The sequence below is a fragment of the Helicoverpa armigera genome, chromosome 23 (assembly GCF_030705265.1).
Source record: "Helicoverpa armigera isolate CAAS_96S chromosome 23, ASM3070526v1, whole genome shotgun sequence".
Taxonomy (NCBI): Eukaryota; Metazoa; Arthropoda; class Insecta; order Lepidoptera; family Noctuidae; genus Helicoverpa; species Helicoverpa armigera.
Window position 1 is genome coordinate 2,545,157 of NC_087142.1, and position 282,855 is coordinate 2,828,011.

General features: G+C 34.3%; 3 protein-coding genes and 1 non-coding gene across 11 annotated transcripts; 1 reads left to right on the plus strand and 3 right to left on the minus strand.

Moving 5' to 3' along the window:
* The first annotated feature begins 1,093 nt into the window (after positions 1 to 1,093).
* LOC110371350 (atrial natriuretic peptide receptor 1) lies at positions 1,094 to 240,154 on the plus strand. Of its 8 annotated transcripts, none has more exons than XM_064040918.1 (21): positions 1,094 to 1,265; positions 44,474 to 44,858; positions 47,796 to 47,985; positions 88,586 to 88,769; positions 94,676 to 94,881; positions 204,106 to 204,220; positions 206,388 to 206,535; positions 206,945 to 207,143; positions 208,265 to 208,356; positions 217,440 to 217,578; positions 222,175 to 222,256; positions 223,357 to 223,480; positions 228,804 to 229,130; positions 229,734 to 229,893; positions 230,574 to 230,732; positions 231,310 to 231,475; positions 231,755 to 231,904; positions 233,027 to 233,219; positions 233,439 to 233,613; positions 237,714 to 237,904; positions 238,026 to 240,154. In XM_064040918.1, exons 2-21 carry the CDS (start codon positions 44,640 to 44,642, stop codon positions 238,629 to 238,631), a joined length of 3,825 nt encoding a protein of 1,274 aa, XP_063896988.1. In that variant the 5' UTR covers positions 1,094 to 1,265; positions 44,474 to 44,639; the 3' UTR covers positions 238,632 to 240,154. The 8 variants fall into 8 exon arrangements, with proteins under 8 accessions (XP_063896988.1, XP_063896989.1, XP_021183218.1 ...); XM_064040919.1 differs by lacking the exon at positions 94,676 to 94,881 and adding an exon at positions 95,088 to 95,287; XM_049837687.2 differs by lacking the exons at positions 1,094 to 1,265; positions 44,474 to 44,858; positions 47,796 to 47,985; positions 88,586 to 88,769; positions 94,676 to 94,881 and adding exons at positions 118,924 to 118,942; positions 191,211 to 192,153; positions 192,299 to 192,492; positions 197,004 to 197,220.
* On the minus strand, positions 24,570 to 24,641 carry Trnad-guc (transfer RNA aspartic acid (anticodon GUC)). The gene has a single exon. It is a non-coding gene; the product is annotated as a tRNA-Asp (tRNA).
* Positions 240,155 to 255,759: 15,605 nt separating the features above from the next.
* LOC110371377 (odorant receptor Or2) lies at positions 255,760 to 264,700 on the minus strand. Its single transcript, XM_021327599.3, has 5 exons — positions 263,639 to 264,700; positions 263,405 to 263,504; positions 262,542 to 262,646; positions 256,804 to 256,959; positions 255,760 to 255,959 (listed from the first exon to the last, which is right to left on the minus strand). Exons 1-5 carry the CDS (start codon positions 264,427 to 264,429, stop codon positions 255,906 to 255,908), a joined length of 1,206 nt encoding a protein of 401 aa, XP_021183274.2. The 5' UTR covers positions 264,430 to 264,700; the 3' UTR covers positions 255,760 to 255,905.
* A 1,762-nt stretch (positions 264,701 to 266,462) lies between these two features.
* LOC110371376 (odorant receptor Or2) lies at positions 266,463 to 270,942 on the minus strand. The gene is made up of 5 exons (XM_021327598.2): positions 269,642 to 270,942; positions 269,360 to 269,459; positions 267,636 to 267,740; positions 267,221 to 267,376; positions 266,463 to 266,973 (listed from the first exon to the last, which is right to left on the minus strand). Exons 1-5 carry the CDS (start codon positions 270,436 to 270,438, stop codon positions 266,917 to 266,919), a joined length of 1,215 nt encoding a protein of 404 aa, XP_021183273.2. The 5' UTR covers positions 270,439 to 270,942; the 3' UTR covers positions 266,463 to 266,916.
* Between the last annotated feature and the right edge of the window lie 11,913 nt (positions 270,943 to 282,855).

A 282,855-nucleotide genomic window follows, 5' to 3' on the forward strand; every position in this document is an offset into this window, starting at 1 on the left:
GTTTATTAATTATTTATTACGTAGAATCTTCTCATCTTAAGGTAAACTTTTGGTAGAATTTTTATTTTGTTTTTGATTGATTTTCTTCTCAGTTGCTGAGTTTTGCTTACTTAAGAAATTCATTTTGGCGGAAAGGGTTGTTGCGTTCAGAAAACGGTTCACCATTTAATTTGATCCGTTCGAAGCTTTCGGAGTTTGCTTAGTCAAAAAAGGAATTGTAAAATAAATTGATTTTGAATTGCGGTTTCAAGTTTATGAACAAACCTTGTTTGAGAATTTTCTTATTCGTTGATTTTGCGTACGTGATTGCAGGAATCCAGCAGAATACCAGCATAATTTCTGCTTGCATTTTATATTTTTCTTTTTACCCACCTGATGTTTTCTTTTATTTCTTATTGAGGTATCTTTGTTGTATTTTTGTTTTTCTTTTTTTGATCCCAGTTTTTATTTGTCAGTGGTTAATTCAGAAGTACAACAGCGTATAATAAACTGATTATTTATAGTGTGAGCTAGCTATAAACGTCCTTAGTAGGTAATATCTACAATAGTTACCTAGCAACGTTTAGTCTTTGCCATCCGATCTTATTAAAGTGTTCTCAGAAATACTGATCAATTTGTGACCTGAGCGCGACAGTTATAGATGTTTGATGGCTGTTAATAATATTGTATCCTCTGATCAACAGTTTTGTTTTCCAAAAGACCCACCTTATCATTCCTACAATGTGCAAGGCCAAATTTACTACGCTATTTGTGACCGCGTGCTCAAGGCATACCAAATTGCCGATATACATATGCCAGGGTGTCGCTGACGACAGAAACGTCTAGGAGGACATCATCATATAACTCGACCATTTCCGAGCCCTTTCAAGCTTACGCATACAAACACATTATTAGCAATACGAAAACTTTTTATTACTCCTCTTTGTAAAATTCCGACAATTTAACCGAACTATTTACAAACACCTTCATTACAACCGCTTATCTTTCCCCAATGTCGACTTTTGAATTTGGTCGGGTAGTGATAAATATGTTTTGTAGTATCGAGACTTATCTCTAAACGCTGATGTTTTCAGTTCAGTACCGATTGCGAAGACGGCGGGAGAGGTCGCGTCGCGCTCGCAAATTTCGTACAAACATCGCGAAAACTTGTTGTGGTCAAATAAATATTTAAAAATATATTTCGTATAATATATGTAGTGTTAAGTTCTGTGATTAAGTGTAAAAAGTGAGTGAGAACTACCAAAAAGTGGATTATTTTGACGCACGTAAGTTTTTTTGCTTGTTTTTAATTTTATCTGTAGGCATGTTTTTGTTTAAGTATTGATAATAAAAAATTGGGTGAAGTACGTTTCGATTTTATGTCTGGAATTGTTGAAAAGGAAAGTCTGTATAGTTTTCGTATGTTTTGGTCCTTTGATCTAAAACTGGTACTTAGAACTTACCTACCAGTAAAAGTTCCATTGAAATTTTCCTGAGATAAATTGAACAAGAATGAAAAACATTTAATAAAGGCTTTTTATTTCCGTCAAAATGAAGACAAAACACAGAACATGTAAAAAATATAAGCAGAAGCGGGTTTTTATTGCAGTTTCGCACTATTCTTTACTTAAATATCTTTAAACGATAGGGTATTTATAAAAGAGTACAGAGCTACTGTAAATTAAATAAATATTTCAAAGAATCATGACTTAAATACGGTGCGTAATCAATGCTACAATTTTTGTACAAGAGATAGTTTCCGATAAAGCCAATAATTATGATAACCTATCTTTACCACGTTAACTAAACTGTGAATCATGTTCCTAAAATACATTAAAATCTATTATGTGAACATTTAATTATTTTTCTAATTACCAAATCGGCATAAATAATATAATACGATATGAAGTATGTTATCAGTTATGTTATCTTAAGAAAACGGTGGTAAATACTTTTAATAAATCGGGGATAATGAACGATAAAGCGATTTTTGGAGATACCGGGTTATTAATATCAATTTGTTTATGCATTTTTTTAGATATCGAGTGCATATCAGTATGTAGTACAACTGTCACACATTTACTCACTTAGTAATAACAATAACATCTAGACAGAAGATCAGCCAGCACAGAACATATTATTGTGGACAAGCGTACGCACAGACACAGGTGCACTCACTATTCCTTCACTCTCATAGCCCAATGGGACGGCAATCAGACACGTTCGGACAGAGATCAAGCAGCGTTGGACTTGCTCTCTGAATCGAAAATTAATTAAAGCATTTATGAAATCGTTTTCTTATACATAGCCATTGATAGAAAAAAACAATGTTATGTTATTTCGAAGTATTTAATTGTATTTGGTGGCTAAGTATAGTGATACAAACTAGAGCAGTCAAATCATTTGATTGTTTTAAATATTGGTTGGAACCAGTAACCCGGATTTATTCATAGGTTGACAATTATTTGGTAATTTTTAACTTATAAATTAATTTTGACAAATCCTTGTATTAGTTTTAAGTTTATTTTTATGTAAATATAGATGTAAATAGTTCATTTTAAAATGACAGTTGTATGTACCTAATAAATAATTTTGCAGTATTATCAAAACGATTGCTTTTAAAGAGGTATATTGCTAAAAGTTTAGACACCTTTTCTCTTGCAATATCGGTTTTCAGTATAACTAGACTGTTTCAGTAGTTTTCCCATTTAGCTAATTAGTTTCTGGTATCAATAGGTGACACTATTCATGCCACTGCGTATTGGTCGGAATTTTATCAATAGGTTATATTTCACTAAGGGATGCAAAATGTTTGGTTAGGTAATTTATTTATTCCTTTATTTCAGGCAACTAGGGCCCATAAAAAATAAAAATACACATATTATTTATAACAATACTTATAAACTAATATATACAATTATCCATATTAATATATACAGGTAATGCATTAGTAGATTTTTTCATTTTTTTTCCTTGATGTTTTTGTATTAAAAACCGATAATAGTTGGTTACTCGTACTTAATGTCAATAAATTAGGTACTTTGGCTAAATAATTAGGTAAATAGTACAGTGAAAAAACTGATATAATATTATCTTTAGTTACGGGTAATTAAACATGTTAAATCATGATTACCTATTATAATAAGCTTAAAAATTAGGCCTTATTTGCAGCAACATAAAATTATGTAAAGACATTATTTAATGGGTGTAACAAATTATGATTTTTATTATTTCTACCCCAATTTTCAGCTTGTCAGCTACCCCGATTATCCTTTATAGGTAACTAAACGCTGTCATAAAATTAAACGCGATGTCATTAGGCGTGTCATTATGTAAAAATGTCGTCAATATTACCCTCGTATAAGAATTGAGGAAAATTCTTATTTGAAAATCTTTGTTATTAGTTACTGTTAAACCATTGCCAAAAACTTGATTTTGAGTATTGGTCAATAATTTAATCATTTGGTCAGTCGGGATCCTTTGCAGCAGTTTCGCGGTGTTTATCATAGCTCAAGAGAAAGGCTTCACACATTCAAATAAAAGGAAACCCATCTCCATCCCTAAGATATCAACTAACTCTATAAAAAATTTCATCAGCATCGCTATAGCCGTTCTAGCGCAAAAGCATAAAAAACATTCTCGAACCTCGATGGTCCCGTGCCGCAATAATTTAGCTTCTTTCTATATAAAGTATGAAAGCACTTATCTAATTAATAAAACCAACTTCAAACACACGTCACAAAGCTAAGAAAGCAAGCGATTAGGACATTGTATCAAGTTTACCACGTTGATAGGTCAAGGTGAAACTATGTTTATGGGGTGTTATATTTTTCCTTCAAGCTTTTTCTATTTTTTTTTAATAAATAGGAATAATAAAAGTGACAATTGCAAAATTTTGGAATCTTACTTGTTTTCAGGTTAAAAATTATGTTGAGAGAATTTAAAAAATAAGACTGCTTATGGCCATGCAGAATTTCAAAGTCTTTAACATGCAACTGAAACCGAAAGCAGAACCGTATATGAGAATAAATAATGATACGAGGAAAACACAAAGAATGCGTGTTAGTAATACCTAATACAAAAATAACTACAATTCATGTAATTTGTTCAGCATTCTTCTTCTTCTTTCGAGTCGATGACATGTCATATGAGACTACACTATGTCAGCCCAATATTCCGCCACAGCGAGAGCACGGTTCAGCATTTACCTCTTAGCTTATATTTTTTCAATGATTACCGTTACCTTCAAATTGACAGATTAACAGAAGTCTATTTATAGATATTTCTTTCATTTTTACGTATTTATACATTTATATACATATCAGTTCGGTGCTAAAGTCCTGAAATTGACGTCAGAACGTCGACAGACAGATTTTCGCATCCGACCTTGGATATCTGTCACAAAGATTGACAATATGTCCAATAATGTTAAGACATTGTGGTAGGTTGTAAAGGTTTGTGTGAACATAAGGAAATATAAGTGCGACAATATTTTGGCATGTAACTGAAGGAAATACTTAGTGTTTTAAAAATATTCAGCAACTGGATTTTGTCAACTAGAATCACCAGAGTCCTGAAGAAGCTTCTCCGAACATCTCATAAATAAGCTCATAACAGATATTTGTTCAATGAAGACATGACGATTATCTAGCTAGGTTTATGGTTAGTTTGTTATAATGTGCCCTTTGTCATGGCAGAAAACTAAAGCTCAATTTTTTGAATTAAATAATATTGGATAATCAATGATAATAATTTTAGAACCCGCAATTATTGTTTAATTCCTGCTTACTGTATTTGACTTTTACTACTACGAGTATTTATTTTTGTCTATGGCAACCGATGTCGTCGATATATCCAGCCCAAACGCGCCAAATCCAACGACAGATTGACAGTTGACAGATTGACGCCTATCCTTTACCGGCACGCACATGACTATTTTATTAGATCGATAGAAAACGGTATCACGTTTTATGAAATTCCAGTCCCGATAATAGACTATTCCATGCATGGGACTGGTATTTTATAAAGATATAGACTGGATATTGGTGGGACGTTTTTAAAGTCTGGCCTATTAATCCTATAAGTCTAATATCTGTAAATGTCAATAATAATATTATTCAATATAAAAAAATAACGTCAAATAATTCTACTGAATTTTGAAAGTTCACATCAAATTGGTAACGGTTATAATTGAATACGAACGTTTCCTCGTAAATACGTATTACCTGATGTTCGTTTATGTATGTAGGTACACAAAGTTTACATAATAGAATAAGTTCAAACGACTCCATATATCACATCATTCTCACTTCATACAATAATAGAAAAAAATATGAATTCAATTTGCGTCCCTTGAATTTATGAACCCCGCTTATTGATTTAGGGTCCCAAAGGATGGCAAACGGGTCCCAATCTTTCAATTCCTTTATCCAGATACATAAAAGAGGTTCTATATCTAACATTCCTATCATACGGTGGCGTTCCTGTGATGTTGGAAGCGACTTACTATTGGAATCAGTTTGGTCAATATTTGAAGCCGGCTTCTCAAATAATATTAAAAGTCCTCATTTGACCAATATTTGTACAAACATTTGGAAGGTTAATATGATTTACCAGAGATAAAGAACCATACTTGGTGCGAGTATTAGCCAATTGTATTTTCGCAATCCATACATTAGTCGATCACGTTGGGGCCAACTTCAAAGTTGGCTGGCAAGACAAATTGTAGGCCACAAATTTCAGTACAAGTAGCAACTTGACAAGTAATTTTCCACTCCCATCAATGTCATGTGATAGCGACATCTTCGATACATTTCAGATACAGTCCTTATCTAAATACTGTAACACTATCTATACCGTTAAAATATCTCTACATTTTTTACAAATAGATTTTGTGAACTGATTAAACATACATTTTTAGTTAAGGTATTTTTTTTACTGTAGAAATTGAGTCATACCTGAAAAAGCTATAGGAATGGACACGTGCAGTTGATTTGTTGTTATCCCATTTAAACAAAAGAAAGTGCACGATAAGTGTGATGTGTGTGTCAGTGTTATCGCAACTCCTAAACCGATAATCTTCGATCATTGATGAAAATCCGTGAACCAGATCATAATCTGTGTACTAAAAACTAAGAAAGATGTTTTATTTCTGTTTTGAAACCAGTTGCAACCCGGTATGTTTTCAAACCTTTGATTTGAAATGGAGACATCTAGAAATGCCAATTGCTTGCTCAACATTAAATCGGTTCACCTGTACGGAATAACGATTTTAATTAACTCCTCTATTTGCAATACATTTCTGGACCAAAGCTGCTATTGAATTTAGCCATAACACCCTATTCACCTGCGAGTAATTTAGTCGACAAATTCAATTACAAACTTTTCTGTTTTGAATTTACGCTCCTGCTTCCCGGCCAATTACGTACGTCAATTTTAATAACTTTTTTTAAGTTTTCATGAACCACATAAACCACTTTGCATGTACCTACTCACTACTAAGTACCTAGTTTTTTACCTATGTTCTTAAACGAGTTTTAAGACTGAATATTTCGCTAGGATATGAAGTTAGAAGGAGTAGAAGATTGTCATGGTATAGGCATGAAATGAGGAGGGATGATACGCATGCAACAAAGCGTGTGCTAAGTATGAATGTAGATGGATGGAGAGGAAGAAGGGCGACCTAAGAAAAGATGGATGGATTGCCTGAAAGATGACATGAATAGGAAGGGAGTGAGTGTCAGTATGACGAGTGACAAGGGAAAATGGAAGAGGATGGCATATTGCGCCGCCGACCCCAAATAAAATTCAGGAGGAAGAACAAGTTAAGTCATAAGGAGTAATTTACTTTCCCTATACTACTAGATGTTATATATCTGGGATCAAATATAAAACTTCTCAAAATTAAAGGTTCTGAGCTTTTAAGAATCCCGACATAATTGGCGACCCTGCTTTTTTACTTTACACAGAGCGTAATCAGCTGCCGAGTTTTGCCATAATGATCATCTTGTTCCCTAATTTTGCATGCCGTAAACCACGGAGTTTCTTTTTACCTTATAAGTTACCCTAAAATGTGGGTGAGACCACGGGATACACTAATTTATACGTATATACGTAAAATTTTGTCTGTGTGAGATCTTTGTTAGCCTTCCACGCAAAAAAATTTGGATGGATTCTGATGAAACTTGGCAGTAATATTGCAGTCTGCTTCTTATCGGAAAGTATTTTCCTAGTGTCGAGGGTGAAACCATGGGACACATAAACACCAATACTAATTTAATAAAAAACCGGCCAAGTGCGAGTCGGACTCGTGCACGAAGGGTTCCGTAAATTACAGTTAAATCAACCTATCTCAAAAACTATAAGAGATACTGTGATCAAACCAAAAATCGTTGAAAGAGTTAATTAGCATGCATCACCTCTATTTTTTTTAGAATTTTATACCCCGTAGTTATAAAAATAGAGGGGGGGGGACATACTTTTTACGACTTTGAGAGCTGATATCTCAAAAACCGTTCACTTTAAGAAAAATGTTTTTTAGAAAACTTTATATCATTTTAAAAGACCTTTCCATTGATACCCCACACGGGTATGTACATCGAAAAAAAAAATTTCATCCCTCAGTTACATGTATGGGGGGCCCCACCCCCAATTCTTTTTTTTACTATTTAGTGTCATATTTTTGTAGCGGTTCATACAACACATATTCCCATCAAATTTCATCACTGTAGTACTTATAGTTTCCGAGTAAATCGGCTGTGACAGACGGACAGACGGACAGACGGACAGACGGACAGACGGACATGACGAAACTATAAGGGTTCCGTTTTTGCCATTTTGGCTACGGAACCCTAAAAAGGAAACATTTTTTTGTTTGTTTGATTCCTAAAGGCTACAAAGCCTGGTTTGTACCCGAAACTACTGAGTCGATTTGAAAATATCTTTCATCGTTGGAAAGCTACACTCTTCCCGAGTCACAGGCTATATTTTATCTCGGTACGAGCAGAATTTCCCACGGGATGCGGGTGAAACCGCGGGAAAACGGCTAGTCATACATATGTCACATAAAATGTTCCTACTTTTCCCCCATCTCAGTATAACATGAAAATAACGTCCCCGAATCTGATGTCACCAAAGTCAAGCCTTTTATGTACCCTCTAAAAGTTCGGGGTCTCATTTATAGGTCACTATATTAAATAGATTTAAGAACTTGGGTTACTTTCTGTTCTAGGTAAGTTGTTTACGACTTCCCTTGTTTTTGGGGCCGGTTAATAAAATAAGTTTGTCTTTGAGAGAAGTTTGAATTCTGTTTTGAAAGACGTAAGGGATCATATATTTGTTATTTGATGTTTTTCTTCATGTGAAAGAGAATAAGAGATATTCGAGAGAATCGTATTACAACATACCTAGCTTTTGTTTACCGTCGCCTTTCGCTAGCTTTGGAATTAATTTGAGTTTTCAAATATCCTGGATTTTATAAATGTTTTTTGGCTTTTTAAATCATTTCAATAATTTTGGATCAAAGATTTATAAACAACAAAATTTGTTAAAATATTCATAAAAATCAATTAGAAATATTTACCCATATAACCCATGACTATATCATACACATTTTAATTTCAAACGTTTACATTATAAGCCTAAACCAACATGTTTTATTATTTTTAATTAAGTATTTGTTTGTTTATGTTGCGTTGGAAGTGAGAAATCGGCGGTCTTGATAAATGACCGGGGTACGCGTTGCCCCGCGACTGTGACAAAGATGCAATCCATCACGCGGAAGGACAAAGTTCAAGGGTTCAAAGCAAGAAGTAATGGAGTGCCCTACTTATATTAACTACAGGAAAATCCGTACTTCAATAGGTATCTACAGTTCGCGAATTAGCCGTCTCAAGTTATTTCAAATTGGATTAGGATAAAGGAAAAAGGATCCTGTTTGGATTTTTTCGGAAGTGTTTGCGTGTCGTTGGCAAACTTTTTTGACGTTCACATTTACCTCGAATAGACATTCAACAAAAACAACGATTTCAAACTTTAACAACGTCCACATTTAACCAGAATACTAGATGATATGTTACCGAACAAGTAGGTAACGCATGACAAATATTAATTATTGAAGATGCTCACTAGGATTGCGTACCGATTTTTTACCTATATCCGCATAGATTAACGCTTGGTTGCTATTTGTTTGTGGTCACATCATTTGATTACCATTGTTTATTCATTAACTGGTTTTTAATTTGCTTGCGAAATATCCAAAATGTAGTCATCAAAAGGCTCGTGGCTCGATCGATCATAGAGTTAAGCAACGCTTCGCGACATGAAGAGTTCTTCCGTGTTTGCTTTCAAGTGAATGCTCATTCTGTCCTCACCTAAAACATTATTTTTTGAAGAACATCGAAAAACTGCTCAGTCTGTTTATCTCAAAATGTGACCTAATCGTCGTTACAGCTTTTTTAACGTCCCACTGCTGGTCACAGGCCTCCTCTCACCTCTCAGGATTGAGCGTTAATCACCACGCTTGCTAAATGCGGGTTGGTGATTTCAGACTAAATAGTCCAGGTTTCTTCCTCTCTTCTATAAAGTAATTTTCAAATAGCAAACGGATCTAGGATTTTCATTGTTGTTATTTTATAGTCAGTGTAGTACGTGTGTATATAGAATATGCTTCAAAACACGAGGAAACGGAGTTTGTTTTGCAGTTGCAGAACAAAGTTTAGCTTAGGCAACCTGACGGGTAACGCTCTAAACAAAACAGATTTAAAAGTGTTTTACAATGTTTTGTGTATTTCGTGTAATACGAAGCAACAAACACTTTCACAAACAGGAGTCCGAGCGCTTTACCTTTCAACAGTTGTCAGTTTCTTTTGAATATTTTGTTGTATATCAAAATTACTAGCTGGATAAAACGTACCATGTAGCTTACGTAGATATGTAGTTCCTGAGCTTTGCGCATTCAAAGAAACAAACTCTTTAGCATAATAATATTAGTAGGAAATCGTAGAAGACCATTAAAAAAGAACCGGCAAAGACCAATTAATTTAAGCTTCCTATATATAAACCTATATTGTTACTAAGATAAAAATGTGTTTTCAATATGAAAAGATGTAATTCGTCATACGTTTACACAGGGCACATTAATTCATGATGACAGCTATTGTGATGGATTGCCCTCGAATTGGTTGCTATGCTAGTACACGTCTTGGATTACTGCCTAGAAATGGTATCGTATCCAACAAGAGAAATGTAGTTTTTAATATATTTTTCGTCATAAAATATATGCACACTATATACTTACATTTATAAACTTTAACATTGGCATGTTGTATGGCAATGCTAGTTCTTTGTCATCGGGCAAAGCTGGCTTTTCGTCGAAATAAGCCAGCCCTCTGGTCACGTGACGAGTCTTTTCTTTGTGTAATAAATAAAATATATCCAGAAAAAAAGGATTACAATAAAAAAACGCTGAGTAAGTAAGTATATTTAGAAAACGTAGGACGACCAAAGAAATGATGGATGGATTGTGTGAAAGACGATAATTATGGCTGGCCTATCTAGACACGCAACTCGTTTGTTTTTTCGTTTGGGAATCAAAACTGCAACTGAGAAAACCACTCTCCGAAAGTGATGAGCAAGTAATGATTTTTTTTAAACGTCGCTCCAGGCCTAAATAAATAAATGTCGCTTTTAGCTTGTATAATTGATTTAAATGCCTGTGGCGGGGTTGATCAAATTCCGTTTCAAAATGTCGAACCCAAAGTAAAATTCCTGGTTACTTTTTTAACAACACCAGCCGGGCAGCCTTTCGAAGTCCGTACACGTTTCTATACCCATAAGAATAAGGCTCAAAATCCAACACAACAATGTCTGTATCATCCCAATTTGTGAGGACGCCGGGTGACTTAGAATCGACGAAGAGAACTGTTTCATATTTTGCTTGTAGAACGTGGAGAACAAAACAGTTAGCGGAGGTGTCAAGCGGAAAATTGCCTAAGATGGTCGCGCGCTAAAATGCGGAGAAGCGGGAGACGAAAGATGTTACTGTATTCGCCCTTATACGCCTTCTTTGGACCCGATAGTTTTTTGTAATGGGTGCCTAAAATGGTTGACAGATGTAGAAAGTACCCGAACGCGTCTGAGTTCACTATAAATGATCGTTTTCGTCATACCTACCGTACGAATTTGACCTAGAAGAAGACGCCTGACCTACCTGCATTATGGCATCTCCGCTCATCTATCTTTACTCCATGGAATCCAGAGAATTGTACCAGAGATTGCTTGTAGAGGCATATGCGTGAATGTCGGGAGCGTTCTAAAATACAGCAGTTGAAAATCGAATTTCAAAGCTGCAGTCAAATTGTTGTTTCAAAACCTTCAAAACACTGGTTTTGGGTTTTGCTTGGTACCGTACAAGCGTATTCAGGACTTCTATTGATAGAGAATTCGGTAATGTCGTCCTATTTAGTAGAAGGCCTATTTGGGACATTACATTAGCGATTCAAAGCAAACATTGAAGCGTTTGTGGGTAAACCGAAATGGTAGGTATGTGACACTTTGAGTAATGGGTGTTTTGTCCCATTCTTTAGAGGCAAAATGTTTTGTCTGTTTACATAAATAGTAGTATATTTTATTCTAGATTTATTTGAAGTCTGCAATTTTGATACAATACAATTTGATGTGTGTTTGCGATCTGCAAAAAAATGAAACAATAATTGTGGCAGTATAAGGAAGTACCTTTTGAGGGTTATATTTAATCAAATAATTTATTATTCACATGAATCATAAAAGTATTAAATAATAATATTTAATGGATAGTACTATCAAACCAAAGCATATCATATATTTTGTAACATGATTAAACGGTTTTTATATAACAAGGAATTCCCCTGATTCTGTAGATAAGCTAAAACTCTACTGATATTCATAATCCTGCAATTAAGCGCTTTTTTGCGTAAAAGTATTGCCGATATTTCTAGACAACTCGTAATGTTTTTGCTTAGGAAAATTGTGACAATCTGTCAAGACTAGAATAATTTTGCATTACAAAAAAACATTTTGGAGATATTTGTTTTTAGTTTATTGTGAATCACTTTTTTTATTTGTTTAACCTTGTAAATATTTAATATTAGCACTAAATAAAACATGGAAGTATTAAAATATGTATGTTAGCAATTCGGAATTAGCAGAATATGATAGTAATAGCTTTGTTAAGCGGCTCAGTATTTCATAAAATTAACAATTAATAATTTTAATTTAATACCATAAAAATTAATTTCAGCAAAATGTGTCTATTCGAATCCATTAAATAGCGAAATACTTAGATTCCGGGTATTGTTCGATGTATCTAAAAAAAAGTAAAAAAGTAAATAAAATGTGTTTATTTCAGAACTAAAAATATCTAATGGACTCAACATATTTTTTTTACAGATTAGAGCATAACAATAAAGGTACTTGTTTCAACATAAAACAAACTATTACATCGAGGCGAGCTGACCTCAACAAAATATTAGTTGCAAGTTTAAAATATTTAAATCATAAAAGCGGAGTTTTAGTTGTAAGCGGATTTTAAATTAAAAACTGTTAAGCCATAGTTTAAAATTGTATTGTAAAAAGCAGAATCCACATTTTTCTAGTGTTGCTTACATAATGCTCGTCAACGTCGAGATTTTTTTAGAAACTTTTTTTTTATAAATACAATTAACAAACCGTCATTTTTTATGTGCATTTTATAAAACAAATTATTTTTCGCTTAAAACACACGTTACAATTTCCTGCAACATAACAACATGCCCTATAAAATCGCCTTTTTTTAAAGACATCAAAAATCATCAAATGACCCCTCCCCCTGTGGGTTAGCAGCGGTGAGGGAGTATCAGACTTTTACTGACTAAAAACCGTCGTGTTCCGTCGTAGGCCTTTTATGTACCAGGGCCGCGGTAACTCTTCCGAACATACCCGCAGCCCCGAAACCCCAAAACCTCCTTGTAGATTAATTCATGTTCTTCTGCAACGCCATATCCTCGTGACACAAGAAGGAATCCAATACACTTTAGCAAACATGGGATCCTATAAGTACTTTCACATATTTTTGTGTTCATTTCGCGGCATAAATAACAAGATAAACTTCCCCACGTGTTCTCCAATATGTTTCTTTCTATGTTATCTAACAAATTGTGTTATTTATTCATGTATATTGGTTTACTTCACTAAACAGGATTATCATAATGTCTGTCTGTATTTTGTTTGAAGGATTTGTGAGACAGTTTTATTACGCACTGTTTTTATTTGATTGATATGTGTGTATTCCATTTTACTTGAGGGTATTGGGTTGCCCGGGTAACTGGGTTGAGGTACGATAGGCAGTCGCTCCTTGTAAATGCTGGTACTCAGTTGCATCCAAAAAAGGCTAGGCAGATGATGCGTGTATTCCATTTTATATTCTGTATTTTATTTGCTTTTTCAAGATGAAAGTGCTTTTTAAAATATGCACAAGTTTTTGTAATACGTGTAGTACAACGAATTTGGAAATAAAAATTGTTTAGGTTTATTTTGGTATCATAAAATATAACTATACCTAACCATTTTTGGTAGTCGGCTAAAAGGTGATAAATGGTGTACGTATAAATTTATATGGAAGAAATAAATTTTTACAAGTCTACTTTTTTAGCTTTTTTAATAAATAAATGTTGTTACAGAGGTCTGTACCAAATACAAATAAAATGATTATTTACTACAGCATATTTCAGATTTAGGTCTTATACATCCTTGGCACTTTATTAACCTCAAGAGATTTATATTAGACATTATTCTGATTTATAACATATACATAGTAATCCTATAATACAAATAATGAATAACACTTCAGACATATAACTGCGGAAGTTCTGATTTCTAAATTACTGCGGATATCGTAACTTGACCAAACGTAACTTTGTTGGTGATAGCCACATCGATGTAAGTCCATATATTTTGAAATATGTATTTACTTCTATAAAAATATTTTCTGTAAAATATTAAACTTTGAACTGAAACGCACGAACTGGGAGCTAATAACTCTCATGTAGTAAAGAAAATTATTTTCCTCTATATACTGTAGGTATGGAAGTGTAAAGGTACGTTTTCGAAGCGAGTTGCCAACCGCACGTGTAGCGACTGCGTCACATTGGGTGATATCTGAGGCTGTATGTGCTGGGCCAAGGCCTGTACATAAAAGGTCGAAGAAGTAACATGATGGGTTTTAGTTATAAGAGTCTGACACACACTGCCAACCCACAGCGGAAGGGGTCATTTGATGATTTTCCATAAAAGGCTGTTAGTGCATCCACCGCTTCGATCGGCAGTTGCAGTCAGCAGCTCGCTTCCAAAAAGTATCTTTATTCTCGTCGGAGCAATTAACTCATCCTAGTTGCTCTGCGTCGTACGTTGATTATTTATACGTTTATAAATAATGTCTGACTTTCCACGCTTATTTTTCCTAAGGGGATGAAGTTTAAACTGTCATATCCAGAAGTGAAATGTATCAGCATATTATTTTTAAATGCTGTTCTGAGTACCTAATATATGTTTTTTTTTGTACTGTTTTATGATTAAATTAAAACAAAAATGTACATATTTCCTTTAAACATACGCATTTGATGTAATGTCAAGTTTATTTACGCAAATAAGCAGCTAAAGAAAACATTAACATATTTCCAGTAGAAAGATTTCATTTAAATATGTAAATAACATAATCTAAACTCTAAAGTAAATACCTTGAAAGTTTCTAGCTAGTTTGGTCTGGAATAAATCACAACATTAAAATTACTTCCCTGCTTAAAGCCGCCTTTCCGACGAAGGCACGCTCGGTCAATGCGACAAGAGTCACAATATTGAAATGTATGAAAACGTGTCCTAGGAACGTTGCAGCCGAATGAGGTTCTCGCCTTGATTTTCAATTGTGACAAATGACGAACGCGGCTGCCGCCAGTCACTTTTCTCGGAAGGGTAGCTTAAATTAAAACAGTTAGTTTCAAACTTCATTCTTCGGGCATCATCAGTTATTTTCTGTCAACTTCGTTTGCTTTGCTGAACATACTTAAATATGTATTTCCGAAACTGTGGAGTTGCAAGGCTACAAAATCGCAGTCTGAACCATTATATTTAATTTCTTTCCTGATTAATTATCTAATTATTTATACGTGTAATTATAGAAAAAGGATCAAGGAACCCGAAATAAGATACGTAATGGAATAAATGGCTGAGTTCCCAAAAAAGGCCTTACCTTTTGTAACCTAAATCAACATGGGACGCGTCTAAAATGCTTAATCAATGGCTCCTTTTTAATCATTTTCAATTACAGTACGCGCAAATTGCAGACTAAATAGTCGGCCGGCAGTTGATGCCCGATGGTTGTAATTTTTTTTAAGGAAATCTTGATTCCAATCAATGTTTTCAGTCGATTTGAAATCGGCTAAATAAGTACCTGATCTTTGTAATAATACCATTCATCTTTATACTGAATTATGACAAACTATCGGCCGACTAAAAGTATTCAGTGTGTTCTTAACCTCATTAAAAAATTATACACATATAGATGACACCACAAGTCATTTATTTTTGGAAGGGTCGAATAAGTTAGGAGCGGCTTATCTACAAAATCGTGATTTAGGTATCTCCAAAATACAGGACTTGTAAAATTCATTCATTATTTCAAAATACAGGGAACTTCGGATGTACCTCGAATATATGAGGTATACCTCGAATTATAAATTTATAACCCTGTATTATAACTATCGTAAAAAAGTAACTATTATTGTGGAGGTGAAAAATCGGTTTTGTGAATAAATGGAATTCGAAGAATTTTGCATATTTGGAATACGAGGGAAACTGTAGTTGATTGAGAGTAACAAAGACTACAGAAGCTGTATTATAGGTATTTTCAGTTTATCAGTAAATTATTTTGTAATTTACGCTTGTTTGCGTAGACAAGGATTCACTGTGGGTAAATGATTAATTAGGCACGGCGACATTAATGTGTTACAGTAGAAAGCACAAATAAATGTAGCTTGCCTAGTGTTTACGGGTTTCCTTTCAAAGCAAGACTTCAATTTTGGATTAATAATAATATAAGGTTAAAGAGTCTGTTCATTTAAACGCGCATATATCAGGAACTATAAACTATTCTTTAACTATGTACGCGAAGTAGTTCCCATAGAATGCGAGTGAAACCGCAGACGAAAGATAGTATAAAACAAAGAATTTTCCATTCAGATTTTTCTATTAACCATGTGTTTTCTCATGATGGATGTGTAAGAAATTGCCAGGAAAAACAGCAAAAATGGTCCTTCTATCCATATAGAAAGGACCAGCATATTTCCCAAGATTCCTGACTTTCAACAAAGGGAACTGAGAAAACATTATGGCTACGAAAACAGACCGAATACGTTTTTCGACACCCAATGTTTATGTAGCGAAGAACGTAAATACGACGCTAGATATTTATGCGAAGAAATAATCTTGGCTTTGGCATATGATTGACATACGAATTTTATACAGAAATAACTATGTATTTAACTTTTTGAATGCCAATGCTAATCATAATAAGTATGCATTATCTCTTACTTCATTCCTTTACAAATTACGCAAAATCTCGACATGGTTTCTCCCACTCTTAGTGTGTCATGTGGCTCAATATTACTCTAGTATTGGGCTACTACGACAAGAGGGAAACACTTCCCGCTTATGGATAAAAAGTAGCCTGTATATTTTTGATGTGTTGGCTATATTACTGTCAAGTTATATCAACATTCATTATATAGTTTTGTGTGAAAAAGGAACAAACATCCGTGCATAACAATTTTTGCGTAAGCTATAATTTCTGAGACATAAATTTTATTGACAACGGCGAAAACTACTGTATTTTCTACATTCCGTGACAATTTTTACTATCCTTTGGTACATAACCGTAAAATCAGTTTCTTTTGGGTGTAAGCCTCTTTAAACAAAGTGTTGGCAAAGACTTACATTATGTCATCATCCCCTTGAACCTGCCCCTGATTTAAGGTTACTGTAATCCTTTGAGCAATCAACCCCTATACAAGACTTTTAAGACGCTATTTTTAACGTCACGTGAAATACAATGTGTCCCGGGGATAAGTGACCGCCCGAAATTTTTTGAATATTTGTACAAAATTAAGGATAATTTCCTTTATATTTGGGACTTACCGCCTTTGGTTTTTTTTTAATGATTTTTAGTAAATACTGTGACGTGCTGCAGTTTTTTTAAGATATTTCCTAAGTTTTTACATATTTTTAAATTCTTTTTTCTTTATTGACTAGCCGACATCATAGTTTATCATTTAAAATTATCAAACATAACAAAAATGTAATAAAACATTTATTAGAAAAAAAAGAAAATAAAAATTCAAAGAAAATAACGCCTTTTTTTCAGTTTTTCCAAAATAAGTCCAATAAATGCCCCCTTAATATCACTTTCTTTTAATTTATTAATAAACTACATGATATTTCCTACAATAGCTCAGAACAATGTTTGCTGCTATTTCAAACAAATACAAAAATACAGTCAGTTGAAATTGACTCCTACTCGGTAAAAAAAGAGCAAAGCCTGTTATTAACAGGCCTGACAATAAATTTTTTTAAATTATTTTTTTCAAAAATATAAAAGAAATTATCCTTAATTTTGCACAAATATTCAAAAAATTTCGGGCGGTCACTTATGCCCGGGACACATTGTATATCGTCTTACTAATATTATAAATGCGAAGCTTTCTGTATTTGGATATTTGTTTCTCTTTCACGCAAAAACTGACGAATAAATATTGATGAAATTTGACAGTAATATAGCTAGTATATCAGAATAAAATATGGGTCACTTTTTATCCGGGTATACGGAAATAATTCCCTCGGAAATCGGGTGAAACCGCTGGCGCAAGCTAAGTAGCTTACTTACAGTTCATGCTAATTCGGCACGTTCTTATCGATCTTGGTCTTAGGATAATCCTACGTTTACACGTATTTAACTAATCCCTAATAGTAGGTAACTAATATCAATCGCATGCCTATCTGTCAATCATCATTATTGTCATGGAACAATGGTTATCTATACTAATATAATGAAGAGGAAACATTTTTGTTTGTTTGTACCCTTAAAGCTCTGAAATTACTGAACCGTTTTGAAAAATTCTTTCACTGTTAGAAAGCTACACTTTTCCCAAGTAACATAGGCCATAGTTTATCCCGGTACGGAAAAACGGCTAGCAATGATTATTTCGCTACGTATTTCATGATTTATTGATGTTTCTCATGATGGAAAACTGTAGGTATATTTATAGGATTTAATAACAGACACCGCAATAAAAATACATCATATATTTTATCATCGAAATTTATATTTTTACAAGTTGGCTTTGTCCTGTCACGGTAAATTACCGCATTTATCAATTGCCTTTTATATTCCAAAACGAAATAGACTATTTTCTGAACATTTTGAATTTATCATGTAACATGATTTTTAACGTGGAAATGCTTCACCCCGAAAATAAAAAGTTGCTATACCTAATTTTGAAATATAAAGTATACTACTGCCTAGTTTCATCAAAATCCATTCAGTAGTTTTCGCATGAAACTGTATCTAACAAACAAACAAATCATTTTACAAACCATGGTTTCTAAATATGGAAGATATAAAACTAGATCTGTATTAACAAAAGCAAGGCGTTGTACTAAAAACATTGTCTGCGTCTGCGCACTTGAGATAAACACACACATACAAGCTAACACTATCTATGGCTTGAGAGGAAAACTGCGTGTTACTGAAGTGCTTGCGTCAGCTGTCATTGTTTCTGTGAAATGGAAAGTTGTTTTGGTCCTTCTAAATTGACAATAAATTTGTAAAGTCCGCTCTATGAAAATTGCGGTGTCTATACAATTGCTTAGTATACATATGATGTACATAATGTAGTTCGAGTGAGTGGCTGCGCAGAAACTAATCCTAGGTATCAGCCAAATTGGGGGAGGGGTACGAATTCATGTGCGTACTTTGTGCTGTGAATTACTATAAAATACATAGTTCCACAATCCACAGCCTAACCAGACAATAAGTATTTATAAGTATTTAATAAGTACCTCCACTTTTTATTTTTATTTAATTTTTGTGACTAATCCTTCTGATTATGATTTACGTTTCTTTTTCTTTTCTTTTTTAAATAGTACATAGTTTAGTAGTTTTATTATTTTTTTCTATAGAGCATAAATCAGTTCATACCGATGGACATCCGCAACTCCGCATAGGTCCAGTTGAAAACCAGCGTCAGACACTAGCTGTCTGACATAATGCTGAACTGGACCTATTTGACGCAACCTTTTGTTCTTTTATTTTTTTTTTGTTGTTTCTATGTGTATGTATGGTTTGTGTCAATAAATAAGTTTTCTTTCTTTCTTTCTTTCTTTCTTTATAAAAAAAACGATTGTTTGCGAGTATTGTTTAATTCTTCACATTCAGACTTATTTTTGTCCAGGTGCTGAAAGTTCCCTCAGGAAGCGAGTAAATCATAAAATGAGTAAATCCGCTGTCGGTAGCTAGTTTAACTTATAAATCATTGACAATCAGCACTCATTCATTGACAATAAAGGTGTGTATCATTCGAAGTACTTTACGTGTATTGTTGCACTATCTGTGAGAGCACTCAACATTGCATCGAGAATTGACGGTGAATCCCATTATTATAATTGTAAACGGAAAATCGGTCAAGGGTTTTAACAAACACTTTCAAAACTTTTATTGATATAATTGATACTAATAGCTGTATCGATTCAGATTTAAGTAAAGAGAAAATTTATTTTCATTCTTCATAATAATTGTGTTTTTACAGAAGATTGCTTCGTTCCTTTGTGCGAGTCAAATTATGCGTTTTATAGAATTTTACGCACGTAGGTAAAATGTAAAACTCCTAGTTTTTCTTGACCTACTTAAACCACCATGTTTTAATCTCCACTCAAATTAATTAGCTGTGGTAACTCTGTTTCCCCGTGCATTCCTTAGGGAAATTCAGATTTCACATTATTCATACACGATCTTAAAATATGCGGATAGAATATATTTCCTGAACAAACCTACTTACATCAATTTTGCTTTGTAATCTGGGCAGTGAGGTGTGCTCTAGCGCTTTTAGATTTTTGATGTTTGAATTTCGAGTAAAAATGTGTCGTTTTAACCGTATTTTTTGCATCGGGGGTAGTAAGGCCGTAGTCAATTGTTTGCTGACACTGTTCGTCGAATCGAGCGATGCTACTCGGGAAAACCGAGCGCTAAAACTGTTAGTGTGAAAGCGCTGTTAATGTTTTAGGTATGTAAAGGCGAATTTCTATTTTGTATTTTTGTTAATTCGTACGATGATAGTAGTGATTTTGGTTTTAGAGATTTAAGACTTGGTGTGACTCAGTTTTGCCAAACGTGAGATAATCGTGCACAAAGATACACACATAGGGGTCAAATTGAAATCCTCTTTTTTGAAGTCAGTTAAAAAAACTTTTCATCAATGTACCAAAAGCCTTACATAAAGAAATGTCTTTAGAAACTGAATGAACTGAACTGAATGCGGTTCATTCGGAATTGTCAGCATAATACCGGCCATTGTCGCGTGCCCTGGCCAATTGCTTTTTCCTATACAAAGGGTGGGTCCACCATTGATTAGCTATCCAGATTGGTATTTTCATTCTAATAATATTCTTCTTACATTCATAGGTTTATCTAAATATTTTCCTTTGTTAGAGACGACGTGTTAGATAAAAGATAAGATTAGGATTTTGTAAAAGTCACTTTGTATTTGTCATCTTTGGTTTTGAAGAAGTTGCAACATATCTTTGTGCGATTGGAAAATATTTTCAGCGTCTTTATTCATTCATTATAGGGCCACATTCAGTTGTTGTTATGTAGAAATTGTATTAACGATACCCAATTACTCGTACATAGGTCAATTTTCGTTGACTAAACATATGTACATATCTGAAGTATTATTTATTTATTTTATTTAACTATTTATGTATACAGTAAACATACAAAAGAAGTAGAAGTAACATAAAATAGTACAAAGGTGCTTATTTGTAATGAAATCTCTTCCAGCAGACCCGTTATTTCTGTTTTTGTTCTTTTGTTTTGTCTCACACAAAAAAAATATAAATAAAATGACCAATAAAACAGTTTCAAAACAGAATTCTCTTACCTACTTCAGGAGATAACTGCCCCAACGACGTTCTAACTCAATTCCAGTTAGATCTAACTCAAGCAAACTCAGTTTGTCTGACAGATAATGGAATTATTGTAGCAACAGGCCTTTCACTCTTGAAGTTGTAAAACGGCCATCTTGACGATTTTATTTTTCTTACTGTTCTAAAATACAGGTGGTACATCTTTTATGTCATAAACCAGGTTCCAATTAGTAAGTTATTACTTTTCTAATCATTAAATGACGTCTTCCGAGGTGGTTATTGTGAAAGAGAGTGTTATACTTTTATTGGTTAAAACCGATACATGTACATATGATCTTTCTGAAGGCTTTTGTGTACCTGGGCCGCGGAAACTCTTTCAAACAATCCTGCAGACTTGGTAGGTCATTGAAAGACCGTATGGTTCATAATCTACACACTATATAACACCACGTTCTAGACTTCTAGAGCATGGAATCACAAAATGTACATTTTGTATTAAGTATACGCACAAGGTTATAATAATGTTTGGAAATCGATTGATAAATTCCACCAAAGCGAGATACAAGTAATCCGCCTCAGAAAAAAAAGGTGTATATTCCTAGCTACATAAAAGGCCTAACATCTAGAACTAAATACGAGCCATTATTGGAAACGATTCTCAAACATTATTATAACCCGCTAATAGTTTTATCCATCCTCTCATACCCGATATCGATCACGGCTCTTAGATATCGTAGAAGTGTAACGACCATATCTTATCTGCCCAATACAATATAATAATATAGATTTGCTTCTGAAATATGTGATGTGTATATGTGTGAGTGTTTTTGCGTATGTGTGCGAAGGTATTCTGGAAATGTTGTGAACTGGTTCGGACGATTTGCCTCGGATTCTTTTTTTTAAATTTATCTATATTTTCGAATTTAGAACTGGATACGAATCTATTTCGTGTGACATTTATGGATTTTGAATCTTCGACATTTTTACGTTCTAGGTTTAAATCCATTTCTTAACTTTACTTATTGCAGATGTCTGTGTTACCAAAGTCAAGATTTATTATTTAAAACGTTATTAGAGGCTCGAGTAAGTAATCTAATGGCTGGATTATGAATACAGGAGTGTTCTTTAATCTTAATCTTATGGAGCACTTGAGATTAGATTCGAGTAATTAATTCTGAATTATTTTGCTTTGTCTTTGTCAATTAGTCATGAAACATGACTGGGGAAAAATATCTGAATATTAATTTACTACATTAACAGGCCGTAAAACCTGGACTTCAAAAAAACATTACAAACATCCCAATTTAGAACCTCCTCTTTTTTGGGTAGTCGGTCAAAAGTTTAAATGCATTGTTCGTGCTGATTCACTCTCAATTCATCTCTGCATAAGAAGACATCTGAGTGGGACAATAAAAATATACCTTTAACTCGAAATAATAATTCATGAAATATGAATAAGCGTTATGAACGTCCAAGCGCATGGTAAGGTGCGATAAAGTTCAGCTTCCATTTATTATCTTAGTCCGAAATTACAATATATTTTTACTGCCTAAATGTGTGTACCATTTCGTTGAAATTGCTTATAAAATCTTGTATTCATCTGCCTATCCTTTTACCAGCAATCGTGGTGGCCTAGTGGGTAAAGGATCTGGTATTATACAAGCAAAATAAAGTTTTGTGGACTTCAACTTAATCATACAAATAAAAGAATAATGATAGTATTGATTTATTTTAAACAATCTGTCTCGTACGAACTTTTCGTGCCAGCAACGTCTAGTCTCTTTAATTCGATAATCTTTGCCTGAAAGTATTTTAGTCGACACTAAAAAGTACCTAATGATTATAGAGATACCAGTACACTTAAATATCGTTTTTAGAATGACGTGGCTAACTAAATCAGTCAGCATGATAAACAAAAAATAAACAATAATGTTGTAATCTCTCGTGGCATTTGTTTATATTTTTATCTTTGAGGAAAGTTTTCATATGACATAGAAACAACCCTCACGTATTTATTGTTTTTTTTTGGTTTAATTTGGAAGTAACTGTGTCTGTCCGTTTGTCACTCGTTCACGTTGTCAGATAGAAATCGTCGTTGATAGACGGGAAGTACTTCCCTCGGTCCTATAAAATTGCAAATAAGTATAATTCTTTTAAAATAAAATTAATTTAATTAAAATGCAGGTAAGTTAAATATGCAGCAGAAACATGACGCTAATATCAATAGATTAACTAACCATTCAATAAATATAGTGAGAAAGTATCGTACTTTTCCATGAAATAGGCAATCTACTTTTCCACAAAAAATAAACATTCAGCATTTTAATTTCCTCCTGTCTTTTTGAGGTCTTATAAAACAGGTTACACAAATCATTTATTTATAAGGAGTCGCAATACAAAACACGTGTAACGGATAATCTGCTTTCCTAAGTGAAGGCGTCATATGAAAGCCTAAAAGCACGGGGTTTTCAAAACTTTCCATCTTTACGGGTTAAGGTGGAAAGTTTATGAAAAGATTTTGTTTCACAGTTCGGCTTGTGATGTTACTTGCAAATGCTTCTGATGTTTTTTTTATAGGTTTGCTTTTAAGGTCCCCATAATGGTGAAATATTTTCTTCCTTGACGCTGGAACGCAGAGCACAAATGCCTTGATGCGAGGAAAATGGATGGATGACAGTTTTGAAAAATGTCATTGTCATCATAAGCCCTTTATTTTATCCTACTTTAGAGCACATGCCTGTTTTTATAAAGAAAATAAATGAGCATTAATCACCACATTTACTTTCAGATTATAAAGTCCAGGCTTCCTCAAGGTGTTTTTCTTGTCTACTTACTACTACATACTTAGAAAGTACGTATTATAACTTGGGGAAGTTAGATTGCTATTTACACTCGTACTTGAGAAGCTGGCGCTTTGACTACTGAACGGTTTAATGGTAATGACTAAGTTGGTATCAGTGTTAACTAATTAAAGTACAATTTTTTTAATGTTTAAAGTACTTAATTTTTACTTGAATATTATGTCTTTTGGGACATCCGTTTTCATATAAGTAATATGATGAGCGATTATTTCTAGCGAAGTAACTTTTACAGTTCCGTGTAAAATATGTTTTTGTGTAGTATGACTAAACTATTTACATCGTGAAAGCAGGCGAAGTTAATTGAAAATGTTCAGGACTAGTTTATATGAATTATTTTACCTGGTATCAAATTGTCAATATCGTATGAAAAGGGCACGTAAACAATGCTAATTTGACGTGGTACAGGTTGAATGGAAAATAACAAACCACAACTTCGTATTCATCATGTAAAGCGAGATAATAAATACGCTCGGTAGAACTGATTACGGTGTGATAAATAATGTTGTTTGAAAGCACAAAAAGAATCTCTCCGGCGGGGAATCGAACCCCGGTCTCCCGCGTGACAGGCGGGGATACTTACCACTATACTACCGAAGATGTGACTGTAACGGCGAATTTGAAGATTGTATTTGAATATTAATGCGCATGATTCATTTTCATGATAAAACAAAATATTTTATCACATCATGACTTGCAGTTTTGATCGCATTTAATATATTGCATATATGATAAGCTGATAGTGAAAGAAAATGAGAAAAGAAAACGTGAAACTTCTTCTTCACCGTATTCTCCAGATCAACCTAAAAAACAGCAAGCCACCGCACTCTTTAAGGCAAATAGAACCAACGCATATGACGTGATGAGAAGATCTAACTCTCTTACTAACGTCCCTACAAACAAGAAGCAATAGCAACTAACGCTCGGCAATCGGAAAATACAACAAAATAATAAAACAAAAATACACTCAACAGGAGAATTACAACCTCCCCCAAGCCGACTGGTCATCGTGGGGGAAAATGACCAACACCCTCTAAGGATAGACAAACAACAAAAGAGTATTAATATCTGCGACATACATATAGCGACGCTTAATACACGATCATTAAAATCCCCAGAGAAACTCGTAGAACTTGAAACAGCAATCGCCGAAATTAATTGGGATATAATTGGAATAAGCGAAATGAGGAGACTAGGAGAAGGAATAGAAGACCACGGGGAGTATATACTGCACTACAAAGGAGAAACACCTGGGCAATACGGTGTAGGTTTTATGATAAAAAGGAAATTTAAAGACCGAATCGAGGAATTGAAAGGCATATCAGAAAGAATAGCATTACTCAACATAAAACTGCCCGTACAAAATAGCAGAGACGAATTATGGTCAATTATCCAGGCTTACTCGCCAACTGAAGCATTCAACAAACAAGATATTAACAAAATAGAAGAATTTTACAAAACTTTACAAAATACTGTGGACACTGCTCACAAAAATATAATAATAATGGGCGATTTCAATGGACAAATTGGGGAATGTCAAAGTGGCGAAGAGTACACGGTGGGAAGACACGGTTATGGCCGCAGGAGCAAAAATGGATCAAGATTGGTTAACTTCGGTCTAGAAAACAAACTAAGTATCCTAAATAGTTTCTTCAAAAAGAAAAAGAACAAGAAATGGACATGGATTTCCCCAAATGGACTCTTTAAAAACGAAATCGATTATATTATGACCAATAAACCAAAATTTTTTAAAGATCTGTCAATTATACATAGTTTAAACTTTAACTCGGACCATAAAATGATTCGTGCTACGTTACGAGGGACAAGCACAAAGAAAAGTCGAAGACTGCACGCTGTTTCGGTTCCCTATGTAGATAATAAAAATAAAGCAGAGATAATGAACAGATTAAAAGAAACTTTGGAGAAAAACGAAGAAAAAGAATACAACAAACCAATTGAGGCATCATACTGCAATTTTATAAATACTCTCAAAACCGAAGCACGAAAAGTATCCATAAATAATAAAGCCAAACTATCTACTGAAACAATTCAATTACTTCAACAAAGAAAATTGCTTCTAAAAGGCAAGAAAAACAAAGAAACACGAAAGGAGATCGCCGAAATAAGTAAAAACATCAACAAAAGTATAAGGAAGGACCGAAAGGAAAAAAGGGCAAACACTTTGCAATATCATATAAAGAAAACAGGAGGAGTAAAGAAAGCGTTCAAAGAACTAGAAACAACGAAGAACTGGATGCCAAATATGAAGGATAAACAAGGGAAGAGTAGTGCAAAAAGATTGGATATATTAAATATCGCTACGGTATATTATAAGGATCTATACAAAAGTAAAAACAATGAACCGGCTACGACTATGATAGACGATAGACAAGATACTGAATTTATACCACCTATTCTAAAAGAAGAAACAGAAAGAGCTATTAATACTCAAAAGTTAGGCAAAGCACCCGGCCCCGATCAGATCACCAATGAACTCCTTAGAATGTCTATGCCAGTGATTGTCCCTAAATTAACCGATTTGTTTAACAAAATAATATCAGAGGAAGTTATCCCAGATGATTGGACGAAATCAATGATAGTCTTGTTGCACAAAAAAGGAGATAAAGGAGATATTAACAATTACAGGCCAATAAGCTTAATGTCCAATATATACAAGGTTTTTTCTAAAATAATTCTGTTACGAATGACTAACACTCTTGACGAAAACCAGCCGAGGGAGCAAGCCGGATTTAGGAGCAACTTCTCAACCGTTGACCACATACACGTCCTACGCCAGATTCTCCAGAAGTATAGAGAGTATAACAAAATATATTTTTTGGGTTTCGTAGACTTCAACAAGGCGTTTGATTCACTGGAACACCATTACATATGGGAATCATTAGAACAACAAGGGGTCCATAAAAAGTACATTCGAATACTAAAAATCATTTATGGGAAAAGCACAGCTCAAATAAAACTGGAAAAGGCAGGGGAAGAGTTCCCTATAGAAAGAGGTGTACGTCAGGGTGATCCTATTTCGCCAAAGATATTTTCAGCTGTGTTGGAGTTGATCTTTAGAAGACTGGGTTGGGATAGTTTCGGACTCAATGTAAACGGAGAGAAACTGAGTCATCTGAGATTCGCTGATGATCTAATACTTTTCTCTGAATGCCCGATGACCTTAGAACAAATGCTACAGCAATTATCAGACGAAAGTGCAAAGGCAGGACTTACAATGAATTTATCAAAAACGAAGGTAATGAGCAATTCTCCACAAAAAAATGCTATCACAGTCAATGATCATCAGTTAGAATACGTAAACGAGTACATTTATTTGGGGCAGTTGGTTTCACCGATACAGAGCATGCAGAAAGAAATAGAAAGGAGAATAGCAAACACTTGGAGAAGATTCTGGTCGTTGAGCGAAATAATGAAAAATAAAGAAATGCCTATGTCAGAGAAACGAAAGGTCTTCAATGCTTGCATACTGCCTTGCCTCACATATGGATGCCAAACTTGGGCCTTAACCGAACAACAACAAAATAAATTAAATATATGTCAGAACGGGATAGAGAGAAACGTATTGGGAGTAAGAAGAAGGGATAAAATACAATTAAAAAATATCAAAGGAAGGACTAAGTTCGGAAAAGTTCAAACGGTCTGCAGAAAATTAAAATGGCGCTGGGCAGGACATATGCTGAGAGAAAGGAGAGAGAAATGGACCAGAATAATAACGGAATGGTATCCTAGAGAAAGCAGAAGAAGTAGAGGAAGACAACCCAAGCGATGGGAAGACGATTTGAAGCAAGTGGCTGGACCAGAATGGTTACGTACAGCAAAGGATAGAAGCAAGTGGAAATCCTTAGAGGAGGCCTTTGTCGAAAGACAAGCTGTTAAGAGGAGAGACAAACCGAATGCCGAGAGTATATCTTAGTTAAAATGTTTTGTTGTTAGGTACCTTTATCTTTTAATGAAATGTATAGTTATATAAGTTAGTAGTTGTTTAAGTTAAACTCTAGCAGCAATAAAGGCTTATTTTATTTTTATTTTTTTTTTAATATATTGCATACTAGCTTTTGCCCGCGGCTTCGCTCCCGTCAACTGACTTCTCTACTTTACCCTTTTTTTTTTTCATAAGAACCTTCTCCTGACAATAACAAACACAACAAAGAGAAAAAGAATTGGCCAAATTGGTCCAGGCGTTGTTGAGTTATGCGCTTATCAACCCATTTTGCGATTCATTTTTATATTATAGATTGATGTTTTTATTTTTAACCTGTTACGTCTACGGATTTTTATTTTTCGATCAAGTTATATGTTTGTGACATGAATTCTTTGTTTTACACCTTCAAAGCTTGACCCAACAAATGGCTGTTTTACCTTTCATTGGCCGGTCATTAGCCATTGATTCCATTCCATTTCCTGGGCAACTAATAGCATTATCGACCTTTCGATTTCAATTGGGACAGTCCTAATTACAGCGTTCTTTGATACCTTTAATTGGTCAGTAGTTTAGCACCCAATTTTCTTTTGACCATACGTTTCAGTACCATAAATCTCTAAAACTAGTATGAAGTACATATGTATACATATATCTTCCGGACTTAACAAATCTAAACCTTTACGCACGCTGATGACAGCTTATAGATTTTAATACTATGACTAATAAATACTCAACGCATTGGCATTCAGACAAAATGGCTGGTATAATTTTCCGGTCGCTTTTTTTACGTGTGTTACATTTTGAGCGACGAAAAACATGAAAACTTGATAGACAGTCTAACATTACCAAACATACCTACATTATAAACAAAAACACAGGTAAATCACACACGAGTAACTTTCGCGGAAAACAGGAAGTTTGTGAAAATCACTGAGCCGTGAAATGTTTTTGATCCCACAACAATGCTGTCTTGACCCTTTGCTCATCCTAACATTGAATTCAAATGCTAATGATTCACATATAGTAAGAAGTAGGTATATATACAAATGCGAATTCGTGCGTTTTTTTATTATTTATAAATATTAATATACACAAGGGAAATAAAACATTTAAGCGCAAGGGTGAGCTTAACTCAGTGTTGGGTACAGCCAAATTATCAGAGAAATGCGACAAATACATAGTTATCATACAAAGATTTTTCTCAGAAACAAACTGTAAATGAATAGTCCCAAAACTGAGTAAATGGAGGATTTTCGCAGTTATGGGTTAATCCGTCAATCGATACCTACAGAGAAACAAAAATCCCATTGTGAGAAATATTTTGCTCGCTGGAAAATTTATGAAATATTAATGATTATTTTTCCGACCCAAATATCGACCAATAGAATTGCACCATTCGACGTCACGTGGTACAACCTACATGGTATTATACTGATAATTTTTTTTGAATATTTTCTCTGGTCGCTGCTACGTCAAACTGACAGGTTGTGGCCGACATTTGGGACGGAAAAATAATCCCCCGAATACCACACGAGCTTCAAAATTATCTGGCATTTCCCTCAAGGTTCCCTGCAAACAAATAAAGTCGTCAAGTTTTTCAGGAAAAATCACTCGCGCTTTGCGCTCGTGATTTTCTAACCTGAAAAACTTGACAACGAACCTATCGGGAAATACCCGATAATTTTGAAGCTCTTGTGGTATTATTTATTTATTTATTTATTCTTCAACCTTATCACTAACATTACAGATATACAATCCAATGCGTTAGTGAGGCACTTATATTATTTTTTACAAAATTAACCACATTCGAAATGTTTACACAAAATAAAATTGAAAACTATAACAATAAAATAATAAAATTAAACAATAAAGACAAAAGTACTACAAGCCTAATCTACATAACATAATATAAATAAAATCATCTTTGCGAGTTCACTGAACGGGCAAGAAAAAATGTCAATACTTTTCTGGATTTCGTTAATAGTACGGATCGCTCGCGTGAGAGGCGTTTTGGCCAGAAGGTTGGTCCTGGCAGCATTATAAGTGAATATAGTTGGTAAAGTGAAATACAAAATGTAAATTGACAGTAGTATACGTATATGATACGTAACTAGGAACTATAGAACAATCAATTTTATCGTTGAGAGAGTGACAATAAATATTGTAAAATTTTGAGTGCTTTAACATTTTTAATGCGTATGTAAATAAATCCTACTATACATAATATTCAATATTATAAATGTGAAAGTTTGTGAGAATGTATGGATGTATGTTTGTTATTCTATCACGCAAAAACGGCAGGACCGATTTGGTTGTTTTGGTATGTAGATAGGTGATACCCTGGACACATAGGCTTTTTATTAACACAATGCGCGGGCGAAGCTGCGAGCGGAAGTTAGTAGTTTATATTTTTAAAAACAATTGGTTAAACGATAGTTAAGTAAGTTAATTACAATTTGGTTACTATGGTTTATACTATTTTTATGGGATTTCACTATTATTATTAGGATGCAAGTGAATCTATAAGATAAGGCATTTTTTTCCCCATCCCCTTAGATAAAGCTTGGTGTATTATGTAAATCAATGGTTCAAGGAAGTATCTATTCAGGATGATTTTCATAACAATGCCTTCTTCCACATCAATAGCTCGTAACGTTATCAACTTTGGGAGCTGAAGCATTTATATCTTTGTTTCTAACTAGCTAGTACAACTGACGTCACTTGCGTTTTACATTTTAAACTGGTACTTTGACTTTATTATAGACGTCGCCCATTATGTTACTTAGGTACTTTAATTAGACCTAAGACAAATATTTAAAATTGGTGTATCAAATAAAGTATATCTACTTATCTATTTTTTGTACTGTACTTCCCGAGCTTAGCGAAAACAAAGAAAATCGCTTTACAGGCTTTACAGGCGCAAAATTATTACAAACGTCAAAAGATAGTTTTTGTCTAAGTTGACAAAACACAAGTAAAACCGCAAGAAAATATTATAGTCTTTCACAACCTTCACATCATTTCTCCCTTATATCATACCAAGTACTTTAGTACGTCGCGTCGCAATGTAATAACCTTTTCCTTTCCGTTAAATTTGAAAGAGCGTTTATTCATATATAAAGTAGTCTACATACGCCCTTTTGTAAGTAAAAAGAGCAGTACAGTTTGACCCTGCCAGGAACTTAGAGATGTTAATCAACTGGATCCGTTATTGCTGAGTTTTTCTTTTTGCCAAAGTACGAAAGCACCGTTTATACTCGTATGGACTTGCGTGCATCACGTTTATGCTTGATAACTTGATAATTAAATGATAATAAGATTGTTTGATAATTTTATCGTATGTGTACGTAATGATGCGATCGAAAATGCATGTGTAAGTTAAGTATTACTATTTGTTGTATTGTCCGCTGCCCTCTTGTGAGATTTGTGCTCGCTTCTGCCCCCGCTTCTAAATTGACAGACTTAATCCCATGGAGATCTGTGCTCATGGCGTCTCCGGTTCGGTAATGCTCTAAGGCTGCGGAGGTTGAACACAATTTGTTTTGTCGCGATGGCTCTTTGAAGAGATAATTGCTTCTTCACACACGCATTTATACAATATTCTTAAGCTTTGATCATGTGGCTTTTCATAGCAATTTGTAAAGGAAAAATTATGCGAAATTGGTTTCGAAGGTTTTTTTTCTAGTTGGCAGTGAAAAAAAAAATTATATTATGAGGTTAAATTAAATTAATGACGATGAGGTAATTTTATTTACTGCTGCTGTTCAGGATATTATTAGTTAGTATAACTTTGTTGAAGACGTCTTATCTTTCATATTCAAATTAATTAGCTTGTCGTTATAAATTATTATGCGGTATATTTACATATATTTGTATCTAGTGGTAGTTAGTTAGTTAGTTAGTTAGTTAGTTAGTTACAGCCTATTTATCGTCCCACTGCTGGGCACAGGCCTCCTCTCACACGGATTCTAAAAATTAAAAGCATTTTAAAACCATTTGCGATATTCTTACCGAAAATTCGTTTATCAAACAGGATCGATTCTGCTTACTATCATGGTGACACCCCAACATTAAAGTAAGACGTCATAGGTAGGCACCTCTGAAATTATTCCTCATCATATCAGCCAATTGACGTCCAATGCCAACCATCCCGTTCAGGGGTAGCTCGCATCCATCCACTGCCCATTTATTATTTAAATCACGAGAAATTAGGACCAGAAAATCGATCTAAAAAGCGGAAGGAATGTAAATCGATCATGAACTACTTATCTCAATGTGAAGTTCAAGAGGTTATCTTTGTGTACAATACTGTGACCCACATTTATCTACACGTTTTAACACGTTTTCTATTTCACATGATGCATTTTATTAATAGAATAGGTATATTTTTATAGAATCTACGTCTACATTTAAATTATTTATTTAATTAGAACAGGGAGACTTTGAAACCGTCCACCTTTCATCATCATAATTTCAGCCAAAGGACGTCCACTGCTGAACATAGGCCTCCCCCTTAGATCTCCACAGATACCTGTTGGAGGCAACCTGCATCCAGCGTCTTCCGGCAACCTTTATATGGTCGTCTGTCCACCTTTGCTTACAATTCATTCCTTTTTTCTTTTCATCTAATAATCCAAAGCACATGAAAATCCATTCACTAGTTCCTGAATTAATCGCGAACAATCAGATAGACCCGGCAGTGGCCATATTGTTTTAAAATATTATGATAATAATGGCTTGATCAGTAAATAATTAAAATTGCAATGGCATTAATTACAAAAATTAATACAACCCAAGCCGGTAATTTTTGCTGCGTTATAAGCCAAAATAATTGCTTTTGGAAAATAATGATTATTTCATTGAGAAATAATTTTCGTGCAGTAAAATGAGTGAAATATGAAAAGTGAGGGCCCAAACTGAACATAATATATTAATCCATGCTGAAGTTAATTCGTACATAGGTACCTATATCTTGTTTTATATTTAAATGTACTGAAATGCTTGGTTTGCATATTACATCATAATTTAATTCACTAAGAACCCAAGATTAATAAGTAGGTAATTCATTTAAGAAGATAACTTCAGTAGACATTATTGAGGCGAGATTCCACCAGAGTGTGGCACACAAATGTTTCTTCTGATCAACTTATTCTAGCCTACAGTATTTAAAAAAATGTGTGCAGACCACGGCGAACATTTGTGCGCGAAAACACGCTAGCAGTGGTTTTGCGGCAACGCGCGTACGGTAGACTGCACATCACTGGTAACTGTCATGCACCTTAACTCAATAGTAATAAGTACGATTTTCCTATAAAACTGTTACCTGTGTGGAATTTCGTCGACAAATCATGTTTGAATTTGGAATACACTCTTATTTAATCCTACCGCTATGCCAGCTACATAATTATTACAATTATCGAAATTATATGAAACAAAGACAAAACGATAACAGGCATAATTAACATAGGTGCTCGATTTTTTTTGCATCAAGGACCATGTTATTATCGGTCCTGTTAAAGTATGGAGTAAACTGCCAACATGGGCAAATGGGAGGGAATATGGGTAAGGAAGGGGAAAACACTATTATTTTTATATACAAGCATTTGATAAGTTTTGTGTGAATGAAATACATATAAATGGAAAAGCTTTGGCTCCTTGTTCTTTAATAAATGGAATTTTCTCTCGTGGCCTAATTGATTTGTGGGCGTTATATAGTAACAAGTTATTTTTATTGTCTCAAAGTAATTTCAATGTTATAAGTATGGCTTTGTAATATTCAGTTGCTGGGCCTCGTCTTCATCTAGCAATAATTGTTAAGTTGTAAATGTAGGAAGAGAATGTATTATGGTTGTTATCAGAGCATGTTATGTCATTTTACTGCTAAAACTTAAAGAAAATTTATGGAAGAGCTCATGGCTAACTAGCAGCTGCAAGGGTCTGTCTATCATAAGGCGCGGACGATCCGTAGATGGATGACCATCTCGACACGATAAATGTCTCCAAATTTCGGAAAACGCCTTAAACAGTTGGAATCCATCTCTCATTTCCATTCACTCCGGCATTTCTTACTGGTAGTCAACCTAGTCTGAAAAAATATTTCAATATAAAATAGTCCATTTATTGAAAAAAGTTATAGAATGCTTTTTATACACGCACGCGGCTGCACGGAGTAGTTGGTACTGGCCACGGATAGAACCGCTGGCGGAAGTTAGGTTTAGCAATACAATTCAAAAATTATGGTTTAAATTTATGGTTTATGATACAAAAAATTAAGTTCAATAATATACGGTTATCTCTACCCAATAATAATGAAATGAGGTTTTAACTTATTTTGTTTTCATTAACACAATATTTATTATGGAAACAATTCTGTAAACTTAAAATTAAGCATGATTTTAAATGTGATGCTGAATACAAATTTTACTTCAAATGACTGTTTAAGCAAATTATACATCTATATTAATATTATAGACTGAGGCTTGAGTTTGTTTGTTTGTTAACTACTGGTCCGATTTCAAAAACATCTTTATTTTCAAAAATTAAAAAAAAAACGGCCAAGTGCGAGTCGGGCTCGCGCACGAAGGGTTCCGTACCATTATTTATAAAATGAGTGAAAAAATCACGTTTGTTGTATGGGAGCCCCCGAAAATACTTAAATAAATATTCTAGTTTTGGCAACAGAAATACATCATCATCATCATCAGCCTATCGCAGTCCACTGCTGGACATAGGCCTCTCCAAGTGCACGCCACTGTAAGAAATACATCATCTGTGAAAATTTCAACTCTCTAACTATCACGGTTCATGAGATACAGCCTGGTGACAGACGGACGGACGGACAGAGGAGCGAAAACAATAGGGTTCCATTTTAACCTTTGGGTACGGAATCCTAAAAATAGTTAGATAGGCCATTCATCGAGGGTACTTTTTATCCGTCTCCGTGATGAATTTTCCACGGGATTCGAGTGAAACCGTTGGCAGAAGCTAGTTAGTGCATACATATAATTAAAATTCCTCATTATTATTTCTAGCATGTTTGTTGTCAGTGTTGTGTTAAAATCACAATATCAGTACATAATTCTAGGAAAAACAGTGTTTAATTGTTAATATTGCATTGTTTTCGGCGTCAGTTGATTTTGTTCCGACCACAGAACCTCATTCAGGAATTGAGAGTAAATAAAATTGTATATTTTCTTTTACAAATGAGGTTTGTTTACACCTGAATTAATATCAACAATTTTAAATGCAACACAAAAATTGTAGTAGAAGCTAGTGGTTGGAACCTGAGAGATTTCGAGGAAATTATAACGAGATACAAATGAATTGTTCAAGTGTATTCAACCATCACAAAATAGAAATAACCTCTGTTTTACAATAAAGGAGTTCATGACAAAAGATCTTTTTAATTTAAAAGAAAACCTTTTTTTGACATCAACTATCAATGTCGGATACATACTAATACAATGACTATAGATTTTGATGAGACTTGGCAGATACCTCTATAGCTTATAAATCAGAGTAGTAGGTATACAGGTTATTTTTAATATACATATATGCGGGAAATAGTACCCTCTGGACGCGGTCGAAATCTATATTTTACAACACACGCTTTATCGAGATACCTGAAATACGAGTACCTACCAAAGTTTGATATTTCCATCAATTCCAATACAAGGGGTATTGTTTACTCACAGCAATCGCTATATTACACAATACTAATACAATAAATATTTGTGTACGTTACGTACCCCGTTATCCTCGCTAGCTGTCCGTACACACTCCTACCTCATGTCAGCACGTTTGCCAAAGTTTGCTTTGATCATTCTCTATTTGATGTTCGTAGATTCAAGGACTATGATTTAAAATAGCGGTTATAGGTATGCAATGCCGATTTGTTTGAATTGAGTCAAAAATAGAACAAGTTTTGACTCAATTCTGAAATTACCTACGCGAATTTGTGATCATCGTTCAAAAATGTAAAAGAAAAATGTAGCTGGTTTGAAATAACGTTGAAAAAAGAATTGCAAATTCAAATTCATTTTTAGAAATACGTTTTTGATCGCGAAAATGATGACTTAAAAAAGTTTTGATGTCATCCAAAGTTGAATGAAACTCAATTCCAAATTCAAATTGTAATTTTTATCGGCTACACGAAAGAGGTTGGTTTTCAATTCGTAACGTGTTTTTTGAAATATATTTTGCATTTGAGAAGATAAGCCATGTCACAGAGCCTCCAAAAATGTTTTCAAAATAAATCTATTTGTAAAATTACAAAAAATAAATAATGGGTTTTTTATTTCTGTGACCATTTTGCAGAAAAGCCATTAATTAATTCATGTATGTACAATAAAAGTGGTTAAACAAATGGTTACGTATCGGAATAAATCATTGTAACAATGTTGTTATTTGCGGTTTAAAAGGCCATAACCGTAATATATTGACTAAACAAACAAACGATACTTCGCTGCTCATATATCTTGTACGTAATGGTGATGTTATTCATTCATAGCTTGCTTACTATGTGTATCTATGTAGAAAGGTTCGTTCTATGAAAGGTGGCTTAAAGTTGTCGAAATATTGTAGTGATACTTATTCCACATATAGGAATTTTATAGTGTAAAATATGTTTACAGATAAAAATAATTGAATTTGTAGGAATAAAAGGTCCTCGCAGTTTGTAGCTTCCTTTATAGTAGGAGACATGTTAAACATCGGAAGATGTCTTCTAATCGGACTACTACTATTCTGAGATTACTTTACAGCTAAACAAATAAAACTGTTTCATGACTCATTATAATTAATTTCTACTGTTGATAGCCCAATAGATACATGGTATAATAATAAGTACACGGAACATGAAAACACGCGGACATGTCAGATGACTGTATTTGCTATTTTACTATTAATTACGATAGAAACCGTTGTAGACAATTAGAAAATATATTTTATTTTAATATTTATAGTGAACCAAACAAGGACATTCGTTTACACGTGTAGAGAAGCATGTGCAAGACCTTATTTGTCTGTAAGTAATTACCAATAAATATTTGTTTTGCTAAATTATTCGCACGTTCAAAAATGGTCTAGGTATACGTAAGATGTTTGAACCACATGTCCTTGATTCTCATCTAATATTTATTCAAATCTAGGTTCTTAAGTACTCTAGGGTTGGGTGATGATGAGTGACTTTGTTCCGCTTTAACAGCTTAACAGCTGCTCTAAATCAGATAAAACATTTATGTACAAAGAGGTAGACGTACGTATTCCTAAAGATGGATTTATATGAGTACATGAAAGTACAAGTTCCATCAAATCGAAAAATCTATTAGTAAGCTGGTTCAGAAAAACCCGACATACCTCTAAAACAAATACTTTTTTATGAAATCTATCGATACAAAGATGGGAACTCTTATGATACTCCAATTATTTCGGTTAAGATGTACGATTATTGCTTTGAACCCATAACGATCCGTAAGATATGAAAACCCATGAAGAAAATTTATTACGCAATAAAAGCGATAATAGTGAGCGTCTATTTATTCATTGATACTCAGTGTTGCCACGTCACAATATTTGGGTTCCGCATGACAGTTACGGCTTGTACGATTGATCGGTGATTATTGATCCCTTTTGGCATTTTGATTGATAGAATAGCATAAAAAACACAATGCATCAATGTCACACTTAAGCGCGAAGACAGATGTGGTGAAATAAAACATTTCGCCAATTATGGTGGTAGGGGATTTACATAATCTGTCTTATTATTTCTTGGGGAAAAAGCTATCTATTCAGCGGGTTTTATGGGTCTTAGTAGATGATACATGTTTCATACTTTTTAAGGTAAACAGTTTAAACACATAAGTGCTACAAAGAGTGTCTAAGATATGAAATTGGATGGAGAAAGGTCATAAAAAGATGTCAGTGTTGGAAAAATACAAAGTGAGCAAAACGGGTAACAAAGTAAGTAGTTTATGACCAAAAATTCAAACTGATGTCCCCAAATAAATTGGAAACAGGGAAATAAAAAATAAACAATTATCTTTGTTACCCCGGTTTAAAAGCTTCCAAATTGGTTAAGCGATGGAAAAATATTAAAAATAATTTACGAAGATTTTTCCTTAAAAGTTTCCGAACTTTAAGAACTCGCAACAGATTGAAAATCATATTTAAAAGTCCCGTAATTGACCGACGCTGAGAGTTTTGGAAAACACCGTTATGCGAAAATATGTTGCTGCAAAATATGATGTTATCTAAAAAATATAAGAAAAGGGAGATATAATGGTGCCGTCGAGATATTTAAACCACTTTTTTCGGGACAAGAAATCTGATAATTATGTAAACGACTATTTGATTTACTTTAACGTCCATAAGGTCATTGGATGAAATATAGTGCTGAGTGGGTACTTTTCAGTATTTTACACGGATCACTTGCTGTTAGACTAATCCCTGAAGTTTCTGGTTCGAACTAACCAGCATCCTGCTTAACGTATAACACAGATGGTCACCCTTTCGACCACAGTGCTTACCGTAGCTTATGGTGCATATAATGGTGGAGTGGTATAAAAGCGTAATAATAGGAGCGAGCTTTTAGACTCCGTTTACGGTAAGATACCTTCATGTAGGCTACTTGTGACTACGTAATTTTTAAATTATAGGAAAAAACTCTACTGTGCTCGCGCGAGATAGGATTAGCAAAGTTATCTGGAGTTCATGTAAGTCGGAAGAAGCCAAGAATTGTAAGGAACCCCAAAAATCTCGGCTGAAATTTTATGAATGTTTCCACCCTCATTACATATTTGATCACCATTATTGTTTGTTCGTGGATATTATTCAAATTTCCCTTCCTATAACGAACAGAGTTTTTAGTTGAATGCGTCTAATTTACGCGGTAACGTGTTTTGATTTTATATTTTTGCTTGTACGTCCGTAGGCGTTTTTCTAAAATTAGATAAGACATTTTAAGGCTTTGTGGAACGATAAATAATTTGTTTTGTTGAAAATATTTTTATTGGTTCAATTATTTCACTAGAAAGATGTTGTCAGAAAAATACCTCTCTCTTGGTCCACGCGGCCCTCAAAGAGCATTCAGCAAATTCCGTAAGGTCGAAGCCTGCAGGGACTGCGGGATTGTTTGAAACAGTTACCACTGCCCTAGTACACGAAGGGCTTAAGAAGGAAAATGGTGGGTTTTTGTCAGTAAGCGTCAGACATGCTCCCGCTGCACCTACAGTGGGTGAGGTTATCTGCATATTTCCCATATAAAATAGAACTTGATACAATGACGCATACCTATTAGTCAATTCTTTCACAACAAAGTCTACATCTAACACAACTCAGGAACATCGCAGTAAATCCTATTCTTTATCAACATGTCAATACGACAGCTGACTGATACGTTATTATTATTGTACCTACGTTTGTTTATCGCTAAATCAAAGACAGAAATAACTACATTATCGCACCTTTTTCTAAGTCTTATCGGCCGATAAAGTTGTACTGTTTGTTTGGAATTTGAAAGAGGTGAATCAATTTGTAAGGTGTTTTATTTTCAGTTTCCAGTTCCAGTTTTCAGTTTAATGTTGAAGAACTGAACGGTTTGGTGTTTTACAAAAAAGTTAAACAGACGTTTGACATAAATATGCTTATGAAACTTTTGTGTTCGAGTTTTTGTTCTAAACGTCCCTTTACCAATATTTTATTTTTTATTAGCATCAACTAATTAAACAAAACGAGACGTTAAATCTTAGATTGTTGTCAATAGACTCACTACCACATATCTACAAAACGTAACCTAAACACGAGTTAAACAGATAAACATTATGTGGTCCTTACATTTAGGTACCTACGTATGAACTCTTAGATACCATACCTAAGTAGTTAACAACATCTTTACCTGCTACAGGATTAGAAACATAGTACTATACATTAAATTACCTCCGAGCCCTTAATAAGATTCAGTTAGTCCCTCGTTCTTCCCTTGTGACATCGTAAGCCGATGTTTGTGTACCACCAGGGGGCGCCCGTAGTCCTGTCACTTAAGTTTTTAACTTGTTTAGTATTCCCCAACTGGAAGTTTAACTTAATTTATTAAGTTGTTACCGCGACATTTTTGTTTAAGATGCTGCCATATTATATTCGTCGTGGGAGTTTGGATATTGTTTAAAAATAGAAGCGTCATAAATTATCATATCAGTTTCAAAAAAATATTGGAGTATTTAAGCCATGATGCGTTTTTCACGATAGGCGTGTACATTAGTCAGGAATGTCGAACTAACATAGTGAATTGGTAATATATAAAACTAAAAAATACAGCTATCGAAAACAAACACAGTACAAAGTAAGTAACTACCTACAAATAAAAGGACATACAGAGACTATTTTTTCAAACTGAATGTATCTCTATACAGTGCAATACAAAGCCCCGTCACATACAGGAACAATATAATTATCGGTGCAAACAAAAACTAACTGTATCCCGAGCAAAACAAAACTCATTGTTGTGTTAATGAAGGCAACACTGTAATGGCGAGTTTCCACCAAAATAGTTCGCACACATTTGTTTGCGAACAAAAAATGTGTCTGAGCGAACCATGGAGGACAAAATGACTAGCGAAGGTGTCATAGCGGAAAATTGCCTAAAAAGTAACGAGCCAAAATGCGGGTCAGCGGGGTAGGAGGAACGATACCGTGTTCGCCCGTATACGCCTTCTTTGGACCCGCCCATTTTTTGTAATACCAAAACTTTGATGACAGATGTCTCAAAGAACCCGACGCCTCGTTATTTCATTCGTAACTGATAGAAGAAGGCGCCTGACCTACCTGCATTATGGCATCTCCGCTCATTGTTCTTTACTCCATGGAGCGAGCCTACTGCGAGCATGTGTTCGGTTATAGTTTTCAGTTGTTACCGTTGAAAAGGTTACAGTTTAGAAATTTTCGCACAATAGGTTTTACGTTTCCTCTCAGGCACGTAGGTGTAACATTTTCAGACTTCAGGCTGTTTCGTGAAAGTTTGTAGAACTCAAAATGCTTTTTCGGTTCGACCCAGACCCAATCGAACGTCGCGTTTTATATTGAAATTAGGTAAAAAAGACAGATGATTTCTAATTAACATTAACATTTTTGTTTTAAAGTAAACAAAAACTTTATTGATTTTTCCTGGTTGATAAAAAACCAAAAATTTAAAACCAAATGTTTTCAATACAGCTTTAACATCATTTTCGGTTTCCACTTGTGTCACCAACGGTAAAATTATCAGGAATCCTGGACTTGAACACAGCATCTAAACAAAAGGCTTTCGAAGTTACTATAAACCTTTTGCACGACCTGTATTTAGTAGACTTAAAGGCTACAATTCATCGAAGCCTCCGTTCCACTGCATGCTATGATATTAATTCTGAGCGCTTAATAACCTACAGAGGCTGCATTACGTTCCTTTGTTTCTTACATAATACCAGTATCTACAGGCTGAAACAATGGTATTGTAAAGACAAAAACGTTAGTTGCGTGATTGCGTACTCTGAAAGGTCAGATTTTATTTTTGAAAATTCTTTTCTGGCCTTTTGTTAATCAGTTGTATGTTATATTATTTGCAATACGGCTGATATTATCCATCATCATCCTCTTGCCTTTATTCTAATTATATCTGGGGTTCTTCTTCCATACTCTTCTTTCTGCCATCATCTCACAAGAAGTAGGTATCTATTATTTACAATACTCTTAAGAACATTTTTTTATTTGCTTCATGTCTAATGCCTATCTTTTATATATAATGTAGTGATATTATCTTGATTGATTTTTTGTTCGACTAAATAGCAGATAATTTATGTAGGCACATATTTACGTATGGAGATTATGTGCATAAGAAACGAGGACTTTTGTACTCGTTTAGTGATTGTCGCGTTAAGGTAAAACAATACTATAAAAATATATTTTCCAGATCTACCAAAAGTAGCTGGAGGTCTGCAGCAAACCATAATAAGGGTTATGTTAGTTTTCAAATAATGTCGAAACAAATGCAGTTTCTTTATATTCATGACTCTTGTTATTGAACTATGAAAGAGCGTAATAAACGCAGTATATAAATTTCATAACAGTAGATACATTAAAAGAGATTCTATCTATTTCAGTGACATCAAAATTTCATTTTCTCACCTTTTCACTTATCGAAGGTTACCTTCTGCCACACGATTTACCCGTGTCCAGTTGGAACTACCATGCTTTCGGATAGGAAATAGCTCCATTCAATAGGTGGGCTATTTAACATTACAATATTTTTTCAAATCGAATCGGTGCTACTGCAATAAAAACTTTCAAGTTAATAAAAATGCCAACGATTGAACAAATAATAATACCATACAAAATAAAACTCTTCAGGTTTTTAATTAAAGTATAGATTCTAAAAATATACTTCCTTTGCTTCATTTATTCTGTTTATTAAATGTTACCAAAATTGTCCCTCGCGAATATTTCAAAAGTTATAAACTAGATGACAGCTGGCGTTCCAATTTACACGTTTCTCGATTTCACGATTCTGTTTTCGCATTATTTATAAGAGGACCATTTCATTAAAGATCTTGTCGAAGGACATTCATCTTTTTTATCTTTGCAAAGATAAATGAACGTATTGATATGGAGGAGAAAGGACCACGATTTAGTTTTCCGAAGCATTTTATTGGAAAAGGTGTAGTTTTGTAGTTTTTTTACTTTTCAACATTGTGTTTGAAGAAAACTTGGTGAAACTTGAGATATTAATAATCCGTTTTTATCATGAATTGAAAAACAAGATAAATTTATCCTGGTAGGAAAAAAATATACTGAAAATGTATCTGATAGTGCGTCTTTTTTTACGAAAAGATGCGGTAGTAAAAACTCATAACATAAGTTATTTATCCGTAGGTACGGAAAAATATATCTCTCTGCATTTTCTTTCAGAACGCATTTAGAAAAGTACTAATTGCTAATTAATGTTAGATTGCAGTTCTTCATACAAACAGCGAGTTACAAGCCAACGCAAAGTAAAATGAAACTACTAAGGCCCGAATGCATCGACAACATAAACTTAGTTTTTCTTAAAACCACTGCTCATTGAAACTGGTGCATAAACATTCCTAGTAAACAGTCGTTTTAAGAAAACTGACGTCTAAGTTGTCGGTGGACTTGGGCCTTTGTATTGTAACTTCACGCTTTAGGTTTTATTTCTACATTTTATTTGTTTTCTAAGTTGTGTTGCTCTCGAGTTTTTCCCGTATTTAATATTAGATACTAACCATTTTCCCGTGGTTTCACCCGCATCTTTTGGAAAAAAAGCCTATGTTCTATCTCAGGCTCTTAACTATAGTATGTAAAAGACAGATAAAGCAGTCTAGCATGATTGCGTATAAGTACATAAACAGAGCTAAGTACTTTCACATTTATTATATTAGTCAGGACTAAAGGTCGTTTAGGGCATCTGTCCAAGCATTATTTTTCTTTATCTCATAATGGCCTACTTTCTATGCATGACCAGAATGAAACATAGCCATAAATTCTATAAAGTTACGATCAATTTGAACCTTTTTTGAAAATATGTATCTATATGGTGATAGGATGAAATAAATTGCTCAAAGAAGACATCTGCTGGATTATACGTGTGACTGTATCCAGCTTACTGTAATCCGTATTTTAGTATTATAAATGCGAAAATAACTTTGTGTTACGCAATCTCAAACGACCTGTAACATAGGAGACGGAAATAGGTTAAAGCGGGTGAAACCACGGCCAGAATCTGGTCTGTATTTTTATCCATTGTTCTTTTAACATCATTGACAATACAAAAACATATTCGACTACATATTTCCGAAAATTGTCGTGAAACAAAGTATCCCTGGCAAAAAACATTGGAATATTTTTAAAACAGATTTTTTGAGTAAAATGATGAATAAAATTCAAAGAACTTCGAATGAATGAAATTGAATTTAACGAAACGAAAAAGCTTTCAAGCCACTGTTATGGAATCCTTAACAATAGATGAATGAACCAGCAGTTTTGTCTGTCTGTATTTTGCGCTACCAGGTCGAAACTATGTACTGAACCGATTGTAATGCAAGGGGCATTTAGTTATTTATGTTCTATAGAGTCTGAGAAGGGACATAGGCTACGTTTAATCCGGGAGTAAGTTGCTTTGGAACGCGAGTGTACCTAACCGCGAGAAAAGCTAGTATTTTAATAACATGCACGTAAGTCGACGATGATTGTTTTAGATCGGAGTGTAAATATAAAAGTCATTATCTTTTTAATGATGTTCAACATTGGTATATTTTGTTTTTAAAATATTAATTATGAACATAAGAAAATATTGCAAAAACCTTTATGAGTATAAAAATTATTGGTTCTGATGTGTTTATTCATGTTTCAACGATTGTTTGTAGTTTATGCTCGGACTTTCCTCTGTATCTCATTGGTATTTAAATCCAGTAACATTGACTCATTACTCTTTCTTTTGTTTCAGGTCCAGTGACAGTGTTGTGAAAAAAATAATGATGTATCCTTTCGTGAATTTGTTTTATCGATAAAAAATCTCGCGTTAAAATTGTGAACTATGGAATCGAAATAGAAAAAAAAGTGTTCTAATTTTAAAATCAATTTTTGTTTACTAATTCATAAATTAAATATGGATGTGTTTTACGTTAGAGTTTGTCGATAAAGCTAAAATGTGGTGGGGCGTGTTAGTTTTGTTTGGATTAGTGAATGTGGCTGTCTGTCAATTGAACTGTCGTGGTGAAAAGCCGCGAATTCGGAGTTGTGATCACGTTTGTGATGAGAATGGGAATTGCAAGATACGGGCAGCTTTGCTGCTGCCGAAGAACACGACTTATGATGCCTGTTTATCAGCTGTGAGTATTATGATATCAATGTAGTTAGGTACTAGCAAAAAAGTTTTCTTTTAAAAGCTTTTATTCGTGCCGATAATATTTACGCTAAGTAACTTAGTAATATTAGTTGAGTCAAGCTTTATAATATTAGTTAAAATTTGATTTATTACTCAATTCAGTTTTGCATACATCAATAGAAATTATTTATGACCGTTTTAATAATCGGAAATGGAGTATTACATTATTGTTATTGTCCGAATTGTAATATGACTCTAAATGCAGGCTTTCAATCAACACCTATAAATCAGAAATCGAGTATTACAACGGTTATTGTAGTATTCTATGTCCGTCCGAATATTGTAATATGACTAATTAATGCAGGCTACCAATCAAAACCAATAAAATCCTTTGATCCTCTGTAATCCAACTAACTATGATTCATAGAACGAATCGAATAATTATGTTACTTTTAAGATACAATAATTATAGAGCTCTAAATAATATCTACGTTATCAGCAGTGTCTATTTATAACTAATGGAAACGGGAGTACGCACTATAAGTTTTTAGATTAGATCCGAGTAAATTCGATAAAAAGATAACAATATACATTCTATTATTAGGAACACGTACAACACGAAATCTTTTCATCAATTAGATTAGTTAGAGTCGATAAATGTTTATCGATAATGTCATGGCGCTTCACTATCTATTTGGGCCGGTGTTGCAACAGCGTTACATAAAATAAAACATATACTTAACGCAGATATATTTCTATAAACCTATATAAAAGAGTAAATAAAAGTCTGAATTCAAGTCTTGAGTCTCAAGAATGGCTGAACAGTTTAAACTGAAAATTATAGGGGACACAGTAGGACATAGGACAGGTTTTTGTCACTATCCAGCTACGGGAAGCCGTTATCTTGGGATGAGGGTGAAACCGCGGGTGGAAGCCAGTTAAATAAAAGATATTTTTCAAATAGCTATTTGTACACTTTTAAAATAAAAGTATATGTATTATGTAAAATAAAGCAATACAAAAGCGTTTGTCGATTATCGATAGCCTTTTATCGACATTACAGTTCTTTCTGAAAGAAATAAAGGTTAACTTACACAGCACAATCAGGATATCTTGGCAATGCATGGCATGTGATGCGAAACGCCCACTGCCATTGTGTTCCACCCTAATTAATGTTGCATGACCATCACTGTGTTTTCCTATGAAAACTTATAGAGAAAAGAAATATATTCTGCTATTCGACGCCTTGCTTGAAAAGGCATTACTGCGAGCTTTTATATTATTTTAATGAATGGGTAGCCACTGGATAGTTATTTTTCCGTTTTTTGCTAGTTGCTGCCTGTGTAAATTAATACCTATTGATTTTTTTATTAATAAAAGGTTAATGAAAAAAACCGCTACTGAAAATTTTTACGTGTTTTCGCTATCCCGCTTTTGGCTATTCATTATTTTATGTTATTTATCAAAATCAAATAAAAGTATAAAGTCTCACTAAAACGGAGAGATACTCAGTAAAGTATTATATTCTTTTCTTGTCTACCTACACTAATTTATTACCAATTCACTACTGGAAAGCTACACTCTTTTCGAGTATCATAGGCTATATTTTATCCTGGTACAGGCAGTAGTTTCTCACGCGGATGACACCGCGGAACAACGGCTAGTAAGTAGTAAGGTGATAAAATTAGCATCTTTAATTATTCTCAGCTATCGAGTAAAAAGGAAACCTACGTATCCGTGTAATGTAGTACACATTAAAACAAAAGTTGGGGTTAGCCATTAAAACAAATAGGGTGAAGTCTCAGCTGAAAGCAAAATTCAGGACATAATCCAGAACATTCTATTGCGAGAAAAATGTTTTCCGCCACTCTGAATATGTAACAATTCTCAAGTTCCGGAGTAGGGTGCACATAAATCTTGGGAAAAAAATACTTTTCCCGTTATGGTAGATTCACTTCCTCGTTGCAAAAATGGGTTATATATTTGTAAACACATTGCCATTGCTTCGTTTATTTTTATTATGATGGAATCTTGTTTATGTTGACTTGATGTGTTTGTGATTTCTTCATATTTTTGTTCAGTTTGGACACCCTACTTCTTATGATGACACTACATTTTCTTTGAGAGCTTTCTTCAATGGTTACAAACAGTGGTTTCTGACAAACTACTTTCTACAAATAGTGATACAGAATTTGTTTAGATATATTCTGAATACGAAATACACTGAAGAGCAATCGAGATAGGCTCAAAATCTTAACATAATAAATAAATATTATCTCTACAAAATACAAGCCTAAAAGCACTTACTTATTTAATATGCCTTTCTATAGCTACTTATTTCTTACTTGACTTAGTTTGTTATTCGAATATAACAAGTTTCATAACAACTGACCTGGTTTCATGGCTCTGGCAAGGGAGTTGAAGAGGGTTAAATGTTTCAATAGATCATTATAACCTTACAAGTCATCGAACAACATAAAATAATCTTATTACCATGAGGGCTTTAATTTAAACAACAACTTATTATAAATATACAAAATCCCGCCAGCGGTTTCACCCGCGGGGTTCCTCGCGCCGTGTCTGGGAAAAAACATGTCCGTCTTGTGGTTCTAAGCTACTGCCCTGAGAATTTTCATCCAAATAGCGTCAACCGTTCTTAGGTAATAAACAGCGTAACTAACATGACTTTTTTGTACATACATTGGTATATTTTACTTTACATCCGTCAAAGACACAATATTGCTTTAATAACTTAAATTTTTGCCTGCTTAGTTTATCGGAGGAAAAATTAAAACTAAGTGTCAGTTACTTAGGGCCGCGATTATTGTAGGAAACATATACGGCATTTATATCGCGACATTAATTCCTCGTTGATTCGTTACTGTCATGGATTTCCGCATAGTAACGCCTGATTCCATAATTTATCTTATTATTTTTCCAGGTTGGTCCTGCCCTAGACCTGGCGATGCAAGACCCAGTCATAAAGAACGCCTTCCCTCCCTGGCTATCAGTCGAATGGCTGAAGTATGACGTCACGGATTGTGACGCGGCCTACGCTGTGATATCAGCTATAGACGCCTACAACGACTGCGCCCATGTTTTCTTTGGACCTTCTTGCGATTTTGCTCTGGGTAAGTTTGTCTTTAAATTATTTTGTGTCTAGATAAATCTGGATTGCACTGTCCGAAACTTAAACCAATATATACATACATATTTATGTTCATAAGTAATATTTGTGTACTCCCCTTAAGTTCTCCCCTTATGTACTCCGCTCATTTACTTCCTTATGTGCTCCTCCTATATACGTCCTTATGTACTTCCCTTATGTTCTCCCCTTATGAACTTCCATATGTACTCCCCTTATGTACTTCCATACATACTTCCTTATAAACTCCCCTTATATACTTTTTTATATACTACCCTTATGTACTTCCTTATGTATTCAACTTTTTGAACTTTCTTGTGTGCTCTCTTATCTTCTCTCATCTATAAATATCTTTATGTAATCCCCTAAGTAATCCTGTAAGTTTGATAATTTAGGTAAGCTTAGGTTTTTTTTGTTAATTTACATTTTAATTAAACTGCTTTTTGCGATAAGATGGATGTCCTGTACCCGACGGGCATGAATAGCTGCCCGCTTTTTAGACAAAAAAAATTGCAAAATAGACAACAATCTATTAAGCCCGAAATAAAATGAATAATGCCAGTTTACATTCAAAAGTTTTTCAAACCATTTGTTTAGAAAATTACCCGCTAAGAGATTGATGAGACTCCGGATTAAAATATTCGTTAGTTACTGCTATCATTAATTTGTCTGTTCATAGTTTATTTGAAAGAAATTACTTCATATTCTGTGAAGTTTCATTTATATAATAAAGCTTTATAATACCTTTAGTTAGGTACAAAAGAACACCCAAGATAATACCTAAAAATAATTGTGGATCTTCAAAAAAGAAATAGCAGAAAATAAAATGACCTGCATTAGCCTACTCTGAGGTACGTCATTCAAATTAATTATATTCAAAAAGCCCATTATTTTGTCACAAACTGTGAAGTTGTGGTAAACATTCAGATAATTTGAAACGTTCAGTCCCATTCAGAAGTACGGACGTAAATAAGCATTTGTGTGCAGCATTTTTAAGCTTTAAAGAATTATCTAGCCCAAGTAGACGTGATAATACTGTCCTCTGCTCACAAAGTGCAAACACGGCATTAATGAGAAAAAGTATATTCTGTATGGCACCCATTATATACAATAAACTGCCAAAAAGTTGGAAGGAAGAAAATTCTAAAATATTTAAAAAACGACTGCAGAAATTCCTAGAAAAGAAAGCATACTACAATATCTCAGAATTCTTAAATGACAAAGTAATTGCTTGAAACTTAAGACTGTTTTGCTAGTAGATTATTATTATATTTTTTAACCTAATTTTAAGTAAAATTTCAAGAATGTTCTTTATTTTAAATTTTGCTAGTAGCTTATTTATTATATTTTTAACCTAATTGTAAGTAAAATTTTAAGAATGTTCCTTATTTTAAATTTTATTTTTTTGAATATTTGTACGCCTAAGAGGCCAAACATGAATGGTAACTTTATTTTCTTGTGTAACAACCTGCATAACTATATGTACACCCATGTTTTTACAAATAAAGTATCTTGTATCTTGTATCTTGTGAAACCACTAGCTTTTCATGCCTTAGATGATTTTACCAACCGGAGTCGCAATGGTCACACATCACTATAAAAAAAACGACAAGAAAACTCGCAGGGTGTTAAGAAACGAAACCAATTAGTGACAGCTTGCTCATACAGTGTTATAAAAATCGTTGAATATCAGGAGTCTTGCATATGGCTTGTTAGTGTACCGAAACTTAACAACACTTAGGCACATATGAATACAAAAAACAAAAAAATCACACAGTATGCACACGACAAAAATTACAAACACAAACATAAAATAGATCCACTTATGTATACAATAGACCTGCGTGGCGGTCCCGTAACTTTGCAAGGCGAAGGCACAGCACTGGCGCGTCCTGTTAGTTACATGCTCTAAGTTCCATTCAACATTGGTCGCAGTCACATTATGCCGACGTTGCGTGGTTGTTGTTAGACCACATCTGAATAAATCGTCTCTAAGCCTATTACGGCGTGAATCCTATTACTCCACGTTAGAAAGACGGGCCACTGAAATTCTGGTTCGAGTATTTTATACTTGCGTTTTTAATGTAATTTTTTAGAGAAAACTCACACGGGTAACAAGTAAAACTGTTAACGCGTTGTCATATTTTCTAAAATATATGAATACTACCGAAAGTTTATCGTGGTTTCCGAGTCATGGAAGAACTCGTTATGACAAGATGGTCACCCATCCACGCACCGACCGCTAAGCGTTGCTTAACTTTATGATCGATCGATCTGCGCGGCTCTGACTTGGCCAGGAGTTGTTCATGACTGTACTATCTACTATTATATATGTATATAAAATCTACACTTTATGTCGACATTGAACGACATAAAGTGTAGATTTTATATACTCATCTGCATTTTACTACGTGATTTTTCGTCTGCTTACTTCAGAAATTGGGTCAATATGCGGACAAAAAGTATCCTCTACGTTGACACAGAATACAAACTATGTACTTCAAAACATCTAAGGGACTTCGTAGACAAGGCAACACAAATCTCTACATACGTCGTCTTTATAAGCATTTGAATTTGTATTGCGATAGTCACCTGCAGACAAATATCGCAATGTAGGTAGGTATTCGAAGTGCCTTAAAGTAACCACACACTGCAGAAAAAGAAAATCGTGAATTCAATCAAAGTTTTTAGTCGGTCTGATACCGGTTAAATAACTGATCTTTGTAAATTGTATGTGCCCAAACATACTGTCAGCCGACTAAAAGTTTGTAGCATGCTGGTACTCTAAAGATTTTGTTATTCTACTAAAGTTTCTTATTTACCGTTTCCTAGTGTCATCTGAATCTGATCAAGAGTTTTTACGTGCCGCAGCATAAATAGAAGTTTTTGAACTGTTTCATGAATATTTCATCTTAACGATGGTCATGAAATAAATCTTTAACAAATTGATTGTTAACAATGTTATATTTTGGAGCAAAATGATGTTTTGTTTATCGTAAATGTTGTTTGGTAATCTTGTAAATCAGTCAGTACTCATTTTTGTTGTGAATAGGAAATTAAAAAACACTCATCAAAACTGAAGAGTTGTTTTGTGACTGATTTGTGCACAGGATCAGGAAAAAAAGTGTTAAAAAGCCCATTTATCCCACGACATGCATGTCAATCTGCTGGCTGTGTGAGACAGCATAAAATAAATGAAGTAAATCCGAAACCACCTAGAACAGCTAGTACAAATATATTCATGCTTCTATCACATACATCATCTAGTCTTTTGCAGTTTCTAGTAGAAATAAGAGAGCCCCTTTGTAGCCCGAGAGTCTCATTGTGCTCCAAAGCCGTTATAAATCAACTCAGCACCTGAATAAGCACTTACTATAATGACTAGGGTTACAAACCACCTGAGGGTGACATCAAACATTAAAATGAATTATAGGTTACATTAGATTTCACGATAAACACTGGCGGAAGATGCGATACCTAATTTAAGAACTAATTTTATATTTCGCAAATCCTAATGTATTCAAACGACTCAATATTCGAAGCGAACATTATTAGTCTATAGTTCCAGTCGTACAGTTGTTTTATTTCCCGAAAGCGGGCGAGCCATACTGGTATTTTATATGTCTACAATCAATGTGTTTTAATACGAGAATACTGTTGTTATATGACTCGGTGACTCGGCCACTACTGAACGCTATAGAGTTAATGCATACAAAGAAAATATGCATGTAAATTTTGCACAAGTATGGCTCATTCTTTTTCGTGAGACAAAACATCTACACATAAAATCGTCCTATACTATGTTATTTTAACCCTTTCAACCTACAAAATGACAACTGCCTACTCCAAGTGACTGACTACCTTCCCACACATCAAGCGTTCTATTTCCTCCCCCAATATTGAAACAGTCTTTGTATCATTACGGTATCTCTTGTCACTGCTATTTGCACAGAAATTCATATGAATACTCGTGTGACATGTGAAAATGATATTTACAAACGTATATGTACTCCTGATTCCGTCTGTTATCGTGAAACAAAATTGATTCAGAATCAAAGGGTTTTTTCAAAGGAGATTGACGTTCGGATTTTGCCGCAGGGCAAGGAAAACTGACTTATTTGGGTGAATCTGTGAAGATCTGTTTTATTGGGTATTTGTTAGCTTTGTTTAGATTTCTATTGTTTTATTTTTGGATTTTTTCTTTCTTATTTATTTCATAAAAAAACAGTATGATAGAATTTTATTCGGTTTAATTCAAATAATACAGATTTTTTACATAGCCTTTACATAGGTAGGTACGTATATTCTGATAATGTGTTTATATGGTATTTGAGCCTGACACAAAAATACTCACAGACAATAGGGTAGTGTCCAGGGTCGAAATAATGAAATAATATTTAGTCCGCTTTTTAGATAATCAAAAAATATTGGATACGTATTTTTTCTTTTTTTAATTAAACATAAAATGACAAAGATAATACGCTTCAAAAATTAGGAGTGGGGGCCTTTTACGTCACAGTCTCCTGAAAATTGTAGCAACTTGTGACGTCACACTCAACTTTAACACGCTATATCTTAACAAGTTCTGATCCAATTTAAAAAAGAAAAAATACGTATCGCTTAATTTTGGACAATCTACAAGACGGACTAATTATTATTTTTTAGGAAACTACCCTATTTTACTGGTGCTAAAATAAGCATTATTCTTTTGAGTATTTCTTAACCAATTAAATAATTGTCTGCCTCGATTCTTCCTATTTGTAGTTACAAAAGGCATATAATATTATCCCTATAAATATTATATCTGTCACCACAAATACACCTCAAATAAATACTCTTTGATTCTAAACTTGGCCCATATTGCCAAAGTTACTCTTTATTTAGGTAAATTGCTGCACCAGTCATGAATTTCGTCCTCTCCCATTCCTGTGAATTGGCTTTGTATCGTTCCATAGTAAACGTAAATGTTTCACTACGTTTAGTTTATAGGACGTAGAATATTCGAATAGGTCCCTACTGGTGGTATTTCGAAGTATTGGGTAGATATACTCTTATATATAGTGCCGCTCAAACCACATTTCAGGACAAACTGACCCAGGCAAAACTAATTTGTCCTGAGCCTGATAGGATAAATCAGTATAGCCTAACCAAACTAGTTGATATTTAGATAGTTATTTTAGTACCTGAAATGCACTGAAAACGAAGATATCAGCTTAAAATAGTTCAATGTTACTAGCCTTCCTGAAATTCAATAATATTTTTTTCATAAAAGTGCATGAGAAAGTTATTTAATTTTCATTTTTGATATTACGCATTCATCGTTTCTAATTTTGATAAATGACCTTATTATTTTCTTAATCAAAAAACATTTCGATGTCTTAAGTAGGAACCATTAGCTTGCCAGAAGATTGATAGGGATCGGCCAGAAGTCCCTTTTTCTTCATATTCTTATTATTTTGGGGATATTCCTTAATAATCATACTTCATATCATATTAAGAGCCATTGTGACATTTATAAGGCATTTTTACGTAATCACTTCCATAAACAATGTTTATTATGGGAAAAACATTTTGATGGCTTTTCTTACGTGACTCAATTTTCGAGAGGAAAAGAAAGAATTCTCAATTATTGTTTTATTTGTTTTTGTATCTAATATCAATCTTAATACATAATACAAATTATATATTATTGCCAATATTACAGCAAAAAAAACGCAAAACAAATGGTTAAGACAGATATAAATTTTTCTCATGTAAAAAATCCTAGATAGCTGGTAGAACAAAGGAGTTATCTCCGACAGCCTTAAAGAGAATAAAGCTTGAGACTATAACATCATATATTTGCCTAATGCAGTCAGTTTCCAAAGCACTCTTAGCATATTCCCTATAGCAAGTCTCCGTGGTGCCATAAACTACTAAAGCGGAGCCAACAGGGCGAGAAATTCTCGCGATAAAAAACACTGCCTTAACGGTTTGCCACGGTTTTAATCTAAGAGCATGGAACTAACTGGATACGCCATTCTGTAGCTTTTCCTCCGTCAAAGTATACTGCCATACATATTTATGTTAATCGTGTCCGCCATGTTTATGTTTGTGTATGTGAAAATTTTGTCGTGTGTCTATTCCCTTTTGCCAAACATACGACACTGCGCCAGTCATACTCATACGTACTTAGATGTGTGCATCAAGTTTATGCTTGTCTGTGTGAGAATGTTGAAAATGCAAGAGTGATCTTACAGTATTTGTTGCGTTACTTCTGCCAAGCAAGTCACTTTTTCGAATAGATTTTTGCTCATGGCGTCTCCGGTTAGTTAAAAGCTCTAGGTTTCAAAGTAAGAGCGTATCATTCAAGACTACCCAAGGGATGCGGAACCCAAGACAGACAGACGTGTAATTTATTTTCCCTAATACAGTGGAAAAATATGGATTCAGGTGCTGTCAGAAAGGATAGTCACGGCGCCCAACGGCCCAGCTATCTGACGTGGAAAGGATAACAAGTAACACACACAATCTCTGCTGAATATATTTGTTTGTTTTATGACAGATGTGTATTACTCTTACTAGGAGATTTTTTTGGCTATTTCAAAAATGGTATTGGATATTGTGTATTTTTAAGCGACTTCAAAAACAAGAGGTTCTCAGTTTTATCCGTGTGTGTGTGCGTGATTATCACACATTTGGCTAAACTGAATTTGATGTTGTTTACTACGTCAAGTATACATTAAAACTCGTTCGGCCGTTGCGGTCGGTTAAAACTTTATTTTCTCTTCGTATAGGCATAACTTCATATATTTTCATCGATTGAAACTTTCACGATTATTAATAATACTCAATAATGTTGAAACCGAGATTTCAGCAGTTTTAAATTCCTGCAAAAAATACCCTTTCTCCGAACCACTTCTTGGCGAAAATAACAAAAGTGGTTAAAATGTAGTAAAATACTCGTAAACACGTGAAAGGAGCCGTACACTCGAGTGCAATGAATACGTGCTTATTATCTCTGCCTTTTACGCAGACATTTTTTTATTTCTTCTCCGCTTTTATAACCCTATACGTTTTATTGTAACGCTCCCATATCGCTCTAGTACACATTTTTATTCGTAGATTTTTCGCCCAAAATTGTGTAGTCTTTTGTTTTTCTAGTTAATCCGTGTAATCTGTAACATGTTCAACGTAGATGTTTCGGGTCTAGCATAGGATTTGTGTAACGTTTACAAGTCTATATTCTTTCTGTATACATAAGTTATTAGGATTTTAAATCGATCTAGTTCTTGCGATAAGCTCGTTCAAGCAAACGAATAACGCTTCAGCTTTATAATATAAGTATAGATATAATTATAGAAGCTCAAGTAACTTCTAAATGTTATGTTTAACAAACATCCCTTGAGAACAAAATATAACCTATTAATTATCGCCCTCGTCTTACACAATTATATTAATTACATTTTAAGTGTTGAAGACAGATTTTAATGTTAAATTAAGTAACATTTCTCAGTTCAATTTAGTTTAATGTAATTTGAAACGCGTTGTTTCCTGGTAATCAATTAGAACGGCTTTAGATGAAACAATAACTTTGCTAATTGTTGGTATTAAGTCAATTTCAATTTGAATGTCGTCTTTGACATATTTTGCTCCTCTAACTGAGGTCTTCTTATAAAATATGCCGCTGGTTCAATGCCCTCGTGTCAAAGTTGTCCCAAATCCACTTGACAGCTTCTGACATTGTTTTAAAACTTATAAAATAAACTAATCAGAGTTCAGAGACAGAAATGCCTTGTGACATTAATTATGCTTTGAGTGCGGAACCCCAAAAACTGACATTATCCTTTGAGCGTGGTACCCCAAAAATTGGATTTCATCATTTATGTTTATTTCTTTATGAGTTCTCGACTAATCACTATTATTACTCATAGTAATTGCTATATCATTAGCTGTTTTACGGCGGTTTCATCGTAGTTAACCTGATAAAATATAGCCTTTTTTACTTTGGAATAGTGTAGCTTTCCAATAGTGAAACTTTTTCAGTAGTTTTGGAGCCAAACAATTATTTGTCTTTATTACTCTAGACTGGTCAATAACAATTCCTAAATTGGGCAATCATTAGAAACTTTTTCTTTGCTCTCGGAGACATAATTATATCAAGACGTCTTATTTTACAAAGAGCGGATATTCTATTCAGTAATTACTTCGAGTAGTACCTAGTTAGACTTATGCCCTATTATTTTATGATGGAATACTACGAATTAAGTCAGACAGGAGTCTGAGTTTAACTACATACGTTGTTAAGCTTACTGTTTACGTCAGAGTAAGGAGGTTTACTTAAAGACCTTGGTCTTCAGCGCCTTTGCAGGTCTTAGGTATAGCTTATAGCTCTGGATTTGCGAGTATTTGTATCAAATTATGTATGTAGTATTGAGGAGTTATTTCTTAATGGAAAAGTAACTCGCTGCTTATTCTTTGGCAAAAAATATAATTAACTAAACTTAAAATTAAGATAGTAATAGGGGGAAGTCCCCCAGTGGCGGACACCTAAGGTTATTTATAAATAAAACAAAAAATAGTTTAAGAAGTGTTTATTAAATTATGATTTATATAAGATGACAAAGTTAGAAATCAAATTAAATTATCAAAAATGCAACTTCTGCTCCAAAATAATTAATACTATCAATCAAACCTTGATAACAAAAAACGTAATTTTAAAAGTGGCACCTAGTACCGGACGGCTATTTGCGCCATACCCCTAGCACTGGAAATTTCAAAATAACCAGCATATTTAGCCATTTTCACACTCTAGAATGTCTTCACATACTTCACGTATCCACCCACGACAGGACGAGCACTAGATCCAGTCTTCAAAGCAAACTACGAAAATTGTCTAGCTTTTTTTGACATAACCTCATCAATAGCAGATTGTAAGCTCTGTGGCTCCCAGGATCTGTTATTTTTCTTGTCTTCCATTTTAATTATCTTCTTTCTTCTATAATCTAAAACAAATTAAGTAATTAGAATGAATGACGTAAATTCTCACAAGAAATATTCATATGTTTACCGTCCGGCACTAAGGGACGACTTAGTGTCCGGCGCTAAGGGACAGACATTTTCGTTCATTAGGTGGTACCTACCAAAATTGTTTAAAAGATCTAATAATATTCTACCATTTTACGGATAACAATCAAGTATTACTTTTATCTTTGAATACCACTCAAATGTAAATGCATAAATTTACTAGAATTACTTACATTGATATTTAGCTGTCGCAGTGATTTCGCACCTAAACCAGCTAACGGTTGCTTCTGCCGTGGTCGTGTGCATCACAGGTGAGGTGCGGCGCGTGATCCTGTACCTGTGTGCCCCCCGCGCCCTTTTCACTTGTATTTTGAATCGAACAGATTTATACACGCTTAAATAGTACTAGTGTCCGGCGCTAGGTGCCGCCCGGCGTTACGGGACTTCCCCCTATATTTTTTATGAAATAGTAGATTATGCAGTTTCTCAGGAGTGACTTCTCAAGGAAAAACTAACTCCCTTCTAATTATCCAAAACATAAAATTAAAAATTAAAACAGTCGTAGGTAATCTGCTTCCATTTTTCATATGAAAAGTTTTATTTTTGGCATGAAAAGAATTTTGCATACATTTATTGATCTCTGAGCGTAGTTTCACGAAAAGCTATTTTAATTGCGGCAATCCGGCAGTTATTCGTAATTACAAAATACAACATCCCGCATATGGCTAGGTGAATCGGTGACCTGTATACAAATTACCTACATCATCATTTCATAAAAGCATTTACATTTTGCGGCAGTTAGGTAATCATAATGTCAAGGCCCAGGTTGTGTTTGATTTAGACAAGGGTTGTGGCATTACTATTCTATCTATTATTTCGTCAATCTACGTATATTTTCTTATCTTCTCTGTGTTACCTAGACAGCTGCAACCAGTGCTTAGTTTATTTTTCCCACATGACAGTAACTGTTATTGTCGTGGTATTAGAAAATTACAGTGCAATATTATGCTATAAATACCATAAGAACTCGTGTGAAAATTCTAGCTTATATGTGTTTTGTGAGATAAAGTAAATAGGGATAAATACGATAGCATTTTATGGACACTTGGACGTTGTAGCTCACAGTACCCACCAAAGGAACAATATGTTGAATCTAGGAATTTAAAAAGAAAACTTTATTCAATAAATTTTCATAAAAACATAACAAACTATGTAGATAAACTATGTACCTATATAAAATTACTTTCTATACTTTAACAACTGTTCTCTAATTACCTAGTAAAGAGATAAAAACCTCTGGAATAACGTTTTCTTTTGGTCTGTTAACATATGTATTCTGACCATGAAATCTTCATTCTGACCGCAGAGCAAGTAAATATGATAATATATCAATTTACTTAACCAGGTATACCCCTACCGGGCCATACAAACGTCTCTATTATAGCAATGTTCAACAGTGATTTTTCATTTGAATCGTGACATGAATCGGGTACATTGAAGTGAAAAGATTAAAGATTAATCGCCATTTTGCTAGACCATCGTATTCCACAAACATGCTGCTAAGGACGGCTACGTCATGCCACCTTTTTTTTTTTTTTTTTATCGACGTAAAATCATCAAATGACCCCTCCCGCTGTGGGTTAGCAGCGGTGAGGGAGTGTCAGACTCTTACTGACTAAAATCGTCGTGTTCCGTCATAGGCCTTTTATGTACCAGGGCCGCGGTATCTCTTTCGAACAACCCGCAGCCCCGGCAGGCCTTGGCCCTGCTGGGCCCCGCTGGGGTTGCTGACATCTCTTTGAGGAGCGCGTGGAACAACGCGCGCCGTCGACACGGGTCTGTCGTCTAGAAAGACAGAGGGACGATGAGCCACCCGAACTCACCGCCCACAGACCCACGCCTACGGTGGCCGGGAGTCATCTCGCGACACCCGGCGCCCATGGTGTCTACCTGGTCCAGCGCGGCGGCCGGGATGAGAGGTGCGAACTCTCTGGCGTTCCGCCTCCTCCTTCTCGAGCATGACCGCTTCGCAGAAGGAGGCGACGGCATCCCATTCCCTCTCGCCCCGGACCATGGCCTGAACCAGGGCCGGACGCGAGAGGTCGCCGCCGCCCAAAGCCTCGACGAGGACCCGGCGGTGCCCCTCCCATGACGTCATGCCACCTCACGTAGGACAAATCTTTTTAAAGGGCCAGTCTTTTATAAGTGTTAGCGGGAAGGACGAGGCGAAGATAATTTTGGTGAATATTGTATATTTAATGATGTGGTAATAAGGATAAGGTAGTAAGGATAAGGGACGGTCGCGGTCTTTAAAGGAAGAGAAAAAAAAGGATAAATAAGTAAAAAGATACCATAATATTTTAAAGAAATGTCACCGTTTACCAAAGTTTTGTTAGCTGACAAAGCAAATGACAACTACAAATTGCGAATTCAAAACTCAAAAGACCAATTCATGTTCATTTCAATCACAGTACAATAACAGCAGATTTTCCGACGCTAGATTTGATGCGCCGAAATCGGCATCGATTTCTTGTAGTTAAAGAGTACACTGCAGACTAAAAAGTCGGTCAACAGTTGATTAGCAAAAAAGGATTTTAACTTTAATTATTTTAAGGATTTTTTTATTCTAATTAAAGTTTTCAGTCAGGCTAAACACCTGATCTTTATAATGTGCGTACCACCATTCATCTCCATACTGATTTATGAGCTTAAAAAAACTATCGGCCGACTAAAAGTTTGCAGTGTGTTGGTATTCTGAAGGCGAGTTCCACTGACGGAATACCTATTTAGAATTTGAAATGTTTAGTCGGTGTTTAGTCTAGTATTAATAGACGCATGATTGTTTTGTTTTGAAATCGATTTGTAAATCGGTATGTTTAAACGAATGCCTTGAGTCATAGACATAGAGGTCGCTCTCAGGTGATTTTAAAATCAATTCGTTCGTTCAATTATATTTGTCTTTTGATCGCCCATTCCTAAAATTGTTATAGAGTTACGCATAACGCTATAAAGATTTATGAATACCAAAGCCGTCATATTTTTATTTCGTTTCCATTTTTACGTTTCGGTCCTTTGAGTTTCATTTTTCACAAATGCGATTAAGTCTTGGAATTACGTAGGTTTGCTGTGATACAGTTAAAGGTTACGTATAGAAGAGACGGCCAATTAATTTATGGATGATTGTGTGAAAGATGATATGGCTGGAAACGGTGTTACTTGTAAGATGACGGTAGATAGGCATACATGGAAGAAGAAGACATGCTGCGTCAGCCCCAAATAATATACTGGGATAAGGGCAGAGGATGATGATGAAAAAGCATCATTTTGACTAGAGTATTCGTTTTCATATAAAAAACTTTTTTACAAAAAAATTAAACCGACTTCCCAAAACACTAAAAAGCAAAAAAAAACTATTTTTAGGTGCATCGGCCTAGAAGTCGGTGTCTAATGGATGTTACTAAGTTAATTTTGCCACCGACTTCTAGGCCGATGCACCTAAAAATAGTTTTTTTTTTGCTTTTTAGTGTTTTGGGAAGTCGGTTTAATTTTTTTGTAAAAAAGTTTTTTATTTAAAGCTTTTCAGTGATACGTATAGTTGTCACTATCCATACAAGTGGGAAGTTCTCATCAATACAAAGAATATAAGTCCAAATACGAGGTATTTTACATATTCAGTTGTCGAGTTCCCTCGACTTTCTCTGGTCTCCATCATTAGGTCAGCTCCAAACCTTCACTGTTGCAAAGGTCTTGTCAATACAAATAATTTGAGCCTAAACACGAGGTGGTTTACATATTCAGTTGTCGAGTTCCCTCGACCCTCTCTGGTTTCCATCATCAGATCAGCTCCAAATCTTCACTGTTGAATAGTGCTTTTAGGCGTACACCTGAGTATCAAGTTTTTACCCTATGTATGCCTACAACTTTCGAAGTTTGCCCTCGATTTCTCAGGGTTTCCATCATCAGATCCTGACCTGATGACTATGGGACCAACTGGCAGCTATTCCGAGTCGAACAAAAAAATAATCACGTAAATCGGTCCATAAACCTCGGAGTAATCGATGTACATACATAGAAAAAAAAAAAAACATACCGGCCGAATTGATAACCTCCTCCTTTTTGGGAAGTCGGTTAAAAATATAAAAAATACACAAATTTACGGTCATAGAATTGAAAATCGCGTTCGTAAATTCATTTATATTGAAAAAAGATTGCAGGAAACAAGTGTTGTTATTATTAGATGCCAATATTGATTTGATGTTGTAAACCTTAATTAATTGGGAAAAGGCTAGGAAAATGTAAAACTTAATAACTTATTCAAGCTCAAGTTAAAATTGTATTCTCGTCTTCTCTATTTAATTACGAAATAAAATTATCGAAAATATATTATACACCTGTCAATATCAGTATACTTCAATACTGTTATTGACATATTGTGAATATTGGTTTAAAGAATAAAGTACCCAAACATAAATGAGAAATTAACATTTTCTGTCTGTAAATCATTTATGGTAAAGATACTGAATGGAATCTGTATGGCAAATGTATGAATTTCTTTAGAACTTGATGAATTGATAATTAACATACGATGAATAGATACCATACGTTTGTGTTTACCTTAAAAGTAAATCTTTTAACATGCAAGTAAATCCGAGTGAAGCTTCTTACAAATCTTGTAGGTCTTATTATAAATAAGAGATTTGTGACGTCAAACCATTGTGTTACGTATTCATAGAAATAAGCCGATCAAAGAGTGGATGGGATCTGCTAAGATCAAACATCTTTGATTTTACTTAAGACATGGTCTTGTCTTGCAGCAGCTAAAATGACGATGTTCCTATGTATATAAATCACTTTCAGAAGTATATCTGTTTGTATGTTAGCCGTATCTGATTAAAACAGCTGAATCGATTGATGTGATGTGACAAAAATAAGTTATTTATTATCTGAATAATGAGATTAGCTTTCTCGGGACGTGAGAGAAACCGCGGGCGAAAGCCAGTGGTAAATAAATATAACAAAAAGTGTATGAGAATATGCAAAAGATTTGCTGCGGCTGAAAAATGCTGCAGGCTATGGAACAAACACATGTGGGTCCATTCGAAACGAAAAGCAATGTCACATTCCCACTGACTAGAGTTTCTAAAATTCAGTATCGCAACTGGGAAATTCTTTGGACAATTTTCCATAATTAATATAGATATGAAAAGGTATAATTTTTCAAAGGCACATTTCATTAAATAAATCAGTAAAGCCATTTCTTGGAAGATCTCTGGAGGCACTTATCTAATTTGTAAAAATCTCGGCCGACAAGCTTCACCATTCCCTGGTGACATAAGCTACACGACCGCTTTTTATTTAATTGGACAAGAAATTATATTGCGAGTTACAATGATTTGAACGTAGAAAGTAATTAATTTGAAATGATATGAAAAGAAAAAAAAAATAATTTATTTTTTATTTGAAAAAAAAAACTGTTGAGAAGCTACACTATTTGACATAGGCTATTTTACGGGAAGTGGCTACCTCGAAACGTGAGGAAAATCGTGAGCAACAGCTAGTGAGGGGAAAATACATGTAATACTTTTCTAAGGTCACGTGAAGGAAGTTAGGATAGAATTCTACTATTTATATTAGTTCCTATAGAGGAATTCTCGAAGCTGTAACCAGAATTGCGGGACCAAAAAAAAGTACCTACAGTTTCGTAAGCTAGTTCCAATCACAACAAAGTTTATAAACAATACCCACGAGTCGAAAATCTACAAAACTACGAAGGAGGTATCGATGTATATCCCAATAGAAGAATCTTCGTAGCTGTAAAAGAAGTAAATGTACAGTCAACTTCAGGTCAGTGGTAACAGTTTAATAGAAAAATCGTACTTATTACTATTGAGTTAAGGTGCATAACAGTTACCATTGATGTGCAGTCTACTGTACCTACAGTTCGTAAGCTAGTCCAGTCACAACAAAGTTCAGTAGTCAAAAATCGTCTGCAAAACGAATAAGGTATTGTATTACTTTTATGAAAGCAATATAAAAGAACATAGGTCTACACAAATAGTTTTACGTCTCTGAGGTATCCCGTAGTTTAATAATGGCGTTTATTATGGACATAACTTCGCAGCTGACATAAAAATTGCTCTTAGTGATGAAAATAAAAATGGAGTTTTCGTGTTGTTGGCATTTTGGGGGCTGTTCCGCCAAATTAGTTAATGTCTCGTTAGCGAACTGTTGTGCTAATAAAAGTTACCTGTTAAAAGTGCTAATACAAAGTAAACATTACTAATGCATGCTCAAAGCGTCCAGTTCCATTTAACATGGTATTTAGACAAAGTACCTAGGTACATAGTTTGCTTAAAAGCCACCTCTCTCATCCTCTTTGACCAAAAGGACCAGTTTTTGTGGATGCAATAAAAAGTGAAGTATCAAAGGACCACACCCTTACATGACAATGAAACAACGAATATTTTTATTCGAAAAATCATCTACAATGTATTTGATAACTGTAGTAACCTAGAATTGCTCAGAGCAGACAATATTGCATTCTTTAACCTAATAAGTAAGTACCGACGTAGAAGCATTGTGATACGAATCAAGTTCAGCTTCCAATATCGCATACTCATTGTCAAAGCATCACGTGACTTTATTCACACAAAAACACAGGACCACGCAATTTTTTCTACACAAAAAACAGCCACACCCACTATAACAATTCGCTTCAGATTGGAAAATTGGTTTTTAGTCAAGTCTGTGTTGGAACTTCAAAAAAGATTTTGTTCTTTGATCTGTCTCTGAATCAAGGTTCAAAGAATATTAATTTTGTACGATCAAAGAATATTAAAATTCTCATAGCCCGTGAATGCTGTCATTTGAGCTTTGTGGAAAAATCCCTCATTAATGCTCTATGGTTTATGGAAAAATTCGCATTGTCATAACAAAGGCTTTTGTCCCCTTCCTATCCCTATCGATAAAAATAATAATACCATGGTTAACTTTTGGTTTTCCCCTTGTTTTAATTTATTCTATAGTCTACTTGTATGCCACATTATACCCGAATGCGTGCAGCCGATAACATGTGATTGATTAGCAGGCCTAAACACATAATAATTTCCAAATTTCGCGTTAAATATTTAAGGGTTTTTGTGTGCACAACACACAAAAAATATTTTAAGTCTTTAAATCCTGAAAGATTATGCATAATGAGAACTCACTTTGGCTTAATGAGAGATTAACCCAAAGTGAAACCTTACAGCGATAGAGATTTTTTAATGGATTTAACTCGTCACATTATAAATAGACATAGTTTATTTCCTTCCTGAAAAATATACATACATTTACAATTTTTTATATACCACATTACATACGATATGTACCTTTTAAGTCCTTCCCTATAACTCCAAAGATACTATGTAACTTTATACTATTAAGACTAATTATCGCACTCGAAGCCACAAGATACAAGCTGCGCTTAGTTTGTGGCTCAACGACAATGTCAGAGCTATGTAAGGTTACTTTTGTCAATAAACACTATTTTATTTTTATTTTATTTATATATACTTCCTAATCTTATTGTTTTCCATCATCATCATCATTGGCCACAGAGCATCTAGGTCAGATGATTGTGGCAGTACTTGTCTTGTCTATGTGGTTATTAGTGCCGCAAGCACCTTCTTTTGTAGCTGAATAAGCCATTAGCTGCGCTCTTTTTGCCATAGGCATTTCAGAACTTTTCTCCAGTTTATTTCATAATTATTTTTTCTTAGGCGATGTGAAAAGGAGAAATTCCAACACATTAATGTTAAAGTTACGTACAAGTTAGTGTGTGTCTTTAATATTGCCATTAGAAGTTTCAATGCACTTTGAAAGTTCTAAGCTTGAGTAGCAAAGTTTGAGCACGAGTTTCAACTTATCTGTGAAACCATACAATGTGTACTTTGATTTAGTTATTAGCTATTGAGAGCGATATTTATCTTGTTGTTTAGTAAATAGATTTACATACTTAATATATCATTAATTTGAAAATTATTTAATAAAGTTTAAGGTTAGGCAGAGGCTGACAACGCAGTCTTTCCCGCGTGTTGAAAGAGCCTATACTGATATATTTTGATGTGATTCTTGATAAAAGTATTAAGCAATATTACTGCCGAGTTTCATCTTTCATCCACTAGTTTTAGCGTGTACGGTTAACAAACATTAATATATCAATACGCACCAACTTTCCCGTTTATAAATGATTAGAATTATAGGATAGACAAACAGCCATTTTCTACAGGGTAACAGCGGTAAATTTCGCATAGTTAATAACTTAATTTTCCAGAAATTCAACAATAAAATTAACCAAAGAGAAAATCAAATTACGTAGCCTGATTCCAAAGAACTTAAATAAATTAGGGTTTAATTGTCCTAACTTAACGAGTTCCCGGAGGGTACTTTTAATTAGTCATTAAAGCTTAAAAAAGATTTAACCTTAATTTGGTAAATGTTCTAGATTTTGGGATTGTGAATTTTATTTTGCGTTCCTGAGTTAAAATCTGGACTATTTTGTTCTTATTAAATGTAACAATATAAAATACTTTCAGAAAAAACGGGCTCATTATTTAAGTAATGTAATAAAAGTATCAGGAAAATAATCAAATTAATATTTAAAACTAAGAATGAGTACTTGTACGCTGCAAATATAAGTCAGCCGATTGTTTGTTTGGGCTCATAAATCAGAATGAAGTGCACACTACAACATTACAAATATCAGATATTTAGTCGGTATCAGACTGACTGAAAACTTTGATTGGAATCAATTTTTATATTTGCATAACCATCGGGTCAACTGTCAGCCGGCTGGTTCTCTTAAGCACTATCAGATTGAAGAAATTAAATGATAGTATCGAATAAAGAATCTTTGAACCGGCCACCTACACAAAAAGTTCTATATCGTGGCACCGCCTGTTCAAAGGTACATAAAAACCGAAAACCGATACGTTTGCCGAATATTGGCAAAATTTTGTTTTGTCAGGTTTTGGACAACGTTACGTTTTCACCGCAAGCATTCGTTTGCAGGAATTCCTATACTGCGTAGTAATTTTGTAGAGGTAGTGATTCGAACAACGATATAAATACATAACATTATGCCTATTATGTGGTATATACTTACAAACTTTCATTGGATAAGTTCCTCTAGCTAGGTTATAAGTCAACGTAATTTAAAGATTTCACGCTATTGAGTTTTACCAACCCATTACCCTTAAGTAAGACTGGTTGTCAGAGTTACTCGACGTTAAGAGTAACCACAGAAAATGATTTAAAATTACCTCATTAGAAATACCAGCACCACGCATTAAGCAGTCAATAATCTCCTTATGCTAACAAGTTAGCTCATAATTCGAGGAACTCGGTAAAAGTGCCACTTAAACTCGCAAGGATAATAACTCACTTCAGTAACATTAATCTTTATGAAATCAATTTCAAAATGAATTTTCCAGCTTTCAGAAAACTTGTTCTTCTCACTTATTTTCGCAGAACATAACTCGTACTTGGCCCTAAAAGTATTTGCTTGCAACTTAACGTTCGACAGTCTAATGTAAAAGTAAGTTAAACAAATGCAAACTGTGGAAAGTCGGTGAAAAGGTTAAGTGTGAGTCGCATTTTACTGATAAAAGAGAATTCCCTCTGGATGAAAAATTGTATGAACCCCTTTTGGACGGCCTTAGTAAATATTTGTAAATTCTTCCTGAGACCTTTTAGGGCAGCCGTACAAAAGCAATTTGCAAGAATTACAAAAACTTTTATATAAATTGAATACCTGCAGACTGAAGGTAAAGCAAAAAATCGTAATTAAGTTTTTAATTGGGTTATCCGAGTCGAGTAAAAATTGCCGTGTAATAAACACAAATATAACAAAATTTCACTCTCCTTTGAAATAATTTATTTTTTAGTACACAACAATATTGGCGTACAAAGGAAAAATTGATTATTACAGTTATTGTTTTTTATTTGTTAAATAAGATTGGCTTTTATCAATCGAAAGTCGTACTTTATAAAATATTTGTTACTGAAAAGTTTTGGAAAATTGAGTCGGACAAACATATAGGTTTTATATAAATTAAGTGATGTATTTCCGATGATCATCTGTAAACAATTAGGTACTTTTCATAAAATCGTTATCTTTTAATCTATATATGTTATAATCTTTTAACAAGATTTTCTGAAACCTAGAAAATAAAAGTGAACCTAAAAAATGACGCCTACCGGATTATTCCTTTAAAAAAAAAATTAGCAACTTTTATATTATAGCCGCGTAAAAGTTATAAGGGTGTCCATTATTTCCGAGGACATTTACATAACTGGCATTTTATGGCCGTACAAAACGCAGGAACAAATCTGCTGACCCTTTGGGAAAAGGGCTGTGAGATAAAATAACTTTTTTACATTAAGTATACCAAGACCCCTTTTGCATATTCCCGCCGTCGTCATACGGAATTGGCGGGAAATGACATGTAGATTGTATATAAAATGTCACAATCTGACAGTTGTTTATGTGTCAGAGTGCGTATGTTCTGTGAATATGCATTTTTAATAAAAATACAAAAGGTTTGCTTAGAAATAATTTTAAATAGTTCATTCTGCACATATCAAAGCATTACATTTAAATTAATTAATTTAATTATTTGAACGAAACAAGAAACAACTTTCGATAGTCCTTAGGTAAATAGGCAAAAGTAAAAAGTTTGTTACATTATAAAGTAAAGGTTTTAAGAAAACAATAATTGGGTTTGGACGACAAACAATGGCGCAGTAACAAGCGAGAATCTGGATTAACATTTCTGTGTCGTTCTGAATAAATGAATTTTCAGAACGGATGAACACGCGATGATTTAAACAGGTACAAACATACGGCACCACGGTATATGATTTTAAAACTGTCCATCGTGCTTCCGAAACACGGTTCAATATCTGGTATTAATGTCTGGTTTTAAACATTACTTATTTATAAAATATATAATTATAAATAACTTAATATTCCATCTAAATTTAGCAGTATACTTGAACTTTTAACTTTGGGGCGTACCGTATTAGTGTCAAACATTTTTGAAAAAAAAAGAAAACTTGTTTCGTTTGTAATAATGTATCTATTTTCGTTGAAGGCTATGCTATATGCTTGCTTATTTGCAGACAACTCGTCGCATTTGGACAAAACTTCTGCTTATATAAAATACGTTTCACGGTACTATGAAACGTTATAGAAACTAGATAAGATTCGTAAGGACAGCCTGTAGTCAGCTATTTGCCAACTTATTAGTGGCACTACATTGCTTCTCATGGCCGGTTCTTATAAACTAGAAGCAATTAGTTTATTAACCTTAATTGCATGGACCAACAGTCAAAAAGCTACTATCAGGAAGCAAAACGAATTGTTCATTTTTTTATAACAGCCGAGTCGATTACGTAGTCGGCCGAGCCCCCAAACTTTTTACATCACACCGTACTGTTGTATTTCGCCTATTTAGGCACAAAATAGTCGATCTAAAGTCACCGTGACTATGCTATGTACGGAACAATTAAATGAGTAAAAACAGACAAACAAAAAACATGGGTTAAAGTCCTGTAATTTGTATTGACGGCCAAATTGGTATTGATAAAGTTAGCAATGAATGACAATGAAGTTATGTAATGATTAAAATGTTAAATATACATAACTTATGATATTATATTGTTCTATTTTCCTTTTGTATTGTCATTTTCGTTTGTATTTTCACAAGATGAATGTCTCATTGTATCAAACAATAATTGAAACTGACATAAGTATGTACAGTAGAAAAAGCAATCTTAGCCGACGAAACAAAAGTAGGTGCATTAATTTCAGCGGTCAGAGAGCTCTGTTTTCATTTGTAGTTAATGTTACTGTACTTAACTTAATCTTGTTATATACCAATATTATACAACAATAGAGCCTATTTATTTAGCTCGTTTGCTATTGCAATTTAAACCTTATACAAAGGCCACAAAAGCTAAAAAGTGTAGTCAAGTAACAGCAACTATTATAAGCGTACATTTTCCCAAAGTCAATAAATTCATCCAATCTGTACTGTGGCTCATAAAATGTAAATATATTTTGGTTGTGCCTCATCTGTCACACAATAAATCTATGTGAAAAATTACATTACCCGCCATGTTGTTTTGTGTTGCCATATCATAAGATACGTGTGTTGCCTGTGCGAAAAATTGTTTTTATAATTTTTTTTGGGCGCATAATTTTATTTATGATGAAACTTCACTTCATATGTATGTTAAAATCAGTTTACTTTTCGCACTTTTGGATAGACACATGTCAAGCTATATTACCACAATATGAAAATGAAATGTTATTTTGAAAGAACTTTCAAATTAAAACCAGCTTTTCACTCTGTTGAAACATTATTTAACGTCAAAAAATAAATAGAAAAAACTACATTTCTTAAATAAACTAACTAAATAATTCCTAAAGAAATTAGGTTTGTAAGAACGCTCTTAATGATGGGACTTTTCCTAAATCTTGTTTCGAGGTCCCGAGTAAGATCTTTAGGTGTACTTTCAAGAATTCTCGGACGCCTTAAAACGAAAATAAAAACAGCTCGTGAAAACTAAATGAGTATGAGACTAAAATCTTTATTCTGAATGGACCAGCTTGGCAATTCATTTTATTTATTGTTTTAAGAGAACCATCCACATGGATAAATACAGTTAGAAAAACATGAAAGAGCAATAATTTACATGAATTTTCAGAAGTACCTAAACAAGATTTTCTTAAGTGAACATAACGCTTTATTTGAAGCTGTAAAATTTCCTGAATATTATCATAATGAATTCATTATCTCTCCGGGAGTCAATAAGTAGAACAAATTGTTAAGTTGATGTTTATTTATCTGGAACGATAAGGGTGACCATTGTTTACTAGAATTTGAGAAACAGAATCAGACATTAATATCATTCAAAACTTTAGGTAGATTCTTTGGGTGGGAAGAATTGACTGATACAGTTTGAGAGTAAAATATCAGTTACAATGATTGAAAATAAAAATAATTCTAAGCACCAAACTTTTATATAGGTAAACTCTTTTTGCCGAAACAGCCTGAATTAGTTATGAATGACTGAAATGCTTTATTTGTAAAGGTCAGATTAAAATAGCTAATTAGTCGAACAAGGCCCTCAGAAAGAAGACTTCAAAAAATAGACTGGATAATCAGATTTGGTAATATGTGAAATCGAGATAATTTATTTTTAATGTTACTTATATTACTGTTTAAGAAAAAAATTCAAAAGCGTGATCAAAATCCCCGAATCTCATGGTCTCCCCACATTGCCAAACGGTGTCACGTCGGTACATAAAAATTAAATGGAAATGAGTAATAAACCATCCCCTTGTTGCGATGCGAAATTATTTACTTGAAGTTAAAACAAGCAGATATAGGTATCGGTGGTGTAATCAGGCATAATTACTGGTTAGTTGTTTTTTTTTTTAATATTATGGGTAACATTTATGGTTAATTTTTACAAAAATATAATTGTGATAAAACTACTAAGAATTTTGTGTAACCATGCCTACCTATAAATACATAATGCGGTACATAGTACTGCATTTCAATCCCTTTAAAACTGGCTCATTAACACTGAGGGAAAAACGGAGAGAGAAAGAAAATGTTTAATTTAGTTTTATAAATGCTCAGATCCTTACCCCAAACGATAAATAGAGCAGACATGTCGACTAAACCAAAGCATGTATCAGATTTGGGAAAAATCGTATATAAAATATTTTTAAAAGGAAAAAAGCGTTTTTTCAAACCAACCACAAACCATTAAAACGCGACTATTTTTGTTGCCTTTTATCCCAAAACGAGCCCATTACTCTATATTTAGAGGTTCTATCAAAGCCTTTATACATTATTAAGGCTTCACTATATTGTAAAATACTGTTGTTCAATAATGGCCGAACGAAATGGATTGTCACGTTCGAGCAAATAAGTTGTACCGAAAGGTTTAAGCTTTGTTTATTATTATAATAGGCCTTTCAGTACCTTTTAGTGTTAATTTACAGGTAAATAATAGTGTTACCGTATTTCCCAGAAGTTTCACGCTTGTTAATTATTGGTATTTTGGAGTTCAAAGTATTCTGTGTGTCATGTCAGAATAATTTATACTTAGTATAGTGAGTGATTAATTACTATTGTTTTATATGTCATTCATCATTAACAAACACAGATACGCGAGATGAATATCACGGATGTATTAACATCAAGTAACAAACAACCCCAAAAACAGATAGCACATAATTAAACAAATAAATAGTACATGTAAATGAGGCTGCTACTATAAGTTTCATTATCAATAAATATTTGCAATGAAATTCATTTTAATTTACATTAATTCCTTTTAAATATAAGATTATTTCATACAAACTTCTGCCCGTGGTTTCATTTTTTTCATAGTTTAGCCTATGTTCAAATCCTGGGGGACCACATTCCTCTCAGTTCAGTTGTAGATTGCACATACATACAGAGGTACAAAGGGATTTATATAAAAATACTAGTTTCCGCCAGCGATAACAACTGCGTCCTGTGGGAGTTACGTTTTTATAGCTTTCTAAAATAAATGGACTATCGAAAACTGAAATATTTTTTTTATAAACCACATCAGTAGTTCCCAGAGTTAGTGCGCTTAAGTAAACAAACAAACATTCTTCTTTATAATATAAATTTGAAAATTATACTTTGACAATAGCAACAGTAAAATATTGATAACTTATGTTGTACTCATAACCCGTTTGATGTAAACTGTTCTGAATATTAGGTTTAAACTCCAAAGCGATAAGATTACATTACCCAAAACTTTGAGGTAACTATACCTAACGGGACTCATCCCTTGACGATTACTAATGTGGCTTTATCAATTAAGTGGGTCCTATTAGTTTCACGTGTCAATTTGTATATCTATATCGAAAGTAACTAAAACATATTTAATTAAAACTAGCTACCGCCAGCGGCTTTACTCGGTTCATAATATAGACACATTTTTGTTGGAACATTACACTAGCCCCGAGGAGCATAGGTTATATTTTATCCAGGTACGAAAATAAAATCCCCCGGGCTGCGGGTGAAATCGCGGGAAAACAGTTAGTGAAGATAAACACAAATTAGTATTCATGTCGCGAAAATTCGTGGAATCCATTCAAATTGAAGTTTTTTTAAATTGGCTTAAACTAATCAAAAGAATTGAAAGTTACAACTTCTCATGAATGCTAAAAATATTGAAGAAAAATAAATTGATGAATCGAAAATTGATTAAAAATTCTTAGTTTTGCAACTTATTACAAGAAATCAAATGCGAGTTGGATGAGCGCATGAAAAGTTCCATGCCATTTATAAAAAGGCCAAAAAGGGACATTTGTTTTTATTTTTTGTCTAGCATTCAGTAGGTATCTATTTATTGCCGTCATAGAACAACAATATGTGTGAAATTTTCAATTGTCTAGTTATCACGGCTCAAGAGATGAAACCACAGAACGAAGTCTTAGAATAGGGTCCCGATCTTCCCATTTGATTCGGTATCCTAAAAATACTTGTAAATTGTTCACTGAGAATAATAACAAATTTTCCTTTGACTTACCAGCTCAAAGGACCATTTCTAAGAAGATTGTTTGCTGATTCCGCAATATCCGTAATATCCAGAAAAGATTTATCACAGAACTTTTCAAATTGTTTCAATCTATGAACGAAAATGGCTGACTCTTCAGAAACGGGAATAAATGAAAGAACACGGACTGACACAATTGTTTGTGTCAGCATTTTCTGTTATTAAAACTTTATTGTCATTGGTATAGTTTTCGCGCCAATTAACTTTGCTTTAAACTTTTTGAAGTTAGCCATTTGACTTCTTGCGTATTTGTTCATATAGGTCTTTCCGAGAAGCTTTGCTTGTCTGTAGGTATGGCTACTATTGACTTTGTTATATTTAAAAAAAACTTTTTCCAAAAAAATAACACTGACTTTAATATTTTTTCTTCTCCTGTCCTGTTCCCAGGAATAAAAACAGGTATTAAAGTCAGTATGTACCTAAAACCACCAAAGTCTGACAAATACTATTACGATAACGCATCAAAGTCCATTCGGTGAAATGTGAGATAATCGCGCATAAGCGACCATACATAGATACAGGTCAAAGGAGAACATTCATTTCGTACCCAAAACTGAAAGTGCCGGCCAGAAGAAAAAAATAGTAGATTCTTGTAGAGAATAATGCCCTGAAGATTTTTTACTATTACAAGAATTGTCTACAATTAACCCCCAGGCTGCTATTTGACTTTGAAAATACCAAAAAATCCCACAATGTTTGGAGCATTACATTACAGCCCCAAACTGGAGAAGCCAGCCGTTGCCTTCAAACGACTCCTATTCGACCTGGGAAGTCATCAAATGAGGGGGTCATTCTCTCGCCATGAGAAAGTCAGACTCTTACTGACTAAAACCCATCATGGGGAAACCAGGGCCGCGATAATCCTTTCGAAGAATCCCGCAGCCCCGATAGGCCTTGTCCTCGCAAAAATATCGTACGATTCTTGTCGAGGATGCCCTGAAGATTTTTTATATTGTAAGGAACGTCTTCGGTTAACCCTCAGACTGCTATTTGAGTTTATCGTGAATAAAAATCTATACTTGAATGTTACGGCAAATAACGTCCACAGTATTTTTTTAACTAATCGAACGTCTAGTAACTCTTTCGAATAATCCCGCAGCCCCGGCAGGTTTTGGTCACCTGGGGTTTGCTGACACTCTCTTGTCTCCAAGAGAGAGACGGAGGGACGATGAGCCACTCGAAATTCTATAGGGGCGAGGGGGAATGGGATGCCTTCGTCTCCTACTGCGAAGCATGCCAGAGAAAGAGGCGGTGGAATAACTGAGAGTTCGCGCCTCTCATCCCAGCCGCTGAGGTGGACGTGGAAGACACCACGCGCGTTGGGTGTCGAGAAGACTCCCGACACCGTAGACGTCGGTCTGTGGGCGGTGAGTTTAGAGAGGCTCATCGTCCCTTCGCCGCCTTAGAGTCTACAGGCCCGTGTCGGCGGCGAGCGTTGACCCAAGCCCTCCTCAGACAGTCAGCAAACCCCAGTGGGGCCCACCAGGGTCAGAACCTGCCGGGGCTGCGAGATTGTGCGAAAGAGTTACCGCGGCCCCGGTACAATATCAGAAGGAACATGATGGGTTTAAATCAGTAAGTCTCCTCGGTGTAGCGGGAGGGGGGGGAGGTTATATGGTAGACGTTCAATTAGTAAAAAAATACTTTAGACGTTACTTGCTGTTACATTCAAGTATAGATTTATATTCACGATAAACTCAAATAGCAGTCTGAGGGTTAACCGAAGACGTTCCTAATAATAGTAAAAAATCTTCAGGGCATCCTCGACAAGAATCGTACGATATTTTTGAGGGGACAAGGCCTATCGAGGCTGCGGAATTGTTCGAAAGAATTACCGCGGCCCTGGTTTCCCCATGATGGGTTTTAGTCAGTAAGAGTCTGACTTTCCCACAGCTAGAGGGGTCATTAGATGACTTCCCAGGTCAGGCAGGAGTCGTTTGAAGGCAGCGGCTGGCTTCTCCAGTTTGGGGCTGTAATGTAATGCTCCAAACATTGTGGGATTTTTTGGGATTTTCAAAGTCAAATAGCAGCCTAGGGGTTAATTGTAGACAATTCTTGTAATAGTAAAAAATCTTCAGGGCATTATCCTCTACAAGAATCTACTATTTTTTTCTTCTGGCCGGCACTTTCATTTTTGGGTACAAAATGTTCGAGACTTGAATGATCTCCTTTAGAACCTCTTTTTTTGGAAGTCGGTTAAGTAAATGAAACACTAACACGCGAGTGCGCGCGCATGCGTGAAGCGTCAATTGGCTAACTTCAGAATTGCAAAGTTAATTGGAGCGAACTATAACAATGGAAATCTGGTTCTTACGGTCCTATCGACCATGTTTACATGGGTCGAACATGTATCTAAGGTTTAGCCAACGTTGGGTTTACATTAATCCCAAAGTTATTAGGGAGTTTGACTAACTAAACGCTATCATCATCATTATAATCCTTACTTCCTTGTAAATGGATCGTGTGCACAATTTTTCTATGGGAAATTATCATTTGACCACTCCTGCTGTGGGTTAGCAGCATGAGAGAATGTCAGACTCTTACTGATTAAAACCCATCATGTTCCTTCTGGAGCCCTATACATACCTTTCAGGACCGCGGAAACTCTTTCGAACAATCCTGAAGACAATATAGATATGCACTGTGATTGGGTATGAAATTATTATTTTCTGTGGACTCAAAAATATGAAACTTACAGACATGTCAATTTTCAAAGATGACCATCGCTATATGCTTACCATAAGAGCATTTTCCCAACTTCTTATATGGGACTCGGCTTTCAGTCTAACCGGTTGCAGCTGAGTACCAGTGTTTTACAAGGAGCGACTGTCACTTTACACCCTTTGACTAGTTATAAGACTTTCTGCCTTTTTCCTTTAACAAAAGCAATATTCAAAGATGATTATAAAAGTAACACAGTCTTATCAAGGGGTATTGAGTTGCCCGGGTTACTGGGTTGAGGGGGTCAGATAGGCAGTCGCTCCTTGTAAAACACTGGTACTCATCCGCATCCGATGAGACTGGAAACCGACCCCTACAGAGTAGGAAAAAGGCTCGGGAGATGATGATAAAGTAACACAAATGCAACATTTCTCTACCCTAGTTACGGAAGCTAATTTAATGTGTTTATTCTAATGGAGTCTGTCATAATACGGAACGCGTTATTGACATAGAAACACAGTCTACTAATATTAGATGGAATGTATTAATTACGAAGCTTTCCCAAACATGTATTAGCAAGAACCACTAAAAGCGTTATCAATAATCGAACTTAATAACACGTGATTAAATGTGATTAGTTTAATAATGATGATACTGTATTGAATAATAATATACATAAGTAGCTGTTCTGCGTAGTTTCACTTGTGATCTGAGGGAACTAATTTCCGCAGCTGGATAAATCGGAGCCTGTATCCTTTCTAAGGCTCTATACTAAGTGGTGTATCTTTCATTGACTGGAGAGACTGACAAATCTATACCGTCTAATATTACAAGGAGCAAAAATTTGTTGTTTATAAAAGTTATTTCAAAGCTTCAAAAGTAGTGACTTGATTTGATTTGTCACTGTTGAAAAGCGGCATTGTCCTCGTAAACCACTATATTTTATCCAAATACGGGGAGAACTCCCCCGGTATGCGGGTGAAACCGTGATCTATAGCTAGTAGACAATAACAATTACAAGAGTCATCAGACTAAAGTCAATTAGCAATCATTCGCTCACTTCTAATTATAGAGAATGTATCGTAAATACTACATATGTCAGTGATAAACATAAAAAAGACATTGTTTTTTATGGCAACATTAGTTTCTATGTTGCTATCTATCAAGGGGTGGCATAACAAATGTAATGATTATCTTAATTTAACGCTTTTTTATTTTCATATGTGTTCTTTGTTAAATATTTTTTTCAATGGCTAAGGGCCAAGTTCGAGTTCAGCACGAGTTATCTTATAGGGTAAAGGCGGGATAGATGCCCCACTTTTTGAAATATGCTTATAGTTTAATAAATATTGGTTCTACATTAAAAACACCTATGAATGTAACTAGTTTAATCCTTTATGTTTGTTTGTGATTTGTCTTTTTGGATCTATATACTACACGTTTTGCAGATTTTAGGTTTTTGTAGACCTCAATTTTTGGGGATAGATGCCTACCCCTATGGATAGTTGCCCCACCTTGAAAATACTAGCGAGGATAGATGCCTACGGTGCGGGATAGATGCCCTTCATACTGTTTAAGTATATTATGTTAATAATATTTATATATTGTTTGACTTTAATTTATTTAAAATGAAAAGTGTTTTGCAGTTTTTTAAATCTTTTTATATTCATTATCAGATTAATTAAAATTAACACAATAAAATCGTAAAAGTATTTGTTCAACAAAAATAATGTATTTTATATTTTAAACCCTTATTATAAAATATTAATTATTTAGTTTCAACATGCAAAATCATAAAAATCATTCTTTCTTAAAAATTAAAAAAAAACACAATATACTTAGCATCATAATTTCTACATCTCGAGCAAAAATTTCTGAAAAGTGTTCAGGTTTCATGTAACCAGCACTGACACATTACACAATGAATCCGGTCGGATTTAGACTTTGTTTTTTCATAGTTTTGAAAGCATTCTATGCAGTTATTTTTATTTGTATATTTAGGCTCATCCTGTCCATCTCTTTTAGTCTTCTTCACCAGCAAACCTTTAGTTTTCTAGTCCTTAACTTTGTTCTTAGGTGAACTGTCTTCATCTTCACTGTTTGAACTGTAAATCATTCGTAATCAATAAAAAGTGTAAATACCTATACATAAACACATGAAAAATATAAAAAATATGTATTCAAAGCACTTATAATACATTCAGGGTACACGTTGTGTATGGAGGGATAGATGCCCCTAGGGGCACCTATACCGTAAAAAATCGGGGCAACTATCCTTTTTGACAGGGTTAGATGCCCTGGTATTTTTTAAAATAAATAAATACAATAGACCATCTATTCATCATCTATTTATATACTTCATGAAACAATAAACATACGAAATAAAAAAAAATATGGAATTAATAGCTACTTATAAAGTTACACAACAGCAAATACTCACCTTTAAAAATTTTACGCTCGCTGTAAGTTCGCCGCGGAAATGAATTCACACACGAGCAAAACGTGACCTCACCCCTCGATGGCGCGTGGCTAATTTAGATGCGGGGTGCTTGTGGCTTCTAGTTAAACGGTTGTTTCTTAATCGCGAGCATGGGAAGTTAGGTTTTTTAAAAATGGGGCATCTATCCCACTACGGCATCTATCCCGCCTTTACCCTAATTGCTAATTTTCTATGACTGGTCACGTTCAGAGTAACAGTTGTTTTAAGAAAAACTGACGTTTATGTCATCGGTAATGATGGTATATTGACACAAAAATCGATGTGCAGGTGTTAGATTTTGATACATAATAGAGCAATTTAATGTATTATTTATTTATTGAAATCCCAAGAATAAGTGTAGGAAGCAATGAATAAACATAAAGGTATAAAAAAATAAATAAAACATTTTCTATGATCAAAATCAAATCGAAATGAAAAATCATTTATTCAAACTTGGCTGCAAAACAGCACTTTTAGAACGTCAGGATTTTACAATAGACAGCCCCCAAAACGCCCACCCTTCACCACTTCCTATGTGTTTTTGCTGGGAAGAAGAAGTGGTGGAACAAACTCCCCAGCAACACAATTCTGTCTGTATGGTTATAAACTATTGGAACATAAATCATATAAATCATAAAGAAATAATTCCATACGGTACCCAAGGTAACTACACAAGTAGAGCATAAATATATCTTATAGACATGTATAAAGCGATAGATTACTATACATTTTAAACATCAGCACAATAATACATATAAACAACAATTACAATAAAAATCACAATAATCACATCATAGTAAGAAAGTATAAATCAGGAAGAATACTTAACTTTCGTGTGTTGTCTACACCTCAACGTCCACCAGAAAAAGTGCCATGACTATTTTAAAACATTATTTCGAACAGTCATACTATCCCGCCAAAATTGACCAATCACAGACAAGTAAGCTTTATACACAAATAACTAAATTCACAATTGAAATAAACTAATTTAAACACACCAAATCTTATTTAAAACTTATAACGATAATTTTAATATTTATTTTATCATTAAACATGTAAGATTTTAGATATAAAATTTAATGAACATAAAACAATTACATAAAGGTACCCTCGTTTTCATGTGCGTTTACAGAGACAGTAAAAATATTCAATATTTGACATTTAAAGTTCGTTTACAAAGATAGTTAAAATCAAGAAATATACCATAATCTGACACGGCCATACTGACCTGTACTTCGCTCTCGAAGTACCTCTTTATATTATACTGTCTACAAAACATTGGTAATGCTTAAAACTTAAAAACGAATTCAGTTTAACATTGTTACCGCCTCACTTCTCACATTAAGTAGACGAATAACAGAAACTTAAAAACTAATACAGTTTGTTACCGCCTGACTTCTCACATTAAGTAGACGAATAACAGAAACTTAAAAACTAATACAATTTGTTACCGCCTCACTTCTCACATTAAGTAGACGAATAACAGAAACTTAAAAACTAATACAATTTGTTACCGCCTCACTTCTCACATTAAGTAGACGTATAACAACTACAGCATAACATTGTTACCGCCTCACTTCTCACATTAAGTAGACGAATAACAACTACTGTATAACAATGTTACCGCCTCACTTTTCACATTAAGTAGACGAATAACACCTATAGTATAACATTGTTACCGCCTCACTTTTCACATTAAGTAGACGAATAACACCTATAGTATAACATTGTTACCGCCTCACTTTTCACATTAAGTAGACGAATAACACCTATAGTATAACATTGTTACCGCCTCACTTTTCACATTAAGTAGACGAATAACAACTACAGTATAACAATGTTACCGCCTCACTTTTCACATTAAGTAGACCAATAACAATTACAGATTAACATTCCAACCACTCACAGTAACTACACAGTATCTTGTCTACTATTTATTTATGTAATTACAATAAGAATTAAACCACACATTAGTCGTTAATACAATGATTTTATATATAATCGATTTATTCTTAAGCAACTGACAAAATAAACAGCAATCATTACAAACTACTATGCAGACATTATACTATTCAGACATTATACTATTCAGACATTATACTATTCAGACATTATACTATTCAGACATTATACTATTCAGACATTATACTATTCAGACATTGTACTATTCAGACGCATTATCATCTACCCATTCACCGGTCCATAATCTTAATTAATCCTTAGCAATAATAATATTTCGTGAATTACCTAGACCCCTCAAAATATACCTATCATTGGGAAGAATACAAATTATAGTATATTTACCCCTTAATCTAGGACCGAGTTTGTCATGACGCCTAGATTTTTATTGACATATACCGTATATCCAATCTCAAAATTTATAGTATTTCGCCTATAAGCATCAAAACGATTTTGAAATTTAATGGCCTTCGATTGCAACCGCTGTCGTGCTAATTCTCGATCTACCCTGACATCAATATACTAGGTTCAGAAACATTAACATCATTAAGGCCAGTGAATTGATGGAATTTTGGCATTACAGCCAATAAGTAATCGAATTGGAGTAAAACCTGTTGATTTTTTAACAGTTAAGTCTGAACAGCAAACCGCTTGGCCAGTCTGACAAACCATCACAAGCCGTATTCAACATAAACCACTGTAGACACAACGTTCGATTCAACCAAATCAAAGCAGACCCTTTAAGGGCCTTACCTGCCTTAGCCACTGTTTCTATGCTACTCCAGGTGAGATCCTTGGCGAGCGTTTCAATGTTGTTGCACCATTGGTAGCACCGTTGTCGTTTTTCTTTTTTTTTTCAGATCAAAGACTGGAAGCGCCACATCATTATGATTGTCTCAGTATCCATCCTGAAACATGGCCATATGTTAAAAAAATATAATTGGAAGCAGGGCATCCCACTTCTGATGTTAGATTTTGATACATAATAGAGCAATTGAATGTATTATTTATTTATTGAAATCCCAAGAATAAGTGTAGGAAGCAATGAATAAACATAAAGGTATAAAAAAATAAATAAAACATTTTCTATGATCAAAATCAAATCGAAATGAAAAATCATTTATTCAAACTTGGCTGCAAAACAGCACTTTTAGAACGTCAGGATTTTACAATAGACAGCCCCCAAAACGCCCACCCTTCACCACTTCCTATGTGTTTTTGCTGGGAAGAAGAAGTGGTGGAACAAACTCCCCAGCAACACAATTCTGTCTGTATGGTTATAAACTATTGGAACATAAATCATATAAATCATAAAGAAATAATTCCATACGGTACCCAAGGTAACTACACAAGTAGAGCATAAATATATCTTATAGACATGTGTAAAGCGATAGATTACTATACATTTTAAACATCAGCACAATAATACATATAAACAACAATTACAATAAAAATCACAATAATCACATCATAGTAAGAAAGTATAAATCAGGAAGAATACTTAACTTTCGTGTGTTGTCTACACCTCAACGTCCACCAGAAAAAGTGCCATGACTATTTTAAAACATTATTTCGAACAGTCATACTATCCCGCCAAAATTGACCAATCACAGACAAGTAAGCTTTATACACAAATAACTAAATTCACAATTGAAATAAACTAATTTAAACACACCAAATCTTATTTAAAACTTATAACGATAATTTTAATATTTATTTTATCATTAAACATGTAAGATTTTAGATATAAAATTTAATGAACATAAAACAATTACATAAAGGTACCCTCGTTTTCATGTGCGTTTACAGAGACAGTAAAAATATTCAATATTTGACATTTAAAGTTCGTTTACAAAGATAGTTAAAATCAAGAAATATACCATAATCTGACACAGGCATATCAATAATATTTTACGTGGAAAATAAATAGTAATAAAAAAAATCTTAACAGTTCCGGAAAACTAGTATTAACCAATTTTCGGTATAACCATAATAAATAGATGTACAAAATAAATAATGTATTATTCCCCCATCCCGTTTAACTTAATCCTCAAAATTTATATCGGGTTTAAAGAGGATTGCCAAATGTAAACACTAATCTTCGTATCCGGTATCGCTGGGATTTGGCAAACTTTATCCTGAAATGATACACCACTCAATTTCAAGTTCAGTGGAATCTCATCCGATTACACAAAGGAAATATCATTAAAGATACTCTTCTTAATAGTGTACGTTAAAGATTAAGATTAAAGCTTAAAATGTTTTAGTAAGTTTGTGCAAACTATTCGTAACTATTTGTATTCGATAATTCCACGTTATTCTAAACGAATTTTAATTAAACTTGATATAAACATTTCCTTTTTATCTGGGTGTTGAAATAGTTCCCACAGGATATGGTTTAATTACTATAAATCTGCTACAAATAAACTATATAGGGGCTGTAAAAGGAGAATAAGAATTCTGTTTAGACAGAATTTCCTAACAAACTCACATTTTTACTAAGTAATTATTTGTTTTCCATAAATAGCCTATTATTTGTAACAATTAAAAATAGAATACAATTCCATCGTATAAACCTCAGCAGCATCAAAACCTCGATATATTCTGTTTGCACTAATCTGTTGATGTTTATATTCCATTTCACGCTTCGAGATTGAAAGAGCTCACTTCAGCTCGATGTCGACACGCCATCAGTACCCATTCTGCTCCCTTAACAAGGAGTAAATGACAATCAAGTTAATTGTTTGCAATTAGGCTACTTTTGATCAGGGTGTGGTAAATAGTGTCCTCAGGAGAATAAGAATTCTGTTTAGATTGTCCATAAATAGCCTATACCTATACATATATTATTATTTTAAAAATATTAGATAGAGGAGTACTATTCAATTCAATTCAATTCTTTATTTGCGTTCCATATGTAATACAGGTGGTATTTTTATAAAGTTAAAACAATATATTAGAAACAATATGGACCCGGTAGGGCACAGCATAAAAAGGTAGGAGAGGTTTGCGGTACTTATCATTATTACCTAGATTGTTATTTCTTTTGTGTATTATTATTTTGTGTATTACCCTCAACAGCACCAAAACCTCAATATATTCTGTTTGCAATAATCTATTGATGTTTATATTCCATTTTACGCTTCGATATTGAGTTTCTTGCCGGTTCTTCTCCATGAGACCGATTCTTTGGAACCGTGCAACTAGCTGACGTTTTGAAACAGCTTTCACAGGCCCATTTGACAAAAAAAAATGACTTTGATTTTGAAACAGCTCAGTTCAGCTCAATGTCGACACGACATCAGTACCCATTGTGTTCTCCCTTTACATGGAGTAAAGGACAATCAAGTTAATTGTTTGCAATTAGGCTACTTTTCATCTAGATGCGGAAAATAGTGCCCTCAGGACAGGAAAATAAGAATAATATTTCATCATCATCATCATCATCAGCCTATCGCAGTCCACTGCTGGACATAGGCCTCTCCAATCTGAGGCACGCCACTGAGATCAATTTTCGGCTGCTCGCATCCAGCTCGTGCCTGTCAGACACGGTGGAGTGATGACTTGCGCAAGACGGCTGGCAGGAGAATAATATTTAGGTTGTCCATAAATAACCTATACCTATTATATTATTATTCCGAACCAATTAAAAAGCAGAATACTATTCTTTCGTGTATTAACCCTCAACAGCACCAAAACCGCGATATATTCTGTTTGTATTAATCTGTTGATGTTTATATTCCATTTCACGCTTCGAGATTGAGTTTGTTGCCGGTTCTTCTCCATGAGACCAACTCTTTGGAACCGTGCAACTAGTTTGACGTTTTGAAAGAGATTTCATAAGCCTTTTCGAAAAAAAAAATAATACTTGATTTTGATTTTGAAAGAGCTCAGTTTAATTCAATGTCGACATGCCATCAGAACCCATTGTGTCCTACGGTAACAAGGAGTAAGATGACAATCAAGTTAATTGTTTGCAAATTGGAACGAATAACAATGGCATCTGGAGTCAGTTAAATTGAGTTATTAGAAAAATATTATTAGATAAATAAACTTTGATTTTAAAAATGTAATTTAGAATAGAATTATAAAGCCAAAGAGTTAGTTCGTTGGCCAAGTCCGATTATAAATGTTTTCAGTGTTACAGCTTATTTATCGATGAAGGCTAAAGGCTCCGGATGACTACCTAGTACCGCCTAAACCGCTTATGAAAAGTTAATAAATAATTTATTTTAATTTCCCACTTTTGATTTTGAATATATATTTTTTAAAAATTGTTCGTTTACACAAACACACACACAGAATATAGACAAGAAGAAAAATAGAATACAATGGTACATAGGCACAGCTTATTTCATAAGAAATTTCTTCCAACAGGCCCGTTATGTTGTGTTTCCTCTATTCAATTTATCTAAAATTAACTGCTAGTTCCGATTGGTATACAATTGACAATTCCCATAGACGTAGGGGAAAGTGGTATAAGATGGGGTCGTGGGGTAAGATGGGAATTGCGAAAAAAAGAATGTTCCAAACATGCTTTGAAATTACTACTAACGTCATCTAAAGGTCTTTTGAGTAACTTCTTCAGTGCCGCAAGTGTCATGGCAGAAAGTGCCTGCATTGAGATTTCATAAGTAATTTATTGATTTTGACGCTTTTGATCTAATATTTCGATTAAGTGATCTACGTGACTGTGTGAAATATGTGACAATAAGACGGACAAAGTATTTTTTTCGTAAACCTGACATATTTTGCCAATTTATGAGCAATGTTTCAATTGAGTAGCTTTGGTTTTCTAATCTCAAAAAAAAAAAAGTTTGGTTGATTGTCGTTTGGGGCATAATGGGGTACCACGGTAGGTACCATACTTACGGAATCTCCATACAAAGCTAAACTAGAAGAAAGACAAAGAAGTAAGAAACCGAAAACACAAAATAAGAAGACACAAAAGAAAACCAATAAAAAACTAAAAAGAGAGCCAAAAAAATGATGAATCTGAAAGTGACACTAAGGATACTGAATATTAATACTGTGAGGGTTTGTATTCTCAATCTACTGAAGGATGGATCACTCTTGTCAGTTGTGTGGAAGATGGGCGCATTGTCCATGTACAGGAGTTGAAGACGATGATGATGAGGCGGTACATATTTGTCCAAATTGTGGCGATAGTGATTGATTTAATGTACCCCACAATCATACCCCACCTTGCCCCATTGACGGAGGCAAGATGGGGCAAGACACGGTTTTGAAAAAAAATGTTTTTTCATATGAAGATTTGAATTTTTAAGTTATTGTTGATTAGAATATAAGAGAACTAATACTGACTGTTTCTTAATTAAAGTTTCTTTTTCGTATAATAATTTTTTGTTTGTATTTCAGCATCTTTTCCTTAAAGGCCCCATCTTATACCACTTTCCCCTACACAAACGTACGTGCGTAAACAAAACAAAATCAAAATCAGAACAAACTCATTTGCGAACAATATTTACATTTTCACTACAGCAATAAACATAGATACAATTCTCGGTATCAAAGGATTGTGTATGTGTGTATATATGAGTGCGAGTTTGTGCAAGAGTGTGTGTGAGTGCGTGTGTGTATATTTGGGTGTTGAATTTGCAAGCGCCTGCCAATACGTAGATACGGTTCTTACAATATTAGGCTCCCCTAATCCCAACGGATGACCTGCTTATAAGGGTTGTGGTTGGGCCATGAAAATCCCGGACGCATTTTGATTGTTTTAAATTAATTACTTAATTCATTATTACGTGAAAGATTTGGACGGGTAGCTAGGAAAGGCAGCAGCTCCCTTATATATTTACATTTTTTTTTCAAGTTGCAGCAATATTGTACAAACTGTGATTTAGCTGTCTGTCACAGCGTAGCGCAACACATTCCAAGCGGCAAAAATCTGTTGTCCTAATTTCCGACCGGTAGTGTGAAAATGCTGTAATTTCATTTTACAGCCTTCTTTTCTTTTTTCATGGGATTGCTCGGTGAGAGGCCTTTCATTTTGCCATTCGAAAACAAAACCCCAAAAAAGAGATAAAATGTTTAAAAATCGCCGGCTTCAAAGCCCCAGTTTATAACCAGTTGATCCAAGAACGGCCTCAAAGGCTTTGGTAGCATGTGCCACTAAAAGTTTGTTTGGACGTGTTCCTAATTGTTTCTCTCCAATGTTCTGCTATTTGTCTTTACCTAAGCAGACAGTTGCTATTGCTAGGTTGTAGGTATAGGTACTACATACACTTCGTTGCAAAAAATTGAGCACCTGCGATTTTCGGCATTTTCCAGATTATGAATATGTTTAAAAAGCATTGGAATGTATCGCGAAAGGCAGTTATAAAAACGTTTTCCGAATTTTAGTTATTTAGAAAAAAGTTTTTGAAATTTTCATATTAGTTTCGAATAGGTCGACTAATCGACGTTTAGGAGTTTTAGTTTTAATTAGTATCTACCTACTGTCATATTTTAAAATTCAATCATTCTCATTATGTACAACATTGCAATAAAAAATTAAAAAGTTTAGTAAGTTTAGATTATTTCATCTATCCAATAAAACCGAAGTCGTACCTTATACACATACAGATTCGTTTTTAAGTCCCGTTTGTTTATAAATATGTTTAAAATTCGCGAAGGTTTAAAAATCTTTATAAAACAAAGGATGCCTATTTTTTTTTGCAACGCAGTTTATATACCAATACCTGTTTGTTACCGTTTGATTTATTGGCTTGTACCTTGCAATTTATGGAGAGGAATCTACGAGGAAGGGGCTATTAACATTTTATAAGCTACACATTTCAGGAGATTAAGAGACCTGTCTAATGGGTAGGTGGAAAATTGCAAGAAACTTTGTTTTGGGTCAAGAAAAGAAAAAAAATTGTAAGTATGCTTAATATTGAAGTAAATAATTTAGATTAAAGTGAAAAACAGCTTTATTTATATTCATAAGCTTTACTAAATGGAGGGAAAATTCAAATTGAGCTTTCGTGAAAAAAATACCAGGCTTCAGTTACTGTTTTTCTTGCCACTTACTGTAGAGAAGTTTATTACATTCTTACTAGAAAAATAAGTTTTTCAGATAAAGGCGAAATATTCTTATTATTATTCGTATTGTATTAAATAATTTTAATAATGAATTAATTAAACTTCTTAATTTAATAAAAATACAACAACTATCAAATCTTTTCATTATATTGTATAAATAAAAAAAGAAGGCTTATCCTCTCAACACTTGCAATTTTTAGGCTGTAATATTAACCTACACAGAATACTCATTGTAAGGATACATGAGAGCTGAAATGGAAAATTTCCATTTTCTCAACTGTAGGTACCTAGGCTCGTACATAAAAGAACGTTGGTACTGAGACTAGACTTTACATTCTGGTGTAAAGTCATTTTTATAACCCTGAATGTTTGGATGTGAGCATGCATGGGATAAAAATGCTGAATGTTGTTTGATGAAACTTCATAGTAGGTAGGTAAGAATAGGTAGGTACGCATCAAAATAACACATAATTCTTTTGTGTATTCTTTTTATGTGAGTTCGTGAAATAGCTTGAAGCCGACATACATTAATAATAATCCTTACACACATGACTTCAGTTTTGAGGTTTAAAATGTAAATATGGTTATTATTATTGAATCCAATGCTTAGACATGACATTATCTTCTTAAAATATGAAATTCAATTAATTTCCTCGAAATAAAAACTACTTTGTCACTAATCTGTTTTACTGGTACACCCTACCCTAGTACTAAGCTTAAACAATAGCGATAGTTCATAAAGCACAGAGTTTACAGAAATATCTAGATTCTAGATTATTAGTTTGTAACTAATAGTTCACAACAATGGTCTTTGTTTGTCACGATATTAAATTGATATCATGAATCTATTGATTTCATTGGAGAACGTTACCTGATTAGAACTAACGTTGATTGAATTAATTTGTTTAGAAATTTGGTTATATTGATGTCCAGGTCTATTAGGTACAGTTAACAACGTGATAAAAGGGATCATATGTATACCAAGAACATATCTGTGCCAAATTTTATCAATAGATAACAATCGCTGTAAAAGCGGCACAAACCCAGCTATGTACATAATATTTCATACATTATTTAAGGATCAACAAACAAGTAGGAATGGAAACAAATTGAAAGTAAAACGTCCCAAATTCGAGGAAAAATATTCTATAAATTCACATAGAAAAACTAGAACAATGACATGTAACATACTCAAAGAAAGTCGTATAGAAAGACCTTTTTACGTAAGTTATAAACTGCGTCTCAAACGACGAACTTTTAAGAGTTCCTTTTGTTCATATTTAATAGGAACGCGCGTACGTGATCCTTTGAGACGGAAATGTAAAAAAAATACACTATCAAGAATTGCTTGTCAAGTCAAAGTAACCTTTTTTTGATATCACAACCTTTTCCTGGTTTCGTAGCCATTCTCAAATTAATGTCTGGATTTTTATTTGTAAGTACAGATATTTCCGCAGATTTCGCGGAAACTACAACAAAATATAATTATCTAATGTGTTACTAAAAGGTACTTTAAACATACTGGAATTTTTTCCCTGTTTAGAAGGAATTCTTGTTAAACAAATGAACAGACCTGATTTTTTTTATAAAAATTATTTTAGACGGAAGGTTTACATTGATAGACAGATAATTTCAAGGAATTTTACACGTACTTAACATAACACACATACCTATTTAATAAATAATACTAACATAGGTAATACTTCATTCTTTCTTTCTTTTTCTTCTTTTATGTGATGATAATATTGCTACAAATCCAATTTTCTTTTGTCCACAGCATCGGTAGCCAGGATCGCTAAGTTTCTTGGCGGGATGGGCACACCTCTAGTGACGACCGGTGGTTTTACTTTCGACTTTGTCAAGCCTAAGCAAACTTGCCAAGACGAGTTTTATATGCTGGTGCGGGCAGGACCACTTGGTTTTGAAGACTTGGCATATTTTCTCATTGATTTGATGAGACAGTGAGTATTTAATCTCTTTTTAAAATTATCTCATAGTTGATATCAATACAATGCTGAATAAGATACTTTTTGGGGCCGATTTTTAAATCATCCGAAAACTTCTATTTGATTTGAGCAATAAATGTAGAAGGTTGATTAATCAAACATATTATGTTTTGACTTCTGATAAAAGTTTTCTGGCGATTTAAAAAAGTTCGGCTCGTTAAGAAGGATACAGGTATGTATATAGGTATTACGTAAATGTTCTGTTAAAACTAACAGCCTTACTTATAAACGTGAATTAAATATAAGTAATACTTAAGGGCTCTTTAAGAAAATTCTTACTTATAAACGTTGCTTAAGCATGTCTTAACTAACATTTAATCACTACTTAAGACTTTAAGTAGTGATTAGTTAAAATGTTGCTTAGAAGGTGATTACAGATGTTATAAGTAAGGGGGTAAGTTCTTAAAATCATAAGGGTGTTAAAGACTCCACTTAAGACAGCTTTTTCAATGTTTCCTTCGTAACCAATCGTTGAAACTGAAATAAATTGAAAAAGTTGTCGCGTGTGAGTTTTTCCCTTCGATTTATCGTCATTAAAAGTTCAAGAGGTACGTATTGAAAAGATTTTCATAGAATTCTTTGCTTCAAGCTGTGTTTGACGTAGATACTTATAAGTTTTCACCGTTAAAGGTAAGTGAGCACTTATTTGGTTTGATCGGTGTCGGGTACAATAATCTTGTCTTTGACTGCAAAATATATTAAAGTAGGTATTAAGTTTTCAAAATGTTTGAAAAGATAAAGTAATTTTGAAAAGCTAAAGCATCAAAAGATTTTATTAAAGCTCAGGTATTTTAACATATAATTTTGTAGGGCCTTTGATACGAAATTCCATGAATATTTTTGAAATACATTAATTACTTCAAATTCTAGTACCTAGGTTAGCAACTAATTATATTATTTTCTGGTATTTTTTTAACTATTCATGGCATAAATCAGACTTGTATTAAATCTTCAAACTTTGTCTAGTAGTTTTTTAAGTACTTTCTACCTGGTGTTCTGAAAGGTTGAAAATACAAGCTTCAACCAGTTACCTTTGACAACCTTTACGGCGAGCTCACAAACAACAAAGTAAATTCAAGTTTACTTTTCGTTGTTTCCTCGAAATACTAACAGGATTTAGGCTATTAGGCTAACTAACAGTGTTTCGGATACATAGGTACAAAAGATCTAATCGCGCTCAATTTTAAAACTACTACCTTTATTTACTCAATAGGTGTTTCCCGCGGCTTTACGCGCGTCCCGTGGAAATTACTTCTCATATCCGGATAAAATATAAAATGCCCCATGTCACCTAGATATGGTGTAGCATCTTCAGGCTAAACAAACAAACAGAAAAAGTTTCCTCTTTACTATTTTAGTTTAGGATTACCTATAGATAGGCTATTCTGAATTGCATTAAAATTGGGTTCAGCCGTATTGCAAATTATACCTATAAACCTACTAGTTACGGGTTCACAAGAACCTTATGTCCATTTCTAGTGAGTTTCTTCGAAATCACTGCGTCTAAACAAGAACTAAATAATTATCCTTTATTGTTTACTAGCTTTTGCCCGCAACTTCGTTCGCGTGGAATAGTGACTACCAGCAGATTTTTGATTTGACCAATAGATGGCGCTATATGTCCGGAATATTTTTTTTTTGTAATAAAAACTATCCTATGTCCTTTCTCAAGTTTCAAACTATGTCTGTACCAAATTTCACACAAATCGGTTCAGTAGTTTAGGCGTGAAGAAAAGACAGACAGACAGACAGACAGACAGAGTTACTTTCGCATTTATAATATTAGTTTGGATTTACTATTGTTGCCAAGGTCTCCTCTCCTATTAGGACCTCCTTGTCCCCTTAAATAGTGGAGTCCTGACACGTGTATTGATCTCCCACTAGCTTAAGATCAGTTGTCAACTGTTTCTCACGATGTTTCTCTACCTTTTGTTGGAAGTCACTGAAATAGTTGTGAGTACGTTATGAGTTTGGTGCAATGGTTGGCGTTGGTAAAACTTAGTACTTAACAACAACTTACAAGACTTACAAACTTACTAGGTTACGTATTTTTATAGAAAAATGTTTACTGAAAAGCGATTTTAATGAGAAAATGTTAGTTTGTAGTTAGTTTCATACATAACAAATTTTTACAAATTGAATCGTATTTTATTCATTTATTACTGTTTTTATTCACTAAACATTTTTCATATTTCAGTTTATCATTATAATTTATAGGTTATAAAAACTTTCCTAGACTAAGCTAAAAAAAGACTTTACTTACTCCTACATTTTCACCCATTTTGATAAATACTTAATCAGCTCAAATAATCGCTCCCGCTGATAAATTGCGCTGCACCTTCACCTAACAGGCAATTGATTGCTGACCGAACGTTAATCGTTATCTCTATCCCATAACTTCTGTAAGGCCTTAGATAATTCAACCAACTGGAGACGCCATTACCTTCCTTTATGCGAAAAGTACGAAAGCGCCTCTCATAGCTCTATGTACAACTATACTTAAATGTGTAGGTTAAATTTATGCTTGTGTTTGTTATTGCAGTCGTGTACGTGTGTTGATGTGATTGAAAATCCATGAGTGAGCTATCAGTATTTGTTGCGTTACCTCGCTCTCTCGCTTACGTAGGAAGAACTTTTCGAACTATTATTTGTGTTCATTGCGGCACTATTGGTTTAAATGCTCTAAGTGTAAGGCTTACTATAAGCTGAGAAAATGGCTCACCATTATAGTATAGCCATTCATTCGGATAGTGTGGGACTATGGCCATTTAGGACGTTAAATGCGTTTTTCGGAGGGTAGTTGAAATTAAGTGACGCGCGAACCAATTTAATGGTTGGCAATTAGACAAGGGATCTTATTCTGGTTATCTAAAAGTGGTATTTTATCATCGAGTTGAGTTTTATTTACTCAAAGTCCTTACGTATTTTTATTTTTTATCCAAGCAAAACTTATACTATGGTTAGGTATGGGCAATTGATAATCAAACTTTCAAGTGCCAAAAGCGGCAGCTTTTTGGTTAAAAATTATAATATGTCCAGATTGAATCAAAAAACTATATGTAAGTAGGTGATATAGCGGGAATCGAACCCGCAACCTTAGGTGCAGCGCTATTAGAAATCATCATCTGACTAGTCTTTTTGCAACATATTAGGGTCGGCATCCAGTCTAACCGCATGCAGCAGAGTAATAGTGTTTTAAAAGGAGCAACTGCCTATCTGATCTCTTCAACCCAGTTACCTACGTAACCCGTTTAAAAATACGCCCTACAAAATAAAGCCTTTACTTGTTTTGGGTTATATTGATAATAAAATTACAAGGGACAAAATGGTATTACCTTGTAACTTTGTTCACAAACTTCTTCCATTAATTAATATCAAAGTCACGATAATAGACAAGATACAGAGCAGGTTTAGTTCGGTAAAGGTGAGGTACGGAAATTAATTGAAAGTAAAATTAGTATCGAAAATCATACTTATTATAAATCATAGTTATTTACATACGCTGTATTTTAGGGCTTATATACTTACTGCAAGCTTTTAGTCGAATAATAGTTTGATTTAAGTCAAAAATCAATGTGCGGTAAATGCACACCATTGCAGCGATCGGGTATCCAGTCAATCCAACGAGGGACTCTTTTGTTAGGATTAAATGATTTGGTACAGTAAATAATAACATTTCTTGCGAAAAACACGGTTGAACAAGCAAACAAAAAGTTGACAGTGTTATAATATTGTACAAACTTGACGAACTTTTTTTCAATTTCTGAAAGCCAGTTACGTTAAAATACTTAACGCCTCGTTTAGTAAACTCGACTCTGATCTTGGAAGAGATTATTTTAATTCCGGGATTCATTCATAAAGTTCGTGTTTAGAATACAACCGAGCTTTTTGTCTTGGGCGGGTTAAACTTATTAATTACACTCATTATTTATTTCTACACAAAGGCGTGTTTATTTATTAACTGGAAAGTTACGTTATTGAATTTTATATAGATAACTTTATATGTTTGTTATAAAATTGGTTATATTAGTTTCACTTTCCACTCAGTTTTCTGCGTCGAAATTTTCCCGAGGTTTCAAATATTTCCTGAGTCTTGAGGGAATACCTTTACTTATCCAGACACCAAGTAAAACCGCATTATAGCTCTTACCGGGTAAAATAAAACACAACGTAAAATATAGGGAAATTCACCTTCAGACAGAAAGTATTGCCGCTAATAATAAATACGAAAGTAACTTTCTGTCAGTCCGTCTGATGCTCTTTCACGCTAAAACTATTGAACCGATTCTTCTTCTTCTTTCGTGTCGATGACATTGGACCGATATAAACGAAATTGGGTACACAGATTGTCTAGTGCTTGAAGATGTAACAAAGGGTACCTACTTACTTTTATCCGGGTACGGGATGTAGCTACCTAGCTAGCAGAAGCTGGTATCAAAATAAACAGACGGATTTTACGCATTTCCTAAATTACGATTACCCAATCGTAAATTATTGTAGATTAAAAGAGAGCCTTTATTTCATGATTTCGTGTTCAAAGGATCTGTAATTAGGAATTTGGCTTTAATTAAAAGCAAAAAATCTAGGCTTTTTTATTTTCGTCATTTTCTATGGTCTGTGGTAATAACAAAGCCTTGATCAGTAATTGGTACATAGCTAAAAAATGAATTTACTTGTTATTGAAGTAATATTTCTATGGAGTCAAAATAAAATAATTACTATTGACTTTGCCCAATTCAAAGGTTTTTATTTCAAATAAATATAATATGTAAGATAAAATTTTATCCGGATGACTTAAATAAAACCATTAATTTAAAACAAAGAAAATCTCGGAAAACAGCTTGAATGATGTAGGTAATATTACTCCATATTATGTAACTCTGAACATTTCAATAGAAAGACAAACAAACCGCACTTTGCCTTCTAATAATAGAAACAGAATTCATAAACTTATCTGTAGCGTTGTCACTCAAATGTCCAAAAATAATAAGCGTTGGGCTTTCAGCCTTATCTAGATTTATCTATACCTACGTATTTATTTAACAAAGTACGTACTTTCGCCTAAAATGTACGCCACTTGACATTTTCTGAATAATTTTGTGGGTTCCTGAATTTAGTTATTGTTTGGTTTTTAGAATTTTTGTTTTTTCGAAGGAACTTAAAGACTAAAATATGTAGATAAGAACTGACAGACGGAGCGTTTAAATCAAATTATTAAGTCCTCATCCATTTTCACTGACAATATTTCTGAAAACAACTGCTTAATTTGAAAATTGAACGTAAAACTTTAATAGTAAAGAGTTATTTCACAAAAACTGACGTTTATGTTGTGTTCCCAACATGGATCTAAGATTATGGTTGGCACATACCTACCTACTTACTTAATGTTAGAATTATCTAGTCTTAACTGATTGTCCCTCGTTCCCTTCCTAGGTAACAACTATTGTTATCCTTTGTGGTAGGTAGGTACTTGTCTTTCCCATGAACTGCCTCTGATAAAACAAAAAGGTTTTGTTGTCGTTTTAACACATGGGCCCTTTTGCATTGTTTGTCGGCTATCTCAACTGCCTCTAACCATAATAAACGTCTAGGTACGTACATATACCCATAGACATTTTACTTGTTAAATTTGTTACCCAAAGCCTATCTTTATCTTTTCTTTTTTCATTGCAATAACTTCAACACACAGTAGTTAAACAAAAAGATTCGTAATGTAAATTCAACATGAAATTTATTGCAATATCTAATTACATGATTAAATAATATGGTATTAGGATAATTTTGCGTGAATTGTGATTGTTTCCTTGCACGTTTTTCACGGTTTGGCTTTGCTAACACGTTTTTATTTTCACGCCATCTAGCTTCGAGTGGAAGCAACTGCTACTCATCAACGAGCCTGAATCACAGTTGCACGTCGCCGGCAAATCTACGTGCCATCTCATGATGAAGTCCTTCGCCAATTTTCTGAAAAAAGAAGAAATCCTTTACACTCCATGGGACACCACATCAGATGCTGGGCTTAACTACACAGAAAACCTGAAGTTTTACCTCGGCTACAAATACACAAGTAAGTTTAGAATTAAAAACATTCATCCTACTACTCCCGCCATCTATTGGTTACAGCGGTAAGTAAAACGAGTTCTAACTACGGCCAAGAGGTGGCGCTGCTACACTGAGACTAGTGTGAAAGCAAAAACCTAGAACATTTTTCGTTCTGCTACTCAACAACAGATGTCGCTAGCATCTTTTTAAAATGAATCCGGTTATCAACAGATTCGGATGGGGTCGTGCGGCATTGCTTTACGATACTCCGGCTTACGAAAGTTTAGTGGGGGGCTCTGGCGGGTACTTAATGGCCGCTACTATCCACGGCTACATGTTGGGCTCGTCGATAGAAGTTTTCGGCTGGGAAATGATGGCCCAACAATCTTTCGAAGACATGTTGGTTCAGATAGTAGGAAACGATTTCGCGAGTGAGTTGTTTTGAACGGGAGGGGATGTTTTACTGCTTTGAACTTGCAATAAACCTTGGTTACGCATTGTGGCTATGCTTACCTATAACATGTTGGGCAAATGACATCTACTACTGAATTAGGTAGTTTTATTTCGTTTGATTAAAACTTTTCTCAAGTTATCGTAGTTTCTCAATTAAACATATTTTAAGTACCTACTTAAATCCCTACATTTAATAGGTATTTAGCGACATTGCCCTTTCTAGATCACAATGCATAGCCGAATTGTTTGAAGCACCAATTTACAACCTGCCACGAGTGTTCGCACGTGTGACTATTGAATTTTGCACTGAAACAGTTTTTCACACGGTTTTCAAATATTTATCTTTTCGGTACACTTTCCAGCTTTACGTGGAGTTTTATTTTTACATCGACTACATAGCCAGCCAATTTATTTCCTACAGATATTTTTTGACGGGACTTTTTATTAAAAAAGAAAACTTAGTTTATTTTTTTAATATTTTAAATACTAGTTTATGTACTTATATAAAAAGTTTTATGAAGATTTTTTATCTTTAGAACCAAATAGGATATACATACATAGCTAATGAAAATCTCATACACAAATCTACATAATACCTATAAGCATAATATCCATGAAAATCAGCACTACATTTTAATCGACATACGAAGCATTGCTTGAATAAGTTCATACTCAATCATTTTCCCACTCTATGATCCTAGTAATAAGGTTGAAATTAATTAATCGTCTATTTGTCCAGTGTCTAACTTATAGGCTTAGTATCAGTTGCTTCGGTGATTTTAGTTATCTAAGTTGCTTTGACGGTCCAATTTGGGACTATCTGAATAGACCCGATTACTATCGAGCGGTTGGATTAAGAAAGTGATTCGGTTTCGCTATGGTTTTCCTATTTATCTTATCTAGGCATTTGACTTAAGTAATTGATTTACTTACTAAGCAATGTTATGTTTTTGTTAACAAGTGTGTCTGATAAACTTAAAAATACAAAGTACAAATTCTGCAAAAATAGTTTATGTTTTTCCAATATTCAAAATATTTCAGCACTTTCCACAATATGATTTTAGGATAATTTGATTTGTAGTAAACAAAACAGACTTGTTTCTAAACAAAATTTTATATATGTATACGATATTTTTGATACGAAAATTCTAATTAGTGTATAAAACCAACAAATTCGTGGGGATTTACGATACTAGGAATTTTCATGTTGCTCGTTACTTTAACGTCCGCTGTAGGAATGTTTCTGAAGCGCACCTGTGTCTGTAATAACAATCACAATAATCTGAAAACATCTTCGTCGACGATAAATTTCGTTTTATTACGATTCCCTAAGTTATACGGATGAAGGAAATGTTATGAATTATTGCCCTTAAATTCAGATTAAAAATGTAAATAAAAGCGCGGACTCCCGAGTCTGCGGTAAGGTTTTATTAATAAAAAAAAAACAGAAAGAATTGTAATAAAAATTATATGATAGTATTGAAATCAAATTACTTCTAAATTTTGTTTCAATACGTTAGAATTCTATAATCCCTCTTCGTCTAAAGCTGGCTTGATTTGAATTGAATTTCACTAATAAAACGCTCTTAAAGATTCTTACTCAAGTTAGGGAATATATAAGAGTATTATGTGTAAAATAAACATCTACGCAAAAAATAAGTCTAAAAGTAACCTTTCCGTAATCCTCACGTGCAAACCTTGGATAATAACTTACATTAGGTCTAAATCCTAAAATCTAGAACCTTTTCAGTTTAAGCGTCATACTTAGGTAGATCTTGTTATTTAATAGTACCTATTTAAATATGTAATGTGTATTATAATGTCATTAGGATTTACCTACCCATTTAAGTAGGCAAGTACCCTATTTAAAATAAACCAATTTTACATTAATGCCAAGACAGAACAAGATAAGTTTATTTTTTGTCATCATCCACAACGACCGTAGATACTCTTGCCTCAAGTTTAACGTCAAATAATATCATAAAACATAAATCTCGCACAGCTGTTACAGAAGCAACAAAAACTATAGAGGACCCACATTATCAGCAGGTACCCTTTTTTGTTTACCCCAAACATGGAGTAAGGAAAATTGAGTGGAGGAGTCATAATGCAGGTCTGCGCCTACTTCTAGGTCAAATACGAACGGAGGGCATGATCAAAACGATTGAACTAACGGAGCGCTCGGGGTCTTTGAGACATCTGTCAACGATTTTTGTTTTTCCAAAAAAATATGCGGGTTCCAAAGAGGGCCCATAAGAGCTGAGATAGTAACTTTCCTCGTCGCCGGTGCACCGCGTTTCGGCTTGCTTCTTTCTTAGAAGATTTTCTGTTATGGCACCTTCGCTAGTCATTTTGTTCTCCATGGTCCCAAAGTATACGCCCTTATATCGGTTATCATTTCCATTTTAGGGTTAGAGGCTTGTGAAATAATGGCTAATGATGCTTCAGGGATGAGGTGAGAATCCAAGTTTTCTATATTCGGTCTTTTGCCACAAGGCTGTGTTTATTTTACGAGTAATTTGATCTAAAAGATTTTGGAACAGGGTTTAAAGGATGATAAGAGATTAAAAATATTGATAATTTATGGTCATCATTGTCAAGTTGTTAATGCCCCTACAGATTATAAATTGCTGCCTATATTTTATTTGATTCCAAAATAAAAGGAAGGTTATTCATCGATGTTGTATGAGGTCAGAAAGCAATTATTTTTACGATTATCTTGACGGAAAAAAATCTAATCCCCAAATCGAAGGCTGAGTAGCAAAGCTTAGTTAATCTATGAACACAAGAATATACACACACCACATATTTAAGGAAAACCCAGAAAAAAACTAACTCAAATAATAACTAGTAATGACAATAAAATCCTAAATGACCCGTGGAGCGTTGATCTCTCTCATCATCGTACAAAAAATACCACATCACCGCAAAACTGAGAAACAAAAAACATGATTTTCAAAAAAATATATGTTATAGCTCCCATATTGTGGCAGGCTAAATACTGTTATGTGAATGTCAAAATATTATCTACTATTAATCAGGTCTGGGCTTGTTTTTGACGCGAATCTGTCTAATGCGCCTGCATTCCAAATAATAAAAAAGATTTCTAGACCACAGTACACTGGTATTTATGGTCTAGAGGTTTTTGTTTTGTGATTTGGTAGATTGGGCATCCGTTAAGTATATAACATTTTTAGGCACATAAACAAATATTTAGGACTCAGAACACGATCTCAATCCTTAAAAATATATCCATTTGAATGATGTAGGATAGAGACAGAAAAGACGTCAAAATGTTGACCCTTTTACAGAGAAAAAAATTGGCAATTGATACTTTTTTTATTATTTGTTATTATTCTAATAGAAGACTTTAAGGCTCATCTTATTTCATCATCTCATCATCATCTCAGCCATAGGACGTCCACTGCTGAACATAGGCCTCCCCCTTTGATCTCCACAGATACCTGTTGGAAGCGACCTGCATCCAGCGTCTTCCGGCGACCTTTATAAGGTCGTCTGTCCACCTCGTTGGTGGACGTCCTACGCTGCGCTTGCTAGTCCGTGGTCTCCACTCCAGCACTTTTCGGCCCCATCTGCCATCTGCTCTGCGAGCAATATGGCCTGCCCATTGCCACTTCAACTTGCTAATCCGGTGGGCTATATCGGTCACTTTGGTTCGTCTACGGATCTCCTCGTTTCGGATTCGATCACGTAGAGAAACACCGAGCATAGCCCTCTCCATAGCTCGTTGAGCGACTTTGAGCTTTGAGATGAGGCCGATAGTGAGAGACCACGTTTCGGTGCCGTAAGTCATCACTGGTAACACACATTGGTTGAAGACTTTCGTCTTGAGGCACTGAGGTATGTCGGACGAAAAGACATTGCGTAGTTTCCCGAACGCTGCCCAGCCGAGTTGGATTCGGCGGTTGACCTCTTTCTCGAAGTTGGACCTACCTAATTGGACTACTTGTCCTAGGTAGATATATGAGTCAACAACTTCGAGTACCGAGCTTCCAACAGAGACTGGGGTGGGCTGAACATGGACATTTGACATAATTTTCGTCTTGTCCATGTTCATTTTCAGGCCCACCCGTTGTGAAACTCGGTCGAGGCCCTCGAGCATCATACTGAGTTCCTCCATCGACTTTGCCATGACTACGATGTCGTCGGCAAACCGAAGGTGAGTGATGTATTCGCCGTTGATGTTGATGCCAAGTCCTTGCCATTCCAGGAGCTTGAAGGCGTCTTCCATTGCGGCGGTAAACAGTTTCGGGGAGATAACGTCCCCCTGTCTTACGCCTCTTCTCAATGGAATCGGCTTCGTGCTATGCTCCTGTACTCGGACCGACATGGTGGCGTTATTATACAAACACTTCAACACCTCGATGTACCGATAGTCAATATGGCATCGCTGGAGTGACTCAAGTACCGCCCATGTTTCCACCGAATCGAAGGCTTTCTCATAGTCCACAAACGCTAAGCATAATGGCAAGTTATACTCCTCGGTCTTCTGTATAACTTGCCGCAGCGTATGGATGTGGTCTATGGTACTAAAGCCTCTTCGGAAACCGGCTTGTTCGGGAGGCTGGAAGTCATCAAGCCTGTGTTCGAGACGGTTCGTGATAACCCTTGAAAACAGCTTATAAACATGGCTTAGAAGTGTGATGGGTCTGTAGTTCTTCAACAGGCAGTTGTCACCTTTTGAAGAACAACACCACCCCACCCTGCTCCATGCTTCAGGCGTTTTGCCCTCGGACAGGACGGAGTTAAAGAGCTTCTGGAGGACTTTAAGTACCGGTGTTCCACCTGCTCTCAGAAGCTCTGAAGTGATTCCGTCCTCACCCGGCGCCTTGTTGTTCTTAAGCTGCTTCAGGGCCATCCTAATCTCGTACAGACTGATGTCCGGGATATCTTCGGTATAATGTCGGGACAGTTTGGCTCTTGGATCTCCTGCCAAGCTGTTGACGGGCTTTGCGACCGAAGTGTATAACTGTCCATAGAACCTCTCAATCTCGCCTAAAACCTCTGCCTTGGTCGACGCTATGCTGCCATCCTCCCGTTTCAGCTTAGTCATCTGGCTTTGCCCAATAGACTTGTCCTTTGCGAACACTTTGGAGCCTTGGTTTCGCTGTATGGTCTCTTTAACACGATTCGTATTAAAGAGACGCAGATCGTGTCGCAAGGACTTGGATATTCGTCTATTGAGCTGCCTATATGACTTCGCGTCGTGGGAAGACTGCAACTGTAGCAAGCGTCGTTCAGCCATGAGGTTTAAGGTTTGGTCGGTCAGTTTATGAGGCCTATCTTTACGGCAAGGTCTAAAAAACTTAGCCCCTACCGTGCGGACAGTTTCCACTAGCCCGTCGTTGATCTCGTCCACTGACACTAAGTTCTCGAGGCAAGCAAAGCGATTAGAGAGCTCGAGTTGAAAGCTTTCCGGGTTTTGAATATGGGACCGAGTAGGTCGGAGCGTAGACTTCATCAGACTGGACCTTTCAAGTTTAACATTGATATTCAGTGAGGCTCTTACGATTCGGTGATCGCTTCCGGTTTTTACCCTGTTGATCACAGAGACATCACTGAATATCCGTCTCTTGTCGGTCATGAAGAAGTCTATCTCGTTTCATCTTATTTACATAACAGCATCTGTTCTAACTTAATTTTTTAAACTCTTAAGAATTATTTGCCACGCACGACACATTTAACTACAAAAATTTGCATAAACAAATGCAATTTTCTTACGATGTTCATTATCTAAAAACTTAAAACAAAGCTATTTTGTTCAAAGGCTCTTTGAAGGTACTTTAATTAAGAATTGCTTACATAATTAAGAGCTTAGTCTTTGACACTGTATACGTAAAGGTGGGTAGGTAATGACATTTATTTAAAACAGGGTTATCTTCTTTAGGCATTATTTTGGGAGCTGACGTCGTGCGGAAATTATTTGCCAAAAACCTGCGTAATATCCGCAAATCAAAATCTGTTACTGAAGTAACGATTTAGTTAAACTGATTTCTGCGGTTGAATGTCTTATGAATATTTTGAAAGCCTGGGAGCCATATAATTAGTTATTCTAGACTTCTATTCTAGGCATCCTATTAAACCTTATTTGAAACATGTAGCACGCAAAACTTTAGCAAGTTCGATGTCCTTCCAGCCAACATCAGTTGAGGCAACCTCTTTTTTTTTTAAAAAAAACAGGACAAGTATTAAGACTTTTTTTTCCGACGTTAAAAATCATTAAATGACCCCTCCCGCTGTGGGTTAGCACCGGTGAGGGAGCGTCACTCTTACTGACTAAAAACCGTCGTGTTCCGTCGTAGGCCTTTTATGTACCAGGGCCGCGGTATCTCTTTCGAACAACCCACAGCCCAAGTATTAAGACCTTAAAGTAGCCTCGTCTTTTATTAAGAGCTAGAATTACTACACAAAGCCAACAAAAACGAAAGGTAAAGAACTAACAGATTTTGATATCTTAATACTCAATCGCTAGATGAAATAGCCAATAAATATAGCCATGTTTGCCAAAAATTGCTTTTCTTCACAACCAGAGATTGTTTGTCTTAAGTTTCTGTAATAGACTCATTTCTTTGTCAAACATCTTGTTATTTATCAATGTTTAAGTGAAAAAAGATTGCTTATGTCTTTTGGGATTTTGGAGAAATAAGATATTAATGTTGTTTCTTTTTACTTATGAGTGCTAGGGATTTATGGGGCCTATCAATCTAATGCTTCATGTATGCTGTGTGATAAATTAAGGGTAGTATTAAATTGAAAGCCACCACAATCTCTATGAGAACATTTTCTCAACAAAACTAAGCATCTGCACTTAAAAAATAAGGAGAGGTAAAAAAATAAGGAGAAGTTAAAGCTAAATTAAAATAATACCTACAGGTAATATCGTCATCAACATTGTCTTCTCAGCCATAAGTCATCCGCAGCCTACTGATTTCCAATAGAAACGAAATCAAAAGGATCTAATCGGAAGTTAACTTACATTCATTCTTCTAATTATTATGATTTATTTCTGCTTGAAAAGAAATCTATGGAACAAAATATAATTAACTACCTAAGCATCGCTTCCGTATATTATTAGGTAACTGACTTTCTAAAAAGGAAAAGGTTCTCAATTCGGATGTTTATATTTTTTCTACTTCAATAACATGGTACCTAATTGAAATACCAAATCTTGTATGCTTAGTTGATTTTCAGTAAATGTGTTTAAAAACAAAAGAGCCTAAGTCTTTATCCTCAATGAGTTATACGCCTGATACCGCATTTGCTATTCAGAACGAGTGCCAAATTGAGTGCGCTTAAAAACGTATTCTTTCACTTATTCCTTTTATGATCTTCCTTCTGCCATAGAAGAGGCTGGGAATTTATTATTTACGACTGCCTGTGGGAGTGGGATTGTGTTTATGTGAGAAACTTCTGGCTTCTTAGAGAATAAGATCCTTTTTGGCTTTTGTATCGTCTTAGTAATTTTCCGACCTTGTTTATCAAGTTTCGGCGATATGTAGTACTTCACAAAAATGTTTTCTTATAGGAAGGCTACTTTTTGTTGCTTTCCTTTAGAAATAAGACAGGTTTCAGAGTAATATTATCATGATCATCATCATCATCATGATATTGAACATACATATTTTATTTTGGTTGAAATCAATTGATTTTAAATCATAATATTTCACTGTAAATAAAATATGAAACAGGTAAGGAAATATAAAAATGTAATTTACGTTAATCCTTTCAGTTTGTAAAAAATAAATAGTTGGCTTAATCCCAAAATTCGGTTATGTATTTTGTATAGCCACATTATTTTCGTCATACATTGTCGGTTTTCCATTGTGACGGTAGATCGTCAAGCCGTCCCATGGCTCATTAGACCCAGTTCACTGACATTGAACCGTGACAGACTTTTGTGTACACATAATAGAGATAAGATCCTTTATAGATTACGAGCGAATGCTTAGTATAAGTGAATATCTATGTATGTAGATATTGAAATATAACTTTAGAGTAAATTATTCTAATATGTGTGAGATGCTGGAATAATTAGGTGAGGTAACAGATTTAATGCAGGCATATTTGATGTCCCAAATAAATTATGATAACGCGAAAGTTTTGTTCAGATTCATAGATAAGATGAATTGTAGGTTTAACACACACTATGCTTATACTTTTATAGGGCTTCCTATAAAATAAAGAGAAGGCTTTGTTTTTTATAAGTTTTCTAATAGCGAATTCAGTTCGGAGTAAGTAACTAAACTTTGATATATTATTCTGTCTCACTATAAAGCCCTAATTTCAGTTTTAATACGACCATTTCACTACCGAGAATTATGAAACTTCAAGCAGAAACCTCATTACCATATTCGCATATGACTTCATGAATTCTTTGCGCACATGAAACTGAAGCAGAAAATTGCATAATACGGCTTCTGACGGTAAAATGCAATCAAAAACTTATAATTATGTACAACGACGACGAGCTTCAAGGCTTTAATGAGAGCTCTTGAGTATGAAGAGCTGTAGCACGCTACTGAGAAATGTAGCTAAGCTTAGATACTTGTATGTCGCAGAGTATAAGACAGTAGAAAATCTATTGAGTATCGCGTGGATCTGCGTTTCTGACATACAAATTAAACAAGAGAACATATAAACGTACACATCTAATATTAACGCATACCATTATATACAATTCCATTTTCAGTCGTCTATAAGACATTTCTTAAAGAAGATTGAAAAATGTTGGAGGCCTAAAGTTTATTGATTAAGACGAAATTAAGACGTAGTAGTGACCGAAGTTCTAGTTAGGATAGAAGTATAAAATATAAAATTGCCCATACCTTAAAAATAATAATTCGGAATTATAAAAAAGACTACAAAAATTGTTTCCATTAAGTTTTCACTTGTTAAGAAAGGTTGACGAACTTTTAGATTAACATTGAACATTTTGTAGTATGAACAATAATAGCGCGCTGTAGGTTCTCTATTCATACTTTATCTAGAGAAGATGCCTTAGGGAAGTATTCAAAATTCAGTACCCCCTTGGCACATACTCAGGTGTTTATTTAACACATATAAATGAAGAGTTCCAACGTCGTCTGTTTGTCTTCAATTAGAAGTTTTGCGAACTGGAATGATTGCCATGAAACTAATATTTGGCCAGGACCGAATCAAATATTTGTTGGTGATATTCCCGTGTAGCTGGTTTTTCATAACTTTTTTGCTGACTTTGCGGTTTTTCTATTAGAAATATACAAACATATTTTCCTCGATGTTCGGAACAAACAAATAGTTTTCGCAGATCGTTTTCAACTACGTGTTTGTTTGGTTAGACTCCTTTCTTTCAGAAGTTTATTGTTGAAGGTATAAACTATCAATATTTTCTGAAATAATGCGCAATTTTTATATTGTTTATTTTTAATGGTCCTTCATATAAGCTACGTTCTAAAAGATACAAATTTGCTCTCAAGTGATTTTATAAACTTATAATTATTGAATTACCTATCCAATATAAAGTGCAAAAAGAATACCTTAAAAAATCTCGGAAATAACTTCAATTATGAACACACCTCCAAACGCCTACAACCTGTCCAAAATAAACAGGACAAAAAAACCTTTTCCTACCCACCTCATCATCACAGTGTAATATCATTACCGTAGGGCATTCCGAAAGTAAAAAGGGATTCGCTCTCCTGTCATTAATTAGGGACTTTATTAGACCCCACTTGGTCCCTTCCACGAAGTAAAGAAAGATAAGCGGAGAGAGGTAGGTCAGGCACCTTCTTCTAGCTCAAATTAGTACGGTGGGCATGACCAAAATGATCAGTTACGAGTGAGCTAACGTGACTTTCGGGTTCTTTGGGACATCTGTCATCATTTATTGGTATAACAAAAAATCTTCCGGTCCAAAGTAAAAAAAATCGTATAAAGGCGAAAACAGTAACGTTCCTCGTCACCCGCATTTTGGAGCGCTACTTTCTTAAGCAATTTTCCGTTATGGCACCTCCGCTAGACATTTTGTTCTCCATGGTCCCTGACGGCGCTAATTTTGGGTCGCGTGTCAATTTTTGCTAATGATATGAGGCGTCGAATCGTTTTGACGCGCTTGTTAATCAACACCGTGATTTGATGGCTTATTACATGCTTCTATGGTGTGAAGGGTGAATCTATTCAGAAGTAATTAAAGGGTAACGGGTGAAATTGTAGATCTAATTTAGCTCCCTTTTCAGTAAAATTATTGCGCTATGTTTCAGGAGAAGACATTCTGAGAGATGCAAATTGTTTAAAAATAACGAGAAAAATATTTATTACGGTCTATTTTCCCAAAATCAAGATACTTATGTTATGAAGTTCCCGTATTATTATTAACATTTACTTAGTTAACTGAAGTACTCATAAGTTAAATCTGGTTCATTGAATTTGTTACCCTTACAAGACCGACATGCAAGTATTTAGCCGGATGAAACTTAAGCTAAACACATCCGGGTTTACCCGGGCGTCTGTCAGCGGTGAGTGTATTAGCAAAACCCCGCTAGTTCGCTTTCATCCACTTTTGGGAGTGACATGTGTCTTGGACAGAGTTTAAGCTTTATATAAATACGTGGGATTAGCGGGGTAAAACATTTTATTTTGGCGTTTATCCTACTACTTACATGGATATTGATTAAGTGTAGGTAAATACTTTACACAAACATTAGTAAAAGAATTCTTGTGTTTGATCTAGGATTGATAAATGGAAATACATTATTACTTTAGAGTTTATTTTTGTTAGTCCATGAATAATATGAATTAGTTATTCTCAATTTATGATATTTGGGTGGTAGCCGACCCCAACATGGTTGGGAAAAGGCTCAGAAAAAGTGCTGTTGGCGCCATTTTTCAGCCTTTTCGTTTGACAGCATGTGTATGTTTTAACATTCATATTATTGAAACTTTTAACCAAACAATGTTTTAAGTATGTAATTGTCAAAACTGACGATTTTATTAATCGTCAGGTTTGACACAGAAAAATTACTAAAGATTTGTAGACTCAGGATAAGATTGCACATGTTTTATTAACATCTATTATGAGAAGAATAATTTACTTCTCCTTTTGATATGTCGAGATAATAACCTGACCACCCTTTTATTTAAGTACATATATAAAAGTATATAAGACGGAGGCTCATAATGTGTTAAGTGCGAGCGTAAATGAGACTCAAGTCTAATGGAATACTATTGCCGGTTATATCACTGTTAGAGTGCTTCTGTAAACGTATGTAGTTCCTTATACTAATTATTATATCTATCATATGTATGTGAAGATCAGTGTTAAACAGTAACCCTACCCTATGTACCTGTTTATGAGTAAAAATCTCGTCAAAAAATTGGTTAAAGATTTGTGAAAATTGCCATCAATAGTAAATACTGAATTTTTGAATGCATTTATTTCTAAAACTACTGGAAAAGTTGTCAATATACAAAGAGTAATACCTATGATAGGTATTTTTTGTCTTGACTGATAAATCAATCATTATTTTCTTTCAAAACAATTCAGTTCAATTAAAAAAAACTTTTTGAAACTTTTTTATAAGCAGTCAAAGTTTGTCGTGGAGTTATATTAAACCTACAAGCTAGTTTTGTCTTATCAAACTTTAGATCGGAAAAGTTTTAAATAATATGAAAACTGAAACTAGAAAATTGTTAAAGTTGACAGATTTGTAATAAGAACGTTATTCTTTTTGAAACAATATTCTTATGCATTCAAAATAAGGATTTATTTTTTAAAATAATGTACCTCCCATAAAAACTGAAAACCCAAAGTTATATATTTTATTTTTAAACGACAATTTTTTTGCATGTTTACATAGTTTATTTTGCAACAAAAATATGAAGGTTAAAGCTTACACGTTTTAACATATAAGAATGTAATAAAAGAAGCATTTACACCAATACAACATTATTTAACTTATTTACATAAAACTGTAAAGAAAAACAACATCCCACAGTGGAAATAAACCGAAGAAAAAGGGAAGAAATGAAAGGAATTTATAACTTAATACAGTCATCTTCGATGGGAACGACGTAGTAAAAAGTAAAAAGGTTAGAACACAATACTAGGGGAAATATGAACGGGGAAGAGACATCGTAAAATTGTAGGAGTACCTTAAAAAGTCCCTGATATGGTACAGCTGTAAAACAGAGCCTTTTTCAGTTTGGGGCTACGAATTTTTCCATCCATTTTTAAAATAGCATATTTTCAGTTCGTGTAATATAGCTTTTAGGCTAATCTGACTCTACACTAATAATAATTAGGATGCACGCCTTTTGCGAAACAAAAAACTATGAGAAGAAATTTTCCAAGTAACATTTTCAGGATGCAAGCTATATTTTTAGTTCATGCAAAATAGCTTTTAAGGTAATCCCACTACTCCACTAATATTTTAAAAATGAATTTTAGGGTGTTCCTTATTTTAACCAAACAAAACACTTCTAACTACTGAATCAGAATATAAGCTACTCTTTATCCGGGTATGCGACACAGTTCCCTAGGGATGCGGGTGAAAGCGGGTGAAATCTCTGTATGGTGTAAAGGTTAACAAGTCTTTTAGTAAAGATCTTTTTGATCTTTAAGATTTGAGAAATCTCTGACACCGAGGCTTGTTAGCTGATTAAAACTAGCTCACTCGATAAGAAGAAGTAAAGATCCACTTATGTTACGGTTTTAAGACAAAATTCTGAGCAGATTTAGATAAAACTTGCTTACTGTTCCATAAAATGTAGCTAAATAAAACGAAGCTAGCTAGAAATTAGTGTATCTTCAAAAAGTACACGCCCAAAAATCCAGGACTCTTTTAGATTAGAAAAATCGTCTAGAAATGTACACGTCAATCTGTCTAGACTTCAGACACAAAATCAATGTACTAGCTGTATAAAAACTCTTGTTTGTTCTATATTATGTGTATTATATAGTTTTCTAGTCTTAGCAACACGTACGAGGTAGAAGTTAAACTTAAACAATGTTTGCTGTGCAAATGAAAAGTATGAAATGATAACCTATATTTATAAAAAATCTACTGTCACCATTGAAAAGGTCATGTGAAAGAAATATTTTTGATTTTCATCGACCTATATCTTTTCGAAATATGTAGGGGTCGGCTTCTATTCTAACGGCATGCAGTTGAGTGCCAGTGTATGACATTGAGCGACGGCCCATCTGACTTCCCTTATTCAGTTTTCCGAGCAATCCGATACTCCTGCGTAAGGCTGAATGTCAAACTTTCTGGCTACCCGTAAATTACAAAAGCTAGCTATTTTTGTAGTTTCACTTGTGTAACGAACATTATTTACAAGTTCAGGTTATCTACCTGCCAAACGTACAAACGTATGTTAATATAAAATGGAAAATATTGTTTCATAAAAACTTTCTTTAAGATTTTGGAATGTCAGCAACACATAAAAACAAAAAAGTCTTTATTGCAACGCAAACAAAAACTCTTGTTCGAAGCACAGTGCTAACAATCAACGTCGATTGGGAAAAAATCCAATTACTGAGAAAATGCTTGGAGCACCTTCAGTGGTAAATGTAAGGGGCCCCGACGTAAAGACATTAATCCACTATCAGGAGAAACATCAAATTAACAGCAGAACACTTTATAAACGAAAATGGCTTCGGAACAAAATAGGTACTTTTCAGACTATCTAACTATCTATATCAGCCTCTTTTCATCCAATTTTGGCTGTTAGGCCTCTTCCATATCTCACTATGTGACTTTTATTTCGATACAAGGGATTCCTTTCGCTTTCAAGTATTTGACAAGTAATGTACATAAAACCTATTTGTTTTTTGAAGGAGTGCGATAGTGCTTTAGAAGTTGCACTGTGTCTAGTTTGTTTATATAAAAAGTAAGATGGAAATCTGTGGGTATAAGTACCTACTATTAAATCAAAAACTTTTTACAAAAAAATAAGACCGACTCCCAAAAACACTACAATGCAAAAAAAAAACCATTCTTAGGTGCATCAGCCTAGAAGTCAGTGTCTAATGGATGTTCCTGAGTTTATACGCCACCGACTTCTAGGCTGATCGTCTTCGAGTAATCGGTGAACATACATAAAAAAAAAGATCCCGAGAAGAGAGAAGAATTGACAACCTCCTCTTTTTTGGGAAGTCGGTTAAAAAATACGAGTAAGGTAACCAAAAAGTAAAAACACGCTTAGCGATCAATTAAGTTGGGTTCTGAGATATTAATTAACAATGGAATAATTAAGTGATAACTATGTATTTACTTACAAAGTAACTTTAATTATCATAATTGGTACGTACATAATATAACATTTTAACATTCATTGATCTCACGTTAAATATGTACTTATGCCTTCTTCACATGTTTCTAAAATAAACATTTACAAAATAAACCGTTCACGTTAGTTTCTTGTCAACTCAAAGTGTTCCATAAACTTACAGTAAAAGGTTCCCACGGTGACAGTAATCCGACCGAGGTTAGAAATGAACATTTATTTAACCGTTCAACTGCTGCAGACATTTCACAAAAGATAACTTTAGAAAAATAAAAGGAATTTTATACTTGAAAGCAACACTCGTAATTTGAAGCGTCAAAAACGTAGTTACCATGTAATCTGAATATCGTTTTACGTCAATTTTCATCTCATTTTCAGCAAATCTTCGTAAATTGTTTGACGGGTTTAATATACATTTTTTATGTATTTTATACGTACTACGTCTTCAATTTAAGAGCCCAGCTCTTATCGGTGCAGCTCCTTCCATTTACGCCTATCTAGCGCCAACTCCTGAACTTCCTTATACGTCACAACATTCACCTTCTCTTTAATTTGCTTCACGTAGCTGTCCCTTGGACGACCCCTTCCCCTCTTAGCAACCGTTTTTTATATACCCTCTTGATTAAATTGAAATAGTATTACAATGTATAATTATGGCGCCTTCAAACTAGTGGACCTTTGTTGCGCGAAACAAAACGGAGAAATTACGCGTCATTTTTGGCACCAGTAGTTGTCAATGGGTTGCTTCACCACTCCCGCAAGAACCCAGCGATGTCGGTCGGAAAATCCACTAGTCTGAAAACGCTGTTACTGTATTTACTGATTTTATTTTTCCATTAAGATATTGTTCATCTTTAAAGCGCTATTTTGTTTTAACGTTCGTTCGTTATTAACTTAATTTCCGACTCCGTCTTTCATTTTCGATTGTCTGTTTTATACATCCTTTCAATAGGTATTGTTCATTTTACAGTTCTTTTATTATTTGTTAAAAAATTTACTCTGCATTCTTCAATAAAATCGAGTGAATATTTTGTTTATTTTCTGTTAATCCAGTTTCTACACTCATGATTTGTTTCTGTAATCAAAACATACAATTTAAAATTGTTATTCTAATATCAAAATCGTATATTCAATGTATTTAAAGTAAAGGAACAATGGAACAAAGAACGAGGCTTTTTCTATTATTATATCTTGTTTAGAATTAGTTTTGGTTATAAAGGTACACTTACCTACATACTATAGCGTCCTTATTTTTGTATTAGATTCAATGTCCGAACTGTTGAACTTAGAATGTAAAAGTAATTACTAATACGCTTAAAATACAAACGCACAAATGTAGGCATTATTTGTCAAAAACAAACCTTTTGAACATTTCAACAGTAAGGTCTGTGGTAACAATGTCTTGTGTGGCAGAGCACCCTACGGGTTAAGTACGGTCCCTTCAGAACCACAAAGGAAGGGCTTACACATAATACATTATAATATTTATGTTAACAAGAAAGGTTTCTGGAAATAACGCGACAAACAACGAGCTTCTCTTGCCATTAGTGTAATTTGGTGCTCTCACGAATTCTGTACTCCTGGTACCTACGAATCGTAATACAGTTGCGTTATTTGATCAAGTACACAACATTCTTATTACATTTCGTCCAAATTGTGTTACTTATATGATATACTGGCTGTTCCTCGCGGTTCTACCCGCGTCCCGAGGAACTCGCACCCACCCATATGAAAAGTAGCCTACGTCCCTTCTCAGGCTAATAGTGTGTTCCTAATTCAATTTCAACGGTTCAGTCACACGTTTAGGCGTAAAATTCAGATAGACAGACCTCTAGATATACTTACTTTATAATATTACTAGCCGTTTAACCGCGGTTTCACTCGCGTCCCGTGGGAGCTACTGCCCGCACCGGGATAAAATATAGCCGATGTTACTCGCAGATAATATAGCTTTCTAATGGTGAAAGAATATTTAAAATCGGTCCAGTAGTTTTTAAGTTTATCCATTACAACCAAACAAACAAACAAAGTTTTCCTCTTTATAATATTAGTATATATTAGTAAGGATTGTGAAGAGGAATAATAATAAATCAGTCTTTATTTGAAAGCTTATTATCACGCCTATTTCCACCTACGGGGTTAAACAGCTGCGTACCCACATTATACCGTGTAAATAATTAAAGGGCGACGTTTCTAATGGGTACTTATACAGACATTGGAATCCAACATAGGGTTCAAACAATTTGCTATTCTCGTGAATAACTGTTGGTAACATATTATTGTCCAACTTTGAAGAAAATGTGTTAAAATTAGGCATCTGATTCGGTTCCCCAATTTTCTTTCAAATAAAGCCTGAAGGAGAATAAGTAATTAATAAGACAGAATTTATTAAAAGCGGCTTAATTAAATAAGTTGAGTGATGAAAATCCTGTTAAGAAAACGTCTTATGCAAATACTCTGTCTTTTCTTTACCATCTCGCTTACGCGATTATCGAGATTGAACATCATCAAATATGCTACAAAGAGTGTGTTAAGTTTAAATATGTATGGGTAACGAGAAAAAGTAGACCAAATAAACGCTGATAATATTGCTAAAGAAAGATAATATTAATAAGAAGGGAGTGAATCTTAGTACCTATAACTACTGATAGAGGAATGGAATTAGAAAATTATCATGGCATGAAGAAGATGATTATCGATATTTCCCAAGACCATTGATGACTAACGAATTTTTTGTACCAGACTTTTTTTAAAGCAATACGTACTTCCATTTATCCATAAGCTACCGACTTTCAGCTGAAACATACGTGTTTTACACCCCGTCTTCACATCGTATACTTTGCTATAGCGTTCTTAACGACATATTTTATGTGAAATACTCCTTTTATTGACAGTCTTGGTCCGAAATGGTCCCTTTAGAAGTCCATGATTGTGTTTTCAGAAGTTATAATCGTTTGCGAGTTGAATAACCGTGAGACAAAGAATGTAGTGGATTTGGAACGAAGTTTCTTATCGCGAATTGTGGAGTCCTTGAAATTGTAAGATAAAGAAAAGCTTTATGTATCCTGTGAAGTAAGAAACTTCATATTGCTTTAACTTAACCAGAAAAAAGTATAGTTATAATCTACGGAGTTACTAATTTTAAAATGTAATTTAACAAGAAGCAAGAAAGGAAAATAATACATCAAAAGCTTTGCTGAGTAAAAATCTAAAAGCCTAGATGAAGAACCTCAATTTTCATACAAGAAAAAAGCCTAAACGAGCCTGAATTTTAAGGCAACTTTACGCAATGTATCAAAGGCATGGCCTAATAAAATACCCAATACAGCGAGGTTAAGAAGCCTTTTTATGCAGATCCTTTTTAGTAAAACGAGGGCTGCCCTTCAAGGTGAAATCAGGGTCTTAAACTGGAGAATTGAAAATTTTCTCGACTTTTCAGCACGGAGGTCAAATTCACCATTCAATTAGACGAATTTGAGGCCAAGTAAACCATAAATCTCTGATACCTACGATCGAAACTATAAACTAGTTGATTTATTTATATACTTACATCTCAAAAGTTCTTAGAATATAGTAGATGTTAGTTTTATAGAAATGTTATCGACGCCAATCTCACGAAGTGTATAAATTAGTCCTGAAGTATTTATTTAGTCTAACTTTAAGTGCCCGTAATAAACTTATCTATCAATTAAATATTTCAATTCAATTAAACCACTCACAACTTTTAGATTGCAAGGATCGAAGAATGCTTTAGTTTAATCAGAAAGTTGAAGCTGTTTGTCTACTCAAAGCGTAGATAGTACATGTTGAACTGTTTTTAAAAGGAAAGTCAATTTTCTTCATTCATTACTATTTTTCATTACACTTTAATTAAGAAAAACAACGTAAGAGAAAAGCTCTCAATTTTTACCGCTAAAAAGCTTTTTTGGAAAGATAAAATGGTAATAACTTAAAATATACATTAGTTTAACAAAATTATGTATATGAATAAGGTTTTATAGTAGGTATTAATATCTAAGGTAAGTTTTAAAATATTAAATTACATTATGAGTAAGAGTACGTTTTACGTATTCATATTTAAAGTAACTCTTAAAACATTGCTGCTTGCAGCTTAAACCACAAGACAAAAAAAACAACCATGAAGCTTCTTCCCTTTTGAAATATTAGACCGATTTTTCGCAACACTGAGATTAATTAAACTTTTAATTAAAACGAAAGAATTAACCCGGTCCAGTAGAGTAGGCGAAGAGTACAATAATTAATTTAAATATAACCTCGCATTAATACACTGGCCCTTACAAATTAATACCGAATTTAGGTTTGAGTACAATGAACTTTGATAATAAATATTTTTCTTTATCAAGAGTACACTGTCTGGACTAGAAATTGAGTTAGCCCGTATAATCGTCTTCTTGCCATGAGGGAATTTAAAATTGAGTACGTTGAACGGACGTAAGTGCTTTTTATTTGTACTTTAGTGCATAATGTTAGAAAGTCTTTCATGCTTTCTGCCATTGAGAACATTTATTAAAGTTAGGAATTTAAAATAAAATAGACAAAATAACTAACTAAAATCTAGACAGTAAAAGATTGTTATTGTTTCAGTTTAATTTTGTTGTATGAAAAGGTTCCATTAACATACAATCGATATTAACAGACACAATAGTTTTTTTCTTGAAAATAAAAATAGGACTACAATAGTAAATTGTAGTCTTATTTAAATTACAAAATTTGGGCGCAAATATACGCTAAGATATTTTGATGTAATGTACATACCTGTATGTACATTTTGCGCTATAAATTTACATTACATATGGTTTGGTGACACATATTATAAAGCACTGAAAACACAAAAATGTAAACAAACCAAAATTAAAACTGGGACAAAGAACGTATCACATTATTTTAGCTCTGAAACACAAAACTTTTCACACGGACAGAGACTAACTTTTGTTTATTTAGAAACCAGGTAAATAAGGAAATTACATTCGCACTGATTCGTTTAAAATTTTGAGGGTTTGCACCTCAATCAAAATAAATTAGCATAAGTTACACGTGCCGTGCCTTTTGACAGCGTTGTTATATCTATTGTCTGTAAAATGTGGCCGAAACCCGGTCTAATTCGGTATAGGTCATCTTCCGGTCTCATTCTTTTAACTAAAAAATTGATACTTATCTGGTTGAGTTGCGCGAGTGCTAGCACAGACTAAACCAAGCAATCAAGATTATCCACCAAAAGCTTGCTCTGCAATATAAACTTGTCGACAAGTTTGTATACATAACATGTAGTACCATACTTCAAGACATGTAGATCTTGCTAGTGTATGCGCCCGACCTAGTTCTCGAAAATCATCATGACATGTTGAACTACGATCTATGTATTTTAGGCAATAAGCCTGTTGTAGTGGTTGTCGCTTGGACGATGATTCAAAGTCAAAGGACCTATTACAGGCGCTTACGAAACGACAAGCTAGTTGCGCGGTTCCAAAAAGTGGGTATTATGGAGAAGAACCGGCATGAAACTCCACATACACTATTTAAAAAAAAAAAAAGTATTTACAATGTTTTATGGGTTGACTCTGTGAAAATTGCAAGTTGAACTAGGAAGTTATAAAAGAAAATTATAATATAAAGTGACTTTACGATGTTAATAAATTATTTTCGATTTTCGATTATAATCGAAATTGTCGTTCCACACGAGAACCTCTTGAAAGGTAAGAAAAAGAAACAAACGAAATCTACTAAACTAATCTCTAGTTAGCGCACGAGGTACATAAAATAATAGAATAAGATTTTTAATCGACTTTCCAAAAAGGCGAAAACTGTTTTTTTTTTACTATCGACGTTAATCGCATTTTTTAAAACCCAGAACTGCGCAGAGAATATTTATTTGTTTACTAGTACAATTTTCGTCTTGCTGTCATCAGTTGAACCCGAATCCGCACTTCAAACTTTCTTAACAGAAATTCCTAATTGAAATCCTTTAAAACTTTTTTGACCTTGGCACATATTTAAATAGGACTAAAATATTTATCAATGACATTTTCGAGACACCAGTACAAATTTTTCACCAAATGTATACTAAAAAGCTGAAGGGTTTGTTTGCTTGAACACGCTAATCTCAGGCACTAGTGTTCCGATTTTATCCTTTAATCGAAGAAGGCTATAGGCTACTTTTTATCCAGGTTCGTGCAGAAGTTCCCAAGGGATGCGGGCGAACTCTTGGTAGAAGCTAGCATTGTACATAACGAAATCCTACGCAGTAAAATGAAAGCCTAAAAGAAGTATAAGTACCGTACCTAAGTGTACGTATGTGTGGGTATAAACAGCTAGTACGCACGTTAACTCCACACATGCCCATAATCATTTTCAGGACATTCTCGTTATATTTTATTGTGCACGTGTAGGCAGGATTCCCCTCAGTGCTCGCATTCGGCGATTCTAAAAGACGGAATAAGAAAACCGTTTAGCTATAAAAGAATTTGTACGAATATTCTACACATGCGGTATTGATACGTGATTTGATTTTTCGTTTTTACACGTGGATGTTTGGTGGAAAAAAATGAAATTACCTTGCCTTAAGGCGTCATCCTTTCTTTTTCCATCATACATGGTAACAGTTTTCCTGGAAAGTACAAGCTCCACATTATGTCAGATATGTTTAAGGCTCGTGTAACTGGGGGCGGCCGTTATTGCCATCGGCCACAAAAAACAGGCTTAAAGCACTTCCGAGAATTTTGTGATGGAAAAACTTAATATCATTTTACTTAACCTAGGAATAGAACAAGCGAACTTTTGTTTTCGTTTCGAAAATTGGAATGATTACTTTCAGTTTGGATTTGAATTAAATTATTCTTTTTAACATCAGTATTTTTGCTTAATGTCATGACATTTAAATAATTCATTTTTTTGTATTCTTGACATTTAATCTGACTTTTATAGAAAATTGCCTACAACTCCAAAATATTTTTCTAAAAATAATAGCGCCTGCCTTTTTTTGTTTATCCCATAGTTTCTGGGTAAGTGTTAGTCGCCATTACAGGAACAAACATTGAGAGAAAGTGCAAACATTTGTTGCGAGGCGGATATCCGTCCTGAGAGACCGAAAACAGAAGCTAAAGCTACCGAAGACGAAGTAAGTGCATTTATTACGGTACACTTTAAAATAGCTTTGTATTTTGTGATAGATTACAAGATTTATCTGAGGCAAGTCTGCATTTTTGGTTGGAAATATATGCTAGGCTGGTAACTTCATATATTACTAGCAACCCCCACGGCTGTTCGCCCGTTCTCTACTTCCTATATCCGAATAAAACGTAGCTTTTATCCTTTCTCACCTTTTGGGTATTTACCAAATTAAATAATCAGTTCAGTAGTTTTGGCAAGAACATTCGACAAACATACAGAAACACAGATAGAGTTTTCCCATTTATTATACTAATAAAGAAGCAAGGAGGTAGGTACTTTTTAGATATACGGTTTTCTTTGTCAAGTCTTAAAAGAACTTCTCAACACATCATGTACCCGAACAAAAAGTAGGTCCAGTAACGTTTTAAATCAAAAAGTTTACTCATCACAGTTAAAGCACTTTATTTGATTAATCAATACATTTTAAAAAGATTATTGTAAGCGAAGAGCTTCACGTCAATTTAAAACGACAATGAAAAATAAACAAAAAAATCTCAGAAATGTGATTCTGAAAAGTACAGAAGTAGTTTTAATATTGTAAGAGCAATGATAAAATGCAGGAAATACCTGTTCTCGTAACGTTCCATTTAAACTGACCTTATGTATGAAATGCAACAGTTGTGACTGAGTTCCGTACATTTTATCAATCCAAGACAATTTTTAAGCAGTTTTTATATTTTTTACAAAAATATCGAATGTTCAAAATAATTTCGAATGGGAATATTTTTTTAACCTTCGATAAAAAAACATCAATTACAAGCTATTTTTAGTAATGTTAAATAGGCCAATTTGGCACATCAACTATCATGAGGTCCGAGCGCTTTCATACTAGCAAATGTTTCGCGTGAATACCCTACATTTTTCTACGCACGAAACGCTGTCTTCGTTTGAACCGGTACTTGAAAACGCAAGTAGAATCGCCGCTGAAAAATCAAGCGGAAATCTTACTGCGCTGTTATTCAATAGGCATTTAAGTCCAAACATTGATATACATCTGCCATTTTATAAAAAAAATGCAGTGTCTTACATCAGCTGCCGAGCCTTTTCCTAACTATATTGGGGTCGGTTTAAAGTCTAAGCAGTGTGCTACACGGAGCGACTGCCTATCTGACCTCCTCAACACAGTTACCCGGGCAATTCGATACTCCTCCGTAAATTAGTTGTCAGACTTTCAGTCATTGTTAAAAAAGTTTGCTTGAAACACATAAATAAAAATATGACGCAAATTCTATCGAAATATTAGGTTGGTAAAGGACATACAAGTATAAAAAACTATTGTTTCCTTCCTTCTCCCTAAAACTCTATTACTCGCTTCACTAACCGTAGCAGAAAGGTCTTATCCTGATTGACATGACAAACGATGGATTACTATTTCATCTATTTATCCCTTAATATGCTTAAACTTTGTAGTATACTTTTGCATTATAAACATTTTTTTTTTCATGCCTTACTTTCCGAGTTTTATAAAATTTGCATTATAAACATTTTTTTTTCATGCCTTACTTTCCGAGTTTTATAAAATTTGCATATACGATTCCCAATTATAACCATTTTGAGTCGGTATCGAAAGTAGTATCAAAACAGTTTTCATTTAGTCAAATAATTGATACATTAACACAATGTGGCCGAATTTACATAAATTGTGCCCACTTTTGATTTTTTACTTGACGAACTTATTTCTCATAAGATGTTAATTTCAGTTTACCTTTTCCGCAATAAAAGTGAAGTAGCTTATTAAAAAAAAAATGAGTGGTATGGTAAAAAATTGTCCTTAGAATTTTGACCTATAACGTTAGTTAGTAGTTAGTAACATTAGTCAAAATAATACCCAAAACTAGAAACATGATCATAAAATAAAAAATAGAAGACAGAAGTTGCAACATAAATATTGGTAATAGACTAACAACAAAATTCATGTCAACATTGAACGAACTATACACGCATTCATTATAACATATATTATGTAGATTGTAATCGCAAAGATTCGTGAAAAATAATAAAAATATCGCTTGCGGTACTCCAAACCGCGCAACATTTGCTCATAAGCGCAGCGAAATAATAAATGTTTCACAAAATTATGGAAACAACTACTTGTATACTGTGTTATTTTTGGCAGTCATTATATTAACGGGCTTTGGAACCGGTCGTGTTAAGGTTATGTTCGTAGCAAAAATATATAACCCAACGACGTGATCTGATCATGTGAAGCGTCACCTTTACTTAGCCAGTCTGCTCTGCACCGCTGCGGGGGGCGTACATGCCGCCATTTTGTTTGCGCGGGAAAATCGCTAACGTATTCCGCGCGCTCCAGTTTCAAAAACTCGCTCAGTGATCGTGAAATATGGGATTACCAACCAGTGATAAAAAGTGAAAATTTTGTGAAGTGAAAAAAAAATAGTGAGTTCGTAATCGGCCGAGTTCAACCGGTCTCAAAAGTGAATAATCAAAAATTTTATTAAAATTGTTATATTGAATGCGATGATCGGTTACCTATTTGCTGGTTTGTTGGATTCAGCTGTACAAACGTACGTGGCTTGTTTTGATGCGGATTATGCAAATTTACATACAAAAGAATTTAAATTTACAATGTCTGAAAACGATAATACTTGAAAACTGACGCCGTTCCTATAAATACTGTTTAAAACGTGTTTTACGTTGTTAAAAAAAGTAAATTGTTTTTAACTTCGTGGGTAAGGTCGTTTCGTACAAAGTTTGATTGCATTAGAATTACTTATAATAATTAAAACAAGGAAAAAACAATAATGTTATTAATAAGACGGTCTATCTTATATCGCTGGAGGATTTTTGTCTATGAACGGGGCTAGAACCGAAAAATAAGTCAAAGACTATCTTATAATCCTATTTAGGAAAAAATCTAGGCCCTGAATTTAATTTATTTTTGTGACCAATTCCAGGATTTCCTAATTGTATTAGCAAGTACTTAGCATACATTACTCGACTTTGCTTTAGACATTGAATTTGTTCTATTTTGTACACAACAATATTCATATAATTATACAGTTTTAACCTTGTTTCTGAGCCAGACAGTTTTCTATTATAAATTCAATTTGTGTTGTAAGTATGTTTTATTTGATTCATTTGAATAAAATTAAAGTTTGGAATTCGCCCGTTTGGATGATCTTCTCTAAATTGTTTTGAACAATTTAAATACTTTGGTAAGTGAAATTATTATAATAACATAATTTACTTGGGAAAGGGCATTACACTATTTTAAAGATATCAATGATTATGACTTTAATAATTCTGAAACAATGTCGATAAATACATTTAATTATATTTTCTTCATTATTTTTCTTTATGGTGTTATGAATTACAATGAAACCTATTATAATAAACATGAAACATAAAGTTTATCTATTGCAAAAATCTAATTTAGATCGTCGAGACCGTGATGAAACCAAAATGGCGGAATAGTTCATGAAAAGGCCGTCATTAATTTTCCATGTTTGGCGAATACAATGCTCAAAATAAATTAAAGGTATTTATTTTCTGTAAGTTATGAATCAGTTTTTTGATGGAAATTAAAATTGCCTCGTCAGTTATGCCTATTCTCATTTGAGTTTTTAAAGGAACGCGCCAATGAATATATCTATTAACGAATATAACTATCATAGAAACTAGATACAAAATGCTGTTGCTATGGTCTAGTTTGGATATACACATGACTACATCATGATACATGATATCTTCGTGAACACTTAAAGTCACGAGACCCGTTGGTTTTTTGTAACCGAAAGAATGAACCTCAGATTTCTTGCTTAACATTTATTGACGGATGAAACATCTTCTGCTCTTAAATAGTCCTGTCTATATTGAGACCATTTAATATTTAATCTGCTTGATCCTTTTATACAACGTGAAATGATCCCAAAGGATCTTTTCGCTTGAAACATTTTAATCTTTCTGTGAAAAGTGGTTTGTAATTTCCCTTTCAGTTCATAGTGGTTTATGAGGTAGAAATCTATCTCATTAATGAGGTAGACTTATCGTTCTTTTGTGAATAACTGCAATGAGCAATGCCATGGGACTGGAGCGATTTCATCTTTTTCTTTAAGAAAATTAAATGTGGAAGCGATATTGTCGTACAACCATAATTTCAGGATTTTTTTTTGTTATAGGAACATCATTTCACTTTGCTCATACCATCATTTATTTAAACACACTGATATTAACTTAGGCAAGATAGAATCTATGGATTTGGATGCATCATAATTTCGATGGCAACTGTTTGTCAAGGCTGTCAAATAGGCTACTGACATTATTAATAATGATGATGACATTGATACAAAATAATGTAGGTATTTTTTTTCATGAGTTTTTTAACCTTGTAGGTAATCGCTGTTCACATCGTCTAGTTCTAAAAATAGAAGTAAATTCTGATTTCTTTATCAGCACTCGTAAAAGGAGAAAGCTATTCGATTGTAAGAAACGCAATCATCATCAAATATACTTTGTAAGGCAGTTTACTGATAAAAAACCATTTGACGTTCATATTTGTTTCTATTATGATGAAAAGAAGCGAATCAGACAGTGTATCGGATGAATTTTGTAACACATATGTTGCAAAAAGTATATTAATAAATTATCTTGAGATTAACCTACCAATTTTTCAATAATTGGTGTTCAAGACAATGTAAGAATTAATAAATTCAGTCAGTTTATAATATTTTCAATTAACGTCACTTCTCAACTAAAATATGAGTATCAGTAAAATTAGTCATTCTACGTTTTTTTGTAAAAATAATTATGTGTGTTAACTGTATATTTCTGATTACCATCATAATCAATTTTCTTTGGCATCCATATAATATGTAGTTTGATAATATTACATCATACAGCAGAAACGCTATTTTTATAACATATTTATTTACTATAAATATTTGTTGAATTTCTCCTTAGACTGCTGATGTTATTTCAGTATCTCAATAAAAATATTTGCCCTGTTGTTGAAAAATTGCGATAAAATTCTATCAGGCAGTAGCTTCGATAGGATACATAAAAATATTTCTAATATTTAATCTTTACGTTTATCATTAAAAGCTTCTTGCGGTATATTACAAGAGATAAAAATATAATTAAATTAATTAAGTTACTTAGAAATTTTCAATTCAAACTCAAAACGCTATTCAATTATTTATACAAACACAATTTGTTTTTCTTTTCATGTTCATCAAAGGTGCGTTTTGAATGCATGCTGTTGATTGCAACTGCCAATTGCACATGCCGCGACTGTAAGAAATCGGCCGCAGCTGCGCTACTGGTTTCAACCGATTTCATGCAGTCGCTGCAAGAGCGGTGGTAGTTGCAGTCGGTGGCTGGCTTTCAAAACGCACCTTAACAGAACTAATTTGAGATCAAAATATATTAAACTGTAAGTATACCTGAATTTAACAAAGATAAAAATAAACTTTACTGTTAGTTTATCACCAAAATTATGAAGCATAAGATATAGAATATAATAATTTGTCTGTAAAGTATTTAAGATCTATTCAAGGGAATTGATACTTTAAAACTAGAGTTTTAGGGTCCAAAGTTCAAAAAGGTTTTTAAGTCTTTCGGGCCGCGCTTTAGCCATTAGTTAAGAGGTCGGTAAACTTATTAATTTTAATATAATTAACTATAATTTCATTGACCTTCATTCATTTTGCTTAAGGAAGGTTGATTTTAAGACTTTTTGCTTCTTACAAAGGAATCATCTTTTACTTTCAAAAGCCCCCTTATATACAAGAATTTTTCTTTTTACTATTATTATATACAAGGTGAAATATACGTATTATACATATAGCTTCTGAATACTATTCGTCATACAAAGATCGTATGAATAGGGCAAATATTGAGTCCCATAATCGTATTGTGCATGAGGTATGAAATTGATACGTCTTAAGACCTGAAAGCAATCATTGATCTTGTGTTCCCAGTAAAGCTTAGAAATGGATACAGATCGACTATTATAATATAAATTAATATTATTATTTAATAGGCATATTGCTAACCTATTGATAGTCTCAGTTTCCTTATGTAGATCCTACCATATGTAGGTTATACAGGTACAATACATAAAAAGCTAATCAATTCTGAGGTAACATTGACCGAAATAATTTCTAGAATTAATCAAAATCTAGAATGAACTTGTGTGTGAATGACATGAATATGGGTGAATCGAGAGGGACAGGTCAATCAAGAACAAGATGGACTGATTGCCTTAAAGATGACTTGAATAAGACTGTTAGTACGACTGCTGACAGAGAGGTATGGAAACACAAAATATATTGCACCGACCTCAAACAAATTCGGTACACGGTACAGAGAAGAATTTCAATTTTCGATGAGATTAAACTAGCTAGCATACCTGCAAAAACAAACCACATGCAGAGCAAAAACAAAGGGGCGGGTACTAGCTTTGAGAAGAACTTTTCAATTTCCACATTTTTGCAAACGTGCGAAGGTATCGTCCCTCCAGGCTCTGGGGTGTAATAAAAATGAACTATCCGAATTTCGCGGTAAATTCACTTTCTTAGTAGACATTTTCACATGACGCGATTTTCCGACGACGTCTTGGAATTTCTTCTTTGAGTTCTAACGCCAGTTTAAATGGACTACCATTTTTATAAAAGTTTATGATTTGGAGTTTAGGAAGAGGATAAGGAGATAAATTGATAAGAAGAGATAAAATGTCTGTTTCAAATTATGTCAAACTTTAATCTCTTTGATCATGTTAAAGAAATTATGACATTAGAGAATAAGATACCAAAGTGGATAAGAGATTTGAAAAAGAATAAGAAAACCTGTGGAAAGTGCAAGTCCCTAAAAATAGAACCGCTGAAACTTTGTCAGGTAGGTAAATGAACCAAATCAAAATTTTTCATCTGATAACCAATATTAATTGCAAGTAATTTGTATGTTACTAATTAACAGGTTTGATCAATTTCCATGGCGAGTTTCCAACGTACTATTACCGTGTATGTAACATGATGAAGACTAACTATTGTAAGACAAGAAGGGCGATAGTAGTGACCCACCCATCGGAGTATGATCTGTACTGAATTTCCGTCATATTGGCTTAACATAAAATGGCGTAAAATCATCTTTACTTACTAGTATGAAGTTGAAGAGTTTAATTGGTTGAATGATCTAATCTCAGAAGCTACTAGCCCATTTTGAAAAATCTTTCAGTATTAGGTAGCCTATTTACTAAGGAAGTTGCACATAACTTTCTGTTTTTATGTATTTAGTGTGCAATAAAGAATAAAAGATAAGAATAAGAGATAAGAAGTTATATACATTTTATCATGCGCGCGAATCGGTTATCCCGAGCGACACCACGATCGGAAGCTGGTATAAAATAAGCATTTCAATTTAAAATATAAAGATTTTAGTACCAATTATGCACCAACAGTATCGTATATGAAACTGCATAAAACATAAAGCTATTTATAGAACTTTTTTAATTCACAAAATCAAGTCTCCTTTCTCCTGACAACTGGTACGGTACGCAACATTGGCGAAACGTCTTGATTATACAATAACGAATTCACAACCTTGGCTCACTTGAAAACAGACATTTATCACATGACTAAAATTAACCAAAAAATATTTAAATATAAAAACGAGGGACAAACAAACTAGTTCTTTGACTTTACGAAAATGACAGCCAGAGTTTTTGATTTACAAAAAAGCACCCAAGTTTATGGTGATAAGGTTTATTTTTAAGAAATGTGAAATGACTTTGCTTCAAAATTTTCAATGAGATGGTTCAAGTCATAGATTTTTTGTCTGTAAAGGTCTTTCTTAATGTTAATTTACAGTTTTTCAAATCGAATATCGCGATGGTGTCACTGTATAACTTACCAACGTTCGTCTTAATTTCTGATTAATAGTCGTTTAAAAATCCGAATATCATTTTCAAGCAGAGATATTTTGATGGCTTAAATAAATAAACCGGCATCACTGTACTAAAAGAGTATGCTATTGAAAAATTTGGTATTTATGGTATTTATATATGCACAAACCTGCATTATATGAGTCCTATTTTTAATTGAAATAAAGTTTTAAAAATAATTCATCTATTCCTGTACTTTATACGTAAGTCGGTTTTGCATACAATTATAACCTGAATTCAAGAGTTAGGTACATTAGAACCCGTCAAGCCTAGCAAAATAACCTTTGTTCCCAATATTCTTATCTCAAAACCATTTCATATAATTATTTTCCATCCTGCCTATATTATGTAAAATGCATTAAACTACTTAAATATGTATGTTCTAGCAGATAGTCAAAGTCTCATTTTAAATTCAAATTCTAGCTAAAATTGCAACAAGATCTAACTAAAAATAAAACTATTGAGGCTGCTAAACCAGTTTATTTAAAATTATTTAAAACCACCAAATGTGGTCTACGTGCCTTATGTTTATGTATTAAATGTATGTACCTATTTATATACTTTTCGTAAAAGGTAAATGAAAACAAATTAATGTGATAATTGCCTAATCTGCAGAAAAAGTTATTTTTGACCAGTGAAGTCATTGAAACGTTGCAAATTCTAATTTTAAATAAGGAAAGAGTATCTTCGAGTGTTGCAGCCGTTTAGGGGAATCACAGAAACAGACTAAATGCATAACACCTCATTAAAGATTGTGTGTTAACATGTGTAATCAAATATTAACCGATTTCAATGACCGAAATATATCGTTTGACTATTATGACATTGTGGTTTAATCTAACATTTGTGCGACAAAACGAGTAATTACACATTCAATTTATTTACCATTCAAATATTTAACTGCAAATATTTAAAACAAACCAAATGTTGTTATGAGGTTTTGCTAATGGAAAATTCTGCTGCCGAAATACAAATTAATATCTAGTCAGCGTCAGGAAGTGTGTTTTTTCACAAACTAATATTTATTTTGAGTATGCTGGCGGAACTATTTCCCACATACGAAGAAAACTAGCTTATATCCTTTCTCAGGCTCTAGGCTTACAAAACATTTTGATAAATTCTGGCAAGACAGAAAACAGACAGACATTGCTAAGGATTTATATTATTTTTTTGAGAACTGTGATTCTTTCCTATGTAACTTATATGTAATTAAACAATAAAGATTTGCTTAGTGGTGGCGATAGTTAAGGGTGCCTATGATTTTGTAGGTTATTTATTTTTTAAGCATATTTTATCCCTACCAATAGCAATTGGGTCTTTTAATGTATTTCCTACGAATAAAGCGATAACTTTTTTAACGCCCATCATAATAATCCGATTCCCATTCCATTTATATTTCGAACCATCTCGTTTTGCTTTTACGACTATAAAAGAGCCTATTTTTATGTAAATGCAGCGACGAAAGTAAATTTTGTTGGCTTTCGATATTGCGTTGACAGCCCGAGGCGTGCTGACAAGACTTGTGACTTCTGAACAGTAACTGTGATGTGCTTTTTACGTATATTATAAAAATATATAATTGATCATACGAATTAGAGGTGTCAAAAAAGAAGGGAGTTAATTACTTAATTAACTCCTTTCTTTTCTCCTTGTGAAGCCCATTTCGTATTTGTATAGGCACACAAATAATAATACTATTAAGCTGAAGAATTTGATCGTTTTATGAATGATCGTCTGATGAGAACAAAAAACTTTCAGTGTTAGGTAGCCTATCAATCGAAGAAGGTTCAATAATAAATAAAATTTAAACGCTAAATCAACTTACTCTATACCTGTATGTTTATATTTCAATATTATATAGTAAAAAAAAAATGACTCAATCCTATCCGGGTTCCGAACGTAGTCCTTTTTTAACCCTCCATATTTTATTTTTTTACACAATTAGTACAATATTACTCGCTTTTCTAACAATGTTAAAAACGCGGATAAGCTAGGTATCACATTATTATGAAAAAACATAAAAGGCAATTATTAGCAATTAAACGTTATTAAGAATTGAATAAATATGCTAGCTATGGATCAATGATAATAATATTGTTGATTAATACTCGGATATATTAACTACATCTATTGCATAACTGTTACTATCGAGTATATACATAGTTAACTAGTGTTGCCATGTGGTTTTGCCTATCCGTTCTTCCTTGTAGCAACGCAGTTAGGCGCATTCTCTTCGCTCCAATCTTTCCTGAAAAATGGAGTCTAGCACTGAAATATATTTAAAAAAAAAACTAGTCAGTATTTCCTGAAACGAACAAACTCTTCAGTTTTGTAATACCAGTATAGATTCAATTTCATTTTAATACAAATATAACATAATCTGTCTAATCCAAGTAGAGATTTCTGGTCTTAATGTTTTCAAACAAACAATCTTCAGACTTGTTATGCTATGCTTGTTTGAACTAACGCAATGTTTGTGAGTTGAGTACGAAAATAAGGCGACGAACTATTTTAGGTGAACACACAGATTGTACAAAGACCGATGGCCCATGTCATTGTGAAGATTATCTATTTTTATCTTTTTTTAAAGCAAATGACGGCAAGATGGGTGATCGTTACTGAGCGTTTTTGTTGGGAAACTGTGTTACTTATTGACGCAGAGAATAAGGGATTCATCTTGGAACTTAAACATTCTGAATTAGGGTAGACTAGTACGTATGTGTCTGTGTGTGTGTCTGATAAAATATTCATAAATTAGGAAATTTTCAGATTATATAAAAACAAAACTTAGTATATACTTCTGAACTGGTCAATAACATAACTGTAGTCTAATTTGTGCGCTGCATGTAGTTCCCTTGGCACGCGACAAAACTGTTAGTATGTATATATCTTTTGACAGTTCACAGACACTTATGAACCAGCAAATAGATTTTCTGGCAGCAACTAGAACATCTCATTCGCTAGATAATTGTCGTTATCACTAACCCTGCCAAATAGAGCAGAGATCACGATTTGATGCATGTCAGAAGCGTGCCTAAAATCTCTTCACTTATTACGTCTAAATTGCTATTTGGCAGAGTCGAGAGACAGCGTGAACGCACATTGAGTCGGCCCGTATATGATAGGAACGCTTATGTGAAAAATACTTCATCATGTACTTTTTTATTGGAAATTATGAATTGATCCCTCCTGCTGTGTTTAGCAGCGTGAGGGAGTGGCAGACTCTTACTGACTAAAACTCATCATGTTCCTTCTGAAGCCTTATGTATCAGGGCCGCGGTAACTCTTTCGACCAATACCACTGTCTCGGCAGGCTTTGACCCTGGTGGGCATTAGTTGGCAGCATTATTTTTAACCAGTGACTTTCACACTGTCAGTTGGTTTATATTTGAATGTTATGAGATGATGGAAGAAATATGGATTTTTATACAATGTTAGCTTCCTCCATCTGTTTCAACTGCCTCCCGTGGGAAGCACTCCGCGTGCCTGGATAAAAGTAGCCTTCCTTTATAAATGTTTTCATAGATCGTTTGGTTTCTTACAAGGTTTTTCTTTCAACTTGCCCGATAGTTGTATGTTTGAACTTATTTTAGTTAGTACTATAGCTGTATGTTGAAATCTATACTAATACACTCTTTTGCAAAAAAAACGGGCACCTATGCGAAATCTTAGTTTTAAGGACTTTACGTTTATTTCAAAGGGTTTTAGTGATTGTAGTATGTTTCTAGCATCAAAAGAGTAAGCTGAGCATGCGCGAGAGTGTATTCTAAATTTGAATTTTGTACAATTGCTAAGAAATTGGTTAAACCCTGTTTTGGACTAATTGCTGGCAGAAAGTTCGTCGGTGTTTTGAAAAGTTTTTGACGTGATTTTCAGGAAAATGATAATGCAGTTTTAATTAGTGATTAATGTACTTTTTTTGTTAGATGAAAACATTTTTGAAAAATTATTCGTATTTGATAAAATTTTCACCTGCTTTAAATGGGCTATACTGATGATTGATGGCAATGTTAAGAGTTTCGGTATTTTAGTGTTAAGCGTTCTATTGTTTAGATATTGTACCCACGTGTTTTAAAATATCGCTTTTTCATAAATAAACACTATTTAGAAGAGTATCAGTACTTTGAGCTACGACAAAACCAATTTAAAGTAAGCAGTGCCCATCACAACTCGTCTCCTATCGGACTTTGACATTTTTAAAAGTCTTGAAATTCTATAAAATACAGAAAATAGCGCATAGACTGTGAGCACGAGGTCTTAAGGTCTCGTAATCACTGATTTTTAAACAACCTCGTCTCTTGGGAAACTCCGTAGAACTCTGAAGATCTATGAGTCTGAGCGTTCAAATAGCGTGTTTTCATCCTACGGACATTTTATTAAATAAACTTGCCTACACCGAGATTTTCTGGCATCTGCAGCACTTTCCTGCTTAAATCATAACAATAATTGGCTATCTGCTCATTTCTTAAGAAACATACGTTTGGCCAATCATTTTGAATTCTTGACTCCCTTTCAGCTAAATCATCGTTTAGTAACCCGATACCTATGGAGTTATCGAGAGCTTCAATGAGGCAATAATTTGACTTTTTAGATAGCTTTAACCTTCCTCATCATTTATCATGCAGTTAATTTTAACATTTATCTCAAAATTTGGATTTTTTTAAATGTCAAAGTCCGATAGGAGACGGGTTGTGATCGGCACCGCTTACTTTAAATTGGTTTTGTCGCAGCCAAAGGTACTGATACTCTTCCAAATAGTGTTTATTTATGAAAAAGCGATATTTTAAAACAAGTGTGTACAATATCTCAACAATAGAACGCTTAACAATAAAATACCGAAACTCTTAACATTGCCATCAATCATCAGTATAGCCCATTTAGAGCAGGTGAAAATTTTATGAAATACGCATAGTTTTTAAAAAATGTTTTCATTTAACAAAAAAGTACATTAATCATTAATTAAAACTGCATCATCATTTTCCTGAAAATCACATCAAAAACTTTTCAAAACACCGACGAACTTTCTGCCAGCAATTAGTACAAAACAGGGTTTAACCAATATCTTAGCAATTGTACAAAATTAAAAATTAGAATACACTCTCGCGCATGCTCGGCTAACTCTTTTGATGCTAGAAACATACTACAATCATTAAAACCCTTTGAAATACACTTAAAGTCCTTAAAACTAAGATTTCGCATAAGTGCCCGTTTTTTTTGCAAAAGAGTTTATTATAAAGCTGAAGTTTGTTTGTTTGTTTGAACGCGCTAATCTCAAGAACTACTGGACCGATTTGAAAAATTCTTTCAGTGTTAGATAGCCCATTTATCGAGGAAGGCTATAGGCTACTTTTTATCCGGGTTCGTGACGTGGTTCCTACGGGATGCGGGTGAAACCGCTGACAGAAGCTAGTCTTATTATAGACAGAGATGAATCTTGCTTCTGCTTCACATATTAAACCTTTATCGAATAAGTGCTTACTTCATAATGTTAATTACTTCTTTGAATGATCATCTTGTCCTTGCCTTCGAAACCTTTTTTAATGATAAAGTTATTTTTGTCGGCTTTTATATTAATCTTAACCGGTAATTTTAAATGCTATCTTTTAATATTTTTCCGTGTAGGTAGATTGTGAATTTTTAATCGTTTCATTGAATTATAAACTTGCTTTTTAAGACTGGCGAATTTTTACTAATGGGTATTATTAAGCTAAAGAAAGAGTTTGTTTGTTTGATTAAACTCGCTTATCTCTGGAATTACTAGACCAAATTGAAACATTATTTCAGTGTCACGTAACTTATTTACTGAGGTATGATCAAGGTTCCTTAGCAACTCCTGGCCGAATCTTGTAGGTAAAATATTTCAATGCGAAGATACTGTTACATCTCTTCTATCTCAAAGTAATATTAGAACCTATTATTATAGTAGAAATAATATATCGCGCTATACAAAATTTATTTGCGATAATATATTGTTTCATTATGATTTCCCGAAGATTTTCCGGTACCCGGGTTACAGGTCAGACCCGTATCTAACCGCGAACGCTATCTCATTATAAACGTTATATTAACGTTAACAGAAGGTATCATTATATCTGTGCGTACAATATATCAGATAAATAATATTCCTATCTATACCTACAGACATAGCAATGCCTGCATGAAATGGGAAGCTATAAATATACCTAGTTGTTGGAACTGTCAATCCGTTTCGTGAAATTCTATTTTTTGATATTTCAAACATAGGATTTTTTCACAAATAAATGGTTTATATTTCTAACGGTTTTTTTCAAATTGTTGGTAAATGGGTACTTAAAAAAAGGTTTTTACTCATGTGTTGAAGGTAGACAAGTTAATGATGTTACGATGTAGAAGATAATTAAGTAAAACTCGCCCAACACAAATTGAGAAACTTCTTATTTCTGTTTAAAAGTATGAGAAGAGTCAAGGGTGGTTGAAAAAGGTGTGGGAGAGGGGGAGGGGAGGATCTCAGCCGGTGGTACTAAGATATATTTGTATTGTGGAAAGCAGGATATCTGTTTTCGAGAAAATTTCATTAAGCATTTGTTTGCCCGTTCCGTGGTGACGCGCAAAAAGCAATTACCAAAATTCTTCTGTCTTAAACCAAATAAAGGGAATGTTTCGACTCCTGAGAATTTTCCACGAAAATGTTTTCTAAATCGTACCTTTTACTCGGAATAAAATATCAAAACTCCTATATCATTATTAAGGACATATTATAAGCACTCGATCTTAACATTTTTTCAAGCAAAAACATGCTGTATTTTACACAATCATCATCATCATCAGCCTATCGCAGTCCACTGCTGGACATAGGCTTCTCCAATTACACAATCATGCTGTAGTAATATTGTAATTGACTTGAATTTTTGATAAGACATCTTAAAACTTTGGCTTCGTCAGCGGTGGCTAAAAATAAACTTGCTAAATATCGACCTTTACCTGTCTTGTTTTTTGTGTTGCGATTAAGTCGTCGACTTATATTTCATATGTTTTATTTTTTTACCTGCAGCTATGACGTCAGAAAAGCCTAGTATTAAGTTTTATTTATATATATTTTACCTTTGACGTAAAAAGCTGAGGTTAAACTTAAGAATAAAGCCAATTCGCAAGGGAATAAAGAAAATGGATTTTCCTCGGAAATCTCCGAATCAGCAGTTTTTATACTTGAAAACTTAAACAAGAAAGCTCACGAATTGCTCAAACTTGTTCAATTTTGCGCCCTTAAGTTGGAAGTAGTGACACAAAATACCAGTTTCATGCCGAATATTGTAGTTTTAAGTACTACTGATTTTTCCGTCTGACCACTGTTGAATTTTTGTATTTAAAATCCTACGCCGTTATTCAAAGAAAACTCTATGAATTTGACCTTCTAGGAAAGCATGATATCGTATATGTAAGTACGTTAGGGCAAAACAAGAAAGTGTTATATTTTAATGCATAATCAAAAATAAAACTAATGGTGGCAAGACGGCAGTGTCCCCGACGATACATGTATTTTTTGTATAACGACTTGTAAGGGAAATGGAATACCCATGTTTGTCATGTTGATGTGACGGAATGTAGTTCTATAATTGGGTGGTCTATTTATAAATACGTGTACAGATGTAGGGCTACCACAAGGTGCTTAATATAAGGTAAAGTAATTGTCTTTTACATGCACACTTTATTTAAATACATTTACTTATATACTGACATACATACATTTTATTACCTACCTCTGCCAAGTTTTTGCCAGGATGCAGCTGAGTTTCCAACTGTTTGCAAATTAACTTTTAATTACTTATCAATTTATTTGCGTTTCAGTACAATTTGTTAATTTTTTTGGTGAAAAGTTATCCAATAAAACAAAGCTGGCAATATGAATGATACTAAAATTAAACGAATTAAATGGATAAGTTTTCAAACTGCCCAAACTATTTATAACAGTGAAAATAGTAAAGTTTAAAGTGGTATTTAAGTTCGAATAAAAATATGTTCGATGGATAAAGCCTTGCTCACGATATTTCAAAGTTGAGACTAGTGCATTACTTATTTCTATTTTATTCAGTTTTGTTTTGGAAAAAAGTATTGAAAACTGTTTATGAAAATTATTATGAAATTAAATGCTAAATAACAAATACAAGTAGGTATTCAAATGTGACTGAAACATACGAGCGAAGGCAAAACTATCACACATAAGATAATAATCACGAATCTACAGAATAAACTGTTGAAAACTTAATCTTTAAATCGGTTAAAAGGTGATAGATTGGACGAATATAAAAATAAAAAAATTACGATTTTTATTCTATAAGACACAGTGATGAATCATGGTACAAAAGTACAAAAGATCTTATAATTTAATAGGTACTAATTGTATACCACACAACTCAAGTGCAGGTTAGCGCATTATTCCGCCGAGTAATTTATTCAGCTAGTCAGTCTGTCTACTGTGAAAGCGCTTAGTTTGTGTACAAAACAATAATTAATGAACTGCTTCATTCTCAAAGAGCACACGTCAATCTAATTTGTTGATATTCTAAAGCAGCTTCCCACAGCGAGAAATCCTTCATGGGACTTAAAAGCCTTCCTCAAAGCTACCCAAAACTATCGAAACAATTTTTCATATCGGTCTTGTAGGAACTGAGATCAGCGCGTTCAGGCACATAAACATATTCAGCCTATCAAAAATCGGAGACGGCCTTTATGCAGAATTCAAATAAAACAAAACGATTAATTTTGCTTACAGACGATAGATCCCAGATATCAGCTACTTATTTGAATTGGAATGCCGATACCTTTACAATACAATAGCTAACTAATCTAACCAATTAATAGCGATCAAAAATATCCGCTCAAATTATTAAATTCAACAATAGGTACGCTTAAACACAAAAGCTATTGAATAATATTATTTGAATCATTACATCCAGTGGTTGGCATTCATTTCTTTCTTTCAGGCTTATTAGGGTCCAATTAAAACGGTTAAACAATACCTATTGTTTAGCTTTAAGCGAACATTTAAGAATTGTATCGAAGTCTTTTCAAGCGAAAGGATTTTACGTAAAGCTCTTTAGTACAGAACAAAAGTTTGTAAACAGTTTGTAATTGGTTGAGAGAAAGTCTTCAAGAATCAAAGGAGAAAGATGTAACAAGTTAATCGGCTTCTCTAGAAACACTGTGTTTTTGTTAAAACTTTGAACACAGTATGTAGTCTTCCGATTATTTGTTTGGTCGCATAAATCAGTATGAAGATGAATGGTAGTACGCACATTAAAAAGATCAGGTATTAAGTCGGTATCAGACTGACTAAAAACTGCAGTGTGCCTCATTAGTCTAAAAAGAAAAAGCAGATCAGACTTTGAGCACCTATATGAAGTTAGATGATTAGTTTAGGAAGTCAGTTCATGAAGGAATGGGTACACGCCGTGACTATCTTTCTTCATTGCAAACCCTTCGTGTCTCGGGTAGTAATTAACAACATTAACCCGGGTGTCATTAGTAGATATAACATGACCGTCATGGCTAGTTACAAGCCAAAACGTCTTACAACTAGTTAATTTAGAAGAGTAATATTATAAAGCTAAAGATTTTAATTGTACGGTAGACCTCATATCAGTGGTAACTGTCATGCACCTTAACTCAATAGTAATAAGTATGATTTTCCTATAAAACTGTTACCACTGACCTGAAGTTGACTGTACGTCTGTCAAAATGCATTAATATTACCAAGAGCTGGTCTATACTGGTCTGATATGAAATTTGTAGTGCATTTATTTGAAGTCTGATATGAAATATTATTAAATTGTTTGAGCATCATTATCGAGGAAGATTAGTCTTAGGGGTTGTGGCATGGCCGGGTCCAGGTTCAGTACTGGTACTCAGCTGCACCCGACTGAAAGCCTAGGCTCTCTACTTCTGCTTTCTTTTATTCGCGTGTCTGTTGCAGTTTTCACGTGCCGCGGGTAAAGCCGCTGGCAGAACTAAGTAGTTATAATCTAAATTTTGTAAGTTTACTATGATAATACAAAATAGCAAAATCACTCTAAATAAAGGTCTCACTAACTATATCTACAGTAATTAATCTCAACTGTATTATGAAGAGTCGTGATGCTCCAGATTCTGAGGAGAAAAAGGGACGGAACTCATCATGTATAACTCCGTCTCGTTTTCACGCTGTAATGCTGATTGCACGGAATAAGGAAAGATAAGCGGAGATGTCATAATGCAGGTAGGTCAGACGCCTTCTAGGTCTAACAAGTACGATGGACATGACCAAAACGATGAGTTACAAATGAACTAACGAAACATTTGGGTTCTTTGAGACATCTGTCAACGATTTTTGATATTACTAAAAACGATCGGGTCCAAAGAAGGCGTATAAGGGCGAAGACAATAACGTTCCACGTCCCCCGCTCGCCCGCATTTTTGGCGCGCTACTTTCTTAAGCGATTTTCCATTATTTAATTATTAATTTTTTCACTTTAAAATATGTTTATTCAATAAGTTTGTAGGTACATGGTATACACTGTTATCTTATAAGATAGTTTACATAAATAGAACCAGTACATCACATAAAAGAAGATGGCGTTATGGCACCTCCGCTACTCATTTTATTCTCCATGTCTGATTACTATAGCGCGTGATAATATCTGTAGCTTCGTGTACGAGTCGTTTCAATGAGCTTGGACTTGAACCCTCTATTCAAACGAGAACTACAGCCGCACTTACGTAGACAAGTATACATGCATCCTATTGAACTTTTCCCTCTCTTTGTATGCACTCACAACGTTTGATGTAGCTATGTATGCAGGTTTTTATTTCATGATTTTAGTACTAAAATAGATATGTAAAAGAAATCTTGACACTGGGTGTTCTCAGTCTTAAAAGTTTAATGAATAGTTTTTCTTCTAAAGTCAAATGTAAGCTTTTTTTTGCGAACTGTCATAAAATTCAATAATAGTTTTTTTTTCAATGCGTTGTAAATAGTAGTAGGTATAAAATGGTAGAGAAAATACAAATATTAATATGAGTAAACTCGAACTAATAAAGTTAGCAATGCGTTAAATAACTTTAACAACGTGTAACACGACGTGCACATTTTAACTATTTCCAGGTCACATTATATTCTGACTTGCCTCGTGACCGCTACAGTCAATTATTTATAAACAAAAGTTCAATAAATGAACTTTTACATTTGTGTGTTCATTAAGCGAATATTTCGCACAGTTAACTTTTTTGTACCAAAAAAAATATGTTTTATTTATTTTATCCAAAACCAAGGCTAATAATATTTTTCTTTAAATAAACCTTAAAAAAATACATTATTTTTCCGCAGAGAATTTCGAATCGAGAGCTACAGATTTTTTTAAACCAAAGTCAATATTTAGGTATGTTCAATTTTTATAATGTTGTGTATGCTTTGTTCAAATGACCTGATATAATAATTTATTGCTACATTTTGACAATTGAGAAATCTCTAGAAGCCAACTACGGAGAACCAAAGTTGACAAAAAAAAGTCAAAAAAATTTGTTCATTGATGTCTTGTTGAAAATCAGACTACAGAAATTGTTAAACAAATACATTTAAATCGAGACACATTTTAATTAGTTTCCTTTACAAGTCATGCTCACATGGCTCACGTCACAAGGGATGCTCGTGCTGTTATGAAAGTGTTCGCTCATCCGAGATCTCTTCCGACGTTATCACGTATATCAAAGATTTATCGGGTATCTAAACTTGCCTTTTGCACTTGTTATATGCTGTTATAAGCTAGCAGTGGAAGTTTTACGAGGGATTGTTTTAGTTTGAAATTAGAATCTGTATCAGATTGATGGTTTTGGTTAGGTGGCTCTCGAGACGCAAATATTGTAAATAAGCTATCGCACATAGTAGCAGGTGAAAAAAATGTAAATATCTCACCGGTGAAAACTTAGTATCTATCTATTTTTTTTACCTCGTGTGCTTATATTTTCAATATTAATAACCGTGACTAATATCGTTAATAACTGTCTAGAGTTTGGCCTTGATTTTCCCTTATAGGATGATTTATCGAAGTCATGTTCATTGTCAAATCGTCCTTCTTACGAGATGATAGAATTATCAATCTACATATTTCCTTCGTAATTTCTGGATTTTTATCCGACTCCAAAGAAAAGGTGATCTGTATGAATGTGTGTGCGTATACGTTTATGAGCGATTATTTCACGTTTAGTGATCTTGATGCGGTTTTTTAGCATAGTGTCTATTTGTCAGATTTAGGAGAGGTTTAGGTGTCATAATGTTGCAGTCTGTTTTATATTTTTGTAAAAAGTTTTTAGCGAAGTAATATTTCAGACAAAAGTTACCAGAAGACACATGTGCAATACATTCTGGAAACAGCTGTCATAACTTCAAAAGTCGTATCCCTAAGTACACTAAAATGGCGCTCAGCAACTTTGCTACAAGGGAATGCACCATTATCAAACACAGTTGCAGCATTTTATGGCCCCGCTTACTCGTACAATTGCGATTTGAAGAAACGTGTCTGGGTACAAAGTACAGACACTTTTCCGTACGAATGAGTCGGAAGATTTTAAGTTCTAGGAGACAGTTGCAAAGTTTGTAGCATTGAAGGCTCGAGCAGACCGGATGCGTATGCGTAACCACGCGCGTAGTCACGCGCGTAGTTACGGCGTAACCATGAGTTGTAATGTATGGAAATGTATGAGACAGGCCACACCGCTTGCGTAACGACGCGCGTGTCTACGTTACGCAAGCGGTGTGGCCTGTCTCATACATTTCCATACATTACAACTCATGGTTACGCCGTAACTACGCGCGTGACTACGCGCGTGGTTACGCATACGCATCCGGTCTGCTCGAGCCTTGAATCATGATGCAGAATATTTTCAAGCTTAAAAACATTTCTGCATTCACGAACAGTACTCATAATGCAATTATGTTTGTTGTTGGCGTGTTTATAGTGCTGTTGTGAGAGTTGATTTTCAGATAATTTTGTAAGCCCAAAAAACATGATAAATAAATAAAAAAAAACATGCAAGAGCTTTTCTTAAAGGATTTTTTTAAATATTAACAGCAAAATTTCTAAAGATTAGAATGGACACAGACATCTTTTATACTTAAATAATATTACAAAAATAAATTGTTAGGTATCTAAAGTATTGTTTACATTTGTGAGACAGATCGTTAATCTTATATAGATATAATAATAATCATAGTTAGAGAAATAATGACATAATTCTAGCAATATAATAGCTATTTAGTAAGCCTTTTATTTTTAGGACGCTTTTGCCTTTTAATTAAATATTGGCTACCGTATAATTTGTAATTTGATCATCTCTTTCATAAAAAAATATAAAAGATTTCTTATTTAATGAAGTTAGGTAGGTAATCAAGAGTGACATAAAAGTTATAGTACACTAGCCGTTTTAGCCGTGTCTCCTAGATAGATAACTATTGGTCTGTAACCTATTTTAGTATTTTACAATTACCAATATAATATTTTAGGTCTTAAAACACACTCTAAAAGACGTTTGCTGAAAGTAGAATTTTTATGATATGAGATACTGAGTTTTGATGTTAGCGAATGTTATAACCAACGTATTTTGGAGACAGCGAACGGAGTAATATCTTTATAGCAGTAATGTAGAACGATGATATTACACATTTACAAGAAGCTGAAAATGCGAACTTATCTGCCAACATTAAATGCTTTTAAGATATTGCGTGATACTTCATTCAACGACATGGAATTGACATTGACAGAAAGATGAAAATCAATTATGTAGATGTAGTCTCAAACATGTTTGTTTGTTTTGGGTCACAAAACATTTTAGTTATTTTTTTCTGAAGATGTTTTTCATGTCAATAAATCAGTATCCAGCCATACCTATTAACTAATGACATTTTCACAGTTTAATACCTCGTCCTTTAGGTACAAACTTTACACAGTGATATATCTAAAAGAGTGTGATAATCAAATCATCCAGCCAACGGGTTCTAAAGAGTACCCTAATTTTAGGTCGAGCCAACTAACGGGTTGACTCGCGAATAACAAGTACCTACAGAATTAATGAAAACCACATTTTTTGGGCGAAATTTGTTGCTTGTTTGAGGGTTGTTGTGGACTACACGTATTATAATTAATGTGAAAAAATATCCGCTCTTGTTTTAAAGGTGAGGCGGAAACCTAAAACTGTTTGTGGCTTCTCTTTCAGGTATTTTTTAATTACAAACAAAAAAAGTTCTTACAAGGTTTGGTATATTTAGGTCATCATAAAGGTTATGGTTGGGAAACATAACAAGCATTTAATTTAAGAGAAAATCAGTTGTCTTATTCAATTTAACCAGAGGTCTTTAAACAATATAAGTTCTCATATTCCAGTCTTACAATGCTCCCTGACGTAATACCCGTTTTAATTACCCCAATTAAAATCGCAATTAATGAGAAAATTTTATGAGCTATAAAACTAATATAGTGCACTTTTGTTGGCATAATCTTGGCTGGACTTGGTTTTCTTGCAAGTGAGTGTAAGTTTAGAATTGCTTCGTCATACCTGAGTCAAATGACCGTGACACATATTATCACTGCATCGCGTGTGGTACAGTTAATGTATTTCTACTCAAGAATATAGAAATAGAACGAACAAACTTATCTCTCAACCAACTGTGTAATCTGGTATATTATTATCTTGTACAGTACAGTCATAGGAACGTATTTTAACTTCAAAAAGTACGAAATTATTTTGTGTTCGAGCTTTTCTTTTTTGAATATTTGCTTTGTTCAATTTTTAAACTGTTTCGATGGATACGTTTTTCCTGGTAGGTATGTCAGCCTATGAATAACCAGTGAAGGGACAAAAACGATGTTACCTGAAACGGCATACTTTCCAACAGACACAAAATTCTACTGAATCCTTAACAAAATTCTGTAAAATCGACATTTTTATTTATTTGAAACAGTTTTTCCCGATACTAGTGAATCTTCAAAGCTCAAAATAACAGTACTTATCGAGGCAATATTACTGTCAGCAAATAGTCTTATTTTTGCTCCGATGTTCCGCTTCGACCGGGTATCAAAAGCACATTACCGAAGGGGTTTCTTTAGTATGAGCTTTTATTACTTTTCGAAACTGGGTTACACTGCCTGTGAAGGATTTTCGGGATAAAGGTTTATTGTCTGTGAGAATATGAGCAAATTATTTTTATGATTAATGTGTTCAAGATTCAAATACTTCATCTTTTCTTATTGTTCTTGCCCTGTTTCTTATTTTATCTGGGATCGGCGCAGTATTATTTTCTGCTTCCATTCCTTTCTGACAGTCGTCACTAATACTCACTCCCTTCTTGTTCCTGTCATCTCCCATACAATCCATCCATCTTTTCTTCCTATTCCTTATCCATGAACTCCAAAATGTATCACTTTACACTTGGATCCATTTTTTCTAAATTTGCATTGTTAGTAGTTGCAATTGTCTCTTTTTGAGTTTAAAAAGTGGATAATTATTATTTTTTATAATAAGCCGCCTTGGTCTTTGATATTGATGATAAAACGTTTCAATATTTACCTGACGTCAAACAAAAAACATTTAATACACGCCTTCCAATTTCACTGTTTATTGGCAACCACTATTAAAGATTGGCAAGCCATTTGCAATTGACGTCTCTCAGTACAATATCCGAGACGCAGGCTCAATCCAGAGCGATTCCATCTATTACCAATTAATGCTTTGTGGTGTAGGAAATTGAACGGGCCCCGTACGTCTTGCGTATTCCAGGGCCTGTTGTGCCTTGCATTCTATGTGAAGCTTACATGGCTTTCAATGAAGACCATCTATGAAAGGGAATAATCCTTACTGATATTATAAATACGAAAGCAACTCTTGTGCTTTCATACGAAGTCTCAACCGATGTAAATAAAATTTTCTTCATAGTTGCCTAGAAAAAAGGATATAATTTCCGTCTTTTAGAAGGCACATGGACTGGCTAATAAGATGGTCACCCATCCACGATTCAACCGCGCCAAGCGTTGCATAACCGATCATCCCCTGCGGCTGTTACTGAGCCACGATCCCTTCCTCGAATATTCCAAAGAAATTAACGTATCTGAGAACCTGTAATAAGATTTTATTACACAAATTCTGTTTACTAAACATCGAGATATCTTAATTTGTTTTCCGATGTTTATCTGTTTCGTGTAATTAAATCCGAGGGTGGAACGTAATTTGGTATAATTTTAAGGGGTAAAGATCTTACTGGCTTCTGAGAAAAACAGCCTGTAGTAAACCTTGGCTTTCCATGGCCTTAGGCAAATTTAATTGTATTGGGGGATAAATCGAATTAATCTTGAAGATATTAAGTAGTGGGAGAAGAGGTTTCAAGGGCTTTTCGTTATTAATCGTTCTTGTAATTGGTGGCTCGATTTGAGGAATCTTCTGGTAGTTCTAGTTAGAATATAAACTTATTGCTTACTAATATAATTGAAAACCGTTGCATTTGTTAGTTTTCTTCGAGACATCTTCTTTCTGACCTGTTCCTAATTTATTTGGGATCGGCGCAATATGTTTTCCACTTCCATTCCTCTGTCAGCCGCAATTTTCTACGAAACTTCAATACTTAAATATAAACCCAAAGAGCTACATTTAGTAGTGATGAAGAAGTGGTAATGCCAGTCTAGGTTGCAAGTTTCATTAAGTAATAATTGTTATGTTATACAGAAACAACTGTGAATATTATTGAACAGCTAATGGAGTCTTATTGTTATTGCTAGAGTGTTGCGCCAACCGCAGATATGAATAATGGTGCTTACTCATCATTTCCTTGGTGGAATATCCTTGAATGTAGGTAGTAGTTCAAATAGATAACTATGTGAGTGCCGTGTACAATATACATAGCTAAGAATTACCAAATTATTTTTACTAATTATATAAATGAGAAATCAACTGTGGATATATATCTGTCGGGCTTACATGCAAATTATTGTACGTATGAGTAATTTCGCGAGTTCATTTCGATAAAAAGCATTGCAAGGATTGAGCAAATTCTCAACAAAAGTATACCTATGTACCTACTTGTGTGTTTTATACAGCCCTATACAGCAAAAAAAAGAAAAAGAATTTCAATAAGCATAAAGAAACAAGAACATTGAATGGATCAGTCAGATCACATGTACAAAATAAATGGACTTTTTCGTTGTACCTAGACAGCGTGACTATCCGACTATGGGACGTCGATATCAATTTCTGACGCGAGAAGTGTCAGTATTGGCAAGTTGACAAATTGCAACGTTAAGGCATCTCGACTATTTTTATCACGCGTACTTTTGTTTGTTGGTGAACAAGATAAGAAACAAAACACAAACGATATTATCGAGTAACTAAGTATCTTCTTCTGCAATGAAATTCGGGAGGGCTTAAGAACATTTTAATAACTTCTTTGTCCTATGAATCATATATGATGATACACACCTATTGTATGACTATTGTGTCGGCATCAGCATCGTGGACAGTCAAGTGGTTACCAAGGAAAATGCTTATAAAAACACAAAATTTTAAAAAATCATCTAGGTCTAGACCGAGTCGTTACTGTTCTTTTGCACTTTCCTCGAATAAGAAACTCTATTATAATAATTCTCCAGTATTTTATAAAATAACCTTTTCACTAATTAGTTCTGTTTTCTCGCTACCAAACATGATTAACCCTGCCGAATAATTTCCCTAATTACATAATATACACAGTCATGTATACACGTGTTTGTTAAAGTTTGGAACTTTGAAGGGTAAACATCGTACCTAAATGGATGAGATTAAACGTAACATGATAAAATTGCGCACAAATTATATTTGGGAATGTGACATCTAAACGTTCTTATTATTTACATTTTTACTAGATTTGTATGTAAGTATGAATGTATGTATGTATTGGTTTTTTGTTCCTCTTTTACGCAAAAACTCCTTGACTGATTTTGATGAAACTTGGCAATAATATAGCTTATCTATCAGGTTAACATGTAGGCTTGTACCTTTTATCGGAATGTAGTACCCTCTGGAAGTGAAACTGTTGGCAGAAGTAGTAGTTTCATAAACTCAAGGTTGTATCTAAGACAGAATGGTATTGTGAATCACAACAGTAGGTGTGTGTAATATTAATTGGCATACAACTATGAGGTGAGAAGTCATAACTAATAATGGCGGAAAATGCATTTGAGTAATGATGCAGTCTGTGTTAAACATAGTAATGATCTGAGTTGGTCACTAATAGTTATTATTGCTGATGCGTGGTGCATCAGCGAATGTTAGATAAAAGCTTTATTAGGTATACTGGTTTAAATCTTCATCAGTAGCTTTGCTTGTCGGAATTTGACTAATACCAATAAGACACACATTACGGATGATAACTTAAGTGTATGATAAAACAATACAGCACGTTCATAATACTTTAAATGATAATTTAGAAGAATCAATTGACATAGGTAGGTAATTGCAAATACACATAAAGGTCAGTTTTTTAATTTGTTAAAAAACCGGTTCACTATTCGAAATAATCACTTACCTATTCATTCAAAAGGTTAGGTACAAAATGACTATTTTATAATTATTGTTTACAGTTTTTGCGCATTTTAGATTTGAGCTGACATTAGAAGAAAAAACACAGATATTCAACAGCTAATGATATACTTGAATGAACAGTGAACAGGATGCTTTTGATAATGATCCGATGATTAATGTGTTAGACACAATACTATGACTTGTTATAAACATTATTGGTATTCGATGAGTTCTTACTTATGTGCGGAAATAGAACTGATCATTATCAGAAAACCCTTGACATCATCTGATGACTTACAGATTGATTAATGTTATGATTTACTAGACGTTACACGTTACGTTTTACGCGTTTTAGGGGAACCTTTTCAAGTACCTGGACAAAACATAGCTTTTGTTGTTTAGGTATAAGCTTCTCAACAGTGAAAAAAAATATTAATAGTTTTTGTAATTTCGTAGCCCGCCATCATGGTACAAACAAAAAAAAGTTTCGTCTTCATTATAATATAGAATATATTTCTGTATCGTATTTCTTGGTACCTACACTTGAATGGATTTTCCTTTTTATGTACCTACATAAAATTTACGATATCCGTTTTCTACCGCAAGATACCATAAAAAGTATGAAGATTCGGCGAATCATCAATATTAATATTCAAAAACCTTAACAGTGCAATTTTCTTGGAAATGTGATATCCGGGAAAAGTATGGGTGTACCTACGTACCTTCGTTAAGGCAAGTTTCCAATAATTTCATTCAATATTTTGTGGGACTGCAAAATAAATTATAATAGGTAGCTATACAATTAACGTTTCTCGATAGTTCAAACAGTCATTCTACATAGTTTTATCATGTTAGGAAATATATAAGCGGATTTGAGTCTGCGAGAATTTTTCAGACTTAGAGCTTTTTTTGCGAAATTTTGTACTACGAAACAAGCTATCTTACCTAATATTATATTATAAAGAGAAACAGCTTTTGTTTGTTTCTAACATATTGATTTGAAAAATTATTTCACTGTTGGGAAGCTACACTCTTCTAAAGTAACACAGGCTATATTTTATCCCGATACGGGCAATAGTTCCCACGGGACGCGAGTGAAGCTGCGATAAAACGGCTAGTGTATTATAAGCGTAGCACAATTCTACGGAAACAGACCAACGACGAATAACCAATTAGGTTTGTAATAACAAACAATTAGGTTTGTACATTTGTAGGTACATACAGTCAGACATACATACATAAGTATAGTTCATATCACCCGTCACTTCCTCATTGCTTGCGGTCATAAAGCGGTTTCTTGTTCAAATCTGACTATAATTAGCACAATGATTAAACTGTATCAGAAATAGAACAGTGATGTAACAGCGAGGCTTGCTTGGTACCGAAATAGAACATTTGATTGATCATCGTCATTAAGTTGGTAATGATAAAAAAATGATAGATTTTTTTGCGGGATTATCATGCGATTTTATGCCTTCGATGAAGATTGAAATATGTATTTTGTTTTATGGTTAGTGTTTATTTTATGAGCGTCATTGTATTTCATTTTTTTTATTAAACTTAGCAAAAGAAGAAAAAGGCAAAAATAACGTATATATTTTTATTTATACATCTTTGATGCCCGTTTATCAGACCACTAGTTTTTGTCTGCGGTTTCACTCAGTTCAGTAAAATTAATGTTGCCACAAAAACTCAAGTATAAAATACAATACAAGTAATTATTCCTTTGCAGAAAATTTGCAGCACTGCATTTTGATTTCTGAAAATTATTTTGATATTCATAAATTACGCTTGTCAGGAAGTCAGAATTTAAGTTTTTGTATACTTAATCATTGCCAATTTTCATATTATTCTTTGTTGTTTATCGTTTTTTAAAGTTGTTATTTGAGCAGGGTAATCTCTGTTATATGTAACTAATCATTTTTGCAATACTTAGATATTAATTCGTTTTTCATGTGTAGGTTGTATTTATGTAACATTTTATGTACAATACAAGAAAATAATATAAAATCATAAAAGAAAAAAATATTATAAAGGTCATGCTTATTTCTAAAGAAATCTCTTACACATATTATTTTATTAAATTATACACTAACAACATACATAGTGCTCTGTCAAAATACATAGTATCTTGTCGAGAATAATAATGGAGACATATTTTTTGCTTATTGTAGCAAAAAAAAACTTTGAAACTTTTTGCAGACTTGCGACGACGCGTCCACACGTTAACGACCCGTCTTATTAATGTAATTGTCTCCAAAGTTTTTTTCGTGATTGTTCTCGAAATAATATTTTTCTGAACCAAAATGATAATTTTATTTGTTCTGAATATTTTTATTTCACAGGATTGTTCCATCTTCAGAACTTACAAACATCTCTTACTGTGGTCTAAGATTTTTTTATGTAATATTTTTACCGACTTCAAAAAAGGAGGAGGATTCTTCAATACGTTGCAACCTTTTTCGTTTTTTCGACGCATAATTAAATAAATGTATACCTAACTGAAAGATAGAAACTTGATTAGTAAAGAGACTGGGATAAAGCGCCAATCTTTTTTGGGTTAAGTACATAACAAACTCGTACGTTGTGGAAACAAATTACTTACTCAACTTAAAGGATCAGGACTTCAGTTTTTCAAATCCTGTATAGTTGTAGGCAGAAGTGTTATTACAAGACCGTTTTAGGGTTTGTACAGCTCTAGTCAAGAGTCGTGGAGTGATGATTTGCGCAAGACGGCTGGCAGGAGCTGGATGCGAGAAGCCGAAAATCGATCTCAGTGGCGTGCACTTGGAGAGGCCTATGTCCAGCAGTGGACTGCGATAGGTTGATGATGATGTGTCAAATAACTTTGCCGATTTGAAGTTGAGTCCTATCTCCCTCTATCTAGCCTTTTCCCAACTATACCGCGACTTAATATCTGAATACCTTGCCCTTTAAAAAAATGATCGTAGAATATTAGTAAGGCAAATAATAGGTAAACCTTTGGTAAACAAAACAAATCTAAGCTAGTTTTGCCTCACCTGTGTCTAACTGACAAGAAGGGTCATATGATTCATTAAATTGACCTCTGATTATATGGAAATAGATGGTTTTGTTTCCTGTTTACTGTATTTTTTTGCAGTTAAAACAGGTAACTATTACAACGTCAACTCTAAGTAGAACTGGAAATATAAAAAGAATTTTCACCTTTTAAAAATTTAGGATTTTAAGAAGCAATTAAGCGATACCTATTATTTATTCTTTTCAATAATTTTAGAAGAATGTTTATGTAGACAACTAAATCATTATACTAATAATAGCAAAAGATTAACAATTCACATCACACGAGCTATTGAAAATAAAAGAACTAATGGTGTAATTATTGCATACAAAACATACATAATGTCTAGAGCCAACACACGGATATAATACGTTCATCTATATTAGGAAAGAAAGATTCTTCAACACACGTCGGCAATAAGCTATTTTTAGCTTCGAAGGTTAGACAACTTATGTATTCTGTTTTTGTAACTAATTAACTACGATTTTATACCGGCTCTGTTCACGGTACGTTATTTCGCGAAAACTTAATTCTCTTCGCTAATCCTTAGTTTATATCTATACTAATATAATTAAGAAGTAGTATTTTTTCTTTTTTTTTGCACCCTAAGGGCTCCGAAACTACCTAAAAACTGATTTGAAAAAAAAACACTGTTTTAAAGGTATACTCTTCCCGAGTAACATAGGCCTTATTTTATCCCGCTACGGGCAGTAGTTCCTACGGGAAGCGGATGAAACCGCAGAAAAAGGATAGTAATCATTATAAATGTGAAATTAAGCATTCACGCTAAAACAGCTAAACGGATTGAAATCAAATATGACACAGAGATAGGTGGTACGTAGGAGACGGACATAGGTACTTCTTTTAGTGCTGGTGCTAAGTTCCCTTGAGACGCGGGTAAAATCACGGGATATCACGTGATAACTATTCCTATTTTGTAGGGTATATACGTAAGTTATATTGATGTTGGTTTGAACAGATATTGAAACTTGGAGAATAATATCAATATGGGTAATAGGAAGCCGCTTATTAGTTGAAGGGTTGTGCAAACTTCAAAATTTACACAAGTAGTAAACATTATACTATTGGTAGTTTAAAGTTTCATATCGTTATGTAGTTTCTGTGTAACTTCAATCCACTAGTTGCGTAAACTGTTTTTGATGTTTCTATCAAAATATATTATATTCCATTTCATGGCATAGTACTCTATTTACATTAGGTGTATAAGAGATAATTAGAAACCTGCAACAAGATTTTCTTATTCGGCGCTTAAATCACTTTACACCTAAAAAAAGCAACTAGAACCGAACACATTATTACAAGCAAAAACTATAGGTAAAGCAATGAATAATTATAAATGTTTGAACACAAGTACAACGTTCAAGTTATATCTGTACGGTGAGCGGAACAAGTCACGTAGGGTCAGCATAAGGTCGAATGGTATAAACGACATGTGACGACGTGCGGCTAAATGTATTGAATGAAAAATGTATGAACTCTCATGTTTCTAATAATGTAAGTACGTTATGTTCTTCAGAAACAGAGTAGATTGTTTTTGTGTGCTAATTTTGTAGCACAAAGGAACCCGGATTCTGGAAGTTGGCGATTGCTACTCAGAAAGCATGGGAATATCGGTCCTGCGCCTGATCTGTTTCTGGTCGTGACGGATTGTCGTCCCATCAGGCTTTGGGAGCGCACCTGTGTCCTCTGTAACTATAAACGTCCTGCGCAGCTGGCTGATCTCGTTAGGGAGAACAGCCACCGTGGTCGACAATTGGTCCGGATGCCATTATAATTAATCGTATTAAGAGTAACTACTCGTCAGTTTTTTACTGAAGATGATAAGGTCTAAATTGTATCTGCATAAAAGGCAGGCATCGCAGAATAAAACTCGCAAAAAAACACAATGAAATATTAAACACAAATGCTACTTACTTATTGCCACACCAATAACTCGGAAACCTTTCAAATATCAGGTATATTTTTTTGTTTCATGTCAGTATGTAATGTACGGGTGATTGACCTGCTTAGAAAATAATATTTCCATTCTATATTTCACGATACAAAGTGTTCAGAAGCCGGTAATGTATGAACAAACAAATTGTCCGCAAAATTTCCGATATCGCCGGGTTCCCGGAGTAATGGGGCATCTCCCTACTTTGCAATTGTAATATAACCGCCGGCCGAAAGATCAGTCCTTATTTCTGACTTATAAATAACAGTCTATTATTCTAAGTGAAAAAGGAAAATGATTGTTCAGTAAAAGATAGGTAACAAGGGAAAGGAAAAGATAACTTGTAAAAAAGAGGGTACGGGTCGTTTAGTATTTTGGGCCAAGGAGATTACACTAATGGAGTCGTTGTTTTACTTTTGATATTTACTTCAATATTATGAAAACGTTCCGGAATATATAACTACTGATAAAATTACTCTTCGGATAGAGGCTTGTGACAGGTGATCCCGACCGATGCCGCTGTAGGCACAATATGAATATACATATGAAAACGTTTTCCAGACTCCAAAACGATGATAGACGTCAAAACGTACATTTCGTAATAACCGCGCGTCGCGAATCGTACTTCTTTTGTTTAGGCAAAATTAAATGTACTAGTTCGCAGTTTTAATCACACGATCCGGGGTGAATTTAAACCAAACGTTATAGAAATAGAGGTAGAAGAATACAATGTACCTAGTCTCAGATAAATTCACTTATAAGTAGGAAGATATTAGTAAGTCCTCCATAACACGAGTTCCTTGGAGACACGTCGTAAGAGCAATTCGTTCGACTTTGATTTAACATCGCACGTGTACTTTCACGTGGCTGTCGTGTCGAACGTAGAAATTATGCATTCTTCTGACGGGCTCATTTCAAATGTGATCGGAAACATGTTACATTGCTTCCCGTATCCAGGTTTCAAATATTAAAATTCAAAAGTTAATAGTTTTCAGAGGTGTATTTTTAGTCTATCGGTAATAATAAAGAGGGAACTTCCTTTTGTTTGTTTGTGCTAAGGGCTCCGAAACAACTGAACTGATTTGAAAAATTCTTTCACTGTTTCAATCTCGGTAAATCTCGGTACAGGCAGTTCTTCTCACAGGACGCAGGTGAAACCGCGGGAAAACGACTAGTTAGGTAATCGTATTTTGAACACTTGTATCAGTGATGAAATTGCTAGACCCTGAATTTTTTAAACAAAAAAAGCATGAGAATTAATCATGTTTCACTGTTATTTTCTACCATTTTTTTTAATCTCTATCATACCAATGACCACATCATTCCACTTCACCGCAGACTTTCATTAAAGAAAGCACGTGTCTAATTTGAAAAGGTTTTATGATGGGATATTATAAATTGCATATCAAATAAATAATCGCCTATCAATAAATACTCATCATTTATATTCTTTTTTACATCAAATAACTTACTTCACTACAAATAAACTAAATGTTTAACAAAACTCAAACTGCAGATAATTCGAAATTATACATCAATATGACATTGCTTTTTTTATTATAATGCAATACAGTTAAATTTATTCTTGTACAAAAATACTACATACATAGCATTAATACTGACTGCACAGCAAATTTTCCATATTTCATAGCAAAATAACTGTCCCAGTCGCATATTAACCAGTAAATACAACAAAACCTATTCATCATATTTGTCTTAATTTTCAAGAAGCCATGCTCGGCAAATTTAATGATTATTATAACAAAAAAATCCTGTCACATTGCATTATTTCTAAAAACAGAACAAATTAACTGAAAAGGTTCGCGGCTTCGCGCGCTTTTTCGTCACTGGAGTACAGAGTGGCGCGAGCGAGTAAGATAGAGTTCAATTAAAAAACATTGTATTAAAAATTGAAGCTAGTAACGAAAACGAATCGCTGCAAAACCGACTCCACGTAGTCTTGTTTGCCCTACCCCTAGAGTGCAATTCAAAACCGCGTAGGCGCGGAGGGGCGAGGCGGCCTGCGAGCTGAGGAGCAGGTAGTTTTAACGCTCGCCGACGCGGTTGAGGCTGGCCGGCTCTGCCGGCCAGTAAGCCGAAGCTGCGGTGGTGAGCGTGAAAATCATCTGCGACGATAAGCTCGCATGGGACCGCCGGAGCCACGAAGCGCCGGAGCCGTGACAGAAGCCATGCTTGCTGCATGTTGCATGCTTACTTCCATGTTGCATGCCTGCTTACATGCTGCATACCTGCTTGCATGCTTCAGGCTTGTTTGCATGCTTCTTACAGGAAAATAAAAATTCCAAAACTATGCCAAAAGATGATTCTGACTATAAACATTCTGAAATATGATATTATAGTAATAGCCTTTTAATGACTACTTATATGAAATGTATGCCAAAAGGAAATACTGACAATGACTGACAATGCACCAGCCCCATTTTTTTAAGAACTATATGAGCAACCATATCATCGGACTTGCGATCTGACTCAAGTACGTGGCGCCACCTGCAGAATCTAAAAATGTTACCTATTGGGCAAAAAAGGAAGAGTAGACGCTTATAAATAATTCAATAAATTACAATTTTGTATTTAATTTTATATTTTTTTGCTGGTCTCATTATGCTGTAATTAATAAATAATAAGATGACTGTGACTAATAAAATGCTGTTTTATTCAGAAAAACTGCTGTAAATAATATAAAAATAGAAGCTATATTTAAAAGAAAAAGAGTTAACATGTATAATGTGCATTAAGATTATTAGCTGTGCATTGATGAAAAAGCTTTTGCTTTAGGAAAAATCGCTGTACGCTGCAAAAATAAATTGTAGTGTGTTTAGTGATATTTTGAGTTGAATATTTTGCTGTGCAATCAGTAATTTTGATAGGCATTCGGAATCTTATTGCATAGAAAAAGGATATTTTTTGATTTGCGTTTAAATACTACCCTTTTATGATTATTGGAAGCCCTTCCAAGTTACGACTATTGCGCACTAACAAAAGGTTACCTTTTGTACGAGATGGTATATCGTTGTTATCATGACTATAATGTACTTACAACACTTTCAATCGCTTTTTCGTAGTGTAGGCGTTTTTATTTATTTTACTAGCTTTTTGCAGCGGGTCATCTGGGTTCCGAGGGAATGTTACTGTGTGTACCCTAATAAAACCCGCCTTCCTTGATAATTAATGAGCAATCAGAAACCAGACTATTTTTTGCAAAATGGTGCAACAATTACTGAGTTTAGGAGTTCAATCAAACAGACAATATGTTCGGCTTTCTAATATTTAGTAAATGTAATTAATTGTCATTTCTCGTGTTTTCTGAGCTTGAGCTTGAGGAAAGTTATGTTCTACATACTGTTGTATATGTTTGATTGTAGAAGATCAATGATGTTAAGTTACAAAGTGCATTGACGTGGCTAATTGCAGTTTCTAGGAAGAAACTTAATGATAAGGCAGAAAATACTAATTAGTTATTAGTCTTTACTACTTAATTCATGTATGTTTACATACATTACGTTTCAAATTGTAAACTAAGTACTTTTGTTTAAGGGACTGAACTTTGTACATTCAGTAAAATGATACGCTTTTTTTACGAACTACGATGACAAAAGGTTAAAAACGCTAAACCCTATAAAAAGCAAAAAATAACTTTTAACACTACGTAAACTAAATTTTGTCGTGTCGGGGGACCGCTCTAATTCATTACTTTAGATACGTGTTTTTTTTTTAAACGATTGTTGTAATTAGGTATCATTTGATTTATGTAAGTATTTATGAAGGTAAAAAGCGGTCCCCCGACACGTCAAAATTTAGTTTACGTAGTGTTAAAAGTTATTTTTTGCTTTTTATAGGGTTTAGCGTTTTTAACCTTTTGTCATAATTATTGCATACTTTCTTTGGGTCGGGGGTTTTTTTAAATTTATAATTTAATTTTATTTCATGATTTTTAAAGGAGCTCCTTAATTTTTAACTCTTTCATTTAATTTATTTTATCTTAAGATGGGGTCGCTATATGCGATCTCGGCCAAAGGAAGCTGTTTAACAATCCTCATGACAGTTGCACAGATTGAGAAACAATAAAGATTAACCTTTGGACATTCTAGATTGTCAGCAAAAATATAAATCGGTTTATCCGTTTCATTCCGGTATTCCAGGGTTTCATCCGTCACATCCCATTTCCAGCATCAGGTTCTCGTCAATCAGAAACATGAAGAGAACTCGTCAAGACAAATTCAACGAGCCCAAACTCGATGGGTTTACTAAAAGGCAGTTCAGGGTTACGTCTCCTACCTTCGTGCTCTAACAGAAGACCAGCTCAGTGGTTCCAGAAGACATTAGTGTTTCAAATTTCAGATCCCACATATACTTGCAAGTAAACTGAGCGTGTAACATTCCTATCACATCTAGCAAACGAGCTGATGACCTTGAAGACCTGAACCGATTTCCATCAAACATAGCTAAGAACACTCCCGACTGACATACCTTTTAAACAAAAAAAACCGCATTACAATCGGATCATCCGTTTGGGAGCTACGATGCCACATACACACACACACACACACACAGACACGTCAAACTTATAACACCCCGTCGTTTTTGCGTCGGGGGTTAAAAAAATAATAATAGGGTTAACTTAATAATATTAGTAAGGTACGTACATTGTATCATTACGGTTGACAACCTACTTGTATTTGTTAGAGTTACGGTATGGATATGACAAGCTCTTTGAACATGGGCTTAAAACAGAGACAAAGGGAAATCATATGACGAAGACATGTTTGGAAAAACATTTACTTTTATACGTTACTATTTATTTAGTTACTTTTTATAACGAATCAAAGGATTGATATTAAAACTGTAGTTTTTTTTATTAAATATATTTAGTTACCTATCTTTTTAATGCCTCAGTGGGCTTTTCTCCAATATTTTATTTAATATCCATTTCAGTAAATTATTATTTTTATGCTTTTCCGGCCGAAAAGGTTTTCATTTAGATTTGTTAAAATGATTTTTTTACTAAAGGCTGTAATGCCTCAGGTGTTTTTTTTTGTTTGTTTTATGTTTAAGGCAAAACCGTGTTTTCAATATGCAAAAAATTAATATTGGTCTTAAGCGTATTATTGTAAATGGATTCCTTTTAGTTATATCAAGATGTGTTGTTAAATCTATATATTCAAGTAGTGTTCAACGAAGGGTTGACAGAGTTGAGTGTCATATCAAACTGACGGAGAAAGCCCATAGAGATGCCTAAAGAATTAAACCAACAGGAGACGCCATTGGCATTCTTTCCTCTTTTTGAAAGGTACCAGAGCATTACTAGTACCATGTGTGTAAAGTGCTTCTCAATTTTGTAGTCTGCGTGCGTAACGATTCGATCAAATATGCATGAGTAAGCTATAATTTTTGTTGCGTTCCCTCATGGCGGATCCAGTGGGTAAAATACTCTAAGTAGAGATGTGATATATCGCACTCAGATTCGATTACCGATACGTCATCAAATATAATGTGCGGGCCTCGGTTTTGCGTTCGGATTTCGGATATTATCCGCCATATCCGCTTGGGATGTGCATTTTATAAATATAGTGACAGTTCTATCTGTTTAATGCGGGGTATAACAGGTGTTGATGAGATAATTTGTAAAATAAACCAAATATTTATATTACGTTAAACAATACATTAATGGTTTTTGTCACACCTTCACTGCAGTACCACTATTTTTGATGCTAAAACCTGCTCACGAGTTTACAAAAACATTGGAGGAAACCTGGGTTTCAAAGCCTAAAATCTGCCTTGAGTAAGCAAGCGATTAATGCTCATATTTTTTCTATAGCGGAAAACGCCGCAACCTTACATTCTGTCAATAAAAACCCTGTTGAATAAGAAAGATTTCCAAAACTTATTTTATATTTCCAATTTGATCTATCGAGATCTTTTGTTGTTTCTTTCTTCGTATTACAAAAGTTCAAAACTCCCCCGTTGTTTTGTTGGTACCTAAGCTTCTGAACATTTCTTATTCATGATCTCCTGCAGGAGAGATCGATCAATCATGAGAACTACTTGATTCTGTTTTCAGGGACTACTTTTACCTGGGATTGATGAGGCTTTTAACGTTATTTTCGTATATTTAGTATAATATTTTCAATTCAAAGAATAGCTTTATATTACACGAGTATTAGGTTATTGCCTTTTCAAGTATGAATGAAATGTCTATTCCGCTAAATTATAACGTTGCTGGAAAGGATTATATTCGTATTCGAATATCATATCTAATAATTATTATTTATAAGCTAGAAAATGGTTCAGTGAATTTTGGTATCACGTAGCGTCAGCATTCAAAATATTAATTTTGATAGTAGTTACATTTGACATTTCAAACCAATTAAGTTCGGAGAATTAATTGATTAATATTTTGAATACATGCCTAAAAAGGACTAATAAACAAACTATGATATTTCCTAAAAGTGTTAATTTCATTTGTGCCAACACATATACCTATTCAGTATTATTATCGACTATTTTGTACAGTAACAAAATTGATCAAATCATAATTTTCACAAAAATAAACCGGACTTTTTCCACAGAGTCCAATTCCGATTTTCACTTCATACAATCGTTATAGTAGTAGACTTAAGGCCATGGCACACATGAACGGTACGTCACGACACAGCTCCTGGTTCCAATCCAGTGATTAACTTAAAGTGTGAATTTAATCTTTGAATCCTAAGCACATAAGTGGTTCCTAATAAAGTATAAGTAAAAAAAAAATATAACGTCATTAAAAGAAGCCAACAGCACTGTGACTAGGTTTAGGTAGCTTCCAGCTATCTAAAAACAGCTGGGTTACCTTTGTGCCGTGCCGTGTTAATGTGTGTCAAGACCTTTAGTCGTCGTAAAGGTATAGGCAGATCAAGGTAACCTTGTGCACCCCAACACATCTCAGTAGGTTTGATTCTATTATGATTCTCACCATCAATGGAAACGAAGAATTGAATATACTAACCTTATTTGAATTATTTTGTATGTTTTCCTTGAGTGTATCCGCCGAAATTGTATTACGTACAACGGGAATTTGCCCTTGTGATTATTTTAGGTTTCGTTTTCTATAAATTATCTGCTCGAATATTATGAATGAATGCACAATGACTTTTCAGTATACAGTCGTAAATAAATACTGTACAAAATCAAGTTTTTGAGGGATTGGTTTCCATGAATTGAATTTTTAGAAGCATTGTTATGTTGTTTTATAATATGGTTATTTCTAAACTTGTGATTCACGGAATATGCAACAGCGTTTTTAAATTCTCATTATGTTTTTTAAACTCACTTTCTAAATAAGACGCAAATCCATATCAAAGATGTTATTTGTTGATATTTTACCAACTTTTCTAAACGATTGGAAGAAAATTATAAAGGTCGCTGAGATATAATTTTCTGACAAATAAACTGTTATAAGAAATAACCGTGATATTCTTTTGTGAAACCTAACATTTCTTCCAATAAAATGTAATCAACAGACAAACCGGCCGGGTATCGACAAAAGAATTATCCGAGTCTACGTTACCCGGGATTAAATCATGTCGACGTCACAATACACGGAACTTTTTCGTTCACGATACGTAGATAGATACGTTTATTAGAAACCCCGGAAAATAACCTTTACAATTTTTCTATAGGAACCACACATTGAATAGGCTTAATAATGCGGATTAAATTTTATATCCTTTCAGAATTATCTATGTTCCACGCATTTTTATTTATAGATGCACGTGTTCGAAATTATTGAAAACATTGTTGTATTTACTTTTAAATGATGTTGTATTGGTATATGAATTAAAGTGACATGTTAAATTAAGTGCCTTGGTCCGATTTTAATTTCCGCTTGATTTTCAGTAAAACAACAATGAATTAGCTTGAAATGAATAATTTCAATCTTGAATCATTCTAATGCACCAAGCTTAGAAAGGTAATTAAAAAAAAATGAAATTTATTTAAAGGTTTTTAATAATTATAAAGGTAGGTACATCAGATAATTTCACCAATTAAATCACTTATCCTCCTTGGACATCCTTTTCTGTATGTAAAGAAACAGTGTGACAATAAAAAGGTCAATAAGGATTACGATTACGGACAAAATAGTGTAATTTACGGCTTTTATTGTCTCCTTTAATTGATTAATAAATTCTCTATGTAATTTTTACTGAATCTAGTGGCCTTTCTCGGCTTTGCAAATATTACTCTAACTGTAAGCAAACCATATCATAATCCGTTGCATGGTTTTTGAGATTATCATGAAAAGATGGACGCGGCGAACGACTTTGTTCTTTAAAAACGTAATGATCATTTTCTTACGAATGCAAGTGTATCACTTTTTCACCTGCTTATTTCCTAGAACAATCATAAGTTGTTGCCATGCTAGAATAATCATATGTTATAATGCGCTTCTTCATTCAGTATAAGTCTATAATCAAGCTGAAATAGGCATGCATGCATGTCAAAAAAGTGGAGCATTGGCCTCTGAGCTACCGCCTGTTTAATGAATACTCAGATACTATCTTTGTTTAAATGTACAGAATGCAAGCTCGATTCAAGATAAAAACTGGATCATCTATATAAGGCTGCTAATATAATAGGACTGAACAGTTTGTGTGCTAGAAAGCGCTAAACTTAGGAACTGCTCATTTGAAAGAATTCCAATTACCCATTTGTAGAAAATGAGTAAAGGCTACATTTTAATGTTGGTGCACGAAGTTGTTCCGCATGATACTAACTTCTACTAGTGGAAGCTAGTAAAAATAAAGTGGATAAATCCAGAACTTCAGTTAATTGCAAGACAAGAACTCTGAATCTTGAGTTCAAGTTAATGAAAATAACGGTCATTGGATACACACAAAACAAAACAATAAACAGAAATCGGGTCGTATTTAAATTGATTGCCTCCTTGCATTTATTTTAAAAGATAGGTACACTATTTCCAAAACCAGCATGTGTTCCTGAAAAGAAAACTAATTCAATTCAACGCGAATTTCAAGTACATACAGCGGCGGAACAAATTTTCTTGAGTGATTACGTCATCGCACGATTCATATGCGCATATTTATTAAACGTATGTTCTGAAAAGCAAAAGTTTTTGCCTCCTTAAACGCTGTTTTAAATTCGAGTCGCGATTGTCACTTAAAATATTCGAGATAACTGTTACTTGTAGTTATTTTTAGCCGTTTTGTGAGTTACATTACGACGAATGCATAATTTTTGGGTGTAGTGCGTAACATATGCTACTGTATTTGATTGTGACATTTGTTTTAATTATAGGGGTACGAATTTTTGTGCAGTTGACAGCTCTCAATTTTCAAAATTGCATTTTTTGTACTGATTGACAAGATTAGCAGGTACATATTGGATTGAAAATAATATATCAGATTAAATTAACGTAGGGCAGAACAGTTGGTGCTATTTTTGATGATACATACATGTGGCGATTATTCTAAAATGATTTATTTTTTCGGTTAATACCAAAAAGGAAATAATCAAAAAATGGTGATGTCCTCCAAGCCGTTTAACGGCCACGGCGGCTGTTTTCATATAAGGGATTAGCCAATAGCGCAGGAAGCAAGAAATAATGTTTTGATAGCAAATAAAAACAGCAATCATTTCTTATCAATCAACAGATATGCATAACAGAACTATCAATGAAAACAAAAAAACATGTATCTATTAAACATAATATTATTATTACAAAACTCGCGAGTAAATCCACAAACAAAAGCTAGTATGCTATACATACAGAAATAGACACGGTACTCTTTGAATGAAGTCCAAAGTGACAGCACCAAACAAGGCGACGTCGTTGCGTGAATTTTTATTACATTTTTAGTATTGTTCAGAGTTATTTTATTGAGTGTACGTGAAATTAATTACAAAATTCTAAGTGCGGATGTCGCACGTGCTTATAGATACTTTATATTGGTACTTGTTATTGAATTACTTTGAACTTTGTATTAATATTTTAAGACAAGAATAAGTTACTATTTAAGTCAATAAACACTCTCTTCTGTCGCTATTAAAAACAATTACATAGTAAAAAAATATTGCATATTTCTAGAGAGTATTGTCTATTATATTGTTTTAAAAAGCCAACAACGTTCATATAATTGTCTACATACTTAACTGTTTGGGTATAAATACACATTATGTCATTTCACTTAAAAGGAAATAACAATCAAGTTTCTATATGTATAAACTACTGAAGTATGTATAATTCACCGTAACTATAAATCCAGGCTTTAAAATGAACAGTGAACACATTAAGCTTTATACAGAGGATAAGATACTTTTAACTTTTTTCGATGCAAAAAATTTACACATATAAACTAACAAAACATTTTGGATATAAGTAGCTGAAAATTTGGCATACCATGCACTGTCATGTTACGTGCAATTTAGTAATTTTGAAAACAATTTTATCTCACGACCTTGTCTTTCAACCCAAACAAATTATTCTAATTGTGTTATGCTACAAAATCTCTCGAAATAAGTGGGGTCAAACCGAAAATATCTCATCTGACCTTTAGTACATTTTGGTATTAAGATTGACCTTAAAACTCTAAAGTTTATTAGTTCACAAATAGTTTTAGCCAGCTGGGTTTATGATTAATTACTTTGACAAATTAGAACATTTTCAATTTGCTTTACACTTCCATTGTTTAAGTTTTGACAGAAACACGATAGCCTGTCATCGATAAATGAATTATTGAATCTATAAATTCTAAACTGAAGTTATTTAATTATTGTCTTGTTAACTGGCCTTAGAATACCCGCACACTAGAAACTTTTAAGTCGGCCGACAGTTTGTTCGGGCTCATCAATCAGTATGGAAATGAATGGTAGTATACATATATCAACGATTAGGTATTTCAGACCGGCTAAAAACTCACGATTTTCTTAAAAATGATGTCGGCTGACTGTTCAGTCTGTTGTGTGTCTGGGTAACCCTAGGCCTTCTTGTAGTATGGCTTTGGCCTTACCAGGTATTCAACTAATGAAAAAGTCTATATCAAGTTCCAATTTCGAAATTAAAAAATGCCAGTCATTCGTTCGTTTTAATCAATCTCCGCAGTGCATCTCGAGGGTAATCAAGGAAAATTCGCTTAACATTTTCAAATGTCGGTCAGTTAGAACTGTTTCATTTCAAAGGTTTAGCTTTTAAATATACAAAATAATGCAAATCTACACTATATTATAAAGCTGAAGAGTTTGTTTGTTTGAACGCGCTTAGCTCAGGAACTACTGGTTCGATTTGAAAAAATATTTCAGTGTGAGATAGCCCATTTATCGAGAAAGGCTTTTATTACTTTTTATCTGGGTTCGTGCAGAAGTTCCTACGGAATGCGGGTGAAACCGCTAGCAGAGGCTAGTGACTAATAAATAAGTGTATATTGTCTACGACATAGCATTTCTTTACGACTACAAACAAGGGTAAGTATTTTTTATTTAACCGTTTATGTACACTGTACTTAAGCACATGCCAGAAAAAGTAATTATATAAAATAGAACAAAGGTACTGCTTGTTTCTAAATAAATCTCTTCTAGCAGACCCTTAGTAGTACGTGTATGCAAATAAAAAGAAAGAAATAAACTTTGCATGACTTTGTTTTCTAAGTGAGTTTCAGTCCAATTTCAAAGCCTGTAATTTTCTCATTCAATAAACAAATTAACTTCTTGATTATTATGTAAACGAGCATAGTTTAATGATGTGGGCAGAACTGCAAGCTATTTTACAGTTTTAAACATAAAACTGTGTGTGGTGTTAATAAGATAATGTAAGGTCTTTTAATAGCCTCGCTTTATTACTCCAAAGGCCAAAAGTTTACTTAAAAATAGCTTAACGTAGAGGTACCTACTGGTTTTTAAAAGGGGCAACAAAATTTCATTGTTGCATCATTACCTTTTTTCGGTTTGCTTGTTGAATTCTTAATGTACCCCAGTCTGTACGATGTGCCAAAATTAAACTTTTTGAGGTCTTTATATACGAGTATTTTAACACAACAATCTTGAATATTTCATTTATGTACTTTTTATTTTGTTAAAAAACATTACATATTTACCTTATAATAATGAATTTGAAGCGCATATAACTGTAAGGGTCAATTGCACTAATTAACTTTAACGATAAGCAAAGTACCTCTAGTCACCCGTATAGGTACTTTCGCCCATTTGGCAAATGCGCGATTTGACAACTGAAAATGGTTCGGTTATCCTTACATTTGAATGGAGCAATCCACCGTAAATTGGTTCTTCAACCGGGGCTTATGAAAACGCGGAACAATATTAAATTCGTTACTGTCCAACGTTAAACAATTTGGTTCACTAATGACATTTTAATTGCTCGTGCTTGTCCATAGGACAATCTCTTTAATCTCTAACGATCTCAAGATTACAAGAAAGCTGATATTCTATTTATGTTTCCAAAACAATTTCAAACTTAAAAGAAAATGCCTGGAAAATTTTGCAGTATTATGATGTATTTTTATGGCTCCATTAGAACCTTTATGGTCGACCCAAATAGTGAAAAATAAAAGTCTGGTAGGTCCTCATAATAAAGTGTGCGATTTTATTTGTTTGACATTATACTACGAGTGTTATGAAGAGAAACATAAAAGAAATAAAACACGCAATTGCGAGTAGTGCTTTAAAATTATTATGGTCTCAAACAACATTAAACGGGTTTAATTCATTTTCAAGGGAAAATAGCTAGATATTCGCAACATATATACGTCAGATAGAAAGATTTAACCACGTAGTCTAAATTTTTTTTATAGAGCACCCCGAAAAAATGTAGATATCTACTATACATCTGACATTGAACATTATGTTTTACTTTTTTATTTGTACATAGTTACAGATTGATTATACCTCTATATGTTATGTAAAGCTTAAAAAAAGAGCCAGAAAATAACAAAATATTTTCATCGTTTTTTTTTTTTATTAAACGATTCGTTCCTGAGCTGAGTGTGATCAAAGAAACCAACTCCACAGCTTTATAACATTAATATAGACAAAGGGAATGGGACCTGTAGTACCTAGTTTACCTAGATATTCCCTAAGATACTGCGGTTAAGACTACGTAGATAGATGGTACTTCTGATGTACTGGGAACCCAGTAATAACGCGTAGGTTTCCATACAGCGTTTCCTTGCGATGTCATATCAACGGCCCTTCTATATAGATCGTAGGTACTTTCTCAAGGGCACGAACATCTTAGGGCGAAGCTAGTACAACGCTGCATGGAGTCACGTAGACAAGAATGGTGATACTACGTATTAAGTTTGCGTCAGATCTCAGCAGTCGGCTGTAATTTAGTCAGTATAATTCTATTTATAGACACGAGATGGATATGCTTTGCCCATCAGTGGAACGGTGTCGAAAAACTTAAGTATGTAGTAGAGTTTTTTTGGGCAGTTTTTAAATGGTATGGATACAGCGGTATTTTATTTGAAGTTATTAATTAACGCAACGTATTATGTATACGCGTTGATTTTGCTAATGAAATATTCAATGTCAGACATCAACTGATATAATTATTAGAATAGTCCTACATTAGTAGATACGAGTATATTATACCAATGTTTTTTTGACTCACCATGAGCATTATCGAAAATGCGCCGAGCGTATCGTAAATGTATGATCGACATACTAATGCATCATCGGTTATGTGTGAATGATTGAATGTTTATCGTATACTTGTCTGTTTTGGCGCTACGCGACCGATAGTTCGCTACGCATGTTCCGTCAGAGTAACTCTATAAAACAATAACTGTCAGTATCCAATTAAAAGTAATTAAGTATGTCATATTTCTTTTGTCATTTTATGAAACAATAATGAAATGAACCTACATTGTTTTCCAATCCCAAATTGGATCACAGTATGAAACAAGAAAATTCAAAAGAACCGAAAATACAATATGAAATTGAGACGTACAAAGTGGTTTAAGTACCTACCTTTTGTACTGAAAATAATAGAAAATCTCGATAAATAATTCCTAGCTCTAGAATAAGAGAGTATAATACTTTTGTCGGTCAATATTTGTCTTCAATTACTGTGAGGGCTTCCAGACACTGGCGACTTTTAGTCGGAGGATAGATGACTAAAAAGTCGCAGAACATTTTACCTTATTGATTTTTGCTTGTGGAGGAAATTTACCAGTATTTAATATACAAATATCAGACTTCCTAATGTTTTTGTGCTAGTTTCAATCTTAGTTTGGTGGACAACACCAAGAACAGAAACTATAAAGAACTATTAACAACTGCTACTCATATACAACAAACAATATTTAAAAATAACTTAATTTTTTGATTGTAAGTGGTATAATTTGCCGCAAACACGCACACTTACAATTCTTCTTACCTACTTACTTACAAAAACATTTAATAATAGACTACTTTAATTCTGTAACTTATAAGTATAGACTTTATTCGAACAATACATATCATTAATATGATCACTGACTTGCTCAAATGGTAGTTAAAATAATACGATATACCTACAAAAATAACTGTATTTTTTCCTTCGAAATTTTATTATATTCTCATAAGCTGTTTGGTCTAGAACTTCTTTCGACATGTGATCACATGCATACAATATGATAATTCTATGAATTAGAAACTGCAAATTTTTATTTTATTTCGTTTTTTCCTCATTTCAAAAATGTCTGTCAAAAACCAATCATATACGCAGCTACGAATTAAACATGCTTTTCATAAAACGCAATAAATAATGCGCACCTTATATGGTTTGATAACAGATGTATTGGTATTATGGAATCAATTTGAATATGGACAATACTATACATTAATACTTCTATATTATAAGTACATCGTTACATAATGTGATATTTTTAAAGTAGGTATTATCCTACTAATATTAAAAAAGTGAATTAAGATTGAATGTTTCTTTCTCAATTTAAGATAGTGTATTTAACGGCTAAATAAATTGCTGAAAATGGGTAAATACACTTGATTCCTAACCCACTTAAAACAGAAGCAATTCTTATTCGGGTGCTCGAAGAAGTTTCGCGGTACGCGAGTGAAACTGCGCATCGAAGATAGTACTTGTACTAAGTTCAAATAATCCCCCGGCGGTAGAGAGTGTACGGTCTTCCTAAACCAAAGTGCTTAAAAGAAACAACCTCGAAATTTTCCTTTCGCACTAATTATAGCTGTCCATCAAAACAAGAACAAGAATATAAAAGCTAATTTGTTTCCGCTGAAAGAATAATAACTGTAAGAGTTGCGCGATTGTTTGTTTACGAAAATTGTTATGGGAATCCGCCGACGCGTCATCGTACCAGATTTATAAATTCCTCTACTTTATGAAAGCAAACAGAGTTTAATTTATCGTCATAACATGACGTAAATAAAAGTCCAGAGTGATGCTTCATTGATTTATCTTTGTTTTCCAATGAAAAAGTAAATTCAGTTACTGCGACAATTAAAATTTCATATTAAAACAGTCACTATAATAATTTTCAGAACTATGCCATTACTAATTTGTGGCATAATTTTGCGTAATCCCTAACAAAATTCTGTCAGTTGACGTATTCAATTAGTCGTGAATGGCAATCTCGTGGCAGCCGTCAACCTAAATCATGGACATTGGAATAGGAACTAATGACAAATAATAATTACGCTAATTTACAAAAAAATATTCATTTTATTATGAGAAGAATATGAACTATTCGAAGTTGACCTTTAGCTATATAGAATAAATAAATAAAAGATGGAAGTACTTTCTTCGAATTTTCTGTTCCAATATAGGTAGATTATCCTTTCAGCCAGTACCTCCATGTTTATATCCTCAGGGAAAAATATAAAAAAAACAGCTGAAAATACAGAGCCTACACTAGACAATTGCGTAAGAAAGGAATCGTATAAAAGGACCAAATTTGTAAACGGAAGGCCCAAGCCTTTGTTATTATGATACTAGTAGGTAATTTTGTTTGAGCGTCGTTATTACTTTGGCAGTCTCTTTGTCATTGGTTGATGTTTCTTTTGATATATAATTTGTGGCTTTTTTCTTAATATAGAAAAAAATTCTGGATAAAAAAATTGTACGCCTATGATGTTGTCTCGAGTGTAATCAATTTGATTGACAATACAAGTTCCGAAAGTCAGGCACACGCTAATGTGACCTTAATTAAAAAGTAAAACTTTTGTTAATTATAATAACTCTGTTGTCATATTGACAGCCCATTTGCATATATGGAAGGAACATTAATTATTAATTAAAAATAGCAATCAATGTACTTTAATTAAATTGGTAGAATTATGTATGATCAAGTGATCGTGGAATGTAGCTAGAGACCATTTATGGAGGGTTTCCAACTCATGATTTATTTAACCAACATTTCTTCTAACACAGAAAAATTGGAATTTAGGAAAGCTATCCATTCTTGTAGCCAGCGTTATTGCGAAAACGCCAAATATCCGGCATCAGACTGTCAATATGTCATCATTACCAACCGTGACCCTAATTTGATAGAATTTGTTCAGCTAAGAAATTGATTTCAATACGAAATAGTGTGTTTTTGATGATGATAAAATGCATCAATAAGGTCGAGTAAGACGGGTCCCGCGTTATGTTGCTCATAAATTCATAAATCGAAGCAAGTATTTTGGGATACAAGAAATCACGAGCGCGTTGCAAATATTCAGTTTTATTGAAACCTTTTGATCCTTATTTTTAATCTTTTGTTAAGTCAATAGGTATTCATTGAATAAAAAATGTGGCTTAGGGTGCTCAAAACTAATTTGACTTTTCCCTAGTTTCGTTACAATGCCTCTTATATAATAATGAATACCTTTGAGTATTCTAAAGCTCAATGTCGTAAATTGACTAATTGGAATCTCGTTGTGTTCAGAAACCGCCCCTGAGACCACTTCATCAATGACGCAATCACTGCTAGATTGACACCATTGATAAATGATACAGGAAAGTCATAAAATTGAGTGATGAACTGACTCACTTTGTTCTCCGGTCACATTAGCAGCGATGCGGATAGATTTGTTAGTAAATAATTATTATTTTGAATACTAATGTGTTTAGTACATAAATGCACACATGAATCATTGTTAGTACTAGTAAACGTTCCATTAATGAATATACATTATCCATTAAAGTTGAAAGATCTAATTGATTAGTTCGAAATAAACGTGCGTTATGTAATACATACCTATAGCTATTCACAATCACATGTATTGTTAATAGTACAATATTATTCATGAACAGAATTAATAACAAGCTATTTATATGTTAATTTAAAATTATTACATTGAAAAATGGCAGCCTTTATATGTATGGATGAATCAGTTATAGTCCTATCTATTGTTTCAATTAAATTAATTTATTTCTAGTACGATAATTGACTGCAAATGAGATAGACGGACTTAATTATTAGCTCTATTTAATTTACCATTAACCAGATCTCAACTGAGAGTAATGTTTTTGACAGTAATGTTGTTTCTGACAGTAATGCTTTTGACTCATTTATAGTTATGTAATACAGACTATGTAAAGGTATCCATAAATGTTTTACAATCCTATTTAGAAAACCTACATGAATTTTAGTATGTTTTTACATTAGAGTTAGTCTTGCACGTTTTTTTTATTTGGAAGACCTTTTTTCAGGAACTACTCCAGGATCCAAAACTTGTCATAGTGTCAAATAGCCCATTAATCGAAGATTGCCTAAATATTTTTTATCCGAGTGCGGTCAGTGGAAGCTAGTTGCAATATATTCATAACTTCTAGATAAGCAGCAACACAAACAAAGACTAATTTAAATAATAATCCAACTTTAAACTAACTAGCACGTTCAATTTAAGCCTTATTAATATACTTCACGACCCTTCGGGTTAAACCAGATTTGCTAAACTAATTTAAAAGGGAGTTCCAATGTGTACGGTTTAAGCGATAGGTAGAAAATAAATGTGGTAAACTGCCTTGTTTAACGGTTTAATAATAATTAACAGGATGTAGTTAATAAATACACACAACAACAACTCAAAATTTCTATAAATAGTAGAATGTGAAAAAAAAAATCTCGAGGTGGTACAAAAAATATCTAAGCTGGTTTCTTTGTTAGTGCGTTTGTAAGTACCTAAACGGTTTATGAGTAATTTAATTAATATGACTAAGAACTTAAAAGGCATTGCCCTATATGAGAATTGTACCCAGGAAACTCACACCTGTCAGTCGCGTGTGAAACCACTAGACCGCAAAATAAGATTAAGTTATTAACAGATAACAGACCTATTTTCAACAAAAGAAATAGAACTATAACCAAAATCAAACCGGCCAAGTGCGAGTCGGACTCGCGCACGAAGACTTCCGAACCAGAGCAAAACTAAGCAAAAAAAAACACGTTTGTTGTATGGGAGCCCCCCAAAATATTTATTTTATTCTAGTTTTCAGTATTTGTTGTTATACATCATCTGTGAAAATTTCTACTTTCTAACTATCACGGTTCATAAGATACAGCCTGGTGACAGACAGACAGACGGACGGATGGATGGACGGACGGACAGAGGAGCAAAAACAATAGGGTTACGTTCTACCCTTTGGGTACGGAACCCTAAAAAGCACTACACTGAAGTTAGAAACAATAAATCTGATACATTAAAATAACTCCCAACGTCTATATGGACTAGGAAACTTTTTATGCTTAAACCACTCGACCGATTTTAATGAAATTTACCTTCGCCACAGACAACCATTTTTCGTACCAACTATGTGAGCTATCTTGGCCAACTTCCATAGGTATACACAAACATCCTTTACCATTTATCTGTAGTTTAAAAATTCATACACACAATTTCATTCTACCATCGTCATCACAGTCTATCTGAACAATGGCCCTTGGATCTATTCGGCTCCGAACATTCGAGAGCCCTTGTTACACCCGTGTCTATGTGACAGGCCCCGACAATATGCTTTGTGCCGCCATATTTGATCATAGACTTTTATGGACGTCTGTCAAATATATAGGTACTGCGTGGTGGAATTTACCTCGAAAAGGGGCATAGAGTTTGCTGAAATAATTGTCTAGAATGTTACATCTGACTTTAACGCTAAAATTCCCTGACCAATTTAATTGTGATTTGGTTCACAGATAGTGAAAATAGCCTGAAAGTGACACTAGCGCAGGACTACTTTTTATCGGGGTATGGGAATTATATCCCATGGAACGCGGTTGAAACCGCGAGAAACAGCTACTTTTGTATTAACCGAATCAATTAATTTCACGCATTTACATAAAACTCATTGTCACTTAATTAAAAACAGATACATACTTACGCACACATATTGATACTGCACACATGAACGGCCGATATTGTGTATTGATCAGTCTCCATTGGAACAATAAGTCTTAGCAACTAGTTCAAGCACGTGGCTTTGTTTGTAATCGTGTTTGATATCGGGAAATTACATCTGATTGTGTCAATACCAACCTGACCCTCCGTACTGTTTACTGTCGTGAGATATATAAACAGGCCTTGCGAGATCTAAGGTTTAGGACGCTTTAGGTTATCGATATGATAACCTAAAGATATTTATTTATATTGTATAAGCCTTGTCAATGTAAATTATAAATAACATTTCTAAGTCTGTGCATCTAGGTGTACTACGTCTGTATGTCGTTATTACGATTGCAAAATATCAGCGCAACATACAAAATAGTCACTGGGTAGTGGAATATCTTCATATAGAGGTAAACACATCGTAAATAGAATATTAATTAAAGGTATTTCCAGAAATAAAATTCAATAAATTTGACATTTCAAAGCAGTTATTTTAATTAAATGATGTTTATTGTTGCATGGTTACATGTATGGTATGTAGATCTCTACGGTCACATTGGATTACCGTCCGTGGCTATGAGAGTGAAGGAATAGTGAGCGCACCTGTGTCTGCGCAAATGCTCGTGCACTATAATATGTCCTGCGCAGCTGGCTGATCTCCTTAAGTATATTATTATGAGAACAGCCGCCGTGGCCGAAATCGGCCTACGACGTTATCATCATTTAGATATAATAACAGTACAACTTGTACTGTGAGTAAAGCTGCATGCTGTGTATTAAGTTATTCTCAGTATTTTAGATTTTACTTCATTACAACAATTTCTGATGTTCACTCCTACATGCTTCCTCTAAATGCCCTTTATATTAGAATTTTCTACACTTACTTTATACAAAATACGTTTAATAGTACTTACGACAAGTTTATTTTGAACGTAAATGTAAAAAGTCTAGTGGGTGTTATTATGTAGTTTAAAAGCTATGTAGCAGTCTGTGCGACTATAGTTTTTAAGCGTATTAACCGATTAGAATGACTGTTGCTTTATTATATAAAACCTGGTTTTCCAACGGTGATATATTGTAATTTTTCATTTAAATTAGATGAACAGATTAATAAAAAAGAATAAGCTCAAAACTATGTGAATAGTCACTGGTATTACGTGAATATAATATTCCGCAAGAATATTATGTCATTTTCACACGGTATATTTGACGGATTGTCCTGTCACTAAAACGAAAATTGCTATACATATGTGCACTACCAAAATAATGGTGTTACCACATGTGGCTTTCAAATATAATGAATGGATCACACAATTTGTTGTGACATCCATCCTGTTGGTAAAAAATGGTGACAGATTCGATGTTGCTTTTTTCTAACACATGTGTTGGAAATATGTTTTTTATATTGTATAACATGTTATAGTGGTGCCGAATATTTTATACAGTTAACAGACAGCTGTCAATTTTCAGGGAAAATAGCTTTTCTGTCCTGACTGGCAGCACTGCAAACTGCACTAAAATAGTCGGAATTAAAGTTAATAACGCCATGCGGTTTTGAAGTAATTTATAAAGGTACCTACCTAATGAAAAAATAAGTAAACTTGTTAGAATAGACTTAACATGTCTTAGAAGTGTACCAAAATTATGACTATGACGTGAAATATGAAGAATTTGTCCTACTTCTGACCCTCACTGAGTTATCTTCAACAAACAGCCTATTACTAGGAAGATACATATCTTCCTTAGAGTAGGTACGTATTGCTAAATATATAAATATATTTACCAGATTTCCTTTCCATTTGAATTTAAAACATTGACTGCACAATTCTATCGTACAAGATGCAACTAGGTAAGTCCAGTATATAGTACAAGGTAAAGCCAAGGAATATTTCCTGGGCAACGTCGACGTATTATATTGTATGCCTGAGCAGGTTTCCGAATATCCAATGTACTGGTACATTTGCTCGCAGTGCGGTGTATTCATTTTGCGTCGTGCAGAATTTGATACAAATATTTTGTTGCTTGGATTTTGTTTTGCATGTTACAGCGAAATTTTATCGATGTGGTTGTTACGTGGTTTTATTTTCTTGAGTAAATGTTGAGGCTACATTTTGAAGAACTTTTGGATTTTATTTTATACTTTTTCTTTGTCCATGCCTTTTCCCAATTTGACTGTTCGCTTATGCATTATAAGAAGACAATAAGAAGTACAAAACATAACAATCATTTTCTATTGTCAAAATAATTTTCCTAGCCATTCATTTCAAACGAAATGTGAATGTGACTAACATTACTGATGTGCGTGTGTGAGTGATAGATAAAAAAAAAACAAAAAAAATATTAACAACTTATTTTGTCAGCTACACACACCTACTTGCGGTTTTTATTAACATTTTCCATGGCAATGACATCGGAACATGACAATGAGTTTCATAATATGAGCGTAACTGATAGTGCATTGTTGAGTTAACGGGTTTGCTCAACGCGATCGCGTCAAAACAAGTGTAGTTCCGCGATTTTTACCCGACTGCCAAAGAAGGAGGGTAATGTTTTTCGAGTGTATGTATGTATGTATGTATGTATGTATGTATGTATGTCTGTTCCTTTGTGACCTCCTGTAGCCTAAACGGCTTGATGGATTTTGATGTATGAGGTATCGTTAGATTTGTCTTGATTACGGGAGTGTCATAGGATACATTTTATCCTAAAAGTCCCACGGGATATTTTTTCTTTTCCCTTTAAAAAAATATGTATGCGGTATCATTAGATTCATTTCAATCACGGGAGTAATAATTAATATAGGATACGTTTTTTCTCAAAATTCCCACGGGAACATGTTAATTCTGCGTCAACGCAAAGCAACTCATGCGTTAGCAAGCAAAAAGATAGGGCGTGGCCTGGCATGCGGCGCGCGGCGCGGTGCGGAGGGGGATATGCTCGAGTATACAGCCCGAATGCGGGCACACGCATAAGGGCACACGTCGTTGACGGTCTTCAGCAGTAATGACTCACCTAATTCTTTTTCTTCTTCACTACCAACAGTCCAGATTGGCGGTAAATTTATGTTGCGGAGTAACATCACTCGTAATCTAAAGCCAAATGTCGTCGAAATAATTTAAAATGGTACTTACATATACATAGTCTTCTACATCTACAACATTTTCGTTAAATAAAACAGCTAAAAGTTATAAATAAAAGAATTATTATTAAAAACAAAATACCCGACTGCACACTAAAAAGAGTAAAACAAGCCCCACAATAATATTTAATTTATAAATATTGATGGAAAGCATCGCAGGCGGGGACCACCTTGACCGCCACCAACGAAAATTCTGCTAAATGGTGCACAACCGAAATGACTATAAATAAGCCTCTGTTGGTCCCCGCCTGCGATGCTTTCCATCAATATTTATAAATTAAATATTATTGTGGGGCTTGTTTTACTCTTTTTTTAGTGTGCAGTCGGGTATTTTGTTTTTTTAATAATAATTCTTTTTTACAGTTATAATCAGTTACTAAGGGCACTTCTACATGGTGCAAGTAGCTGGAGCAAGTTAACTTACGTAAGCGACAAGTAACAAGAGGGTGTGTATTTTGCTTTGGTACATGCGCGAGTCGCTGGACCCGCACGTTTTTAAAATGCATGTAACCTGCGCATGTGCCAGCTACTTGCACCGTGTAGATGCACCCTTACTGTTCTTACTTACAAGCGAGAATTTATGCGAGGCTATAAACGTCTTGGTTATGTTTTACTGCATTATGTTCCTGTCTGTTGCTTGAGATTTAATTCTCTTTTGTGACATTGATGACTAAATAAAACTAAGTAACATAACGATACCGTATTCCAGTCTCATTACTCTACTAAATAACCTTATGTAGGTACTTACCTAGAACATAGTAAACATTTTGTGTAAACACGAAAATAAATAACATAAGTACATTCCGTCTCATTCAGTAGATACGCGGAAAAAATGCGAATTCTATCTAAAAAGGTCCAATCTATCACTTAGCGCGTCGTGGAATGGAGTAACAGATTACATGAGGTGAGAGTTGAACAACTATCCATCAATCTGCTCTCGGCTTAAAATAGGTGCTTTTACGGATGCCGGGGCCCACAGTGTGCACTTTGGATTAATTTAGAAGTGCTGCATTGTTCTTAGTGTAGTTGGTATTTCAATGTACAACAACAACAAAAATAGCACCATATATGTACATATAACATCATTCCAACTGAATGATGTTCCTAAGAAAGGCTTCTAGATTAGACTTACATGGCTTTAAAAACATTTGGTGCAAGTGGTAGAATATTAGATATATTTTTATATAGCACAAATTGTGTGTTTGTTAATGTTTTGTAAATGTTTTATAACAAAATTATCTTACCTAATACCTACACATTTTTCATTACTTTAAATCGTATGGAAGCGTGACTTTCAAACATACTATAAAAACGATCCTTACATGAGAACAATCGCCGTAGCCGATAATCGGCTAGGCGGACATCATATAATCATCATAAAAACATTTATTACCTATACATATAAATATATAAGTTATATCCCCATATTTAAATTCATTTTACACTCAATCAAAGTAAAATACAAGGGATGTTACAATTCAGACATGTGTCATTCCACAATTCATGTACGCATAAATGTTAATGACACATATTGTGTTCGTAATTCGAATGCTTGAGGTCATACCCACGACCTAGTATGCGTAAGTCAAGGCTGACATTGGTCATTGGTGCTCTAATTAGTAAACAGATTCAAAAAAGAGGATTTTTGTTTACAGTTTTAAGTTTTTTTGATAAAATAAAAAATACCTAAAACATGTCAGCTTCCGAATTGAAAATCTCCTCCTTTTTGGGTCGGTTAAAAATATGTTTGATTTGACTTTTTTACATAACTGCTGAAGTGTTGTCTGTAGACTACAAACAAACATCAACATTGTCAAGATTATTTTTTCGATCCCAAAATTAAGAAGACCTTAATATAATTATTATATACTAGCTTCTGCCCGCGACTTCGTACGCGGATCCTGTCCCTTATGCCAGCGACTACGGGGTCAGCAAAATCAAAGATCTTAATCGTCTGATATTGAATTTTAAGAGCCCGTTGACTTGAAAACAACGGGATACGCATTAGAAACGTTCCATATATTTAATTTTTGTACTTCAACGGCAAAAGCACAGCAGACTAAACAAAACGCTGAGAACTGAACCGCAATAGACGCGACCATAGGGATAAATGTAGTGATTCTAATTAGTCCGCATTTAAGTTGTGTGTGGCAAAAATATTACACGTATTACGTAAAAAACATTAAATAGATGACAAAGTCGTGGTGACTTAGTGGAAGTCGTCGTGGTTTAGTGGGTAGAGAACCAATCTCTCAAGTATGAGCGTGCGTCTTTGATTCCAGGTCTGGCAAGTACCTGCCAATGCAACTTTTCTAAGTTCGTATGTAGGTACTTTCTACGTATATTTTGGATACCAATGACCGTTATTTGGAAGGCTTAAACTGTAGGTTCCGGCTGTCATTGAACATTCTTGGCAGTCGTTATGGGTAGTCAGACCAGTAAGTCTGACCAGTTTTACCAAGGGGTGTTGGGTTGAGCGGGTAACCGGGTTGTGGAGGTCAGATAGGTAGTCGCTCCTTGTAAAACACTGGTACTCAGTTGCATCGTGACTGGAAGTCGACTCTAACATAATTGGGACAAAGGCTCTTGAGATAATAACGACAATAATAATGAGATATAAGCACCGCAGGACATCTGAGGCTGATGACGGGGAGTAGCTACCCCGCGGGGCTGTATATACTGAGTTCTCCAGGGAGAGTATACTGCCCCCATCTCCGGCAGGTCAGAGTGAACCATGACGGGGGTAGGTCTCAAGCCTCTGGCTTGGCTTGGCCGTCCAGAGTGGAGTCGCTAGAGCAGGGTTAGTAGCCCTGCTCGGAGGATGCCTCGTGGTAAGTGACCCACAGGGAGCGCGTAATCTGCGTTTAAAATCCGCCGAGGTATTCTCACACTTCAGCCGCTCATGTCCCTGTTGTCCTCTTGTTGCTATTCAGTGACTGATTCCCGGGGGCCCAGTAAGTGAGCTGGCGAAGTCTCCACCAGCAATTTTTACATGTATCTAATACATTGTCATCGGCAGGTGCCATAGTTCCCGTAGTTTCCCCATTCCTAGTCCATTAGCCCATTCCTATTCCATCCCATCACAATAGCCCAAGTAATTTTCATCCACAGTTAGCGGTATGGTATAGGGATTGTCTTTTTTTTAACGACGTCCACCGGGGATTGTCCTTGAGTTCATATTTCTATAGTGTATAAAGGGATAATCGTCGGTTTTGTGTCACCATACCTATTTCATAACATTCGTTTCTATACATTTTAAGTGTAGTATTGCTCTTGAAGTTCCACATCAGGTGTTCCAGATCTTCGATGTATATACGTCAATAAAGAGTGCTTATTAGATTGACCACTTTTGCAAAAACGTCATATCTTTATATGCTATAGTCTAGCTGGGCTCCTGGGGTTCCACATCAGGTGTTTTACATCTTCAATTTTTATAAGTCAACAGAGAGTGCTTATCAGATTGAACAACTTTTGCTAAAACGTCACACCTCTATATGCTATAGTCTAGCTGGGCCCCTGGAGTTCCACATCAGGTGTTTTAGATCTTCAATTTGTATAAGTCAATAGAAAGTGCTTATCAAGTTGAACAACTTTTGCTAAAACGTCATACCTGTATATGGTACAGAGAAGCTGGGCTCTTGGGGTTCCACATCAGGTGTTCCAGATCTTAAAATTTATTATCTCAGCTGAAAATGCTTATCACATGAAACAATTTTTGCTATGGCACCATTTTGGTATCTCTTATAGTTTTGTTGGTCTGTTGGTGTTCTGCACCAGGTCTTCAAGTTTCGAAGATAAATTATAGCCTATATGTTGACCAGGCTTAATACTGATACAACAAAGAAAAAATCATTGAAATCCGTCCAGTAGTTCCGAAGATTAGCGTGTACAAACAAACAGACATACAGACATACAGACATACAGACATGCAGACATACAGACATACAGACAGAATTTTTTTTTTGGATTTGTGCTCCATTACTGTTTCTAAACCCCATCCAATTATTATTTTTTTAATATATTCAATGTACAGACACAGTTTTTTTACAGATTTATTATATGTATAGATGTCCAGCAGTGGACTGCGATAGGCTGATGATGAAATATAATTATTCAATACTTTTTATTTGGACACAATGTCGCGAACTTAGACAAAGATGACTGCTCCTTTCCGACAAAGGATTCCATTCAGATAACGCAGAAACATGAGGGTCTAAAAATGTAATTACATATAAAATAATAAAAACTCCAAACCAGTTCAAACAGCCTCTCAATTGAGTTCTAAATTGAATTTTGTAAATTAATTAAATACTGCTAGCTAACGCCACGGTATTTAACCGAAACTCACACAATTAACCCTCTTAATTCCAATAAAGTTTACCAGCCAACGACATTCGAAGGGTTTTGAGGATTTATTTAGTACCTATTCGAGAATTTAATCACGATACTGAGTGTACAAGATTCATAAAAGATAAAGGAACATATAAGCATATAGGCAAGTAAAAGCAAAATATTGGTATGATAATATTTTGCATACCTGTGTGGTAACTTTTATTATATTTTGACACTTCAATAATTATAATGAACATTGTATTGTCGTACTACCGAATCCCATTTCATTATGAACTCAAGAAGCGGTGAATATTAAAATTCTTTCGGGATATTTCGTATGTCAATTTATTCCACGTTATTACTTACGTGATATGAATGACAGTATGTTCACGTATGTACAATATGTTCATACTTGCTTTAGATATTTCATGTATAATTCAAAAATTGATTGGCACTTATCTTTTCAATATTTCACGAGGGACTTGTAAAATCTACTTCAAAATTGTCAATTTAATTGGATTAACGCGGAGACCCAACTGTGCGAATATGATTTTCAATTTTAGCCTGTTTTCGGGGAAAAACTCTGGCCATATGAATTTGAAAAATAATCCTTTGTTTGATGTTTGACGTTGCTACAAAAGTAATTTTAATGACGTTAAAAAACAAAGCGAATTTTTCGATTGAACGCAAAAAATGGATTGACATTTGACAATCACTATCCACAATAATTCGATTTTAGGCACCATTTATAAAATTGTTTTGTTTTTCAATTACGCACGTGAGTCGGGAATTATTTTGATTTCATTTTACTCTTGACAAAATGACAGGTAAAACATTTTTCATTTTCTAAAACATACTGAAGCTTTTTTTGTGCAGTCTCATTGATACTTTAAAGAATCCTTAAAAATAAATAAAAGAAACGATTGTATCAATACTCGTCCACATTTGCGATTCAAAAATGCGAGCATTCCAAACTCACTTGCGTAAAAATGTTTCGTAATGCTTTTTATTTGCATGAAAATTGATTTAGGCACAAAATACTGTAATGATACCCCGAAAACGCAAGATTGTTGCATGCAAATATGGATATTTGTATGAGTACCACGAATTTCTGGATACAGTTGTGCCTATATGCAAAACGGTACTTGGTTGGATATTTTAATTTTCTTGGACTTCGAGTATTTCACCAACCGGAGACACGATTGTCGTACCATCGTTCGTAACAAGACACAGCAAGATATATTGTTACACATCATCATCTCCATTGATTCCACAAAGTTTTAACCTTACGTACTTATATGTAATCAAACTCGTAACTACATAATCCCGCAAACGTCACTGGGTGACTAGGGTCCTTATACGCTTGCTTACGCTCAAACATTACTCAAGTTTAAATCAGTATTAGACTGTATAAGAGCCATAACTTTTGATGAAGAAACTGGTCGTTATTTGAGTAAATTTTCGCTATTTTATACATACTCTACAAGCTGGGTATATAAAAACTAACACGATTTCCAGCTTAACAATATTCAGTATATTTTCGTATGCTGTAAAAGTTATTTCACTAACGCTGCAACGGTTTTCAATGCAGACTTGGATTGTTATGAGCGTGTTACTACAAACTAGTTTCCGCGACAACATTTTGTATTAACATGTAGAAATGTAGATATTTTTAGTAGCGTATTTTTCTGTGTAACTGTAGGATTTTTTAGTTTACTACAAATTACTGGCTATATGATTTCAAAATTACAATACGATCAAAAATATCTAAATGCTGCAACCACAATGGAACCTCCTCCTTAATGAAGTCAGTAAATAATACTTCGACCTACAAAAAGTTTCTAAAACTGTCAGTCAAACAAGAGGTAATTAATCTTTTTTTTAGAAATAAATCACCATTATTTCATCACCATCCTAGGCACGTTTCCATCAATAAATGTACATGTCGGTGAACCCGAGACCGAAATAAATGATCCGACAATTAACATCAACAGTTACGACATTCATAATGTCTATTTGTTTGTATATGAGTAAGTGTAAATATACTATATTTATTTTTGCCGATGTTAGTTCGACATACTTACGATTTGTTTTCAACTCATCCTTCCATCTTTCATCTTCCCAATTTTATTTGGTGGTCGGTGCAGCATGACTTCTTCTTCCAAGCACCTTTGTCTAATGCCATCTCACTGGTATATTTTTTCCAGCCATATAGTTTTATTAGATACCTAAGTATTCAATATTCAATAGAAAGTACATACAAACTTAGAAAAGTTGCATTGGTACTTGCCTGACCTGGAATCGAACTTGCGCCTTCATACTCGAGAGGTTGGTTCTTTGCCCACACACCACGATTTTTGAATAAAAAGTCACCAAAACCTCTTTATGAATCTTAAAATATTCTATCCCCCGAAATGGTATTCCATTACATCTAAGGAGCAAAGTTCAGGTTGTGTCAGCTGCCGTCCATCTGGCGCGCATCAGATGACAAGGATATCGCCCAATTGATTATATTAGCCCTCAGGATGGAACTATCAATCTTGTCTCCTGTTTTACATACTACAATGTTTTCATTCAGCTAAGCATCATTTTGGATTAATTCTTGTGTAGGTACGTTAGCCGTGTTCTTGTTTGCAAAACACTGCCTACAGTGGGGAGTAAAAAAACGGTAACTACGAAGTTTTTCGGACATTTAGGTAAATTTAGGTTTTCGGTAAATTTTTATCCTATAGTGGGAAATGCTCAACCGATAGTATAATATACTAGATCAGTTACGTCACTAAAGACAAGTCGTTTGCGGTCTTTTAAAAAGGATTACCTATGTTATTATCCTAAAGGTCTAAATTACTCCATTCACTCTTTACTTATGATTAACATATTACAAAGCGTGTACCTGCCTGTGTATCTCCACAATATAAAACAAAATTTTCATTAAAAGCAAGGCAAAGTAAAAGGCTTACTTTCAGGCCACCGCAAGCTAAGCTTCTGTGTTTATTCTTTGAACAGAACCAAGGAGCATAGTTAAGCTTTTGTTACAACGCGTCGGGAAAGGCTTAAACCTTTCGTCTACTTACTCTTAGAAAATAATGTTCATGTGTTTGTGTGTTAAAGAAAACTGTAATCATGTTTATCTATACTTACTTATTTTACGAAAGTGTGAGTTGTTTGTTTGAATGAGCTAATCTCAAGAACTACCGCTCTGAGTGCTAGACTATAAAACGGGTTAAACCACGGGAGCTAGTATGGGGAAAAAGTAGTTTTTATTTTTGATCGAATATAACACGTGCAACACACAGTGCAACAGCCTTTTTGATAAAAAATATTTTATCATCCCAAACTACAATAAAAGCTGAAAGCTTATTTGTAGTAAATCGAATTGAATTTACCCTTGTACCTATTACCAGATGATCCTATTTTACTATCTTATCTAAAATTTCGTTTATCTCACTCTATATTTGTATCTTTACCTTTGAAAGTGAATCTGGAGTTTCAATGTGCAGACTACTCGAAAATAATGTTATCTTCTGAACGTTCGAAATACGGAGTAAAGAAAGATGAGAGGAGATGCCATAATGCTGGTGGGTCAGGCGCCTTCTTCTAGTTCAAATTCTAACGAGGCGTTTGGGTTCCTTGAGACATCTGTCAACGGTTTTTTGTATTACAAAAAATGGTCGGGTCCAAAGAAGGCGCATAAAGGCTAAAGCAGTAACGGATCCCGTCCCCTGCTCACCCGTATTTAGACGGGCTACTTTCTTAGGTGATTTCCCGTCATGGCACCTCCGCTAGTCATTTTGTTCTCCATGGTTCGAATACAAACTTTAGAGTTCAACATCCGGATGATACCTTCTCAAGTCAGTAGCAGACATCTTTGATATTTTCGAAGAAGGTTTTACTTTGCAAGATGTTCCAAAAATCTTTTTAAATTACTTTAAAGATCAGATCGTTATGTCTATCTGAAAACAGGTTCCAAGATTGTATATTTTGTTTATGTTTATGCGTAGAAATGATTCATAAACTATATTTATTTATGAATCACGTAGGAAATCAAAATTATTTTCTATAATATATATACTACTGTACTTTTTACAAGCTTTTTTTGTTTTAATTATTACATCTTGGGAACTTTAGACCGCTTCGAAAAATGATTTTAATTTTTAGATAGTTCGTTTATGGAAAAAGGCTATAGCTAGTACTTTTTTATCTTGTTGGGTCCTCTCCAGGGGACGCGGATGAAACACAGACTTTCCACCTCAAATTATTATTTACCTACTCTTATCGAAACATACAATAATATATAAACAATAGCCACATAAGAAATCTATCTTATTTTGCCAGGTCCATTGCAAAAAAGCCGTTTTGTAGCTATTTTAACAATATTACGTAATAACTGGTTTCTGTTATAATATTATGCAATGATGTTACATAATGGACGTAATTATGCCAGTATCAAAATGGTAATCATCATAAACTTATTTAATTTTCGAATTCTTTGATCAGCTTTTTTTTTCTTAGAATCTTTTTTTTTAAGTTTGTGCTCACGCTCAGTAGCGTGCGAATAGTTAATAGCCAACCTTTTTAGCCAAGATACTATGTTAGTAGATACAAATTTCAACGCTAGACAAAACTAATAAATGGAAATGATATGTTTAATCGGTAATATAGAAAGTTTATTTACGAGAATTTGTATGTAACATAATGTAATTGGACTGATGGCAGCAAAGAAGGTACCTACATTGATTTCGTGCTGAAATCAGATTTTTAAAAATATCGTTTTCATCTACATAAACATAGATTTTTATTTAAGTAGGTACACATTTACACTTGCTACTTTAAAAACAAAACCTAGTTATTTTAATTTAAATAATTTATTCTTTAACTAAGGTGGGCTAGTTTATTTATTGTGTACTATTTACCCGTCCGTATAATTTTATTCATTGTTATCTTAGGAATGTTAATAGAATAACTTTATATAATAAACAAGAGATAACAGTAATAACTATTATTGTTGTTAGGGAAAATAAAATTAAATAAGTAAATAATAACAACCGGAATCATTTTTCATGTTACAAATTGACTAGTTCATTAATAATAGGTGCACCTATTAATTGTAATAGTCTTTACCTTAAAATTAACTATAAGTATATTTAGCTACTAATTTTGTGAGCTATAGATACTCAATTTATTAATTTAAAATTAGCTAAAAAACAACGAAAGCACTCGTAATTTCAGACACTTAACGTAAATAAATAAAAAACAGGTACGTGATCAAATATACACTATACAGTACCTACTTACTTACAATAGGTAGACATGTACAAAAACATTTACAACTATATAACTTGTAACTGAACTTTTGCCACACCTCTATTTTTTTTATTTGTCTGGAGATAACAATAGGAAACAAATGAACAAAGTAAATATTGATAGTAATTGCATAATAACATTTTCAATGACCAGCGAAATCCTTGCTTATTCTAAACTAGCTTTCGCCCGCGGTTTCACCCGCGTCCCGTAGCCGGATGGTGACAAAAACTTCCTTCCTTAAACCTTCTCCCGGTCTAATTTACCTCCTCTCTAATTTTCAGCCAAATCGGTCAAGCCGTTTTCATGTTATATCGTGACAACGGAAAGCGGGTTTCATCTTCTAATATATAAAAATAAGTCGGGTTTTCCTCCCTGACGCTATAACTCCAGAACGCACGAACCAATTTCCACAGTTTTGCATTCGTTGGAAAGGTCTTGGTCTCCGTGAGGTTTATAGCATAAAAAAAAACTTTATCTTTTAATCACCAAACAAAATGTTACATAAAACGAAGCCTGAAGATCTGCTGGCGAAACGGAGTTCGCCGGGTTTGCTAGTTTTTATATATATTCTAAATTAGTTTGCGCCCTTGGTTTCACTTGATTCCCGGGGAACCCACTTCCCGCATAATTAATATATTGCAAATTTTAATTAAAATCAAACAACCATCCGAACATTCTTCCAAACTTCCGCGTTTATAATGTTCGTTGGATGGAAAGTTACATTTTCTTTGACAGAATGGAATGACATGAGATTTTGCAAAGCGATAGAGTTAAAGTCTTGTCATCCTTGTCATCCTCACGAGGTGTTAACAATGCAAAAACAGAATGAAGTCCGCGCTTGTACGCGCGACAAACGATCGACAAAATTTTTGTACTGGTAACTAAGTGTATACTCCATTTGAGTAAAACTACTTACACAATTAAAGAGTACAATTATGATCAACGGATGAAGTAACCTTTATTTTTTTATAATATTGAATAATGTTTTAGGTGTACATTTTATTTTTAAACTGAGTTTTTAAATAAAAAGTCATATGTATGAATTGTTTGCTGTAGCCCGTACGAACCGAGCGAAAAATCCGCCGATGTGAAAGCGCTGTAAGGAATGTTAAAGGAATAAAGCAATGGTTTTTATCTAAGTGCACAAAATAGCACCTATGGTAGAGGTTAAGGTAGTATAGACCGCGTATTATCGGTCACTAGTTTCTAAACAAATTATTGTAAATAACATAAACATGCAATTAATCCTCCTACATAGGTATTATATTCTATTAATATCGTAGAGTCATATGAGCCTATTTATTTAAATGTTTCAGGAAGTAAACAATAATACTCGTTATGGGATCTAGGTGAACTTAATATTAGATTGACGGTTACTGGCTAACCTTTTATGTTGCATTTACTTTATATAAATAGCGGTGTCAGTCGTAATATATGGAAAACTAGCTTCCAGATATAAAGTAAATAATATTTATTCTGATATCTAACGGCCAGTTTCTTCATCTTTATAGTAAGTCATATTATAGCCAAGTTTTATCGAAATAGGTAAATCATCAATCTACTTTTTTATCACGATATAAAATATAGGTAAAATTCACAAATAATATGGCTTCTTTTATTGAAAAAATTCTCTTGATAATGAATGAATTCCTCCCGCTAGTCCCGAAATCTTGCTTCTTTCTTATATTACTAGTGAGGTACAGCACAGTTTCTGCCAATATGAAAAGTTTTCTTTGAACTATTTTAAAGGAAAATCCTTAGAAAAATCTTTTTTTCCTTTCCTTTGATATCCAAGTACGTGATTATAATAAGAGGAATATTAATGGTCCTCCATTCCAATTAACGATACAGCCGTGAACATAGAATTAATCACAGAAATATTAACATCAGGTGCGCAGTAGCAACTGCTCGAACAAAAATGTGCATGAATATGGAAGAAGCAAAATGGAATATCTATATTGATATAATAAAGAGGAAAAAATGGCTCCGAAACTACTGAGCCGATTTGAAAAACTCTCTCACTGTTGGGAAGCTGGACTATCCCCGAGTAAGATGAGCTATATCTTTCCGGGAGGCGGCGAGAAACCTCTGGGAACTATCTAGCCTGCATATAAAGCTGCATATGTTCAGTACACCATGTAAGCAGAATGTCTTTGTAAGAGGAACTGTAACATTTTACTGACACATAAGACATGGTCCGCTTCAATATAAAATATAGTCATTGAGTGAACAATAAACATAGACTGGAGAGTAGGTAGTAGAAATGAATTTATATCATCCCCAAAACTTAGCTTCAAGCTCCCGTATTTTCCTTAGTTTCTTGATTCTTCTCGTCTAAAAGAAAATCACAGAAACGTTGAAAATAAAAATATATTTGGATCCTAATAATATTTTAGGAATGTCCAATTACGTTCTTACGCATGAATTCCAATTAAAGGTATCAGTATAATGACGAATATTATGGAATTCGAACGTAAGCTTAATTCTGTTGAATTATTTCATTCACATTTTACCTCCTTTCAAAATACAAATTAGGACTGCTGACGTAATATTTTGTGGTAAGACAATAATAGTAATAATTGGTTAATTAATAATGTTTATTAAAGTTTTGTTACGTTAACGAAGTATAAAGATCTTGAGAAAAATAATATGTTATATCGTCATAAATCTGTGTATCTGTCACCGTATCAACTAGGTAAGTATACGTTGTATAATTATAAATATTATATTACACGAGTAGTTTTATCATATAATATGAAAATTGATTTTGGATACTAGAGTATCTAAAAACAGAATATTATATTATGAAAATTGTTTTTAGATGCTAGAGTATCAAAAACAAATTTCATATTATATTCTATACATATACCAATTTATAATATGAATGAATGCCGTCGCTCGCGCGTGCTCAGTTAAAATAAATTTGAATACTGAAAGCGTTATTCAAACAGCCTATTTTATTGCTTTTTCGATTCAAACAATTAAGTTTTTAATAGCACATTTAATGTTTTACCAAAACCTTTTTTCGATGATTGTATCAATTTCCATTTAAAAAACATACGTACCAGAATTTCATACAACTATCTTATATTCACAATCCGGTAGCTGGGTATGTTACTTACTACCTACTAATATCTTGGCAAGAATACAATTACCATGTTCTACGTTACTATGGCTTCTACTACTTACAACTTGAAGTGGTTTCATAATCATTAAAACTTCAGTAGAAACGATAAAGTTTGTATGTACCTTTAGATGGATGTTTATATTCCTCCATCACATATAAACTGCTGGAGAATAACATTGAAGGCTACTTTTTATTCGGTTGTGGGAAGTAATGCCAAAAGCGGGTGACACCGCTCGCAAAAGCCAGTGGATATTAAAATCATGGCAAAAATACTATTAAGAAGAAGCCTTAGTAATGGCTTCTTCTAATTACAACTTGAAGTGCTTCTACGAACATCAAATGCTCAAATAGATTTTATATAAAAAACTAAGACAATTACTAAGCCTCAACTTTGGTAAAGTTATATCTAGGGGATTTTTTTATAAAGGCTGCCTGTCTAGAATAAAGCTGAAGTTTTTTTTAATCTAAGCTCTGAGCTATGTAGACTATTAAACTTCATGATACAAGCTACAAAAGCAACGATAGCTCTAGGTTTTGTTGCGAAGCAATTTGTTTTCCGTAATATCCGCTAGTCTTCATGCTGCAGTCAATAACTCTTTATTGGGGCCTTGCTAGAAGGAATAAACTAAAAAGTTGGGTATATTGAGGGTGCATCTACACGGTGCAAGTAGCTTGCGCATGTTGAGGCACATGTGCAGGTTACATGCATTTTAAAAACGTGCGGTCCAGCGACTCACGCATGTACCAAAGCAAAATACCCACCAGCGTGCTTTTCTCACTTGTGCATGTTGACTTGCTACAGCTACATGCACCGTGTAGACGCACCCTTACGTTACTTAAGGATTTTGGTTTAGGCATTTTTGGCCCGTCCACGTCAACTTTTTGAAGGACCGATAACGTTCTTACCAGGATTTTCTGATCTACTTTTGTAGGATGTGTGCATTGCATTGCTATCAGTGTGTTTTATTTTTCATTATCGCATGTGGGTGGATAGCCTTACTCTAAAAATAAGTTGTAATAGTAACTGATATGATAATTTTATAAACAGTCTGATTTTGTCTGGTTGTTTATAAATATGTAACAAACATAATTAATCAGATTTTCTTGGGTTTACATAATGTATTAGTGTGTAACCAAAAAATCATAAACGATTTTCTAAAAAGATCGTTTTTGTACGGATGATCAATAAATTATGAATTAGTCTTCATAGAATATAAAAAAGTTCTGTACCTATCTTGCTAGAAGTGAGTTTTATCTAGAAGCACTCCACATGGCTTAAGTACAGTCGTTAACAGTCACAGATAGGGATGCTAGAGCAATTCCGCAGTAAGTCTTCGGACTTTGCACGTTATTGGCGCCTTGACCTACTTGATATTGTGTTCGATGATACTTCATATAACTTTGTATAGAATAGATATTCAAGTGCAAAGTTACTAGAGTAGGTTATTAGCATTTTAGCGAGGTAAGCGGGGTATTCTTTCCGTATTCAAGCTCGTTCTCAAACGTAGGTATGCACCTCAAGTCCTGGTTGTCATTAAATTATATCTTTCAAGGTCATAAAGGGTAATAGGAATATGACAGCTAGTCTTAAGAAGTTACTAAGGGGTAACGGGTAACGACCTAGTAACTGAGTTACGAAGGTGAGTTAGCTATTATAGGCCCTTGGCTGTATTGGGTTAAATTGGAATTTTGGAGTAAAGCAGCTGGCAGGGCTAGGCGGCTGACGATTTTTATTTTTAAAAGCACTTTTTATAAAAAAAAGAGTAATCAAAAGTAAATAAAACGCTTAACGTAATAAAAACTTGCTTGTCCTTTTGAAGGACACTAAACCGAAGGTCTAAAGTTCACCTTTTAATGAATTGCCCATTAACAAAGTCATAAAAAAATTGCGTGAACGGGGGGACCCCCGTCAGATATTAAGTTTCTTACTCATATACCCATAACAGAAAGAGTTATAAGAGAATACAATATTGTATGATGACTTAACGCTTTTTTTCGTACATAAAAATAAAGGAAAATATACAGGTAGATAGAACAACATAGAATTTTAATACAAAGTATAATATAATCTTCAATCTTATATTATACTAGCTTTTGCCCGCAACTTCGTTCGCGTGGAATAGTGACTACCAGCAGATTTTTGATTTGACCAATAGATGGCGCTATATGTCCGGAATAATTTTATTTTTATTTTTTTTGTAATAAAAACTATCCTATGTCCTTTCTCAAGTTTCAAACTATGTCTGTACCAAATTTCACACAAATCGGTTCAGTAGTTTAGGCGTGAAGAAAAGACAGACAGACAGACAGACAGAGTTACTTTCGCATTTATAATATTAGTTTGGATTTGTAACTGTACTCCCACACACCTCGATCTATAACTGGAGAAATGACAAAGCAACTTAATCTACTTGCTAAGATTTTTTATCTACACTAAATTAATTCTATTTCAATTTTTATTCAAGTTTGCGTGCCAGACAGATTGCTAATGTTAGATATTAATATACAAAAGCCAGACAAAAACTAGCCGAAGGTAGATAGATGAGTACAGTAAAGCCGATATTTCTTTTACGCGATCATTTTTATTTGTGTTGCGGGCACAGATTACTTTTAAAGTTTGTCAAAGAAAACGTGTCGTGTCTAAAGTTTAAAATTAGCAGTGGTTTATATGCATGGAGCGTTTTGCGAAGGTGCGGTTAGGGATTGGGTCGGTTTCCCGACTAGGACGTTACGCGAATAGAATATTCTAGGAATTAAATTTTCTACGGATTTGACGTTCTATGACAGTAGCATTTATCTTTGGGCTATGAAATAAAACTTGCGTTAAACTCGATAAGGTTGTTTCCAAAACAAACCAAAACTTAATATCGAAATAATAAATTAATTTGTCGACGTTTGGGCTCAAAATGTGAACTCATTACATCACATGACATTGAAGATCATTTGTATGTACAGACGAACAATACAAAATCGCCAACATTATTCTTGCTCGCAAACAAGCCGCGTAAATGAACTACGACCTTAACGTAAAATAATGTAAATTACTGACCAAAACTTGTTACGAAAATATCCGAGATTCAAAGTTGTCAGTTATTTTTAGATTTCGAGGTGTATGGAGTCACGGCCGCACTTGAGTCATTTGGCGGTCAATTGTAGCCTTTTAAAACATGTTTTTACGTTCTCCGTTTGTTTATTACTTTGTTATTTAAGTTGTAAAAGAGGTTATCTTTAAATTTGTACGAAACAGCTCCTTTTATGGGGAATATTCGCATTTTGGTTAGGGTTTTTGACGCCATCGTTATTCATTAGTTAGAAGAATTGTAGTTTTGTCGTAAATAAATCTTGAATCACACAAATAAAAACGACATTTGGTCATTGTATCTATGTCCTATGATAATTATCTTAAGGAAACTATGTCAAAAGGCCTTCAAAAGCCTTCATGTTTTTCCTTGAAAAGGTAATAGACAATAATCATATATACATATAGTCTATGCCATTTTGCTGTTTGTTTGTTTGCACCCAAAAAGCTGTAAGACCACTGAACCGATTAGAAACATTATTTCACTGTTAGATAGCTGCACTCTTTCCGAGTAACTTAAGCTATATTTTATCCCAGTAGTTCCCACAACCGTGAAAACCGTGGGAAAACCTAGTAGTACACAGTAGATAAATAACATAACACTTAAGTACAATTCGTACCTCCTGACGCGAACCAGTCGATCTAACAAATGTTAGGTTATTTCAAACAAATCTGTATTCATCTAACATTCGCCAGGGCTGAGGAAAAATGTCATTGACAGACGCTGCTATGAAGTATGAATGGAACAAGGCTACACGACGACTTCCCACATTTTGTGCAATACGATATTGGTGCCTTCGTCGAATATGGCACTTAATCATTCCAGGTATAGGTCTTATAATAATATTATCGTTTTAGACGGAAAGATTAATATTTTAAAATACTTGATTCGTTTTTTTTTGCTATTCATATTTATGAGTTATTCTTAAAATATGAGTATTGCGACTAAAGGTGCAAGACGATAAATAAAAATAAGTTTTTTCTTTGAGAAAGAATAACCCTCTATGTTTTTATTTATACTCCAATGTGGGTGGCCTTTCCCAAGTTCTCTCTCAGACCATTTGTCTTACATTGTCTTCAGAATTGTTTCCGAGAGCGGGAAAACTAGCGACTACCTCCGGTTTCGTCTATAAAAGAGAGAACGTGAATGGTTCTTTTTATTTTTGTGTAAGAACAATGTATGTAGTTTTTATTGTTATGGTCGTAAGTCTAAGTGTATGGTTTATAGAGATCTAGTTAAGAACTAAAACTATCATGAACTTTTGTTAGGTATACACGAGAGTTGTGCAGTTGTTCGACTCAAAAAACTTAACTAATTGGGGTTTGAGTAATTTAAGTACGGATAACTGGAGGCTAGAGAAACTGTATCAATAATAGATATATATATCTACTTATGATTTTAGATAAAATTGGCAAAAGTTCCGAATAGATAAATACCTAATTTAAAATAAATTCGTGATCTGATCATTTGTTATAGGTATAACAAACTTTTGTTTTAATAATGTTTTGTATTTAAAATGATTAACGGTCGTATGATAGGTAATCTAATCTCTTAACTTAATGGATTTAACATATTTTTAGAGATAGGCAACATAATATGGTTGGGGTATTTCTATTTCATTTTCCTTAACAAAATTAAATCAGGTTTGAATGATGATTTATATTACAAATTTTATTCATTCAATAGAGGAAGAAAACCTATTAGTTTTGAAAATTTGTTCTCATTTATTAATATGTAGTTACGTCAGTCATTTCGTTTAACATGATCAAGTGTATAAATTATGAATTAAATGAACTGATACATGAATTAGGTATGTTCAAAATGAATGGTCATCATGGTCATGCGAACTTCATTGAGGGAGACCCCATTCAAAAATGCACAGGTTATAACATTTTACAATATACGTATACGTATCTTTATTGAAAATTTAAATAGACATACGTAGGTAAGTTCAGTTTACTATACACCAAAAGCAAATGTCAGCTGTGATACACAAACACATAAAAACTTCTAAGTACCTATCTGAAATTCTTAATGAACTTAAGTGTCTTCTTAACTTAATTATGCTGATTTTTGCCATAAAAAAAAACTTCAGACAAGACAAACAATTGAATAATTAATTTTGGCACATCGCTCTTGAAGGCGGTAGCAAAAAAAGCTACAGTAACCTCGAAAAGTATTTCGAAATTCGTTAAAAAATAATATAAGTATATTAATCTACATACATTTACCATTACAGGTAAATGCATTATTATAGGTAAAGGCATTATTGTAGGTAAATTATTTATACTTAAAGCTAATGTCTATAACTAAATAATGAACAATACCTATATATATTTTGTTCATATTTGTGACGTACAACTTAAAACTTGCTTACCAGTCATTACCTTTTACAGTTATGCCCGACATAGGAAGCATTGAAGGACAAGTACAACACCGTCTATTTTTAGCTTCGTCTAAGCTACAATTTATTAACTTGTCCCACAAGGTGAAGACAAAGCTATATGCGATAGTTATTATAATGAATCATTTCCGGGAACAAGTTTTAATTATAAACATATTATTTTACTGCAGAGATGCAGTTTTAGAGTTTTTGTTTGAAATTTAAAATGCTGTTTATGAGCATATGGACAGCATTTGTTAAAGGTGAAGGATGCTATGTCAGGAAATCTGAGTTTAAACTTAACACGTTTTATATGATGTAGTCATTGTACACTACCTAATCAGTTGCTATATCCTCACTTTGAAACGATGAGCTTAAAGTAAATTGCTGGATACGGGTAGTCAGAAGCCAGTAAATGTATCATCAGTCTTACCTTGGGTTGCCCGGGCAGCTGTGTTGACGAGGTCAGATAGGCAGTCGCTGCTTATAAAACACTGGTACTCAGTTGTACTCGGTTAGACTGGAAGTTGGGGAAAGGCTAGGCAGGTGTTATTTACCTTAGAGAGCCCTACGATTCATGGCCTACAGAATTTAGTCCCAATCCCATTGATATTTTTGCCTCAGTATTTAAGGTCAGTTCTTCATGACTGGGCAGCTAGTAAACAAGTAAATATTTTTTATGTTTCTTCTCGAAGCAGGTTCATCTAATTGGAGAAACAACAAGTTATTACTAACAAAGGTAATTTATTTGTTGAAATAATGAGCTTTTTGTGTAGGTTTGTAAGAAAAAACTGCTGATAATTTTGTTAACAATGTTACTTTTGAGTATAAAAAATAATTTTTAACAATCCCAATAATCAAAATAAATAACACAATAAAACTTCTCTTAGTATCCATTAAAATAAGGCTTAAAGGTAAAAGCCACCGTACTCTGATATGTTTTATTTTACTCTTACTAATTTTGTTGTTTTCTTCAGATACAATATAAATTACATAAGAATTGTTATTTTTCTATTTCACGTAGAAATCTACAAAGTTTTGGCAAACATCGCAATTATTTTAAGACAAAACAACCTTTGAAACAACCCATACATTTTTTTCTTTTCCTTACCTTGCCAACTTTAAGGTAGTTTTATTAGTATCTCAAAAAATCTTTCAACAACAAATTGAACTAGTATTTGGAATATTTCAACAACTTACAAAGGATTTTCCAAACGAAGTTCCAAACAGCTATTGAACTACATTTCAGAATTTTGCAAATGCACTCGAATTTGCATCAACGATTACTGAAGAGATTTCACTTAACTACATTATGCTACTATTTATTCTGAATGTTCCTGAACGAGTTAAAATTACGTTCCGAAGTGAACACCAATCTTGCTAAGTAATGTTATATTTCTTCCACTTGCTAATTTCAAATTCTAAGCACGGCTGCAAACTTTAGCGTAATTTGGCCGAAGACTTGCTTTGCTGAATTTAAAATAAAAAGCATTGTTTAAATAGACACTTGCAATAATTTATAGTTCTTTAGAAGTAGCCTCTTTAGTTCTTGACCTATTTAAAAGGATCCAGCTGAAATAATTATTTATGATTTACTTTTTATCTTGTTCTATTTAAATTAGTTGATTTATTTTTCTTGACTATGTATTCTTAGTTTGGAATCTCAATTCTATACAAACAGTTTTTATTTCCCACCAAAAAATATTTAACCAGAAATATTAAAATACATATACTTTAGCCTGCGTGACTGTTTCAATGTTTTTCTATGTTTCGTAGTGTGTTCGATTTCAGTGGTAGTAGTAATAATAGTGGAGTCCGGTGGACCTACGAGGTCCACCTACGTTTTTGAATATTTCTAGGTATACATAGAGGTTTTTGCTACTGGTATTAACTCTCACAGCTAAGATTTTGGAATTGGTCATTTTTATTTCATACATAAAAAGTTGGAAAATTTTATCTATCTTTATATTTTATTTCGTCACTTAAAATTCTTAAAAATATAATTTTAGATGCTATAAATTGCGTCAGAAAAAACGCCCACATAAGTTTAACCAGACATTTTAGGTAATACCTACCGAGAATATTTTAAACTCCTAACGTTAACTCACCCGTGCAGACATTTAACGGATTTTTTAAATTTGATTTTACCTTATCTATAAATCACCCAAAACAAGTTATAATAGTTATATTGCCTAGATTATATGAATAGATCGTCGCATTCAATACTCAATACTAATATTCATAAAAATCTTGACAGCCACTCACGATAATGCGGTGCACAAAATGTTCTAACAAAATGATACAATTTTGAAATAAAATGTTAGAGGAGATCGTTCACACGATTCTCCCGAGCACGCGGACAATAAGGTGTAAAAAGAAGGCATTTGCAAACCGAGCAAATAACAGAAAGAGACGAACTTTCGACACAGATGAAGATACAGGCCAAGTTCCTGGAGAATTCTATCTATCTTTGGACAATGCTAAAACATACGCGCTTAAAACTCCGAGATTTAAAGTGCCCATGTTGATAACATTCCTCATTTTCTATGTATGTGTTATAAATGTGATAATCTCGTGTGATGTTAGTATTAGTGCTGTAAATATTAAAGAACGAAAAGAAGGTTTGTACGAACGTGAAATAACTAGAGAGAAAACGAAATACTGGTTTGGACAAAGGCACGATGGCTACGGCAGTTATGGGAAGAATTTGCGAAAAGGTCGAGCATCAAATAAAAGACAGACTGATGATGGAAAACCAGATAAATACGGCCCAGAAGCTCAAGACTTTAATAAGTATTATAATTACCTTAAGGATAAAGATGATGTACCAAACGCAACTGAATTGCCAACATACGATCATATGTCTCATTTCATGCCTGACGACTCGCAAGCTGTAGGACATCCACATAAGCTCGATGAACATCCTTTTTTCGTGAAAAATATAAAATTCAATTTGAGACCTGAGAGACACCAGTTTCAGGACAAGATTGTGAAACTAGGTGTTCTGCTGCCTGCCGATGAAACCCAAATTTTCTCGCTTGGAAAAGTTTTGCCTATTATTGAGATGGCAATCCCAGCTGTGACTGGTCCCGATGGACCACTACCAGGCTGGACTATTTTGGTGGACTACAGAGATACGCGGTGCTCTTCCGTCGAAGGGCCTTTGGCTGCTTTCGAATTCTACGTCCATGAAGCCGCTGGTAAGCATTGATTTTTTAATTTGAACAAGGCTATTAATTAACTTTCTTTGTGTTAATTTTGAGATGTTATGTTCAGTAATAAAGCTTCCAACGTTGCATTAGTTTGAGGGCAGTTCAAGATTGTCAAGTATAAAATACATTTCAGATGCGTTTATCGGGCCCGGTTGTGAGTACGTGATAGCTCCGGTGGCCAGGTATGCAGGACCTTGGGGCATTCCGGTGCTGACTGCGGGAGCACAGGCCCAGGCTTTTGGGTACAAGCAACCAAGTTACAGCACGTTAACCAGGATGATGGGAAGCTACACGCAAGCCGGTGTCGCAATCCGCAAAGTCTTTGAGGTAAATCCATGGGAATTCTGTATCAATGTTGTACATGTCGGAATTATCTACGGCCTCTTTGTTTTGTGATGTTTTATTTTTGGTTGGCGTGTTGTTAAGCTTTTATTGAGTAGTTTATGTTTTATGAATGTTTGTGCTTTGCTTTTGTTTTAAGTAAAGACCAAAATTCGTTCCAATTAGCTTTTGACATTTGGAAAACCAAAAATGGGAAGGAATCTCAGACAATTATGATAATGTCGTACCTACTATTCAAGTAGAACATTGGGTGGGTCGTGTTAGATAAAATACAAATTAGAAGTTCATAATAATTACCAATACGGGACTTGAATTAGAAGTCGGGATTTAAGTAACCTTATCAAAATGCAACGGTTTTCTAAATTGAATAAACGGCGATTTAATGTTGCAAGAATTGAGACTGCTACAGGACTAATGGAGGAAAACAAATAAAAGTAGTTAAACTACTTTTTGCAATGTTAAATTTTAAAGACTATAAATAATAACGGTGGTAACTTGAAATATAATCTAAACATTTATTTCTAAAGTTCAGTCTAACCAAAATACTGTGTGTATAAATGGTTAAAACTTAAAAATCTTCTTCATATTTTCATGCTCAGAAAAGACTAATATTTCCATCAAATTAGTAAAATCAATTAATTCAGTTCAGGAAAAATCTACAAACCTGTGAACGAGCAAGCTGTTAATCATAGTCATTTGTTCGAACAGTCTGGAACCGTAACAATATAATATTGCAAACGTTTCATCGCTCTTCATAAATTGAGTTGTCAGTAGCATTTCCGAGCGTGAACCTGTTTATACAAAACTACTAGTTGCAAATAACTGCGTATAACAATGAAAATGAACTCTTCAAAAAGTTTTTATTGTATTCTGAATCCTTCATAATGTCACACATGCTTTGACAAGGGTTTAGTAGAAACACCAAATAGTTTCGCTTATTCACTGTACTTTAAAATGAGGTTTAATACATACCTTTATTAACTTTCACAAAACATATGTATATCTAGACCTTATCTCTGATTACTTAACTAAAGGACCAATTGACTCAGAAAGCTAAATATACCTTCACAAATCAATCATCAATAGATCTTACAATCTTTAGTAATAATTGACCCTGATTCTATTTACGTTATTCAAAGTTGCAATTAGTGGTCCAATGCCTTACTGATGAAATTTGGAATACTGCCCACTCTTAATGGATAGAGACCGTAAATATGGTATCCAGAAATAAAAGATTTAGTTACGGAAATAGTTTTAATTAGGCAATAGGCAATCTGAGTTGCTTTTCCTAGGACGGAAAATCATTTGACAATTATTTTTTTTTTAAGTTATAACTTTTATTGCAAAAGAATATAAATATGTAGGTAGGTACTTAAACTATCTCCCATTACTATCTTTGGTATTCGTCAAACATTTTTTATCCACGAATTTGTGACGTAAACAGGGGCAGTAAAGAAAACAAATTCAGCCGGGTCAATAGGAAGACATGAAAACCAAAGTATTTTACGATGCTATCAACTAAAGCTAGATCCAATAATTTTATTCTCTTCAATCAAAGCGTATCATCCATAACAAAAAGGTTTTTTTGCGTGATGTGACTTTTGTTATAGTTGTCCCAGATTTAAGCTTAGACTTTGTTCACTGATAAATTGAGACGGATTTTGGGACAGTATTTTCGAACAGCTATGTTATTCTTAACGGAGCTTAATTTATTGATGTGTCAATCAAAATTAATTGTATTGCAGAATCAAACTGCATATTTTTAAATAAAAAACAAATACTGATTTGCACACAATAGTTTATAATATAATAAAAAGAATGGCACAACAAAAACCAGTAGTACCAAAAGTAATAACCAGAAAAACCTACACTTAAAATATTATTTATTATCAATTCTTGACGAAACAACTGCTATTTAGGAAATAACATAAAAGCAAAGAAACACCCATTATTGCTTCACGGAAAACAGGTTGTTATGTTCTAAGTTAATAATGAGGAAAGTTACTCAGACCATAAATAAACTTGATCTATTTAAAGTATTAGATGAGAATTTAAAGGGGCTGGTGGCAGATAAATTTATTGTTACCTCTCTGCAAAAGCCTTTAAAACTATAGTTGATAGAAATATTGTGCGCGTCGTGAAAAGGGTTAAAATTAAATATATTGAAATTTCTCAAGTTTCTCTTTTATTATAGTCAATATGCTGTACTTTAATGTTATCACGGAATACTCGATAGATAGAAAACCGTATCACCATACTAGACGCCCAAAGGATAGGAGCTGCGGTCCTGCTTTCAAAACACTTTAAAGCCAGGGAGGCTTTAGTTAGGTATTATTACAAGAACGGCTACAAAAATAACACAGGTGGTTTAAGTCAGCAAGAGCCCGATACTTCCTTTTGTTCCATCCACAACAAAATAGATTGATGCTCAAAAATAGTGCAGAAAACTTGTCTATCGGTTTATCTTGTTAAGTATTCTAGGGTTTGACGACATTATTTTTTTAAAGTCATGCATAAAGTTAGTTCTCACGTAAATCTGTCTTTGAACAACTTGAGAACATTAGGTACAGCTACTTAATACGGCATAAACAATTACAAATGAACTAAAGAGTCATATCAGTTTATTGTCTGATCTTTTGATCTGCGAAGTGTTCGTTTCTCTGTAACCTGTGATAACCCGGAGTCAGGATATAATATAATATCTTGTAAATACCAGTTAAATGGGAGTAATGAAAATTTTATTAAAGAACTGAAAAAAAAACCGTTTGTATATATGAAATTGATACAAGCGTCATTGTGATTTTTCTTATTATATAAAAGATAATACCTGTTTCCTATGAGGATTTAAGCCCTAGATTACTATCATACAAAATATATTAGCAAACAGAATATTTAGACAAGTGTACAACAGCGGCGAATAATATATTATAGTCATTGTATTCAAGTTTTATTTTTAGCTTTGATTACATTATTCAAGGTGAAGATTAATGTCATATTACCCGATAAGCGTCTAATAAAATATCAAAGTAGGTAGTAGACATAATAATTATTTTTACCTACGTCTTATGTAAATAAATATGATTAAAACAACGGCTTTGTATATTATAATTTTGGGTGTAAGTATGGATTTCAAACATGCGTTTAAAAATGAATCCTTATGGTAACTTAGACTACCTGTCGTGCTTTCACGTCACAACTACTAAACTAATTTATACCTTTGTTTGGAACGCAGATAGTTTTAGCAGACTCTTGTAGCTGATCGTGGAAAGTACTACCATAGAGAACAGCTTGTATAAATCTTTGTTCAAATATCTAAATTTTGTTAAATCAACATGTTTATGTATTCACGTATTTATTTAGCCCCAGCTTTATCAGCTACATCTGCTATTCAGGGCTCTAAATAACTTCCAAGCTGAATGTTAATGTTTGAAATTCGCTCTGAATGCATTAATGCAAACAATTAGTGCAGATTTAACGTATTCAGAGATTAAAACTCAATTAGCATCAATTGCGTTAGGCATGGCAAATTAATTGAATCTAGGTAGGTTTGTTATTTCAATTTAGCCAAATGTCATTGAGTCAAAGCTTTTTCCTTTCCTTTTCCTTCGTTTGAAAAACATTTGCAAATGGCTAAGATGATTTGATAAGGTGCATAGGCCTATTCTGCAAAAAACGCATGAAGAACTCTCGTGAGCGTTTTTCCATTTTCGAACACATAACCATCTAGAAATCTATATTAAGAAAAGAAAGTCGTGTTATTTACACCATTAATAACTCAAAAATGGTTGAACTATTTAAGCTGAAAATTAGAGGGGAAATATAGCTTAGACCTGGGAGAGGGACATAGGATATTTTTGACACCATCCCGTAACAGAAAGCACTTCTTTATCTCGGGACTCGGGAGAACCCGCGGGCGGAGGGTGGTCATACACGTATAATAAAAAAAGCTTGAGTTATACCCAAGTGACAAATCCTACATTAAATGATGTATGGAATAGCAATACATAAGATTGAATTTAATTGGATTACAAATAATCAGAACTGAATAGGTTTTAGTGCCGCTGATTTATTTATTTCCTCACTGTATTTTGGGTTTGTGTGTATTTTTGTCTATTCTGTTACAGCTATTATTTGTGTCTTTTTGTATTATTTTATAATTTACTTTAAATATAGACGGTCCGACATCTACATGTGAAAAATAAAATGCTTTTGCGTGATCTGTCTTTTGTTTTTTATTTCTATTTAATTCTATAAATATTCTTGACTGCACTACTTTTTATCGTTTCTTGGTTTAAGTTTTATCAAGTCATAAAAGCTGGCGAGTGTTTTTAATTCGATAATTTAAAAACTATATCACTGCACCAAAGTTTAAGTAGTGTTTGTAAGTTTGACTTTACATAATTTTACTGATTGCCTTTTTAAGCGTCAGGTTCTACATTGTTTCATCCCAAATTCGAATTTCACTGAAAAATATACAAACTTTTATATTGTTTCAGGAATTCAAATGGAGCCGTATAGGAATGCTGTACCACAACCACGACCCGGCTTCGGGGAAGGGTAACAGCCCCTGTTTTTTGACCCTGAGCGCAATCTTCTCGGTACTGAACAAGAAACACAATGGTTCGGACATAGCGACCTCACCCTTTGACGAGACCAACATAACCACGACAAAAATAAAGGAACTACTACATAAGTTGTCTTTAAACACCAGAAGTAAGTATTGAAGAGATTTTGAAACTAACCCGCTGGCTTTTTTTAAAAATTGGATGAATAAAACATGAATAAAATTGTTCAAGAGATTTTGGATTGTATTTTTTGATACTTGCTTTTAACAAGGTTAGGTGGCGGCTATTTTTAAATTGTTTTTGTTTGTTTTTCGCTGAAGAATTGCCTATCTATATCAAAATCACTTTAAACATTGAGGAATATGAAATAACTTTAAAAAAAATGTTTTGAGATAATTTATACTCCGAATTTATGACGAGAAGGATAATACATCGAAATTCGTTTTATAATTAAAAAAAACAACAACAATTTCATTTGATTTAATTTTAGCAACTGCAGTACATGTTCAACTGTATTAAAGAGCTATTAATTGAATAAATTAATAAATGCAAAATTAAGTTTTCACGGTAATTCTGCCAAAATTTTGCATTCAGGAGACAATTTCTCACAATCCTATTCAAATTCCAAATACTTAGATAATATTTTAAAAAATTCCGAAGATAATACTTAAAGTCTCATTCAAGATATAATTTGCATACTCTGACTGGTTTGCAGAATCAGCTTAGTACCTTCAATTCCCATGACGAGCTATCGGGTTTACTATTAGTAGGACAAAGATAGAACATCACATTAGTGGTTAGGCGCATTAATGTGTGGTTAAACAGTATTCGCCTCGGTATTTATAAATAAATAATATTTGCGTTGGTGTTCCATGAGCGATTAGCATAATTAATTGTTCTAATTGCCCGTTGGTTTAATGTGGCAAACGTGGCTGTCATAAACGGGGTTTTAGATTCGATTCCTTGATCGGTCGAAAGTCCTTTGCAGGTTGGTTCAACGAAGCTTATTAAAAGCAGTTATTTTCATTTAATTCGGTTCAGCCGTTCTAGAGTTACAAGAGGTGTAACTACATAAGAAGACTTTTCATACATAAGGATGATGTAGTAACTAATATAGGTATTAAATGTCCATTGCATATTTTTTCCTTTGTCACCATAATCATTGTTTACTGTAGGTGTGACAAAGGGAAGTACAACACCGCAGTCGTTTTGTAATAACAATGAATATACAAGACAGATCCTTATTGGGACCAATCTTCATGTATATTCTTCCGCCTGCTTCCGTTATTTGCATCGCCTATGCATCGACACGGACTCAATGTGATTCCATTTGAATTTTAAATCCCCTCTCGACACACGTGCATCACACAAATCATTGATATGCAATATGCACTGATATGATTTGTGATTCTTTGAAAATGTACCCTAGTTCGCCTTTAAATACTACTTTAGAGATCAATCGTACACTTTATCGATGTCGTCTATCGTACGATAAAAATACATATTCATTGATGATCTCAGATGTATTTTTGCAAAAGGCATTTCGAAATCGGATAATTTGAAATTCAAAGCCGCTTTGAAAATTCTTTATAAATAGACTTGTAGTACATGTATGGGAGTTACGAAAAGGGGTTTTGATAGAGTAGGAGTAATTGGAACATTTGGTATTAAGGATATCGATAAAAATTTTGATGAATCGATATATAATTATCATGGTAGTAATTAATGATGAACTAAGAACATTAAGAACAAGGTGATACTAAAATAATTTTAAATGAATCGCAAGACTACCATGGAAAAATACTATGTCTAAGATAAAGATGATGATGAGACTTCTGAAAAGCTATGATTAAGCAATCTTGTAATTGTCTTCTTGCTACTGAAAGTTCTTTTACCTAATTACGAATTATCAGGTTAGGGGGACATGTCACGAGGTAAACATAGAAACTTGACGTAGAAACTTATTTCTCGAGGGGACGAGTTAGAAAACTCAAGAAAAGTTAGTCAACAACTAACAAAAACAGGAAGACGAAATAATGTAATCAAGCAATTTCATAGACCCAGGATCAGATATTTACAATGAGAATTAATGTTTCATAATATTATTAAAACTTGATTTTACTTTCACTTTTTAATTTCAATAAAACGTGAGTATATAAGAAAAATACTGGACTATTCCTAACGATTCATGTTCCTTACGTTGCAATCTTTCATTGGCAATATAATAGTATGGTTATGATTAATTGTTCGATATTTACCTACGTAAAAATCACATGTAAAACTGACTTGCGATGATGCGGAGTTTTAGCAAATAAACTTATTCATGTTAATCATTTAATCCGCTAAAGACAGTGCGAAACATGATAATATAATACCTTTAAAGGAATTTATGAGATGAATGCGAGCCTCTCACGGCACGTAATTGAATAAAGTCACATTTTATGCAAATTATCGTGTAATGGTAATATACAAGATGCACGTACTCTTTGTTATTGTTAGAGGTAATTAAAAACTAGTAAAATGTTTTGCAAAACAATCAATGAATAAAACAAAAAATAAACAGTAGATAAAAACGTATTTTCGTGTAATGTGAGTGAAATGGCAATAATTTTTACATGTGGTTATGTTTATTTTATATTGTTTTATATTATATTTAAATTAATTGATTTTTAAGTAACTACCATGCATTGGGTATAAATGTATATCCCGTCATAACGGCATATAAATAAATAACATTGTACAAAACCGAGTAGGTGACCCTGTTTAGAATATCGAACAAGGTATGCAATATAAACCAACTATTTCCTACACAGCATGAAAAATGCCTGATATTTCAATAAGCCAAGCATTGACAAAAGCACGTCAATAATGTTTATTACTTCGTCATAGAAACTATATACATTGGTATTTACTTGATAAAAGATATACCTACCATTGTAAAGGGTGAATTTTTTATCTGTTTCATTGCACAAGGTTACAGTGATTACCTACTTAAAACCGGCCAAGTGCGAGTCGGACTTGCACACGAAGGGTTCCGTACCATTATTTATAAAATGGACAAAATAATTACGATTGTTGTATGGGAGCCCCCCAAAATATTTATTCAATTCTAGTTTTCAGTTTCAGTGTTGTTATAGCCGAAACTAAAATAAATCATCTGTGAAAACTTCAGCTCTCTAACTATCAGGGTTCATGAGATACAGCCTGGTGACAGACGGACGGACGGACGGACGGAAGAGCGAAAACAATAGGGTCCCATTTTACTCTTTGGTTACGGAACCCTAAAAATGTAAAGACGAGTTTTCATGCAACAAGGCATATCTAAAACCTTGAGTTATCGTCTTATTTAAACTCTCGCAAGAATGCGCAATAGGAACAATACATTTTCCAATATTAGGGAACGAATTTCTATATTTGACGGTGCCCTGTCTAATGGCTATTTTGTGTTAAGTCTTAGTTGAGTTTAATTATATGTGCAAACTAACATAAAACATTTTATTATGAGGATTACATATGTCGACGCTGAAATAACATACGATTCTCTACGAACGTAATGATTAATTTAACGATTTGCAAAGCACATATTTCACACTTCGTTTCTTTTGATGTCTTCAAATGTTTATAGTTGTAAATATATTTCGGTTGCAGATGAAAGATTGTGTGTTGATCCGTGAATGCAAAATTGAATTTATGTGTAATAACTGTTATATAAAACGTTAAAATTATTGCATCGCATGTGGTATGAGTGTGAGCCAGCTGCATAAATTATACGTTTTCAGCTGACTATGAGAACACTGAAAATTATTTTTAAATGTTAGGTCATAAGTAGTCGTGTTTCTTGGTTTATTCATTACGAGAAACATTTTCTGAAGATTTATTAAGGTGTTTATAAAAAACACTTAAACAAATAAATAAACCGGCCAAGTGCGAGTCGGACTCGCGCACCGAGGGTTCCGTACAAATCCTGTATAGATAAAAAGTGAGTCTCGCGCCTACCGTTCACTTTAGAACAATCATAGTTATGATTATTTTGTGAGACCAAAATAGTTAATATTTTTTATTTTATAATATAAGTAAAATAGTAGGCCAGTACCTTGTAAAAGTTATTTTATTAAAGTTATTTATATACAACATTTTGTAGTCATCATTCAGAAATCTGATTGAAAATAGCTAATTAAGGTCATTGGGCATATCTGACTCATTTTGTAAAAACTGGCGGACATGAATCAAAGTAGTTTTAAATCGTGGAGAATGGTATGACGTTTCTTTGAATATAAATATTTTATTAAAATTCCATGGAGACGAATGTCCAGGATCGTTTGAAAAATATAAAAGACAAGCAGTTTCAGAGGATTGTACAGGTTGCAATGCTAGTTTTTATTGCTAAAGACTTTTCATAAAGAAGGAGGATGTCAATTCGGATGACTAGGATCTGATGAGGATCTGGAAACCCTGAGAAATCGAGGGCAACTCTTGAATATTGTAGGCACGCATCGAGTCAAAACCAGACATGTGAGTGTATTTTTGAGGGTACTGGTAAACAGTGAAGGTTTTTAGCTGATTTGATAATGGAGACTACAGAGAGTCGAGGGAACTCCTGAACGGTATGTTGCAACTACCACGTGTTTGGGCTTATTTTATTCGTATTGGCGAAGACTTTCCACATAGATAAGTTTGACTGCCATTGTGGGATCGATAGCAAATTATCAGATATAGTTATGGGAACTCCTTTACAATTTATAACGTAACCTTGTGTTGGAGCTTATTTTATTTTAGGTGGTGAGAATTCAGTACTAATGGGATCTTTTAATTTGAGGGATTAATCACCTAACGAGCCCCAGTTTCAGGTTTTTTTCGAAACTGCCTGACGACTTGTAACAGTCGAATTGTAACAACGACTGCTAGAGTGTAGGATTCGGGGCTGCTGGCTTTACGTTTCTAGAGCCTTGACAAAAGTGGAATTCTGTCCTTTTCTTTGTTTTATAAAGTCGGCTTTATTTTATTTTGTAGCATTTTACAAACAAATCCAACTTCAAACATATAAAAAAGCAACAAGAAAACAAAAGCAAGAAAGAAATTAAAAAGATGATAGGTGCATCGGTCTAGAAGTCGGTGTCTAGAGAATGCATCTATATTTATTTAACCACCGAGATCTAGACCGATGCATATAAACAGTTTTCTTGTTGTTTTTAGAAGTTGTTTTTTTTGTGTAAAAAGTTTTTATTTTTAACTTTTGTGAAAAGTTCTCGTCAATACGAATAATATAAGCCCAAACACGACGTTACTAAAACATACCGTTGAGGAGTTCTCTCGACTTTCTCACGTCTCCATCATCAGGTAAGCTCTAAACCTTCACTGTTTGTTAGTATCACCTGACATACATCTGAGAATCCAGTTTTAATCCTATGCATGCCTACAATTTCTGAGAGTTGCCCTCGATTTCTCAGGATTTCCATCATCAGATCCTGACCTGATGACAATGGAAATAAACGGCGAGTATACTCTTTTACTACAAAGAAATGTTTTCTCAAATCCGTCAAACTTGGTCGTTTAAATTCCCCATTGAAATGAGGAAAATATTTGATTAGATTTGATAATATTTTAATATTTTATGTAACTTCAAATTTATTCATTTCGCAATTTTTCTTTTATCTGTACTATATAACGGTGCTTCTTGCCGAATTTCAAGATTCTGAGTTCACGGGAAGTACCTTGTAGGTTTTGATTCCCTAGCGTGTGACGGAAATTCGTCTAAGGTGTCGGTATAACTACTGTATCTTTTGATCGCGTTAACTTAGAAGTTTGATTTTTTCACTGTCTAAAGGGACAATAGACCTAGGTATTTGGTATAAATTTCAATTTGATACATTTATTCGTTTGTGAGAAATAAGGTAGTAAGTTTCATTTTATTAAAATATTTTTTTTACATTATATAACTAAAAAAATGAGATTTTCGTAATTTTTCCTATATTTGCATTATATGACAATGCTTCATGCCAAATTTCAAGACTCTGAGTTTACGGGAAGTATCCTGTAGGCTTTGATTCCTTTGCGAGTGTCGAAAATTTGTTGAAAATATCGACATAATCGGATGTATCTTTTGATTGGCTTGGCTTAGAAGTTTGATATTTTCACAGCTTAAAGGGACAATAGACCTGAGTATTTCATGTGAATTTCAGCTTGATACGTCCACGCGTTCTTGAGATAAAGGGTCTTGACAGACAGACAGACAGACAGACAGACAGACAGACAGACAGACAGACAGACAGACAGACAGACAGACAGACAGACAGACAGACGGACAACAAAGTGATCCTATAAGGGTTCCGTTTTTTCCTTTTGAGGTACGGAACCCTAAAAATTACAAATATCTTCCGTATTAGTATTATTTCATTTGTATTTTATATTTTTTTGGAATCACATAAATCTAAAGTTGTTAATCAGTAACACAAATTCCGCTGTGGCCATGTATTTCATAAAATATATTGTTAAAAGACCCGCCCTTCGGTTTTCTCCCGGACAAACGGTTCAATATGTTGTTTATTACAAGTTAATGGTCACGCTAATTGCTCTGTTAAGCCGTCACGCCATGTTATCCACAATTGGAAGAGACAGAATCGTTTTCAAAAAAGGGATCTGTAATTAAAACCTTTATTAAGTGAGGTTCTTTTTTTTCTATTTTTAAGCCGGTGGTCCGGGTTGGATTTTTGAAGATGTAATTTACGGTTTTTTTCAGTAGCAGCTGAAAGTCTGAACTGATTAAGTATGAAAAAAACATTTCTATCATGTATTATTTAAACTATATCTTTCAGGAGACCTGTTGTCCTAAAACAAACCTGTAGCCAGCTGAGCCTACACTTTCCTACAATATTTTAAACGCATTGATTACACCAGCATATAACTTATTATGAGACCTATTTTTTTTTATATATTTAATAACTTGGATCTACTTACCTGTACGTTATCGGTACTCTTTGGGGTAAATTGTCGATATCAGTCGTGTTCAAAATGCAAATGCTAACGTTTGTTTCAGTTGTGGTGGTGTGTGCCAATCCAAGCACTGTGCGAGACATAATGTTGGCTGCCTACGATCTAAACATGGTGTCATCTGGAGAGTACGTGTTCTTCAATATCGAGCTGTTTTCCAAGTGCGTATCTTGAAATATTATATTCTCTAAATAAGTAGTTTATGAGTTGTACCTACCTACTAGCTGATTTTCACAAAAACTCACCAAATGTCATTAAACAATTATCTAAGTTCGTCTATGGTTGCTCTAGTGGTCTACTTCTTACATACGTTCAAATTCTTACTTTCTATAAACGCAATATAATATATGTATAATTCATGGTAGTTCCAAGAATCAGGGCTCTGTGTCTAAAATTAAACAAGCAACCAAATAAGAAAAAGCAAATTATGACGATATTTTTGCCCTACACTACAAAAAACAGGGTGTCTACAAATAAACACTATAAATATCACTCAACTTTTCCCATTGTTCACACAAGCACACAGTACATCAAGATTGTATCTAGTGTTCCAACTTGCGCCTCAAACTTCGCTATTGCGGACAAACTAACAAACAAGTCCTCGCTTCAGACTTATTTACATCACAGAATTGGAAATGTAAGACGTACTTGAGCTACTTATGTCTTACTTGAAATGTCTGGCCAAGTCACCGAAATAATCTGTGGTCTTTGAACCGTGCAACTGGTAGCTGAAGTTTCATACAAGCCTGTAAAAGCCAAATGGGACAACAAGCATAACATATATAAATAGACGAAACTTCTTCGTTTTTGAATCACTTAAAAAATAAGGTTTCGATTCTAACGATGGTATACTGAACCGCCACTCAATTTTAATTATCTTTTAAATAAGTAAATTTTACCTATTAAAAAGACTTAAACTTTGACATTTCAAAATTAGTTTTGTGGTAAGCCATCACTGTAAACTGTAATCCTATGTATCTCTCTATGAATTATTTTTACCTTTTATATCCCATATAATCATATTTCAATAAAGAATCGCTGTTCGGAAGCGGTTCGCGTTTCGCCTACGGACATCTCCGACTAGTCTGATTACGTCATCGACTTTCATGTCGACGGTTTTCGCATGTCCCTTCAGGCTTTTCTCTCTCCCATCCTATTAGAGATATAACATCCCTCGGGAACACGGTTGCAAATCTATTTTGGAATAAACTTGCTCTTATATGATATGTACTTCATCGTTTTGTAGGTAAAATATTTAAAGACTGTGATAACGTATCATCTCGTCAATTTGTTTTGTCATATTATTAAAATTAGGTATACCAGTTTTCTGGACTAAGCGTTTTAAATTTTTTAACATTCAACCTACTTTCCCTTGCTTTCTTTCAAAACTAAACTACATGGTACAAACATAAATTACAATAACGACTGTATTTAAGATAAATGAGATCTACTTGGTTCTACATAGGTACATCTTATGTCTTCCAAAAACTTTTATATGTTTACGACTACGACGAAACTTTCGTGTCGTGAGTGCGGTGAAGGTTTTAGCTAGACAGACTAAAAGGTTTCAGATCGATCAGCAAGTTGTATTTATTTGTAGGAACTTGTTTATGTAAGATAAAATATTATTTTTTTGAAGCCACTCCAAAATTAATTGATAGATGGCCTTAGATATCCCTTTACAGTAATCTACAATTGGAACGTGATTTGCTTGGATTTATATGACATTATCAATTTGCCAGAATATCAATTATTGTACCGATATCAGCTTACCATGAATGTTGGCGATTTTTCCAAGCGACGGCGACGCTCCGCTAGACTGACACTATCAATCTTATTTGCTTGCAATTCAACAGATGACGCTATTCCCATCCGTCTACGAGTTTATCAATAGATTATTACTTACTATCGGGAACTATTTACAATTATAGACTATCGAGATATGGAATTGAAAATAACGGATATCGCAGCATTAGCAAAATGAATATTTCCATGTCATTAGTAAAATAAAATAAGATCTACATGTATGTACCCATATTCGCAAAATAAATAAATTTGAATTTGAATTAGTAAAGCGATTTGTTGACACTTCAAGTGACCCAAGGGCAGGTTTTATATTTTCTTCAAAAGTTTAGCATTGCCATCCAACGTGGCAATGATGCCTCTTGGGCACGCTCTATGTATATTAGATAGTACGCTTGTGTAATATATAGTGTGTATTATCATAATGTATGAAAATAAATAAATAATGGAAACTAAAATATCATTAAATTCTTATTCATCTGCGTTTGTTTAATTGTATTGACTTGTATATCATTTTCCAACCAGCCTCGCGTCTGCATCATCGAAGGAACCTTGGAAAGTGGAGAATGACACTGAAGAGAGGAACGAGAAGGCGAGGAAGGCATACAGCGCCGTGCTCACCGTCACCAGCCCAGCTCCTGAGAAAAAAGAATATCTTCGGTTTTCTGATAAGGTGAGCCACACCACACACATGTATTTTTTTATAATAATTTAATTTATATCTTAAGTACTAGCTTCTGCCAGCGGTTTCACCCGCATCCCGTGGGAACTTCTGCACGAACCCGGATAAAAAATGGGCTATCTAACACCGAAAGAATTGTTCAAATCGGACCAGTAATTCCTGAGATTAACGCGTTCAAACAAACAAACTCTTCAGCTTTATAATATTAGTATAGATAAAAACGTTGACGCTCATTCCTTCTCTGTAAGGTAAAAAGTTTGTAGTTTGCACTAATCCAATTTAATTTATCATGATGAATTAAAAAAAAATTGGTCTGCTTCTGCTCATAGTCCACCGTAACATTTTATATGACCTTAGTTTATTTTTCTCTCTTAACTAATACAGCAAATTGTCCACCCAGGTGAAAGACCTAGCAGCCACGAAGTACAACTACACGTTCGGTAAAGGCGAGGTGGTGTCCACATTTGTAGCAGCGTTCTATGATGCAGTGCTTCTGTATGCCCTAGCCTTGAACGACACGCTCAGCGAAGCTGAAAACCCGAGGGGACCGCTGGACGGCGCTGCGGTCATCAGCAAAATGTGGAACAGGACATTTCAAGGTATTAAAGGATTTTATAAAAGTATGATAGAAACAGTCAAAAGATTTTTCTGGCCTTCTTGTCATTCTTGTGAAGCATTTGTTATAACTGACCCGAGGGGTCTGGGTCTTGCATTGGGATAAAAATAAATCCAAGCCTAGATCTGACCAATTCAATTTACCTACGACAATCTACTCTTTATCGTGTTTATATTGCTAGTAAGCATATAAGAAGTCAAATTCTACTAGGCTCGATTTCTTTCAAGTTAAAAAAGAACTATAAGAACTACCACCAGGACCTAATAACGTCAATGTATCGGAAAAGGTTACCTCATTAAACCAAACGCAGCGTTACGTTAATGCCTCGTCGGAAAGTTTTGTCAAGTAACTCCTGAACTACAGAGTTAAGCAATGAATAGAACGGCAGTTTGTAAGGAAGTAAAACTTAACTGTGTAGCAATTAGACTTTGTTACCTGCGAACTTTGACTTGACTTGCAAGACAAGCAATATTCATTTGTTACGGGACGAATAACATTCAAAAGATACGGGTGAAGTAATAATTTAATTAGTTCAATGGTTCTTTCTTTATCGTGATGTTATTCGTCGTCTGTTATTTGAACTCATTTGGTCTACTACTACAACCACTAAGACTAAGTAGTCTTTGTCTGCCGAACCAGACTACTAAGGGAAATGATTATGATCATGTAGTCAGTAATTTCAGTATTTGTTTCGAATAGGGACAGAGACCTGGGCTCTTGAAAACCATTCTGGTTAAATTATTACAATATAATTTCAAGTAAGGCAACTGAGATATTTGCATGCGGTTTGCCGCTCGTGTAGCTTAGGGCCGGCTGGATTAATTCCTGAATGGACCTGCTAAACAGTTAAGTAATATGAGTAAGCCAGTGGTTGGTTGCAATCAATTGTGCTACAGATACATACCTGGTTATATTGTACGATAATCTTAAGATAATTATATGAATTAACAGTTTCTGCGTTTCCATCAATCTATCTCCGATTCGAAATCGAATCTCCAAAACGAAATGGAGTGAAAAAGTTTTTAAACAAAAAATAGTATTTTCCCGCTCATATACAACATATTATTAGGATGCAGATACCTGTAACTTTTGATAATCTTGCAGGAATTACCGGCGAGGTGATCATAGACTCCAATGGTGACCGGGTGGCATCCTACTCTCTTCTTGACATGAATCCAGATACCAGCAAGTTTCAGGTCAGTAAGAAAGACGTTTTATCTTCCCTCATTTACATTTTAACGTAGTTTTTGGTGATCGAATATCCCATGAGTTATTGCGTAGGCAGCTTTACTGAAACAAACCTAGTTTGGTATTTTGGTAGCAACAAGTTTGGAAGCGGTACGTAATGTACACAAACTGAGGTCACTGAAAACCAATCCAGTGCCCATTTTCTGCGCCCAATATTTACATCCTGCCAACTGCAGAAACTTAAAGTAACATTGCATTTAAAAAGTTGTTATCTTTCCTTTACACAGAACAACTATTTACTTAACCCTTGCACAGTAAATAAAGCCCCGGGGAAATCTTTTACAGGATGTTTCGTTTTCATTGAAGCGGTAACATTTTCATTTGCTGAGAGAATTAACTTAAATGTTGAGTATGAAATGATATAATTATTGTACTGGGCGTCCCGCAGCTATAAAATACAAAGGGATTTATGAAAACCTGCTCTTTTGACTTGGGAATTGCAATGAGTAAAAATTTGAATATACGTATTTTATTGTTACATTTGCTTCAGCTCGCGGCCTTACAACCTTCTTGAGGGAACTCCTTCCTGCGCCCGTATTAAACCTTTATTTTATTCTGATATTTACACAACAACAATACCACTAAGTACAATCAGATCAGCCATTTAAGCATGATTGAGGAACAAAAACCCAAACTGGATGTATACAAAAATTTTCACATTTATAAATATTAGTATGATTCTGCCTACAATACGATCCGCATTCACAGAAATGAAAGGAAAGATACAAAAGCAAAGTCAAGTTCAGGGTATAACGTTTCGGTCATAAGTTGCAATACAGTTCTTTCATATCTAGACCCGTGGCGTCACTATCTCATATGAGGGTATGTGACTTGTGTTCCAACTAACGTGGAAAGGTCAACAGAAGTTTAGTTCAGAGATGCGCTTCGGTTGCTAATAACTTCGCCAGTTTTGTGAACTGCAATTTTCCTGTAGTATAAGTTCGATAAGTTAATGGTGGTTTATTTTGTATACATGAAACCTTTGATGTTGATGCTTTTCATTAAAGCCTGTTTAAAAAAATCATTATTTTATTGTTATCTATACGATATTGACTAATTGACAGGCTATATTTTTTTGCGACGTTAGCCATTATTGCTAAAGTGGCTCAACTCCATCACAAAGTAAGGCTTTAAAAAAAATACAGAGAAAAAAATATTTGCAATCTGACTGAATTTCAGAGATAGAAAAACGTATTAGGTCCATTCAATTACCAACATTTCCAAAACTGCTGTCTTATACATTTTTGTACAATCAGACGTTGATCAGTCATGGCGAATTGTTAGGGGCATTTCGTTAGAAGATTAAATTACTCTGAATCAAATTACTAAGATACGGTTAAATGCTTTCAGACGAAATCGTTACTAACTCGGAGTCAGTAAATAAGAGATAGAGAGTTACATTTAACAATAGAAAGGCGTAAATCTGATTTATTTTCTGAGGTGTAAAAGGTTTGATTTTCAAGGACAAAGTTTATTGAAGGTCGTCATGAGAAGCATTTAGTGAGATTAGTGAGATATTAAATTAAATTCTAGAATTAATGTATTGGACGCTTTGTATGTGCGTCATGATCTAGCATAAATCATTTAGACAGCTTAACATTTTAAAATTCTTTGCTCATTAGTATTTTCTTAATTTAAAATTTAATGTTCATTATTAAAACGTACCTATCTGCTTAAAATAAGCTTTTCATCCTAAGCTCAAAGCAAAGCTAAAAAAAAGAAAAAAATTTGGGTCTTCTAAAAATAACTTTTCAAAGAATATCTTTTCGAAGTCTTAAATATACATAAGGATCCTTTTGGGTTGACCCTTTTGACGGCATCGTTTTCGGTAAGGCAAAAATCTATAGTAAGGCTAATTTTAAACAGCTTTGTAAGGCTTTGTTATATACAAGTTTTTCATTCGGATAAACTCAAGCTGGAACCGTAATGTGGTTAGCAGGACACCAAATTCGATATTAAAAATTTCAGAATTAATATTGCGTGAATTCACCAAGAACGCAATAAGTAATATGAATGGAATATTAAAGCTTTTCACGCGAAAATAATTTATCAATTGGCATGGATCTTTTACGCTAGAGGAATTTAGCTATAATTGGTATGGAATGGAACTTTTTGAATAACTGATAAAGCATTTTTTATCGGTAAACAATACCATAGTATTTATCTGCGTTACTCTTGAAATAATAATATATATATTTAGATGTTGAAAGTACTTCAAGAGAACAAATTCACTTGGTTTAACTGATGACGCAAAAAATATAGGCATATTTAAACTGGCAAAAGTATTTTTTCCCTCTTTCCTTTGTTTCCCAAATTCCAGATTATGAAGTAATGTAGACACCAAATTCTGTGGTTTCATAATAACTGGCTCGAGGTACGGACCCTATTAAATGCCATCCTTCATCAGCCGTACCTTCTAAAGGTCAGTTAGAAAAGATGGGTCCTTTGTTTAGAAGGTCGTCTGTCACAGTGCGTCACTCATCTGCTTGCAAAGACTGATTGATAATTAAGATTATAATTACCTCCATGAAGTTGAGAGATATCCCACGGATAAAACTGAACCATTTTGTTTTAATGTGATTGTATGTTCTTTGGCTGGTATTATATTTTCGTTTTTTATCTAGTCTTAATATTTGCATCTGGTAGGGAAATGTGTATTACGAGTATTTACAATTTGTACAGATTTTGGTATTTTCAATTATTATATGATATCTCCATGTGTCTGGAACATCTTACGATAAAAGTTGTGGTCTCGTCTTCTCCCGGTCCTGTTAGATTATGCATTTATCAGTCTAAGAAAATGAGAGATCAAAGATTCTACTGAACTATACATATATGAATACATGAACCTCGGTCACATTTTCTGAAGAGACCATTTTCCGATAGATGCTCACATCTAATTCTGTCTGCACGTAGTTTTAAATATATCTTCTCCAAACTTGGGATATTCATGATCAAATTCAGTGAAGTATTTTAAATGCAATATGCCAAACAAACCAGCAAATACAATCTTGTGCATGACGAGGGAGATATGCAAACTGCAAACAAATTCCTCTCAAAGAGAGCCTTTGAATATGCAAAATTTTCTTGAAAATATTTCTAAAGATTCTTGTTATTCACTAATGGTTTCAAAAAGCTCAGTCATTTTTTCAGTTTTTTTTTTCAGAAGACTGTAATACTATTAACATTATAGCTAATATACAAACTCCTATTTACACAAATACATACTTTTTCAGTTAATTTTACACCTCATATAATTTTGCTGTGATTTTCACCTTTCAAATTCTATCGGCTATCATATAAATAATCTACTAATAAACTCTAGATCTGTCAAAATATAGGAACATATAGGAAAATGCTGAACAAGTTCAGATAGAAAAGGATACAGTTAAAATCATTTCCTAGCAAAAGAACTAGTTCATTTATGATCAGCGTGAAGCTGGCCAAAACTTCATGTTATTTTCATCTAATAGCGTTTTGATATCACAAAGCCCAATCTTAATGGGAGCCTGTATACCAATTGTGCAGAAAATATAATACTACACAAATCTGTGCGATAACGTAGATGCACTTATGTTTCCTCGCTTTCGTGGCCCGATGGGACATTATACGAAATGACAGAGGTCAGCTGATAAGAGAATAGGGACCGTTGTTGAGAGACTTTGGGATTTTACTCGTAACGCAAATAATTTCAATATTTGTAGTCGGAGAGAGAATGTAGTCATATTTAAAGTCAGCAAGGAATAGTTTCAGTTAAGTGCTGTTTCTATAAAAGGCATCTCTAATGTTTTATAAAAATATACGAGTTGAAAAGGGGTCCCTTTTTGAAAGTCAATTAAGTCTTATTCTTTGTTCTGTGTTTGTTTGTATTTAATTGCAATATCCTATTGCAAAAAAAAAACAAATCAGACCATTCTTTAACATAATAAAAAAAACAGAACCCACGAAGAATCTAGTAACATTCAAGCAAGCAACTTAACAATGACTTTAATTCGCCTCAAACTTTCTGAGTATTTCAATCAAGTAGAAAAGCAAGACAGATGTGCTTAATTCAAAAAGTTACGAGCGAAATCATGAGTCTTTTGCGATGTAAAACAAAAAGTACCAAAAGTACAAAAAGTACTTCTATGTGGCAAAAGTAACTCACGAATTTAACTTTGGGTAACATGTAACAATATGAATAATCTTGGTGTGAAGCAAATGTCAAAGTTATGTAGCAAATCATTTGTGAGCGAGGGAATAAATCTTTCTAATCTTCTTTGTATAACTTTCACGCAAAAGCAACTGAAGTGGATACAATTTGGCAAATCTCCTATTTTCGGCCCTGGTTCAGAATTCCATTTAAAGCCGGTAAATATCTAGATTACATTCTAAGACTACACGAGGGAAGTCGGTATCAGGAACTAGTGAAAATTGGCCATTGCATGACGTTTCTGTCAAGCGTAACAATTACAGGAATATGTCCTATTTGACCGCTCAATAGGACGCCAATCCTATAGTTATCAGTATTTGTTCACGTTAATTAGAAAGGCTTGGTTATCAGAATCTGGGGTCAATTTCAATTATAATAACAAACTATTCATTATAAACAATATCAGTAAATTAAATGGTAATTGGTAATGGGTCATCTGTTAATGTGTTGATTAATGTACGACCCATGCCCCATGGTCCGTTGCATTTTATTGTGAAAATAATGTATCATTCAATTTTAATGATCGTTAAATAGTGACAACGAGAATAATATGGACGAAATATTAATAAAATTGTAACACCTGCCAGTCATGAAAATATTTCTGCTTTAAACAGTTTTTCATCAAATTGTTATTATAAATTGTTTTACATCTAAATGCGTAGTGAATATGCCGCTTAAGTTAGCAACTAAGTTAAGTAATCCATATGTGTATCTGTGTGTAAGAGAGCTTGTCTGTGTGTGCGTGACGTGTATATTATGTAGTTTTTAACTTTGTTTTCAGTGAAGGTAAACTATAACGACCATTTATATAATACTGAATCCATTTAATATCCTTAAGAAATTAGTGGCTAACTTCTTTATCACAGATTAAAAATACAGTCGGCGAATGTGCGATATTATATTTGTGCTCATGGGCCTGAAAACCTATTAATATAAAAGGGTCGGTAAATATAAGACCTATATCTGTACTTCATCACCATAAAATAACCAGGACTGAACTTAATGGACCTTTAATCGATCGACTTAAGTTAGTGGTTTGGCGAAAATAATGGCACAGCCATAGATAACGTTAACGCAGAAAAGATGAAAATTTGCCGCCATATTTTTGGGGCTAAGCGATATTTTATATATCAGAAGGCAGGATTTTCTGCAGAGATAATATCAATCTGCATTATTTGTATTTGTTTTATGAAAAGAAGATATATATTCAGTTTTTATGAGTCTCCAAAATTGGGAAGGTATCTGAGAGGAAAGCTTTGATGGTTTGAAAAATTATTTCACTGTTAAGAAGATACATTATCCCCGATAAACATTGGCTATAGGTACTTTGTTCGGGTGCGGACAGTAGATCGGGACGGGACGCGAGTGAAGCCACGGGAAAACGGCTACTGACTTATAAAAATGTTCTTAGATTTTCGGTTCTTTTTATTAACTTCGATATTCAGTATTAGCATAATGGTTTAACAAAAGTTGCGTGGTACTTGTAAAGAGGGTTTTCAATAAAACTCCTAAATTCATGGCTCTATCGCGCACATATTGTGTACCTCAGCGTTTTCCAAGTAACAATGGACTTTTCAATTTCTAAGCGCTTTTGTAAAGGTTTCGAGAAAGGTTACAATAAGGCAGTAAAATGGCATTGTGTTCTTTAAGATTTCCAAGGTTTATTATAAAAAATGGGTAAAGTTAAACTAGACTTTGTTAGTGCATTCTTTAGTCTCTCTCTCGTCAGTGTTTCTATTCTAATAAGCTTTTTTAGAATTAATCAATATAGAAGTTATTTTTTGCGTACTTTTTTCTTATAGCTGCGAATTAAATCACCAAATAAAGCCTTGTAAGAGTTTTCTTAGATCCACCTGACGGCCACAAATGTTTAAAAGAATAATTTAATTAAAATACTAGTAATTTATTCGAAATATATCGATAATCATTTACTCGAAAAAACACGTTTTGGAGTTTACATTGATTCCCAGTATCGTACTAAACAATATAAAGAAGCTATTACAAACAAAACTTTTGAAGATTAAACTTTAAGACGGCTTAGGAACTTCGAAGACCAAATATTTTATCTTTTCAATATTCATTGATCATTAAACATTTATTTACAAAAAATGTTTACAGGCGATTAAGGGCTCATTGAAACTTTAGAAACAGTTCAAAACGAATCCACGATATTTGACTTACTAAAGACTTCAAATGAAAAACAAGGTATTTTATCCCATGTTCAGTGTAATTTATACATTTCCAATAACAAAATTCTTTGTATCCAACTTCTAGACATCTCAGGTAAGCCCACACTTTCTCGTTAATAACAGCACACCCCACATTTATAAACTTGTGAATAGAGACGATGTTCGAACATAGATTAATCGAAAGTTTGCGTGGAAACTTCTCGAGCGCAACATTTGTACCTACATACATTTTACACCAGTCTGTCTCTGTCAAGGGGAAAGCACATTATTTTCAATGACCTTTCCAGAGGGTTCAAAGGACCCGAAACGTGGAGTTTTATTTTAATTGCAGTATTTCTCTCCGATAAATCTTATTCCAAACATAAAAGACAGAATAGTTTAAAATTGAGTTTTATTAGTACTTTGGGTTTTTTTACTAAAATTAACTTAAGATAAATAACTTACCTACTATCACATTAACAATCTCTTTAATTTCTACCAACAAAAAATATCATATTCAATACTAAAGCAAAGTAAACAAAATCCTAGAATGAAGTTTCTGGCATTTCTATTTACTGTATGTGGGATATTGAAAGAATTTATTATGAACCCAGGTTAGCTTTCGTTTGCAATATATCCGCAGACATAGGTACATATAAACACATTTGTCAAGCAAACAATGTTTGTGAACTCTTGAGAATAGCTACGTAGTACCAATCTACATTTTTCCATGTCTATTGTAGATCGTTTTTTCTTGCTAACACGATAGTAAAGTAGGTTCTTAAATTGTGTCATAAAAATGGTTTTACTTACATCTTTATTTGCTGCAAATTTTATAGCCTCCTTTTTATGTTCGTAACCAAATGTGAGGGGCGCGCAAATAATTGTAGTAATGGAATTTCCCGTAAATTGAGATGAGGCCAACATTTGAATATTTATCCATAGGAAAAAAATGGTTTATACCTATGACAGACGTTGAGGTAATTCCGAATCTGTGTAGGTATCGGTATCTACCTATTTTCGTGAGGCAATATGCAAGTAGTAATGCTTAAATCTTATGCACTTAATTTTAAAAATAGTTTATTGAATTAATCCTATACGAGTTTAGTGGATTAGATCTGTTCTGCTGACTTTCAACTGGTTGAAAACACGGCAAAATGATTGCATAATTTACATAACACTGAATTCACTAACAATAGATAATGAGGGTTTTTGAAATTTTTTCTGCCACCGGGTGGCGCCACGTATGCGTCTGGTCCAAACAGCTGTCAAATAGTATGGAATTGTAGGTGCCGAACTTATTGTTTATTGAAATTCTGTTATATTGGAAGTGTTATTGATTTTATTATGGACTACGGTCAGAATAAGGTTTCCGAACTAAAAATTGAGCTAAGAGAGAAGGTGCAAAAGTCACTGGTACTAAGGAAAAGCTTGTTGAAAAATTTGTTAACACAATATGATTTAGTTTTTTTTATTTACTCAACCACAATAGTAAAACAATAATGCAGTGCTTTAATTATAAAATAAAAAAAACACTTAAATCGTTCACTATTCATAGTAAAGATAAGCACTTTGACAGTTATTGGACCTGACGACTCGGTGCTGCCACCTCGTGGATTGCCATTTTAGAAAACCCTCATTGAATGAAAATGGCTGTCGACAGCAGCGCGCTCTAATACGTATTATGCTTAATTAGACTTTCTATATTTTGAAATCCATTTGCTTCATATTGTTCAGTACAGAAATGGTTTCATTTGTAAGCAAAAGCCATATATTCATTTATCAAAGAACGAATAACAGTAGTTCAGGCTCACTTTTAAGGGACAAAATAGTATTTCCAATCAGATTTATGTAATCAATTACAATAAACTTATGTCTATTTTGAATTATTATTATTATATCTAGCCTGTAGTGTCCCACTACTGGGCAAAGGCCTCCCCATCTCTCTTCCACTGTTCCCGATCTATTTTGAATTATAATATGCAAATACAAAAAAAAACTAGTTAATAAGTCAATTCAAGTGCAGACGACATTCTTTGTCTATATTGTTTTCCAGAATCACAATCATTTCACGCGTACCAACAAAATTATTGGAACCGCGCATAAAAATCAATTTTACTTTCATGGACAAAATTCAAGGTTCACCCTCCATTTTATTAAAAACTTTTTTCAAGTTTCGTCTAGGGCCAACTTTCAAAAAGCTTGTTACGAACTTGGAAAAGGCATGAACATGATATTTGCGAAGTTTGCGCAGATTTCATGTGAGCCTTGAGCAAACGTAATTTTCAGACACTTTATAAAATATCTTCTACATTTTGGTTAGTTTTGAGAGATTGAATTGGCTGTGATTGCTTGTTATTTCTAAGAAAAATAACTTAACTTCTTTTAAATTTTGGAAAACAAAAAAAAAACAAGTTTGGCTGTTAGCAGAAAAGTACTCTGGATTTTTTAAATTTACCTACTCGTATTATGTTCATACCGTCGGGCTATGAGAGTTAAGGAATATAAAGTGCACCAAAGTCGGCGCAAATTCTTGCGAACGTCCTGCATAGCTGGCTAATCGCTTAGTGCGAGAACAGACACCGTGGCCTGGAATTTAAAATATAACTGATTTTCCTATGTATTTCTTTGAAGAATATTATTAGATACTATATTGATATTTGTTCCGCAGGTGGTGGCGACATACGTGGCAGCTAACTCCTCTCTCCAGTTCATCGAAGACCGGCCTATTCACTGGGCTGGTGGAAGGACCACACCTCCGCCTGACACACCTATGTGCGGCTTTGATGGCTCTCTCTGTCCTGATAATTGTAAGAACTATTTTTTTATTGCAGACTAGCTTTCGCCCGCGTCCCGTAGCCGGATGGTGACAAAAACTATCCTAAAACCTTCTCCCGCGTGTAAGTTTCAGCCAAATCGGTCAAGCTGATTTCTTGTTATGTCTGTCGTGACAACGGAAAGCGGGTTTCATCTATACTCATATTATAAAGAGGAAAACTTCGTTTGTTTGTTTGGTTGTAGTAGATAAACTCAAAAACTACTGGACTGGTTTACGATTTTGTGTGAATGTTACTTCTTAGTGCCCAAGAGCTCAATTATTGAAGGAAACTCCTTGTGGCCCTTACTGGCCACATACAATAATAATCTGTCACATGTAGTGGCTTGTTTAAAATACTATCTTTGATGTCATGATCCTATACGAAAAGTCTGTGACGTTTTGTTTGTGCTATATTCGATTTTAATATACCTATGTTATTATCGGCACCCTGTGCATTACTGTGCAACTCTGTTTCATTTACCAAATTCAATAGATAAAATTGAAACTTGGGAGTAATATAGCTAATACATGACACTTTTATCCTTTTCACATCGCAAGTTAGTTTTGAATTGCATTATGAAATAAAACATGAAAAATGAATGAAAAACTTGAGTAACAAAGAACATTTAAAATGTCTACAACTTTTATTTGACTTAGCTTTTATTAAATTTTCCTGTAATTTACAAAAGAGGCACTCTCAAATGAGGTGGTGTTTACTCTTTTAAGCCACTAAACTTCTTATCTGCCACTTCAATGTACTTTGTTTTCGCTGTAGTACCTCCTTTTAGTTAAAGTTTATAAGTAAAAGACTTTGAGGGCTTTATTTTATTTTCTTTTTATAAGAATTCAACCACAAATTCAGCGTACCAATCCCTCAAGAAAAGGGACGAAATATGCTATGATATAAATAATAAAATGTTTTCCTTAAAGATAGTTACGTGTCGATGTCACCATTAATGTTCATTAAATATTCAAACAGAGGTACCTATAAGTATTGTAAGATATACATTAGTTTTTTTTTTTCTAAAATTACAATGTGGTTTTAGATCCAGCTTCTTTTATTGTGATAACTAGCCGTTTTCCTGCTATTTCTCCCACAGGAACTACTGCCCGTACGTGATAAAATATAGTCTATGTTTGGGAAGAGTGTAGCTTTTCAACAGTGAAAGAATTTTTAAAATCTGTCCGGTAATTTTTGAGTTAATCCATTTCAAACAATTTTTTATAGAGGTAATATTAATATAGAAAAGTAACCAAGTCTAACCAAGGGGTATCGGGTTGCCCGGGTAACTGGGTTGAGGAGGTCAGATAGGCAGTCGCTTCTTGTAAAGCACTGGTACTCAGCTGAATCCGGTTAGACTGGAAGCCGACCCCAACATGATTGGGAAAAGGCTCGGAGGATGATGATTAATATAGAAAAGAAACATTTTCAATATGACCGATTCTGAATCGTGGTCTATACAATATCGTTTGGCACCCACTCCCTATGCTATTCTCGTTATGGACCTTATCTTTGCCATTTGGACCCAACCTGAAGCCGTATTCGCAGCTCATTTCTTTTCTTAATAATATTATCGGGTGTTCAGTAAATCGCTTGCAATTTTCTCGGTCGCTAGTTATTTCAACTTGTTGGGTTACCGCCAAGTAAAATGTATGCTTTATGAAACTTATTTTTTTATTGTTTGTCTTTGCCTACGTTTAATTTTTATAATTAATCCCGTGGATGTTGATGATTATTTTCAATTTATTGCCAACATATTCTTTAAATAACAGGATTATTGTGATCGTTAAAATAATGAATGTAGTTTAAATGAGCATTGTCCTTTATAATGATGACATAAGTATTAAGCCTTCATAACGTTTCCAAATAACATTATTTTATTTTAAATAAAATGTTCTTACGTTCATTTTGTAGGTTGCCATTATCGCAGGATTAAAAGCTTTGTTTCATTTTCAATAAAAATAAATGGATCTGAAAATGTAAATCCTTTAAAAAAGACAGAGGGTGGCGAAGTGAAATATTACTCAACAAACCTTTTCGGCAATACTAATCTATCTCCTATAGAGGTACTATCTTATTCTATCTATACCTCTTATCTATCTATCCTGTCATAAAAAAAGGAACTTTTGTTTGTCTTGAATCTAAGCGAAATAATCCGAAGCAACTATAACGATTTGAAAAATCGTTCCCTATTGGGTAGCTAGACTATCACCGAATAACATTATATTATATTCTATTCATTATATTCTGGCATGAATCTAAATAATAAAATAAAAAACACACACACAGATACACCAATAACTTTTACAATATTAGTGTGATGATTCCGATAAGTCGCTTACACTAGAAATGTTGACAAGGATGATACTAATGTACATTTGATTGCCAACATTGTCCCATTGCTAACCGTCTTCACTTGTATTGGCAGTTTGCCAACAAATATCAAAGGCTGATCGTATACACACAAGTCATGCATCAGTTCATAATCTTGTGCAATCAAACTGACTAAGAACCATAATAACGGTATGTTTATGAATTTAGCGAAGTTATTTAAATCGATGAGGTATTGATATTCTTTCTGTTACTAAATGTTGATCTAAAATATATAAAGTAATTGGGACACTAACATAATATGTCAGTCCTAAAAAGTACTATGCCTTATATCGGTCTAGTTATAAGGGGAATATAAGTCAAAAGTATGTAAGTAAAAATACGTTGAAAAACGAGATAGTGTTAACATTGAAAAATAAACCCAACATAAAATCACCGTTTAACACCTATCATGATTGAAAGCGTTTACTCACTGTTTGGCTCTGGCCTGTTATTGCTTCAAGCAATAACGTAGGGTCGATACAAGCAATATAGCTCGGGCCGGTCCATCGTTTATTACACATAGCAGCGCAACGGTGATGGGTATCGTTAATTGCAATCCCGCTCAAGCACTTCGCTCAAACGTGCGGAAAGACAATTATTATTAAATATAATTGGAATATTTTATTAAAGCTTGATGAATAATTTACGAGTACGTAATATACTTATTATAATAATTGCTTAATTAAAAGACCGCTTTTAATGTATAGAATTTAAGCATTAAAAATAACAGTTACACAAATAGGTACGTATGTCGTTGGTAAATAAATGCATGAAGAGGTCCATTTACGGATAAGGTGGATGGTAAATAGACCCATACTCCTGTATACCATAAGGATAAGCAAACACAGTAGGGACACGTAAGTGACATTTTTAGTTCCTCTCCTAATATAGAAGACATTTGAATCCCTGGTTCTTTAAGACGTGGGAAATTATACCTCTAAAATTATAGTAGTTGGATTTCCAGTCAAACTAGAAAACTATGTTATAACATTACATTACAAAGTAAATATTACCTGACCTAGAGAAAAACTCAATGTATATAAGTAAACCCTCATGTCATCACAACTTAGGTCCCCAAGATACAGGCAGCGTCTAGTTTGGGGACCACAGAACCTATGAAAATGTCTCCCGTAGAGAAGTTTCAGCGAACATTTGTAATAATTTACTTTAATTTTTAAAAAAGTGACTCAATAAAATTTTCTTTCTTTCTTCTTTCTATGTAGATTATAACTGTATTCGTTTGCTGCTAGAGTCAACTTTCGGAAACTGTGGAAAAGATTTTGTCACCATCAAAATCAAATACTACTAACCTAAAGATAAAGCTGTTTTCTCCCAAAGCTCGATCGCTTGCACAGCGGGTTCACGTAATAAGTTCCGATATAAATGAGGGTTCAGTATTCTAAGTGAATGCACTAAAACCTCATCAATTTTCCTTGTTCCAAAATGTAATTCCTTTAGACAAAAGCTGGGAAGCGAATAAAAGGACCAACCCATCTCACAAGCACGTTAAATTATCGAATCTAGCACAGTCGTGTTTATTTTGGCGTGAAATTAAATTTTATCAGATTTATTACGATAATTCACTTTAGGGTGAAGCGATAGAATAAATTCTCTAGACAATTTATTCAGTGACAAGGAAGATACAGGTCCTTTGTAGGGTCGTGTACAAAGATTGATACAGTACTCGGAAAATTCAATGGCAGTCCTCAGTTTCTGAGCAGACGCTATCAGGTCAACCTACCCGAATTTGTGAATTTTAACCAATCAAACATGAACCTTCGACTTTTTTTTTCTTAGCCCTTACTGTCCCACTGCTGGGCAAAGGCCTCACCATTTTGCCTCCACACCTCTCGATCTTTTGAGACCTCCCACCACGACCTGGATGCCTACAACCCTGATTGCTGGGAGGTCTCGACTTTTAAGAAAAGATTAAAAATCCATTGATTTGTTTTTGTGCTGTCGTCTGCACCTACGCACACAATCATAATTTAAATCATGTCACACAATATAGTATATCAACAAGTTGTCATAGATTTTGATGAAACATACACAAATCATCGCTCTATAACATCGAAATACGGTTTCAGAATTTGAAATTAGCATTCCATGAACAATTTGATATTAATACTGGCGTCCGTAATTAGTAGCCAGAATTCCATAATTATAATATATTCGGAATATATACTGTTTACTAATATTAATCTTTTGTTTCAGCTTTACCAGTTTATGCAATTTTGAGTATAATACTCAGTTCAGTGGTCGTCGTACTGGCTATACTCTCAGTGTTTATTTATAGGTAAGTTTTCATAAGTCATTTAAAATAAAAATGAAGGTATTTTCTAAGTTTGATCAGGACTTTTTTGTCACGAAGTTCGTCTGTTTGCCTAAGACCAAATTAAAAAAAGCAAAGCATTAACTTATCCGAAAAATATTTATCGAAAAGTTTTTGCATATGTGAAACTGAAAAAGCTAGGACTAAAATATTAAACACTTTATTAGTTTGATACATTGTTTTATCCTGTATTAAATAATACAAGTATCGCTGAATATTTTTCCGATAAAAAATAACCATTAGGTACATTTTTACTCGGTGCCTCATTAAATTGAATCCATCATTCTTTTCCCTCGTGAAAGCAACATTTCTTAGATCATTATCTATTTTCTATGAGAAAAGTATTTTTATCAACGGTCTTGTAATGAAACCTTTGTTTTTTGTTATTAGTATTGTATAGTTATAGTTTTCATAGTAATGATGTATTGTGATTGCTGTGGTCGCCTGTAATTGGGAGGACACATACCCCATCCCATATTTACTATCCATAGAACTAAAAAAATAAACTAAGTCGTAGGGAATTAACTTTAAGTTTTCACAACCTGTAAAAATACGTGTGGCACTCGGGGACTGCCGCGGTAAAGCTATTACATAGCATTCTGTATTGTATTCGTCCGATTTCGGAGCAGCTCGTCTCGATTCGGGCGACTTCCGTAAAGTCGTACAATACGTCTAATCGCACGACACACAGCGCCGTGTCGAAGACTGCCGAACTGGCACGACGTTAGACGATGCACGGCCTTCAAGCCACACCTCCGTGCCCGTCGGAGTGGGGAGCGTGAGGTTTTTTCGTTACAGAATTTCTGGATTTGGTCCCCGCGCTCAAGGCCTGCGATAGAAGCTATGCAATAGCTTAAAAACTCTTACTTCGATATGATATCCTGCACACGTAAAAAAACCTATGTCTTGAAACTTGAAACCTAATGATTGAATGACTGTATTTTCTTTCTTCTTATTTTAAATATTTAATATTAAAGTTATTTTAAATATTTAATATTTAAAAATATTATTAATATGTAGGTAGTTAACAAATGAATGAATAATCACTGATTCTATTTTGATAGGCATTACAAGCTTGAAGCAGAGATAGCTATGATGACATGGCGGGTCAGTTGGAGTGACGTGCTGCAGCCGGGCGGGCGTCTTCGAGGGAGCTTGCACTCACTGGCGAGGAGATACAGTACTGGGGTAAGCAGATATAAGACATTTCTCGTCACATCTCAGCCATAAGACGTCCACTGCTGAACAGGTATCTGTGGAGATCAAAGGGGGAGGCCTGTGTTCAGCAGTGGACATTTCATTATTGTGTATGAAATATATGTCATTTGGACAAAAGGAAATAATATTTAAATAGAATAATGCGCATCAAACCTCCCCATTTCTGCAAACTGGGAGTGTACCCAATGGGCTTGCACAATTACCTTGACATGTAGAATGTAAAATCCTTATAACAGTCCCAATAATATACTTGCACTTTACAATTCGCTTGAACCAGGAAACCTAGGTGTTTAACTAGTATTTAAAAAAAGCATAGTGTTAAAAACACATGTTTGCGTGCATCGGAGAGCACGTAAATGTCGGTCCTGCGCCTGATCTCTTACCGGTCGTGTCGGATTGCCGTCCCATCGGGTTATGAGAGTGAAGGAATAGTGAGTGCACCTGTGTCTGTGCAAATGGTCGTGCACTATAATATGTCCTGCGTAGTTGGCTAATCTCCTTACATGAGAACAGCCGCCGTAGCCGATTATCGGCTAGGAGGACATCATCATCAGTGTTAAAAATGTGATAGATCCTGACCATATAACTAAAAATAGGAGCAAGTGATACATCATTCCATATTCGGAAATCAAAATTAACATCTGGGTATTTTAAATTAATTACTCACGTTATTATACCTTGAAACTAAGGACAAAAGGACCATTAGTAAAAGGAAGTCGATATAGGCTAATAAAAAGCCTGGTATATTGTTATTCTAAAATAAAGTCTTAAAGTTATTTAATGTTTTTAATTAAATATTCCCGAGATCCCGGTCCCTAGCGCGCTACGCGGTACAGTACATATTTCATTTTTTGTAAAAACATACATGTCCCAACAAACAATCATGACGATATTTCCTGGAAAACGAAAAGTGGCACCCAAGACAAGACGCGGACAGATAATACAAAATGCAAAAAAAAAAACAGAATAATCCGAATAACCTCTCCCATAACTGCGGAAATAACTAATCATATTGTTAAATTACAATACTAGCGTCAAAACTTTAAATTATGCATATCCGTTGTTGCATAGGGATTTATCAGACTATCCTAGAAATACAGGCACTAAACATTAGCCTGAGGATTTAACCTGTGCAGCCCATCCAATGTGGAATTGGGAATCTGTAGGCTTCAATGTAGGTGCAATTTCAGACTAAAACTGTTTTGCGGTTCAAATCCCCGTGTTGCTTTCATATTCCAATCGGTTTTTGAATCAAGATTATTAGGTACCAAAGGGCATCCACCTGCGCTTAAAATCATAAAGCGTGGAATTTTGGAATTTAATGTTCAATACATTCGTAAAATTATAATCACTTCACCAAAACTAATATCGACCTATTTGTATTACCATTATTTGATAAGGATCATCACTGATAGGGCTAAGGCGACCCCTGTCCCAATCTTTCATTCGGAGTTTAATCGTATAACTGTGTATTATTTTAGAGCAAAAAGTTTCTATAGACAAATACGCAATTATTCAAGTAAATGTTAATTGTAATATGTCATAATAATATATCGTAATATAATATATACATCGTAATATAATATATATGTGGTGGCCTTATCGTAGAATTGACCACTTCATGAAATGACTCGACCATTTCATGAAATGGTCCCGTTTCATGAAATGTTTCACTGTCTATTGGCCACATCATGATGTGGCTTGGGCAAATCAATGATGAGAAATCGTTTCTCGATATGTGCAACTGAAAGCTCGGCTTCTTCATGAAATGATCAAAATTAATTGATCACATCGTAAAATAGTTATGTAAATTGCCCCTAGGGGCGCTGCCAGCGCTTTGTTTATGTTTGAAGATGGCGGCCGTTGACTGCATTGAAAATTCTCGCAGCGAAAAATTGAATAATTCCTTTGAGGAAGAAAGTGACAAAAGAGTGTACGACGAAAATAATAATAATATAAAATAATTCTACGTTGGTGAATTATAACAAAGTTTTTCAATTGTAAGGTTATAAAACAAATCAAGAACAGTAGGGTGACCATGCCAAAGAAGTCCATGGACTATTACTGGCTGTCAAAATATGACGTTATGGAAACTGCAGATGAGGAATATCTTATATTTAAGAAAAAATGCGTCGCCGATCCTACTATCCGTATAATTCCGATGGAGGAGTATTTTGAAATATTAAAGGAAGTTCATAAAACTGATGGACAAGGTCGACGACTAAAAACGATTCAATACATTAAAAATAAGTTTATATCCCAAAGAAACCCATTGAGCTATTTATTGACTATTATTGTGTTATTAATAATAATATACAAGGTGTTGATTTGCATTTGTGTTCAGGAGGAGGACATACAATACGTAAATAATCGATTGGAATTACAGTAGATGGGAAATAACTAATATGCACTGCTTTTTTGTCATTGTAATGTCGTGGTATTTCAGAAGTAATTTAATTTTATGAATGAAACTTATGAGTGATCGTTGCGTATCCTTTGTGTTTGCGTTTGTGTGAGAGTGCAGCACGGTTTTAAGGCCAGTAACATACGCGCCAAGTTTAAATAACGCTAGATGACATTTAAGAAAATCCGAAAAAAAAATTAAAGAAAAAAAAATACGTACCAATTTTTTTTTTTTTAATTTGGTTCGAGAATCATTAGCATAATTACCTCCTTGAATATGGCACAGATGCAAATCAACAGCTTGTATATGACAGGAACATACTTTGCTGTTTAATTTGCTTACTCCAAACCCCATGGAATTATTTACCAGCGATGTAACACTTATAACCTCTTGCGAGTAGTAGCGAGTGTAACATCTGCCAGATACAAGAACCCACCGCTCTCCGAACGCATCCCAAACGAGTCAGCTGAGCGCAGACCTAGGTAAGGTGGAGAAACTCATCTACCCCTATAGTCTGCAACATAGTATACAACAATAATGTCCTCTTAGCTAATTATCGGCTACGGCGCGGCGGCTGTTCTCAAGTAAGGAGATTAGCCAACTGCGCAGGACATATTATAGTGCACAAGAATTTGCGAGGTGACACACAGACACAGGTGCACTCACTATTCCTTCACTTCCATAGCCCGATGGGACGGCAATCCAACACGACCTAAAGTCTCTAAAACCCATAAAGCGATTTCGGCTCGACCCGGGAATCAAACCCGACACCTCGTACTCGACAGCTGCGCTTGCGACAGCTAGACCAACGAGGCAGTGAACCTACAGGTTACGTCATTTTAGATTACGTGTATTATATTTTAAGATTCCTAAAATGTTACTAAAGTTCCTATTTTATTTAAATTATTATGTATGTCGGACTTAAAGGACAATGAACAAGTTCTTAATATTTGCAATTGAAGTTATGAAAAAAACCTAAGTTTTTTTGCCTCCTGACAATTTTGAGCTGTGAAAAATTTCACAACTACCAGATTTTATGAAATTAAACTCCAATGGGTCGACCCAAAATATTGTGGATTTATATTAAATATTTTATGGATGCCCTATTTTACCATAAGGCCAGACATGGATGACAAAATCGAGAAATGTTGACGATTTAACGATCTGGTCAAATTATCATGAACATTTCATGAAACGCAACCATTTCATGAAATGCTCAAGCTTTTCATGAAGTGGCCAATTCTACGATATGGCTACGACATATATACAATGTGTCCCGGGGATAAGTGACCGCCCAAAATTTTTTGAATATTTGTACAAAATTAAGGATAATTTCATTTATATTTTTGAAAAAAATCATTAAAAAAATTTTATTGTCAGGCCTGATAATAACAGGCTTTGCTCTTTTTTTTCAAATTTCAACTGACTGTATTTTTGCATTTGTTTGAAATAGCAGCAAACATTGTTGTGAGCTATTGTAGGAAATATCATGTAGTTTATTAATAAATTAAAAGAAAGTGATATTAAGGGGGCATTTATTGGACTTATTTTGAAAAAACTGAAAAAAGGCGTTATTTTCTTTGAATTTTTATTTTCTTTTTTTTCTAATAAATGTTTTATTACATTTTTGTTATGTTTGATAATTTTAATTGATAAACTATGATGTCGGCTAGTCAATAAAGAAAAAGAATTTAAAAGATGTAAAACTTAGGAAATATCTTAAAAAAACTGCAGCACGTCACAGTATTTACTAAAAATCATTAAAAAAAAACCAAAGGCGGTAAGTCCCAAATATAAAGGAAATTATCCTTAATTTTGTACAAATATTCAAAAAATTTCGGGCGGTCACTTATCCCCGGGACACATTGTACATATAAGAAGCAAATTACTAAACAAACGAAAAATCTCGATGTTATATTGATTGTCCATAGGTTATCCCCTGTGGACTTTCCAGTTCATTACTTCCATTATTTGGAAGCTTTGTTCGAATTGCTTTCATGATCCGCTATTGTGTAAAATCATAATTTACAATATTTGTTGTCAGTTGCATTAACTTTGATCGATGAACTATTTTCATGTATTGTTATATTTTATTTTTATTGGAAAGTTACGCTTAATGATCACGTTTAAACTGCACCCCCAAAGTCTGTTAAATCTTAGACTAGTCTAGAGCTCTTGAGAATGAAACATTGTCTTGAATTCCGAATACGGCCAAAACTTGTTTGGCTCTGAAATGTAAAAGTAGGTAAGTCCGAATTGATTCATGGCTGACTTTCAGCTTGTGAAGAGCTAAGTTACCAAACTTATAAATGTCAAGTATTTATCGGTACGAACTTCATCCTCGTTCAACAACGTTAATATTCGATGAACTTTTAGCGTTCGATAGATTTTGTGAGTGGAATAGTTTGAAGAGCTACTTTAAGAAGTTACTGTTAATTTCCTAAATATTTTGGAGTATCTTTTTGATAATTTGAAATTCCTGGAAATAGCTGGTACCTTTAGAGGACCCTAACCACAACTTCTTTGAAATTACGAACACCTTTAGGAAAGATACACTGAGGAGATCAAGTTCTAAATAGACTAATTAAATTAACTCTTAGGCAGTTGAAAACGAAACCTTATTTGTGCGAATAAGCTTAAACGATTTTCATAGACATTAAACAGATTTACAGCCAGTTTCTTCATCAAAAGTTAAATCCAAAGTAAAAGTCAAAGAAATGTCTAAAGTAAAAGTAACGGTTAAATTCAATTTTTCTATGAATTTTGCTGTCACTTTAGCCTTGAAAAAACGAATTTGACCGTAACTTTAACTTTAGACATTACTTTAACTTTAACTTTTGATGAAGAAACTGGCCGTTAGAGTCTTTACATTGATGTTTTTTGTTTTAGACTACGTTCTCGGACGAAGCCACCTCTTTAGCTGGTGATAGACAAGTATATGCTCCATGTGGATTCTACAAAGGTTGCCGAGTTGCTATTAAGAAAGTGGACAAACAGCGGATAGACCTAACGAGGCCTCTTCTTCTTGAGTTGAAGAAGATGAAGGATTTAGAACATGATCACTTGGCAAGGTTTTACGGAGCGTGTGTGGATCCTCCACATTGTTGCCTTTTGACCGAGTACTGCCCCAAAGGATCGCTACAAGATATTTTGGAAAATGAATCCATTAAACTGGATTGGATGTTCAAAGTCAGTTTGATGCACGATATCGTGAAGGTGAGCTTGTAGAATTGTTATTAATCTCAAATTGTGTACTTTTATTTTCACGATGATTGCGCAGTCGTACTCACAGTTTAGCCGAGTCTTGGGGATTTTTGAGTCTAGTTACTATTTATAAAATCTCTTGAAAATTGATACTATTGTACTCCTTTACACTAAACAGTTTATCAATTTATTTGGACCTGTTTACAGGGTCATAATAGTATAAAATCTCAAAGGACATATAATTACGCTATCGGATACGATAGTAAAACTTTGCTACTGCCTCACCGAGCTTTAAAAGCTTTACACAAACATTGTGAATCGATTTTACTAAAGTTCAATAAAATCACAGGGATTAATAAATAATGAACTGATCAAATCATTTGTTTTGTTTGGCAGACAATGCGAAATGTTATCTGTGGTGACTATAACCAGCTTGTTTAAACATTGTCCCAATTTCAGTGCAGAATTCAATACTGTGTGGGTCTTGTGTCCAGTGATATTAAAACATTAATAAAATATACAGCCATCCTTACACATAAACAAATTCAGCGCTCATTATAAGACTGCATCAAATGTATTCCCAATAACGTTTTAATGTTTTTTTTCCTTATTCAGGGCATGCATTACCTCCACGGTTCAGACATCAGATCTCACGGGGCTCTGAAATCCAGCAACTGTGTGGTAGACTCGCGATTTGTATTGAAGATCACAGACTTTGGACTCCACGCGCTGAGGACATCAGAGAAAGATTCGAGGGCACATAGTTATTGGACGCGTAAGTACATTGAAATTAGTGTTAAGTGAAAAGAACTAATTTTAATGTTTCTGTCCTTTTTTGCAAATGTAGTTTACTCGTACGGGTCAAGCGATTGTGTTCACTTACTCATTGATTACTTACTTACTGATTCAAAGCTTTCAAATACCAACTTTCGTTGTCATAACTAATCTGAACTAAACACGTTCGAATTTATATAAAAGCCTCATGATTAAACAATATCACTCATTACCGATCCACTTAACTATGACGCCATTCTACCCTCGCACTTTCTGAAACAAGTTTGAAATTCAACCAGCATCCAGTCAATTAGTCGCCAGTCAGAGTATTTGACTTTTGTAAAATTATATTAACCGCCTCAATAAGGAAGCTCAGTTGGACAGCTTTTAATTTAATTTTTACTTTGTAATTGTCTTTCTGAGTTCTTAATTCTTAATTTGAGGAAAATCAGGACTTTGCCTTACGCCACGTTTTGCAAAAAACAGAGGATTTTATAAACTTTTGCGCACAGTTTAACCAAAATGTTGTCTACCAGACCTCATGAAAATAAGCTCGATTTCTTCTAACGTAGAAAAGTGAACATAAGCGATATTAGACCTCACATAACCTATTCCCAAAACGGGTGCATCATTTTCTTAGACCACTATTCCAGTTAGACTAAATTTTCATATGGTCCTTAGGTCTTCTCTGGACTGCACCAGAGTTGCTTCGAACAGCAGAACCGCCACCGGAGGGAACACAGAAAGGAGACGTGTATTCCTTCGGCATCGTCATGCATGAAATTGTGAATAGGCAAGGAGCATTCTGGCTCGGTCCTGGCATTGAAATGGCCCCTAAAGGTGAGTAGTGCTAAAGGTACTAGTGAATTATTAAAATAAGATCAAGCCTAGCGGCAATGAGATACACAAATTGATGCTTTATTGTTCAGAGTAAATTCCAAAAACCTATATTTTTTGGTACAACGCGTTTCATCTCCATAAATGTTTAAAAGAGAGTGGTGCTTAAAATATATATTTCCCGTTATTCATACAAGGTTATATTAAACGTAATGGATTCCGTTTAACACAGGTGCAAACCAAATTGGCAAAAACATTTTTTCATCAAATATCTCTTTTGGCTTTATTTACGCGCTGTAGGGATAATTGGTTTAAAAGGATATTTCATTTATGTAATGCGTTTGGGAATTAAACCAATAGGTCCGTAATTTATTGGGACGGCCTTTTGGCTATTGGCGTCGATACAATTTAAGATACTGAATAAAGATTCTTGAATTACGGATTATAATGATAGCTCTTTAATCGAATAAGGATTTAAGTTACTTTATAGTTAAATATTTACCTCGGAATATGGTGGATATCGTGGGAAATTGCGTTTTAACAAAAAAAAAAACTATCCTTGAATATTCCATTTTCCTAGAAATCATTGAGGCCGTGATAGCCAGTGGTATTCGACCCAATACATCTCATCACCGTTCCTGTGAGGTGGACGATGCCACCGAGTTGATGAGGAGGTGCTGGGCCGAAGACCCTGCCGAGAGACCAGACTTCGCGCATCTGAAGGGAGCCATAAGACGCCTCAACAAGTAATTATTATGTACATATGTCTTCATCTTCTGGTGTAGATGTATTGTGACATTTTTTTAGCAATTTATTTTGTTTTTTTTTTTTTAATTTTATTTACATAGTGTTTTATTTGTGGATTTTAACAGCCTCCGAAAACACATGACTATCGGTTTTTTACCGTAAAACAATCACACTCTTTACAACACATTTTTGCTTCTTATTTGTACATATACTTACTTAGTATTGTTTTCTTTTTCGCAGTTTTCTATATTCTAAACTTATATTTTTGTTTCCAACAGAACTCAAGAAAGTAGCAATATTTTAGATAATTTACTTTCCCGTATGGAGCAGTACGCAAATAATTTGGAATCTTTAGTTAGTGAGCGAACTCAAGATTATTTAGAAGAAAAGAAGAAATGCGAAGAACTTCTCTATCAACTTTTACCCAAGTAAGTAACAAAAACAGCATTTTAAAAGCAGTGTGCTTTCAGTAAAAACTATTTATAATAAAACATAGCGCCAATATTGAACTGCTTTCGAAAACAATAGAGATTTTAATCGAAGAGTCTGCAAAATTTTATTCAGACGAATAATAATACTACCTGTGTAGGTATTCAAAATAAAAAAATAAAGAACAAAGATGTGTATCTACTATGTTCTCAAATCTAATTACGACGGTAATAACTCTGTTCAAAATATAATTATTTTTTTCATTTCCAATTTTTCATCGTCCGTTTGAGGTCAATTAAAATCTCAATAATGAATAACTTTCGTCGGTAGCAGACAGTGCTAATTAGAAAATGGACTTTCAAAGTAACAAAGACCGACTAAATTGTCTTTTCCATTCAACTTCTAAAAATTTTGTCTTCGTATTTAATGAACTTGATTTTTTAAGTGACTTGTTTGTGCCTTAAAAATGCTTTTTCTTAAAAAATATTCCGTCAAAAGAAACTGAAATATTTCGTAAAAAGCATCAACTAAGGCTAAGAAAATATATTTCATAGAACTCCTAATTTCAAATTATTTATTCATGTCATACGGTAGGTACTATATTCAGATTTTCTTATGCTTTTAAGGTCAAATTCGAGGTTGGTTTGTACTGAATCTTTAAAAATTTTGAAATATTATTAAAAGCAAGCAGCTCCACTTATTTTAATGGATACTTCGTAATTTCTTTTCCTCTTTTATACAACACAATAAATATGCTTGATCTGACTGAGACTCGATTAAGTGATTCACAATTGGTTCACGATGTCTCTCAGTGGAAACGTCCATACCTTCCATTTTAAACAGCATTGATCAAATGTACTGCGTATTCTTGAATTACAAATCTGTTACAATCGACAGCGGCGAAAGCGCCGAACGAAACAAATTTTAGAATTCTAAGTACATAAAATTGTATGAAACCTCGCGCGACGAATCGGCCATATAATTCGAATCTGACAGAAACATGTTTTTTTTTTACACAAAATAATTTATTAATCACAATCACAAATTAAAAACTATTCTAGTAAATAACCTTAAACTTAAAAGCGTCAATAGAAATTACAGATGTTGTTGCGATCACCCAGGTCCGTAACGTTACAACTGATCAACGGCCAGTCAGTGGTGGCAGAGACCTTCGAACAAGTGACGATCTACTTCTCAGACATCGTCGGTTTCACTGCGCTGTCTGCCTCCTCCACTCCTATGCAAGTGGTAGACCTGTTGAACGACCTGTATACGTGCTTCGATTCCATTGTTGAAAACTACGATGTTTATAAGGTGAGTTTTACTGTCAATTTACTCGACTGCTGGTGGGGCAGCAAGGAGCTTTCCACGTTTGCCTAATCTACCTATGTGCCGGTTATTGTGGTGTAGATCCAAGGTAACTCTCTCAAACAATCCTGCAGCTATGGTTTTAGCCCTACTAACCTTCATATTTTTTTGAGGCATATTTACAACGTGTCAAAATCTTAAGATATTTTTGTATCCAAAAAACAGGTGGAAACCATAGGCGACGCTTACATGGTGGTATCAGGTCTGCCAGAACGCAACGGTACGCGGCATGCCTGTGAAGTGGCTCGAATGGCTCTAGCGCTGCGAGACGCAGTCAGTAGATTCCGCATCAGGCATCGGCCACAAGATCAGTTGAAGCTCCGGATTGGGTTACATTCAGGTAAGATTACTACTACAAACAATCATAAAGGGTATAAACGATCTAGATTAGTATGAGAACAAGCCTAACAGTTTCTGCTTACTATAACCTCAAAAGGGCGCTATAAGGTCTTCTTCATCCCGGATCTAACTCAAGACTAAATCTTACTCAAGCTCGGGGATCAATATGATTTCGAAATGAACTGAAATTATTTTCAAGTAACAAATAATAATCCGGTATACGAAACTCATGATCTGAATTTGTGATGAGGTAACTTTCGTCCACATCGAATAGTTTGTAAAATCAAATTCTGCGTGTACTTTTATTAAATGTCACTCGAATAACTTCTCGTTTAAATATTGTTTCACAACAAACTCCATTCAGTTACTTCGTGAAAATGTCAAAAGAAGCAAATGGAACTAAGTTATACAGAAAATAAAAAAAATACATAACTTTCAGACACCGGAACAATCACAATTTGTCGAATTGTAGGAAAAGCAACATGACAAACGATGCCCCAAAATTACTAACTTAACATAAAGAGAACAGTATCTCCTGTCGAAAATCACTACGTTAAAAAATCTGGGCCACGACTCTCGGAAATGTTGAACAAAAATACAGTACCACATTCATTCCCTTTCAAAGTAACGAGCTGCGATGAAACGAACTCGAAAATTAAATAGAATATAAGCCAATTTTTTGTTCGCATGGTATTTTTTAGAAGCATTCAAATTACTTTGCCGTCAGAAATCTGTTTCATGTAAAGTTATTTCGATATCATTATGAGAGCAGCTTTGTTTTCTTTGACACGTCTTCATTAGGAAAATCACTCACGAGAAAATATGCTCAACTTTTTGGAAACAATTAATGGGCGGAGTAAAAGCTTTCAATAGAGTCAGAATATTGTTGTCAGTTTCTCATGTTCGTGCTCCTTGCGTCTTTTTATTCATTAAAGTTCCCTCACGTAGTTTCTGCAGAGTAAATGGTCTAGTCACATTATGGCATACAGAAAAACCTTTTAACCGACATCAATACATTTTCAATAAAGTACATAAGAATTTTATATTTACACATAGGTATTTTTATTTTGCTTAATACAGCCGTGATTGGACTTATTTAATAACTAGCTGTTGCCCGCAACTTCGTCTGCGTGGGCAATATAGAATAGTCAAAATACTACTTATCCCGTAGGTGCATTCTTTCACGTGACAGTATAATTAGGATTAGCACTTAGCAGTCGCATAGATTCATTGATCGAGGTTGTGTTGTGGATGTGATCATTTATCTAAACAAAAGAAGTAAAGTTTGTGACGTTGTGGATCTGGATCCAGTCAGCCAATTTGGAAAATTATAACGTATGGTGCGTAAATAATTTTCACAGGAAACAGTTATAATCTATGTCTATATGCTTTGAGTCTGACAAAGCTGTCATTTGTACATTTTCTGCAGCTGCTGCGACTAATCAGAAGCCAGAAAGTCTGTCAGTCTTACCATGGATATCGTCTTGTGTAGTTGACTGGATTGAAGGTAGCTAGATAGGTAGTCGCTCCAAGCAAAATATTGGTACTCAAACAGATTCGGTGACTGGAAGCCAACACCAACATAGTTGGGGAATAGCTGGATGGATGATAAAATGAGTCATCATCATCAGCAGGCGCATAGGGTAGGATAGTTTCACTACTGGGGAGAAACACTTGTATGACGGGGATTTTCTGTGCACTTACTCACTATGGTAAGGCTGACCCCACATTAGGCGTGCGCGATCCTCGGGCGTGTGAGTAGCGCGGGCGTCGCGAGCGCGCTGCGTGAACGTCGCGTTTTGCTGCCCTACGGCATGTGCACGCGAGCACGCGGCGCTCGAGTTGCGTTCTTACCCCTTCGCCCGCTATCCCCGCCGCCCGCTAAACGCCTTAGGGTCAATTCCCACTGAAAGAGCAGCGGCCGGCAGCGGCCGGCAGCGGCCGTAATTGCAAGGGATTGAGCGCGAGCGCGGCGGGCCGCGCGGCGCCGCGCGGCGCCGCACCGCGCCGCGCTCTTACATTTTCCGTGCTCTTACGGCCGCTGCCGGCCGCTGCTCTTTCAGTGTGAATTGACCCTTAGCAGTTAAACGTCAAGGAGAGCGGCACGTGCGCGCCGCGAGCGCGCTATAGGTAAATGCCGCAGGGCAGCAAAACGCGACGCACGCGCGGCGCCCGCGCTACTCACACGCCCGAGTTCGTACTTGAAACCTGCAGTTTTGCCAAGATTTTCAAAATGTACGCTTGCAATTTGTCATTTCTTGGTGGAGCCAGCAAATCGAAAGAAACATAAGTGTTGTATACTGTGCGTCACTACCGCACACACCGGGAAAATTTCGCTCTTGCGGAAGACGTTTATATACCATATTTTTTGTCACACAGGACGACAGTATCCACCGAAACACTTTCAAAGATCTGACGAACGAACAAATCAGACCTGACTTGGTCACCTGGGGTCAATCAGAGCTCTATGAAGCGATCATATGCTTTGGCTCCTACTGTTATTGCGGTTTCTGAAAATTTATTCACCTCATTCAACGATGAATGTAATTCTGATGGTACTATTAAGAACACTTGCTTAGCGCAGAAGCTGACGTTGGCAGGTCGACTCTTTTGACTTCTCGAATAGGATACCATTGGTTTTTGTGCAATGCACACCTGCAATGCATGCTGGATTAGGATAGGATACAGGTGGATAGGATTTGCAACAGAAAACAATTCTGTCTTTGTGATTGAATGACATCAAACGTAGTTTTATATAAAAGGTGTTTTTTTAGACTTGGCTCGGGTCCTACTGAGACTGTTCGTAATCCTGACCAGTGTATTTGCGATCAGAAGTTGAAAGTAAGCATGTCTCTGGTATGCGACGCGCAATGTGTTCGTTTTCAGACGCATAAAGCATTTTACGTGTGTATGGTATTAAATCAAGAAAGCTCCCATTTCTTATCTGCACTTTGTATCTGGGCTTGTTCTTAAAGCTACAGAATCCTACATTACCTACCTACCTCACGCTTAGCAGCGCTTGCGAGACAGATCCTCATTTCTTCTAGGATTAAGTTTACATATTTTGCATCAGAAAAAATAATTAAGGTCTACTTAATACTACTCACTCAAAGTAATTTGTTTTAAGGCCACCACATTAGTGGAAGATAAGCTAAACTATGTTTATGAAAAAATCCTGATATGAACTCCATCTGTAACTTTAAATGATAATTAATTGGTATACTAAAGTCATCATTTTTGACATAATGTTCAAAAATTTATTTAGATGGCACCGTTTTAAATTTGGCTGAGAACTATTAATTTTCCTTTCATCAAGATAATAATTATAATTGGATTTTGATGTGGCACGGCAAACTGACAAACACTATTGAAATGTCTATCGAAAAGTTACACTACGTGTTAAAATATGGTGAATTACGGAAAATACACAACTCCATCTGTTGAAATAATAATCCTCTATAAAGAATGTATGGTAATTTATTGTCATTTAACACCTCGCTCCTTTGTCAAATTGTATGTATTTTATTTAACACAGATTACCACAGATGGAGCTACTTTAACCTTGGCTAAACAAAATTTTCATTTTTTTTTTCTTCCGAAGTTACTTATGAAGGTGTGATTTTCTGTGTAAAGATTAATAGGCCGATCAACTAATATAAGTACAACATTCAAATGTGCAGTTTTGACAAACAGATTGCGTGTCGTAATATTTTACATCTTGAATTCACAAAATTAATCATATCTTTTGATAGAGTGAATCGATTTCGATGAAACAAAAACTAAGTAATACCCCAAGTTACGTAGAATTTTTGTATATAAGCATTGTCTGCATTGAATTCGTAGATTTTACGTGAATCCCGAACGAACAAACAGATAAACAGACAAACAGACAAAAATGACAAAAATGATGGAAATGGGTTCTGTTAGTTATCCTTTAACATGCTGGCTATTTTTTTTGTCAATTTCTTCAATGTACAAAAATTACTTTTCTACAGATTTATTATATGTATAGATTTCTTTTTGACAGTCTTTATGCGCGTAATCAGCCAGACTTGACACAAATATCACGTTTCTAATTTAAATGTTATTATTTTTCAACAGGTCCTTGTGTAGCTGGTGTAGTTGGTCTGAAGATGCCTCGCTATTGTCTGTTCGGGGACACCGTGAATACGGCGTCGAGAATGGAGTCCAATGGCGAAGCTCTCAAGATCCATGTGTCTCCAGACACTAAGGCACTGCTTGATCTCTTTGGGACCTTTCATTTGGAGTGCAGAGGGGAAGTTGCTATGAAGGTACACTCACAACTGTTCAGTATTTACAAGTTCAGTTTAGCTAATAAAATAGATAGAATTTATGTAAAGATTCAATGGTATTTTTTTAATTTATGTTATAGTTATTATGATTTTGTTACAGGGCAAAGGAACTCTAGTCACATATTGGTTAATAGGCGAAAAAATAGATCCTAATGCACAAAAAGACAGACCATCGTTAATTAAAACCCAGACGCAATCAACAGAAAGTGGCTCACTGTCACACTTAACTCCATTCAGACAACGATTAGACCAAACTTCTCGATCATCAAGTAGAAGAGGATCAGGGGTGTTCATACAAAAAACAGACATCAGTAAATTAGAAAAAGATGCTCAACCACTTTTACAAAACTTAAGTATTCAGAGACAGCATTCAGACCCCACGGAACCTGTCACGAATGGTGTCACAGAAAATGGAGAAGAAGTGGACAAACAAAGCGTTTCTAATTCCATATCTCTAAACGTCAATTCACTAAACCACAACTCGGTCCATAGCAGTCAGCCCCGAGTAAAGCTGAAAGACTGCCAGAACCAGAATTCAATTGGCAATCACAAGACAAACAAAATAGGGAATAACAATTGGATTTCTAAATTGCCGACAGCGAGCTCGTTCGATAACGGCACCAAGAAAGGCGCAGAACGTTTAAAGGATTACAGCAGTGTACCGTTACTTTCAAAAGCTGATACACCAAACGATTCAATTGTGTAGAATTTTATGTGAATTTAAAGGACTTTATAAACTGACACAGAAAAGTTGTGAGAAAGTTCTTGCTTCGTGTTATTATATTGATGTGAATGTTGTCATTTGTGCTCTCACTTGCTCGTTCAAGTTAATGTATATTTGCATGTACAAAGGTACTAGATACCTATTTACTTTTAGCTGATAATGTGTACATATGAAATTGGTGAATTCTGAAATGGATGAGTCCCTAATGATTTGTAGCCCCAAAGCCATTTGTCTCAATTTATTAGGATGCCTCAAAAGGTTTCTCTGGCATTAACCTTTATAGCTCGCGTCCCATTCCTGTATCGTACATCCATTGAATAGGGTGTTATTTACTTCAAGTATTCATTTTGGATGATAGTGCTTTATTTACTTTTGAGACGCACTTATTGTTTGTTTTCCCTATCATTCAATGAAATGATTATGACAAATTGGTAAGATATTTTCAAGTAATGATACTTAATCATGACATGCTCGATTTTGAGCATTATTTGAAGCGAACTCAAAAGTAGCATTTAGTTACTTAATTTGTACCAATGACTTGTTAAGGTAAGGTCTACATTTAAAAATTTAATGCTAAAAAAATATGCCGTTATTTAAATTGTTTATTCTATCGTCTTAATTTGATTGTGTCCCATTTTCAAAAGTCCTGGAACCCTAAAATCAAATGTTTTAAATGAAAGTCTTATATTACTATACTAGTATATACTAGGTCAATGTTTAATGTCAATATAATACGTTACTTGGTGTTTTGATAGTAAGTAACTAGCACTGCTTAAAAACTTCGATAAATCTTGTGAAAAATATTCACTTGCACGATCTCTTTTAATATACCCTGGATCAATTGTCCATATTTACGTACATTCCCAGTAAAGAGCTTATGAAACTTTTTACTATTATGTATGAATGATATTTTTGAAACCTGTCTGAATATTTGACTATTCAATGATTAAGATTGATGTTACACATTGAGCAACAATTTTACTCTTTGCAGTCATAGTTTAGAAGTACTTTTTGCGCACAGTCATTAGTTATAATGAAAATGTTTATAAATACTATTTGGAAACCATTTCAGATTGCTTTACATATTAAATAAATAAACCGTTAGAAAAAAGCTGTTAGTAAATGGCCTATTATATTATCAAAGAGATGTCAACTACAAAAAGAGATTGAAAATATGAAAAAATCCATTAGTGAGCAATATTATTTTACCTCAATAAAGTCAAAATATTATCAAGTGAATACAAGTAATGTAAGTTAGACTTGCTCAATTTGTACTTACTTTCACAGTTCATTCAACTTAGGACATTCTATTTATTACAAATGATGAGACTAGTTTGTAAATATACTTATGTACTTAATTGTTTATTATTTATTGTAAATAACGTCTGAACTACTTAAAACTATGTTGTGATCTTAGAAAGGTACCTATATTTATAATACTGTAGATGGTTATGAGAAAATAAATGTTTCTTAAACGTTATAGCAAATATAATGAGTGAGAATTATTCTAGTTGTTTTATTGATAAGTCCAAGAAATAAACAAAAAACGTTTTTCGGCTTCAATCATGAAAAAAACTCGCAGAAAAGTTGAAAAGTCTGAAAATTTTGTATTTTAAAAATATGGCCGAGACTCTTTATGATCGGAGTCCCGATATCCTTAAGGTGATAGATACACTCATACCACCTTCACCTTTAGTGACCAACGTCACCGTAGCAATGGGAAACTTAAAAATCCTATGGCGTTCAAGTCCTGTTGGCTACCCCAGACTCAAAAATCCTGTTGGTTTCCCCAGGGGTACCAAACAAGAATGCATACATGAAAGCGGGCATGAGTCCTAAGCCGTAATGTAGGAGCAATAATTCTGAAATGAAAACTCTCAGATCCGTTTATTCATGTCTTCAAGGATATTCTTTTGTTGTGCCATATTTTGGAGGGATGTAAGTACCTATCTGTGTGTCTTCAAGTTTTATAATATTTATTACCTATGTATATTTGTCAAACCTTACGAGGCTGACTAAGCACAGCAGCGCTCAAGCATCATTAAATAAAAGACGAACAAAAAAAAACATTTTCTTCAGCCAACCAGCCATTCGTTAAAGTCGTGGTGGCCTAATGGGTAAAGAACCAACCTCTCGAGTGTGAAGGGCGTGGGTTCGATTCCAGGTCAGGCAAGTGCCAATGCAACTTTTCTAAGTTTGTATGTACTTTCTAAGTATATCTTAGACACCAATGGCTGATATAAAGGTGAAGGAAAATATCTTGAGGAAACCTGGACTATTAAGTCTGAAATCACCAACCCGCATTGAGCAAGCGTGGTGATTAATGCTCAATCCTTCTCCTTGTGAGAGGAGGCCTGTGCCCAGCAGTGGGACGATAAAAAGGCTGTAACAGTAACCAGCCATTCTGTCACTAAGGTTATGTCGTTGTGACTGCATGCTCATTTAAGCTATGGTACACAATAAATAATAAACATTCATATAAATCATGCAAAGTAATATCGTACCTTGTATTAACGTAACGACATTATTTAAACAAACACGCAATTGCCGAAAGAGAAATGGCCCAAGTTCCCCAAGTCAGCTTAGAGAAATGAGTACTTACTCGCGTGTACCTACATACATTATAATGAATAATAATTTCCACAATTTTGCAAATATCTGGTTTTGCGGTAAAATATGATATGTCTTGGTTAAGAGAAAAATAAAAACGTAAAACAAAAAAGAAAACATCATTCTTATTGCAGAAATAGGGGATTAAAAAAAATGTTTCCTGAATCTTGTTTCTCTCGGAAGGAAATTATAAGAACCAATAACAATTTATTAATAGGTTGGCTTGGAAAAAATAATAAATACATTTTATTGGCTTTTACACTAACTAGCACAACTGTGGTGTAGACATGATAGGAAACGTCAAAAAGCAAGCAAAAACACGAAATTAAAATGGCCAAAATGACGAAATTATTACAGGAGGAGCCTTGCAACGAAACCCACTTGATTGCAATTAATGTAAATAGATATTGGATCAAGAAGCTGTGGATTATGTATGGAGAATCAGACAAAACAGTGAATTCTTTGCAAAATATATTTGTCCATATTTATTTCATCGCAGAAACTCATATATAAAAGTTAAACATAGTAAATTAATTACGAAAGAATTAATAAGACGTGTAACATGAACATTACGTTCAAATGAAAAGATTGGAGTACGTTGTGGGTGGTTATTTGAGTAACTAAAAACTGTAGGTTACCAAATTATATTTATAAGAGTTTGTTAAAATTTTGAGAGTAAACATTGAAGCTTTTAGTCCCTGTTTATCTTTTCAAATATTTCGCAAATGTTGGGTTAATTGACTGTCTAAAGGAACATGTCAAAATGGTAATAAATTGTAGTTTTGACAATATTAATCTCAAGCCCAAGCTGTGGTCTGGTCATCTTTGCTTGCGGGCTTGGTTTATTGAATTGTCTTGATTCTCGTGCAATAATTTTTCAGATGTAAGTTTCGCTTTTGTCAGTAAATATCCTTTACATAAATGGATGCACTCATGCTACAGCTTGGAGCCTTTGGCCGCGCAATGAATTTTATAGAGCGGGTAGGCTCTTGCTATTAGCTGCGACTACAAGAGCGATGTGTATTTTGGTCACTGCACTAAAAGCCCGTGTAAGCCGGCCTAAGTGATTCACGAACTACGCTGTTACAGCTTTTTTATCGTCCCACTGCTGGACACAGGCCTCCTCTCACAGAAGAAGGATTGAGCGTTAATCACCACGCTTGCTCAATGCGGGTTGATGATTTCAGACTTTATAGTCCAAGTTTCCTCAAGATGTTTTCCTTCACCTTTTTATCAGCCATTGGTGTCCAAGATATACTTAGAAAGTACATACAAACTTAGAAAAGTTGCATTGGTACTTGCCTGACCTGGAATCGAACCCACAAACTCATACTCGAGAGGTTAGCTCTTCCCACTAAGCCACCACGAATGAACTACGCACAGTGTTATATTCCAATGTAAGGGCAAGTAACCAGCCGGGCCTGCGGGTCTGTTCAAAAGACTTACCACGGCCGTGGTACATGAAGTAACCAATTATTAAAATCTAATCGTTCGCCCTAAAACACATAATATAGTATTCTATTCGCAGTTATTGGAATTCGTAAATATTCAAGATTTCCATTACGATAGCTCAACCTGGCTTGTAAGCAAGTTGAGTTAGTCACATACATTAGATGTAATCTGTATTATTTAGTTATGTGTTTAGACTATTTTGGAGTGAATATAAATGAAATAATACAAATGTTAAGAATTTCGTGTCACTGCCATGACATCTAACGGCTTGTTTTATTATTTTATTAATTTGTATTTTGTCATCGCGCCGTCACGCTGCGGGCCGCTCTCTCGTTTTCGTACTAATTTTGTTTCTATTTGCAAAGACGGGTAAAAATATTATTTTTTCTTTATCTGAATAGGTGTTTGATCCTTGAGTCTCCGTCCTATAGTACCTAGGGAGAAATAATCGTTTCTAATACTGGAATCGGCCACTAGCGATTCATCGTTTCGAGGGTGTCAAGCAATAGCCATAATGTATGAAATCCAATTAAAAGATACTTCCATTAGAATTACCATTTTGTCCGTAGATAACGGCCAATTTTAAGAGTGATAGCTATTTTATCTGTGAGTATCGACAGATTTTATGCACGTCCATCAGCTTTATTGGCTATTTAATTTTATTGTAGGTAGGTACGCACTAATCGCTTCTGCGTGTCCCAATTTCACGAATATACTTCAGAGCCGTATTGGCTATCATTGAAGGATAAAATCATGACAAAATGAAAATTGTAATCTAATATGGATTCGTACCTACTAAAGTAGACTTAAGAAGTAATGTAAAATATTATTTCTTATATTCAGAAATCATTTAGAATACATAAAAACAAGAATTGAAAATGTAGGTACTTTTTGAATAACAATTTTTTTTAAGACTTCACTGTCCTGATTGATATTTTAAGGGCTTTAAAAAAATCCAAGCGATTAGTGGAGTCCAGTCGTGACCATAAGGCTGGCCTATACTTATTTCGGCCAAAGAATATGCATTGCCCTTCTTTAGCCTTTTGGGAACGATCCCCGCTGACAGCGATGCGAATGAATATTTTGATACATGTAGTTTTAATTTTTCAACCCTTTATTTTATATTTTTGTATTTACTTTGTAAATATCATTGTAAAATAAATAGTTACTTAGTGTTTGATTTGAATTAAGAAAGTAAACATACTTCCTTAAATTGCAGGTCTAATGATTTGCAGTATAACGAAGTAGTGTAGGCGTAGGAAAACACAACCCATAAGTAGGGCTGCCATCCGTCCGGGTTTCCCCGGATTTGTCCTCGTTTGGAGGCCGTCCGGGGGCCGTCCGGGCGAGGGTCCGGTTTCAAGAAGTGTCCGGGGAAAACCCGGACACTTTTCATGTAAGGAAGCACGTCATTGAATTTGGCACATGTTAATAGTAAATGGATTACAAATTAGGTCCTATTATTTTGTTTAAAAAAATCGTACTCGTTCGGGGAAAAAATGATATTTACGACAAATGTCCGGGTTTTTTTAATGTTTGTCCGGGTTTGGCGAAATTCGAGATGGCAGCCCTACCCATAAGCATAATGAGGTGGTCCATTTCGTTAATTAACTCTCGCACGAGCTTGTTACGTGAGCCGCTAACGCCTTGTCATAGAAACAGTAAAAATAAATAGAACTATTTTTTATGTGCAGCGCTTCAACGATCTTATTAGTAGGGCAACAAAAAGTGCACAAAAAATGGGCATATAGGCAAACTAATGGCAGCCGGTAGCAATTAGGTAGCAACTCTATATATGTATGTATGTATTTGGAGAGAATCTATGACAGCAGTTCTGATGAACACGTCAAAAAAGTCCGGTTAAGCAGTACACGGCCTCCTAGGCTGAACTGCGAGATGCCATCCAAAAAAACATTAACACGTCATTTCAGTCTCGATAAAATAATTAAGTTATAACTTGAACTTGTTACCCACCAAAACATATGGTTATATAAAATGAAACATTCAAATCACATCTACAAAGTCTTGACCACAGCTCCGTAGAGAGATTCATTAAAAGTTCCAAATACCCTCACATTGTCGGACCCTCATTTCTGCGTGAAGGTAAACTTTGATACCCAACTCGTGATTTCGAAGAGTTTTTATAGTTCGTTATTCAACAAAGTTCCATGTAAGACTAAGTTTTACAAAGTGAGTCTTTCTATTTTTGCTAGTCAAACAGTTATCATGGTAGGTATGTGAAGCTCCGCCTTGCCGCCGCCGGACCCTGGACCACTAGAGACACCGGCGGCTGCAGCTGCGTCGAGTTCGAGCGACGAATACTTCTCTCCTCCGACGTCATGCGATATTGTGAGGAGATTACTGTCTCTGGGGCCCTAACCACCGGTACCTTGGTTCTATGACCTATTTTTTTTTATATTTAAAAATGTAAATAATTCTCTTTCAAAATGAATAAACTTATCATCGATAATAAACTATTAAATTACTAAGGCAGCCTATCTTTTGCCGTCCCGTTTTTAATATTCCGTAGTTTTTAAATGTTTTATATAATAAACCTTGGGACGAGCTAGTTAAACAAACGAATATTTAACTAGCCCCTTCCGAGAATTTGGTTCAACTAATATCCCTTGTCATTTCAGTTTGACCGGCACCGGACCGGCTGCCCCGAGCAATCCGGCTCTCATCCGGCTTGTTATTCAAATAATGTTATTTGTTGTCCGCTTAGTAACGACAGACACGATTTCTAATTTGGATTTGCATTTCTTATGGTTTGGAACAATATAATGGAACTATAACCAAATAAAATGGATGTTGTATAGAATAATGTCAATTTGGAGTTTTGCAAGCAATTTTGATTTATTCATTTTTATGCGTGGTTATGACTGACCCAACAGTCGCTATAGCCAATTAATAAAAAACAAATCAACGCAGCTTCATTGCATATTGATAGAATAAAATTCAAAACACACTTCTGCTGGTACCCACGATTTGAAATATTGAATTCAGAATTCAAATTCTTCATTCAAAGCGGATCGCTCGCTGAACGGTTTCAAAATTCACGCGTGAACCAGCAAAAGCTTAATCAGTCTAACGTGTTCATTCTTCGACACGTACGTTCGCAGTTTGTGTTCTGCCAAAAAATTGGAACGAAATCGCTCGTTTTCAGCATCATATTTGAGTTAAAGCGATCTTTCGATGTGGTTTTTTACGACGGTTTTTTTCCATACCTACATATATACATAGGTATTTCAAAGGCGACCAGGTTTTATGTAACTAACTTAATGGAACATGCTTTTTGTATGCCCCGTGGTGGATCCCCCTGGAATGGTAAGATAATGTGATATGTATTGTTTCCAAATATCCATTTCAAAATGACATACCCAACCAATTACCAGAATGCCACAGGCAGATCCTCTAATAAATTATAAAGAACAAAATAAAGAGAAACATTCTATTACCAAGGCTTGATACCTCGTCAAAGTGGCTTTAATCAGGATACTGAGTAGCAAATCAGAGTCATAAATACCATGGAGAACAAAATGACTAGCCGAGGTGCCAGAACAGAAAATCGTCTAAAGAAAGTAGCGCGCCAAAATACGGGTTTGCGGGGACGCAGAATGTTACTGTTTTCGCCCTAATACGCCTTGGGTCCGACCATTGTTTGTAAAAGGAACGAACGCCTCGTTAGTTCACTTGTAACTGATCGTTCTGATCATGCCCACCGTAAGTATTTGACCTAGAAGACGGCGCCTGACCTACCTGCATTATGGGATCTCCGCTCATCTTTTCTTATTCGGTGAACAAATCAGATTTATAAATACAGAAAGGGCTTTTCAAGAGATGTTGAAGAAGCCAGGTAACGATGCCCTTAGGGAGGAAAACAATTCTTGACAAACAAACTGGCACTTTGAAAGAAGACAAGTATCTTCAAGTTTATTAATCTTATTATTTTGTTTCACAGTAATGAAGTTGTTTGTTATGCTGTAACTCGGGAAATTAATTAAAGTAACATCAGAGACCGATGTTGAGCATTATGAATTTTCGCGTTTAATTTTCTCAACTAAATTCACTAATATCTACATTTAAACAAACTATAAGTTAATAAGCTTTGATCCAAAGAAGACCAATATAATTGTAAAAATAAGTACAAAACTCGAACTTGAAAAACTTATAAGATTTCCGTCTAGTGAAGACAACATCCATATGGAAATAAATGTAGGAATTGGAAAACCTTATACATTTTTATATTTTATGTTAGGTTAATGCGAAAGTCTGAAAGTGTCCTGCTATTACGCCAAAAGTAGGTACTTAACCGATTCTAATGAATTTAAATATATAGTCTAGACAATAAATAAAGACATATTTATCCAAATGCTACATTTTATCCAAATACGGAAAGTAGTTCCCTCGGGACGCGGGTGCAACTGAGAGGAAGAGCTAGTATTTCATTTTTGCGTTTGTTTATTATGCAGTTTTTAATCCTGGTAATGACTGGCCGCTAAGCATTGTGTGATTTCCCATTATAGCTTTTCAAATGAAAGCCGAGATTAACAAGTATCCGCTTGAAAGAGGGCTGCAATAGTTGTTTTTCATTTGCAGGAGTGTGTTTTCGTTTCGTTTATGCATGGATCCAGTATTTTTTGATGGTCGTTTGATGTATTAAAAAGAAAACTAGAATTAGAAAGAGAAAAATAAAAAATACTGCACAAAACATTTGGTACCCCTATACCAAATGTTTTGTGCAGTTGACAGCTGTTAGTTGTCAAGCGATAAGGCTGCGTTTCCACCAGAGATGTGCGATGGAAATGTGTCGTGCGAGGATGTCTAGCTGTGCTGTGAAAATGTGTGGGTGTTTCCACCAAAGCTGTGCGATGATAATGTGCCTACGAGGATGTGTAGCGGAGCTGTGAAAATGCGCATTAATGTGTGGCGCGAGGATGCGTTGCGAAGCTGTGAAATGTGTCGACGGGGGTGCGGTGTAGTGGGAGCGGAGTAACGCGAACGCCTGCCTGCCGCTCACCGCGCTGCGCTCACGTCTCACTTTGCTGTCGTAAGCGCTTGTAGTCGTACGCATGTCGTACGGTTGCGTGGCATAATGGACGAAAAATTAATTGATGCCGTTCAAAAGTTTCCGTGTTTGTGGAACACTTCTTTGTCATTTTACAAATGTAATGAAACTAAGGACGCTGCGTGGGAGGAAATAGTCAAAGAAATACAATATAAAGATGGTAAGTAATAATCATGTATTAAAATCAGGTATATTAAAATACAAGTTACAATATTTGGGTATTTATTGTGTGCGATGAATTCGTGACGAAATACGAGTATCTTGCCATGACACTTTTCCTTGATTATTGAAATAAGAGCAGTATTTCTCTCTTACATCATAACTATCACTTGACACGACGACGGAAATGCTAGGAACCGATACAAGAGTACTTGTATTTGTGTTATCAATGCAATCCAAATAATTACTTTGTCTTTCAATTAAAAAATTATGCATTACACATGTGGCTTTTACGATTTTGTCAACCGTTTCCACTCTGCATTCAAAGTCTTTACGATACACATACCACTTTCGTGCCAATACACCGAATGTAGCTTCTACAATGCGACGTGCCCTCGAAAGTCTATAGTTAAATATACGTTTCTGTTGGTCTAACTGGTCCCGCGGATATGGGCGCATGAAATTTTCCATCAAAGGAAAAGCCTCATCTCCAATGAATACAAATGGTACTGGTTCACCTCCTTCATATAATGGTTCAGGTTCTGGAAGATTCAATCTTTTTCTTTCAAATATTTTCCAAAACACTATCATCAAATATTCCAGCATCACTAAATCTTCCCATGGATCCCACATCAACCATTATAATCTTTCTCCTAGCGTCAGCTAAGCACATAAGCACTATAGAAAATCTTTGTTTGTAAATTAAAAAGAGGACCCAGTGTTTGCAGGACACATTATATAAACATGTTTACCGTCTAGAGCCCCAAACAATTTTAAACTGCCATAGCTCTTGAAAATCCTTTGCTATTCGCTTCCAGTCGTCTTTGGTAGGTTTTGGAATAACAAGAGGTTGTAAAACAAGCCAAAGAGCATTACAAACTTCTGCCACAATTCTCGACACACTTGCTACTCCAATCCTAAAATTTTCTGCCAATCGTGTGAACGACGAGCCCGTGGATAAATACCTGCAAAAAAAGGAATGTTTATAATAATAGTAAGAAAAATAATTAACAAATAAAAAAGTACTCTTTACCTGTTACTGATTTTTTGCGATCTGTAAGACAACATGCTTGGTATAAAAATGTTATATTCCTAATCATAATTTTCTATTATTTCAGTGAAAAGCGCTAAGTATCGTTGGAAACAACTACGGGATAGCCATCGGGACGCGCTAAAGAGGCAGAAATCTAAAAAAAGCGGACAGGCTACAACCAAAACACGTGAATGGAAATACCAAAAATTGATGGAATTTCTTTTACCGTACATGGCCAACAGAGATAGAGAGTCAAGTTATAAAGAGGATATTTCGTCACCAAATAATGAAAATGACTCTTCGCAAAGCACTCAATATTCATTAAACCAAGATGACTCTTCGCAGAGCACTGAACATACACCAAATCAAGCTGACAATCCCAACAATCTTTACGAAATAGCCTCAACTTCAGGCATTTCAACAGATTCGGTCACCCCGTCATCATTTTAATACAAAAACATATGAAAAATCAAGAAGATTTTCGAAAAGAAAGGCAAGAATTAAGAGAACTTTTAAAACCAACGGACTGCGATGATACTGATCATTTTTTTCTTTCAATGGCGAAAACATTTAAAAAATTACCAGATTACATGCAAGTTCCTTTAAAAAGGAAACTTTTTAATATGATTAGCGAAGCCGAAGAATCTTACGTGCTGTCGTGGTATAATCAAAATATTGGTTATTCTTCAAGCTCTGATAGCAGTATAGCAGTAGGTAGTAATATAGCAGGCCAGATGGATTTGCCGCCTCAGCTGGATCCTGAACAACTTGGTTATTCTTCAAGCTCTGGTAGAAATACAAATAAAACAGTGGGCCAGATGGATTCATCTTTCCAACTGGAAGCTGTACAACCAGCATCTCCGGGAACACAACATTCAGACCTACAAACGCCAAATACTTCAAACAAAGTAGGAACAGAGCCTAATTTGCCATGAAAAGAGGAACTTGTTGTCTACTTATTTTGCAGATTATGATTACTTTTCAATTAATATGTTTAATAAAGACAAAATTGATTCAAACTATTTTACTTACTTTAAACATACCGCCAATTTTCCTTGGTGCTGATGCATTCTCTGTAGTGAGTGTCTTCTTTCTTGATAATGTTCTCAATCAAATTGTGTAACTCATAAAAGTTACTTCTAGATACTCGATAAGAATTTTCGAATATTTCATCATCAGCCGTATGAAAAAAGGTAAAGAATTCTCCATGTAATCGATGATATTTAATATGGTTACGTATCCAAAACCTGTGTGTTCTTGTATTGCTCAAAATTATAGAACTAATAAACTCCGTATCTTCTGCTTCCATTTCTTCATCACAAATTGTTAAATATAAAAGTATTTTCTTTTTCCAATTATCCATATTATTATCTATTTTGCGCACTTCTACTTCCAACAAACTCCGTCTATGGACTGGCTGGTACAGTATGCGCAAACCTCGCAACACATCTTTCTCAACACACATTCCTCGCACACTTCCCTCGTACACATCCCTCGCACACATCCCGCGCTTGTTTTGTATGCGCAAAAATCTAGCTCCGCTGAGCCGTTTCCACCAGAGCTGTGCTGACCGAGGCAAGGTAAATGAAGCGATCCTATTGGTTCTTTACAAACACATCCCTCGCTATGCATCCTCGCACATCTCTGGTGGAAACGCAGCCTAATAGCGTTGTTTATATTCATCGACAGCATTTGCTAATTGCGCCACTGACGGTCGGGATATAGGTATTTTGTAACAAGGAATTAGTAATATTGTTGAAAGAAAAATATGTAACTACCTATTCCAAATCGAAAAAAATCACATGAAAAATAAAATTGTTGCCTATTTTCCATTTATTTTTCCTTTCACCCTTATTAGGTGTTAACCTAATAAAAATGTAATTTGTTCCACAAACAATATTAAAACTTTGCATAAATTAGAGCAAAAGGATTATTCCAACAAAGTGGTAAAACCGCTCTGCCATACCTAATACCGCAAAAATATGCTGTAAAGTTTAAAATCCCTTTTAAAGTCGGATTTGGGTAAATTGTTCACAATCAGCTTAATGTTTTAATGAGGGAATTCTTACTTTTGTGATATTCGGAAAATGGAAATAAATTTTTAAATGCAATTAAGATAAAAAATAATCTTTTGTCACTCCTTGGAAACAGCAGTTTTTTGGGTAGTTCACCGTTTCACCACAAGCGGTTTACACCGCGGCACAGTGGAACGCGCGTAGAACAAAAAGTGTCAAAAATTGATTTTGAGAAAACCACGAGCTGAAACTGATGAGTGAAATTAACTTATATCGGTGCAAAATGATACAAAGTATTAAATTAATTATTTTTTATTGAAACATCTACATATGTTTTTTAATTATTTAAAGCATTTTCACGTTCAATATTTGACTATGTTGCATATATAATAGTAAGTATAAATTCTAGAAAACACAGGATGTACAGACTTCTTGGTCAATCCTCATTTCTGTCATTTTTATTTTTCCTGCCATGACGGGTTTTGCTTTTGTTTTTTTCCCTCTTCTGACTGTCAAAATATTGGTAATGCACGCGCTTCGTCGCGCGATTAAAAAAGTATGAAAAACTCTTGCTGGAAGTGCTGACCGTTAGTGCCTGTATCACCCTGACTCGTGGAAAGACATTACTGAAGTAAGTGCGGAGGAAGTTTCCCGCTGGCCGGCCGGCATCGTTTGCAGATTCTTTCCCATCCACTTCCCTGTTCCCAGGTAAGTTTGTCTTTTCCAATAACACTGAGAGTCATGGGGTTTCAACGGGGACTTCAACGGAGATTGCAGTAACGCCAGTAACTTCTCCAGCGAGTACTGTCCACAGGAAAAAAACATATCTAAATAGCTGTGGCCGTTGATACATTTGAATTATATTACCTACCGCTACGAAAATAATTAACGATCAATAACAATTTGAAATGCTTAATGCTTAAAAACATTCAAATATGACATTTCATCAATTGTCTAATAATTCTTAAACAGAACTACTATGTAAATAAACCTTTCATTTTTCGGGTAAGTTTCCAAAGACCTGTCGAGTCGTTTTTGAGTGTGACTCCGCTTTTTGAATATATTTTAACTTTTTAAAATAAATAATATTTTTTTGAACCAAAAAAAAAGGTAGTTTTCCAAAGTGATTCTGCCAAGTATACACTCTTCATGCAGACATCGGCAACAATTAAGAGTATGTTAATGTGGTCACCGTGCTTTATGCATTGTTTCCCGATAAAACAAAGACTACATATGAAATTTTATTTCAGATGATAAAAAGCCAAGTGAAAGAATGAAAGCCCACACATATTTCGATTGATTTCGAGGTAGGTGCCATTTTGGCAATAAGAAATTTATTTCCAGATGTCAAAATTGTTGGATGTTATTTTCTTTTTAGTCGTAGTTTATGGCGAAAATCTAATCACCTTGCTTTGCCAGTATTCAATGATTATTTTGTTAAAACGTGGCTTGAGCATGATGTTCTTTCCAAAACATGGAATTTATACAAACGATTTGACAGAACAAATAATATGGTGGAGTCGTGGTATGCACGAATAAAAAAAATATTCCCGAAAATCCGAATATTGCCCAATTTCTGGGGGGAGGGGGAATACAAAAAGATGCGAACTTCTCTAAGGCAAAGTAAATGTCATAGGCAATTTAAGCATCTTAAAAAGAAAACCAGAAACAGTAGAATTCAACCGAAGAATAAAAAATATTGTTCAGGACCTAGAATGTAAAAAATCATTTAAAAAATCCAGATGTTAAAATTGTTGGATGTTATTTTCATTTTAGTCGTAGTTTATCGCGAAAATCTAAACATCTTGGACTTAATAAAAAAAAAACGGTGTGTAATCCACGTTAAACTGTGCACACAATTGGCACACTTGCCGCCAAACTTGTTAGACGAAGGGTGTCTGTATAAAATGGAAGAAATTTTAATAAGTGCTCAAGTCACAGCAATCAATGATTATTTTGTTAAAACGTGGCTTGAGCATGATGTTCTTTCCAAAACCTGGAATTTATACAAACAATTTGACAGAACAAATAATATGGTGGAGTCGTGGAATGCACGAATAAAAAAATATTCCCGAAAATCCCAATATTGCCCAATTTCTGGGAGGGAATACAAAAAGATGCGAACTTCTCTACGGCAAAGTAAATGTCATAGGCAACTTAAGCATCTTAAAAAGAAAACCAGACACAGTAGAATTCAATCGAAGAATACAAAATGTTGTTCAGGACCTAAAATGTAAAAAATATAATAATTATTTCATCAGTAAGAAATACATAGAGCACGAATGAAACGCGCGTCAGGGCGCCACGCCAGTGACGTCCGTCATCAGTGCCTTTTAATAGACTTTTTGTGAATATAAGAGATATGAACAGTAGCGATGCGGCGAGAAGTGCTAGTCAACCTTCTGTATCGCTAGATACTATGGAGCGATGCCCGCACTGTACCCTGGCACGGTACTTTAAAGGTAAGCGGAGTCTGAATATCCACATCGGAAAAATACAAAGACCCCAAAGTTTTTCACAACCTCCAAATTTAAACACCTTTCAACCTGCCCCACAGTTACACACAGTACCAAATAATGTTCCCATTTGGCAAAAGCTTTAAAAATTAAAACAACTCTGTTCCCATTTTAAAGCGGGTTCCCCGTGATGCGAGGCCATTAAAAAAATCTTTGACATCCCAAATAAAAGAAAATTGAAATATTTCGGCATCAAATTGATTCTAAATTACCGGCACAATGGAAGGGGTATAGCCAATTTAATTAATTCAAAGTTAGGTGAAGGTGACATCAGAGGTGCAGCCAGAATACTTTTCAGCAGCGATGTTGTGGCGCCATGCTCTCCGGATAAGGATGGCGGTATTCGTCCCATTGCCGTGGGAACAACATATCGCCGTATGGCACCTAAAATCTGTTGTAAATCAGTGAGAAACTTTCGAACAAATTTCAGCCCCTGCAGATAGGATACGCTTCCAAAGAGGGTTGCGAGGCTGCCATACATGCTTTGTCAGCCTACCGAAATTGTGGCAATGGAGATGTCATCCTGAAGGTTGACATCAAAAATGCATTTAATTCTGTCAACCGGGACTCATTGCTGGCTGAAGCACAAAAAGAAGTACCCAAAATGTACAGTTTTCTTCAGTATTATATCAAAGACAACCTATTGGAATCCGCAGTTGCTTGCCAACAGGGTGATCCCTTCGGGTCAGTAATTTTCAGCCTCGCAATTCCCCCAATCATTCGAGAGCTAAATTCAAAATACAACTTTTTGTAATGACCGGGGTTCTAGGTGGCTGGATGTTGGAAAACAAAGGAAAGTCCCACAACAAATGTATCAAAATAATAATGAAATACTCCTGACTGATGATGGAGAAATACTCCTATGTATAGTTTACATAGGAGTTCACAAATACATCTTCTTATATGAGAACAACCGACGATCGGCTAAGAGGACATCATCATCACTTATTACGAAAATTTATACAGAGCTTTCGAACTAGTGAATTTTCAACCGATTCCGGGTTTGGGATACATCTTTGTTCTTTTCACATACACGATACATTTTTGGTATCAGGAATCTGGAATCGGGTGGTAGTACTTAAGAAAATCGACCCACTGATCGAAAATCCCTATTTCAATCTCTCAGGACTCACTGTGTTATTGTGGTTAAAAATTTACGCTACATCACAGAACCAAATTTTACTGTTTGTAATATTTCATGCGAATTTAGAAAGATTTCGGCGCGAACACGAGACCCAAAAATGGAGGAAAAAACGTTGAAGCATCAGATTAACAGCTTAGCAAAATTACGGTTAGATGGGATTTTAATCTTTTCACTTCATTTTGTTCATAAAAGGATTAAATTATTACGTACCTGTTTTAACTATAGTTTATTTATCTATCTGTACATACTCTAACTTCACTCGCTTTTTATATGTAAAGAGAACTTTATTTATTTCACTAAAGATATAATATTGCAAAAAGCTTTGAATGTTGCTTCTTTCTGAAAGTTATTTTATTTAAACTTATTAGTTAATTCACGAAACAGTCTAATTATACTCCGTAAAATGATTAATTGCATATGCATATGTCAATTTAAAATTCTGAATCAGATTATCACAAACGAGCTAGTCAGGCTGCTACTCAGCGGTTGCTTACAGCATAAAAACAGATTCCGGTGAGCTGTAGATGACAAGTCACGTGTTATGTCCACGCATGAAAGTTTATTTATGTTTGTTTACTGCATCCTCACGTGTTTATTGTGTGATGCCTCCCGATAGTTACAAACAGTATTTATATATTACCCGGTAAAGCGGAGATGAGAGAGCGCAATTAAATCTTAAGTTCACGAACCAACGCATCGCATAGGAAACACGGATTTTATACAACGTTGAAAAATATTTGGAAACATTTAAGAAACACATCTGGAATTGGCAGTGTCTCCCGAAAGCAAATCGAGAAGACTTTGAAATGTAAAAATAAATGAATAGTTAAATTCAAACATGTGTTGCTTTCAACCAACTTAGCGAAATAATTAGTTACTTTTCCTACATAAATGTAAAATGTTAAAAAAAAACACCACTCAATGTAGACGAATCTGTGATTTTATTTTTATTTGAAAGCTCCTCCATGTTTGCCAAGGAGATCTTCAGAGTGAATGTGATCATAATTAATTTATTATGTGTAATTAATTTAATCGGGTCATTCCAATTGAATTAACACGAAATTAATAAAAACTTTAAATAGAAATTAAAAGCAGTCAGGTAATTTTGTGAATTGCGTAATTTAATTTTACACAGAATTTAAATTATAAACTACATTCAATAGTGCTTAATTATTGACATCGAATTTCCAATCGCAAAATACAGAGAAATGTGCGTCAAATCAAATTACGGTACATTTGATTTGAATATATTGTTGAAATTAATCGTCCTTCTTTGCTAAAAGCGTGTAGTAGCTGTACGAGCCTTTCAGAATCTGAAATCAAAATTGTCTAAATTATTTTATGAAAAAAAAAAACTTAATACAATCGGTAAATACATTCAATGTTGATTAGCGACTGCATAATGATAACAGACGGATAACTTTATCATCTGTCTTTAACCTAGAAAAGTATTGCATTAATCTTGTCTTAAACCTCATTATTGTTTTGAACAACACTGAAAATCTAATAAATTGTAAAATACTTAAGTTCTTAGGATTATCTCAAAATTGCACGGGTTTTCTATTCACATTTCTGAATACAGGTGGTTCATTTCACTCACAAAGAATAGAAGTACCTCTTCACAATCTTTTGTACTTTAAAATGCTACTTTATCTTTTTACTGTATCAAAAGAACTTTTACAAAAGAAGCTACGTTGAAAAGTAGCTGAGAAATGCCAATTTTCTCAACGTCTTAGAAATCTTGTAACTAGAAAACAATCTTAGCTCATAAGTTTAATGTTACTGCCTCGTTGGTCTAGCAGTAGCAAACGAGACTGCAGTGCTTGAGGTCTTGGGTTAGATTCCCGGAACGGGCCGAAATCACTTTGTGGGTTTTAGAAACTTTCAAAAAGCTCGTAGTCTGGAAATGGTGATTAATGCACTCGTGCATCAGAGTGCTAGTAATGTCGGTCCTACACCCGATCTCTCCCCGGTCGTGTTGGATTACTGTCCCATCGGGATATGACCGTGTGACGTACCTGTGTCTACGCAAATGCTTGTGCACTATAATTATGTCCTGCGCAGCTGGCTGACGTCCTTATATGGAATCAGCCACCGTGGCTGAAATCGGTCTTGGACGCTTTGAGGTAAAATTTAAAGAAGAACAAAATAACTTACAGCGACAAAAGTAGCCATGTTGAGTAAAGTGAATGGCCCAGCAGTGAATATGATAGGTCTGCGTAGTTGCCCTCCTAGCAGGAGCAAACTTCTACGAATGCGCACGTTTTGAGACCACCAAGCGCTGCTGTATACTCCATCATCAACTTTATTACTCTGTGAAGAAATAATAATATTTTAAACATATTCAAACTGAAACATTTTTAAGGTAAAACATTATAGTACCTACATTTTGTAGGTACAAAATAATATTTTTAACAATAGACGCACTAATAGTTTGAGCATTATGAATGAAAATACAATACCGATTACTAAAGTATTTTTTTGTGAATTTTAGAATTATAGGCACTTAAGACATCTTCAATTAAGACAAAATCTGTGTTACTTTATATATTACACAAACACGTAAGATTGCGATTGTACATTAAGGAAATTGCTATCGTAGTATCTACGTAGGAAAACATGAAATAGGATACCTTCTTCAATATTTGCAGTTCATGGAGACATCGCCTTAAGACGTTTAATATTACTTGACTTTCGACTTAATTCTGTCTTTAACGCTTTTTAACAATAGACTCTCAAATAAAACAAAAGAACTAAACATTAATTAAAAACACAGAAATTGCGGAAAATTTGAAGTGCATTATAAATAAATAATGACCGCTCAGCAGTTGAAAAGTGAATCAAAGCAGGTTACGAATTCACGTCCCGTAAGACCTTTATAAACTTGTTTCATATACCAGTAGTTTAAATTATGAATGTGACATTTCAAATTTCATTGAAAACTGCAGCGAAAAGCGACGCTAATCTATTCAAATTAGCTTACAACCTCTCTAACTTCCTTTTATGACTTTGCAGCAACATTTTCTCTTATATCGCCCGTAAATTGGTGACAGAACGTCGGAAAAACTGTTGAATTATATCCTGTAATACAACAGTTTTTTCAAAAGATGGATTCCATATACATTTGGATTTGTAAGGCGATGTTTCACACTGCCCCGCAACATCCTGCATATTGCGTGTCGACGCACCTACGCGCGTTCCTACGGGAGTGCAGATCTGCATCATCGAGCGAGTTTTTTGCGCGCGCGTAGGTGCTTTTTGTAGATTCACGCACGGCGGCTCTCATTTATTCGCCGTTTTTTGTGGTGGTCGTGCAGTACTGAGCATCAAGATAGTTTTGATAAAAATGGTTAATAGTGTGGAACTCATTGAGGACGCTGCCATTATACTAACTGCTTGGTTTTTGTACGGTCAAATTAAAAGAAATCGTGCCTATAAAAGATACTGGGTACAACCTTATTTACAAACAAGATCTTTAAATGGGTCATTTGTTCAAAATTATTGGGACCTTAGAAAATATGAAGAGAAATTCTTCAACTACACGCGTATGTCAACAACATCTTTTGATTATTTTTGCTCAGCAAAATTTGAACACGTATTAGTGGAAGAGATACAAATTTTTGTCTTTGTATTACGCCAGAAGAGAAGCTTTGGGTAACATTTCGAATATAAATCGATCGTTATCGGGATCCATTTATCCATTTTCAAACACACAACGTCACGTCCGTTACATGCCAATATTATTTAGACAGTTTTGCTGTGTAAATTGAACATGTAATAACGTGAGATTTGAATTTGAGATAGGTACCAAATAGTATTATTTTCACGAGACCAAACAAATAAACTACATAATTAGTTTCAGCATTTATAGTATCGTAGTTGTTTGTTCACCCAATTTTATTACGCAATAAAAAAAAACTCATAGGTAGGATATCTGATAAAATACAAAACAAAAACACCTATGTTATGTCATTGTTGCCAGAAATTCAGGCAACGTCATGAAAATAACGCGGCACGATTCAATATGAACACTTAGAGCATTTAATCCTATGGAGACGCCATCGCCGTGCCTTCCACTCTATCAGGGATTGCATAGGTATACATGTAGTAGATATTACTAAAGGCCGCCAATCATGACTGTATCACGGAATCTCGAAGTTCAAAACACCGATGTACGGTAGCCATAAAGTACACAAGATCGATGCACGTGACTTAGAATGTACGCTATATCGAAGTACTATATTGCGAATGTTCATGATACCGATGTACGGAATATCGAAAGTTTTTTATGTCGAAGTACGTGATTTCGATTGTTCTGAATCCCGATGTACGAAATATCGAAAGTTTGTTATGACGAAGTACGTGATTGCGATTGTTCTGTATACCGATGTATGGAATTTCGAAAGTTCGTGATGACGAAGTACTTAATATCGAAGGGTTTAAAATCACGGAGTGAGCGTTAGTCAGAAATATCAATAGGGAATGTTTTCCATCGTAATGGATACACTTGGTGCCCGATTCATTGTGATTCATTTCCAATAAAAAAAATGCTTTGCATTAATGAAGGTCAGGTACAGCTGACTAGTCGTTATAAGTGTCGTAATTGGATATACCTAATTCTCCTTGATGATATAATTACTGTAAACAGCGAGAAAGAGCAAAAACATTGTGAAATAAAGATCTCGTGGATTTAGATAGTATAATATCAAATAAAGTAGATTCAAGTCACGAGAATAAAGGGCTTTTTCTTTTCTTACTTTAATAGTTTGGAATCAATACATTAGTTGATACTTTTACCGATTCTTCTGACATTCCTAAAAAATATATAGTCACAACACTAGCTATGCGAACGCATCGATGTAAAATTGTATTTTGTTACCTGACTAACTCTACATTTAGATTATAATGATATATTATTTTTATTTTAAATGCAATTATAGAGAATAGTGATCAAAACTAAATAAAGTAAAAAAATTAAATTAAAATGGAGCGAAAGTAAAACCTCCATAATTCATAAACATTAAAGAGAATTGTTTTTTTTATTATCTGTCATAAATATGACATTTCACTAAAGAAGCTGTCATTATAATTATTATTACCCTGTTTTGTAACATTGAATAAAAATGCAAGTTCCCTGCGAGTTTGTGAAGTCGCGTAAAAACAAAGATTTGTTGTTAAAAGATGGATTTTTGTACAATTTGAATAAAAAATGCGATATAACATTCTACTGGAGTTGTATTAAAAAAATATCCTCCAGTTGTGGTGCCACATTAATAACAAAAATGGTTGGCGATTCTCACTACATTGAAAAATCAAATTGTATTCGTCACCAACACGAACCGGACCAGGATATTGCTATGGCACATGTAGCAAGGGCTTCATTAAAAAGAAGAGCCGGGCACAGTTTCGACCAACCTGGTCAAATCATTCAAAAAACTTTGCAAGAAATACCCACTACTTCTGCTCCATACATGCCCTCAAAAGAAGCTATGCGCATGGTTATCCACAGAGAGAGGACGCGCAATGAGCCCAGTCTACCTAAGACCTTAAAAAACTTCAATGTTCCAGATGTGTATACGAAAATTGAAGATGAACAATTTTTAATTGGGCACTTCATAGACGAAAATGACGTTATTCTCGTTTTCAGCACAAAACAAAAAATTTACGCCTTTTACATACGTCAAAATTTTGGGTAATGGACGGCACATTCCAATGTTGCCCAAAATTGTTTTATCAGTTATATTCGATTCATGGCCAGGTTGGACAAAGTGATGCCCAACAAATCCTACCTCTAGTTTATGGATTAATGTCAAACAAAAGTCAGCGGTCATACACATTGTTTTTGGAAATTATTGTTAGATACACTTATAATAATTTAAATCTTGATATGAGCCCAAAATTTATTATAACAGACTTTGAGTTGGCTGCAATAAAAGCTTGTGCCGGTGTCTTTCCAGATGCAAAACACAAATGTTGTTTTTTTCATTTGTCGCAAAATATTTATAAACATATTCAGCAAGAAGGTTTGGCCACGACAAAATACACGGGCGATAGTGAGTATGCTCATAAAATGCGGCACTTAGCGACACTGGCTTACTTAGATCCTTCTGAGATACCTGAAGCATTTGAGTTTATTCGGGATGAAATCATTCCTGATGATGCTGGGAAGGTCACAGATTGGTTTTTTAAACATTATATTGGGGGTACGTATGAACGCGATTCAAGTGCTGCCCTTAAGCTGAAAAGGTCGCCTCCCAGATTCCCCCCTCGGATTTGGTCCGTTTTGGATTGCGTTATTGAAGAAATTCCCACAACTCAAAACACTATAGAATGTTGGCACAACCGTTGGAACAGTCTTCTTAATAGAAAAAAAATGAATATATATAAAACGCTACAGGAAATAATTAAGGAGCAAAAAAATACAGCAATGGAAATAGAAAGAATATTGGCAAATATAAAAAAAAAGAAAAGAAATGGCTCCAAAGTAATAAAAAAGATAAAAGAACATATGTTGAAGAAAGAAACAATGAATTTGAAAGATTACTCAAGCGGTCTCGCGTACATAATTTATTTGAAAACTTAATTTTTTATTATTTTTTATTCCGATTGTGCAGAAAAACTGTTTAGTTTGATTTATGTTGGTTGTTATTTTTTAAAATTTATTAAACTATGATTAAAAATTGATTTGGGTATTTTTTTGAAAGGATACATAAAGGACAATGGCCAAGTTGTATGGAATTTGGTACCCACTCCTATAGAAACTCTTTAATGTTTATGAATTATGGAGGTTTTACTTTCGCTCCATTTTAATTTAATTTTTTTACTTTATTTAGTTTTGATCACTATTCTCTATAATTGCATTTAAAATAAAAATAATATATCATTATAATCTAAATGTAGAGTTAGTCAGGTAACAAAATACAATTTTACATCGATGCGTTCGCATAGCTAGTGTTGTGACTATATATTTTTTAGGAATGTCAGAAGAATCGGTAAAAGTATCAACTAATGTATTGATTCCAAACTATTAAAGTAAGAAAAGAAAAAGCCCTTTATTCTCGTGACTTGAATCTACTTTATTTGATATTATACTATCTAAATCCACGAGATCTTTATTTCACAATGTTTTTGCTCTTTCTCGCTGTTTACAGTAATTATATCATCAAGGAGAATTAGGTATATCCAATTACGACACTTATAACGACTAGTCAGCTGTACCTGACCTTCATTAATGCAAAGCATTTTTTTTATTGGAAATGAATCACAATGAATCGGGCACCAAGTGTATCCATTACGATGGAAAACATTCCCTATTGATATTTCTGACTAACGCTCACTCCGTGATTTTAAACCCTTCGATATTAAGTACTTCGTCATCACGAACTTTCGAAATTCCATACATCGGTATACAGAACAATCGCAATCACGTACTTCGTCATAACAAACTTTCGATATTTCGTACATCGGGATTCAGAACAATCGAAATCACGTACTTCGACATAAAAAACTTTCGATATTCCGTACATCGGTATCATGAACATTCGCAATATAGTACTTCGATATAGCGTACATTCTAAGTCACGTGCATCGATCTTGTGTACTTTATGGCTACCGTACATCGGTGTTTTGAACTTCGAGATTCCGTGATACAGTCGCCAATCATACTCCTATGTTGTGTGCGTAAAAGTTTACTTGTGTCTGTCAATTTTGTCGTGTGCGTGAATAAGAACGATGCCATCGATCGAGTATGATAACGATGCTATGGATATCGAACGAAAATGCTTTTTTCCGTTTAGAGATTTAAGCTGATTGTTGATCCAGTTGGTTATCTGTTCAAAGTACGAACCACATCAGCATGTGAGTGACAAGTTTATTACATTGCTATATCCACTAACCATGTACAGTACATCGTTGCTATGCCAACAATATAAAAATAGTTGCGCTATGAGGGCCATGAGATATTCCGCAATCCAAATACGCTGCATATTGCCCGTACCTTCCTGGAAAATTGGAAAAATATAACAATAATTATTATTCGAGACGAAAGAAAAATAAGTTTTAGGCTATATAATCGAACTTTATAAAGACATGCCGTATCTATGGAACAAAAACGATGAAAATTACACGAACAAAAATATAAGAGGTGAAGGTTTCGAAGTGTTTCTCAACATATACAAAAAAATCGATAAGAATGCTACAGTAAAAACGTCTGAAGTCTGCCGATTCTAAAACATTCATTATAAATATTCCTTGACCTACGTCTTTCTTTTTTTTCCTTTGTTTTGATGGACCCAATGGCCACAGCCACGGCGAGGCCAATTTTAACTAAGGGGATCCTTCCTATTTTACAGTTTGGGTACGGAAAACTAAATTTAGGTATGTACCACTCAACCACTCTAAAAAAGTGAGTTTAAAAACTCAACTCAACATAGGAGGGGATTGTCATTTTTTTAAATGAACCGTGTCACGGTGCGCCCTTTCAAATTGGAACTTTCATTTTTTCTTTTCACTCTTGACGCTTCGGCAGACATTTTGTCGGATAAAATACTTTGAGTTATTATTAAAAGTGTTTGCACAATTTCGTTCGGTTTTTGTTCCCCAAATGCAAAGCAAGTTATACGACGTAGATTTTAAGAGCTCGAAAATAAAAAGTGACAGGGACAAAGCAAAACGAAGAACATGCAGCGGCATTATATTTTATGAAAGAGATTAAGATTGATGAAAATAGATTAACTTTTGATAACTAGTAAAGACATACCGTTGTTAACTGTACAGCACTCGCACATATCATTAGAGAGCAGATAATTACATACAAAAACAAAACTGGAGAAAGTAATGAATTTAGTACCGACGAAAATCTGAAACAAACACCAGTATTTTAAGACATTCTGAAGTTAGCACTGTGACAAAAAAAACTATATATTGTTCTACTGCTTTCACGTTGATTTGTTAGCAAAAATGACTAAATATATGATGTCTTCAAACTACTTACTTCACCATATAATAATGATGCAAATGACACTCCGTAATCCTCTTCACAGCTTCATCATAATCAACTAGCTCATTACCATCACCAAACAGTCGTTCGCAATTAACAGATAATACCTTCAACTGTCCAGTGAAAAACGTCATTATTACTACAGCGGTAGAGTCGAAATTTGCGACCACTGTGCCTCCGTAGAAACAAGCCAACATCTGGTACAAAGTGGCTCCGCAAAAACCCAAGCCTCTGGACCTATCAAATGGAGTCCAAGAGCTCATTATCTCTGGATATGGTGCAGAACCATTTTTTATACTCTCCTGGTAATTTGGGGATGATAAGTAAATGAAAAGGGGTGCTAAGATAACGGTGACAACAGTTGCAGTTACCAAAGCCCAATAAAGATATGTGACCCTTCGCGCATATTTTACGTAGTCAGAAATTATTTTGTTCACTACAGGGTCGTTTTTCGACAGTTGGGACCTTTCTAACTCAGATACATAGTCAATGAGCTCCTTCCAGGAATTTTGCCACAGCATCAAATTGCAGGCTTTAAAAACGCAAACGGTACTGAGCATAGTTAATGACAGATTCCTCATAGCCATTTCTAAGTTTTTCCTAATAATCCAAAGTTCCACATATTGGGATACAACAAATAGGAATGCTATAAAATGCACCAAGTTGTACAGAAAGTGTTTGACTCGATCTTTTTGCCATAATCCTCCGTATCGGAGAGCCAATACAGTTGGCCCTAATAATGGATTATTTGGGTCTTCTAAACGATCCAGGAATTTTAACACCATTTTGGAGTTAGTTGTTCTAGTTCTGGTTAATATGAATGTGATTTCTCGTAATATGGAAACTGACGCAATACCTTTTTATATAAATGTTAACTTAATTAGCTTAACTAGTACGATCCAGCGGCGCGTGTTATTTATATTTGGATTTTGTACAAACTTTAGTTTTTTTTTTTATGTTTTGCATTTTTATTTCCCAAAGCTTTCTACACTGACCTCCATATTTCAGAAGTTGACAGTCCCGACCGACGTATAGCGACACAGTTTTTATCTCGAAATGTACAGAATGAATGAACCCAACTACTATGAATGCAGATTCTGGACGAGTTTTAATCAAGTCTTTTGTGTGAAATCCTAGCTGTGTGTATGTCATTAAGAGCCTCAGTGCTGTTGCCATTCGGTAATTGAGTTTTGTCAAATTTCTTATTTTTCATTTTTTAATTATTCGTTGTTTTGGCTGGATAATAATCGACTGTCGTCGAAATCAAATCACAGGACAAAGTACTGCAATTAGGTATGTCAAGAAAAAAATATGAATATAATCTTGTGTCTAAAAAAATATAATTAAAAAAGCTTTAAATAATTAGGGAGAATAATGGCTCGGGTTCGCATGATGATCTGAATAGACAAAGTTTATGCTATTCAGATAACTAATAAGTCATAGGAGTAGTTAGTGATGTTAAATTTTTCATTTTGGAACTCAAACTTGTAAAACATGATAGGAACTTAATCTATTAGCTTAAGTTGATATATCCTCAAGAGAAAAGGAAGCTTTTGTTTAAGAATTTGTTTGTGTAGGTTTTTGATCTCCTACAGTAAAAGTAATATAATTTCCTTCAAGGTGCATTATAGTGAATTGCACCTGATGGAGTTTTATATTACTTTGGGAAAAGTAAAATTTCAGGACACTATTTTTTTTGATGTTTAGATGCATTTCATTAAACACTATTTATTACAAACAGACAGCCAAAGTAACAAATGGATAAGTTGCGAGCCATGGGCGGACAGATGTCTTAGTATTCAAAAACAAATTAGTGCTTTGCATAACAAACAAAGCAGCCTATCCATTAAATGAGCAATTTTTTACACTGTGACAAGTGCCTATTACGGTCAGTAAATTGAACTGTTTTTGCAAATAGGCCAGCGTAATTGTGGACTTAAAGCTGTCAAGTTTGACAGAGTAACAGTAGTTGCAGTAAATACAAGGGCAAAAAGTACAAAATTATTCCTGTTGTTTTATTTTCTTTTATGAAACTCCGCATGATAATATGATGTGATTAGTAAGCGCAATTGACATGCACTATAAAAATATTGGTTATTATTAAACCTTCCTTAAAACACACACACGTTTGATTAAATGTTTATAAATAACACCATGTATTTTTAAAGACGTACGTTTTTTTCTGGAACGCTATAAGTACACACCAACATAAATAATTATAGTGAAAGATGTACCTAAAGTATTTATTTATTGTCGGCTTTTTATGCTGAAGGAATTTAAAAGTTTAAAACGTTATTAGTATGTTATTAACTAATTTCAAATAGTCGAAACGCCCTGACCATGGGACCGAGTTCACAGATGAGCATTGCCATTCAACGTCGTAATGCACCAGTCTTCTGGGCACGTTTCCGGAGGACAGTGATGTGGAGGAATACTTTCGACGCCTAATCAATGTCCTTTTATATATGTTTTGTACTTAAATAGTATTTTATTCTTAGAATATAGTGTAAATATTATTATTTAAATTAAATTCTATAAATCTTAAAAAAAAAAATAACTCTCGACCTAAAGTAGGTAATATAAGGTACATTTTAGGGATCAATATCATTTCAAGCCAGCGAGTCAATAATTTTGTTTGTATCAGCACGCAATTGTTGGTTTATTGACTTTTACACATCAAACAAAATTCCATTAAATTGAATGAAATCTTCAATTAAAAACATTTTACAAAAGTTTTTCCTTTTTAACGTAATTCCACGGGATCATAAATAAAACCAAAAGAAGCAATAAAATATTTAATTAAAGCAATTCAAGCGTATTCTAATTAAACAGCATATATTTACTTTGATCTTATTTGATACATAAAACAAACAAACATAATATTATACATGTGTTTGATCATCCTACATCTTTTAGAAAGCACATTAATTACAATTTTGGTCCACTGCTTACACACGAAAGTGCCGCATATTAAATTTGAATATTACAAGCATAATTTAATTAAAATGAAAACAGCGTGAATTATCGTATTTATGGCCAACAAGCCATTTGCCGCGGTTTTGCACTTGTCCCTACGATACTACTGCTCGAAGTCCCCTGTGGCTTTTTTATTTGTTATCATTTCAGTAGTTTTGGCGTGGAAGTGCGATAGAAAGACAGGCAGACAGAGTGACTTTCGCATTTATACTTATAATAATAAAATGAGAATGAACATTACCGGCAAATGTTCTGTTAGAAAATTGAATCGTGAATAACAATCTAACAATCGAAAGTTAATCTTCTTGAATTTGTGAGAAAAGCGTGAAGAAACTATAGGAGCCTTTCATTATCTGAAATGAATAAAATGTTAATTATTTAGTTAAATCGAATAACAACCACAATTGGCATATGATCTCCTGATTCGAGTTACTTCGATCTTGTTATTACGTCATCAAGATTTATTTACGCACAGAAGCTTTACCATATTTTTCAAGTAATTGACATATAAATTGTCATTGTCATTGATAGTTCGTTTGACTTAGACTTTGAAATAAAAGTATATAAAATTGAATAATAGGAACAAAAACAAATACGCACTTCAATGAAAGTAGGTACAGAGAGTGTGGTGTAAGGACCAGCGTCCAACACTAATGGATGATTCAATTTCCCCGCCAATAATATTAGTTGTTTGCGCACTCTTACATCGCTCTTCCACCAGTTGCTATTGTAGATTCCTCCATCTACCACTCTGCTCTGAATGATATGAAAAAAAAAAACAAAAATTAAGAATAAGTGGGTAGTAAGCGTTGCGATACACACAATCATCCATTTATCGTCCTTCAAACTGACAACTTATCATCTAGTTTTTACCACAATTTTAACAGATTTTATTTGTGATTCGATTAAAACGATGCCGTGCGCTGTCATTAGTTTAAAAATTGGTCTGGTAAATGCATAATCTGTAAAAAAGTATTTCATTTAGATACAAAATCCTGGAAATGAAATAGAATACCTGCAGTGTAACTTCGTTGCTGTGCCAGCAGTACAAAAACAGCTGCGAAACTAATCCACAAGTGTACTGAATAACCCACAATTTTTGTGACGCAGTGGCTTCTTTCTAAAACAAATACTTTGCTTTTCATTTTCAAAAATCAATGGAAAAAAATACAAGAAAATCTTTGGAAACTTGTTTGTTTGCAGTACAAAAACATCTGCGAAACTAATCCAAAAGTGTATTGAATAACCCAATTTTTGTGACGCAGGGGCTTCTTTTTAAAGCAAATATACTTTGCTTTTTATTTTCAAAAATCAAAAATACAAGAAAATCTTTGGAAACTTGTTTGTTTGGGTCGTTCGTCGTTTCGCTCCACAAGCGATTGGCACCTCGGTACCAATACGGCTATACCTACGTATTGAAGTGGGTAAATAAAGACAGCTCGGAGCTATGGAGGTGCACTAACAGGAACAAAGCCAAGTGCAACGCCACTATAAAATTTAAGGTAAATCCGAGCACTAAATAAATAAATAGGAGCACCTTGCTACTCCCCTCATCGCTGCCACTGTGGTGAGGCCGTCACCAGCCTCGGAAACCACGGCCTGTCGTGCAGTCATAGTGCGGGCCTTGCGTGGCACGCAAACATCAACGACAGTATATGTCGTGCTCTTGTTGCTGTCGGGGTGCCAGCTGGATGAATTTTTGTTGCTGTTTAGGTTTTTTTTTGTTTTAACAAAAATATTTTTTGTCTGTATTTTTATTGTAAATATAAAAATATTTATTTTAGGTGAATCTTTATGTGATCGTCCATAAAACCGTTCATAACCACGCCCCCAAAGATGAAGCGGAATTAACAATAGAGGAGGAAATGAACATCTGTTCGGAGAAACTGCAGACAAGCATCAATGTATTTTACTTATAATATTTTTGATGAAAATCATGAAAAAGAACTAAGTCTTTTGGCCTCCTGACGATTTTGAGCTGTGAAAATTTTCACAACTACCAGATTTCAGGAAATTAATTTCAGTGGGCCGATTTACCTACAATACTTTCTTCTCATGGTTATCTGGCCCGTGCATTTTAGGCCGAGTTTTCCCAACTGTTAATATACCTTCCCTTGAGTTTCTCCCTAATCCTTTTCAACACAATTCACTCACATTTATACTTCTGCACTCCTGGTAAATGATGTCAATTTTCGTAGCGACTTAATACAAATAAATAATTGGAATTGGCAATATTTGAAATGAGTTAACCAAATGTTGCGAATCGACCTTTGCTTAAGATACCTTGGGCCATTCGCCCCGAATAAAACAAAAACAAAAATTGTGGTGCGAAACGACCCATTAAAAAATTTTGCTTCGTCGCCGCGGTGCTAATCGCTTGTGGGGCGAAACGACGAACGACCCGTTTGTTTGAAGTACAAAAACAGCTGCGAAACTAATCCACAACTGTACTGAGTAACCCACAATTTTTGTGACGCAGTGGCTTCTTTCTAAAACAAACGAATCACGCGCACCTCCCAGACCTGTATTATGCCGCAATATCCTACGCGAAAGACCACTAAAAAGACGACAGGTGAGATTTTTCGAATAAATTATTAGTATATCATAGGCAGTATGAATAATTGTCCATCGTTTTGGGGAAATAATGATAGTCGTTAATAAACACTCATTTTCCAAAAATAAATGTGATTCAGCATCAAAAACTCTTTTTTTTACTTGAGATGAAGAAGATTAGCTTACAGAAGCAAACTGGACCACGCTGCCGCAAATGGTTATGGAACACATCAGCACATATATAAACATGGTAGGAGAGAGCAGGGAGTTGAACAGCAAGAAGTGTCTGCAAATGAAAAAACACCAAATCAAGATTGTACAAGAAGCCATTTTATATCGACCTCAAAATTCTAAAAAGAAATAAGTTGCAATAACTTAAGTACATTAGTATCTAAACTATAACTAAACGTTAATATTTAATCACCGTTCAAGAAAAAAGTGCATCATAAACACTGATAAAGAACTTACTTGAGTATTGCGTTATGATGACGATGACACTCTTTAATTCTTTCTAATACATCTTCGGTCGAAGTAACATCGTCAAATAAGCTTATACATTTATGTCTAAGAATAATCATCTGTCCTTTAAGATAAGACATAATTGCAACAGAGTTCATGTCGTAGGCAGCCAGTACTCCCGAACCTTGGCTACCCATAATCACATGAACGATAATACCTCCGACATAGCCAGGCATCTTCGTGTTATCAAACGGGAACCAGGAGCATAGAATTTGGGGTAATGGTTCAATCCCCATGCGTATCTCCTCGCGGTAAGAATGAGATGACGCATATTTCAACAAAGGAGTTAATATCAAAAGAAAATTTGTTATGAATACCATCACCCAAAACATAAATGTGATTACCCTTGTGTACCTCGTGTAATCTTCCATATGTTTTCTTGTTACGGGATCGTCTTTTTGAATGTGTCGTAATTCCTCCTCAGAAATACCTCGAACGAGCTCCTTCCAATCGCTGTGCCACATGACGCAAGAATAACATTTTGCAAAGCAAATTAAGCTAAGAACTGTCAGTGACATGTTGTTCAAAACTTTGTTGCTGTCATGTCTGACAACATAGAGATCAGTGAATTCGCTTATTACAAAAAGTAATGTTGTAAAATGAAATAAATTGTAAACAATCGTCCTGAACTTACTCCCAATCGGCCAGAGGCCAAATAAATACAGGCCTTTCAATGTCGGTCCTAACAAAGGGTTTTTTGGATCCTCTAACTCCTCGGTGTATTTGACAATTTTTTCCAAAAGCATCGTTGGCTTTTTGCGTTAACGTTGAAAAGGTTAAAATGAAACTGTTCTATTGTGTGGTTTTACTAGCGGTCAATTATTTCAATTGTCCAATTAGCCAAATGGTTGGTATGTTCAACTTCACAAAGTATTTTCCTCATAAAAAGCCTAGTTCAAATTGTTCGCAAATTATCCCTTTTGTTGGGTTCCTTTACTGTCAAAGAAATATGATTATTTTTTAATCAATTAAATTTTCATCGTTGGTTATGACCTCGTTAGACAATTACGCAACTCTAAACATTCTATTTATTTAGTCCTAATTCTTTTCATTCATTTCCTATTTTTTTCTTTTTAATGTGAAATAAAAACTTTCTGCTACGACTGGTTTCGCTGTTGTCCCTCGCAAGAAGAGCTGTCCACTAGTGCCCGTACAAGCAGACCCGAGGAATCAAAGGCTTTAAAAAAGAAAGTGCAGAGGAAGCTTTCCCTTTTTCCCCACTTTCTACTGGATTCGTGCCGAAACGGCGTCTTGATTGTATAGTCCCGAGGCAAGTCATGTAGTGGGTCAGCGCTGAAAACCAGCGCTGTTGTCTCATGCCTGCGTGTGCGAGACACAGCATTATGCTGAGCGTTGCCCCTTTTCACGCATAAGTGACGCAGCTGCAGCGCTTTTCTTTTTTGTTTCACTGTTTGTTTTGTCCATTGTTTTATTTGTTTGTATTTGTGTGTGTGTTTGTTTTCTGCGTCATTTGTGTGTTAAATAAATGGTTTTTCTTTCTTTTCTTTCTTCTTTCTTTCTGGCCGGCCAGCAACGAGAGCCCCGTAGTTGGCAGATCATTCCCCGTCCACTTCCCACTTCCCAGGTAAGTTTGCCTTTTTCACTCGTTTAGAGGTCACGGAGTTTCAACGGGGACTTCAACGGTTATTGCTAATCGGTTTAGTTATAAAAAAATATGGGATAAAAAAGAATAACAGAAGCGTATATTTAAATGAGCGACCTACTAACCCGCTCGTCTTCTGTAAAAAACATTAAAAACTTCAGACTATACTTAATAACAAAGCTCGTTTATGTCTCATACAATGAGAAATAATGAGGATTTACTTATTAAATAAATGCACGTGGTAATGGTTGGAGTCCATTAAAATACCGACACTCTAGCCTTTTACTTCCACTCAGGATTTATAAAAGCATAAAATGTGGGAAAAAAGCAAAATTTTCAAGAAACATTATTATAGCCAAATGTAACCCCTGAAAAACTGTGGGAAGCAAATAAATCATATTCATATGAATTTTCCTTTATATAAATGTTAAAAAGCAGATGTTAACACTATACTATTTTTGTGGAAAACTAGTGCCAAAACATTCCAAAACTTCCAAGAATTTCCCATCGGGTTTTGTCACTATGAACCAATTTAACAGTTGATAGAAATCACTTTATTATTTAATGATGTTTATTTTGTTTCGATATTTATTTTTAAATAAATAATGGAAGTGTTGGAAGTACATCAAGTACCCCAACGGTGGATTTTCATATCCCACCTTCCCAACCTTTTCAGGTGAGCGATTGTGCTCTTCAACCACTATAAGAGTCACAGGGTCTCAAATAGGCACTATAATGAGATTGCAGTAAGTATCCTACTTCATAATTTTAAAGAACTTTTACTTATGTACTACCTACGTAAGCTATGATATGGTTGGAAAGCTTACTGGTGTGGAATGGCAGGGCACAAAATATTTCATCGACTTCAAACTTCGTCAACGTTACCGTTTTTTTATGAGGTTGCGAATAATCAGATCTTGTCACTATACGTAGCGGGAGGACCGATAGTGACGCATTTTGACTACCTCCTTGTACCATCTTCCCTTTCGTTGGTAACTCGATGTGCCGCACCAGCACAATAGCATTACCTACAGTGCAATGCCCATTTTCACCAACAATCTCTTAATCTAAGTGAAACTTAGAATAAGGGCTCTCCCAATTTTGACATAAATGACTATGGATAAGGGATACCTAAACTTTGGTGAAAACGAAATTCTTATTAAGTTTTCCGTAAATGCTCTTAGGGGATCCCTTAATTTAGGTATTTGTTGGTGAAAATGGGCATAAGTGTCTCATATCAGGCCTTAATTAAGATCGTGGCATGAGAGCCATTTCTTCTTTTATAAATTACGTTGCACATGCCGTTGCTGACCTTCGGTAGGATTTTAAAATGCACTTTACTGCTGCACGTAGTACAATAAAAGCGTGTTGGCTTCTTAGAAGCTTTAAAACATTTCCTTTTAAGTTAGTTTACCAGTGAAACTGTTCAGGTATTTGGTTTATTCAATCCTTTTTGGATGATTTGTAAAAATTGATTCTGTGTGTTCTATTGAACCATTCTGAAACTAAATTTCTATTTGGAAAAGTAAGTCTAAAATATCAGGAAAAATATAAAACTTTTAACTTTGATGCGTCCAAGACTTACTATACAATACTTGAATTCCATTCACGGAACCATTGCCTCCATTGCTATAGAAATAACTGCAAAATCATTTACGCGATACAACCTTAATTTCACCATTTAGTGTCGATTAGAAATGTGTGAAATATAATTTTACAGTGAGAACGAAAGTAAACTGTATCTAATCAATTTTTAAATAAGGTTGGAGCAAAACAAACTTTTGTTTTAAGCTTTTTTCATTGTTAAATTAATGAAGGAAAAATTAGACTAGCTAAATTAGCCTAGCTATTATCGTAGCTTCTGCAACAAAAATCATTTTTTACTTGCGATGCAAAGATCTGTGGATACCATAGGGGGAGGCCTATGTTCAGCAGTAGACGTCCTATGGCTGAGATTATGATGATGATGCAAAGATGCTTTATTTTTGAACTATCAAACACTTCTAAATTACTTTGACAGCTAATATTTTTCAAAAACTTAATCTGTTAAATTTTTCTTAATAAACAGTTTAATAGGTAATTTCGCGAACTTGACATGGGCTTAGCAAATTGGTTGTTAAAACTTTGCTAAGAGCCGTAATGGATATTGGGCCTTCGTCATTCCCCTAGCGTGTTAAATGTGATTAACATAACGCTGTTTGTATTTTCACTGCGATACTAAATGACATCTAATGGATTTAAGAGCTTTCATAGAATTACAATGTATTGTGTAAAATATATAGCAACGATTCATCGCTGTATGCGAGATTGATAATACCTATCTTTATTAATATTGTAAAACTTGTTGTGTTTTAACTTGTCGAATTGGTATTTTTGTTAACTTGAAGACACGACTTCATATTTACAAAAAGCACGTTATTTTTATTTGTATATTCAAATGGAATGCAGCGCTTATTGTATTCTATGGCTATGCGCTATGACCGACCAGAGTTTCACGCGGTAAGAGAAACCATATAATAAATGAAAACAATGTTTTATTTCATCTCTCGCTTTTGTAAAAACCATAATTCTTTAATAAAAATCTAGAAATAAAACGACACGATTATGATATTTTTATAGAACGCACAGACTGCGACTGCTCCTTTGTTATATTTTTATGTTGACTTTACGAGTTTGTTTTTCACATAAACTCAATTGTTAGTGTAGAATTGTTCCTGTTTTGAAGTAAGGTCAGCTGTAAACATTGATATTTGTATATCAATAGCTATAAAATGTTATAATACAACGAGTTGTTTGATAAACATTCTTGCCGAATGACTCTGTTTGGTTTTCACACGAAAACAACTGAACTGATTTCAATGGAATTTATTTCACAGATAGTGTAGACTCAGAAAAAGTATGCATGCAATTTATTTCCCCGGCACGCAGGCAGAGCCGAGGCCAACGGCTAGTTAGTTATAATCCAATCAAAATACTTCTATTGAGTTAATTTTCACATTTCTACTGTGTATTTAGACGGTGACATCGATTGTGCTAAATACACGAGTGTCGGTCTGCGAGTGACACTGACAACCAACGGGTGGATCGTTTGCATACTAGCAAATTGCTTGTCACCAGATTGTGGCTGAACGGTTTTATTTCAATATGTGTTTTTATTAAAAAAAGGAGTATAAAGATCAATGTGTGATTGATGAGCATGAAAAAATATACATCTAGCTGTAGGCCAATACAAGATAGATGTTGTAATGAGTAACAATATGGCTACAACGAATACCTGTTACCTGTGAGATAACATCAAATGGAAAGGCACGGAAAACAGAAGACTTGCTGTGCCAACTAAAAAGAAGAAATAGGTATGATGAAACTGGCTAAGTAGGAATAAAATTACGTCCACATTGGAATATTTAAAAACTGTACATTGTAAACTGTAAAAAATCATGCTAACTAAATAAAGAACTAAGATCATAATATTTCAGTTTAACTTTTTTAATAATACGAAGTTGCCTTGACAAAGAATTTAATCGAATCGAGTGAATACCATGAATGGTGTTCATTCATAGGTGAATTGAATATGCTATATGTAGAGAAATTCTATAGTTCTCGGCAAAATAAAGACGAGGATCTTATAATGTTTTATTATCGTTTAACGATTTAAGCAAGGCCCATATAAATGACGAAATTATTTTTGTGAAAACATATTTAAAGGATCTGACTAGTACTAAATAAACTGGATCTAAAAGTTTTTGTTCAGGATATTGATCTTTTTCCTACGTTTTACTAAGAATTTTATGTTTTTATATTTTTATAACAATGTAACCACTGTCTAAAGACATGGGTACAAAAGGCGACGGACTTTTTCTTTCAATTTTGAACCCGAGAATACAATTTTCCAGTAATAGTTTTAATTGTTACTGTAAATATGACCTATTACTTGTTGTACCTAATAAAATTGTTCAAACGTAAAAAAGGTATGTAACTTATTCCAACATATTATGTACTTAGAACAGTAGGTATGGTACCCCCAAAGGTCCCCAAAAGTTAAATCAGTTATAATGTTCTGTTAATGTCTACCAAAGTACCAACTTCAGGGTAGGTATCTAAATCTAAAATGTAATATTGCTGCTTCAGTTCCAAGTTAGGTACGTGTATGTAAGCGTAAATTGGCCCACTCAGTTAATTTCAGCCCTTACTAATCAAATGAAATACAGCGGTCTAGATTTGCAAGCCTTGTTCCAAGCGAAATTACTTGACTAGTCTTGAGTGGCTCGAAGGCGTATAAGAACCGTAAGCCAATTCTGTTTAAATGGACCTTAAAAATCACAAGATTTTTTAAAACGGTGTGTACCTCTACTGTTCGCGATGCTAGCCTCAAATAATGCTGGCGGAAAATAATGTCGTCATATGTTTTGTTTTTGTTGATTTTTATTCATTTTCTTAATGTCATAATTTTTCTGTAATAAATTAGAATTCATTTAATTTGTATTTATTTGGAATCATCCAGCTTTTTATATGGTAACGAAACCAGGGAATTATCCAGTTTCTTTACATTTTTGTAAAATGTAGGTTATGTAGGATATGTAGGTTTTTTACTAGAATAGTTTTTAATTTAATTGTAAAAATTATTAAATGGAAATACTTCAAAACTTCACAAATGAGCCTACACAACTACAGTATGCATTAAAGAAAAGGATCAAGTTATAGAGGACATAGAACATGTAAAGCTTGCTGAAACATGTAAAGGAACCTTCATGGAAAAAGAATGAAGTAGGTAGTTTCCCTTCATATTTCTACCAATCTGTATTACAAAAAAAAAGTCTAGTAAAGTTTCATCCTATGTAAGTTACTAATACCACTCCATCTCATCGTGTAAACAAATAGTGAAAAATTAATATTTATACATACAATGACATGATGATTGTATATAAAATTATTTGTAAGTTTAAGTATTAGTTTAAGAGTATTGTATTTTTTCGATGGGCCCTAGTTGGCCGAAATTAAATTATAAATAAAATTTAAAAAATAAGTACATGCATCGAGTAAAGTGCGGACAATCCAGCGTCTGCTTTATTAGCTTTCACTCTACTTACTGAAGCTGAAGAGTTTTTTTTTGTTTGAAATTCCATTATTTCAGGCACCAATACTTAATTTGATTGATTTTTTTCAGAGGTTCACTTAAATAGTTCTCACAGGGCATGGCTAGAGCTGACGAAAGAAAGCCGCTACTAAAATGAAAATCATAAACTCAATTCTTTGTACCAAAAGTTTGCTCTTAAAGTGATTTCATGTTCACAAGAGTTTATAATAGTAGAACATAGAAACTGAATAAGTAGACTACTAGGTTCCTAGTGTCTTACTAATACTGAATGGTCCTACTGGCTCATTGGTTCAGTGAGGCTGACGCCGCACCTCAAAGCACCTCTTGTTCGAAGGCCAGTCGCGTTTAACCCTTGTTATTACAACCAAAGGATTTCGAACCTTATATCTCAAACTTAGGGTTCAAGTTTGAGAGAAAATTAGGTCAAATCTGAAGAATATTACGACTCCTACAATAGAAGTGGCGTTTCAGCTCGTCACACTGAATTGGCAATATCTACGAATTCTGTATGCAATCTGAAAAAAAGGCGATTTTATGATTTTTTTTAATAATTGAAAAGTTTATCTATCTCATAGGTTTTATTCAATATGATTTCTGTCTGGCTGGATAAGTATTTAAATATTGTTCTATGTAAAAAGAGTAGCATTAGGTTTTATATTGAAATTGTCACTTCACAAGCTCGTACAATAAACATCGAAATATTAAAATAAGCTTTTTTCATCCGGTCCTACAGGCCGTATGCTACTTTAAAAGCTCCGAAACTAGTGAAAACTTCTTTCACTGTTGGAAAACTAAAAGTATACACTCTTCCCGAGTAACATAGGCTATATTTTATGCCGGTACGGGCAGTAGTTCCCACGACACGCGGGTGAAACAGCGGGAAAAGGCTAGTAAAGTCAGGAATTCTCTACCTACTAAAGATCAGAACGTGCATTTTCGATGTGCAATTGAAGAATAGGACGTCGTTTACAATTTTCCACATATTTTCTCAATTCGCGGCATTCAATAAAGTGCAGTATGCGGGTCCCTATCGGGGTCTGCTTTGAATCACATTTTCTTCAACGCTCAGAAAGCTTGAGCTCAAGCAATTTAAAAGCACTTCAGTTTGTTTGAAAGTGAGCTGCGGTATCTTTTCACTTCGCAGAGTTGCTTAGTACCTACTCCGCTGGTCTAGTAGTAAAGAACAACTCGACTTTACACCATGGGTTCGATTTTCGGACCGGACCGAAATCGATAAATAGGTTTTTATGAAATTTTTAGAAAGCTGCCATTTCATACAGTTATATTTTTTCTAAAATGTCTGTAGATATGAATTCAAATCATGTTACATGTTATATAATACGCATGTTCATTTACAAGGGTCAGGTTTTTTGTCATACAGAGAAGGAATGAACATTAATAGCTGCAAATCTCGAAGCGGTTAAGTGATTTCACACTTTTAAGCCCAGGTTATCATCTACCTCAAAATGTTTTCCTTCACCTTTACACCGTCAGCGGTGTTTCAGAAACACTAGGAACTTTATAAAAGTTTCGTTGGTTCCCTGAACTCGGATCGAACCCTCTTCGTACTTTAGAGACAGGCGCTTGAGTGAAACTAACAACATGTAGTAACAAAAGTTACTACTTATAATATACCTACTAAAGTTAAATTGTGATCGCTGCTGGCTTTAATAACAATATTCATGTTAAAAGAACATCTCGTTTTAATAATAATTCAGGTCAAGTGTCTTCATTAAATTGGAGGCAATATACGGTTTAATTGTTATTTTAATTGCGTTATGAGAGAGGCTGCTCGAGTTACCTAAATTAATGGAGCCAAGTAGGTATCTAGGTATCTATCTATCACTACAGCCAAGAGTTGTTGTTTTTGATAAAGCAATTTTGGGGGTGATTCTTATTATACAAAACACCTTATACTTTAGGTATAATAAAACAGGTTAGTGTTATGGAATACAAAGGAAGCCAGCAGCGCCACCTATTGGTTATATAAACACTGTTTAATGCCCGTTCTCTGACATTTTAAAGGTGGATATTAAGAACGCCTTTAACTCGGTGAACATGGACACTTTGCTGACAGAAACTAAAAAAAAATACCCCAAATTTTCAGTTTCCTTTGGCAGTGCTATAGACATCTAACAAAATTACTATATCGGGTCAACCTTTTGGAATCAGTTCTTGGCTGTCAACAAGGCGATCCCCTCGGGCCTGTGATTTTTAGTTTATCAATTAACCTTATAATTCGGAAACTAAATTCAGAATTCAACGTGTGGGTATCTCGACGATGGGACCCTAGGAGGCAGCAGAGATACCGTACTCTTAAATGATTTAATTTTCCTTAAAGACAAACTCCATGATATTGGACTTGGCCTCAACATTTTTAATTGTGAACAACCTCAAGGCTCCGAAACTACTTGAACAGGTTTGAAAAATTCTTTCGCTGTTGGAAAGTTAAACGCTTCCCTAGAAACAAAGGCTATATTTTGTCCCGCTACCAGCAGTAGTTCCGTAGTAGCACGGGACGTGGGTGAAATCGGGGGAAAACCGCTAGTTTTAAACAAAAGTTTTGAAGGTAAATAAAGGCTGCTGCTAGTTTCTTACGCTCCCAGTCGACAGCAATGGCGATGAATTTTTTGATGCTTTTTACTTTTAGTTTTTATCTTTATTATAAATATCTCTACTTAAACTGAAAGTAAAATAAAGTAGGTAGGTTCCTAAAATAAATCAAGACGAGTAAAATTTGAACGTTGGTCCAAAGGTAGTAGGTACCTGCTACACAAACTTTTGAGGTGGAAATAACTAAGTTCTGATTTATTGGCTGCTTCTAACAGGTGTGGAAAGGCGTGAGTTTCTTCAGTAGAATGCTTGCGTTGAGGTAAACTTTGACGTCGATATTTACGTAAGATTTGAAGGTCTACAATTTAAAATAAATCGTGTTTCGCATGAAGCTCAAAAATGTAATGTCTGTTGGAAAAACAAAGCTGGGCTAAGGTCTTCAGTAATAAAAATATATCTACTATATAAAAATAAGTCCGGTTTTCCTCCCTGACGCTATAACTCCAGAACGCACGAACCGATTTCCACGGTTTTGCATTCGTTGGAAAGGTCTCGGGCTCCGTGAGGTTTATAGTAAAGAAAATTCAGGAATAATCAGGAATAATTCAACAGAAAAGTGGGTAAATCGTTTTTCACATACAGCGCCATCTCTGATACATAGCATGTACTACAAACCAATATCCAACACTTCAAGTAGATGGCGCCGAGTGTTTGACAGCTACTCATTGTCTCTGCTCAGTTAATTTCATTCAAGCTCAGTGTAAATTATGTGGATCGTGCATTTGAGGTTAAATTCAACACTCTGTCCATTGTCCAAAATGCCTAGACAACGACGTGCGAGCATCGGCCGCCGCACAAGACACAAGAAACTAGGGTCGCAGAAGACAGAAGGAGTTAGATAGTAACCTGTATGGGCATCATGGTAATGCGTGCGTGCTGGGGTGCGGACGACTGAGAGCTGCGTTGGTCGAGTACTAGGCGCGCAGAAGACGGTAGGAACTCGGAAAACGAATCTGGTGGCGAAACGGAGTTCGCCGGGTCTGCTAGTCTTTGATGAAAATTTGGGTATGAATGAGTTGCAGAAAGATGTCACTTTAGATCACAAGATACGAACCTTATTATCATAAATTGATAAATTGATTTTTAAAATAGTTTTAAGTATACAGGCAAACCAAGGCAAACCCTCTTTGTTTGTACGTATGAAATCTGTATAAAATCCATAGGTAATTATTAATTCTATATTTTATTCATCTACCTATCAAATTTTATAGACAAGCCTTATTTCAATCACTACGTTTTCAAGAGTAGTAACAGCATTCACCTCTGGCACCGTTGGAACTAAATAATCACTTTTAATATCCATCGCATTAACTCTCTCATGAGTAAACAGTAAACAAACAGTCGGTAAATTGGCCTTCGGGTATTTGCTTCATGCATTACAGTCCAAATGCGATAGGCACAAAGTAATTAAACTAGGCTTATGCTATTGACAGAATAGAATAGAATAGAATAGAATAGAATAATAGACACTCATGTAAATACCGCCGAGTGATCATTTGTGGTATGAATTTTCAGAGAAGTCCAAAAATATTACACTTATTATGGTCAATATTAACATAACCTGTAAACGAAGACGACAGTTTTTGTTTTCCTTTTATTTTACTTTATGATTTTGTTATAACATTATATTTTTTCTTAAATAAAAGGACAACGATGGCGAGGTTCAAGCACGTATAACGAACTCCTTGCAGAACTGGCTGCATCTACCGGTTTTATTTTTTAGTTCGTCTTTTGTTTTTGGAGTTGTTTTGTTAGGTTTTCTAGCTAATTTTACGAAATTGCTGTATCATTTAAGGAAAGTTTACTCACTTTTTCGGTGTTCTTACCGCAACACATTGAACAGAAATACAGTCCACCTCCCACCGAGCACATAATCATAGTATACCATCAAACTGACAAACATCTACATATAACAGCTACAATTGAATTTAAATTGGTTCAGTAGTTATGGAAAAAAAAGCAGTGAAAAAGAGGCAGACGAACCAACAGAGATATTTTACGCTCTTATAATACCTATTAGATGAAAAAATACGAACTGACAAAAATTACAATTCAATTTTAATGAAAAGCGTTTATCCTGTTGGTAAAATCAATTATTCTAGTTGATCCAGATTTCGTGTAGAAAGTGTACGTCAATCAATTTCTCATTATTGCGGCTGCCTATTCGAGCCAGGCTTCTTGCAATATGACATCATAATGCAATTTCCATGGAACTTTTAACGAGCAATTTCCTTGTCGATGTCTGCTTGCTGGATTAATTAAATTTCCGTCTATACGTAGTATGGGTCATATTATTAAAATATTTTGTCGTGGTTTCAGTGTGAGCGGGGCTAAATATTTAAAATTGTTTTACTAAGTAGCAACAGAAAGCCTGTAAATATTAAATTATTTTGCATACTAGTCTCATCGCACCACCAGCTTGTACCACTTGTACGAAAGGAATTACACTTTCTCCTTAATTTCAGTGATCTTGATGAAAAGTTGTATAATAACATACTAAAAATAAGGCTTATAAATAAACCCACAAAGGGTTTCGAAAAACTTCCACATCTTCCACATCGCGGGCAAAAGCTAGTTTCTAAATAATTTGAAAATATTTCATGCATGTTTTTCGAATCCTGCTTGTTTAAATAACCACTTATTTCTATGAAACTGATTAAAAAGCTTATGTTTTAAAGCGCTAAAAAGAAACAAACTTAGGTTCACCTAATAGAAAACATACTGATAAGCGTAGAACGAGTCAAAAAATTCTCTAGTTAATTGGTTAAGAAAGTTACAAAGCAGACACAATAGGTAGGTACCTACTAAATTACGTAACCACTAAACTCCTTTTGGATAAGGAAATTACGTTTTAGAAAAGAATCGCATCACACCATTACATTTCTGACCCACTATTTGCTTGAAAGAATATCATGATATTTTGAAAGAATTTGATTCCTTGGCTGCGATCGCCGCAGTCGATTCTGATAGCGTTGTTCATTCGCCATAACAAACAACATTTTGAAATGTTAACAAGCACATACTCGCCAAAGTTAACTATATAGCCCTAAAAATTAAAATGACAAATGTTTTGGAAGCCATTTTGTTGCCATCTATTCACGCAAAGCTAAACTATATTTTTAGCGACCTCTATCGGCGAGTAGCAGAATTATGTTGATGATATAACTGGAGTTCACTCTGCTAGTTTTGTTACTCGCCGCTAGATGTCTGACGTAAACGTTTTAATCGTAATTCAAGACTTCTCATTTTGTGGAGTGCGATGTTCGTGTCTATAAGGATAGGTAACATTTGGTTCGATCGCATTTTAATAGATGGCAGGCGACACGAAATACACAAATTTTGTCCAATGCAAAAATACAAATGCCAACTAACAGATAAATCTGTAGTTCAAAAAAAAATCCCAAAAAAAAATAAAACAGACACCCCACAACATCTTTCTCCCAATCGGTTCAACTTAACACATGTATTTGCCTAGTTACATACATAATAGATAGGTATATGTCCAACTGAGAACCTCCTTTTTTAATGTCGGTAAAAAATCGTAACCCTTCTTGGCAGTCCACTAATAAACAACATTCAGTATTTACTTACATTTTTTATTATATCTTTGCATGTTTGTATGTACGTCCACTCTATAATCAAACAATTATCGGGGACCACTTTTTATAGAATTTATTATCAGGGCGTAATAGACCTTGAGGATGCAACGACGTAAGACGCTACATAATAGTGAGGTAGGTAACCACTTAAGATGCAGCCAGCAAATAATAAAACTTGCAGCATTGGACAAGGCAACTTGGGACCTAATTACTAAACCACGAGACATACGCTAAAGGCAATATCTAAGAAATA

Excerpts from the sequence above, each read along its gene's own strand:
- LOC110371376 (XM_021327598.2), bottom strand. The coding sequence starts at position 270,438 with ATGCTTTTGGAAAAAATTGTCAAATACACCGAGGAGTTAGAGGATCCA. Across the intron at positions 269,460-269,641 it reads CATCATAACGCAATACTCAA|ACACTTCTTGCTGTTCAACT; the intron begins GTAAGTTCTTTA and ends TTTCATTTGCAG. Across the intron at positions 267,741-269,359 it reads GCGTGGTCCAGTTTGCTTCT|AAAGAAGCCACTGCGTCACA; the intron begins GTAAGCTAATCT and ends TATTTGTTTTAG.
- LOC110371377 (XM_021327599.3), bottom strand. The coding sequence starts at position 264,429 with ATGGTGTTAAAATTCCTGGATCGTTTAGAAGACCCAAATAATCCATTA. Across the intron at positions 262,647-263,404 it reads GTGCTGTACAGTTAACAACG|GAAGGTACGGGCAATATGCA; the intron begins GTATGTCTTTAC and ends CCAATTTTCCAG. Across the intron at positions 255,960-256,803 it reads ACATGGCTACTTTTGTCGCT|ATTCTGAAAGGCTCGTACAG; the intron begins GTAAGTTATTTT and ends TTTTGATTTCAG.
- LOC110371350 (XM_049837687.2), top strand. The coding sequence starts at position 191,271 with ATGTTAGAGGAGATCGTTCACACGATTCTCCCGAGCACGCGGACAATA. Across the intron at positions 207,144-208,264 it reads GTGGAACAGGACATTTCAAG|GAATTACCGGCGAGGTGATC; the intron begins GTATTAAAGGAT and ends ATAATCTTGCAG. Across the intron at positions 237,905-238,025 it reads GAGGGGAAGTTGCTATGAAG|GGCAAAGGAACTCTAGTCAC; the intron begins GTACACTCACAA and ends ATTTTGTTACAG.